Source organism: Moschus berezovskii, chromosome 14, assembly GCF_049115385.1.
Source record: "Moschus berezovskii isolate FMDL1 chromosome 14, NW_MosBer_1.0, whole genome shotgun sequence".
NCBI lineage: Eukaryota > Metazoa > Chordata > Mammalia > Artiodactyla > Moschidae > Moschus > Moschus berezovskii.
Genome location: NC_142473.1, coordinates 41,643,214 through 41,931,571, shown reverse-complemented (window position 1 = coordinate 41,931,571; position 288,358 = coordinate 41,643,214). Strand labels below are relative to the sequence as shown.

Sequence of the window (288,358 nt, the reverse complement as noted above, 5' to 3'; positions counted from 1 at the left end):
CTATTAGGTAGGATTATTTAAATATGGTCATATATCTTTACCTTTCTGGTCAATCACAATTTCTGTTATCTTTTTCAGATAATTTAGTTTACTTCTGAATATTTTAAATATAATGAAAACAAATATAACAGTTTTGTTTTCAAAACTCTCTTTGAGGTATCAACTATTAAAAGATGGGGGTTTTATATTAAAAAAATAACGAAGTGGTTTATTGAATATTTACAATATTTACACCTCCAATATTAAAATTCTACTTAGTTTTAGAGGATGGAAGTGCTTAAAGCAAGGAGCTGTTGGAAACATCTTCAAAGTGGGAACCACCACAGATGAAACCGTGGCACTAGACACTGACCCAGTGCCCATGGTGGTGGGGGGGTGATGGTGGTTTAGTTGCTCAGTTGTGTCCAACTCTTGCGACCCTATGGATTCACTGCCAGGCTCCTCTGTCCATGGGATTTCCCAGGCGAGAATATTGGTGTGGGTTACCATTTCCTTCTCCATCTGTTATTTTTTAAAAAATAAAGTTTATTTTTTATGTAACCCAAGTGTCTGAAAGTCCTCAGGCCTTTTGGGGTCATTCTTCTATTTAACATTAAAAAAAAAATTGCTTAAGCTCCCATTCTATGTAACAGCAAGTTCTAGTTTTAACATACCTTTATTTCTTTTTCTTTTGCTTCTTTCTTCTTTTTAGTCTGTGCTTCTGTTCCTTAAAAGGATTGGAAAAGGGAGGTTGGGGTGTTTGGATGTTTTTTAAAGGGGCTCTGAGCAACCGAGCCCATCATTACATTAAGCTTTAATTTTTATCTTCCCCAGAGGATACTGTCTTTGTAGGGCAGCTGGCTAGAATTCAGGATTGTCACTTAACTGAGAACAGGGTAAATCCAATACTGATGATCTGTTTTCCTGAAGCCTGGGTAGTTCTTTAAGATCCAGGCCTTTGTTGAAAGAGAAGACCCACCTGTAGCTTTTCTACACTAAACCAGTAATCCCCTGGATTTGAGGGGAGGAGGAGTAGATAAGATCATCCCCATGCATTGGAGAAGGGAATGGCAACCCACTCCAGTGTGCTTGCCTGGAGAATCCCATGGACGGGGGAGCCTGGTGGGCTGCCGTCTATGGGGTCACACAGAGTCGGACACGACTGAAGTTACTTAGCAGTAGCAGCATGCATTTTAGGAGTCAGCACCTGAGGCAGCTGACCTCTGCATTGTTTTCTTTAATTTTTATTTTTTTAGGTCATTCTTTTTTCTTTCTTAAATTGACATATATTTGATTTACAATGTTGTGTTAGTTTTCGGTGTACAGCCAAATGATTCATGAGTGTGTGTGTATATGTTCCTTTTCAGATTCTTTTCCGTTAAAGGCTTGAATATAGTTTCCTGTGCTATATAGTAGGTTCTTGTTTATTTTATATATAGTAGTTCAGTTCAGTTCAGTTGCTCAGTTGTGTCCGACTCTCCGCGACCCCATGAATCACAGCACGCCAGGCCTCCCTGTCCATCACCAACTCCCAGAGTTCACTCAAACTCATGTCCACAGAGTCGGTGATGCCATCCAGCCATCTCATTCTCTGTCGTCCGCTTCTCTTCCTGCCCCCAACCTTTCCTAGAATCAGAGTCTTTTCCAGTGAGTCAACTCTTTGCATGAGGTGGCCAAAGTATTGGAGTTTCAGCTTTAGCATCAGTCCTTCCAATGAACACCCAAGATTGATCTCCTTTAGAATGGACTGGTTGGATCTCCTTGCAGTACAAGGGACTCTCAAGAGTCTTCTCCAACACCTGTTAATCCCAAATTCCTAATTTATTCCTCCCCTCCACATCTCCCCTTTGGTAACCATAAATTTGTTTTCTATGTCTGTGAGCCTATTTCTGTTTCTGGAATAAGTGCTTTTATGTCATTTTTAAGATTCTACATATAAGTGATATGATATTTGTCTTTCTCTGCCTGACTTCACTTAGTATAATAATCTCTAGGTCCATCCATGTTCTTGCAGATGGCATTATTTCACTGTTTTTTATGGCTGAGTAATATTTCATTGTGTGTGTGTATGTTGTATATATATATGCCATATTTTCTTTTTCCCTTCATTTGCTGAATGAAGCTTAGGTTGCTTAGGAAGCCTAGGTTGCTTCCATGTCTTAGCTATTGTAAATAGAGCTGCTATGAACACTGACATGCATATATCTTTCAAAGTTGCAGTTTTTGTCTTTTTCAGATACATGCCCAGGTGTGGGATTGCTGGCTCATATGGTAACTCTATTTTTAATTTAAGGAACCTGCATAGTGTTCTCCATAGTGGCTCTGCCAATTTGCATTCCCAGCTGCATAGGAGGGTTCCCTTTTTGCCATACCCTCTTCATCATTTATTATTCATAGATTTTTTTTATGATGGTCATTCTGGCTGATGTGAGGTGATTCCTCATTGTGGTTTTGATTTGCATTTCTATAATAATTAGCCATGTTAAGTATCTTTTCATGTACCCATTGGCCATGTGTATGTCTTCCTTGGAGAAACGTCTATTTAGGTCTTCTGCCCACTCTTTCGGAGAAGGCAATGGCAAGCCACTCCAGTACTATTGTAGCAGCAGCAGCAGCCCACTCTTTCGGAGAAGGCAATGGCACCCCACTCCAGTACTCTTGCTGGAAAATCCCATGGACGGAGGAGCCTGGTGGGCTACAGTCCATGGGGTCGCTAAGAGTTGGATACGACTAATCGACTTCACTTTCACTTTTCACTGTCATGCATTGGAGAAGGAAATGACAACCCACTTTCTTGCTTGGAGAATCACAGGGACGGGGGAGCCTGGTGGGCTGCTATCTATGGGGTCACACAGAGTTGGACATGACCGAAGCGACTTAGCAGCAGCAACAGCAGCAGCAGCCCACTCTTTGATTTCTTTTTTTTTTTTTTTTGATGTTGAGCTGTATGAGCTGTTTGTATATTAAGAAAAAAGTGTAGGTAACATTGAGTACAAAGCAAGTAACAATTTACTGAAAATGGCCATTTGGTGAGAATAATTCCAAACACAGCTTTATACACATAATCAGACAAAACTATGGATATGTAGGTGGTAAACAAGTAGATACATAAAAACAGTTTTACAAAATAGACTGTACATATTTTTTAAATGTATTATATTTATCATTTGCTGTTCTGTACGTAGTCACTCAGTTGTGTCTGACTCTTTGTGATGCCATAGACTAGCCCACTAGGCTTCTCTGTCCATGGGGATTCTCCATCAAGAATAATGGAGTGGGTTGCCATGCCCTCCTCCACGGTGTCTTCCCAACTCAGGGACTGAAAAAAGGTCTCCCAATTGCAGGCAGATTCTTTACTGTTTGAGTCACCAGGGAAGCCCTGGAGTGAGTACTGGATACTGGGTCATGAATACTGGAGTGGGTAGCCTATCTCTTCTCCAGGGGATCTTCCAGACCCAGGAATCAAACTGGGGTCTCCTGCATTGCAGGCGGATTCTTTAGCAGCTGAGCTACCAAGGAATCCCTATATTTATCATATTTGAATTTAATAGAAAAGTAAGTTGAAGAAATTGCTGAACTGCAGATAAAGTTGAGAGGAAGGTACAAAGATTTCTCATATCCTTCTGCCCTCACAAATTCTACCTTTCCGTGTTATTAACATCATTCACCAGAAAGATACTATTTTTTATATCAAGAATGAACCTACATTGATATATCATAATTACCCAAAATTCATATTAATAGTTTCAGTTCAGTTCAGTTCAGTCGCTCAGTCGTGTCCGACTCTCCGCGACCCCATGAATCACAGCACGCCAGGCCTCCCTGTCCATCACCAACTCCTGGAGCTCACTCAAACTCATGTCCACAGAGTCGGTGATGCCATCCAGCCATCTCATTCTCGGTCATCCCCTTCTCCTCCCGCCCCCAACCTTTCCCAGCATCAGAGTCTTTTCCAGTGAGTCAACTCGTCGCATGAGGTGGCCAAAGTATTGCAGTTTCAGCTTCAGCATCAGTCCCTCCAATGAACACCCAGGATCGAGCTCCCTTAGAATGGACTGGTTGGATCTTGCGGTACAAGGGACTCTCAAGGGTCTTCTCCAACACTACAGTTCAAAAGCATCAATTCTTCAGCGATCAGATTTCTTCACAGTCCACTTTGGGGTTTACTCTTGGTGTTGTATATTCTATGGGTTTGGGTAAAAATACAATGACACATATCTGCCACTATATTATACAGGACATTTTCACCATCCTAAAAGTTTGAAACAAAACCTTTCCTTTTTTTTTTTTGGTGCATGTTCCTTTCTAGTAGGAAAGCAGGATTTAATTAACACAAAGTTTGAAATACATGTATTTAAAGCAAAGCCTTGGATAAAATGTGCCACATTATTTTAGGAGAAATTATATTGAGAATAAGATGTTATATATCCCTTTGCCATTTTCCCAGCAATTTTATTAAGGTCTAATTTGCATACAATTAAATGCACTCATTTAAAAAATAATTTGTAATTTGATGAGTTTGGACAAATGTATACACCCATGTCATCATCACCATGTGAAAGATATAAACCATTTCCATCACCCCCAAAGTCCTCTTTCTCTCCTTTCCCAGCCAATCCCTCTTTCCTACCCCCTAAACCAGTGATCTGCTACCTATCATAGACTGGGTTAGTTTTCTAGAGTCTCAAATAAATGTAACCATACAGTATATACTCTTTTATCTGGCTTCTTTTGGGTACTTATCCATGTTTCTCTGTATCAGTAGTTTATTTCTTTTTATTGCTGAGTGTAGTTCATTGTATAAATATACCACATCACCTTTATCCATTTCAGTTCAGTTCAGTTGCTCAGTCGTATCCGACTCTATGTTTCCCCATGGACTGCAGCACGCCAGGCCTCCCTGTCCATCACCAACTCCAAGAGTTTACACAAACACATGTCCACTGAGTCGGTGATGCCATCCAACCATCTCATCCTCTGTTGTCCCCTTCTCCTCCCACCTTCAATCTTTCCCAGCATCAGGGTCTTTTCAAATGAGTCAGCTCTTCACATCAGGTGGCCAGTATTGGAGTTCAGCTTTAACATCAGTCCTTCTAATGAATATTCAACACTAATCTCCTTTAGGATGGACTGGTTGGATCTCCTTGCAGTACAAGGGACCCTCAAGAGTCTTCTCCAACACCATAGTTCAAAAGCATCAATTCTTGGGCGCTCAGCTTTCTTTATAGTCCATCTCTCACATCCATACATGATTCCAAAAAAAAAAAATAGCCTTGACTAGAGGGCCTTTGTTGACAAAGTAATGTCTCTGCTTTTTAATATGCTGTCTAGGTTGGTCATAACTTTCCTTTCAAGGAGTAAGCGTCTTTTAATTTCATGACTACCGTCACCATCTGCAGTGATTTTGGAGCCCCCCAAAATAAAACTGTTTCCACTGTTTCCCATGAAGTGATGGGACCAGATGCTATGATCTTAGTTTTCTGAATGTTGAGCTTTAAGCCAACTTTTTCACTCTCCTCTTTCACTTTCATCAAGAGGCTCTTTAGTTCTTCTTAACTTTCTGCCATAAAAGTGGTATCATCTGCATATCTGAGGTTATTGATATTTCTCCCAGAAATCTTGATTCCAGCTTGTGCTTCTTCCAGCCCAGCATTTCTCATGATGTACCCTGCATATAAGTTAAATAAGCAGGGTGACAACATACAGCCTTAACATACCCTTTCCCTATTTGGAACCAGCCTATTGTTCCATGTCCAGTTTTATCTGTTGGCTCCTGATCTGCATACAGATTTCTCAAGAGGCAGGTTAGGTGGTCAGGTATTCCCATCCCTTTCAGAATGTTCCACAGTTTCTTGTGATCCACACAGTCAAAGGCTTTGGCATAGTCAATAAAGCAGAAATAGATGTTTTTCTGGAACTCTCTTGCTTTCTCCATGATCCAGCAGATGTTGGCAATTTGATCTCTGGTTCCTCTGCCTTTCCTAAAACCAGCTTGAACATCTGGAAGTTCACGGTTTATGTATTGTTGAAGCCTAACTTGGAGAATTTTGAGCATTACTTTACTAGCGTGTGAGATGAGTGCAATTGTGCGGTAGTTTGAGCATTCTTTGGCATTGCCTTTCTTTGGGATTGGAATGAAAACTGACCTTTTCCAGTCCTGTGGCCACTACTGAGTTTTCTAAATTTGCTGGCATATTGAATGCATAACTTTCACAGTATCGTCTTTGAGGATTTGAAAAAGCTCAACTGGAATTTACTTATTGATAACTAGCTGTTTGCATTTTATTCTATTATTAAAAAAGAGCTACTGTAAACATTCCTGTCTAGTCAAAGTTATGGTTTTTCCAGTAGTCATGTATGGATGTGAGAGTTGGACTATAAAGAAAGCTGAGCACCGAAGAATTGATGCTTTTGAACTGTGGTGTTGGAGAAGACTCTTGAGAGTTCCTTGGACAGAAAGGAGATCCAACCAGTCCATCCTAAAGGAGATCAGTCCTGTGTGTTCGTTGAAAGGACTGATGCTGAAGCTGAAACTCAAATACTTTGGCCACCTGATGTGAAGAGCTGACTCATTTGAAAAGACCTTGATGCTGGGAAAGATTGAGGGCAGGAGGAGAAGGGGACGACAGAGGATGAGATGGTTGGATGGTATCACCGACTCAATGGACATGAGTTTGTGTAAACTCCTGGAGATGGTGATGGACAGAGAGGCCTGGCCTGTTGTGTTTCATGGGTCTCAAAGAGTCGGACACCACTGAGTGACTAACTGAACTGATATGTTGGATACTAGTCCTGTGTTAAATATATGTATAAATATTTTCTTCCAGCCTAGGGCTTCCCTGGTGGCTCAGAGGTTAACGCGTCTGCCTCCGATGAGGGAGACCCGGGTTCGATCCCTGGGTCGGGAAGATCCCCTGGAGAAGGAAATGGTAATCCACTCCAGTATTCTTGCCTGGAGAATCCCATGGATGGAAAAGCCTGGTAGGCTACAGTCCACGGGGTCGCAAAGAGTCGGACACGACTGAACGGACAGAACGGATGGCTTTTTAAAAATGCTGCCTTTCAAGAAGCAGGACATTTTAGCTTTTATAAAGTCCAGTGTTTCTTGCTTTTTGTAACTTATGTAAATAAATTATCAACTATTCCAAGCTTGCAAGATTTTCTCCTATGTTTTCTTTAAACTTTATAAATTTTTATATCTAAGTCTATGATCCACTTCAAGTTAATATTTGGGTATCTATGAGATCAAGATTTCTTTTTTACCATATGGTTGGCCAATTGTTCCAGCACCATTTATTGAAAAGATTATCACTTTCCCATTGAATTGCCCAGAACTTGTCTTAAAAATAAGTTGACTACATATGTATATCTATTTCTGGGTTATCTATTTTATTGTTTTGTTCTACATGTTTATCTTCACTCAATTATCACACTGTTATGATTCCTATAGCTTCATATTAAATCTTGAAATTGGGTAATGTAAGTCTTCCCAACTGAGTCTTCTTCAAAATGGCTTTGGCTATTCTAGCTCCTTTACATTTAAATTGTCAATTTGAAAAAAAATTCTGTGTGTAGTTTGATTGGCATAGCATTGCATTTATAAGTCAACTTGGGGAGAATTGAATTTTAGCAATACTGACTATTCCAATCCATGAACTTGAATATATCTATTTATTTGGGATTTCTTTAGTCCTGTCAGGAGTGTTTTATAGTTTTCACTGTAAGCTTGTCTGGAAGTGTTTTACATTTGTTGATGTTATTCCCAGTTGTTAATTATTTGAATATGGAAACAAATTTTCTCTCTGAATGCTTTACATGAATCCTTTAACTTTTATGGGCTACATTTTAATTATGACTTAGTTCAGAATATTTTATTTTCCCTATGAATTTTTTTGAGCTATGAATTCATATGAATTATGAAATTTAATCTCCCAATATTTGAGTATTTTAAGATTTTTTTTTTAGTTAGTAATTTCTAATTTAATTCTGTTTTGATTTCAATCTTTTAACATATTGAGACTTAGTTAATGACCTAGCATCTGTTCTGTCTTGATGAATGGTCCATGTGTACTTGAAAGGATGTATCGTCTGTGGCTGAAGGGTAGTCTTCTAGAAATGTTCATTAATTCAAGTTCTTTGATAGTGTCATTCAGGTCTTCTATATTCCTACTTATTTCTGTACTTTTTATATTAAGTACTGAGAGAAGAGTTTTATACTTAATTTTTTTGTTTCAATATAATCAAGTTTTAGTTTTGTGTATGTAAACCTCTACTGTTATCCCTTTAAGAATTTTTTCTCTTCTTTTTTCCTCTCTTTCAGAGACCCAAACCACATTTATGCTAGGGTGCTTGATACTGCTTCACAGATTAGTTAGGCTCTCCTATTTATTTTTATTTTTTTCCCCTAAGTGCTTCATTTTGGATATTTTCTATTGCTTTGTCTCCTAGTTCACTAGCCTTTATCTTTTACATCTAATTTGTGGTTAATTTCATTCAGAATAATTTTTACTTCATATATTTTATTTTTCTTCCCTAGCAGTTCAATTTGGTTTTATTTTTTAATTCTTCTATTCCTACCTCATTATGTTCATGCTTTTAAGTTCTTAAGCATAGTGAATATATTTATAAAAGTTATTTTATCATTCATATTGCTAACTCCATCAGTTTTATAGTTTATGCATCTGCTTCTATAAAGTCTTTTTTTCTTTTGGTCACATTTTCCTCTATCTTTGCACATCTAGCCATTTTTAGTTAGATGCTTACATTATAAATACTTCATTGTTAAGTGCTGAATTTATTGCATTTCTTTAAAGGGTGTGGATTTGGTTCTGGTAAACAGTTAAATTACTCATGACTCATTTTGATATTTTCTAGACTTAATTTTAAAGCTTTCTAAGGATGTGACTAGATATTTTCCTATGACACCAGTTTAGCCTGAGATGTGACTCTTCTAGACTCACTAGTAAATGTCATGTATATTTAACAAAGTCTTTCTGCTCTGGTGGGAAGGAATTTGAATAGTCATGGCCCTGTATATATGGTGGATGTTGGTTTCCACTCTGTGGTAATTGTTTTTTTCTCCACCCGTTGTCCTTCATGCAGTCTTGTTGAATTTTATGTTGCGCATGGACAGATTAGTATTCAATCAAAGACTGACAGAGATCCACATTCAGGTATATTAGACTTCTTCTGTATAACCCCTTCTCTGTAATATTCTACTCTGCAAATTCTAATGGCCTGAGCTGCCCTAAATTCTTAATAACTGACTCCTCAACTTGAAGAAGACTATTAAGACTTTGGGATTTCCTACCTGCACGCCTGGGCCTGAAATTGTCTTCTTTCTGAAAGCTGGAGCTATTGTATGGTCTATATCATTTATTTCCTTTCTTTCAGGGATCATAACCCTTCAGTGGTTGTTGTGAAATGTCCAGAATCATTTTATATATATATATATATATGTATATGTATATTTGGTCAGTTTTCTAACTGTTTATAATTGAAGAGTGAGTCCCAACCCATTTACTCCCTCACAGTTATAAGCACAAACCATAGTATTTTTGTTGAAATATTTTTTTCCAAGTGGCTTGTTTCAGTTCTCTTTTCATATGGTGGCCATTACTTGTCATTTTACCTCTTTGGGTTCTTAACTTTGAATCAGCTTTTGCTTAGCTCATTTTATCAGTCTGGAGTGCTTTTTATTGAGAGGCTTATGGGTGTTATGTGTCTAGAGAGTTTCAGAAAACATCACTTAACATTTTTTACTTGAAAAACAACTTGTGTGGGTTTAATATTTGTGAGTTACACCCATTTTCCCTTATAATTTATAGACATTTTTCCAATGTCTTCTGCCTCTGAATGTTACTGTGAAAAGCCAGTATGATATCCAGCTCACTTTTAAATCATTGTAGTTTTATTTTTTGCTTATATGTCTGAAGACTTCTGTTTTCATCCTAGAGTTCAATAATCAAGACCTGTCATTAATGCCCTGTATAATTCTGGGTGGGGGAAGGCATGTGGTATATACCATTTTAATCCACAGACTTTGATTTGGAGATATATTTTTTAATTGCAGGTTTATTTTTAAATTTTTGTTGGGTTCACTATTTTAGAGACATTTAAATAACTTAATATTATAATATGAGATTGTCTTTCTCTAATTTCTGTCTCTATTTTTTTTACATCACTTGTTTTACTCTTTTTTTTTCTATTTATTCATCATCATTATATTTTTTGTTCTGCCTTCATTTGAGTTTTAGCTATATTTGTCCTATCCATGCAATTTCTAGTTTATAGATAATGTTGTTTGGATCTCATTTTATTTCCTTAACTTTAAAATTTCTGTTTTCTTTCCTTTCTGATACTTCGTCTTCCATTTAGTCTTTAAGCTCTCGTTTTACTGAATTCATGTTTACTAAGTAGTTCTATAAAGCTCAGCACTTGTAGGTAATTTGTTTCTGCATCTCATGCTATGTTATTTTTTCAGACTGCATTCTTTGACAGTTCTTGTTTGCTTTCTGGATTGTTTGTTTTTTTTTAGGAAATTCTCCTTGGTGTTTTTCTCACTTTATCTGGGAATTGTTTTTTTTTTCCCCCCTGCCACTGTTTGAGATTTAGATATTTCCTTCCATCACTTTTCTGACGCCTATTTATCCCTCTGTTCTTGACTTAGTGTTATTACTTGGGGAGGTCTTCTCTTATTCCCCAATCTGAACTAGGACTCCTAGTTATTTTAAAACTGTTATTTTTCTCCCAGAACTCTGGTCTTTCCCCTTATAGCATTTATTGCAATGTGTGATTTTGACCACAATTTGAAAAAAAAAAGCTTCCTACAGTTTTAAAGTAATTTCTCCCCTTCCCTATAAAGTCTATTAGCTTTTTTCCCCTATAAAGTCATCAAGTCTTTTTTTTAAAAAAGCATTAGGAGTTTCAACCTTGTAAATATTTTATTATCTGGGGAATAAAAAATAATTACAGTAAAACTTTCAAATAATCTTAAAGAAAAAATACCTGCTTTACAAACCACACAGATGAGATAGATTCTTAGGGCATCACTAACTGTCTTAAAGGTCATTAGAAAGATATTGATTTCATGAATACTTTGACCCTTTTTACTAAAGCTCCTATCAAGTGCTAAATGATCACCTCAATGCCACTTAAATAAAGAGTGTAAATGTAAACTCACAAAATTCTGCAAATTACTGTATTTGTCTTTTTCATGCACACACATACACACATACACACATAGACACAAACATCTATATGTGGCTATAGAACTACTTATTTTGTGCTTATTGTCATTCAGTTCAGTTCAGTCGCTCAGTCGTGTCTGACTCTTTGAGACCTTAGCACAACTTAAAAGTGTAGCCAGATAAAGAATGAGAGGAATTTACGTGCTTGAGGAAAAGACATTAAAATGTATTTAGAGATATATATGGAGTCAACTGAAAAGAATTTGAAAAATAAATGCAAGATTCAATCAGACAGAAAAGTGATTCAGTTCAGTTCAGTTCAGTCGCTAAGTCGTGTTGACTCCAAATCGGGATAAAGAGTTTCAAAATACCGTCTACCCAAATTGACTCATATAAAAGATCCCAGCATATCGGGGGAAAAATAGAATCATTTTGGAAATAAAGGATAACTTTTATTTGCTGTGGTTCATTTTTCTTAGAGTGTAAAAACTTCCAGTATGATAAAAACATTATCTGGAATTTTTGGTGCTGGGATTGAGAAAGTAAATCTCTGAAGATTAGATTAAAAATCTTTTGGAAGTCAAATGGTTTCCAATTATTTGTTTTCAACAAATCTAACAAAGGACCTCATCAAGATACTTGCTTACAGATTATTAAAAATTATTTTTGAAGCTTCGAGCACTAGGTGCTTTCTGGCTTTTAACTCAGAAGTAGTTCAATGAATTATGATATTGTTATGAAAAAGTTTCTTCCACTCCCATTCTCACTATTTGTGTGAATGAGGTATCATAGTTTTTACATCTATTAAATAGGAACTATAAAAATAGGAATAGAATTGTATCTGAGCATTTTTTTCAAATAAGTAGGATTGTCCATAGACACTGGGATTGATTTAAAAATGTCATATCCATCTTGTTAAGAGATGCATTTCCAGTAAAATTTTGCTTTATATATTTAATAATTATTTAACAAAATAGATAATTTATAATATATAATTGATTATATTATCAATAATATTTATAACCATAATTTTATACTTGGAGTATTATAGATAGCTAGAAATAAAAAATATATTCATCTCTTTTTTCAGTGCAGAATGCAATGGGACAAATAAAAGACTCTCAGACATAAAATGTAATGCATTATGACAAAATTCAAGGGAAGAAGAACAATGTAGAATTTCTGACAGTTAAAGAAGAGCCTGTTCTTTTATTTTTTGGATTGATGAGGTTGTTATACATTGCTATAGCATTTAGATTCCAATGAATATCTTTAAAAGAACAATATAATAGCTTAAAATGTCGATATTTGCAATGTCCTGGGAAGTACGTTATTTTACTACTCTTCAAACTTATGAGAAACATTTTAGATATCGTCTAAAAGAGGGTAGTGAGCAAATCATTTAAAATTACTGTACCAAGCTATGTGGACTGGTAATAATCTCACTTAGTTTAAATTTTCTAATCTGAAAAAGTAGGCATAATTATACCAAATTCACAGGGTACTTCTGTTAAATAAAAATAATAAATGTAAAGGTTTTAGCATGAAATAAGCTCTCAATGAATGTTAATTCTGGTCCTTCTCATTTTTCAAGTGAAGAAACGAAATTGAAGCTTGCCTAAGAAAAATGGTATGAAGCTAGCTCCAGTTGTAGTGAGAGGGATGTGGAGGCAGCACCTTGTATTGGCAACCCTGGGTAAGGGGCAGAGGGTCCAGGTAAAATCCCAGACAAAGGGACTTATTTAGGTGCCAAAGTTAGTGTCAGGAACAGACCAGGAGATCAAGCAACTTCCCCCTCTTCTGTGTATGGAGCACTTGCTACATGTCGGTACTGTGTGTTAAACTCATTTCAATCATTATTTAATTTAATCCTATGAAAAAGTCTATGTAGACTTTATTTTTAAAAATTTATCTCCATTTATCAGATAAGGAAACAAAGTCTATCTGATGTTAATTTGCCTGAGGTAAGGCAGCTAGTATATTTCTGAGGCAAGAATCAAATCCCACCTCAGATAAGTTTGTCCCCAAACATAATCTTGCTTGTACTGAAAAGAGTGTTCTTAGTTTGTATTCTACAAACTCCTTCCTCAGAAGGTCACACCCAGAGAAGACCATGAGATTGGTGTCTAGATTCTAGAAATGGTCCTTTTGGGACAGCCATAAAAGCCCTGTGTCAGGGCACAGCATGACTCACCCCAGGCTCAGAGAATGGCTACTGAGCCCCCACCTTTACTTCTTGTCATTTCCAGGCAGGAACGGCAGTCACTATCTTGGGTCAGGCTTACACAGATACTGGCCAGTTTCCATATTCCCTAGGAAATCCATCCTGGGCTCTGTGAGCAGCCTGCTGTGAGAGGGAACCTTTCCATTAAGTCAGGGTCTTTGATCCAAAGCGCCATTCTTATGGAAAGACTTGATGAACTAGGAAAGTCTCACAGTACACTGTAGTAGATTCTCTGATAAGGCTAGTTATAGGAGGAGTGAGATGATGGAAGAGAGAGCCTCTCAACACAGTCCAGCAATGCATACCCTTGAAGGACTGGAAGCACACTACAGACTAAGGTAGTAGTGAGAAGTGGGGAAGAAGGGGTGAGGGGCAGTGAAAAGGTCTTCCGGTGGAAGGAAACGGGGATTAGGTGTTTGAGAGCCTTAGTGCCATGTGAAGAGTTTGGACTTTATCCAGTGCAGTAGGGGAGCAATGGAGTATTTTAGGCTACACAGTGACCACCTCTGACTATGTGTGCTCAGGGCTTGGAAATAGAAAGGGGTGGCACATTTAATTTAGAGACTTGTATATAAGTCAGGCAAAAAATGATAAGGACTCCATTTAAAGTAGTGACAACGGGATTAGAAAGGAGAAAGCAATAGTTTTTCTAAGCATTGTCCTGCTTCAGAATAATCTGCAGGTGCATCTGAAAAACAGTTTAGATTTCTAGGCCAACCAAAGGGAGAATCTTTGATGGATAAGGTCCGGGAAACTACAAGTTCATCAAGTACTCTGGCACAGCACTTTACGATTGGGAAGGAACCAGCAAATAAATCACAGCTTCTCTCTAAGGAGTGAAGATTTTGGATCATATATCTACTGCCCTGATTTTTACATCTGATAGCCAGTGAGACTCAGCATTTGCCAGTCCATTGGGACCACATTCAACAAACAGGTGGTTTTTAACTGAGTGTGTGAGCACTTTCAAAGGCTTTCTCATGAGGTTCATCACAGAGGGAGCAGGCAAAAACTCAAGAACTCTCAGTTTCTCCCTGCAAGGGGTTAGACTGCATACTTTCCTACCTACTGCCTGAAAATTGGGCTTCTAATTAGCCTGCATGTGGGAGCTGACTGGGATCCTTGCTGAAGCCTGAAAGAGCTTGTGGGCACTTCCCCAGCCACACTGAGACACATTATATTCAAACTGTAAAATGTTGAAAGGGAGAATCTTGAAAGCGGCAAGCAGAGAGTGATATGTTACACATAAGGGAACACCCAAAAGACTATAGGTAGATTTTTCAGCTAAAACATTACAGACCAGAAAGGAGTGGAATGGTATTTAAAGTGCTGAGAGAAAAAAACTTGCCAATGAAGAATAGTTCTCCTGGCAAAGTTGTCCTTCAGAATTGAAGAAGAGATAAAGATATTCCCAGACAAACAAAGCTGAAGAAATTCCCCACCACTAGATTGGCTTTGTAAGAAATGCTAAAGGGAGTTCTTCCAGCTGAAATGAAAGGACACTCATTAGTAACATGAAGACATATGAAGTATAAAATTCATTGGTAAAGGTAAATATATGGTTACATCCAGAATACTTTCATACTGTAATGTTGGTGTATAAATTATTTATTAACTCTAGGATAAAGATTAAAAGACAAAATTATTAAAAATAAATATAGCTACAATAATTTGTTGGGCTTCCTTGGTGGCTCAAATGGTAAAGAATCCACCCGCAATGTGGGAGACTTGGGTTCAGTCCCTGGGTTGGGAAGATCCTCTGGACGAGGGCATGGCAACCCACTCCAGGAATTCTTGCTTGGAGAATCCCATGGACAGAGAAGCCTGGCGGGCTGTAGTCCACAGGGTCGCAAAGAGTCAGACACAACTGAGCAACTAAACACACAGTACACAATAATTTGTTAATTGATATACAATAGGAAAAGATGAACATTGTAACATCAAAAACATAAAATATGAAGAGAGATTAAAAGTGTATAGCTTTTATATGACATCAAATTAAGTTGTTATCAGCTCAAAATACATTATTGTAAGATGTTCTATGCAAGTGTCTTGGAACCTATAATTCAAAAACTTGTAGTAGGTACACAAAAGATAAAGAGAAAGGAATCAAAGCAGAAAATTATCATATCACAGAGGAAGACAGCAAGAGAGGAAAAAAAGAGCAAAGGGTTAATGAAACAGCCAGTACATTAAATATAAATCTACTAAATTCTTAAAGTTTCTAGGTAAAAAGCTAATGAGACTACACAGTACTCCTGTGAACAGTAATATGCCAGCAAATTGGATCACCTGGGAGAAGTGGGTAAATTCCTAGAAACATACAACTTACCAAGCTTAAATCATGAAGAAATTAAAAATCTGAGCAAACTGGATAATGAATAAAGAAAGTGAATCACTAATCAAAAACCTCCTAATAAAGAAAAGTCCAAGACCAGTTGGCTTCACTGATATTTCTACCAAACATTTAAAGAAGAATTAGAATCAACCTTTCTCAAATTCTTCCAAAAAACATTAAAGAGGGAACACTTTCACACTTATTTTATGAGGCTAGCATTACCCTAAAATCACAGCCAGATAAGTACACTTCAAGAAAAAAAAAATTGTAGGTCAGTATCCCTGATAAACATAGATGCAAAAATCCTCAATGCAAAATACTAACAAAACATCCTTAAGAGTGCATTTAAAGGATCATACACCACAATCAAGTAGGGTTTATCCCTGGATGCAAGGATGGTCAAAGATTTGTAAATCAATAAAAGTAATGCATGACATTAACAAAATGAAAGATAAAAATCATGTGATTGTATCAGTAGATACAGAAAAGACATTTGATAAAATGCAACATCCTTTAACATCCTTTCATGACTAGAATTCTCAACAAACTAAGAATAGAAAGAATGTGTCTCACCATAATAGGGGCCAACAGGACAAACCCACAGCTAACATCATATTCATTGGTGAAAGCTGAACACTTTAAAAATGCACTTTGGTCATTCCTATTCAATAAAGTACTAGAAGTCCTAGCCAGAGCAAACAGGAAAGAAAAAAAAAGGCATCAAAATTGCAAATATGGAAGTAAAATTGTCTCTGTTTTCAGATGACATGATGTTATATATACAAACCCTAAAGAATTTACAAAAAAACAACTGTTAGGACTTGTAACAAATTTGATAACATTGTGGACTACAAAATCAAAATACAAAAATCAACTGTGTTTCTATACACTATGAACAATTAGGAAAAAAAATTCCATTTGAAATAGCATCAAAAAGAATAAAATACTTAGGAATCCATTTAATGAAAGAGGTGACAGATCTATATATTGAAAACTATATAATACTGATGAAAGAATTTAAAGCAATCACAAATTAAATGAAAGATATCCTTTGTTCCTGGATCAGCAGACAATATTGCTAGAATGTCCATGTTGCTCCACAGATTCAATGCAATCTCTATCAAAGATTCTAATGGCATTTTTCACAGAAGTAGAAAAAAAAAATTAACATGGAACCAAAATAAGACTCTGAATAGCTAAAGCAATCTTGAGCAAGAGGAACAAATCTGGAATCGTTATGCTTCTTGGTTTCAAACTGTATTACAAAGCTATAATAATCAAAATAGCATGGTACTGGCATAAAAATAGACACATAAATCAATGAAACAGTAGAAATTCATAAATAACCCCAAACATATATTGCCAACTAATTTTTGACAAACGTGCCAAGAATACAGAATGGGAAAAAGATAGTCTTTTCAATGAATGATGCTGGAAAAACAGGATATCCACATGCAAAAAAAAAAAAAAAAAAAGAAACTGAGCCATTATCTTACACCATACACAAAAATTGACTCAAAATGGATTAAAGACTTAAATGTAAGGCCTGAAACCTTAAGACCCCTACAAGAAAACTCCATAACAACTTTTTGGCATTAACTTGGCAATAACTTTTTGGATTTGACATCGAAAGCTCACCCAATGAAAACAAAAATAAACAAGTGGAACTGCATCAAACCAAAAAGTTTCTATATAGCAAAGGAGATAATCAACAAAATGAAAAAGCCAATTATGACTAGAAGAAAATATTTTTTAAGCATACACTGAATAAGGGGTTAATATACAAGCTATATAAGGAATTCTTACAACTCAATAGCAAAAATCTCAAATATTCTGGTTTAAAATTGGGCAGAGAAACTGAACAGACATTTCCCCCCCAAAAAACATAAAAATAGTTAACAAGTATGTAAAAAAAATGCTCAATGTTACTAATCATCAAGGAAATGCAAATCAAAACCACAATGAGATATCAAGTCACATGTTTTAGGATGTCTATTATAAAAAAGATGAAATAAATGCTGGTGAGGATGTGGTGAAGGGAATGTAAATTTGTACAGCGATTATGGATAACAGTATGGAGGTTTCTAAAAAAGTTAAAAATGAAACTATCAAATGATCCAGAAATCCCACTCTGATATCCAAAGGAAGTGAAATCACTACCTTGAAGAGATATTTGCACTTCCATGTTCATTGCAACGTTATTCATATTAACCAAGACGTGGAAACCACCTAAGTATCCATCCATGGGTGAATGGATGAAGATGTGAATATATAGTGAGATATTAAGAAGGAAATCCTGTAATTTGGGACAATGTTAGCAAAACTAGAAGTCATTATGCTAAGTGAAATTATCCAGACAGTGAAAGACAATACTTATATGTAGAATCTTTTGAAAAAAAAAAAAAGCAACGCCAAATTCATGGAACATAGAATAGAATTATGGTTTCCAGGAGCTGGAGGGATGGGTGAAATGTGTTGATGCTGGTCAAATGGTACAAAATTTCAGTTTTAAGATTAATAAATTTGAAGGCTCTAATGTACATCGTGGTGACTCTAGTTAATAATACTGTATTGTACATCTGAAATTTGCTAAGAGTAGATCTTAACCATTCTCATAATGAAGTAACTATGTCGATTGATAAATGTGTTAATTAACTTGATTGTGACAATCAGTTTTACAATGTATATGTTTATCAAATCATCTTGTACACTCTAAATATATTGCAATTTTGTTTATCAATTATACTGTAATAAAGCTGGAAAAAAGTAAAATAATTGTCATTCACCTTAGTAGCACATGAAATCAGTCTGGAGAAAGAGTCATAAGTGAAGGGATACAGAATCTGGATGGTTGATTCAAATATCAATGTATAAAGAGGCTAAAACATCTCTAGATAATTGGAAATATGTATCTGTTCATTTTGTTTTCCTCTACCTGATGGAAAATGGTTAAATGTACATTGTTTCCATTTCTGCTGAAGTAGGTAGTGCCCTCTAGTGGAAATTTAAGCAAAACTACCCTCCTTGCTGGTGTCAACCAACTATAACTATCTTTTTCACTAGCCTCTTTTTCTTTTTAAATTTGAAAAATTGTAGGTCTCCACTTCACCAGCCCTCTTTGAAGTACTCATTAGCCACTTGTGGCTAATAGCTACTGTACAGAATAGCACAGGTATAGATCACTTTCATAGATGCTTCCCAGGTGGCTCAGTGGTAAAGAATCTGTCAACCAATGTAGGAGATGTGTGTTCAATCCCTGGGTCAGGAAGATCCTCTGGAGTAGTAATGGCCAACCCACTTCAGTGTTCTTGCCTGGAAAATTCTAGGGAAGAGGAGCCTGGTGGGCTATAGTCCATGGGGTAGCAAAGAGTCGGACATCACTGAGTGACTGACCACACACACACACACATAGATCACTTCCATTGTTGGGTATCATGTATTGTAGACTGTGTCACTATGAACCTAACAGCTGATGTGTCTTAAATCTGTTGCCACAGTCAATTAAAATTCCAAACCACTAAAATACATGGCATTGTGCTTTCTACCAGGTGTAAGTGATTTCTTTGTTTCAAATTATTTTGTCTTTCTAAAATACCTTGCAGGGAGTTGTCAGTTTAAGAAAATAAAAAACATTTAACTTTAAATAAGCAAAAATGCCATGTTAAATATAACGTTTAACATAAACAGATACGCTAAAAAATTCTACCCACAGCAAAACAATATTGAACAATTTTAAAAAGAATTAGAGCCTGAAGTAGTGTTATATTTATAGCTTCTGTGTCTTCTGCATTCTACCTTTTTCCAGTTAGACTGTATCTAACTCAATGACAGCAAGGAGTAGGATGAGTTAGTGATCCTTCAGGCTTTTATTATTTCTGAGAATCGAAGTTCTTCACTAAAGCTATTTGGAAAACATGTTTTGTCATATAAAATCCATGGCATTTCCCCTGCACAGAAGCTGAGTAGTGGCACAAGAAAACCAATGAGGACTCACAAATATTTGTCTTATTCATGCTGTTCATGACCATGTCAGTAGGAGAAACAACAGGTAGACCCCATGGCCCAGAAATTCTCATCAAATAAAATCCTCATTTATCTATTGTTTTGTTTAATTGGAATATAATTGCTTTACAATACTGTGTTAGTTTCTATGGTACAATACTATGAATCAGCTATGAGTATACCTATGTGTCACCCACCCCGAGCTCCCTCCCACCATCACATTCCACCCCTCTGGGTCATCACAGAGCACTGAGCTGAGCTCCCTGTGCTATATAGCAGCTTCCTACTAGCGAGCTGTTTCACACATGATAGTGTATATATATGTCAATGCTACTCTCAATGTGTCCCAGCCTCACTTTCCCCCTCCGTATCCACAAATCCATTCTCTACGTTTGCACCTCTATTCCTGCCCTGCAAATTAGGTTCATCAGTACCATTTTTCTAGATTCCATATATATGCTGCTGCTGCTGCTAAGTCACTTCAGTCGTGTCCGACTCTGTGTGACCCCATAGACAGAAGCCCACCAGGGTCCCCTGTCCCTGGGATTCTCCAGGCAAGAACACTGGAATGGGTTGCCATTTCCTTCTCCAATGTGAAAGTGAAAGTGAAGTCGCTCAGTCGTGTCCTGTTCTTTTAAAAATCCCTGTCACTTTCCTTTGCACATACTGTCTTTCAAAACTCACATCAAATCTGGCCGTCTCTTAGAATAGAAACATATTAAAAGTATGGTCTCTTTTTCTCATGCTTTGTTTTCAAGTGTCTTGCTGAGATATTTTTCATGCTTATTAAGTTAAATCATCTCTATCTACTGAGTCAATTAATTCTATTTCTACCATACAATGCAGCATGAAAAATACCCTATACTGTACAATCATGTAATTATGTATTTTACATACTGAATCTTTTGTAAAATGTCTTTCTCTGTATATTCATTAGTCTAACAGTTTCCTTCTATTTTAATGTGATATGTTTTCTTTCAACCAATGCTTGGAGAACTGGCATTTCTTGATCAGGCTAGAAAAAAGTGAATGTGAATAGAATCTCAAGAAACAAATTCTCTCTAGTAAATCAAACATAAAACAAGTAAATGTAACACTTTGCAATTTGGTCTCCAAAAGCTACCTGAGTATATGTAGAAAAGTTGAGAATGACATGGCTCCACAGATGCATTTGTGAAAAATGTTTAGTGGATGTTCATTGGAGGGACTGATGCTAAAGCTGAAACTCCAATACTTTGGCCACCTCATGAGACGAGTTGACTCACTGGAAAAGACTCTGATGCTGGGAAAGGTTGGGGGCGGGAGGAGAAGGGGACGACGGAGAATGAGATGGCTGGATGGCATCACCGACTCTGTGGACATGAGTTTGAGTGTACTCCGGGAGTTGGTGATGGACAGGGAGGCCTGGCGTGCTGTGATTCATGGGGTCGCGGAGAGTCGGACACGACTGAGCGACTGAACTGAACTGAACTGAACTGAGCTTTAGTCACTCTTGATTTTAAGATATGATGGTAATGTGACAGTGTAGTAGATATCAGCTAGGGTGATGGTCTGACTGTCCCCTCTACTTTCTGGGAGCAGAAATAATACATATAGTTAGACCTAGGTTGGTCATGTTGGAATGAATTACCCACAGCCAACTGGCCCTGATGGCGCTTGCCAAAGACTGGTCAGACAAAGTCTGTTCCCAGGATCTGCCACGGGGAACTATGAGGAGAGAGAGTGGTTTTTGTTATTGAGATATGAGTATAGTGCCTGATGGGGCTTCCCAGGTGGCTCAGTGGTAAAAAATCTGCCTGTCAAGGCAGGAGACGCATGTTGGATCCCTGGGTTGGAAGATCCTCTGGAGTAGGAAACGGCAACCCTTTCTAGTATTGTTGCCTGGAAAATTCTATGGACAGAGGAGCCTGGCAGGCTGCAGTCCATGGGGTCGCAAAGAGTCAGACAGCACTGAGTACACACACACAGATGCACTTATAGTACCTGACGAAGCCCGTGTTTCCTGTCACGAGAGCCCTGTAAGGAGCTAGTCTTTGTTTTAGTTATCTCTTGGGACTGTTTGGCTTTTCCCTGTGGTTAAATAAGATTTTTAATCCCAGTTATTGTCCTCTGTACAAAACCCCTTACCTTTGCAGTGAATTTCTTTTTGCTTGAGTTCACGTCACTTGACTTTCTACTACTTGCAACCAAAGTTGAGATTAAATGTTGTTTTCAAAGGAACAAGTGAAATCTTAGTTTACAGTACTTAAGACTGTGAGTATTTAGGATAAGAGAAATGATATACACATTTTATTATAAACTGTAGTGTTATGTTGATTCTGGATGATAAAGAGATTCAAGGTCACATCATATAAAAGAAGGTTGAAGGAACTGGAAATTTAATTTAGAGGAGACTCCACTGGGACAATGATCACCTGAAATATGGCCGTTAGGTTTGTTTTATACTGTATCAAAGGCCCTTAAAAATTACTCAAAGTCCAACATGCTTTCAATGCCTAAATCTCTCTAGGATTCTTGCCTCTAAGACATTGGTGTATTTTTGATACATCCAGGAATTCAACAATTATTTGACAAATAGTCATTGTATGCCTACTATGTGTGTCAGCCACTATACTGTAAACTTGTGTTTTAGCAATGAGAGTGATGTCTGTGCTCTCAGGGCAACTAGAGTCTCATTGAGAATTTAACTCCCACTTGAAATATTCTATCAGAAAATTCTTGCTGGGCCCAATGGAAAGAAATTGTGGAAACACATGATTTGAGTTGTTTGAAAATGGCCAGATCTGAGTGAGAGTAGATACTTAGATACATTTAGATAACTTACATGCAGAGTACATCATGAGGAACGATGGCCTGGAAGAAGCACCAGCTGGAATCAAGATTGCCGGGAGAAATATCAATAACCTCAGATATGCAGATGACACCACCCTTACGGCAGAAAGTGAAGAGGAACTAAAAAGCCTCTTGATGAAAGTGAAAGAGGAGAGTGAAAAGTTTGGCTTGAAGCTCAACATTCAGAAAACAAAGATCATGGCATCTGGTCCCATCACTTCATGGGAAATAGATGGGGAAACAGTGGAAGAAGTGTCAGACTTTATTTTTTGGGGCTCCAAAATCACTGCAGATGCTGATTGCAGCCATGAAATTAAAAGACGCTTACTCCTTGCAAGGAAAATTATGACCAACCTAGATAGCATATTAAAAAGCAGAAACATTACTTTGCCAACCAAGGTCCGTCTAGTCAAGGCTATGGTTTTTCCTGTGGTCATGTATGGATGTGAGAGTTGGACTGTGAAGAAAGCTGATTGCCGAAGAATTGATGCTTTTGAACTGTGGTGTTGGAGAAGACTCTTGAGAGTCCCTTGGACTGCAAGGAGATCCAACCAGTCCATTCTAAAGGAGATCAATCCTGGGTGTTCATTGAAAGGACTGATGCTAAAGCTGAAACTCCAATACTTTGGCCACCTCATGCGACGAGTTGACTCACTGGAAAAGAGTCTGATGCTGGGAGGAATTGGGGGTAGGAGGAGAAGGGGACAACAGAGAATGAGATGTCTGGATGGCATCACCGACTCAATGGACATGAGTTTGAGTGAACTCCGGGAGTTAGTGATGGACAGGGAGGCCTGGCGTGCTGTGATTCATGGGGTCGCAAAGAGTCGGACATGACTGAGCGACTGAACTGAACTGAACTGAGATAACTTTCCAGTCCTGAGATTATATGGGAATAGGGACACTGTTGATATCAGTAGTTTCCAGTCTTTGGACTGCAGACCATGAGGGTTTCAAGGAATTATTTCAGATAGTTTAGGAACCATATGTGCTTCATTAATTGTTTGAGATGAAGTCAGTGATGTTGCCGCTGCTGTCATGTAAGAATCCACTGAAATTGTCATTCATTTATGCGTTCATCCATTCAGTGTATATTGATGACCAGTCAGGTCCCGGGGACTGATTTAAAAGCTGGGGGAAAAACACACCCGACAGGAATCTGGGTTCACTGTGACGAGGGGCACAAAACGTGTGGCCTTGTGATGAACAGAAACCCAATGCGTGTCCCCCCTGACCTCCACGTGGCTGCTGGGCAGGGCCAGCACTGGAAGGAAAGCCGAAGCACGTGGTCGGGGAGCCTGCCACCTGGAGCCTGTCTGGTCCACGCCTGGGTGGGCCAGGGGTGGTTTCATAAAGGGTCTGAACCTCTCATTTCAAGGAGGAAGAAAAAGATTCCAACTGTACGCCATTCTGGGAAAGGCAAAACTGTGGAGACAATAAAAAGATAAGTGGTTGTCTGGAGTTTGCAGAGAGGAATATACGGAGTACAGAAGTTTTCATGAGTGACATTATAATGATGGATCTATGTGGTCATACTTTTGTCCAAACCCACAGAATATGCAACGCTGCTCTGCTCGTTAAAGTGAGTCCTAAGGTGAACTGGGGATGTTTTGATTATGTGGAAAAAAAAAAAGCTGGGGGAAAAACAGAACAAAAAATATTTAGAAAGATTGGGAATCACTGCTTTGAGGTATTTGTAATATTTAGTTTTATGTACTGTATGCTTTCATCAGAAGAACAGATGGCAAATCCATGATCCTGTTGGCTTTTTTTTGGCAAGTGGGGGTGCTTCACACACTCTATACTAGTTATTAGGATATAAATGATACTCTACAAGCTGTGTGATCCAGGACAATTTGATAATTTTGAGAATTTTATCATGGCCTTTGGCTGTGAATAAAATTTTATTTGACTGAAAGTCACGTTATTTTGCTATGTTCACAGAAAAAAGAATTTCTTCTCTTCTATGGCAGTTAAATTGAAGCTGACGTGTTAAAAAATAATGAGATGTCTGTTTCCATGGTAGTAGTACAAGAACAGCCCACAAAGAGGAAGATTTCAAAGCTCCTGTAACTGGAATCCTTGGAAATCTGTAATTGCTTAATAATCTCAGGAGACCCTGGAATCCTTGGACATCTAGAATCAGCAGAGGGAAAACAAAACATCAAGCATCATTCTTTGCCCCTTCCTTTACACAGTGCTAGCATGTGAGAGTAAGATTATAGAGACCCATTAGCCAGGTTATGTCCTAGAAAAAAGGTAATTAAAATTAGTGAATGGTGCTGGTTATCTTAGTGCTATGTAATGGTGAGAATATTATTGAGTAACACTGTTTTAAAACATTATATGTGTCATGTGAACAACATTAAATTTCTACTTCTGTATACCCTGTAGTGTGCTTACCACCAAAAATTTCATTTCCATCGGTCACCCTACCAACTGATCCCCTTTACTTACTTTGCCTACCCACCACTCCCTTTCCCATGCTAACCACTATTCTGTTCTCTGTATTTACATGTTTGTTTTGTCCATTTATTTTGGTTTTTTTGTTTTTTATATCCCACATATGAATTAAATCATGTGGTATTTGTTTTTCTCCATTTGACTTATTTCACTTAGCATAATACCCTCAAAATCTATCCACGTTGTCACAAATGTCAAGATTTCATCTTTTTTTTTTTTTTTTGGTTGGGTAGTATTCCATTGTATATACATACCACATCTTTATCCATTCATCTGTTGATGGGCACTTAGGTTTTTTCATACCTTGGTTGTTGTAAATGATGCTGTGATGAACATGGGGCACGTGTATCTTTTCAAATTAGTGTTTTTGATTCTTTGGATAAATATTCAAAAGTGGGATAGTGGAATCAAAGTGTAGTTATATTCTTAATCTTTTGAGGGCTATCCATACTGTTTTCTATAGTGGCTGCACTAATTTACATGCCCACCAACAGTGTATAAGGACTCCCTTTTCTCCACACTCTCACCAACACTTTATATTTCTTGCCTTTTTTATAATATCCATTTTAACAGGCAAGAGATGATATCTAATTGTGGTTTTGATTTACATTTCCTTAATAATTAAACATGTTTTCATGTTCCTGTTGATCCTCTGTATGTCTTCTTTGGAAAAATTTCTATTCAGATCCTCTGCCCATTTTTGAATCAGTTATTTGTTTTTATTGTTGTTGAGTTGTATTAATTCTTTATATAATTTGGATATAAACACTTTATCAAATTGTTTGCAGATTATCTTCTCCCATTTAGTAGGTTGTCTTTTGGGCTTCCTTTTTACTGTGCAAAAGCTTTTTAATTTGATGTAGTCCCATTTGTTTATTTTTACTTTTGTTTCCCTTGCCTGAAGAGACATATCTAGAAAGATATGGCTAAGACACATGCCAAAGAGGGTACTATGTGTATTTTTTTTTCTAGGAGTTTATAGCTTCAGGTCTTACATTCAAGTCTTTAATCCATTTTGAGTTAATTTTTGTTTCTGATGTGATAGTGGTCTAGCTTCATTTTTTAAATTAGGTTTTACCATGACTTGAATGAACTCTGTCTCTGATTTATATAGTTTCTGTGCTTGCCACATAATTTTTAGTTTCTAAATTTGCCTCTTGATTAACCAGCTGCCAAGAAGCATATGCAAGTATACTATTCATGGTGAAGGTATACACTCTATTGCAAATTAGTAGACTTTTATGAACTTAGAAGATCTTATTGTGTTTCATAGCCATGGTTTTCTACTATTATGTATCATTCTTTAAGAATTTGAGGTCCACCAGTTTGGATTCATAGATAAAATTAGACGAGGAAAGGAAACCAAAATCTTGAACAGTATTGTTACTTCATGAGATTCTGCATAAGCTTCTAGTTTTTAACCGCAGGTGCATTCTCTTACACCCCTTTCCAAAGTAGTCCTTTGAACTAGAGATAAATCAGATTCTTGGAAGAGGGAAGAGTAGTCTTTATTTTAGCTCCTTACTAAGAACAAAGCAAAAACTTGTAAAAGATCCTTCTGTTTGGATATATGGTTTTATTTCTACTCCATCTATGGAAATCTAATTCCTGAACTGACATCTATATATGTAGAGATGATTCAATATAGTATGGATTTCATTGAAGATAATTGCATTTCTGCTTTGTAAATGCCAATTTAAAAATTCTCATATTTTAAACATTAATCTTGAATGAACTTTAGAAACTTTATTGTTATTGTTAATATCCTATGTGGTTTGATTAGAGGAATTAGGATCAATGAATGCAAATGTTTTGAAGATTGTTCTCAGGCTTAATTCAGTTGCAAATATGGCTTCAACTGTGTTGATCACAACAGATTATCCATAAACTGAACTCTGGCTATGACAAACTGTGTTGGATCAAATGACACACCTACAAATAGCTTTAAATTTTAAACATTTAATAAACAGGGTAAGGAATCCATTACAGAGTGGGTTGCATCAACCAGGAAGCCTGGGGGTGCTCTTTTTATTGAATGCTTGGTATATGATATCAGCAAGATGCTTTGAGTATCTTATTGTATCTAAATGTGATAGAAATGATGATAGCCCATTAATCACACATTCAGAAGAAAACTATATTGTTCAGTGGAAAAACCCATTTCCTGGAATTGGAATTAACATTAGATATCTTTTTTAATGGATTTTGTTTTCAAAAATGAAAAAAGCTTTTTGTTTCTGATTATAAAAGTAATGGGATTAATGGGAAAGATGGTGGTCTAAGTGTTCATTTATTCATGCCTAATGTTTACTGAAAAGAAGCAGAAGAACGAACTAAGAAAAAGAAAACTTCATTAGTGCTGAAACTAGAGCAGGCTTCATCTTCATAATATAGTGTCTGGATAAAGGATGCCAAGAAAGGAACATGATTCTCCTGCTCACGAGTATCATGAGCTGGGCTGAGGAAGTGGGTGGAGATGATGCAGAACTCCTGTGGTACTTCTCACTAGAAGAGCAGACACCTGTGGTATGAGTGGGCTGCAGAAAGGACAGCAAACATCTTCTTTGGAGTGGAGCGGATGCTGGAAGAGAACCATATGACTAAATAGTATCATTCTGTTTTTCCGACCTAACTTCCTAAGCAGCGGAGATCTACAGATGAACCTTCATTGAAGCTGTGGACCAGAAAAACAGGCTTCCTTGATGGCTCAGATGGTAAAGAGTCTGCCTGCAACTCAGACTCTTTATGCTGGTTCGGGAAGATCCCCTGGAGAGGGAAATGGCAATCCACTCCAGTATGCTTGCCTGGGAAATCCCATGGACAGAAGAGCCTGGCGGGCTATAGTCCATGATGCCACAAAGAGTTAGACAGGACTGACAGACTAATACTTTCACTTTTTCACAAATTTGAATGTACACTAATCCTTTAAAGAGAAGTCTCAATGTTGAAAATAGATTCTATATCAGAAGCAATAAAATAAATATATGTTTTAGGAGTGCCCTCCATAGAATAGGTAATACTCTATGAAATGGATAATAATGAAAGATTTTTAATAAATTCAGAAAAAAAATACAATTTTCTTTCCCAGACTCTAAGTTTACATAACACAGACCCCTACCCACCCACACACCTATTTGCCATAGGTAGCTAAGTAATAGAAGAGGGAATATTTACTGTAAAATCCATGCATTTAGCTCAAGTGCTAATGGAAAGATTAGTATATTGATGAATAAATAGGAAGGAAAGTCAAGTAGATTCTATCCATATTAATCTGGAACAAATATTAGACTTATATTATGAGGTAAATGTGCAGGAAAATACCAGCATGTGAATAAACATTTTATAGCAAAAAAGATTAAAGGGACATTTATGCAAAAGGATGAAAATAGCATTTTGGTACATTTACTGTAGGGAACAGAGAAAATTTCAACTGTAACCATTTTGTGCTTGTGGTTTCAAGCAGGAGATTGTACTAAGAAAAGAAAAAAAGGAAGATAAAGATCACCTTCTAAACAAATATTATACCAATGTTAATTTCCTGTTTTTGATAATCGTACTGTTTATGTAAGTTGTTAACACATGTATTACTGACAAACAATGTGTCTAGAGTACTGGGAATTGTTGGTACTCAATAAATATTTGTTGAATGAATGATCAATTTCTTCCATAATGGGGTGCCACAGTAGTAAAGAGTGATCGTTGGAATTATACAGGAAGCTATTTAAAAGTACATAAATCTAGGTTCCACCTCATATCTATTTAATTAGAATCTCTGAGAAAGTGACAGAAGTTGATAACACAATAGTAATAAGAGACTTCTACATATCTTAGTTCTTGACAGATTTTGTAATTAAGAAAAATCCATAGAAGATCTTAATCATATATTTAACAAGCTTAATCTAACATTTTTAAAGCTGTGGAATTTTTCTTCAGAATATATCTTATATTAAAGACTCTCAAGGATTAAGAGATACAATTCGTTTTTTAAAAAATAATTAATTTTTATTGGAGTACAGCTGATTACAATGTTGTTTTAGTTTTGGGTGTATAGCACAGTGAGTTATACATATACCTATATCCACTCTTCTTTCCACTCTTTTAGATTCTTTACCCATATATGCCCTTACAGAGTACTGAGTAGAGCTCCCTGTGCTGTATAGTAGGTTATTAGTTATATACTTTATGTATAGTACTGTGCATATATCAATCCCAGTCTTTCAATTTATGCTTACCCTGTGGTGACCATACGTTTGTTTCCTACATCTGTAACTCTATTTCTGTTTTGTAGATAAGTTCATTTGTACCATTTTTTAAGATTCCACACGTAAGCAATATCATATGATATCTGTCTTTCTCTGACTTAATTCACTCAGTAGGACAATCTCTAGGTCCATCCACATTGCTGCAGATGGTATTATTTAGTTCCTTTTTATGGCTGAGTAATGTTGAATTGTGTATGTGTGCATATATGTATACCACATCTTCTTTATCCATTCCTCTATCAGTGGACACTTTGGTTGCTTCCATGTCTTGGCTATTGTAAATCATGCTGCAGTGAGCATTCGGGTGCATATATCTTTTAGAATTATGGTTTTCTCTCGATATATACCCAGGAGTGGAATCACTGGGTCCTATGGTAGTTCTGTTTTCAGTTTTTTAAGGAGCCTCCATACTGTTCTGCACAGTGGCTGTACCCATTTACATTCCCACCGACAGTGCTGGAGGGCTCCCTTTGCTCCACATCCTCTCCAGCATTTATAGTTTATACATTTTTGGATGAGCAGAGGAGCTCAACAGACATTTCTCCAAAGAAAACATACAGATGGCCAAAAAGCACATGAAAAGATGCTCAGCATCACTAATTATTAGAGAAATGCAAATCAAAACTATAAAGAGATACAGTTCTGATACTTGTTATATAGTTATTGATTTAACAAATGCAGTATTTTCAATGCCCTTAAGTAAGGAGTATCAGAAGGAGTTTTCATTCATTTGGGGTGAACAGTCAGTCCACATTTATGAATTTACTCTATGATCTGTAACTGCCCTCTGTCACAACATAGGAACCCAAAGAGATTGATCATCTGGGCATTGTAAAGAAGATCATGTTGGTTTGATATATAGATGACATCACATTATTTAGCCCCGATGAGCAGGAAATAGTAAATATTCTAAATGCCTATCACTGCAGATGGTGATTGTAGCCATGAAATTAGAAGACGCTTACTCCTTGGAAGGAAAGTTATGACCAACCTAGATAGTGTATTAAAAAGCAGAGACATTACTTTGCCAACAAAGATCCGTCTAGTCAAGGCTATGGTTTTTCCTGTGGTCATGTATGGATGTGAGAGTTGGACTGTGAAGAAAGCTGAGCGCCAAGGAATTGATGCTTTTGAATGTGGTATTGGAGAACGCTGGGCTGGAAGAAGCACAAGCTGGAATCAAGATTGCTGGGAGAAATATCAATAACCTCAGATGTGCAGATGACACTACCCTTATGGCAGAAAGTGAAGAGGAACTCAAAAGCCTCTTGATGAAAGTGAAAGAAGAGAGTGAAAAGGTTGGCTTGAAGCTCAACATTCAGAAAACAAAGATCATGGCATCTGGTCCCATCACTTCATGGGAAATAGATGGAAAAACAGTGGAAACAGTGTCAGACTTTATCTTTTTTGGCTCCAAAATCACTGCAGATGCTGATTGCAGCCATGAAATTAAAAGACGCTTGCTCCTTGGAAGGAAAGTTATGACCAACCTTGATAGTATATTAAAAAGCAGAGACATCACTTTGCCAACCAAGGTCCGTCTAGTCAAGGCAGTGGTTTTTCCCGTGGTCATGTATGGATGTGAGAGTTGGACTGTGAAGTAAGCTGATCGCCGAAGAATCGATGCTTTTGAACTGTGGTGTTGGAGAAGACTCTTGAGAGTCCCTTATACTGCAAGGAGATCCAACCAGTCCATTCTAGAGGAGATCAATCCTGGATGTTCATTGGACGGACTGATGCTAAAGCTGAAACTGCAATACTTTGGTCACCTCTTGCGGCGAGTTGACTCACTGGAAAAGACTCTGATGCTGGGAAAGGTTGGGGGCGGGAGGAGAAGGGGACGACGGAGAATGAGATGGCTGGATGGCATCACCGACTCTGTGGACTTGAGTTTGAGTGTACTCCAGGAGTTGGTGATGGACAGGGAGGCCTGGCGTGCTGTGATTCATGGTGTCGCGGAGAGTCGGACGCGACTGAGCGACTGAACTGAACTGAACTGAACTGATTGGAGAAGACTCTTGAGAGTCCCTTGGACTGCAAGGAGATCTAACCAGTCCATTCTAAAGGAGATCAGTCCTTGGGTGTTCACTGGAAGGACTGATGTTGAAACTGAAACTCCAATACTTTGGCCACCTGATGTGGAGAGCTGACTCACTGGAAAAGACCCTGATGCTGGGAGAGAGTGAGGGCAGGAGGAGAAGGGGATGACAGAGGATGAGATGGCTGGATGGCATCACCGACTCTGTGGACATGAGTTTGAGTGTACTCCAGGAGTTGGTGATGGACAGGGAGGCCTGGCATGCTGTGATTCATGGTGTCGCGGAGAGTCGGACGCGACTGAGCGACTGAACTGAACTGAACTGAACTGATTGGAGAAGACTCTTGAGAGTCCCTTGGACTGCAAGGAGATCTAACCAGTCCATTCTAAAGGAGATCAGTCCTTGGGTGTTCACTGGAAGGACTGATGTTGAAACTGAAACTCCAATACTTTGGCCACCTGATGTGGAGAGCTGACTCACTGGAAAAGACCCTGATGCTGGGAGAGAGTGAGGGCAGGAGGAGAAGGGGATGACAGAGGATGAGATGGCTGGATGGCATCACCGACTCAATGGACATGGGTTTTGGTGGACTCCTGAGAAAAAAATGAAGAAAGAAAAAAGTTAGGAAGTATCGTGAATGGGATGGAATTGAATTTGGATTGACTGGGCAGACACGATATCACTGAAATGTGAAGGACTAAAAGGAAAAGAAAGGGCAAGTCCTGAGGCTACCTGGGGGAGGGGTGCCAGGTGGAATGGCCACAATGTACACAGGGTGGAGATGGGAGTTTGTGGGGATAACCAGCGGGGCTGGTAAGAACTTTGACACGTTGAGGGCAAAGGACACCTATGGAGGGTTTTGAGCAGAGAAGTGACGTGAGTGCTCTATATTTTAACAGTGCACAGAACAGACAAATTTCCTGCTCTCCTGAAGCTTTTATACTAGTAGAGGAGGCAGACAGTAACAAAATATAATAAATAAAATCTGGAGAATGAAATGTGATACATACTACTTAGAGAGAATGAGGCAGAGCAAGAGGACTTTCTGGCTGCAGCATTGAAAACAAGTTGTTGAGGGGCCCTGGGAAGGGTGTGAGGGTGGGTGCAGGGAGAGAAGTTATGATAGTAGTCAAGGCAGGAAGTAGTGAGAGTGAGTGGGAGCAATGGAGAACAAGGGCCAAGGCAGATTCAGGGGGTATTTAGAAGGCAGAGTCAACTGGAACTTACTGCTGGATTGGATATATGGTGTGTGTGAGACAGAGAGTTTCAGGCTGACTCCAGGGATTTTGGGCTGAGCAACTGGAAGGATGGAGTTGTCATTAACTAGGATGGAAAGACCATGGGAGGAGCAGGTTTTGGGGAAACTGTGGGAGCTTGCTTGCTTTGAGCCAGTTTGCAAGGCCTACTAGACATCTATAGAGACGTTGAGAGGGAAGTAAAAGTTGGCATGGACTTTTCCTTTACAGCTCATGCTTTATCTTGAAAGATACTTTCTCACTGGGAGAAAGTTTGATTATATATAGTTTGATTCAGTTCAGTTCAGTTCAGTTCAGTCACTCAGTCGTGTCCGACTCTTTGCGACCCCATGAATCACAGCACACCAGGCCTCCCTGTCCATCACCAACTCCCGGAGTTCACCCAAACTCATGTCCACAGAGTCGGTGATGCCATCCAGCCATCTCATTCTCTGTCATCCCCTTCTCCTCCCGCCCCCAACCTTGCCCAGCATCAGAGACTTTTCCAGTGAGTCAACTCATCGCATGAGGTGGCCAAAGTATTGCAGTTTCAGCCTTAGCATCAGTCCTTCCAGTGAACACCCAGGATTGATCTCCTTTAGAATGGACTGGTTGGATCTCCTTGCAGTCCAAGGGACTCTCAAGAGTCTTCTCCAGCACCACACTTCAAAAGCATCAATTCTTCGGCGATCAGCTTTCTGTATAGTTTGATTTCTTTGGCTCAAATCTGACTCTAAGATTCACTATCCCTGTGCACCCTGTGCACCAGTTAACTGGTGGCAAAGTTAGGGTTCAATTCCAGGCAACTTGGCTCCAGAATCCAGGTGTTTTGGACTCTCAGAACTCTCAGAGCATGTTAAATATGGTTATTATTTCCCTGGGTTTTTTCTTCCTTGTATCAGGGCATCAATCCTTAATCCGCATCAATTCTTTTTTTTTTTTTTTAATTTTATTTATTTATTTATTTTTTTGCATTACAATAGTTTAATATGAACAATCAGAACTAATTAACAGTATAACAATATTTTACAACTGAAATAATTAAAATAAACTATAAAATTACTACATAAAACAGGTCTGATCTAGCTTATTTACTTTCTATAATTTCTTCAGTGCTGCAAAACCATTTATTTCTTTTTTTTTTTTCATGTTTTAATAAACACTTCGTCTTTTTGTATTGCTTTTTTTTTTCATCACAATAATAGAAATATAACATCATATATCACTGTAAAACACATTTCCACATAAATGCTGATAAGCACAAAATATTTTTCATCATTTACATTTTAACTGTAATAATATATGGCAGAATTAAAGCTGCATCCATCATGTGTCTAACTCACCTTGCTGTAATGAATTTTTAAATGTAATGGTTTCTGTCGCAAAGTAAAATCGTACATAATGTCTAGTGACACAGTACGCTGGTGGATGGGTGGATTTGGAAAATGGAAATGCAACTTCATTTTTAATTAGATTTATAAACTTCACCACCTCCACCTCCAGCCAGCTTCCCAACCCTCCCTCCCACCACCATTATTTATTTATTTATTTTAAATGAGGCTTTTAATTAATGTTTGACAGAGCTGATTCAGGTTGAATAGACTAAATTTCTTTAAACAAACTTACTTATACTCCAGAGTCCTTTAAAAACTTAATAGCATTTATACATTGAAGGTATTTGATTTTCTTGTAACTAGCACTTCAAATGCAACAAGCATTTGAAGCAACAAGCATTTGACCCAACAAGTAAAACTTTCTACAGTTCATAACTTTTATAAATAAAATAAATTAAATGTACAGTGAATAAGTTCTCTGAAATATTTCAATATTTCTGCAGGTTTAGTAACATCGTAAAATACATTTCAACTAAAATTCACAAATCTAAAAATCTGTTAGGCATTTTTAGGCGTTTTAAGTTGGAAATGAAGACCAATGTTACATCGTAATATGCCAATTACAAATAGTACTTCAAATAGCAAATACTACGGTTTGTCCCAAACTTTAAAAACTATTCATGAACTCAACACTGAACTATTGATGGCTATGAGAATTGTTTCCTAGCCTTTTTGAAAATTTCAACCCATTTATGTTTAAGGTAATTATTGATAAGTACGATCCCGTAGCCATTTTCTTTATTACTTTGGGTTCAAGTTTATACACTCTTTCTGTGTATCCTGTCTAGAGAAGATCCTTTAGCATTTGTTGGAGAGCTGGTTTGGTGATGCTGAATTCCCTCAGCTTTTGCTTGTCTGTAAAGCTTTTGATTTCTCCTTCATATTTGAATGAGATCCTTGCTGGGTATAGTAATCTGGGCTGTAGGGTATTTTCTTTCATCACTTTAAGTATGTCTTGCCACTCCCTTCTGGCCCGAAGAGTTTCTGTTGAAAGATCAGCTGTTATCCTTATGGGAATCCCCTTATGTGTTATTTGCTGCTTTTCCCTTGCTGCTTTTAATATTTGTTCTTTGTGTTTGATCTTTGTTAATTTGATTAATATGTGTCTTGGAGTATTTCGCCTTGGGTTTATCCTGTTGGGGACTCTCTGGGTTTCTTGGACTTGGGTGATTATTTCTTTCCCTATTTTAGGGAAGTTTTCAACTATTATCTCCTCAAGTATTCTCTCATGGTCTTTCTTTTTGTCTTCTTCTTCTGGGACTCCTATGATTCGAATGTTAGAGCGTTTAACATTGTCCCAGAGGTCTCTAATATTGTCCTCATTTCTTTTAATTCGTTTTTCTTTTTTCCTCTCTGTTTCATTTATTTCTACAATTTTATCTTCTAGTTCGCTAATCCTGTCTTCTGCCTCTGTTATTCTATTGTTTGTTCCCTCCAGAGTGTTTCTGATCTCATCTATTGCATTATTCATTGTATATTGACTCTTTTTTATTTCTACTAAGTCCTTATTAAATCTTTCTTCCATCTTCTCAATCCTTTTCTCCAGGTTATTTATCTGTAACTCCATTTTGCTTTCAAGATTTTGAATCATTTTCACCATCAAAATTTGAAATTCTTTATCAGGTAGAGTCCCTATATCTTCTTCTTTTGTTTGTGTTGGTGGGCAATTATCTTGTTCCTTTACTTGCTGGGTATTTCTCTGCCTCTTCATCTTGCTTATATTGCTTTGCTTGGGGTGGCCTTTCCCTCTTCTTGCAGTTTGTGGAGTTCTCTTTATTATGTAGTTTCTTCGCTGTGTGTGGGGTTGGACGGGTGACTTGTCTGGGTTCCCTAGTTAGGGAGGCATGTGTCAGTGTTCTGGTGGGTGGAGCTTGATTTCTTCTCTTTCCTTTAGAAGACAATGGCTGCTTTTCTGGGAGCCTGATGTCCTCTGCCAGTATTCAGAAGTTGTTTTGTGGACTTTACTCCGCATTCAAATGTTCTTTTGATGAATTTGTGGGGAAGAAAGTGGTCTCGCCGTCTTATCCCTCCGCCATCTTGTTCCTTCCTCCGCATCAATTCTTAATCACACTTAAAATTCATTTAGAGTCTGATACTTATCAATTGTACTTCTAAGGAGTATTGTTACTTTTAATATACTTTGTAAAGTATAATTTCTAATTGCACTAGGAATGACCTATCTTTGCACTGGCCAGGCCCTGTGGCTTCCTGCCCTTCTCTAATTTGAGCACTCTGTCTGTGTATCTAGGTGATCAGTATTCTGCCAGTTACAGTGACAACACGGTGACTCAGTTCTGCCTGCCTTAGTGGGAAGAGTTGATTCCTGGTTGAGATTCGATCTCCCATTACTGCTGCCATGTGGGGTCATTCTTGTTTTATCATTTCATGTTCATTCTTATGTGGACAATAGTTGAATAGTTGGGTTTACTTATGTTACATCACACACATCATTCATACATTGCAAATATTATTTGTAACAGTTGTTTATAAGCTCTCCACCCAGGACCTTGTTTGGTAAAATATGATATTTTAATCATTATGAAAATCTTTTTTGACAATCAAGTAACTTTTATTTTATCCTTACTTGTTCCTTCTTTGATGTTTTTTTCCTTTATGTAGATATGAGTTGCTTACCTGTATTATTTTCCTTCTCTCTGAAGAAACTTCTTTTAACATTTCTTGTAAGGCAGGTCTATTGGCAATAAGTTTCCTCAGTTTTGTTTATTTATTAAAAATATTTATATTTTTTATTTATTTGACTGCGATGGGTCTTAGTTGTGGCACATGGGATCTTCAATCCTCATTGTGGCGTGCGGGATCTTTAGTTACGGTATGTGAACTCTTAGTTGCAGCATGTGGGATCTAGTTCCCTGACCAGGAATTGAACCCAGGCCCCCTGCATTGGGAATATAGTATCTTAGCCACTGGATCACTAGGGAAGTCCCCTTCAATTTTAATTTGTCTGAGAAAGCCTTTATATTGCCTTCACTTTTGAAGAATAATTTCAAAGGGTACAGAATTCTAGGTTGATGAGATTTTTTTTCCCCCCTTAACACTAAATAGTTCATTCCTCTCTTCTTGCTTGCATGGGTTCTGAGGACAAGTCAGATGTAATTTTGATCTTTGTTCCTCTATAGCTAAGATGCTTTTGAAACTGTGGCTTCTTTCTTTATCTTTGATTTTCTGTAGTTGAAAATTATGTGTCTAATTATAGGGGTTTCTTTGTTGTTATTATTTGGTTGGTTGGTTTTTGTTTTTTGCATTTATTCTGCTTGATATTCTCTTAGCTTTGTGGATCTATGGTTTGGTGTCTGACATTAATTCGTAGTAATTCTCAGTCATTATTGTTTCAAATATATCTTCTTTCCCTTTCTCTTTCTCTTCTTCTAATATTTTTATTACACATGTGTTACACCTTTTGTAGCTGTCCCCTAGTCCTTGGATATTCACTTTGTTTTTTCGATTCTTTGTTTTTTCGCTTTTCTGTTTTGGAGGTTTCTGTTGACATAACCATGATTCTAAGATTCTTTCCTCAGCCATATCCAGTTTACTAAGTTCATTAAAGGCGTACTTCATTTTATTACAGTTTTTTTGATCTCCAACATTTCTTTTTGATTCTTTTCACCTCTCTACTTAAATGTCTCATCTATTCTTGCATGCTATCTACTTTATCCATTAGTTCAGTTCAGTCCAGTTGCTCAGTCATGTCTGACTCCTTGCAACCCCATGGACTATAGCACACCAGGCCTGCCTGTCCCTCATAACTCCCAGAGTTTACACAGTCTCATGTCCACCGAGTTGGTGATGCCATCCAACCATCTCATCCTCTGTCATCCCCTTCTCCCACCTTCAATATTTCCCAGCAACAGGGTCTTTTCAAATGAGTCAGTTCTTCACATCAGGTGGCCAGAGTATTGGAGTTTCAGCTTCAACATCAGTCCTTCCAATGAATATTTAGGACTGATTTCCTTTACATGGACTGGTTGGATCTCCTTGCAGTCCAAGGGACTCTCAAGAGTCTTCTCCAGCACCACAGTTCAAAAGTATCAATTCTTCTGTGCTCAGCTTTCTTTATAGTCCAACTCTCATATCCATACATGACTACTGGAAAAACCATAGCTTTGACTAGACAGACCTTTGCTGGCAAAGTAATGTTCTGCTTTTTAATATGCTGTCTAGGTTGGTTGTAACTTTTCTTCCGAGGAGTAAGCGTCTTTTAACTTCATGGTTGCAATCACCAGCTGCAGTGATTTTGGAGCCCCCCCAAAATAAAGTCTGTCACTGCTTCCCCATCTATTTGCCATAAAGTGATGGGACCAGATGCCATGGTCTTTGTTTTCTGAATGTTGAGTTTTAAGCCAGCTTTTTCACTCTCCTCTTGCATCAAGAGACTCTTTAGTTCTTCTTTGCTTTCTGCCATAATGGTGGTGTCATCTGCATATCTGAGTTATTGATATTTCTCCCGGCAATCTTGATTTCAGCTTGTGCTTCTTCCAGCCTGGTGTTTCTCATAATGTACTCTGCATATAAGTGAAATAAGCAGGGTGACAATTACAGCCTTGACATACTCCTTTCCCTATTTGGAACCAGTCTGTTGTTCAATGTCCAGTTCTAACTGTTGCTTCCTGATCTGTATACAGATTTCTCAAGAGGCAGGTCATTCCCATCTCTTTAAGAATTTTCTACAGTTTGTGGTGATCCACACAGTCAAAGGGTTTGGCATAGTCAATAAAGCAGAAATAGGTGTTTTTTTCTGGAACTCTCTTGCTTTTTCTATGATCCAACAGATGTTGGCAATTTGATCTCTGGTTCCTCTGCCTTTTCTAAAACCAGTTTGAACATCTGGAAGTTCACAGTTCATGTACTGTTGAAGCCTGGCTTGGAGAATTTTGAGCATTACTTTACTAGCCTGTGAGATGAGTGCAACTGTGCAGTAGTTTGAGCATTCTTTGGCATTGCCTTTCTTTGGGATTGGAATGAAAACTGATCTTTTCCAGTCCTGTGACCACTGCTGACTTTTCCAAATTTGCTAACATATTGAGTGCAGCACTTTCCCAGCATCATATTTTAGGATTTGAAATAGCTCAACTGGAATTCCATCACCTCCACTAGCTTTGTTCCTAGTGATGCTTCCTAAGGCCCACTTGACTTCACATTCCAAGATGTCTGGCTCTAGGTGAATGATCACACCATCATGATTATCTGGGTCATGAAGATATTTTTTGTATAGTCCTTCTGTGTATTCTTGCCACCTCTTCTTAATATCTTCTGCTTTTGCTACGTCCCTACTATTTCTGTCCTTTATTGAGCCCACCTTTGCATGAAATGTTCCCTTGGTATCTCTAATTTTCTTGAAGAGATCTCTAGTCTTTCCCATTCTATTGTGTTCCTCTATTTCTTTGCACTGATCACTGAGGAAGGCTTTCTTATCTCTCCTTGCTATTCTTTGGAACTCTGCTTTCAAATGGGTGTATCTTTCCTTTTTTCCTTTGCTTTTCACTTCTCTTCTTATCTCAGCTATTTGTAAGGCCTCCTCAGATAGCCATTTTGCTTTCTTGCATTTCTTTTTCTTGGGGATGGTCTTGATCCCTGTCTTCTGTATAATGTCATGAACCTCTGTCCATAGTACATCAGGCACTCTGTCTATCAGATCTAATCCCTTGAATCTATTTCTCACTTCCGCTGTATAATCAAGGGATTTGATTTAGGTCATACCTGAATGGTCTAGTGGTTTTCCCTGCTTTCTTCACTTTAAGTCTGAATTTGACAATGAGTTAATGATCTGAGCCAGAGTCAGCTCCCAATCTTATTTTTGCTGACTGTATAGAGCTTCTCCTCTTTGGCTGCAAAGAATATAATCAGTCTGATTTTGGTATTGACCATCTGGTGATGTCCATGTATAGAGTCTTCTCTTCTGTTGTTGGAAGAGGGTGTTTGCTATGACCAGTGCGTTCTCTTGGCAAAACTCTATGAGCCTTTGCCCTGCTTCATTTCATGCTCCAAGGCCAAATTTGCCTGTTACTCTAGTACTCTTGCCTAGAAAATCCCATGGATGGAGGAACCTGGTAGGCTGCAGTCCATGGGGTCGCTAAGGGTTGGACACGACTGAGCGACTTCACTTTCACTTTTCACTTTCACACATTGGAGAAGGAAATGGCAGCCCACTCCGGTGTTCTTGCCTGGAGAATCCCAGGGATGGGGGAGCCTGGTGGGCTTCCGTCTATGGGGTCACACAGAGTCGGACACGACTGAAGTGACTTAGCAGCAGCAGCAGCAGCAGCCAGGTGTTTCTTGACTTCCTTCTTTTGCATTCCAGTCCCCTATAATGAAAAGGACGTCTTTTTTTGGGTGTTAGTTCTAAAAGGTCTTGTCAGTCTTCACAGAACCATTCAACTTCAGCTTTTCAGCATTACTGGTCAGGGCGTAGAGTTGGATTACCGTGATATTGAATGGTTTGCCTTGGAAATGAACAGAGATCATTCTGTTGTTTTTGAGATTGCATCCAAGTTCTGCATGTCAGACTCTTTTGTAGACTATGATGGTACTCCATTTCTTCTAAGGGACTCTTGCCCACAGTAGTAGATATAATGGTCATCTGAGTTAAATTCACACATTCCCGTCCATTTTAGTTTGCTGATTCCTAAAGTGTTGATTTCACTCTTGCCATCTCCTGTTTGACCACTTCCAATTTGCCTTGATTCATAGACCTAACATTCCAGTTTCCTATGCAATATTGCTCTTTACAGCATTGGACTTTCCTTCTATCACCAGTCATATCCACAACTGGGTGTTTTTGCTTTGGCTCTGTCTCTTCATTGTTTCTGGAGTTATTTCTCCACTGATCTCCAGTAGCATATTGGGCACCTACTGACCTGGGGAGTTCATCTTTCAGTGTTATATCTTTTTGCCTTCTGATACTGTTCATGGGGTTCTCAGGCAAGAATACTGAAGTGGTTTGCCATTCCCTTCTCCAGTGGACCACATTTTGTCAGAACTCTGCTCTATGACCAGTCCGTCTTGGGTGGCCCTACACTGCATGGCTCATAGCAGCATGTAGGACCATACAGAGTGGTGGCTGTGCTTCGCTGGAGCGGCTGTGAGGAGATAACCCACGTACAAAGTCAGAGAAACCCCAGCAAGAGGGTAGGTGCTGGAGCAGCTGCGTGGCATTGGAACAGCTGTGAGGAGATACTCCACGCCCAAGGGCAAAGCTCTAACCATTAGAGCCCTTAGCATATTAACCACAGGTGTTTTAAATTTCAACATCCCTGCCATGTCTGCTTCTGATGCTTGCTCTGGATAGCCATATTGTGTGTTTTGACTTTTAGTATGCCTTGCAATTTTTTATTGCTGGTTAAACATGATGCTAGCTAAACAGGCTTCCCTGGTGGCTCAGTGGTAAAGAACCCACCTGCCAATGCCGGAGATACGTGTTTGATCCCTGAATCTGGAAGATCCCTGGAGAAGGAAGTGGCAATCCAACTAGTATTCTTGCTGAATGAGTTATTGTATTTAAAAATGATTCCTTTTCACTTTCCCCTGCTGAAAGCCCAGAGATTTTTTCTTCAGTATTTACTCTAAAAACCCAATCAAACTTCTGGAAGTAAAACTCACAAAATTGAGCTCCCTGCCCCCTCCCACATGCCTGAGACCCCCTGGATTTTTTGGAGTTGTCCACATGAATCCTCCAGCAACTGATCAATTACAGTTAGGTTTTCCCACCCTGGCCCTGATTCCTAAAGAGGTTATCCCTTCTTAGTCTCTGTTTCAGTAAGTCATGACTCCTTGCCTGCCTGTCTGTCTCTCCAGTTTTGGAGGCAGCAGTTAAGCCCTTGTCCTCAACTACCTTATGGATCCTAGAAAAGCTGTTGATTTTTCAGTCTGTTCAGATTTTTATTTGTTCGTTTGGAGTGACAACTTCCATGCTCATTTTACGCTGACCCAGAAACTGAAAGTGGCAATTAGTGACTTTAATGTAAAGATTTTCAATATTTAGGCATTATTGTAGATTATGTACAATAACAACCTAAAGCAGTGGCTTTAATGTGTATTTCTAAAAATAATACAGCTATATTTTTATAATGAAAACTCCATGTTATGTGGTTCATTGAGAATAAAAACCTACCCTTTGAACTCTATAAAATGACATAAACTAGAGATTGGAAAAAGATGAATGGTATTTTGTGAAACATGAAAATTATGTATAATACATACCATATGTAAAATAGATAACCAGTGGGAATTTGCAGTGTGATGCAGGGAGGTCAAAACTAGTGCTCTGTGATAATCTAGAGGTGTGGGATGGGGTGGGAAGTGGAAGGTAGGTTCAAGAGGGAGGGGACATCAGCTTATGGCTGATTCATGTTAATATATGACAGCAACCACCACAATATTGTAAAGCAATTATCCTCTGATTAAAAATAAAATTTTTAAAAAAGTTTGCTATATGTATAAATAAGTTTTATTAGAACACAGTCCCACTGTTACATCTTGTGGATGGCTACCTTCACACTATAGAGTTGAGTAGCTATGACAGAGATTGTATAGCCTGCAAAGTCTGAAATAATTTACTATTTGCCCTTTGCAGAAAAAGTCTGCTGACCCATTAAATAAACTAATACAAAGATAATGGTGCAGACATTCTTGGTAAGACCAGGGTCCTGTGTTGCTTGGTCAGGATCTGTTTGCCTATCTTTTCACAATGTGCAGAGCTGTCATGTGACAGTGGATGCTGACTGCAATCAGAGGAGACAGTCAGAGATAAACATTTAGCCTAATCCCATATAACATTTCATTCTTATCTTAATATGTATTTCCTTTGAAAATATGGTTCTTGTAAATTGTTGGTTTGTTTTCCAGAAATAAAGCCATCATTGAATGTAGAACTGTATTTTGAAAGCCTAAGTAAGAGAGGATTTTTTTTTCCAGAATGAAAATTGTTTTATTTTTCTCATTACAAAAATATGCATTTAGTGAAAAAATTATAAAAACAGAGAAGCATAATGTAAAAGTGAAAATCCCACCTCTCAGAGATAACCACCGTCTGACATCAGTTTATACTATGTCTTAAAAGAAAAAGGTGATATTTATTTTTCAACCTGCCAAAGACCACTTGATACTGGTCTGGATACAGTTAAAGAGCCCTTTCCAAGGTGAAGGGAGCAGGTGGCCCAATGTCCTGCCCCAGAGGAAGCCCATTGGCTCTTTGCAGTTGTCCAAAGGTCAGGCAGAAAGCCAACAGGTCAGTTTATATCAGCAATAGAAGCAGGAACATGCTGTATAGAAAGCATTGGATATGCATGCTTTCGTTTAGTCATTCAATCAACCAGTGAATAGTAGGCATACTGCTGCTACTGCTGCTAAGTCGCTTCAGTCGTGCCTGACTGTGTGTGACCCCATGGATGGCAGCCCACCAGGCTCCCCCGTCCCTGGGATTCTCCAGGCAAGAACACTGGAGTGGGTTGCCATTTCCTTCTCCAGTGCATGAAAGTGAAAAGTGAAAATGAAGTTGCTCAGTCCTATCCAACTCCTAGCGACCCCATGAACTGCAGCCCACCAGGCTTCTCTGTCCATGGGATTCTCCAGGCAAAAGTACTGGAGTGGGGTGCCATTGCCTTCTCCGAACAGTAGGCATACTAGTTCCCTATTGCTTTTGTAACAGATGACCACAAATGTAATGGCTTCAGTTCAGTTCAGCCGTTCAGTCATGTCCGACTCTGCAACCCCATGAATTGCAGCACGCCAGGCCTCCCTGTCCATCACCAACTCCTGGAGTTCACCCACACTCATGTGCATCAAGTCGGTGATGCCATCCAGCCATCTCATCCTCTGTCATCCCCTTCTCCTCCTGCCCCCAATCCCTCCCAGCATAAGGGTCTTTTCCAATGAGTTAACTCTTCACATGAGGTGGCCAAAGTATTGGAGTTTCAGCTTTAGCATCAGTCCTTCCAGTGAACACCCAGGACTGACCTCCTTTAGGATGGACTGGTTGGATCTTCTTGTAGCCCAAGGGACTCTCAAGAGTCTTCTCCAACACCACAGTTCAAAAGCATCAGTTCTTTGGCAATCAGCTTTCTTCACAGTCCAACTCTCACATCCATACATGACCACTGGAAAAACCGTAGCCTTGACTAGATGGACCTTTGTTGGCAAAGTAATATCTCTGCTTTTTAATATGCTATCTAGGTTGGTCATAACTTTCCTTCTAAGGAGTAAGCGTCTTTTAATTTCATGGCTGCAATCAGCATCTGCAGTGATTTTGGAGCCCAGAAAAATAAAGTCTGACACTGTTTCCACTGTTTCCCCATCTATTTCCCATGAAGTGATGGGACCAGATGCCATGATCTTAGTTTTCTGAATGTTGAGCTTTAAGCCAACTTTTTCACTCATCCATTTCACTTTCATCAAGAGGCTCTTTAGTTCCTCTTCACTTTCTGCCATAAGGGTGGTGTCATCTACATATCTGAGGTGATTGATATTTCTCCCGACAATCTTGATTCCAGCTTGTGCTTCTTCCAGCCCAGCGTTTCTCATGATGTACTCTGCATATAAGTTAAATAAGCAAGGTGACAATATACAACCTTGACGTACACCTTTTCCTATTTGGAACCAGTCTGTTGTTCCATGTCCAGTTCTAACTGTTGCTTCCTGACCTGCATATAGGTTTCTCAAGAGGCAGGTTGCTGCTGCTGCTGCTAAGTCACTTCAGTCGTGTCCGACTCTGTGTTACCCCATAGACGGAAGCCCACCAGGCAGGTTAGAACGACACAAATTTTTTCTTTTATAATTTTGGTGGTAACAAGTTTAAAATCAATGTTTTGGAGGGCTATGTTTCTTCTAGAGGCTTCAGGGAAGAATCTGTTTTCTTGCCATTTCTGACTTCTTTCTAGAGATGAGCTGCATTCCTTGACTTGTGCCTCTTCCTCTGTCTTCAGAACACATCACTCTACCATCTCTTTCTATAGTCACATCTCCTTTTCCCTCGGTATCTTGCCTCCCACTTATAAAGACCTCAGTGATTACACTGGACCCACCCAAATAACCCGGGATAATTGCCCCACCTCAAGATCCTTAATTTAATCCCATTTGTGAAGTCCCTTTTGCCATGTAAGGTAACATATTCACAGATTCTTGGGATGTTTTTGAGAGATTATTATTCTGTCTACCACAATATGTGGGTACCTGCTTTGTTTCTGACACTGCCCTGGGCGCTTGGAAATCAGAGTTGAATGAACACAGTTGAATGAACCTTGAAAAGCTGACTTCCAGGCCCAAAGAAAGAACTTGGGGAAAGATGTAGAAGAGTTAAGTGAATGGTATAGCTGAGAGATGGTGATTAATTCAACATTTGGGAAATCCTGTATATTAGTCAGTGCTCTTTGGCTGAAGCATTAGAAAGCAACTTGGTCAGGCTTAAACAAAGGTGATTTTCTTGAATAGATGTACAGTGACAAAAGGAACCCAGGGGCAAAAGTGCAGCTGGGCCCCAGGAAGGCCTGAACCAGAAACTGGAAAATGGATCGAAACCCAGGCAACTTCTCTCCATGTGCCTGTTCCTGATGTCCTGTCCATATAGCTAAAATGACTACACCATAGCTCCTAAGCTTTTCTTTTCTCATTTAAAAAAATGGTCACTTTTCTCACTATTCAGATCCTCGAAGAAAATCCAGTGTACTGTTGATTTCTGGTCTAATTCTTTCTGACCTTGACAATATCACATAATGATATCCACAGGGGAATCTCTGAAAAAGTCTTCACCTTGGGTGTTTGGATATCATAGTGCACTGCCATATAATGACATTCTTCTTTTCAAGGGGAGGTAGGTTGTTAATTTATTAACATTAGTCTTAGATTATTGAGGGCCTAGAAACATAGGACAGATGTCGAAATAACATATCTGTCTGACTGCTCTGAGAGAAAATGAATAACATATCCTAATTCCTTTCCTTTGTTTAGTAATTTTGCTAGCTTACTTTATTCAATGTGTATCCCTGGGTCGGGAAGATCCCCTGGAGAAGAAAATGGTAACCCACTCCAGTATTCTTGCCTGGAGAATCCCATGGATGGAGAAGCCTGGTAGGCTACAGTCCACGGGGTCGCAAAGAGTCGGACACGACTGAGCGACAGAACAGAACAGAACAGAACAGAATCTCTCTCTTATCCTGTGGTTCCCAACCCTGGCTGCAGAGTCACTTGGGAAATTTTTATAAAATATTCATGCCTCAGACCAGTTGAATCAGAATCTGGGGTGGTAGCAGACGTCTGTGTTTTTAGAAGATACACTGGGTGAAATGAGCGCATGTGACACCTGGTGAAAATTGAATAAGGCCTGTCGTTTAGTTAAGAGTATTGCACTGATATTAATGTCCTGGTTAGATCATGGGGGAAGCTACTGAAGAGTACAAGGGAATCCTCTGTACTGTTTTTGCAATTTCTGGTAAGTCTGAAATTATCAAAAGAAAAAGATAAAAAGAAAAAGTCCACAGAGGCTAACACAATATTGTGAAACAATTTTTCTTCAATTAAAAATAAATAAGTTTGAAAAAAAATCCAAATGAACAAAGAGCCAAAAGAATCCACCCTTTCCCCAAATAAAGAGTTGTCAATTTGACAAATTCATATTTGAAAGTATTAAAAACAACAACAACATGCCCTAGGTGATTCTGAGGAGGATTGGGGATGTTTGCCTTAATGTATTTAGTAGATGTGAGTCCCTTTGTGTAAGACCAAATTAGATTCCCCTAGTGGCTCAGAGGATAAAGTGTCTGTCTGTAATGCAAGAGACCTGGGTTTGATCCCTGGGTTGGGAAGATCCCCTGGAGAAGGAAATGGCAGCCCACTCCAGTATTCTTGCCTGGAGAATTCCATGGACAGAGGAGCCTGGCGAGCTACAGTCCACAGGGTCGCAAAGAGTCAGACATGACTGAGTGGCTTCACTTTCACTTTCAATGAGAATTTCAACCAAAGTTTTGATGGGATTAAATTTGGGAGAGTTTATGGGTAGAATTTATCTTCTGTTCTCAATCTCAGGGAATGTAGTAAAAGGTCAGAGCACCTCTTTTATAATGCTGTAGAATTGACTCAGAAATTTCCTGTAGAAGCTCAGCTGTAGACTTCTGATACTCCAACCAGTGTTTTTTGTCCCCAGCATAAATGAGCAACCAGGCTTGGGGTTTAGGCTTCCTGTATAATTGACATTTTCTGCCTCCAGGCAGTGTGCTGAATGCTAAGAAGGTGATGCAAAAGGATTATTGAATATTATGTTTAATATGGAGTAAAAGGAACATGTGAAACTCTCTGCCCTTTTGTTGTTGTTACAGTGTCCTGAGATTTTTATCTCAAAGAAATTTAGCAAGTCAGAGTGTAGTCAGGCCTGAAAGGAGGAATCATTTTTGATCTAGGGCAGATCTCAAATAGAGGGAGGTTTTGGGGGTGAGAGAGATATTTTAGGATGTCACTTTGATTTCAAGAAATAATAAATTTCATTTCTAATAGAGCTATCAGTATTAGGAAGGTTCATGTTTTGTATTATTAATAGATTTCAGACTTTATAAGCCACAAGTAGCACAACTATTTAAGTGCATTAGTGAGGAGTCTTTTTGTTTATAAGTGACAGTAGTTTAAAGGAAAAGATTTATTGACTCGCTAAGAAGTTGAAGGCATCCCTGCCTTCGGTTATGGCTGACATCCCTGCCTTCAGTATTGAAGCAATGTCATTGAATTGACTCATTTCTCTATTGTGTTTCTCTCTATGTTAGCTCATTTCTCAGGATATTTTTTCGCGATGTGTGGCAAAAAATGTATGCCAGCATTCTCAGGCATACGATTTCCTTTTAGCTAGCCTCTAAAGATAAAGAGCTCTGCTTTCCTGGTGGTGTGTGCTAAGTTGCTTCAGTCGTGTCCTACTCTTTGTGACCCTATGGATTGTAACCTGCCAGGCTCCTCTGTCCATGGGATTCTCCAGGCAAGAATATGGGGGAGTGGGTTGCCATGCCCTCCTCCAGGGGATCTTCCTGGCCTAAGGATCGAGCCTGCATCTCTTACATCTCCTGCATTGGCAGGCAGGTTCTTCCCAGTGGTGGTGGTGGTGGTGGTTTAGTCACTAAATCATGTCTGACTCTTGCGACTCTATGAACTGTAGCCTGCTAGGCTCCTCTGGCCATGGGATTTCCCAGGTGAGAATACTGGAGTGGGTTGCCATTTCCTTCTCCAGGGGATCTTCCTGGCCCAGAGATTGAATCTGTGTCTCCTGCATTGCCGGTGGATTCTCAGACAAATTCCTAGGTGGCACAGCTCTCATTGCACTGGCTTGAGTCACACGTCTATCTCTGAATCAATCACTGTTTTAATGGGGATCAGACTCCTGTTCATCAGGCCTGAGTTGTATGCCTCCTCCTCAACCGAGATGAGGTCAGTTCTCCAGATTACATGTGGAACGAAAATGGAGCAGAGATGGTTTCTCAAAGAGCTGCTAGTCAAATAGAAGGTGATGGTTCCCATTGAATGAGGTTCATCTGTGGGCATTGGCTATAGCAGTAGACATTACTAGGTGGGTGACATAGTGGAGTGGTGATGATGCCCTGTGGTGACTAATATGTCTTATTTGTGAGCATTCATGAGAAACTCAGATTCATGAAACTCACATGGAGAAATTCCACCCTAGAGTCCCAGCAGTACCATGCTCAGGGCAGACATTGTTGGAAGCGGAAGAGATTGTCCATTAACAGGTAAAGAGTCTGTGAAGCATGGATGAAACATGGGTGAAATCCTAATGAAAATCAAAGTGGGAATTCAAGGCCAGGCCTTGTGTAGTGTGGCTTACCAGAGAACTGATTTTTTATGAAAAGCCTTATTTTGAATATTTGTCTATCTTATGAAGTTTCTTTTATACTCTATACACTGCTGTTTGGGAAAGTGGAAACTAATTTTTTAGGATGCAGAAGCAAGTTTGGGGGAAGAGAAAGAAAGAGAGAGTATCGAAGGAGCTGAAGAGAAGAGGAACAGAGAAATGATGTGTATTTAGATCCAATTTAATGTCAGATTCATGAATATTTATGAATGAACATTACACAGCAATAAAAGCTTTTAAAATGTTAGTCTTTTTAAACTGACCTCACACCTCATTCTGGTGGAGGCATATAACTCAGGCCTGGCCAATAGGAGTCTCCAACCCTCTTAAAACAGTGGTTGATCCAAAGATGGACATGTGACTTAAGCCAGCACAATGAGAGCCATGCCTGGGAGCTTGCCTGGAACCACTGGGAAAGTAGTGCTGCTTTTCTTGGGGGATGATGGTTTCCCCATAAACTGTCCATAGGCTGAGAAATTTCCAGACATTTGAAAAAGCGCCCCCCCCACAAAGCATCATGTGTTACTGCTGTTAACATGAACATGAAATGAGCATGCAGAAAGCCAGCAGTCACAATCTGATCTCCAAAAAGAACTTTAACAGGATGTGCTATAGCAGATGCTAGTCCATGCTATAGGCTTGGAATATCTGAGAAAACATTGTTGTTGTTGTTCAGTCATGTCTGAATCTTTGTAACCCTACGGACTGCAGTACGTCAGGCTTCCCTGTCCTTCACCATCTCCCAGAATTTGCTCAAACTCATGTCCATTGAGTTGATAACTCAATGCAACCATCTCATCCTCTGTCACCTGCTTCTCCTCCTGCCCTCAGTTTTTCCCAGTATTAGGGTCTTTTCCAATGAGTTGGCTCTTTGCATCAGGTGGCCAAAGTATTGGAGCTTCAGCTTCGGCATCAGTCCTTCCAATTAGTATTCAGAGTTGATTTCCTTCAGGATTGACTGGTTTGAACTCCTAGCTGTCACAGGGACTCTCAAGAGTCTTCTCCACCACCACAATTTGGAAGCATCAGTTCTTCAGTGCTTAGCCTTTTTTATGGTTGCGCTACGGCTAAGTAACTTCAGTCGTGTCCGACTCTGTGCGACCCCATAGACAACAGCACACCAGGCTGCCCCATCCCTGGGATCCTCCAGGCAAGAACACTGGAGTGGGTTGCCATTTCCTTCTCCAATGCATGAAAGTGAAAAGTGAAAGAGAAGTCACTCAGTCATGTCCGACTCCTAGCGACCCCATGGACTGCAGCCCACCAGGCTCCTCCATCCATGGGATTGGTCAGGCAAGAGTACTGGAGGGGGTTGACATTGTCTTCTCCGTCTTTATGGTTCAGTTCAGTTCAGTTCAGTCACTCAGTCATGTCCGACTCTTTGTGACCCCATCAATCACAGCACGCCAGGCCTCCCTGTCCATCACTAACTCCCGGAGTTCACTCAAACTCATGTTCATTGAGTCGGTGATGCCATCCAGCCATCTCATTCTCTGTTGTCCCTGTCTCCTCCCACCCCCAATCCTTCCCAGCATCAGACTCTTTTCCAGTGAGTCAACTCATCTCATGAGGTGGCCAAAGTATTGGAGTTTCAGCTTTAGCATCAGTCCTTCCAATGAACACCCAGGATCGATCTCCTTTAGAATGGACTGGTTGGCTCTCCTCGCAGTCCAAGGAACTCTCGACAGTCTTCTCCAGCACCACAGTTCAAAAGCATCGATTCTTCGGCGATCAGCTTTCTTCACAGTCCAACTCTCACATCCATACATGACCACAGGAAAAACCATAGCCTGGACTAGACGGACCTTGGTTGGCAAAGTAATGTCTCTGCTTTTTAATATGCTATTTAGGTTGGTCATAACTTTCCTTCCAAGGAGTAAGCATCTTTTAATTTCATGGCTGCAATCAGCATCTGCAGTGATTTTGGAGCCAAAGAAAAAATAAAGTCTGACACTGTTTCCACTGTTTCCCCATCTATTTCCCATGAAGTGATGGGACCAGATGCCATGATCTTTGTTTTCTGAATGTTGAGCTTCAAGCCAAACTTTTCACTCACCTCTTTCACCCTCATCAAGAGGCCTTTGAGTTCCTCTTCACTTTCTGCCATAAGGGTGGTGTCAACTGCATATCTGAGATTATTGATATTTCTCCCTGCAATCTTGATTCCAGCTTGTGCTTCTTCCAGCCCAGCGTTCCTCATGATGTACTCTGCATATAAGTTAAATAAACAGGGTGACAATATACAACCTTGATGTACTCCTTTTCCTATTTGGAACCAGTCTGTTGTTCCGTGTCCAGTTCTAACTGTTGCTTCTGACCTGCATACAGGTTTCTCAAGAGGCAGGTCAGGTGGTCTGGTATTCCCATCTCTTTCAGAATGTTCCACAGTTTATTGTGATCCACACAGTCAAAGGCTTTGGCATAGTCAATGAAGCAGAAATAGATGTTTTTCTGGAACTCTCTTGCTTTCTCCATGATCCAGCGGATGTTGGCGATTTGATCTCTGGTTCCTCTGCCTTTTCTAAAACCTGCTTGAACATCTGGAAGTTCACGGTTCACATATTGCTGAAGCCTGGCTTGGAGGAACTTTTAAAAATGGAAAGAGCAGTCTTTTGAGAGAGATGTAGAGAGTTATTGCAATCCCTTTCTAGGATCAATTACATATTCAGGTTTTAGAAAAAGATCAAACAACTCTTTTGAGTACTGTATGTTGGGTTTTCTTCCCTGCCAAAATGTTCTACACCTTTTTTTATAGGGATCTTTGGAAATATGTCATTTATTTATTTATTTTTGACTTCACTGGGTCTTCATTGTTCCACGTAGGCTTTCTCTAGTTGCCGTGAGCAGAGGCTACTCTCTAGCTGCAATGTGCTGGCTTCTTTTGCTGCAGAGCATGGGCTTCAGTGGTTGTGGTGTATGGGCTCAGTTGCCCTGTGGCATGTGGGATCTTCCTAGACCAGGGATCAAATCTGTGTCCCCTGCATTGGCAGGCAGATTCTTAACCACTGGACCACCAGGAAAGTCCCTACAGGGGTCTTTCTAAGCAGATCCAGGTAAGTAGGTGAGGAGGAAGCTTCTTTTCTGGGAAGGTTTTCTGTTAATTAGTAGTGCTGGAGTAACTCTTAGATTTAATGGATACTTTTTTAGTACATAATCATTTGGCTACTTCTGTGTTTTAAACCTTTGGTTGATTTATGAAACAGCTGGAATTGGTGAAAAGAGAATGGAAATGGAATGCAAAGATTAAGAGTTCCTATCTTGGCTTTAGCTTGTACTAGATGTATATCTTTGGAAAGTTAATGTGTTTCAGCTTGGCTATTTCAACCTATAAAATAGATATAATGCTACATACTGCAAAGGCTTGCTTTAGACATTAAAGGAGGTGAATAATCCTTCAAGATGCCTGGCATGTTTTAGGAAGCAAACACCTGTCATGGGATCATAGGAAAACTATCTCACATATCAGCTATAACACAGGTCTGTCTGTGACCTGGTCTTTTTGATGAAATTTTGATGAAATTTCCATAGAGCCAATGATTTATCATGTAAAACCTCTAGTAGTGGTGATCTCAAAGAGGCTTTCAGGAAATATGTCCACCACAGGAATTTTAGTAGATTGTTCCAAACAATTTTAGTCCCAAACCTATTTAGTCAGGGTTAAAGATGCTAGACCATCAATCTGAATATAAATACATACTTCTTTTTAAAAACCCCAGAGACAAATTACAAATTATGACCTATAAATGAACCCAGGGCATTTATGCTTCTTCTTGGAAGATTTCCAAGATGCCATTAAAGAGATTTGCTGTTAGTTATTGGTGTATTTAAGCATTACCCTCCCCCAAGTCACCATGCCAAGGAATAGTGGTTAAGAATTGATCTGCTTGTTCTAGAGGGGCCAGCAAAAAATACTGCAAAAACTGCACAGGAAAGATGCATATAACAATGTGTGTGATATTATTGCAGATGGCATTTGACTTAGTCTTTTTTGGGCTGCCATAACAAAATAAAATAGACTGGGTAGCTTAAACAATAAAAATTTATTTCTCACGTACTCAGTGATTGGAAGTCCAAGGTCAAGTTGTTGGCAACAAAGATTTCATTCTGATGCCTTTCCTCTTGGCTTTTAGGCAGCAGCCATCTTGCTGTGTGCTCACATGACCTCTTAGTGTGTGGAGAGAGAAAGCACTAATCTCTTCTTATAAGGACACTAATCCTTTCATGGGGGCCCCATCCTCATGACCTCATCTAAACCTAATTCCCTTCCAAAGGCCCTATCTCCCATACCAACACACTGGGGGATTAGAGCTTCAGCATATGAATTTTGGGAGGATACAAACATTCAGTATTAACAGGATTTTTGAGTGTCAAAACGTGTGAGAAAATATGGCCACAAATCCAAAAGGCACATGATCTCTTGAACCTGACACTTCACCACAGAAGTAACTGACTATCTCATGAAGTTATCTTTACCTTCTCCTCACCTATTTAAGTAATTTAAAAACCTGTTCTACCTTGTACCTGGAGGGTTATTTTTATTTTATTTTTATTTTTGGTGGCAGTGAGTCTTTGTTGCTGTTCACGGGCTTTCTCTAGTTGCAGTGAGTGGGGTCTTCTTTTTGTTACAGTGCCCGGGCTTCTCATTGCAGTGGTGTCTGTTGTTTTGGAAGGCTGTAGGCTTGAGGACTCGGTAGTTGTAGCCCACGGACTCTAGAGTGTGGGCTCAGTGGTTGTGGTACATGGGCTTAGTTATCCAGGGCATGGACTCTTCCCTGACCCAGGATTGAACCCATGTCCACTACATTAGTAGGTGGATTCTTACCCACTTTATCACCAGGGAAGTCCTGGAGGATTATTTTAGAATTTACCCTATTACAGAACCATCACATATCACCAAGTATTGTGATTTTGACTAACAATACTACCCTGTTTTGGGGGGAAGCAAACGTGATATTTGCAATAAATAAATATTTGCATAAATAAACATAAACTTTGCAGTCTGTTTGAAGTTCTGTTTTATAGCCTTATTCCACATGAAGTCTTTAAAAAGGAGAACTGGAAGATCAGAATCAGTTCAGCATCTGATTCTGATCTGATGAGAATCAGTGTCAGCATCAGTTCAGCATTACCCAAGGAGCACCAGCTGTATCTGGCAGAGGATTCTGACCAATGGAGTATCCATTTTTGTAGAGCAGGATCTTACAGGGCTTTGCCAGTGATGAATTTAAATATCCCTGTTAGGCATCAGATTTCTCACACCTCAGTTTTTTCTGTGTTCTAAGAAAGATTCTGATAAATTATTTAGTTCCTCAGGTGTCTTAATGAGGAAGAGTGAGCTTCAGAGAGTGACAAAATTCTGGTCCTTGGAAAGAGGAAGTCATGTATTTCATTGTAAGTTACATGAATTAATTTGATGAATTAATTCATGAGGGTTCTGGGTTAGTTCCCCAAGCCTGGTCAATTCTGAGTATACTGAAAAAAAAATTGAGTTTCCACACTTTAAAGATTAGAATTAGAGTGTGTATATAAAGACTTCCAAGGTGACAGTCTTGAAAAACCTGTATGCAGGTCAGGAAGCAACAGTTAGAACTGGACATGGAACAACAGACTGCTTCCAAATAGGAAAAGGTGTACGTCAAGGTTGTATATTGTCACCTTGTTTATTTAACTTATATGCAGAGTACATCATGAGGAACGCTGGGCTGGAAGAAGCACAAGCTGGAATCAAGATTGCTGGGAGAATTATCAATAACCTCAGATATGCAGATGACACTACCCTTATGGCAGAAAGTGAAGAGGAACTCAAAAGCCTCTTGATGAAAGTGAAAGAGGAGAGTGAAAAGGTTGGCTTGAAGCTCAACATTCAGAAAACAAAGATCATGGCATCTGGTCCCATCACTTCATGGGAAATTGGTGGAAAAACAGTGGAAACAGTGTCAGACTTTATTTTTTTGGGCTCTAAAATCACTGCAGATGCTGATTGCAGCCATGAAATTAAAAGACGCTTGCTCCTTGAAAGGAAAGTTATGACCAACCTAGATAGTATATTAAAAAGCAGAGACATTACTTTGCCAACCAAGGTCCGTCTAGTCAAGGCAATGGTTTTTCCCGTGGTCATGTATGGATGTGAGAGTTGGACTGTGAAGAAGGCTGATCTCCGAAGAATCGATGCTTTTGAACTGTGGTGCTGGAGAAGACTCTTGAGAGTCCCTTATACTGCAAGGAGATCCAACCAGTCCATTCTAAAGGAGATCGATCCTGGGTGTTCATTGGAAGGACTGATGCTAAAGCTGAAACTGCAATACTTTGGCCACCTCATGCGACGAGTTGACTCACTGGAAAAGACTCTGATGCTGGGAAAGGTTGGGGGCGGGAGGAGAAGGGGACGACGGAGAATGAGATGGCTGGATGGCATCACCGACTCTGTGGACATGAGTTTGAGTGAACTCCGGGAGTTGGTGATGGACAGGGAGGCCTGGAGTGCTGTAATTCATGGGGTCGCGGAGAGTCGGAGACGACTGAGCAACTGAACTGAACTGAACTGAAGGTGACGGTAATAGTAAAGAACCTGCCTGCCAGTGCAGATGTAACAGACATGGGTTCAAGCCCTTGGTTGGGAAGATCCCCAGGAGAAGGGCATGGCAATCAACTCCAGTATTCTTGCCTGGAAAGTCCTGTGGACAGAGGAGCCTGGTGGGCTATGGTCCATAGGGTTGCAAAGGGTCGGTCATGACTGAAGCAACTTAGCACACACACACCTGTACATATATACACTATATAGTATATAGGTACACTGACCACAGTGAAACCTTGCTTGAATTTCTAGCCAGTGTCTCCATGTCTCCTATATCTTTTAACTTGACAAGTCTGAATGGGCATGTCATTTGCCACCTGCCAGCTGTTGTGTCATCTTCATAAACACAGAGATACCTCCCACTGCCAAGCCCACAGAACACCTCTGCTCCATGAATAGAATGTTTGGCAGAAGACACATGTAACTGTGCCAGAATTCTACAGGGCACAAAATAGAATTGTATTTTCAGGATCTGTAGTTAATTTCTTCATATGCTATATCTCACCTTTCCAAAGAGTCTGCACAACAGCCCAGTTTTAATGGGACACAGTTTATACCAAGAACCAGTGAAGGTTTTTAGAAGGTTTAGGAAACAAAAAAAAAACTTCTAAAAAGTTTGAAGAGTCATGTATTTCTCCTTTGAGTGGAAGTTTATACATACTACAGTTACACAGTGAGCCAAACAGGACCTGTCTCTCCAAGTATAATTAACACTTAAACTTATAAACTGTGTCCTGGGAGAAGATGCTGGCTGAAAACTTTGAGGCAAGTTAAGTAAAAGGTATTTGATTCATTCATACTGCAAATTAGACATCCTGGTAGCTTTTTGGCTACCAATCCATTTAATATAGACATTCTTGTTCAGTCTTTTTGCTGGCACTTTTAAAAATTTTCTTTTCTTTAACAGAATCTTATTGTTGGTTCATTTTTATAACTTTTCAGGGTACAAGTTCCATTGAATGGCATGCATTTATATAATCCTCTAACTTGAAACAGACCTTTGTCTTTTGAGCAGCTGTCTTTATGAATATTTTATTAGTGACTATATACTAGTAACACTTTTCAAACTTTCCTTTTATTTTTAAACAACTTCCCTGTTCTTTGTTGTTATTAGATTTATGTTCTTTTCCCTTATAACTCTTGCCAGAGATCATCTTTCAGATATCCTAGGAATTTATAGGTATAACATCCATAAATTTTCTCTAAGTAGAGATGTCATCTTGTATATGTTTATTGGCATAAAATAACTCTACAAAAAATAATTCCTCAAATAATGAAATAATGATGTGTTTAAAGTACAAAAAAGGCAGAATTTAAGAATACATTTTCCAGACAGAAGTTGGGGTTCCCAAAATATCTTTAAATTATAAGCATGGTGACTGAAGCACTGGTTCTCAGGTTGTTTACCATTCTCTCTTAAAAATGTCAAGCTAAAGTTCATTCTGGTTCCAACATCATCTATTAATCTGGTGATAAATGTTCACCCATTTGATAACTAGACTCTTCTGAATACATGAATATTTCTGTTGAATAAGTGGTTCAATAGATATACCAAAATCATAGATCGAAATGCTCATAACACCTTTATGGCAAAAACAGCTTTACCACAAATTTCTCTCCAGCTTGATGTCAACCATTCAGTACCCCTCAGATTTTGCTGTTTAACCAGTTGTCCTTCTGACAGTCCAACTATCTAGTTTTTATTCTTCAGGATTTTGTGAGATCTGATGCAGAGATAGGAAGCAAACTTTCTACGAGTTGGTTGCTGGGAGAAATGGCAGGCGGTGCCAGTCCTATTTCCACCTCTTCGCTGCATTTCCTCGCTAATGCGGATACAGCACAATGTTGGTTTAATACACGTGTTGCATCTGGAGGACAGCTCCCAACGTGGCAGAAGGCCCCTGTGACACTGCCTTAGTTCCTCAGATCATTCCACCATTGTGTGATACTTATGGGGATAGGGGATTGTCCCAGCCAATACTGTGTGGGACACAATATCAAATAGATGAGGCATTCTTAAGTCCTTGAGAAGTGGTGCTGAGCAGGGAAGGGAAACCCATATCCACAGTATGTATCAATTGTGATGAGGACAAATAACTACCCCTTGTAGGGTGTATGGAGTGTTCTCTAGACCCTAAAACAGGTTAATCCTGTAAGATTAAACCAATAAAGTGAAGCAGATACTTGATCATCTCAATATCCAATTTCCTGCTGTTCTGCATCTTAGTTAACTACAACTGGAAGGCAATCTCAGTAATTTTGATGACCTACATTGGAAGGATCATCACCACTCTGTTTACCACTACAATGGAGTTCCTGATGCCTTTGGATTAGTGAATAATCCAACTCCAAATCCCATTGTGAGGTTTGCTTGCCCAGGGCCACTGCTGGGTCTGTCTTAGCCTGGGTTTCCTAGAAAACAAGATCTGAGGCAAAAACTTACATTCCTAACATTTTAGAGAGGTGTTTAAAGTAGAAATGAAGGGAAACAATAAGTTAGACAAGGAGGGACGACAAACACTTAGGGATGTGCAACTGAGTTGGTCACTGCCTCATGGATAACAAACCCAGGGGATTGCCTGGCCCACATGATGTCTTCAGAGGAGCCAAGTAAGCCCATTCTGCACCTTTGAAACAGTCCATGGTGTGGGGACAAAGGAGGGTAGAGGAGAAAAGGCAGAGAAACTTGTTTGCTTTCTTCCATCTTCTCCCATGGGTTTAAGCCCATCCCAGGTGGCATTGTTCTTTACTGCTCCAGGTAGCTGCTATTCCCAGAGCTACCTGGAGAAGTGCTTCTGCAGGACCCTCCTTCTCTATCAGCCCTGTATTATCTGGGGGCTCTTGATCTGTGTGTGTTGTGGCAGCATGGAGGATCCTGAGCAGTGTCCTGCTCTGTGACCATGGGAATTGTGCTAAGGCTGCTTGGTTGGAGCACAAGTAATGAAAAGTGGGTGTGGCCATAAGAACGGGTTCTTGCATGAACTGGGTCTGTTCAGAAAACATGGGTGTGTTCAGAAAATAGATTTTCCCTAGACTCATACCCTACAGGATCCTTCTCTGCCTGGAAAATTCCACAGGCATAATCAAGAATACATTTCCAGCATGAATTCTTGTAAAACATTTATATTTCTTGCTTTCCTTAGGGGACCTAGCAAAGTGCCTGCCACAGAAAAGGCTCTGGACAATTTGGCTTTAGAAGACTTACAGTTCTTATAAAGCCATCTCCAGTGTCTGATGGACCCAGAAGACAAATTACCGCATTTGTCTCTGTAATTAGCTTCTCACAAAGTGTACATATTAGCAAAAAAATGAAAAAAAAAGCTCACTATTTCTGACATTTAATTTAATTACCTGGGTCATTTCTATAACTTAAATCTCAACCTACTGTAAATGATTTTTATCCTTTCTTGAACAAATTTACTGTTTTTTTTTGTTTGTTTGAACACACAGGTGTTAAACCATTTTTTTCAGTTAGGACAAGACATTTGAATTCTTATGTCTTTTTATAATTCAAAGCTGTTTAATTTTGAAATTAAAACAAGAAGGAATACCCATTAGCTTAGATTATATGTTTAGTAGGTGTATTTTATGTTTAGTTTCTGGGGAAGAGTGGGGATGGGAGGGTGGCAGAAGAGAACAGGAAATCCAAGGAAATCTAGAGATATATTGATTGGTATTTAGAAATGAGAGAAGACTTTTGATTGTTTATTTGTTTTTTACAACCAGGAAATCCTGCATTACAACCAGTTAAAATATTGAGATTTCTTATCAGCATTGGTAAATTAGTTTTCTCAATCAATATTTCAGGTGCTTGAACTATCATTTTATGAAATTTACCCCATGCCAGTAAGTTATATCCTTCAAGAATTCATATATTAATATGACAAAAACTATCAGTCATTGGGATCGTTTAGTTAAACAATGCCAATCATTTGCAAAAATTCATATTCAATAAAGATCTTCACTATTCTTTCAGAGGTGAGGAGATGTATGACTATGGAAGGGAATGTCTCTCTGGTCTCAGACCACTAGTGAGGGAACTAAGACCTTAGTCCTACTTCAGTAACTCTTTCATTGTAATTTGAAAGGTTTAAATTTTTTTTTCTTATTAAAGACACCAAGACAGGGATGGCAAGGATGAACCATATAAAAATGGAAGCTATTTGGAATTTGCTTCCATGTTTATTACATATATCCATATGTCCCATATGCATGCCTGCTTAGTCGTGTCTGACTCTGTGACCCCACGGAAGCCTTTAGGCACTATTGCCTAGTCTGTACAATAAGACAACATTGGAAATATACACAGTATATCTTATCTATAATATAAACTACATACAGAATATATTATAAACAAATATAAGTAATAAGGTTTCCCAGGTGGTACAGTGGTAAAAAATCTGCCTGCCAGTGCAGGAGACATGGGTTTGATCCCTGGATTGGGAGGGTCCCCTGGAATAGGAAATGGCAACCCACTCCAGTATTCTTGCCTGGACGATTCCATGGACAGAGGAATCTGATGGGCTTTAGTCCGTGGAGTTGCAAAGAGTTGGACGTGACTGAGCAACTGAGTATGCACACGCAGAGTGTATTGGGAGTGACCACTAATACCTTCCCATCAGGGAACTGAAGAAGCCTTTAACCGAAATTGTATGAATTTTAGATCCTTTCTAATCCTTCTTGTTTTTACCAGCTAAGTTAGGAATCTCCATCCCATGCTCTGTCACCCAGACTGATCTTCCTAAACTGTGTACTCCTTGGCACTACTGATAACCTGTTTACTACTGAGGACTTTCAGCCTTTCTGCCTGCAGTTGCCTCAGCTTCCATCCCTGAAGCAGAGAGTTTGTCAGAAACAAACTTATGCAATACAGGAGGTGGGGTTTGGGCTATACTTCCCTTCACATGTCTGAGAAATGCCCTTTGCTGTGTGCTGCCACTGAGGGACTTATTTCCACAGTTCATCTATTTAACACTTGTTCACTTATTTACATTTGTCAGTTTTATTGAGTTATAATTTTTCAGTTTTATTGAGTCTCAAATAAGATTGTGAGATACTTAAAGTATATATCATGATGACTTGATATGCATAACATTGTGAAAGAATTTCCTCCATATAGTTAATTTATATACCCATTACCTCACATATTTATGTATTTATTTATGTGTTGTGAGAATTCAACACGTATTCACTTCGTGCTTACTTTGTGCCAGCGGTTCATGACAGGTGCTAGGAATATAGATGTGAGTAAGATGTGTCTGGGCCCTGGCCTCCCAGACCCCATGCTTTAATAGACACTGCTACTGCTGCTGCTAAGTCGCTTCAGTCGTGTCCAACTCTGTGCGACCCCATAGACGGCAGCCCACCAGGCTCCGCCGTCCCTGGGATTCTCCAGGCAAGAACACTGGAGTGGGTTAATAGACACTGCTGCTGCTGCTGCTAAGTCACTTCAGTCGTGTCCGACTCTGTGTGACCCCACAGACGGAAGCCCACCAGGCTCCCCTGTCCCTGGGATTCTCCAGGCAAGAACACTGGAGTGGGTTGCCATTTCCTTCTCCAATGTGTGAAAGTGGAAAGTGAAAAGTGAAAGTGAAGTCGCTCAGTCATGTCCGACCCTTAGCAACCCCACGGACTGCAGCCTACCAGGCTCCTCCATCCATGGGATTTTCTAGGCAAGAGTACTGGAGTGGCTTGCCATTGCCTTCTCCGTGCCATTGCCTTAGGGACAATTTAATAAGCAGTTTCAGTAGTGAATGCTGGGCTAAGGGAACTATAGAGTGCCTTGGAGCTGAATAACAGGTGGGGGGTATCGTGGTAAGCTTCTGTGTAGGAGGATCAGTGTGTGACATGTGAGGGAAGAATGTGTAGCGTTAGCTATATGTGGAATGTTTTAGTGTTCTCAGAGACTTAAGTGATTATTCAAAGTTGGATTGTGTTGCCTGAAAGAACCCCCTTTATTTAAGATTGTCCCCATCTCCCCCAAACCCCAAGATAAGTGCTGGGCTCCAAGTCAGATGAGCTGGGGTTTGAATCCTAGCTCTCATGGTGAGTTTTCAGAGTTTTCGGTTGTAGACCACAAAATTCCCTCTAACTGTAGGCAGAAAAGTATTTGTTCTGGGAGAGTAGGTAGGTTGAAGACACCAGGGAGGCCAAGGAACCACACCTGGTTACTGCACAGCTAAGAACACAGTAGCTTAGGGAAACACTCAAGCATACCACAGGTCTGTTCTGGGGGATCCCCTGCCTCTAGTGCTTCTGCACCTATGATATTGGGGACCAGAAACTAAGTTCCCCCTCAGTTGCTCTGGAAGAAATACACGGAGAAATACCACGTACAGTCTCCACAGAGGGAAGCTTCTCCTTGTCACTTCTGCCTCCACGTGTTGCTCATGAGAATCTAGGCTGCACACAGAATCCAGTTTCAATGCCTGGGTAATGCCGTTTCTAATTTTCCAGCCTCTGTGATGGCATATTATACCCAAGATGAATTGTGTGTATTGAATGAGCCAGTTTTCTTTATATGTCACATCCAATTACTAACCATCTAACCTTAGAGAAATTGCTTAATCTTTCTGTCTCAGTTTTTTCGTTTATAAAATGGAACTGGTAAATGGACCATATCTCACAAGGTTGTTGTGAAGATTAATAAAATATATAACACATGCTGTAAAGATTACTACAATAGATGACAAATGATAGCACTTAGTTTAGATATATGATATTACAAAATAATGTTATCTTCTATTCCTACTATTATTATTATTATTAGAAGTAGCCCTACCTCAAAAGGAACTGAATGCCCAGGGAAATAGCTGAGTCCGACTGGCTTTACTTTGAATTACCTTTTCTGAACATACATATATTACGGTGCCAAGCCCAGGGACTAAGGTACATTATTGGTAGACAGGATGGATGAGATTGGGGATGAAACAGGAAAGGGTGGACAAGACTTAACAACACCTAACAAAAGACTCCTGACTCCCTGTTTAACTGTCTAAAATTCAACCATGAACTTTAGTCTTTTGGGTCTCTTGTGTTTCCTAGAGTTGTTTAAGTATTGCAACAAAACCATTGTCAGTCCCTGTCTTGTATTTGCCTGCTACTTATTTTCATTATGAACCCTCTACAGTAGGATAGTCTCACCATGGAAGAATTCATCTTAATAGTGACCATCCTACCGCCTTAGAGGGCCTGGAATTGTCATAATCCTCAAAGCACTTGACAGCTGCTTAGCTCCAATTAGGGTCCTTTTCAATCCTCTTGCTGGAGACCATCTTTTTCTTTTCTTTCTGCTAATAGCTATATCTAGAAATCTATGTTTCATCCAGTACCAATTAGTGCTCTCCCTACTTGTCTTATAACCTGACAGACATTTAGTCGTGAACTATGTTGGTGTCCACAAATCAGCTGCCTAGCTCTGTACTCCATTTCAGCAGCTTCAGAGTGGGAGCGGGAATTTTCATTTCCAATTCCTCCAATTTTCTGGTTGGATGTTGGGGTGAGATTCATATCCTATGATTGAAGAGTGACTCAGATTCTTAAGTGATCCTTCCCCTTGTAGAGTCCTGATTACTGTGTTTCACCAATGAGATCTGACACCCAGTGCTGATTGCTTTTGGAATTAAAATCTGTCTTCTCAGACGCTACCATGCTGGACAACCTAGCCATCTTCAGCTAGTCTCTGTATTTAGGTTGTATTTCTCCAATCTCTGTATAAAAGTCTTCTACTCCAAGGTCCCAGTCCAGGTCCACCAGAATTATGACTAAAGTGAGATCTTTATGAGCTTCCTCTGAAAAATCCTATGAGAATGAGATGGAAACAGGGTAGATACACTTGGAAGAAAGGCCAGCAAGCACTCTCTGATCTTTGTTTGTATCCTTTGTCTGCATGATCAGCCCTGGCGACAACCATTGTTCAGAATTTGATGTACAGAGCAATTTGTATACACAGCAGCCCTTCATTTTCAAAAAGGATTTATTTTTATCCCCCAAATATCCTTCAATTTATTTATCCTAAAGGAGCCCTGCTTCTTTGGCAGTTCTCCTATGGCTGCATTAGTTGGAAATCTCTGTGAGCACCTCTGCTTGGCTGCTGATCCCTGTCTGACTGACAGCATCTAGGAGATGACCTCTCTCCGGGAAAAAGCAGAGGGATTTCTCAGGAATAACTAAAAGTCTTTTTAGAAAACAAAGCCTTCTTCCAACCACTTATAATTTTCCTCTGAGTACTCAGCAAAGAGAAATATCTCATGGAAATCTCCCTTCTTGCATTTACCCTTTGAAGGACAGCAAACCACTTTCTGTCCATTATATAGGGCTCTTTGGCCAGAACAGTAACTTAGAGATGTCACCTTTTTGTGGAAGGGTCCTGTCTTTAATATGCAGAGTAGATGGAAGTCTTTATAAATGTGAGCATGATGTAAAAAGGATTTTGCATTGCAGTGTGAATGATGACAATATTTTTAATAGAGAAGAGCATTGCTGTGCATGAGCCAAGAGCCTCTTTCTCTGGCTGTTGGGAGCCATTTCCTCCAGGACTCATCCCACCAGTCCGTCATCAGGTGAGAGTGTTTCTTGGGCTGCACGCCAGTTCTTGGATGGCTGAAACACTTGCCTGGAGTTTGGCTACTCGCCCCATAGTGCTCTCTGAACACAGAGTCACCCCCAGTGACTCACATAGAAAACTGTTACCTCATTGTGTTGACTTCCATTGCGTGGGCTGAAGGTTGAGTTTAGCTGGAAGAAAGGATAATGAGAACTAGAGATGAGGTGGCTAATTGACAATCTCAATTACCAAATGACACATGAAACCGTAGAAGCTCTTAATAAGAAAGGGAAGGTGAGAGCTTTGCCCTCTACTGGATTTCTTTTGCAATCAGCTACTTGTGAGTCACTGCTGATCTGGGGAAAGGTACATGAGTTCAATGGGGTTTAGGCAATAGAATGAAGATTTTTCAGTGAACAACTCCCAGCAGGGCCTCACAAGGGAGAAGGGTAGAGGAGGACTCATATTTCTACTAAGTGGAAGGTAGTAAGTAATCTGGAGAAATCGTTCACTGAGTGGCTGTTCCATGCTCGTGTAACCCAGATCTGAGCTGAAGTCTACCAATCCCTTACAAGAGAGTCAGTTCAAACCCTTATTTCACGCTTTATCATCTCTTGGTTCCAGTTTTTACATGTGCTGTCTTTGGTTCTGTCTCATGTGGACTCTGAGATAAAAAACTCAATACCTTCCTTGATTTCCTCAAAAATAGTCCAACAAGACAGAAAAGATTATCATCGATTTTATTAAAGATATGGGGTAAAGGAGAGTCACAACACAGCTTGACAAGTTAATCAACTAAATTTTCATACTAGGCATTTTTGTTTTTTTCCATTTTATGTCCCTTACCTCATCCCCTAACTACCAAGAAGAGTTTCTCCCTTGCTGTTTACCCTTGTGAGTTCTGGGGCTTCTGTTGTTTCCTCTTTCTCCTTTCACTTCCAGACTTCTTTATGGGAAATTCAATTTTTCATCACTCTATTATGCAAAACAATGCAGTTTCCCCTAACTCCAGATCACAAACTTGGATGTCCAAATACATCAATGATCTAACAAGGTGCTGGTGATGATGAAAAAACAAAACAAGCAAAAAAGAAACAAAAAAGTTGTTATACCACTACTATTCATTTAACAAATACATGCTAAGTGGTTACTATATGCCAGGCATTGTTCTAAGCACTGTCCATCTCTCAATAGGATTTGCATAGCATCTTTGCATTGTCAGGATTGCTACCTGATTTCAGTTGGAATATCACATTTGTTGCCCTAGTTCAAAACTTTGGTTAACTCTGATTCATGGTTCATTCATTCCTTTAATTATGGAAGACAGACATCACCTCTGACCTATGCAGTCCATCCACTGTGGGAAAGTAGTCAACTAAGGAGAGACTAGGCTCTGGTCTTGGGACTGGAGGCTTCCTCTCTGAAAAGTTCTGGGGTGTTGCCATGGTCTTCAGATATATTGGAAGGATGTGTGATGATCGTAGGAATGTGATGGTCTATAAGGGAGCTAATTTGGTCCCCCAAGAGCCTTCTATAACAATTATGGCTGGGGATGTCTGGGAGATGACTGGGGCTGCCAACAGTTCACTCTGCTCTCGAGGCCTCTTCTATATAATTGAGCTCATGAGACCATTTATCAAGTGCTTCCTGTTGATTGTTGTTGGTTGGGTCAGTTGTGTCCGACTCTTCGTGACCCTATGGACTGTAGCCCACCAGGCTCCTCTGTCCATGGAATTTTCCAGGCAAGAATGCTAGAGTGGGTTGCCATTTCCTACTCCAGGGAATCTTCCTGACTCAGGGATCAAACCAGCGACTCCTGCATCTCCTGCATTGGCAGATGGATTCTTTACCACAGCGTCACCTGGGAAGCCAAGAGCTTCCTTCTTCTCCTTAAATATCTACAGTTGACATGAAAGAGACAAATAAACATGAATATTTAAATGTGGGCTCTGGAGTCAGACTGTCTATACATAAATTCTGCTCTTAAGACTGGATATGACATTGAGCTAGTACTTAACTTTTCCATCTTTTTTTTTTCCCCAGATGGATAGCAAGGATACAAATATCTGCTTCATAAGGTTGTTATTAGATGTGATAGTTAATTTTATGTATCAGCTTGACTGGGCTACAGGGTTTCCAGATATTTGTTAACACATTATTTCTGGGTGTGTCTGTGAAGGTGTTTTCTGGATGAGATCAACATTTGAACTCATAGACTGAGTAAAATATATTTCTTTCCCCAATGTGAGTGGGCTTCACCCATTCCATTGAAGCCTAGAAAGGATAAAAGGCTGAATAAGAAATAATTATTTCTTTTTTTCTGGCTATCTTTGAGCTGGGACATAAGTTTTCTGCCTTCAAAGTCAGACTGAAACTCTGTCATCTGTTCTCCTGGGTCTTGGCTTGCTGACTGTAGATCTTGGACTTCTCAGACTCCCTAATCATGTGAGCCAATTTCTTATAGTAAATATGTATGTAGTTTCCTATTGATTCTGTTTCTCTGGAGAAGCCAGATTAATACATAAGGATTATGTAAAATGATCTAAACAGAGCTCTCAGCATACTGCTAAATGTTGTAGAATAAGCATTCACATACTTAGCGATTCTTCAGATGTTTATCAAATCCAACTTTTGTGCTGGGTACTGTTCCAGGAACTGGAGATACAGTGGTGAACAAGGTATTCAAGGTGACTGCTCTCAAAGAGCCTACATGCTAGCGAAAGAAGACAAATAATACACAAATAAGTAGATTTCAGAGATAATTTCAGAGAGTGGTAAGTTCTGTAAAGGAAGTAAAACAGGTTGATGTCATAAAGAGACTGGAGGGATTCCTTTAGATAAGATGGCTGTGGAAGGTCGTTTTTAATAGGTGATTTTTAAGTTGTGAAATGAACAGTGATAAGGAGCCAGCCATCAAAAGTGGTGGTGATGGCGGTGATGGTGGTGGTGATGGTGTGTGTGTGTACATGTGTGTGTGTGTGTGTGTACGTGTGTGTGTATTGTGTGGTGTCATAGAAGGGGATGATTGACAGATAAGAAAGACATTTCTAGGCAGAGGAACCAGCAAGTACAAAGAGTCTGGAGTGGAAAAGGTTTTGGTGTGTTAGAGCTAAGATTTCCAAAAAGTCCAGTGTGGGTATCTGGATGAGGGGAGACTGTCATCAGAGAGTACTTCTGAGATGGATAGGAGCTAGACCATGTCTGTCTTAAAGCTATGGAAAAGCATTTAAATTTTTTATCCTAACTATACTGGAGCATTTTAAGAAGAGAAGTAACCCAATATGATCTATGCTTTTAAAAAATCACTCTGAGCATTATGTGGAAAAGGGATTACAGAGGTAACCATCAAATCCAGATTAGTTAGGAGGCTACTGAAATTGTTCAGGCAAGAAATGATGGTGACTTGGACTACAGTCCTAAGTTGTCATGGTCTCAATGTTTGTATCCCTGCCCCCACCCCAATTCATATGTTGAAATTCTAATGCTCAGTAAGATAGTATTAACAGTTGGAGTCTTGGGGAGGTGATTAGGTCATGAGGGCAGAGCCTTCATGAATGAGATCAATGCCCCCAGAGAGACCCCAGAGAGCTCCCTTGCCCCCTTCTGCCATGTGAGGATACTGTAAGAAGTCTGAAACCTGGAAGAGGGCCACCCCCTGACCATATTGCCATAATAATCTCGTATTTCCAGCCCCTAGAATTGTGGGAAATGCATTTCAGTTGTTTATAATCTACATCATCTGTGTTATTCTGTTACAGCTGTCTGAATGGACTAAGATATTGATGGAGACAGGGATAAATGGATGAATTTGGTATGTTTTGGGGGCAGGGAGAGTAAATAAGAGTGGAATAATAGTTAATATATCTAATCAATTCCAAAATTGAGGAAAATGTAACTTCCCTAGAGATGAGGGTTGAAAATTATTGTCTTTTGTCACAACCGAATTTGAACCTTAATGTCAGAAAGAAATCAGGTTAGCCATCAGGAAGAGCTTTGTAAGTTCAGATTTCTGCCGAGGTAAAGCATTCTCTGATTATTTCTAAGAGAACTAGATGCTCTTAGAGGTCAGTGCTGCAGTGCATGGGGTCGCAAAGAGTTGTACACAAATGAGCAACTGAACAATAACAAGAAGTCTGGACTGTGACCAAATAATGAAGAAAAGTAATAATTCTACATGAGCATAGTATACTATTTACATAATTATACAATCTGATAAAAAACTCAAATTTAGGCTCTCTACATTCCTGAAAGTCCGACACCCACGGCCTTTATCTGGGGCTAAGAGAGACTCAAAAAACTGTCAACATGCACATTTCCTTTACATCAAACACTGTCTAATCTGAGAAAACGGTGGGGTCCCAAAACACCAACTGCGTTTACCTCTGCATGGAGGGAAAAAAAAAAAAAATATCTAATCAATGGATTAGATGTAGATGAAGGAAAAAGAGGAGTTAAGAATGATACCTACATTTTGAGCTGAATCTACTGATTATTAGTGCTACCATTTACTATGATGGGTAAAAGTGAGGGAAGGACAGAAAAAAAAAATTCTTTTTTGACATGGTTAGATAGAGAGACTTATTAGACATCCAGGTGAAGGTGTATGTGAATTACTCAATCCTCATCCAAACCCCTTCTTGCAAGCCTCTCTATAAAGGTTAGAAAATTAAAGACATTTCTTCTCAGGTCCTTTTGGGGCTAGAATGCACACAAAGCTTGGGCTCTGGCTATCAGGGGCATTTCTAAAGACTGGGAGGGCAAACATGAACATTTTACAATAATGGCTGTATGACAGGAGACTGGATATTCTGAGGCAACCATGGAATTCCCTGGAGTCAAAACTGCTATAGGCGAGCAGCAATGGACTTCCTACTATGACATTTCCATGGTGTGATTAGTTTTTCTCTTGGGTGTGTGACATCCGCACCTGATTCTCTGGCTCTTTAAAAAAATTCTGTAAGCTACTCAATACCTCGTAACAAGTACTGTCCTGTTTAAATTAGCTTGGAGAATTCTGTTACATACAACTAAGCACCCTGATGAATACAGTATCCAATGTTAACAATTAGCATTATTGCTATGAGTCATTCTGCCACCTCCCATAATCCTCTGTCTTTTCACATATGTGTATGAAAAATTAATTTTAACCCATCAAGATGGAGAGCTGAAAACACCCATTCATGAAAAAAGCCTGATATGATTATCTTCCACAATAAACAGAAGACATGCCCCAGTAATTTCTTGGCCAAGGAAATTTCTAAGCTGCTAGGTTTGAGAAAATAGGGTCTGTTCAACAAGAAGTAACAAATCAAGTAATGAAAACTAATAAATCAGGATTGGAGTCTCCCCTCCTCCTACTGCCCCAAGCTCATCCAGCATTAATGAGTCTTTGGCAGCGTGTCCTTTATATTTTCCTTTGAGTGGAAGTTTCTCTGTGTGTGTTTGAGTTATTGCTGCAAGAGACCAGAGGGCACTGATTTTTCTGGTGTTTGCTTACTGATGAAATGGGCACTGAAGATAATGGACCCTAAGACCCAGGGACCACCAAAGGCTTTCTAAATACTCTGAACAAAGACCTTAAGAATTAAGTGAGTGGGAATAGTCAACAAAGTGACATCAGCATATGACAACCTGTTTACTAATCTTTCAGGACACAGTACGGACAAGAAACGTATTCGTGCCTATTTTTAGGGAGGGTCATTAAGCAGTGGAAGACTCTTTATAATAATAACATGGGCTGTAGCAGATTGTCGTAGAGCCTCATCAGTTTTTCCTATTCTTGTATTTAAATATCTCTTTCTACTGCAAGCACCTGTGACCTGGGAATTTTCTCTGGCCAAGGACCCTGGCCGTGCAGGACTGGCTAGATGTGCTGGGGAGCTGGCATCTGTGGGAGCAGTCCTAAACTGGTGATGGACTGGAGTTGGTGGATAAATAACTTAACCCATCTTTGAGTGGAATAATTCTGAGCCTTTCTCTTTAAGTTTTCCAGAGGATCTCCAAGAGGATCAAGTTGCTTACAGCTGCAGTCTACTTATTAGCATACTCTGTAATGGTTATCTTCCCTCCCCTGTCTCATTTCCCTGTTCCCTTACTGGTACAACTTCCAAATAAATGGTTTGCCTTGAGTTCTGCTTCTGGAGAAGCCCAACGTAAGACAATAGTTAACATGTGTATAGCACTTACTAGTTAACATACACGGTTCTAAGCACTTTAGGTTTATTACCTATTTAATCCTCATAGTAGCTGTATTAAACTGTATTAAATAAGTAACATTATCCTCATTTTACACAGGAGGATCCTGAAGTATAGAGTGTTTGAGTTATTTGTATATGATGAAACAGCTAAATAAGTGTGAGAGGCAGAATTTGAACAAAAAACAGTCTGGCTCCAGAATCTATGCATCTAACCACTACTCTACACAGTGGATTGTCATCTACAATATTCTAATCACTAGCTAAATGAGGCTATTTACCTTTAAATTAATTCAGATAAGTTAGAATTCAGCTCTTTGGTTGCACTAGTTATATTTCATGTGCACAAGAGCCACATGTGGCTTGTTGCAATTGCCCTGGACAGCACAAATTTGGAACATTCCCAGTTTTGCAGAAAGTTCTATTGGACAACACTGCTATGCAAGATCCATTTTTAAACCTGTGGTCTAACTCAAACTTAACATTAGAGAAACACTCACTTATCCAGAAACACCCTTCTATAGAAGACATGGGCTTCCCAGGTGGTGCTAGTGGTAAAGGACCCACCTGCCAGTGGAGGAGATGGTAAGAGACCCGGGTTTGATCCCTGGGTGGGGAAGATCACCTGGAGAAGGAAATGGCAACTCACTCCAGTATTCTTGCCTGGAGAATCTCATGAACGGAGGAGCCTGGTGAGCTACAGTCCATAGGGTCACAGAAAGTCAGACACACTGGAGTGACTTAGCACACACACTTAAAACATACAGTTGAGGGTCAGAAAATGCCTTAGATCTCTCTGCCATTTCTCACAAGAGAGACACTCAGATCTTTCTCTTAACCTTCCTTACTTATGATTTGCTCCAGTCAGTTCTATTAAGCATGCTTCGATTGTTTTCCTGATGATATTGAATTAGCAGGTGAAAATTCTGGTAAACTGGCCTGAGGCTTGAGACAGATATATTAATAGTGACCAGCAGAAACCATCAAAAACCAAAAATGTGATCCTGAGATACTGACTACGTGGGTCTCACAGTCAACAAAATATGAATAACTAACATGCTAACTGTATACAATGGACCAAGAGCTCAAAAACACAGAAGTTGGGGTCAAAAGGTGTGGAGGTAAACAGTCCAACCAAGTCCAGCCCCCACATAGGATGCAACACTGTGACTGATGTTCTCTTGATGATGGCTGTGAGCCATCCAGAGAAAGTTAAGAGGAGAATGCCATGCATTTTAAAAGGGTTTCCATCCAAAAGGACTTTTAAAAAGCTTGTTTCCCATTTAAAGTATATTTCTGTTACCTGGGAATTTACTTTAGCAAAAACTCTCATTTTTCTGAGAGTGTTGAATGCAGGAAATTTTTCTCTAATGAGCTTTACAAGAAAGCTTTACCTGTATTTCTACTTCCATTGCAGTATGGAATAATGCTCTCAGACAGGGAGTATATAGTCAGTTTGGGTTCAGTGAGTCTGAGCCAAGAAAGAAGTTTAATCATCTTTGAGGAACCCAACCTGAGCAATTCCTTGACGTCATTCACTGTCCATCTCTCAGAGTGACCAGCTTGGGTCTGGGCCACCATGCTTTGCTCATTCTCTGGCAGACACAGACAACTCTAAAAATAATCTCTAAGAAAGGACTTCTGCAGGTTAGATGTTGGCATCTCTATTTCTCTGGGATTTGGAGGAAGAAGCCTCCCAAGCAAGTTGCCTGTGATGGGGAGTGGGACTCCATTGAGGTCAAGAGCCCAGTGAATTGAATCTAATTTGAGGGCTCTGCAATTACTGTATCTCCTACCCCTCAACCAGACTTCTTAACTGGTTTAGTAGAAGAGAAAGCTGTGTAGTGACATACATTTCTAGTGCAAACTACTCTAGTAGGGCAGGGAAAGCCATCAAGAAGCAAGGACTCCAGACAAGCTCTGTGCTCTGAGGAACTGGTTGCCTCTGTTGGTGGTGTTTTAGACTGGGTTGAAAATTGGAGTAATTGCAAGCCTTTAAAAGGAGTAATTAGACCCAAAATTTTCTTCTGTCTCCTATGTAGTTAGATGACTGGGTCCCAGAAAAGACTGGAGGATTATTATAATGAATGATAAAACTCTCAGCCTCCTTCTTCATACTCTATCCCCCAACGCCCCCCCCCCCGCCCCCCCGTCCAGGTAGTCCTTGCAGGAATCCTCTTAGAGGATGAAGAGCCAAGAGGAAAGACTTACAAGTTATTCCTAGTTTAGCATCCCTCCCCCAATAGAAAGGTAAGGTTGCTTCTTGTCTAATTATTTAATTATAGTCTATCGATGGACAATTCTGCCATTCTCATCTTCTGAATAGCATATTATTACCTCCCTCTTAAATATAATTCAGCAGCTAGGGAGAACTAGAAATATGAGGGTAATCTCTAAAGTGAGAAAAACAAAACAAACAGCTGCGTAGAGCTAGAAGATGATGTTATACCCATTAAATAAAAACAGGAGGATGTAAAAAGTAACACAGGATTTTTAAAAAGTTATTGCAAGTTAAAACTATGATCAAAAGAATGTAGAAACAATGTAAATTTAAAAAAAAAGTCTCCCAGAAAGTTGAACAAAAACAACAAAAAGATAAAGTTATCAAAGAAATAAAGCAAGAAAATAACCCTAAATTGAAGAACATGAATTTTCTTATTGCAAGTGTTATTCCAGTACTTAGAACAATAAATAAAAGTAGCCCCCACCAAGACACACATCATGGTATTTTAGAAGACTGGAACAGAGGGAGGGAGTCGGGGGTGGGGGGCGGAGAGAGAGGTCCTATACAAAAAAAAGGCAATGGATTTCTCAACAGTCACACTGGAAATGGGAGACAAGTAGAGAATGCTTTCACACTTTCTGGAAAGTCTATCATCTAAAGGTGAGTTTGCTCCACCAAAGTGAGGTAGTAAACCAAGAATGAGGGACAAATGTGACACTGGAAAATGAATAAGCCGGTGATGGCAGAAAGAAAATTAGACAAATGAAAAGAGAGAGTTACTCACTAAAAGTAAAACATACAAGAAAATGTAATCAGAGTACACTATGTAGCTCAGCTAGCCTGTACATTGTCTTAATCATAAAAACCCTGAATATCTGTTTGACAGATAGATGATATTACTATATTGTGAGGATGTAAGTGGAATATGGGCTTCCCTCACAGCTCAGTTGGTAAAGAATCCACCTGCAATGCAGGAGACCCCAGTTTAATTCCTGGGTGGGGATGTGTATGTGTTTCATTTGGTTGGAAGGTGATATACAAGGACTCCTGTTAAATACATCACTATAATATAAGCATCAGGAGGGTAGGGGTTTTGTTTTGTTCACTGTGAATTGCTAGTGATTGTAACAATGCCTGGCACATAGTGGGTTCTCAGTATTTGTTGCATGAATAAAACTTTCCCTTAAGGGATATTTCTCCAAGGAAATTTGTAAAGAACACAGACAGTAAGTTAAAGCAAATAAAAATAAACTTCAAAGGCTATAGTACATGGAATCTGTTTCTCTCTAAAAATTAATGACTATCATTTTCAAAATGTAAAAAATAATTACATAAAATAGTTAAACCGAGCATGGAAACATTTGAGACAATTTAAGAGCAAAAGATTATTCCTGGGAAACCATTCGCTGTAAATCCTCATGCTGGTTGGTTTGATTGGGATGCCTTGAAGCTCAGAACAGTTCCAGGAAAATCAAAATGTAATTTTCTCGATTTAGAAAGCAAGGCATTTTATTGACTTTTTCTTCCATTCACTCACAAATATAATAAAGGATGGGTTGAGGGAAAATGCCTTATTTTGCTTTTCAAGTTGGAGTTCGGAAGAGAAGCCGTTCCTCTCACGTTATATTCCAGAAAGTTTCCACCAGGACATCAGGATTCCTTTCATTAAATAAAAAGAGGTACTTCTTTGGATCAACAATCTGCTTTTCCATCAAATGGATCTAAATTGGGTGCCATTCAACTTGGGTGCGAATTTCCTGCTCTTACTGTAATGAACCCTTGGAACTGTTCATTCATCCATCCCTTCACTCACTCCCCTATCACCGAACTTTTGCTGTGGACCTGCTGTGCTCCAAACACTGTGCAAAGACACTAGTGGAGGAAGATTAGGGCAAATAATTCTGGGTACCCAGCAAGATACTGAAAGCACGGAACCGGGACTACTTGTGACAAGACGGGCCTCCAGGTAGGGTGCGCACTCCCCTTTCTTGTCAGAGCACAGGGATTCGAGCCTCGGTGGCTTTTACAGAAGCTTTCACCGACTTCACCCAGGCAGGAGCTCTGCTCGGGTTCTGGGCCACCCACCGCAAGCGGAATGGAGGGCGCCCGAGGGATTGTATTGTGCTCAGGGCGGTCGCAAGGCTGTGGGTCCTAATACTTCGGGAAAGTCTAAGTGACATAGTCTCTGGAGAGGATGCCAACTTTTCAACCCTTAACCCTAAGAGTTCAAACTTTTCCTAAATTCATATTTTGGGGCTTCTAGGGAGGCAGAACCCCAAACCCGATTCCTCCTGCGCTCTCTGCGGGCTTGCCCGGCTCAGCTCGTCACAGGTAGCGAACTTGGTGGACGCTGGGGAGCCCGGGCTCCAAGGTCAGGGGCTTCGGGTCTTTTCTCGTCCCCTGCGATGGCCCTCTCTGGGGAGCAGGGCTGCCCGGGGCTGCTAGGCAGAGTACACTCTGCCAGACCTCAGTGGTCCGGGATGAAAGAAAGGGCAGATAAAGTCAGCTCCCAGAGACACCTGTCCACCTGGCAGCCCCTTTACCCGGCCAGAATCCCGGAAAGGGACGCAGAAGTGTCTCCTCACATTGGCAGGACTCGTGCAGAAGAGTCCCCAAGTAAAAGGCCGCTTCGGTGTCACCGGTTGCATCCGAAAGCGAGCCTAAGAACTGGGGCACTGAGAGACAGTCCCTCCAGATCAGCCCCCGCCACCATCTCGGCGCCGCGCAGGCTTCCCGGGAGCAGGGGAGACTCCGGGTCCCGCGCCCTGTGCCTTCTCCCGCCGGCATAGCAGGCCCGGCAAGAATCGCCCTGTTTGGCCGATCTGATTCTTTGGGAGTTTTGATTGCCAAGGTGTTGGAGGGCAACCGGTCTTGTGCCCGCAAGCAGCGTTCTGTCACAGAAAACCCGGAGGGTCTAGACAGACGTCCCCTGTGCTCCTTCCTGACCCGCAGAAGCGGTGGTCACCAGCTGCGGGCCTTCGGAGAGCCTCTGGCTGCGCTCCGGGTCCCGCACCTCTGGGCGAGGTTTCCTGAGAGGCGTCGCGAGCTCAGGAGGGCCCGGCGGGTGCGTCTGGTGTCGCCGCGACCACGTGGCGCGGGGCTAGCCTGAAGGTGGGTGCCGTCTTCACTCCTCCCACTGCCTCTCCCCACAGTCCCTAGGCGACCCTTCCAGAGCCGGGATCTTCTCGCTGCGCCCGCGTGTCTCGGGCGCCCGCCTCGCGGACTCCAGACCGGCTTTCCTTAAGGAAAAAGGAAAAGGCAGATATAGTCAGTTCCCAGCGGCACCTGTTCACCTGGCGCGTGTGTCTATATGCGTGCTGGGGGCGGGGGGCGCTGGGGACAACGCGTACTCCTGTGTGCTGTGTACTTAAAACGTGCCTGTTTCCGAAAGCAGAAACTGGAGGAGTTACTTTCAGATCAGGCCGAGTTAGGGTTGGGTGGATGCGCGCTCCCTCCTTAGGGAAACCGGGTGAGGGCGCGACTGTTGGAGTGAGTGCTGGCGGTCTGCGGAGTGTCCGTTTGTGAGTGCGAAAGGAGAGTGTGTGTCTGGGGTCCAGGTAGGTGAGTGCGGTGCGCACCTTGCGGGAGGCGTGAGTGCGCGCACCGCCAGCCTGGGGCTTCGAACCTATGTGTTCGAAGGTTGCCCTTTGGGCTTGCAGCACCCGTGGGTGGACGCTGACCCCCGCCAACTCAGCAATCGAGCGCTTCACGAAAGTGGCGGGGGGAGGGTGTGGGGCGAGACGGGTAGAAACCCCGACACAGGCGTCCGGGCCCAAGCAGCTTGGCAAACAGAAGGCAGAGGAGTGGGACAGCTGTGTAAACCAACTCCAGCGCCGCGGTGCAGATGTGCGGTTAGAGTGGGGGATGCTGAACTAGCAGTCGAGAATTCGAGAACTCAGGAGTACAAGAGGGGTGTCCAGCTCTCTGTGCAGGCAGTGCCAGCTTAGCCCCCTCCCCAGTCCTCTCTTCCACTCCCACCTCTGTCCCTGAGGAGTGAGGCAAAAGAGGCCACGTTACCAGACTGGAAGCAAAACTACTTCGAGGGGCGGTTGAAGGAGAGTAGGAAGAATATACCGGGTCACCCCATATGGTCCAAAGAGCTTAATGTTTCAAAGATCCTTTCCTCTCACCGTCCCCTTCCTCCAACGTGGTCTGTTACATCTGAGATCCCTTCAGAATCTGAGTGACCCGGCCGGGGTCCCTACTGGAGTGGGAGGAGAGGGTGCGAGGTCGGAGTTCAGACGCAGAGAAAGTGAGAGGCCCTCTGACCCCTCACGGTCAGTTACACCAGTCTCTCCCCCAGTTTGCTCCCACTTTCTGGACGTCGAACGCCCTCCACTCCCTCCCAGCCCTCCGGTTCCCCAAGCAATGACCTCATTGCGAATGACAGCCAGAGCGGACGGTTCCCCTCCCTAGTGGACCGGTGTGGGAGCGCGGGCAATGACGCAATCGGAGCTGGGTCGCTCCTGGCCACTTTGGATTGGCCGTGCGGACTCCTGGGGCCCTCCCCGCCCCCTATCACCCGCATAAGAGCCGAGAGCTCCGCAGAGAAGACGCCCACAGCAGGCGTTGTGTCTGTCCCCGGGACCCGCCGCTCGCCCTCTCCTGAAACTCGAGTTGCCAGGTGAGAACTTCCTATACTGCTCACTCTGATTACCGGCCTCTGGATAGTTCATCTAATTTGCTCCATCCGCTTGCCCGCTTGCCTCTCTGCTTCTGAAGGCCATCCTGGCCCACCTATAGCCAGGTGCTCCTAGCTGCCTGTCCCGCTGGGAAGAAGGCAGAAGGCTGTGGCTGGCAGCTCATTTTCTTCTAACTAGCGCCAGTGGAACCGCAAGGATCCCCAGGGCTTCGCCTGGACGCTGGAAGCTCCGTGCGCCCAGCCCTGGCTTCCTAGCCCACCCTGGTCCTCGGCCCCTGCCTTGGTGCCCATCCTTTGCATGCAGCATCCTGCTGGAGTTTGTTCTGGGAGTGCCCTGAGCAGTCTGGGTCCCGAGGAGAGATCGTGTTTGGTTCTCCGGCCGGTTAAGCCCTGAAGCTTCCTCTGAGGCGTCTGCAGTTCGCTTGCGTGCCTGGGGCATTGGCACGGACTTGGGGCAGTGCAGTCAGCCGGCCAGAACGTGGAGCTCATCTCCGGGAGCTGGCGCCCAGCACCTGCTGCTAAACCGCATTTCAGCAGAGACGGGATGCGCTGGCAGAGTCCAGGCACGATCCTGCACGTTAAATTACTCCCAAATCCAAGCCCAAACCCACAGACTGAGAGGTTAAGGCTCCTTTCCAGTTTCCCCCTCCTACCTTCCTCTCCCACCGGTTGGCAGCGAAGTCCAGCGGAGATGAAGTGGTCCTAGACTAAGTCTACAGCAAGGGTGGGTCCTCGCTTGGTTTCTGCACAGGGCGAAAGGTGTGGCTTTATGTGCACGTGTGCAGCTTCTTCCTGGCTTTTCACAGAACAAAACCAGAACCCTCCCCCGCCCCCCCAGCACACCTATTTCTACTTACCAAACTACTCATTGTAATGTATGTTTTGAGATTCAAAGCAGCCTATCTGGCAAATGAACTGAAAAGAGGCGTGGGGAGGTGAGTAACCGGCCTGAATTCTCATGGTAGCGGTGGCTGGACTGGAACCTGGGTCTGTGGGCTCCAGACGGTGCTTGGTCTTGGTGCAGTGGTAACGTCATTCTCCCTTTACAGAGAGGCATCATGGGCTTCGGGAAATCCTCTCCCTTCCTGGCTTTCAGCATCTTGGTCCTGTGCCAGGCAGGCAGTCTCCAGGCGACACCACTCAGGTGAGACAGCCTGAAGCCACGAACTTATTCCCCTTCCACTCACTGACCCTGGGATCAGGCAGTTTTTTTGCCTCTGAGGTCACAGCAGCGGGAGGCTCCCAGTGAATCAACACCCTTAAGGTGGACACTGGCCTTGAGCCCTGTGGGCTGGGAGTCATGAGAGCTCTGTCCTCTGGGAAAGCCACAGGGACTGGATAGCCTGGGTGCTTATCCTGGGAAGGAGGCAGGCAGGGGTTCAGAGTTACTTTGGGGGGTTGCTTCCTCTCTCCAGGTCAGCTTTGGAGACCCTCCCTGATCCTGGGGCACTCAGTGAGAAGGAAGGGCGACTCCTGCTGGCCGCACTGGTGAAGGCCTATGTCCAGAGGAAGACCAACGAGCTGGAGCAGGAGGCAGAGCAGGAGGAGACAGAGGACTCCAGGTAAGTCTCCCCTCCCAGCCCTGGCCTCTTCAGGAGGGTGTAGCCCAGAGAAGCAGGAAAAACAACGTCTGGCCAGAGTCCCGCAGGTTGTCCCTATTCACCAGGACCTGGCACCCAGTCATTCTCAGCCTCCATGGAAGACTGTAGTCCGTCCAGATGCAGCTGGAGGAACTGTGGTTAGTTAGACACATTGAAAAGATCAACTCCTGAAAGCTGTTAGGAAATGAGATGGGGAGATGTGGAAGCACTTATTCTGGGAGTTGGTCTTGCCCTACTGAGGAGAACGCTCAGCATTGGATGAGTTAGGACTGGTAAGTGTGGAACCAGGGGATGGGCCTGTTGCAGCTCAGGATGTCTAAGGAATTTAACCTATGTATGTTCTTTCACACCTGCAAGGCACCTTCTTTGCACAGTTACAAGATAAACCCAAAGGCCTTGCAGAGGGTGGGGTCAGGTAGTGCAGTGTCTGAGGTAGGTCCGGGGCTTTGAGATGTGGAGAATCTATGGACATGTGCATGTTCTCCCTGGACCAGACACCCTTCCCCATCCCCACCTCCCTGTGCACCCTGAGCTTTGAGTTCACACCAGCAGAACCATGTATTGCATTTGCATCCACCCTGAGAGCCTCTCTGCAGAGCAGGAAGGACTGAGCAGCATGTGGAATGGCAGAAAAGGTCACCCCTTCCCCACCACAGCCCTGCCCCACTCTGCCCTGGCTCAGCGAACCTCTGAGTTCTCCTAGTGGAGGGTGTGTGAGCTGTGCCTCCTGCCTGCCCCTTCCACCTCTATTCCAAGTGCCCCCTCCCTGGTCTAACCTTTGGCATGACTGCTCCCAGGAGCAGCCCTGGTGCATGGTATTGTCTGGCATGTCTTTTCCCTGCAGCCTGGACAACTCCAGAGCTAAGCGGTGCAGTAATCTGAGTACCTGTGTGCTGAGCGCGTACTGGAAGGACTTGAACAACTATCATAGATTCTCTGGCATGGGCTTCGGGCCTGAAACACCTGGCAAGAAAAGGGACGTAGCCAACAGCTTGGAGAGGGACCGCTCCTCCCATTTAGGGGTGCCCCAGGATGCCAACTGAGCTCCTTCCATTCCTTCCTGATTTCCTTTCTTGTTCCCATGGATGAAATTAATGCATGCAGATTTCACTCTGATTGCTCTTCAAGCTTGTATTGGTAGCTTTGTATGACAAAGTATGCCAGGAACCTCAGGATGGAAGGAAAGATAGCAGGACTCACAGATAAGGTTAGAGATGAGAGAGAGTGAGGGAAGTTTATGAGATCACAAGGGTGTCATGGCAGAGCCCTCCAATTCCTGCTTCATCCCTCACGCCTTGCCATTGATGAATAAATCTATTTTCTAAAAGGATTGACACTTTGGTGGTCGTTACTCTGGTCCCTGTCCAAGGCCTGAGAGTGCCCAGGGCCTATGCTTAAAAGTAGCCTTCACCTTAGGGTAAGTGGGATACAGGGTGTGCTGAGAGTCCTGTGAACCAGCTCCTGCAATGAGACAGGCGTGCTGAGGAGCAGGTAAGCACTGCTGGGGGAGGATGCTGCAAACCCGGTGCTCTGAGCCTCTTCCAGGTAAGACTTCAGAAAATTTTCATTTTCCATAGAAAGTGGTTTTGTTGGTGTTTTGGGCTGGGGTATGTCCTCATATGCTCCTTGTGTGTTGGGGTGGGGCGAATGTAAGGGATGGTAAGTGTAGGGTTTTAGCACTTGTCACATGGCCTTGAAATGCATTTTTTGTGAAAATTTTTAGGCAGGGCTTCTGGCAAAGGCTGCCAGGTCATTTCCCCTAACAGCCTTGATAATTGCATTTAGCAGAAATACTTATTTTTAAGTGATATGTCGAAGAGCTACAATTCTCTTTCTGAAGGCCCGATGGGGTAGGCTTCTGCCGCAGCCTCTCACTGGCAGGCCTTCTCTCGTTTCTCCATCGTACAAACCAGCATCACTGCCCAGAAGAGGTCTTGCAACACCGCCACCTGTGTGACCCATCGGCTGGCAGGCTTGCTCAGCAGATCTGGGGGTGTGGTGAAGAGCAACTTTGTGCCCACCAATGTGGGCTCCGAAGCCTTTGGCCGGCGCCGCAGGGACCTTCAGGACTGAGCAGAGAAATGACTCTGGGAAGAAGGTGATTGCCTTGTACTGTCAGATGGGAGGAGAAGGGATTTGGAGGTTAGGACTCACATTTTGAAACCCACTGGATGTGGGTTCAGATCTCTTCTCTCCAATTACATTTTACCTCTTGAGTTAGTGAGTTCTTACAAGTTAGCTTAAAATCCAAGCACTAGGACAGGCTGTGGGCTTCCCTGGTGGCTCAGATGGTAAGGAATTCTCCTGCAATGCAGGAGACCCAAGTTCAGTCCCTGGGTTGGGAAGATCCCCTGGAGAAGGAAATGGCTACCCACTCCAGTATTCTTGCCTGGAAAACTCCGTAGACAGAGGAGCCTAGTGGGTCCATGGAGTCGCAGAGAGTTGGACATAACTGAGGGACTAACACACTCTTTCACACACACAAGACAGGCTGTAGAGATGCAGTGTCATCTTTCTCAGAAGAGAAAGATAGCTTGCTGAATTCAGAAAGGGAGGGCCTTGCAAATCTTAGCCTAGGTCACACATCATTAATGAACCCAGTTTCGGAAAGCCCTTCAACACTGATCAATGTTCACAGATTCAGACAAGAGGACTATAACTGTAATACTACTGCTAATATTACTAGTGACTCCTGAATTGTTTTCTCATCATTTGCCATAAAGTTTTATCATATCTCATATCCATAATTTGTAAATAGAGTTCAGTTGAACTGAACTGAAAGAAACATTTCTATAAATTTGTGTTCTTTCAGTAGTAATTGTGATTATTTCCTTCTTATTCTCCTACTTCTCTTTCTTTTTCTTCTTTTCCTCTTCCTACCCCTCTTCTTCTTTTTAATTTTATTTATTTTTTTCATCTCAGGTTACCATGAAGCTGAACTCACCACTTCTATTAATTTCTGTTGACAACCACCTGGTGAGGAGGCACCATGGAAGATATACATGTTTGCATCCTAATAGATATTGAAAAAAAGCACTTTTATCACTTGAAAGGAATGAAACTGAATGCAAAAATAAGCTAATTCCATATTTGTTGTGCATCTTTTTTTAATATTTGATTCTATGTGCAGTAAATGTGATGGCATCTCTCAGCTTATCAGGTAGCAAATTGGGTCTTTGAAAGATGTTCTGTTGACCATGGCATCTCTGCCAATTCTTAGGGGGACATTCAGTCACTGCCTCTGTGGCCTGTGGGGACACATGGAAATGGTGATGCTATGCTTTATTGTCCAAGAACATGATTGTATAATTTGTTTAAGGAAATGTCAATATTATGCCATTTGTGAACTTCATTAAGATTAAAAACATATTTTGGATACAATTGTTTCAAGACTCTGTTGGTTCATTTTAACATGTCCTCCTATTTGATGATAATAGTAATAATGGTAATTATAATAGACATACTTTGGGTGCTTACTATGGGCCATATGATGTTCTGAGATAGTGCTTCATAGCTATTAACTCAGTTAATCTTCAGGGAGACTCCATGGGGCTAGGCCCCATTATCATTTCCACTCTGCATGTGGGAAACAGAGGCATGGAGACATGAAGTCCAAGGTCACACAGGTGACCACTCTCTCCTGGCATACACAGGTGTTGATTTCCAGAGCTTATGATTGAAACCACTGCTGTATATGCTTTTCAGCAATGGCTTCTGACATTTTCCAGAGGCCTGTGAGTCATTCTTTGTGTTAACTGCCTCACACCATAGATAGACCCTCAGATTTTTGAAGACGAACAGGAATTTTAAAACATATAAACAGTCTAGTCTTTATATAATAAAATGAATCCCTTCTAATACTTGGTGCTATAGGCTGCATGTTTGTGTCCTTCTCAAAATGTTTATGTTGAAACCTAACCCCCAAAGTGATGCTATTAGGAGGTGGGGCCTTGGGGAGATGATTAAGTCATAAGAATAGCCTTTCATGAATGGGATTAGTATCATTATAAATAAGGCCTGAGAGAACGCCCTTGCTCCTTCTACATGTGAGGTTGCAGCGGGAAATATGCTGTGAATGAGGAAATTCACAGATATTGAATTTGCAAGTGCCCTGGTCTTGGACTTCTCAGCTTCCAGAACTGTAAGAAATAAATATTTACTGTTTATAAGTCATCCAGTTTGTGGTATTTTGTTACACTAGCTTGAAACAATGAAGACATTTGGCTTCAACAGTGATCAATTTTTGGCCAATGTTATTACATCTATGAGCCATCTGCTTCCCTCAGACCTTCTCCCAGCACCCAATCCCAATATGTCCATAAATATCTCCAAGTGTTTGACTCTTAAACATAAAACCAAAATTCAATTTAACAAATAAATAGTTCAAATCTCTTAATTACCTTATAGATATATATGATGTCATATATATTAATCATATATGAAATTATATATATTATATGAACATATTGTGTGCATGTATGTGTGCTAAGTCTCTTCAGTCATGTCCAACTCTTTGCGACCCTATAGGCTGTAACCCACCAGGCTTCTCTGTCCATGGGGATTCTTCAGGTGAGAGGACTGGAGTGGGTTGCCATGCCCTCCTCCAGGGGATCTTCCCCACCCAGGGATTGAACCTGTGTCTCCTGTGGCTCCTACACTGCAGGCAAATTCTTTACCACTGAGTCACTGGGGAAGCCCCATATTGTATATATAAATATAAATTAAATTAGGTCTTCACTTTGCTGCTGGTTAATATGTTTTAAGACACTTCTCATCTAGAGGCTTCATCTCTATCATTTTTTTCCCTTCTTCAATTTATTTATTGGAGAGACTAAGTTATTTGTCCAATAGAGTTTCCCATATTCTGAATTTTGATAACACTACACCCCTGTGGTGAAGCTTAACATACTTCTTTATCAACTGTATTTCTTGTGAGTCAGTGTGAGGGGAAAGAAAAGTAAAAGATGAGGTCAGAGATGTAATGGGCAGGATGGATCATATAGGATTTTGTAGCGCATGGGACAGACCCGGGCTTTCTCTCAATTTCTAGTCCATAGAACAGAAATCACATCAGCAACTTTAACAGAAAGAATACTCCAAGACATTATTAAGCAGGCAATAGAGTACTGAAGAGGCAAAAGAGAACACAAAATAGTGCAGTGATTAAAAACCAAAGGAAGCAGTTACTATCCACAGGGCTGGAGGAATAGGTGAACTGACAGGGAATTAGAATCTAGAAACTTTAAGAAGAATTCTCAGACCATTGAGAAGGGAAGTCATCTGATGCTGGTATCGCTGTGGAAAAACAAAGTAAAACTGGAAACAGGAACAAACTTCCCTGGCAGAGTAAAGAAACTGTGGGTGATAATGACAGAGATCAAAATGAAATAGGAAGAAGCAAGTTTCTTCTTCAAGCTTTCTTGTCTCCTTTGAGGACCTCCAACTGGCAAAGCCTAATAGGGATCCATTTGACAAAGGAAAAAGCAGTTGGTAGAGAGTCCCAGCCCTAGTATCTCTTTTTAAGCGTATAATTTAAAATTTTTATAGAGAAAAGTCATTTTGGGGCATATAGTTCAATGGGTTTTGACAGTGCATTTAGGTCATGTAATCACCATCACAATAAAGGGGCAAAGGAATTTCATCACTGCTCAAGTCCCCCATTTCTCCTTTGCAGCCAATTGTCTCCTCAATCCTCAAACGCTAATAACTGCTATGTTCTTTATATATATATATATATATATATATTTAATTTATCTTTTAAAATTAAGATATAATTGACATATAACATTATATTAGTTTAGGTGTCCAACAAAACGATTTGATATATGTGTGTATTGTGAAATGACCACTACAGTAAATTCAGTTAACATCCAACAGTATACATTGTTAGAGGTTTTCACTTGTGATGAAAACTTTAAGATTTACTTGCTCAGCAACTTTACATAATAGATTATTGTTAACTATACTCATCATGTAGTACATTACACTCCCAGGGCTTATTTCTTTATACCTGGAAGTTTATACTTTTCAACTGTCCTCACCCATTTGCACCTCTGTACCCCCACAAGGGGGTTCTCTGTTTCACAAGTTCAGTTTTTTTTTTAAATTTCATATAAAAGTGATATCATACAGTATTTATCTTTCTTTGCCTGACTTATTTCACTTAGCATAAAGCCCTCAGGGTCTATCCATATTGTAAAACATGGCAGGATTTCCACTTTTTTTAAATGGTGAATTATAATGACTAAACAACCACCACAAATATTCCATTATATATAAAATACTCTACACACACCAGTATCTATATATCCATATCACTGCTGCTGCTGCTGCTAAGTCACTTCAGTCGTGTCCGACTCTGTGTGACCCCATAGACGGAAGCCCACCAGGCTCCCCCCATCCCTGGGATTCTCCAGGCAAGAACACTGGAGTGGGTTGCCATTTCCTTCTCCAATGTGTGAAAGTGAAAAGTGAAAGTGAAGTCGCTCAGTCTATCTACCTACATATCACATTTTCTTTATCTAGTCATCCATCAATGGACACTTAGGTTGTTTCCATGTCATGGCTATTGTAAATAGTTCTGGTATGAACATCAGGGTGAAGGTATCTTTCCAAGGTAGTAGTTTTACTTCTTTCAGATAAATATCCAGGAACTGAATTGCTAGATCATATATTAGTTTTATTTTAAATATTTTTGAGGAACCTCTACATTGTTTTCCATATTAGCTGCACTAATTTACATTCCCACCAACAATGTACAGGGTCCGCGTTTTTCTACATCTATGATGACATTTGTTATTTTCTTTTTGATAATACCATTCTGACAGATGTGAGGTGATGTGTGATTGACATTGTGGTTTTGATTTGCATTTCCCTGATAATTAGTGATGTTGAATACTTTTTCATGTGCTTGTTGGACATTTGTATGTCTTCTTTAGAAAACATCCAATCAAATTCTTCTGCCTTTTCCAGAATGTCATATAAATGAAATGAGTACATAACTTTGTCTGAATTTTCTTTTACTTAATGCTTTTGAGGTTTATTCATATTATTGTACGTATACAGTTTGTTTCTTTTCCTTGTTGGGCAGTATTATATTACATGTACTACAGTTGTTTAATCCAGTTATTCATTGAAGAACATCTGGATTGATTCCAGTTTGTGCCATTTATGGATATAAACTTTCGTGTATAGATTTTTGTGTGAAGATAAGTGTAGTGGGCCAAACAGGAGCCCCCAAGAAGACATGCAAATGTCTTGATCCCTGAAAACTGTGAATGCTATCTTATCTGAAAAAGGATCTTTGCCAGTGTGATTAAATTAGGATCTTAAAATGTGCTCATCCTGGATTATCCAGGTGGGTCCTAAATCCAAGGATGTTCTTATAAGAGATTCACAAAGAAGAAGAGAAAGTGAAATGAAGACATGGGTAGAGAGTCATAAGTCGAGGAAACCAAGTCAGCCAACAGCTCTTGGAGGCTAGAAGTGACATGGAGCAACTCTCCCCCAGGGTCTCTAGAGGGAGTGCAGCCTTCTGTCACCTAGATTTTGGAATGAAAGAATCAATTTCTGTCATTTGAAGCCATTGAGTTTGTGGTGATTTGTTATGGCATCTTTAGGAAACTAATACAATACATTCCATTTCTTTTGGGTAAATACCTTGGGGTAGGATTGCTGAGTCATTTGACAAGTGTCTGTATTTTTTCCCCTTAAAAGTATTTTATTTTTACAATTACATTCTAATCTTGGTCCATATGTATTTGCATTCTTGATAATTACTACCAAATAGTTTTCATATGGTGTTATACATTATGCTTGTTACTGCATTCCATGTAATAAACATAATTGTGTTGCTTAATTAAGTAAAGTAAGAAAAACTAATTATAGAAGCTTTGAAAAATCAATATGTGGAGAATTCCATTTACAGAGGAGCCTGGTGGGCTACAGTCCATGTGGTTGCAGAGAGTTGGACATACACACATACATGATTTGCTTTTATTGTCTTCCTTTTGTATGCATATTTCATGTATCTCTAAACTATATATATTTTTAAATAAAAACATTTTTAGAGCACTTCTAGGTTTGTAACAAAATTAAAAGGAAGGGACAGAGGTTTTCCTATACCCTCTGCCCCTACATAGGCATAGCTTTCTCCATTATCAACATCACTCACCAGAAAAATGTTTGTTTTCTTTTTTAACTGAGGATGAACCTACACTGACACATCATAATCACCCAAAGTCCATAGTATACCTTAGAGTATACATACAACAGTCTAAGTGTTATATGTATCAGTTCAGTTCAGTCATTCAGTCATGTCCAACTCTATGAAACCCCATGAAAAACAGCATGCCAGGCCTCCCTGTCCATCACCAACTCCCGGAGTTCACCCAAACTCATGTCCACTGAGTCGGTGATGCCATCCAACCACTTCATCCTCTGTCGTCCCCTTCTCCTCCTGCCCTCAATCTTTCCCAACATCATGGTCTTTTCAAATGTGTCAGCTCTTCGCATCAGATAGGCAAGTATTGGAGTTTCAGCTTCAACATCAGTCCTTCCAATGAACACCCAGGACTGATCTCCTTGCAGTCCAAGGGACTCTCAAGAGTCTTCTCCAACACCATAGTTCAAAGGCGTCAATTCTTCAGCGCTCAGCTTTCTTTATAGTCCTACTCTCGCATCCATACACTGGAAAAACCATAGCCTTTTCTAGATGGAACTTTGTTGGCAAAGTAATGTCTGTGCTTTTTAATATGTTGTCTAGTTTGGTCATAACTTTCCTTCTAAGGAGTAAGCATCTTTTAATTTCATGGCTGCAATCACCATCTGCAGTGATTTTGGAACCCAGAAAAATAAAGTCAGCCACTGTTTCCCCATCTATTTGCCATGAAGTGATGGGACCAGATGCCATGATCTTTGTTTTCTGAATGTTGAGTTTTAAGCCAACTTTTTCACTCTCCTCTTTCACTTTCATCAAGACACTTTTTAGTTCCTCTTCACTTTCTGCCATAAGGGTGGTGTCATCTGCATATCTGAGGTTATTGATAATTTTTTTCCCGGCATCTTGAATGCAGCTTGGGCTTCTTCCAGCCCAGCATTTCTCATGATGTACTCTGCATATAAGTTAAATAAGCGGGGTGACAATATACAGCCTTGATGTACTCCTTTTCCTATTTGAAACCAGTCTGTTGTTCCATGTCCAGTTCTAACCGTTGCTTCCTGACCTACCTACAGGTTTCTCAAGAGGCAGGTCATGTGGTCTGGTATTCTCATCTCTTTCAGAATGTTCCACAGTTTATTGTGATCCACACAGTCAAAGGCTTTGGTATAGTCAATAAAGGAGAAATATATGTTTTTCTGGAACTCTCTTGCTTTTTTGATGATCCAGCAGATGTTGGCAATCTGATCTTTGGTTCCTCTGCCTTTTCATCATAAGTGACCAGTCCAGGTTCGACGCATAAATTTTCCTCTGTTCATTTCTTTGCATTTGTGCTTTTTTAATAAAAATACTTTTAACTGTAAAAAAAAAAATAAAAATAAAAATAAATAAATAAATAAAACCAGTTTGAACATCTGGAAGTTCACAGTTCACGTACTGTGGAAGCCTGGCTTGGAGAATTTTGAACATGACTTTACTAGCGTGTGAGATGAGTACAATTGTGCTGTAGTTTGAGCATTCTTTGGCATTGCCCTTCTTTGGGATTAGAATGAAAACTGACATTTTCCAGTCCTGTGGCCACTGCTGAGTTTTCCAAATTTTCTGACATATTGAGTACAGCACTTTCACAGCATCATCTTTTAGGATATGAAATAGCTCAACTGGAATTCCATCACCTCCACTACCTTTGTTCGTAGTGATGCTTCCTAAGGCCCACTTGACTTCACATTCCAATATGTCTGGCTCTAGGTGAGTGATCACACCGTCATGATTATCTGGGTATTGAAGATCTTTTCTGTGTAGTTCTTCTGTGTATTCTTGCCACCTCTTCTTAATATCTTCTGCTTCTGTTAGGTCCATGCCATTTTGTCCTTTATTGAGCCCATCTTTGCATGAAATGTTCCCTTGTTATCTCTAATTTTCTTGAAGAGATCTCTAGTCTTTTCCATTCTATTGTTTTCCTCCATTTCTTTGCACTGATCACTGAAGCAGGCTTTCTTATCTCTCCTTGCTATTTTTGGAACTGTGCATTCAAATGGGTATATCTTTCCTTTTCTCCTTTGCTTTTCACTTCTCTTCTTTTCACAGCAATTTGACCTTTTAGAACTAACACCCAAAAAGATATCCTTTTCATTATAGGGGACTGGAATGCAAAGATAGAAAGTCAAGAAACACCTGGAGTAACAGGTAAATATGACCTTGGAGTACAGAATGAAGCAGGCAAAGGCTAATAGAGTTGTATGTATATCCATCATTATAATAGCATATAGAATATTTCACTGCTCTAAAAATTCTTTTGTGCTTTGCTTGTGCATTCCTCCCCACCATTCACCTGGAAAATACTGGTTTTGCCTTTTCCAGAGTGTCACATAGTTAGAATCGTGCAATATGTAGCCTTTTCAGCTTGGCTTATTTCCCTTCAGTTCAGTTCAGTTCAGTCGCTCAGTCATGTCTGACTCTTTGCGACCCCATCAATCACAGCACGCCAGGCCTCCCTGTCCATCACCAACTCCCGGAGTTCACTCAAACTCATGTCCATCGAGTCGGTGATGCCATCCAGCCATCTCATTCTCTGTCGTCCCCGTCTCCTCCCACCCCCAATCCCTCCCAGCATCAGAGTCTTTTCCAGTGAGTCAACTCATCGCATGAGGTGGCCAAAGTTTTGCAGTTTCAGCTTCAGCATCAGTCCTTCCAATGAACACTCAGGATTGATCTCCTTTAGAATGGACTGGTTGGATCTCCCTTGCAGTCCAAGGGACTCTCAAGAGTCTTCTCCAGCACCACAGTTCAAAAGCATCAATTCTTCGGCGATCAGCTTTCTTCACAGTCCAACTCTCACATCCATACATGACCACGGGAAAAACCATAGCCTTGACTAGACGGACCTTTGTTGGCAAAGTAATGTCTCTGCTTTTTATATGCTATCTAGGTTAGTCAAAACTTTCCTTCCAAGGAGTGACCGTCTTTTAATTTCATGGCTGCAATCAATATCTGCAGTGATTTTGGAGCCAAAAAAAATAAAGTCTGACACTGTTTCCACTGTTTCCCCATCTATTTCCCATGAAGTGATGGGACCAGATGCCATGATCTTCGTTTTCTGAATGTTGAGCTTCAAGCCAAACTTTTCACTCTCCTCTTTCACTTTCATCAAGAGGCCTTTGAGTTCCTCTTCACTTTCTGCCATAAGGGTGGTGTCATCTGCATATCTGAGGTTATTGATATTTCTCCCAGCAATCTTGATTCCAGCATGTGCTTCGTCCAGCCCAGCATTCCTCATGATGTACTCTGCATATAAGTTAATAAGCAGGGTGACAATATACAGCCTTGACATAATCCTTTTCCTATTTGGAACCAGTCTGTTGTTCCATGTACAGTTCTAACTGTTGCTTCCTGACCTGCATACAGGTTTCTCAAGAGGCAGGTCAGGTGGTCTGGTATTCCCATCTCTTTCAGAATGTTCCACAGTTTATTGTGATCCACACAGTCAAAGGCTTTGGCATAGTCAATGAAGCAGAAATAGATGTTTTTCTGGAACTCTCTTGCTTTTTCCATGATCCAGCGGATGTTGGCGATTTGATCTCTGGTTCCTCTGCCTTTTCTAAAACCTGCTTGAACATCTGAAAGTTCATGGTTCACATATTGCTGAAGCCTGGCTTGGAGAATTTTGAGCATGACTTTACTAGGGTGTGAGATGAGTACAATTGTGCGGTAGTTTGAGCATTCTTTGGCATTCCCTTTCTTTGGGACTGGAATGAAGACTGACCTTTTCCAGTCCTGTGGCCACTGCTGAGTTTTCCAAATTTGCTGGCATAATGAGTGCAGCACTTTCACAGCATCATCTTTCAGGATTTGAAATAGCTCAATTGGAATTCTATCACTTCCACTAGCTTTGTTCGTAGTGATGCTCTCCAAGACCCACTTGACTTCACATTCCAAGATGTCTGGTTCCAGGTGAGTGATCATGCCATAGTGATTATCTTCGTCGTGAAGATCTTTTTTGTATAGTTCTTCTGTGTATTCTTGCCACCTCTTCTTAATATCTTCTGCTTCTGTGAGGTCCATACCACTTCTGTCCTTTATTGAGCCCACCTTTGCATGAAATGTTCCCTTGATATCTCTAATTTTCTTGAAAAGATCTCTTGTTTTTCCTATTCTGTTGTTTTCCTCTATTTCTTTGCATTGATCGCTGAGGAAGGCTTTCTTATCTCTTCTTGCTATTCTTTGGAACTCTGCATTCCGATGCTTATATCTTTCCTTTTCTCCTTTGCTTTTCGCTTCTCTTCTTTTCACAGCTATTTGTAAGGCCTCTTCAGACAGCCATTTTGCTTGTTTGTATTTCTTTTCCATGGGGATGGTCTTGGTCCCTGTCTCCTGTACAATGTCACGAACCTCCATCCAGAGTTCATCAGGCACTCTATCTATCAGATCTAGACCCTTAAATCTATTTCTTACTTCCACTGTATAATCATAAGCGATTTGATTTAGGTCATATCTGAATGGTCTAGTGGTTTGCCTTACTTTCTTCAATTTAAGTCTGAATTTGGCAATAAGTAGTTCATGATCTTAGCCACAGTCAGCTCCTGGTCTTGTTTTTGCTGACTGTATAGAGCTTCTTCAGCTTTGGCTGCAAAGAATGTAATCAATCTGATTTCGGTGTTTACCATCTGGTGATGTCCATGTGTAGAGTCTTCTCTTGTATTGTTGGAAGAGGCTGTTTGCTATGACCAGTGCCTTCTCTTGGCAAAACTCTATTAGCCTTTGCCCTGCTTCATTCCGTGCTCCAAGGCCAAATTTGCCTGTTACTCCAGGTGTTTCTTGACTTCCTACTTTTGCATTCCAGTCCCCTATAATGAAAAGGACATCTTTTTTGGGTATTAGTTCTGAAAGGTCTTGTAGGTCTTCATAGAACTGTTCAACTTCAGCTTCTTAGGTGTTACTGGCTGAGGCATAGGCTTGGATTACCGTAATATTGAATGATTTGCCTTGGAAAAGAACAGAGATATTCTGTTTTTTGAGATTGCATCCAAGTACTGCATTTTGAACTCTTGTTGACCATGATGGCTACTCCATTTCTTCTAAGGGATTCCTGCCCACAGTAGTAGATACAAGGGTCATCTGAGTTAAATTCACCCATTCCAGTCCATTTTAATTCACTGATTCCTAGAATGTTGACGTTCACTCTTGTCATCTCCTGTTTGACCACTTCCAATTTGCCTTGATTCATGGACCTAACATTCCAGGTTCCTGTGCAATATTGCTCTTTACAGCATCGGACTTTGCTTCTATCACCAGTCACATCCACAACTGGGTATTTGTTTTACTTTGGCTCCATCCCTTCATTCTTTCTGAAGTTATTCCTCCACTGATCTCCAGTAGCATACTGGGCACCTACCGACCTGGGGAATTCCTCATTCAGTATCCTATCATTTTGCCTTTTGATTCTGTTCATGGGGTTCTCAAGGCAAGTATACTGAAGTGGTTTGCCATTCCCTTCTCCAGTGGACCACATGCTGTCAGACCTCTCCACCATGACCTGTCCGTCTTGGGTGGCCCCACAAGGCATGGCTTAGTTTCATTGAGTTAGACAGGGCGTGGTCCATATGATCAGATCAACTAGTTTTTGTGATTATGATTTCAGTGTGTCTGCCCTCTAATACCCCCTCCCAATACCTACCATCTTATTTGCGTTTCTCTTACCTTCGTCGTGGAATTATTTCCCTTAGTAATATGCATTTACAATTCCTCCAAGTCTTTTCACAGCTTGATAGCTCATCTCTTTTTAGCGCTGAATAATATTCCATTGTCTTGGTGTACTGCAGTTTATCAATTCATCTTCTGAAGGACATCTGATTTGCTTCCAATTTCTGGTAATTATAAATAAAGCTGCTACAAATATCTGTGTGTAGGTTTTTGTGTGGACATATGTTTTCAACTTGTTTGGGTAAATGTCAAGAAGTGTGACTGCTGGATCATATGGTAAGGGTATGTTTAGTTTTGTAAGAAACTACTAGACAGTTAAGTGATTGGTAGCATTTGCAGTGCCATCAGCAGTGATGAGAGTTCCTGTTACTTCCCAGTCTCACCAATATTTGGTATTGTCAGTGTTCTGGATTTTGTTCATTCTCATATGTATGTAGTGGCGTCTGGTTTTTATTTGCATTTCCCTAATGACATATGACTTGGATCGCCTTTTCATTTGCTTATTTGTCATCTATATATCTTCTTTGGTGGGGTTTATGTTAAGGCCTTTGGCCCCTTTTTAAAATTTTAAGAGTTCTTTGTATATTTTGTAGAATAGGCCTTAACCAGTTGTACATTTTCCAAATGTCATCTTCTATTCTGTGGCTTGTCTTCTCATTTTCTTGATACCATCTTTTGCAAACCTTTCAATTTGATAAAGACCAATCTATCAATTACTTCTTTCATGGATCATATCTTTTGTGTTGTACCTAAAACAACATCACCATACCCAAGGTCATCTAGGTTTTCTCCTATGTAATTTCTAGGAGTTTTATAGTTTTGCATTTTACATTTTGGCCTATGATCTATTCTGAGCTTATTGTTGTGAAAGGTCTCTGCCTAGAATACTTTTATAGCATGTGGATGTCCTCATCCTCTGTCGTCCCCTTCTCCTCCTGCCTTCAATCTTTCCCAGCATCAGGGTCTTTTCAAATGAGTCAGTTCTTCGCATCAGGTGGCCAAAGTATTGGAGTTTCAGCATCAACATCAGTCCTTCCAATGAATATTCAGGACTGATGTCCTTTAGGATTGACTAGTTTGACCTCCTTGCAGTCCAAGGGACTCTCAAAAGTCTTCTCCAACACCACAATTTAAAAGTATTAATTCTTCGGCCCTCAGCTTTCTTTATAGTCCAACTCTCACATCCATACATGACTACTGGAAAAGCCATAGCTTTGACTAGATGGATCTTTGTTGGCAAAGTATTTTTAATTTCAAATTCCACTTTCTTATTGTTGATATATAGGAAAACAACTGACAGTATATAAACCTTGTATTCTGTAACCTTGCTATAATTGCTTATTAGTTCCAGTTTTTTCTAATCAATTCTTTTAGATTTTCTACAGAGACATTCATGTTATCTGCAAAAAAAAAAAAAAGAGTTTTGTGTCTTCCTCCCCAATATGTATACCTTTTATTTACTTTTCTTATTGCATTAACAAGTACTGAATGTTGGAAAAGGATGGTGAGAGAGAACATTCTTCACTTGTGCCTGATCTTAGTGGGACAGTTTTGAGTTCCTTTGCGGGATAGTTTCAAGAATGCTGTTAGCTACAGGATTTTGTAGATAGTTTGTCAAATTGAGAAAGTTCCCTTCTATTTTACTGAGAATTTTCCCTTCTATTCCCTTCTAGTTTACTGGAAGTTTTTTTTTTAAATCATAAATGGATGTTGGATTTTGTCAAATGCTTTTTCTGTGTTTGTTGGAATAATCATGTGATTTTTCTTTTTATTCTGTTGATGTGATGCATTATAATAATTGATTTTCTAATACTGAGCCCACCTTGCATGGCTAGAATAAATCCTACTTAGTCATGTTGTATAATCCTTTTCATACTTTTTGATCCTACTTACTATTAACTTACTGAAGATTTTTGCATCTATATTCATGTGAGATATGGTCTGTAGTTTTCTTTTCTTGCAGTGTGTTTGTCTGGTTTTGGCATTAGGGTAATACTGGTCTCAGAATGAGTTAGGAATTTAATCTTCTATTTCCTGAAAGAGATTCCAGAGAATTGGTATAATTCCTTCCTTAAGTGTTGGGTAGAATTCACCAGTGAACTCATCTAGGCAGGTGCTTTCTATTTTGAAATGTTAGTAGTTATTTACTCAATGTCTTTCATAGAAATAGGTCTATTCAGATTTGTTGTGTGCATTTTGGCATTTCAAGAAATGGGTGCATTTCATTTAGGTTATCAAATTTGTGAAAATAGAATTGCTCTTAGTATTTCATTATTATCCTTTTAATGTCCATAGGATCTGTAGTGATGTACTTCTTTCACTTCTGATATTAGCAATTTTATTCTTTTATTCTTTTTAGCTGGCCTGGATAGAGGCTTATTGACTTTGTTGATCTTTTTGAAAAACTGGCTTTTGATTTTACTGATTTTCTCTGTTGATTTCCTATTTTCAATTTATTGATTGATAGTCCAGTTGTTATTATTCCTTTTCTTCTCTTTATTTTGGATTTAATTTTTCTTTTTATAGTTTCCTAAGAAAAATTTAGATGATTGATTTCAGATGTTTCTTCTTAACTAATATTTGCATTTATTGCTATAAATTTCCCTGTAAGCACTGCTTTCACTGCACTCCATGAATCCTGATAAATTTTCATTTTCCTTTAGTTCACAATATTTTTAAAATTTCTATTGCAATTTATTTTTGATTACTGAATTATTTAGAAATGTGCTGTTTAATCTCCATATAGTTTGAGATTTTCCAATAACCTTTCTGTTATTTGATTCCTAGTTTAATGGTGTGACAGCAGACACTGCAGGATTTTATTCTTTTAAATTTATTAAGGTGTGCTGTGTGGCCCAGAATATGGTCTCTCTTGGTGAATGTTCCTTGTGAGTTTGAAAAGAATGTGATTCTTCTCTTGCTAGATGAAGCAGTAGTATATCAATGTTCATTATATCCAGTTGATTGATGGTACTGTTGAATTCAACTATATCCTTATTGATTTTCTGCCTGCTGGATCTGTCCATCTCTGATAGGGGGTGTTGAAGTCCCCAGTTTTAATAGCAGATTAGTCTATTTCTCCTTGCAGTGCTATTAATCTTTGCCTCATGTATTTTGATGCTCTACTGTTAGGCATATAAGTGAAGTGAAGTCGCTCAGTCGTGTCCGACTCTTTGCGACCCTGTGGACTGTAGCCCACCAGGCTCCTCCGTCCATGGGATTCTCCAGGCAAGAATACTGGAGTGGGGTGCCATTTCCTTCTCCAGGGGATCTTCCCGACCCAGAGATCGAATCCAGGTCTCCTGCGTTGCAGGCAGACGCTTTAACCTCTGAGCCACCAGGGAAGCCCATTATGTGTTCTTGGAGAAGGAACACTTTTATCATTATGTAATACCCTGCTTTATCTTTGATAATTTTCCAAGCTTTGAAGTCTTCTCTGTCTGAAATTAATATATCTAGCCCCGCTTTTCTTTTGATTAGGGGTAGCATTTCCTTTTTTATTGTGGTATGATTGGCATACAAAGTTATTAGTTTCTGGTATACAACATAATGATTTGATATTTATATATATTAGGAAATGATTATTTCTAGATAACATCTGTCACCATTGTTACAGAATTTTTTTCTTGTAATGAGAAATTTTAAGATCTATTCTCTTAACTTTTAATACATACTATTAGTTATATTTGCCATGCTACACATACATTTATTTGTTTACTTTTAATTTTTATGCAACTTTATATTTAAAGTGGGCTGCTTATCAACAACATACAGTTGGCTTTTGTTCTTGATCCATCCTGACCAATCAGTTTTTTTTAGCTGGTGTTTTCAGACTTGACATCAAAGTTATTATAAATATAGTTGGATTCATATCTACTATATTCATTGTGGCTAGTATATGTTTAACTTTATAAGAAAATTCCAAACCATTTTCTAAAGTGGCTATACCAGTTTGAATTTCCACCAGGCTTATGAGTGTCCTAGTAACTCCACTAATGTGTATATAGTAGCATATCATTGTGGTTTTAGTTTAAGTTTCCCTAATGACTAGTGACACTGAGCATATTTTCCTGTGCTTATTTTCCATATGTTTATGCCTTTTGCTGAAATGTCTCTTCAAATGTTTTGCTTGTTTCATAATGGATCGCTTGCTTTATTACTGCTAAATTTTGAGAGTTCTTTACATACTGTGGATGTAAGATTATTACCAGATATGTAATATCGAAAGTTTTTCCAGTCTGTGGATTGCATTTTCATTTTCTTAGCAAAAGTGTTTAATTTTGCTGAAGTCTAATTTATCATTTTTTAAATGTATTGTGCCTTGGTGTCATGTCTAAGAACTCTTTGTCCAACCTCAGATCCAAGGTAGCAGTGGCTTTATTACATATGTTTTCCTAAAAGATTTTTGGTTTTATGTTTTACATTTAGGCCTAGGATCCATTTTGAGTTAATTTTTGTATAAAGTGAGAGGTGTAGATTGAGACTAATTTATTTGCATGTAGATGCCCAATTGTTCCAGTTGTTGAAGAGACTGTTAATTTAATTGCCTTTACATCTTAGTAAAAAATCAATTGATCACATTTGTGCAGATATATTTCTGGACTCCCAATTCTGTCTCATCTATCAATGTAGTTATTCTTCTGCCAATACCACACTGTCTTTTTAAAAAAATTAATCTTTATTGGAGAATAATTGATGTACAATGTTGTGCTGGTTTATGCTGTATAGCAAAGTGAATCAGTTTTACATATACATATATCACTCTTTCTTAGATTCTGTTCCCATATAGGCCACTTCAGAGTATTGCGTAGAGTTCACTGTGCTATACGGTAGGTATAGTAGGTCCTTGTTAGTTATTTATCTTACGTATAGTATTACGTATATAAACATCAGTCTCACAGTTTATTCCTCCCTCTTTTCCCCCTTGAATACCACACTGTCTTGATATACTTAGACACACTGTGGTGTTAAAGTAAGCATGGAAATCAGGTAGCATGGGGCTTACAAAATTGCCTATTTGTATTATTACTTAAATATCTACAAGTCTATGGGTCCACTCCAACTCAACTCTTCCACAGTTATATACAAATAATGTTTAATATGAGATGCAGGTGCTTTTAACTTAATGGGGGTGAAGATGTCAAAAATAAAAGTGAAGGGGCTGGCAGCATCTTAAAATATCCAGTCTCTGCCCCAGTCACTCCCTGGGAGCGAAGCAGCCCCTTCTCCACCAGAGGGTGCACCAAGCAGGCACTTAAGCTAGCTTTGCCTCTTCCCAATTGGGTCCCGAGCTGGTCTCTCAGATTTACCTCTCCCTGCTCTCTGAGCCTTGGTTTTACATGGCTCACGTATTTGGAATAATGACACCTCCCTCAGAGGGGTGAGGCAGTGTCCTACCAATGGCACTCAGGATTCTAGGGGCAGATGGTAGTGCTTAGGGAGGAGGGAGGCTGGATGTTTCCTCTTGGCTGAGGGACCTGAGAAAAGAGCAGCCACAGTAAGACCCATTTTGTTGCCTTCTTGATTCCCCTCAAAGGAAAAGGGCTGGGGCAGAGATGGAGGAGTGGCAGGAGTGGGGGAATTCAGGACATGAAGAGGGGGTCTCCACATTTTGACACACCTCCTGTCGGGAGGTGAAGGTGAAAGTGTTAGTCGCTCAATCACGACCTGCTCTTTGCGACCACATGAACTCTAGCCCACCAGGCTCCTTTGTCCATGGAATTCTCTAGGCAAGAATACTGGAGTGTGTAGCCATTCCCTTCTCCAGGGGATCGTCCCAACCCAGGAATTGAACCCATGGTCTCTGGCACTGCAGGCAAATTCTCTACCATCTGAGCCATCAGGGAAGTGTGCAGACAAAATAAGCGAGGTTTTTATGGAGGGGTTATTCTTGAACTCAATGTTGAAGGCCGATAGGGTTTGTTTTTTCATTGAAAAATAACTTATTTTTCCTAATTATAGAATTAAAATACTCAATACGGAAGATTTAGAAACTACAGAAAAGACAAAAAATAACATGTGTGTGTGGGGGGAGGGGTGAGAATAGTAAATAGTATGTTTCTTAAGTATCTCATCATCCAGAAAAGTCCACCGTTAGTGGTTTGGTGTGTTCTTATGTATCTTATGTGCATATTTAAAAAACTGCATCACACCAAACTTACTTTGAAACTTGCCTTTTTCAGTGCTTTCCATGACACTCTATGTCCTTCTACTATAAAATTTTTCATGTCCATTTCACAGTCTGTTGAATAAATGCGCCTGCCAGAGTTTATTTAATCAGTCCCTATATACATGTAAATTATTTCCAGGTTGTTATTCTCGCAAAAATGCTATAGTAATCATCTTTGGAGCTAAGTTTTGTAAAATATTCTTATTTATTTCCTTAGGGGAACTGTGCATGGGCACAATCTAGGATCACATTAATTTAATTTTAATCTAATGTGATACCATTTTTTATTCTTTCTTGCACTGGGATTGTAGAGTCAGAGTAAGTGCATAATTTTGCTAAGTATAGGCAATCTACCATTTTGCATTCCCACCAGCCATTTGTAAGATTCTTGTTTCTCTCAGCCTCACCAACTGGATATGTCATCAGATTTCTAGATGACCAGTCACAGGGAGACATACACCAACATAAACAACAGAAAACAGAAACAGACCCAGAGGATCAAACATCGGGGGAACAAATGGGAAGAGAAATGCCAACTCAACATGGGGAGATACTTTTTGATGTGGAAGCTGCCTAATGATAGTAGGGGCTTCTTGAGAAGTGACAGGCTCCCTGTCATTGGAAGTGTTCAAGGACAGTCGAGATGGGCATTCAGTAGAATGTGGTATAGATGTGTGTGCATTTGTGTGCATGCTCAGTCACGTTCACCTCTTTGCTACCCCATGGACTATAGTCCTCCAGGCTCCTCTTTCCATGGAATTTTTTAGGCAAGAATACTGGAGTGGGTTGCCATTTCCTACTCCAGGAGATCTTCCTCACCCAGGGGTTGAATTCACTACCCCCTGGGTCTCCTCTACCGGCAGGCAGATTCTTTACCACTATACCACCTGGGGATCCATGTAGTATAGGAGACTTCAGCAACTTGGCTTCTGTGTCAAGGATTTTTGACGCCTGAGAAAATTCACACAACCATATTGATTGAGTGCCTCATTTTATTTTATTTTATTGGTTGATTGCCTCATTTTAAATCCATAAACATTAATTAAGCCTTTGTTGCTGACAAGAAATTGTATGTCCTTAGTCCATTCAGTCTTCCATTTACTTCTAGATCTTTATTCAAACCTTCTCCTCAAAACCCCAACACATCCTCCACCATCCTTATTCCCTGACTCTGCTTTTGTGCATGCATGCTCAGTCACTTATCATGTCTGACTCTTTGCGACCCCATGAACTGTAGCCTGCAGGCTCCTCTGTCCATGGGATTTTCCCAGCAAGAATACTGGGGTGAGTTGCCAAGCCCTCCTCTAAGGTATCTTCCCGACCCAGGGATTGAACACACATCTCCTGCATTGGAGGCGAATTCTTTACCACTGAGCCACTGGAGAAGCCCAGACCCTGCTTCCTACTTACCGGTAAAATGACATCAATCAGAAGAGAGCCTCCACAGACTCCACCAGAACACCTGTACACTCCTGCTGTCTGTTCCCAGGTACTTGTCTTCCACTGGTATTCACAGATGAACTTCCCATGCTCCGAGGCAGAGCCATTTCTTCCATTTGTATGCCAGGTCCATCTGCTTTCCAGTGCTCAGGGCTCCAGTCCTCTCTATTTATCCCCTCCTTCATCTTCTCCTGTTCCCCCACTCCCTTGTTCAAACCGCTCCACTTCCCTCATCTCCTTCCTCTTGTTCTAAGACACCAGGCACTCTTGCCTTAGTCTTTGCTTTGACTGTTTCCTTTCCTTGGAAAGCTCTTTTCACAGAAAACTATTTGCATAACACATAACTCCTTTACCTCTAATTACATGGACTGTATTAAGTAACCAGGTGGCGCTAGTGGTAAAGAACCCACCTGCCAGTGCAAGAGACAGGAGAGGTGTGGGTTCAATCCCTGGGTCAGAAAGATCCCCTGGGGAAGGAAATGGCAACTCACTTCAGTGTCCTTGCCTGGAGAATCCCATGGACAGAGGAGACTGGTGGGTTACAGTTTGTAGGGTCATCAAGAGTCGGACAACTGAAGCGAAGCATTCTTCTTCTTACTACAGGTATCTAAAACATACAGAGGTATCTAAAACATAAGAATACAAAAAGGGCAAAAGCAAAAGAATGAACAATTTCCACTGCAAACAGTAGCCAAAATAATGGTCGTATAACGATATTGATTTTGAATAAAGCTGACTTTAAGGCACAAAGCATCACAGAGATAATGAAGGCCATCCTGTAATAGCAAAATTAAAAAATCTAACCAGATATAATAATTCTAAGTGTATATGCACCTCATAATAACTTCAAAGTATATAAAGCTGAAATGCACAATTATGGTGGGACATTTTTCACCTCTCTGATAATTATCTCCTAATATGAGATGGTGTGTCTATATCTCTTTGTGCATCATTAGACTGTGAGCCTCCCAAGGTCAGAGATTGACTTGACCACTTGTATTCTGAGTGATGTGCATAAGACTGGCCTTTATTCTTTTTTTTGCTGAACTAAACTTCCTTCCACAGTGATGAATAGCACATTCTTTCTTTTGGAATGCTCTCACTCTTAGAAGGGTCTTAGTTTTCTGGATTAAAACCTGTCCTTCCCACTCTCCCCAGGCTTTCTAGTGTGGCCTAGGCATGGATGGATTTTGGAAAATTTCCCTCCAGGAATGTGTATGTCTGAGGTCAGATCTTTTAAACCATAGGTGGGTGTTAATTGCAAGGAATTTAAAATAGATCAATTTTTTCTTTGCTACAAACTCCTGATTGGGCATTGTTTCTATTAGAAGAATCCTTTCTGGGCGGTTACCTATCAATCCTCAATAATGTACGTGGGGGTTAGTATTAAGCCTCCTCAGTTATTCAGATTGTCAGAATCTTTATTTCCTGGTGAAACTTTTCTGGAAGCTCTCTTGGCAGCAAATTCATGTGCTCTGTGGCAAAGCTTTAGCTTTTGCCTTTGTCTCTGGCAGGCCCTTAGCCAAGGGCTATAAATCTAGGTTTGGATTTATTTGTAATGGTCTATCAAGACCATTATAACAATTCAGCGATTTTCTGGAGAGTTTAGCACTCTTATGGAGATTTAAATGAAAGGGAGGCTGTGAGGATTTAAAGAGATTGTAGGTCTTGGTTTTTCTCTGGTTCCAGTTATTATCCATTTGAACAGTATGCCCTCCCCCATAGCTCCTCCATCCTTCTCTGCTCTGTGTCGGGAGGAGCTGGTCCTCAAATCACATCACCTGGGCTGTCTGGTTGGGCTTTGCCCATGGAGGCACTGGCTGGAGGTCAGAGGGAGGAGCGGAGAGAGATTAGGGGACTTCTTTTAGGGTGCCATGGTTCTGAGATGACCTCTTCCATGGTTCCACCGGAGCACCGGTAAACCGTTTCCCCCCTCACCCCTAGACTTGGCGGTGGCAGCATCTTCCCGCAGTCATCAGCATCTCAGTGCCTCAGAGTAAGCTGCTTCAGTTGCGTCCAACTCTTTGCGATTCTATGGACTGTAGCCCGCCAGGCTCCTCTGTCCATGGAATTCTACAGGCAAGAATACTGGAGTGGATTGCCATCTTCTTCTCCAGGGGATCTTCCCGATTGAGGGATCAAACCCAGGTCTTTCACACTGCAGGCAGATTCTTTACCATCTGAGCCACCAGGGAAGCCACCTCGGTGCCTCAAACCAGTTGTTATTATCTTAACCCTGACCATAGATAAACTTTCCAGTCTCTAAGTCCTACCTAAGTGAACTTTTTCCTGCTGGGGCCTGACTAGGATATAAAAATATACAGAATATGCTTTCTGCCTGGAAGATGGCTCCTTCCTTTACTTTATGAGCTTAGAGTCCTTGTCAGATTCACCTGAAAGGACCCTTGGACTAGATCTCAGATGAGTGTCTGTGACTCAGAAAAGGAAAGACACTTACTTAGGGTCACAGAGGTAAGAGCCTCTGATCCCCACCCGCTGTGCTGTGCTTCCCGCTCACTGCTGGGCTTCCTTTTGGTGCTGTGTTCACCAAGGAGACACGGGCATGGGGAGCTACATAAGGACCTTTAACATGGTAAGCAAAAGAAAAAAAAAATTCAAGCCAGTTTGATAGAAATAAGAAAAGCATTGTTAGAGTGTAGGGGTGTCTTTGAAGCAAGAAGGGAAGGGGGCAGGGCACAACTTTTAAAAGAATGACATGGCCATAGGACATGGCAAAGACTGGTTAGAACCAACTGGGGTCCAAGATTTGACTTCCAGTGGGTTTTGAGCCTCATTATGTGCTCATTGTAATATATTAGCATCCTAAATGATATACCCAGCAGCATCATGACAGTTCTGAGGCCAACCATGAAAGACCAAGAAGTGGGTGACGGCCCGATTCCTGGAAATCTCAATCCCTTCCCCTAAATAATTGGAACAATCCTTGCAATTATTATCTGATGAAATGACCCAGCCCATAAAAACTAATCATGCCATATTTCAAGGACACGCTCGCCTTCTAAGATGGCCTACACTCTGTTTGTGGAGTGTGTTTCTCTCTAAATAAATCCATTTTTTACCTGTCACTTCAGCTCTGAATTCTTTTGTGACGAAGCAGGAATGTAAATTCAATGGCAACATCTTAAGGAATCTCAGGACAGGGAAGCTATTGGGTCTCAGGAACCAGGGGTGCTAATACCCTTCTTACGGAAAATTCTTGGAAACTCAAGTCCTCTTCCTTTCAGGTGCCAGATTTTCTGTTTGGCTTCCTTTGTCTTCTTAGCCTCTGGATGCTCTTGGCCACTTCTGTGCTCTGCCACGTGGGGCAGCTACTTCTGCCACCACCACAGTGCTTGAATCATCCCACAGAAGTTTGCTGAATAACTATGTGCTGGGTGTTGCACCAGAAGATGCGGCCTCTGTTCTTATGGAGTGGGGCACTGGGGAGACAGATAATAATCAAGCAAATAAACAAGGATATTTGTGAGAGTGAAAAGTGATATTAACAGGGGAGTGACAGTGGAGGGCTCTTTTAATTTGGGTGGTCAGGGAAGATCTCTCTTAGAAAGATGATGTGACCTGAGATCCTGGTGGAGAGAAGAATCATGTAGAGTTTTGTGAGCCAGAGTAAAGTCTAGAACTTCTAAGTGCAATAATGAGAAGGTGTTGAAGAGTTTTAGGTTGGAAGAGGATGGGGTCTCTTTTACATTTTTAAAGCATGACTCTGGTGAATTTGTGGTTAAGGGGGTTTAGGTGGTCAGGGATTCAATATGGAGGTAGAGCAGAGAGGTCAGAAGGACCAGTTGGCTATTGCAGGAGGGGGATGGTGAGGTAAGAGGAAGAAAAAATGACTCAGGTCTTTGTTTTGATTAGCTGAGAAGAGGTGGTGCCAGTTAATGACTTGTCTTGATTTCAACCCAGAGCCAGCTCCAGAGCCTCCCACTCTCCAGTTGAGGAAAGTTCTTTCTTTACCAGGCTTGCAGGTTCTGCCATGAATCCCAGTGCCCATCCTGACCGCCTCTGTCCACTGGCCCTGTTGTGTTCGGGAATCTGGGCCATGTTCTACCAGAGCTGAGAAGGAAGTCCTTCAGGGCAGCACCAGGCAGTGTGAGGAGGGGTCCTAGCTGTTTCTCCCCTCACGATAGAGGGTAAGCTCCCTGCATTCCCTTCCTGTAACACCTCTTAGACGTGCTTGTCCCCAGACTCAGATCTGAGTCACTAAGTCTGGCTTGTGCGACTGCTGTCATGGGCTCCATATCTGATGAATGTTTTCAACTCTGGTCATCATTCCTAATCTGCTCCTTCCCCTACTTCCCAGGGGATCTGGGCAGGTCCTTCCTTGGCTCCTCAATACCCTACCCCCATTTCTGCCCTTCTATTTGCTTCAAGTTACCTGGTCTCCCACTGATGAAATGACCCCTGCCCCACCCTCCCCCCTAGCCGATCTGAGCTAGCTCCTGCCCTTCGCCAGCCTGTCTCAGCACCTGGGCGCCCTCTCGGCAGCAGGTGCACCCCCGCATCTGTGTTCTTGCACTCCCCCCTGGGGAACTGGGGACCTACAGTCTACAGACCTACCGTCTCCGGGACCTATAGGTCTACCAGATAGACCTGGGTTTGAATTTTCGATCTTCCACTCACTGGCTGTGTGGTCTTGGGAGAGCTACTTAATCTCTCTTGCCCTTGGCTCCTCACCTCTAGAGAAGGGGTAGTAATAACTGCATCATTACATCGTGGTGTGACACAAGCAAGGTAAATACACGGGAAGTGCTTAGTACCTACAGCAGGGCTGTATACAGGAAGAAGTCAGTGCCTAGTAATGTAATAGTAATATTATTATTTTGCTCCTCTTCTCAAGACCTCACTTCTTCCACTACTCTTGAAGCTTATTTTTCTTCCTGAACCTAGGGAACACAAGAAGAGGAAACAGTAGATTCACGCTGGAGAGGCCAAAGTGGCTTCCAGAGCCAGGCCCTTGGCAGGGCTCCTTCCATAAGGACACCTGAAGCTGTCTATCCCCAGGATCCCCTGAGAATCCAAAGGGCCAGGAATTTCCACTGTCATCCCCTTAATTAGACGTGAGGACAGTGACAGAAGTAGCATTTCTCTGCCATGTTTCTGGTGAGGTTGTCCAGATGTTTTTGGAAAGGGGTCGCCCCTTAGACTTTGGAAAGAGGGTGTTAATGTTAATTCAGGATGCAAGGCCATACCCCGGACACCTGAGGTTACTCAGGAGCATGGGGTCAAGGATGCTAGCCAGGAAGAAATGTGATTGGCTACACAACCGGCACCCTGACAGCTGATAGCTGTTCCTCCCTGGGCTTTGAGTCATTGTTAGGGAGGCAGAAGCTGCAGCCCCTCTTGCTAGGATGGTGGTGTTTAGTGTGTAACAAGTCAGAATCATCTAGAAGGCTTGTTAAAACACAGCAGGCTGGGCCCTAGCCCCAGAGCTTCTGATTCAGTAGTTGTGTGAGGAGGCCCGAGAATTTGCACTTCCTATACTATGCCAGGATATGCTGATGCTGCTGGTCTAGGACCACTCTTGGAGAACACTGCCCTGGAGAATTGTGAATTTGCATAGTCTCCTTTTGCATCCTGTTTAAGGGTGGGAAATAGAAAGACCAAGGGGCAGGAATCTCGGGTTCTCACTTCACCAACTTGCTCTGTGACTATGTTTCTCAAGGTGGGTTTGGTTGTAAGCAACAGGAAATACCTTGTTACTTTAAGTAACAGGGAACTTTTTAGGACGATACTCAGGAATCTTTCTGAATTTAATGAAGAGTTGAACAATTAAAGCTTGGGTAAGGCATGGTAGTCCTAAAGCCCTCAACAGCTGGAGTTCACATGCCTGCTGTTCCAGGTGATCTGGCCACTAGTAAGTTCTAGTCCAACCTATTCAAATTGCTGATAAAAGGTAATCTGATTGGCTCACAAGGGGCAGGACCTCCCTGCCATTCTTCTCTTAGCCAATGAGCTTCAGCCACTGTGTAGTGGAGAGGATGCAGGAAAGGGTCAAGAAAAAGGTAGGGCTGCTTGCCAACCCCCACTGTCCTGAACTGAGCAGCCATGATCCCACAAGAGGCCTACTATGGTGATCTCAGCCAAGATTCCTTCCCTCATTGGGCCTTAGTTTCCCTATCTGTCAAATGAGGGGTTTGAGTTAGAACCTAATTACTGGATCAGTGTTTCTTCTCAAAAAGCCCTGCATTGTAATTGCTTAGGATGCTTGAAAATAGAGACCCACATGGCCCGTGGTGGGAAGTCGTCCACAAGAGACTTTCCAAAGCAAAATAAAACAAAACATAATGCCCTGATTTGTAGTATTTGCTCAGTGTCTGTGGTGTAAAAAATACTCTCATCATGGTCAATTTCAAGCTACCAGCATGAAGTCACTGAACACAGAACTGGGAAGGGAGGGGCACCCAGGCTCTGGCTCACCACCTACCCACTGAATCAGAACCTCTGAGGGAGCCTGATAACCTGTATTTCAACCCCCGCCCTCCTGAAGTGATTCTGGTGGGTAACATTTCAGAACCCTGCTCCCAGAGATCTCTGAGGGCTTTCTGGTTCTTACATCCTTCATTCTAGTTACATTATAGGTTCCACACTGGTTCTGGAAGTTGGGGGGAATTTTCCCTTTTGAGAGCATTGCAGAGGGAGATCTGGAGAGATCCATGGCCCAGGTGAGCCCATGGTGTGTCCTCACCAACCCGTGGCCAGACTCCCCTCTCCCTGTCCTCCTTGAGTGGCCTGTCCCACCATCACTCCTGGAGGCAGGACAGCACCCCCATGGGCATGCCTTCAGGCTGCAGGAGGGGACTATGGGACGCGAGGTCATGGCTGTGGGTACTGGGATCCTTGCCCATTGCTCATATCTCTGGGTGGGCTGGCATTTCAGCTGCGATCATCATGACCTTCTGATCTGATATCTCTGTCCCCAGAAATGAGAGCCTGTCTGGTCATCAGCTATTTTTGTGCAGGTCCCTCATCTTGATAACCTTCTCTGAGAGGGTAGAGGGCATTGGGGAGGATGCCATGTCTTACTTGAATTGGACTGAGGCAGACAGAACCATCTCAGAGCCTAAAAGAGACCAACCAACAGACAGCAGGGCCAGCACAGAAGCTGGGAAGATGGAGGCGGGTAAAGGGAAGTATAAACTACTGACAGGAAGGGGAAGTCTTTCTTTAGGGGCCTTTCAGAAATCAGTTGCACTCTGAAGTTAGGCTGCACCTTTAGCTTTGAGCTGGAACAACATCTGACTTTCTCTTGTTCTGTAAAGCAGTGGTTCTCAGAGTGTGACCCCCTCACCCAGACCAGCACCATTCACATCCCCTGGGAACCTTTTAGAAATGCCAATGCTTGGGCTCCAAATGTGTCCCCCTCTTAGAACCATTGCCTGGCTACATGATTCCAGGTTCAATTGTGCACTACTCTCTGGAAAAACCCCTTCCCAATATAGATGCCCCACAGGGCTGCCATGCTGAGCTATCGTCAGACCACAGAGTGGACAGACTCTTGGCATCAGGAAGCAAAAGGAATTGTGGGGTGGGGATGAGATGGGAAACGAAGAGAGATGATAGAGATGGCCCTGGCTACTGCAGGCCTTCCAGAGCACTCTGCTGGGGAGGAGGCCCAGGCCCACGCAGCCCTGCTTGGAAACGTCTAACTTAGTGTGGAAAATTCCAGCAGTGGACAAGTCCCTGGATTGCTAGCTTCTTTAGTTCTCTTCTTTTGCTGTCCTGTTCTCCCATCTCCCAGGTCTGTGGACGTCATTGCTTGTCCTATATGTAGCCCTGCCCTTCCTGTGCCCACCCCCTCCCTCCAACGCCTTGCCATCTCTCTGTAGTATGGCATCAGTTCCCTTGGGCAGCCCGTTCTCTGCTCTGCCCGAGGCTAGGCTCCAGTGCCCTGCCTTGTCCTGTGAGTCCTGTGCAGCCTCACCTGGGCCTTGGAACTGGAACCCTCCTTGGCCAGCCCCTGACAGGGCCCAGAGTCTCTGAGGAGCTCCCTGCATGAACTTTGTTCATGATCCCTTCAGAAGAGAGCACCCGAGACTTCTTCCAGTGACCACGGAGGTGTGCTGGGCAAACTGGGTTTGGAGCTGAGGCTGGGGGTTGACGGCAGTTCAGGCTTGCTGCCTGAATTGTAAACCTGAAATCTGCTCTCCGTTTAGGTCTAACTTGGCCTTGCTGAAGTGACTTGTGAAGTTGATGGGATGGACCATTTGGGCGGGAAGAAGAACATGGTGTCAGGCTAGAGGGGATCTTTGCCTGATGCAGCTGTGGACCATTTCTGTGGCTTCTCTATTGGTAGAAAATTCTATCTGTGGTTGTGCCCCCCGAGAGTGTTCATGCATTTGTTTATTTGTGTTTACCTTTGTTCACCCATGAGTGCTCCCACACATATTTGTATGGAATCTCCCTTCATCTTACAAACTGTGAGGCCAAAGACAGGTGATTTAAACCATCTGACCTCCATTTCCCCTGTCTGTATAATGGGAATAACAATAACTTCCACTAAAAAGTTACTATGGTGGCAAAATAAAACCACACATATAAGCCCCTGATCATGGTTCCTGGTGCTAATGTGTTAGGCTATTATTCAGTTCAGTTCAATCACTCAATTGTGTCTGACTCTTTGTGACCCCATGGACTGCAACACGCCAGGCTTCCCTGTCCATCACCAAATTTTGAAATTTGCTTAAACTCATGTCCATTGAATTGGTGATACCATCCAGCCATCTCATCTCTTATCGTCCCCTTTTCCTCCTGCCTTCAATCTTTCCCAGCATCAGGGTCTTTTCCAAGGAGTCAGTTCTTCACATCAGGTGACCAAAGTATTGGAGCTTCAGCTTCAGCATCAGTCCTTCCAATTAATATTCAGGACTAGTTTCCTTTAGGTTTGCCTGGTTTGATCTCCTTGCTGTCCAAGGGACTCTTAAGAGTCTTTTCCAATACCACAGCTCAAAGGCATCAATTCTTCAGTGCTCAGCTCTCTTTATGGTCCAACTCTCACATCCATACATGACCACTGGAAAAACCATAGCTTTGACAGGACGGACTGTTGTTGGCAAAGTAATATCTACGCTTTTTAAAATGCTGTCTAGGTTGGTTATAGCTTTTCTTCTGAGAAGCAAGTGTCTTTTAATTTCATGGTTGCAGTCACCATCTGAAGTGATTTTGGAGCCCAAGAAAATAAAGCCTGTCTCTGTTTCCATTGTTTCTGCATCTATTTGCCATGAAGTGATGAAACTGGATGCCATGATCTTCATTTTCTCAATGTTGAGTTTTAAACCAGCTTTTTCACTCTCCTCTTTCATCAAGAGGTTCTTTAGTTCCTCTTCACTTTCTGCCATAAAAGTGGTGTCATCTGCATATATGAAGTTATTGATATTTCTCCCGGAATCTTGATTCCAGCTTGTGCTTCGTCCACTCTGGCATTTTTCATGATGTACTCTGAATATAAGTTAAATAAGTAGGGTGGCAATATACAGCCTTGACGTACTCCTTTCCCAATTTGGAACCAGTCTGTTGTTCCATGTCCAGTTCTAACTGTTGCTTCTTGACCTGCATACAAGTATCGAGGGGACAGGTAAGGTGGTCCCGTATTCCCATCTTTTTAAGAATTCTAAACAGTTTGTTGTGATCCACACAGTCACAGGTTTTGGCGTAATCAATAAAGCAGAAGTTGATGTTTTTCTGGAACTCTCGCTTTTTCTATGATCCAATGGATGTTGGCAATTTGATCTCTGGTTTCTCTGCCCTTTCTAAATCCAGTTTGAACATCTGGAAGTTCTCCGTTTATGTACTGTTGAAGCCTTGGAGATCAATCCTGGGTGTTCATTGGAAGGACTGATGCTAAAGCTGAAACTCCAATACTGTGGCCACCTCATGTGACGAGTTGACTCACTGGAAAAGACTCTGATGCTGGGAGGGATTGGGGGTGGGAAGAGAAGGGGATGACAGAGAATGAGATGGCTGGATGGCATCACCGACTCAATGGACATGAGTTTGAGTGAACTCCGGGAGTTGGTGATGGACAGGGAGGCCTGGTGTTCTGTGATTCATGGGGTCACAAGGAGTCGGAAATGACTGAGTGACTGAACTGAACACTGAACTGAAGCCTTGCTTGGAGAATTTTGAGCATTGCTTTGCTAGCGTGTGAGATGAGTGCAATTGTGTGATAGTTTGAACATTCTTAGGCATTGCCTTTCTTCGGGATTGGAATGAAAACTGACTTTTTGTAGTCCTATGGCCACTGCTGAGTTTTCCAAATTTGCTGGCATATTGAGTACAGCACTTTCACAGCATCATCTTTCAGAATTTGAAATAGCTCAGCTGGAATTCTATCACCTCCACTAGCTTTGTTTGTAGTGATGCTTCCTAAGGCCCTTATTACTTCCTAGGCTATTATCACTAGATGCCTAATGTGCATTGTTGCTCTACGTGCCTCAGTTTCCCCATGTGTAAATTAGGGATAATAGCTAAATTGCCCACAAACCCAGTGTCATTGTGAGGATTAGGGAAGTTTATACCTATAACAACTTACCACCATGCAGTAAATGCTAGTGATTATAAGGCTTATTATCCTTTTGACTATGTGTTTGGGTGAGACTCTCTGAGTTTGTGAATGATTCCGGGCATGTCTGTCTGCTGAGACTGTGAGCATGTATGTGAATATGTGTGGATCTGTTTTCATATGGCCAGGGAGGCCTCCTGTCTCTGGGTGGAGTTTGCTGTTGGCCTAAGCCTGGACTCCCTGAGCCAGCCAGGGCCGGCGCCGGGGATGGAATTTCCATTAAGAATTAAGCAGGACAGCACTGGGAAGCCAGGCAGGCGGAGGGGAGGGGGCCAAGGGGGATGATGCTCCAATTCTGAGCTCCCCCCATGGCCTCAGTTCTGAGCTGCCTTGGAGAAGGCCTCTGCCAACTTTGCCTGGATTTGTAGGCCTTGGAGGGGCCATGGCCCAGAAGGATGTGCAAGGAGAGAGGAGTTGCCTGCTGGAGACTCTGTAAGGAGACTTGGAGCTGTTGCCAAGACTGGAACCATGAGGAGACCCCCTGGGAATGGAGAGACAGTCAGCGAGGGTCCAGGCAGCTGGAGCCTATGGGGCCGACACGAGCCCAGGAGGCTGTGCTGTGCTGTATGTATCTGGGAACATGGATGTGTGTGTGTGTATGAATGCAGGGTGGGGGACATACATACCAAGGGAACATAGAGAACATCTAGCAAACCAAATCTGTCCCTCTCTTGTCCTGAAACTCAGACCCAAAGTTTGGACCTGGGAATAAAAGATTTCTGAGGCTTTTTGCTAATATTTATCCTGTTCATGGTCTAAGCTTCATTCTGCTTCTAGCTTACTAAAAAATATCTTAGCTTTCCCGGTATTTTTACATAAATTCCTGATCTCATCTTGTACTTTGAATAACGTATGAACTAGGCAGAGATTATTACAATCCCCATTGTAAATATGGGAAAACTGAGCCTCAGAGAGATTAAGTTACTTGTCCAAGGACACACAGTTAGGAAGTAGTCAAGGCAGGATGTGAAGTCAGGTTTCTTTGAGGATAAAGTCCAGGCTATTGTATTATTTTTTAATACCACCTGATCTACCAAAGGGGGCTTCCCAGATGGCGCTAGTGGTAAAGAACATAAGAGAAATAAGTGATGCGGGGTTTGATCGTTGGGTCGGGAAGATCCTCTGGAGGAAGGCATGACAACCCACTCCAATATTCTTGCCTGGAGAATCCCATGGACAGAGGAGCCTGGTGGGCTACAGTCCATAGGGGCTACAGCCCACAGGGTCGTACAGAGTTGGGCACAACTGAAGCGACTCAGCACGCATGCATGCGCGATCTACCAGAAATGGACTCAATGGTTCAGGAAACTGCCCATTTGAGGAAGTCTGTGGCTCCAGTGCTAATGCATAGCCAGGTGAATGGCTAGGGCGCCAAGCCCTGTCCCCAGGCCCTGAGACAGCCTTTGCTGAGATAGGAATCGAAACCCCTTTCAAGAGTCTAGGGAGTAGAATCAGGCTGTCTCCAATGGATGGAAGCTGTGGTCAAGGCTGGCTTTTCTGAGGAGGATGACTGTGCACCTGCAGAGCCTGAGGTCCCCAGAGAGCTGACGTGGTGGAGCTAATGTCAGGAGCTGCAATGTGTCCATGGCCAGGGAGCAATTGTCATTTTTAGCCAGGGCCTGAAAAAGGGAACAGGGATATTAACATCAAGGAAGAGAGACTGAGATGGGACCTTGGTGTGGTCATTGTGTCACGGAGGCAGAACTGGTTTTCCTGTCCTTGAACACAAAGGTGTGAGCATATTGACACAGTTGCACATGAGGGATTTATGTTAGACGCCAAGGAGAACTTCCTGCCAATAAGTGGGTTCAAAATAGTGCCCTGGGGAGGCTAGGGTCTGCTGTTCCTTGGTGACCCCCACTCTCCTCCAGAGTGGGTAGAGTTGGCCTGTCCCACCTCCCAGCCCCTGGGGGGTTCATGACAGGATGGAGAGAGTTGGATGGAATGACTTTGCAGTTTCCTTTCAGTTCAAGAATGTGACATTCCTGAGCTTTTGGGTAGGAATCAGACTTCTTTCTAGACTTTAGCCATCTGACACTAGGTCTGGAGGGGAAGTCTGACGTGTCCCCAAGTTAAAAGGAGCCTGTGCAACCATCTTCTTTCCTTTTGGCAGGTCGGCAAACTTAGGGGAGTGACTTAGGTTCCAAAGGGAAGCACCTGCAGTAAATAAACCAACTGGCCTTCCAGGCATCCGGGGGGCTGCTCAAAGTTCAGAGCTCCCTCCACAGACCGTGTGAACCGCACCCAAACCCCTCCTCGTCTTGTTTCAGCTCCAATGCATTCCTTTTCCTCTCCAGATGTTGGCATGTGGGGCACATGTGGGCACCCGCGCCTGGACGGCACCGAGGCTCCCGGGTGCTTACCCTCTCTGACTCGGCCCCGGCCCCGGGTGAGCCAGGTCTCTAATTAGACCTGACCGCGTCCCCATTCCAGCGCGCCCCACAGCCCAGAGCGCGAGGTCTGCGCTGCCAGGGGCCCAAAATAGCCTCGGGCCGGCCGAGACCACGCGGGACGGGGGCTTGGCAGCGAGCGCGCCATAGCCGGAGGTCCTGCGGCGGCGGCCCGGGGCGCGGGCGGGGGCAGGGCGGGGCGGCGGCGCGGGGCGGCGGGCGGCCCTCGGGCTGGGCCACCGGGCGGGTCGCTCGCTCGCAGCCTCCGGAGCCCCAGCTGCGCCTCCGCCGCCGGCCTGGCCGCCGCTCGCAGGCGCTCTCCCTCGCTCGAGTCAGTAAGTAGACGGCGCTCCCCGGGCTGGAGTCTGTGCCCAGCCTGGTCGGGGCAGAGCCTTCTTGCGATTGTTTGGATAGTGTGTGTCCGTGTGTCAGTGTGAGTGCTCGTGAGTGCGAGCGAGCGCCAGAGGGAGGGAGTGTGTCTGGGCCGGCATGTGAGCATGTGGAAGTTTCTAGCATGCGTCCTAGGGTGTGAACGTGGGTGACAGGGTGTGCCTGTCTCTGCTTGGTGGCCTTATGTGTGCATGGACCTGGAGTGTGTCCGCAGGTGGCACACGCTGTCCTGTGTGGACGGGGTCAACTCTTGCAAGTGCAGGCTCAAGTGTGTGTGGCAGGCAGGCTCCACCGGGCTGGGCGGATGTGTGGATGGCTGGATGCCTGTGAGTGAGCAGATGAAGGCAGGGGCGGAGGACGAGGAGTGTCATCTGAACTCAGACTTTCTAGGGTGACCCGACTTGTCCCCAGCTGGGGTGTCTTCTCTGTGGGTCACGCGGCTTCGGTTTCTTAGGACTCCGAGCAGGGTAGGAGCTCAGCACCAACACCGGAATGAGGTTCCAGGCCAGCTGTGGAGACAGCCCCACGGTCCGGCGGGAAGGAGGCGGGAGACCAGGGCATGAGCAGACCGCTCACCTACAAGCGCTCGCAGGGCAGCCGCACGCTCACAGCCGCTCACGTGCGCGTCTTCCTGCCACTCACGCCACTCTCACAGGCGCTGCATTTCAGGACAGCCTGCGAACACGCGTGTGCTTTCACATGTACACCTAGCGATAGTGACACTATCCAGCAGGTACCTCCATGTGTAAAACTCCCGTGTGCAAACTGGGTCACCCCAGTCTCAGCCTCTAAGGCCCCTTTAGCCTTCATGTGGCAACTTGGACAAGTCTAAGAAACTGGGTAGGAAATACCTTAAGTCAGGGGCTTTGGCCGGGGGATGAGGGCAGATGATACTGACTTTCTCTTCCTTAGTGTTTATGGTTTGGTCTAAGGAGTGCCTGAGTTCTCATCCCACCAGCTTCTCTCTTATGCAGGGGAGCAGATGGGCTTTAGACATTTCCTGAGGATGTGCTGGAACCTAGCTTTCCCTGGACTGGTTCTCCACCTGCCCCTTGGGGATGGTTTAATATGGGCAGGCTGTGGTCAGTTGGGCAGCCTTTTGCAGAGTAAAGCTGGTGGGGAAGGAGGTCTGTGTGCCTTCCCTAGCCTTCTTGTTTTTTGGGGTCCCCAGCCACCTTAAAACTCAGGAAAAGACTCTGGAAAACTGAGGTACCCACCATGAGTCCTAGGCTGGTTCCCCAGTTTTTAATTCATCGGATACATACACCTAACAATCAGAATTTTAGACCAACAATTAGGACTCACAGGGCATCAAGGCAGCCCTATTAAGTTAACATAGTTCCAGCTTAAAGAAGAGAACTCAGACAACTGCAAAAATGATAATAGTAACAACCGCTCTTTGTTAAATCTATAATACATGCTTCATTTCATTTACTTTTCACAACAACCTGATTAGGTTAATAGTCCCCTCCCCCCTTGTTTTCTCTAACAATGAAATTGAGGCTTAGAGTGCTCAAGAGATTTCTACAGGTCTATGTGACTCCTGAGCTCATGACATAACCTGTATGTTTCCCTTCTTACATTGGCTGCCAGGAAGCTCTTAGTTCATCATATTTGCTTCATCCTAGTAAATGTATTCATTGGAACCCTGGCTTTGACTTTTAATTTCTGCTTTAATAACTTTATAGTACACCCATCTTTAACTGTAAACTTCTACATCCTTTGTAGAGAGAGATCAGAATAAATAAATGAACAGTCAACAATTAAACATTTTATTGGTCTCTGAGGATGAGAACCATGCTGCATCGAGTTTTGGGGGACATCTCCAATTTCAAATATTTCATCTGGCTTTCAAACCATATGTTTCAATTTTGGCTTCTATATTTTTGGCCTCTGATTTGTGACCATGTCTTGGGGCTTTTCTTCTTAGTGGCTCTGGGAGAAAATGCCCATCTCTGTGCTGGCTCAGACAATGGGGATTGTTGCAAATGAATTGGGCCATTGATAAAGTTCCCCTCCTTTGACTGCTTCAGCTGCCAGCTTCTCCCTGTCTCAAAAGCAGGAGTGTTTGGGTGCCCAAAGGAGTTTGACCTCTGCCCTCTGCCCGGCCCTGGCCCCATAGCCACCCCTTTCCTTATGTGATCCCGCCTAAGCCCCGGGCCCTGCTGGGAGGTCTGTGTCTCTTGGACCTGAGCACTGCCTCCCTCGGTGTGGATCACATGGTCTCTGATCAGGGATGGCGTTTCTGGAGCCAGAGCTCAGTATGAGGAATGTGGGCTTTGGAGTGTGGAACACACAAAGAGCCCCTCTGCCCCCTTCCCTAGATCTGGGAGACCATCGGCTAGTGCTCATTTATTTTTCTTTTTCCCCATGAGGGGCTCTCATGTCTGCCACGTGGTCAGAAAGTCATTTGTCACCTCTTATCTGCGCGAGAAGTGTGTCACCAGAGTCATCTGAAAGCAAGGCAAAACTCCTAGCTAATTTACTGTAAGACTAATTCTTTTAGCCTACCTGAGACTATCGGTATTTGGAAAGGGGAGGAGTGGGAGTCAAGGCTTAGCACTAGAGATTACAGAGAAGGGTGTGACAGAAGATGAGATGGTCGGATGGCATCACTGACTCCATGGACACGAGTTTGAGCAAACTCAGGGAGATAGTGATGGACAGAGAAGCCGGTCGTGTGCTGCAGTTCATGGGGTCGCAAAGGGTCAGAAAACAACAACAGCAATAGAGACTACTCGATAGGACTCCCGTGGTGGGCTTTGAGGCTGTGTGTTGAGCTCTCACTTCTCAATATGCATTAAATCACCTGGCACTGGTGTCTGTTTCCCACATTCAAGCTGAAGTCTCCCAGAGCACTCCCCTTTATGGGGGAGGAATAGTTGCTGGCCTGAGGCTCTAGGAAGTCTTGGTGCTGGGTGGTGTGCTGGTGGGTTGAGTTGGGTGAGGGGTTTGTTCCTCCCTGGGTAAATGCCACCTCAAAAAGGTAAGACCTGATTATATCTCTCCTGGGAATTTAAGCTAAAACAGGTTTGAAATCCAATAAGAGAGCCTCAGGTGAGGCAGACAGGACTTCTGTGGGAGAAGATTTGCTCACTTTCTTTAGTTTATCTACTAAAGGTCAACTCCCTTGTTAGGTTCTTTGCATCTTTTGTTTCAGGAAACCGCCACAGGCAAACTGAAGCACAGCAAGGTTAAATGATTAGCACGAAGGTAGAACCAGCAAAAGTTCCATCCCAGGTCTGTCTGATGCCAGAGCCTGTGGTGAAGACTGTGGTCTGTGGTCCTTTGACCATTCCCCAGCTCAAAGACCCTGGAAGCCAGCAAGTCCCAGCCTTTGGGCCTACTGGGGGAGAGCTGAAGGCTTGCCTTCTCTGGCTCTAGGACCTGGATATCATTGGTGTCATTAACCTTCTTGGCCTCAGATGGGGACTGCTGCTCTGTGGGAAGCAGGGGTGGGGTGGGGAAGGCCTCCCAGGAGGGTGGGGAACCCCCTGCCAACCCCAGCACCTCCCTGCCAACCACTCCCTCGGGGTGGGCTCCAGAGGCTTCACTTCTTCCCTGGAGCAATTTCTGTCCTGGGAACCGAGCCTCCACCCAGATACTGTGATCCAGCCAGCCGAGTCTCCCCTCTTCCAGCTGCATGGTGCCCTCAGTGCCAAGCTCTGGGGGAGTCCTGAATCCTCGGGGGACGTCCATGGGCATACCAGGCCTCGTTCGGCGTGAGGCAGCGTCTGTGGGCGTCAGCAGTTTGGCTGGGTGATTGTGTACAGTGTTCACTTTCTGCTGGAGAAGTGGAGGTTTTGTCTTACAAACCAAATATCCTGGGTTTGGAAACCATGTGAAATGCATGTTGTCTGGAGGTGTGGGCTGCATTGTGGGTCTGTGTGTGGTGCTGGTTCAAAAGACAGGATCAAGGGGCAGAACATTTGACTTGGTGCTGCTTGTTGCCTCTGATGGAGGGTCAGAGGTGGGCTGCGTATGCCAGCAATGTGCAGAGAAAAAGAGCATGGGCTTTGCTGTCAGGTCTGACTTGGATCCTGCTTTTGAGTCTGTAAGAAGGGGTTCCTTATAACGCAATGGTGATGATAGAACTGGAAAGTTTATTAAAGTGTCCGGCATAGAACAGGTGAACTATAAATGGCATATTCTTCCTTCTTGTCCCAATTTCCTTTTGGAAAAGGACACTAGGCTGATGGCAAGAGGTCCAGATTCCAGCTCTAGCTCAGCATCTGGGTACACTGTCTTATCTTACCCTCTCCGGGCCTCACTTTCCTCATGTGTAAAAAACTAAAAAGAACTAATTTCCCCTATTCTTCTGTATTTTTTTGAGGACTGTGAAAGAGACTGAAGTCAGGGGCTGTCTTGGAAGAGGCAGAAAAATTTGTCACTATTGTTCTTGTATCCATGCTGCAGTATTAACTGAGATCCTGTGATGTGCTTGGACCCATGCAGAGCACCGAGCATGCAGGTGTCAGGAGTTTCCTGGTCCTCAAGTGGCAAGACAGGCTTGTGAACAAACAGTGACAGGCTTCTCTGTGGGGCAGCATCGTGGCAGGTACTGTTGCAGGAAAGGGAACCCCTTCCAGGGCCCGAAACTGGGCTCTTGTCTAACACTCGGGAAAGAATTGTCCGAGGAGACACGTGCTGACAAAGCAAGAGACTTTATTGGGAAGGGCACCAGGGTGGAGAGCAGTAGGGTAAGGAAACCCAGGAGAACAGCTCTGCCACGTGGCTCGCAGTCTCGGGTTTTATGGTGATGGGATTAGTTTCTGAGTGGTCTTTGGCCAATCATTTTAATTCAGAATCTTTCTTGGAGGTGTACGCATCGCTCAGCCAAGATGGATGCCAGAGAGGATTCTGGGAAGTGGATGGACACCCAGTGTTTCCTTTCCACATTTCCCGAACTCTTCTGGTTGGTGGTGGCTTATTAGTTCTGTATTCCTTATCAGGATCTCCTGTCATAAAACAGCTCATGCAAATAGTTACTATGGTGCCTGGCCAGAGTGGGGGTTTCAATCAGTGTGCTTCCCCTAACAGTACTGGTGTATCAGAAGAGGAAATGTCTGTCACTCCCAACTGGGGCAATCAGGGAGGCCTTCCATGAGGTGAGAATTCCTGGTCTGGATCTGGAAGATTCCAGGAGGCTAAGAGGAGGGCCAAGAGACCAGCATCGGCTGAGGCACAGAAGCCTTGTCTTGTGTGGTAAAGCTCGGGGGATTTTAGGCAGTGAGGGTACTGGCTAGTAGTGACTAGAGAGAAAAAGAGAGAGAGGGTGTGTGTGTCAGGGCTGGCTGACTGTACTGAAGTGTTCAGATTCTTATCATGACAGTTATGAGGTACTTTAAGCATGGGGAGGGTCATGGTTGGACATGGGCTCACTCATTCATTCAGCAAACATAAAAACAATTTTATATCACCTTTAATTTTGATATATCAAAGTAGTGAACATTTGCAAGACTGGTAAAAAAAGATCCTTTATCTGCATCCTTTAATCAATTACAAGACACTGCATTTACTTCATTTTTTTTTCCTTCCTTCTCTCTCTAATAATATAAAATATGTTATTTTACTATTTATGTCTATTTCAATTGGGAATTTCCCAGGTGGCTCAGTGGTAAAGAAAATGTCTGCCAATGCAGGAAATATAGGAGACAAAAGTTCCATTCCTGAGTAGGGAAGATGAGTAGGGAAGATCCCCTGGAGGAGGAAATGGCAACTTGCTTCAGTATTCTTGCCTAAGAAATCCTGTGGACAGAGGAGCCTAGCGGGCTACAGTCCATGGAGTCACAAAGGAGTCAGACGTGACTGAGAAACTGAGCATACATATTTAAATTATCTGTATAATTTATACTTTATTGTTTATTTATTATAATGATGTATATTTATGGTTTTATCATGTATATATGAATACATGTAACATATTCATAATTCTGATCAATTTGAGTAAATTAAAGACATGGTGCCTCTTTGCCTGTTCATTTAAGAAAGGATATTCTCTGACCACAATACAATTATATCCTAATAATGTCTCTATAGCTCTCCTGTTTTCCTTGCCCTGTTCAGGGTCCAGTCTGTCGGCTGCATTTAGTGGTCATGTTTCCTTAGTCTCCTTTAATTTGGAGCAATTCCTCTGCTTTATCTTTTGATATTTGGGTCTTTGAATGGCACAGGCCAGTCATTGTGTTGAGTATCCCTCCGTTTGGACTTATCTAATGGTTTTGCTTGACTGGATTCAAGCTATGCATGCTGAGCAGGAGTACCCCTAAAGTAAGGTTAGCATACCAGCAAGCACAGGCTGTGGGGACTGTCCCAGTACTGATGATGGGAGCTTGCATCACTTGCTTGAGGTGATGTTCACCAGTTTCTTCACTGTGCAATTACTGCTTTTCCCTTTGTAATTAATAAGTAACTTATGGAGAGATACTTTGAGGTTATGTAACTATCCTGTTCCACAACAAATGTTTAGTCACTAGTTTCATCATCTTTGATACTTTTGAATCCGTCATTTCTTCTATGCTAGTTGGCATTTTACTGTAGGAAAAATCTTTCCCTTCTCCCTTTCTTTCTCTCTTTGTCTCCCCTTCCTTCCTTCCTTCTTTCTTTCATTACTATGAACTCATAGACTCTTAATTTATTCAGTGGGTGAATAAATTTGTATATTTTATTTTGATGTTCAAATTGTCCCAGATTTGATCAGTGTGAGGCTCTGCAAACTGGCTCCTGTTTCTTTCAAATTTCCCCCATCATTCTCTGAGCACTTGCTTACTGTTGCTCTGGCAGGATGTTCCAGGCTCATCTTATTCTTTCCTTGCTCCAGCCCTGAAATTAGTCATTTCTCCAGGGAGTCCCAGATCCTTTTAGTGGAGAATGGTATTTAGAAACCAAAACCTGGGACTGCATATGCTCCCTGTTCCTCGTGTGTCATTGCTTTTATGCCCTCTTAGCAGACAGAGCTAGGGTGTACAGATATAATAAAAAATAAAACAAATTATTATGTATTTTTAGAAAGAAAAAACCCAAGTGACTGAGAGAGCATGAGTGAGAAGGTAGGGGTGCTTTTAGATGACTTTCCCAACCCAGGGGATTGAACGCGCATCTCCTGTGTCTCCTGAATTGTAGGCGGACTCCCTATCCACTGAGCCATTGGAGAAACCCTAATAAAAAATAAAACATTATTATTATATATTTTTAGAAAGAAAAAAATGTGAGTGACTGAGATAGAGAATGAGAGGGTAGTATTGCTTTAGAAGGGTAGTCAGGAAGGGACTCTTTGAGGAAGAGGGCAGTGTTTCGGAAAACCTACAGTGTGGAACGGATGGATTGGAAGGAGAGAGAGCTTGGGGATTGTTTTATTTATCCAGGCAGTAATTATGAGGACCTGAAATAAGTCAGCGTTGAGGGAAGGGAGAATCAGGTAACTGGTTGAATGTAGAAGGTGAGGGAGGTGAAAGAGGGAGGTTGATGTTTCCAAGACCTCTCAAATTGAGCATGTGCAAAATGGAATTTGTGCATTCTTGCTCGACACTGTCCTATTCATATGTGGTCCTCTTCAGGACTCAGCAACTTCACTTCGGGTATTTCAGATCTTACTGAATTGCTCCTTCATCTATATATCTACGCATGTGAGAGAGCTGGCAATCATCTTCAATACTTCTCTCTTTTAAAGCTCATATCCAATCCACCACCAAGTCTGTTGGTGTTCTCTTGAAAATCTCTCTCCAATCTATCACTTCTGTCTCCATCCCCACCAATACCACCTAGTTCATGGAACTACTTTCATCTTTCCAGACTACTGTGAGAGCTTCCTAACTGGTCTACCAATACCCATGCTGGCTTCCTCCAATTTGTTCTCAGACAGCAGCCAAGTGCACTTCACAACACAGCTCATGTCATTTCCCTTCTTAAAAATACTTCAGTTGTTTCCTATTGATCTTAAGCTAAAGACCATGCTTTTTAGCAACCCACTACAGTATTCTTGCCTGGAGAATCCCATGGACAGAGGGTCCATGGGGTCGCAAAGAGTCGGACATGACTGAGCGACTTCACTTTCTTTCACTTCACTTTCACAAAGTCTTGTGTGTCTAGCTCCTGCCTCCACTCCTGTGTCCTCCTACCCAGTTCTGTTTTTCCTTTCTCTTGGCCTTGTCTCAGACCCTTGGGCTCATCAAGCCTCCTGCCACAGGCCTTTAGATTGGCTGTTCTTCTGCTTAGAACACTCTTCTTTCATGTCTTCACCTCCTGAATTCCTTTTATGTCTCAGCTTTCAGTTTAGCTGTCACTTTAATCATGGCCTCCATGATTAGGTCAAATCCCATTCTACAAAGCTTCACAGAACATGTACTTCCTTCAAATGTATCATTGTTGTGATTTTACATTTATTTACAATTATTTCATGATAATTAATGCTTACTTTTCTTATTTGATGATGAGTTTTGCTCACTGTTTTATTCTGGCAGTTAGCATGTTACTGAAGCCTGCCACAAATTTATGGGATAAATGAATGAATAAAATTTTATCAGCCAAGCAATCAGATAGATGGTGGTGCCATTCAGTAGAATAAAAATTCTAAAGAAGTAGATTTGGGGAGGAAGATTATAATTCATTTTAGGACATGTTACATTTGAGGTACCTGTCAACCACATGGCTGCCTCCCGAACATCTTACTGTCTTTGGGCAAGCAAACTAGACTGCCATTCAGGAGCTTTGAGAGGACTTGTGATAGATGGCGTCTAATTCCTGGATGATTTTAAGAAGTTCCTGGATAAAATACCTAAGTCACATGGCCTCCCTGAGCTGTAACTTACTTTCTGGGTTTGTAGAGGATACAGGAGGTCTGAGAGGCCTTCATGTGGTTTTATCTGCCTCCTTGCCTGCTACAAAGGATTTAACAAACATTTATGAAGGCCTCTTGGAGACTGATAATCAATTGCCTGATTCACATCAGTCAGGAGTTGCCAACCTCCTTGCCATCCCTGAGACTTTACTAGAGACAGGCTGAAAAGAGAATTCAGAAATAGGGGCTTGCCAAGCCCAGTGAGGTGTCCTTGCAGAGATGCCAATGGCACTGGGAAGGAGAACGCATTCAGTCACTCCGGCCCACCCATTCCTGCATTCTTCACTCACTCATGCTATATATATTTCGCCTTCACAATCACTTGCTCACCCACCCACCTATCCATCTGCAAACGAGAGTTTATGTTGGGTCTGTAGCAAGGCTCAGGGCTGGTGAGTTACCCTCACCTGCCTTTCCTTCCTCCCTCTTCCACATGGCCCTTGAAGTCCAGGAGCCCAGGTGAGGCGACTTCAGGGTGGGGAGGCATCACTGTGCTGGTGGAGAGCCCTGTGTGCTTGCAGGGTGTTAACAGGAAGAGAGGGAGAAACTTATTTCACTTCTTGCTTTTCTAGTGTCCCATTCCCTCTATCGATGGTGATGAGAGCTTAGGAATTAAGCTCCTTAATCAGATAGATAGATGGTGGTAGCTGGTTTCCGCAGAAGTACTCAGGGCTGAGGCTTAAAAGGGAAAGAGAGACACAGCCCACCATGAGCCCCATCATGGAAAAGAGGACGCTTTTGTTTTCTTCCTCATTTCCATCAGGATTGCCCTTTTAACCCTATGGAATTTGGAAAGAGGCTGGGGGTGGGGAGGATGGGACAGCAGGGTTTAAAATGTGGCATTTAGAAACCAGGCAGTGGACTGATCCTGACCCTACCCCTTTAGAAGCTGCTCTTTCAGTTCTCTGGGGTTTGTCATTTACAAAGAGACCCCCAGAATGTGCGCTGTCCATCTGCTGCAACATCAGACAGGGCTGGGTCTGAGCAGACATAGGACAATGGCAGCCACATCAGATAAGAGCATCTTGGAAACGTGCCTGAAGGTGTCCAGGATCTAAGCTACAGACTCCTTCACTCATTCCCTCCCTCCCTCATTCATTCAATGATGATCTATAATACTTAGCACCTACTCTGCGCCATGCATTGTTCTAGGCACTGGAAATATAACAGCAAGCAAAACACCTGCTCACAGAGAATTTGCTTTCTGTTGTGGAGAGACAGACAGTAAACTGGTTGATCTATGCAAAATGATGCTGAGTGCTGTGAGAAATATAAAAGATACAAAGGGAGTTCCAAGGGTTGGAGGGGACCTACACATTTATGCTAGGTCAAGAGGTTCTCTCTGATATGTGGCTATTTAAACAGAGGCCAGAAGGCAGTGAAAGGGCTAGCGATGTGAATATTGAGGGGGAGGAGCAGTCAGCACTTCAGTGTTCTGGGTACCCTGTGGTCTGGGTTGGGGTGGGGGGCTCTGAGTAAGCTTCTAGGAGGAGACCACATTTAGGCTGCATCTTGATGTGTAAGGACAGCAAGTCAGTCCTGAAGAATAGCAGGAAACTTGCCTTGAAGCATGAGCATAAGGGGAGGGTTTGGTAAGGCCCAAAGAGGTGGGTGGGGTAGAAACAGGACCTGCAGAATGATGAGCACCAGGCTCAGGAGCTCAGATCTGAGATGAGAGACACTGGGGAGCCACTGCAGATTTTCAAGGAGATGTTACGATGAGAGCAGTGTTTTAAGAGGCTGCAACTAACAGAATAGCCTGGGGGCTGTGCAACCAGCAAGAAGACAATTGCCTTGTGTGAGCCTACATGGTCTTATTGCCCACCAGGACCCTGAGATTGGGAGGAATATTGGGGTGGCCCCCAGATGCACAGCAGGTAGGGATGCAGTGATGTGAGGCTATAATGGCCAACAGAAGAAGCAGGTGATGAAGTAGGTTTCACTGGGACAAACCCCAGATGTGTCCTGGAACTTGAAGTTATCTCTGAGCAAAGACCACAGAGAAGCCAGGGTTCTGGGCAGAGCAAGTTGCAGAAAAGACTTTGGGTCTGATCTCTGGCTATGAAGCTTCTAGGGAGGGGGTCCTTGGATTGTAGGGACATTATGTTCAGAGCAGAGCTTTGGAGATAGGAAATTGGAAGTCCAGAAAAGGAGCATAAATTATCCAAGGCCATACAGGAGCATGTGTGGCAGAGAAAGGTCAAGCATCTTATTTGAACTCATCTTGGAGGAATTACTATGCCTTATTTAATTTTACATTTATATATGTATCTTTTAATGGAAGAGGAGATTCTAAGTAAAAGGAAATTGTTTTATGCATCTACTTCTCCATCATCTAGCTGCAGCTTGATACAGAGCAGATGCTCTTTTGACATGGACCAAGGCTGATGTGAGACTGGTCTCAAGGTGTGGGAGCAGAAAGAGCCGCCTGTGAGTCAGGGGAGAGCTTGGCTCTGGATCCCTCATGCACTTCATGGCCTGGCCATTTCTACCTCGGTTAGACTCACAGCTCTTGGTCAAGGGGCCATGAATGTGAGGGAGTAGGGGGCTGCTCTCACAAGGGTGTTTGCTGAGAGGGAGAGGTGACAGGTGTGCGGGGCTGGGTGTCTTTGGTCTGAAGCCATTGCAAGAGAGAGAGAGGTCCTGCCCAGCTTGAGAGAACAGCCTTCAGGGGATTTCACAGCCTCTAGGTGGGCACCTGGGATGCATGTTTATATGTAAGTGCTGTGCTTGATCTGGCCTGAGGCTGGGCTCCCAAAAGTTCACCAAACACACTTATCTGTTCCCCTGCAGTCCCAAGGAGCTGAAGGCCACATTCAAGAAGAGGTACTGTTCTTCGCCCACAGCATGCAGAAGTCTGAAATCCCAGGATTTCAGATGGAACTGTCCTCTTGATATGCCTCCATCCTCCCACTCAGGATCTTAGTGGGAAGGGATGAGCTGGGGACAGTTTCCTGAAAAGTCAGAGGGATTCGTGCTGTAGCTCCTGCCAGTCAGACCCTGGGGTCTATGTCAGCCCTGGACGAGTCATTGCTTCTTAAGCTCTTGGTCAACACAACCTGTTTGTCTTGTACTACGGTGTTGACAGAGGGATTTCCATACAGAGATGAGTGAGTGATACGCATCAGCAAACTGAACCTGTAGACAAAGGAGAATAAGTGTCCTGAGTTTGGCATCCCTCAGTGAATGTCCTGGGAGAAGCAGTGGGGTTTTCTTCAGGTGTGGGGTCGTCACACTCTTGAAGGTAGTAGCATCATGAACTAAGGCCAGGTTTTGGACAGAACCTGGGAGGAAGGGAAGAAGGAACTTGAATTCTAATCTGGGTTCAGCCACAAATTTCCCCTGTGACTTGGGCAAATCTTTTGCCCTCTCTCAACCTCAGTTTCCTTTGTCATGAACCACAGGGTTGGAAGAGAGGATTCCTGAGGACCTGTTCTATAACCTTCCCGGTTTATTGCTTACATAATGCTAAGGAATTTTGGTTGACACCTTAACTTTGAGATTTCTATCCTGGTCCAGTCTCTTACTTTGCCTGAAATTCTACCTTTATAAATTCATGCCTTTGGTTCTTTTAAGAGCCTCATATCCATATTGACTAATGAAATCCTTATTATTTTTATGACCTCGTATAAGGATATGAAGCAGTGTAAACTCCTTGTATTTCAGCCTTTACAGCAACTGTGCTGGGTAATCAAAGATACATTATTATTTCCAGTCTGCACATGAAGAAAGAGGCCCAGAGAAGTTAAGTAGTTGGATGAAGTTCATGAAGTTAGCTTAGTTGAAGCTGCAGGTTTCTTGGCTGTTGGCTTATGTTCTTTGGTTCTACCATTTGGGTTTGGAAAGGGAGGTCTAAGGACTGCATGGGATGTGGGTTGTGTTTATCAGATGGCACAAGTTATCAAGATGACAGCATCCACCCCCACATACCTGGACCATGTAAGCTGAAGTGTGTTCTCAGCCTGGGGCAGCCCCAACCCAGGCACAGTAGTGCGGGGCTGTGCTGGCCTCTGTACCTGGTTATGCCAAGGCAGGTCAGGGCGAGAAGCAGCTCCTCTGCAGCGGGTTTTGCACTGATGACCCTGCGCTCTTGTCTGCCAGACTATTTTACCAGGGTGATGGGTAACTGGCCAAGCCCAGGTCTTTCTTTCTATCCACCCCCCTGCCCCCCCCCAGGTTTATTGAGCTATAATTGACATATAGCATTGTATAAGTTTAAGGTGTATAATGTGATGAGTTGATAGACATATTTATTGTGAAATGGTTACCACAGTAGGGTTAGTGACACATTTGTCTCCACACATGGTTACCTTTTCATTTATGTGGTGAAAATTTTGAAGATCTGCTTTCTTAGCAGCTTTCAAATATACAATACGGTATTATAAACTATAGTCACCTTGCATACATTAAATCTCCAGGACTTATTCCTCTTATAACTGAAAATTTGTACCCTTTGGTCAATATCTACCCATTTCTCCCAACCCCCAGCCCCTGGCAACCAACAATCTACTCTCTGTTTGTATAGTTCAGCTCTTCTAGGTTCTGCAGATAAATGAGGTCATTTGTCTTTCTCTGAATGACTTATTTCACTTTGTTTTTTTTAAATTTATTTTATTGGAGGCAAATTACCTTTCATTAATATATTGGTTGGTTTTGCCATACATTGACACGAATCTGCCCCGGGTGTACATGTGTTCCCTTTCTTGAACCCCCCTCCCACCTCCCTCTTCCCCATATCCTCCCTCCAGGTCATCCCTGTGCACCAGCCCCAAGCATCCTGTATCATGTGTCGAACCTGGACTGGTCACATATGATAATATACATGCTACAATGCCGTGACTTATTTCACTTTGCATAGTGCTCTCGGGCTCCATCTATATTGTCACAAATGTCAGGATTTCCTTCTTTCTACAGCTAAATAATATTCCATTGTAATATACACACACACATATGTGTATATGTGTATATATTATTTTTCTTCATTCATTCACTGAAGGACCCTTAGGTTGTTTCCATGTCTTAGCTATGGTGAATAATGCTGTAAAGAATACAGGGGTGTAGGTATCTCTTAGAGACAGTGATTTCATTTCCTTCAGACACAAACCTAGAAGTAGAATTGCTGGATCACATGGTAGTTCTCTTCTGAATTCTTTTGAGAAAACTCCTTACTGTTTTCCGCAGTGGCTGCACCAATTCACATTTCCACCAGTAGTTCACACTATTTCTCTTTTCTTCACATCCTCACTAGTGCTTCCGTCTTGTCTTTTTGATTATAACCATTCTAACAGGTGTGAGGTGATATCCAATGGTGGTTCGGATTTGCATTTTCTGATGATTGGTGTTAAACGTGTTTTATTTCTGGGCTCATGATTCTTTTCCATTGGTCTTTGTATCTATTTTTATACTAGTCCCGTATGGTTTGGTTACTGTTTGTCATTGTTTAGTTGCTAGTTGTGTCTGATTCTTTTTGTGACCCTGTGGTCTGTAGCCTGCCAGGCTTCTCTGTCCATGGGATTTCCCAGGCAAGAATATTGGAGTGGGTTGCCATTTCCTTCTCCAGATGATCTTTCTGACCTAGAGATTAAACCTGAATCTCCTGCATTGGCAGGAGGATTAATTACCACTGAGCCACCAAGGAAGCCCTTGGATACTATAGTTTTGTAATATAGCTAGAAATCAGAAAGTGTGATGCTTCTAGCCTTGTTCTTTCTCAAGATTACTTTAGCTATTTGGGGTCTTTTGTGGGGAGGATTGGGGGCAGGAGGAGAAGGGGACGACAGAGAATGAGATGGCTGGATGACATCACCGACTCGATGGAAGTGAGTTTGAGTGAACTCCGGGAGTCAGTGATGGACAGGGAGGCCTGGCGTGCTGTGATTCATGGGGTCGCAAGGAGTTGAACACGACTGAGTGACTGAACTGAACTGAACTGAACTGTAGTGTTATATGAGTATTCGGATTTTTTAAAAAAATCTCTTAAAATTCTTCTAGGCTTTTAGTAGAGATTACATTGTCTGTAGACAGCTTTGTGTAGTATGAACATATTAACAATGTTAATTCTTTTCATCCATCAACATGGACCATCCATTTCTTTGTGTCTTCTTCAGTTTCTTTCACCCATGTCTTATATTTGTCAGCGTACAGATCTTTCACCTCCTTGGTTAAATTTATGCCTAACTATTTTATTCTTTTTGATGCTATTGTAAATGGGATAATTTTCTTTATTTTTCAAATGGTTTGTAGTTAGTGTATAAAAATGCAGCTGATTTTTTGCAAGTTGATTTTGTATCTCCTGAAAAAAAATTTACCGAACTCATTTATTACTGTAGTTCCAACAGTTTTTCGGTGGGGTTTTTAGGGTTTTCTATATGTAAGATTATATCATCTTGCAAACAGACATTTTCACTTCTGCTTTCTGATTTGAATGACTTTGTTGTTGTTGTTGCTTAATTGTTCTGATTAGGACTTTTAGTATCATGTTGAATAGGAGTGGTGACAGTGAGTATCCTTGTCTTGTTCTTGACCTTAGAAGAAAAGTTTTTAATCTTTCACTATTGAATATGACGTTAACTGTGAATTTGTCATATCTGACCTATTATGTTGAGGTATACACCTTCTATATTCCATTTATTGAGAGCTTTTCTCATGAGAGGGCAACATATTTTGTTAAATGCTTTTTCTGCATCTATTGAGAGGATCATATGGTTTTTATCCTTCATTCTATTAATACGTATATTATATTTATTGATTTGTGTATGTTGAACCCTCCTTGCATCTCAGGATAAATCCCACTTGATCATTCAGACTGAATTTAGCAGCATATTAAAAGGATCATATACCAGGTCTTCTTAATTAACCTTCCATTTCTCATTTTCAGAAGCTTTCTTATATGCTTGTCCTGGAGATGGGCTAGCCTTTTCTGTCTGCAGAAGGGCTCTCTGAGAGCAACCATCTTAGCTGTTTCTCTCTAGCAAAAACCAGTTCAGTCTTTGCTCTGGGGCAATAAGTGTGGGCAAGAAGGAGGTCTTCCCTAACATACCAGGCAGGAGAAATGGTGGGAATCACCCCCCAACCCTTCCCAGCTCACTTTCTGCTTATGCTTTGGGATGGTCATGAGTGCTCTCTGTCTCTCCTGTTTTCCCCTCCTCTGTCATTAATCAAGTTTCTATACTTGCTTTAGTCTATTTTTGGGCTCTCTATTCAATTCTCAAAGTTTATTCTAGGGTCAGTATCACATTGTATTTATTCTTTGAAAATAAGTCTTTATTCTCTGGCAAGAAAAGTGCCCAGATTTCTTTTACTTCAGGAATAATCTTGGGTTAACTCATCAAGTTGGAGAAGGAAATGGCAACCCACTCCAGTGTTCTTGCCTGGAGAATCCTGGGGACGGGGAAGCCTGGTGGGCTGCCGTCTATGGGGTCGCACAGAGTCGGTCACGACTGAAGCGACAGCCACAGCAGCAGCAGAAACTCATCAAGTCCTAGGACAAAATCCTGTGGGGATTTGATTGGGACTGCATGGGACCTCTAGGTCATTTTATGGTGAATTGACATTTACCTGTCTCTGTACATGAAAAACTTCTTCATTTATTTTGGTTTTCTTTAGTATATTTTAATAATATTTTATAATTTTCACAATAAAGAACTTACACATTTTTTCATTTTTGTATACTTTATATATTTTTGTCGCTCTTGTAAATACCCTCTCTTCTAAATTTCACTTTATTTTTGTGCTGGTGTCTAGGAATATGCTATTGTTTAGTCGTTAAGTCATGTCTGACTCTTTTTGCAACCCCATGGGCTGTAGTCCACCAGGCTCCTCTGTCCATGGGATTTCCCAGGCAAGAATACTAGTGTGAGTTGCCATTTCCTTTTCAAGGGGATCTTCCTGACCCAGGGATAAGCCTGTGTCTCCTGAATTGGCAGGTGGATTCTTTACCACTTAGCCACCAGGGAAGCCCATCTGAGACTCTACTTGGCTTTCTTATATCTATTTTTAGCCACCTTTCTAAGCCCTTTCATGAATTAAAATAATCTCTTTGTACATACTTTGGGTCTTTCTACATTGACAAGGAGAGTAACTTGCTAGTTCGTGGCACATTTCAATAGAAATTAGGGAAAGATACCTTTTCTGGGAAGACACAGACCCATGGAGGTTTGGTTTGTCAAGGGGACTTCAGGTTTGTGTGTGGTGGACTCAGCCCCGTGTAGGGTATACTGCTGGGTAGACACAGCAGAGACCAGCTGTAGCCTCCACTCACCCCATTGTCTGTGTGCTCTTGGGGAAGCCCTATGGAAAATCATACCAACTGTGAATAATGACAGTTTTGTTTCTGTTCTTATATGTTTTCTTTCTTTCTACGCGAGCTAAGATTTGTAACACAATAATGAATAGAAGTTGATGGGAGCTGGCATTTTAATTCTGCTTCTGATCTCGCAGGAAATGCTTTCAACATGTCTTCATTACATATGTTGTTCGTGTATATTTTTTCTTGATAGATGCCCTTTAATCAGTTTAAGGAAGGTCTCTGTTTTCCTAGTTTTCTAAAAAGTTTTGTTATGAATGGTTGTTGAATTTTATGAAATTATTTTTGTTTATCTATTGAGGCGATTATAAGATTTTTCTTCTTTAACCTATTAATGTAGCGAATTTCATTAATTTATTTTCTAATGTTTAGGCAGCCATGTATTTTTAAGCTAAACACAACTTGGCCATTATTTATTATTCTTTATATATATCTGTATCTATCTGTATATATTTCTATTTTTAATATTTTATTATATTTTTGTCTATTGTCTATACATGAGGTTGTCCTATATATTTCCTTTCTTGTGTATTTTAGTTTCAGTATCAAAATTATGTCAATCTTACAAAATAAATTGAGTATATTTTCTTTTAATTTTTCATAGTCTATTTTTTAATTGAAGTTATATTTGATTTACAGTGTTGTGCCTATCTCCTGTTTTCTGTTATTCTTATTCTCTGGAAAAGTTTGACAGAGGAAGAGTTATCTTTCCTTTGAATGATAGAAACTGCTCTGTGAACTTCTCTGTGCCTGGTGGTTTTCTTAAGGGAAGAGTTTAAACTATTGGTTAATTTATTCAGTAGTTATAGATCTATTTCTTTCTCAATCAACTTTGGTAAATTGTATTTTCCTAGGAATTTGTCTAGTTTATGATTTTAGTAATATTGCAGAATACTTGTCCATATAATATTTTCCATCATATTCTCTTATTTCTGCTGCATTTGTAGTAATAAGCTTGCTTTCATTGTGAATATTGATTATTTGTATCTCCTTTCTTTTTTCATTTTTCATTGGAGGATAATTTCTTTACAATGGTGTGTTGATTTCTGCCATACATATTGTTTCCTCTTTTCTGATCTTACCAGTAGCTCATCTATTTAATTTGTTTTCAAAAACTAATTTTAACTCTGTTGATCATTTCATTTATGCTTATGCTTTGTTTTGTGTTTTTGTTGTGTTTTGCGTAATGTTTGCTTCTACCTTAACTATTTTTCTTTTTTTTAACTTAAACGTTTTTCTTCCATTTATTTTTGGTCATGCGGGTCATGGTTGCTGTGCGTGGGCTTTCTCTAGCTGCAGTGACTGGAGACTGCTCTAGTTGCAGCGCACAGGCTTCTCATTTCAGTGACTTTTCTTGTGGAGCATGGGGTTTAGGGCATACAGGCTTCAATAGTTGCCATGCTTGGAGTAAGTAGTTATGGCTTGTGGGCTTACTATTTGTGGCCCCCACAGCCTGTGAGATCTTCCCAGTATAGGGATTGAACCCATGTTCCCTGCATTGGCAGATGGATTCTTAACCAGTGGGCCACCAAGGAATTCCTTAACTATTTTTCTTTTGCTACTTTCTTTGAAATTATTATTTTCTTTTTTAAAATTTCTTATATTGTTAGAAGTTAGAATTATTATAATTTTCATATTTTCTAATTTAAGACTGCAACCTTTGCTCTTAATTCTGCTTATCAGCATACCATATGATTTTTATATACATGTTTTCATAATCATTCATGTTTATTTTCTAATTTCTGTTTTAATTTCTTCTTTGAACTATGATTTGTGTGTTTAAATAATTGGGGATCTTTATATTGGGATACAGATTATAGTCTATAGGATATCTGTCATTGGAAATTTGCTGAGACTTGCTTTAAGATCCAGTCACTACTCATTAGAAAAAAAATAGTGAACCACAAATCCTCAAAAAGAATGTGTATTCCTGATAAATTGAATGCAGTGTTCTATTCATAAACATTAACTCTAACTTTTAATTATGCGATTCATATCTTCTTTATCTTTATTATTTTTTTGATTGATTGAGCTGTCAATCAGTGACAGAATTTCATTGAAATCTCCATCTGTGATTCTGGATTTGCTCATTTCTCCTTCAAATTTTATGAGCTTTTACTTTGTATATCTGTATTATTGTTTTTCAGTTCAGTTCAGTTCAGTTCAGTCGCTCAGTCGTGTCCGACTCTCCGCGACCCCATGAATCACAGCACGCCAGGCCTCCCTGTCCATCACCAACTCCCGGAGTACACTCAAACTCATGTCCACAGAGTCGGTGATGCCATCCAGCCATCTCATTCTCCGTCGTCCCCTTCTCCTCCCGCCCCCAACCTTTCCCAGCATCAGAGTCTTTTCCAGTGAGTCAGCTCGTCTCATGAGGTGGCCAAAGTATTGGAGTTTCAGCTTTAGCATCAGTCCCTCAACAGTTAGAACCAGTCATGGAACTACAGACTGGTTCCAAATAGGAAAAGGTGTACGTCAAGGTTGTATATTGTCACCTTGCTTATTTAACTTATATGCAGAGTACATCATGAGGAACGCTGGGCTGGAAGAAGCACAAGCTGGAATCAAGATTGCTGGGAGAAATATCAATAACCTCAGATATGCAGATGACACTACCCTTATGGCAGAAAGTGAAGAGGAACTCAAAAGCCTCTTGATGAAAGTGAAAGAGGAGAGTGAAAAGGTTGGCTTGAAGCTCAACATTCAGAAAACAAAGATCATGGCATCTGGTCCCATCACTTCATGGGAAATAGATGGAAAAACAGTGGAAACAGTGTCAGACTTTGTTTTTTTGGGCTCCAAAATCACTGCAGATGCTGATTGCAGCCATGAAATTAAAAGACGCTTGCTCCTTGGAAGGAAAGTTATGACCAACCTTGATAGTATATTAAAAAGCAGAGACATTACCTTGCCAACCAAGGTCCGTCTAGTCAAGGCAATGGTTTTTCCCGTGGTCATGTATGGATGTGAGAGTTGGACTGTGAAGAAAGCTGATCGCCGAAGAATCGATGCTTTTGAACTGTGGTGTTGGAGAAGACTCTTGAGAGTCCCTTATACTGCAAGGAGATCCAACCAGTCCATTCTAAAGGAGATCAATCCTGGATGTTTTTCAGTACCTCCTCATTATTATATTTTCTTCTTGTTTGTTGTTTCTCCAAAATATATTTAGGTGCTAATCTGACATTTCCCCACAAGTCCCCTTTTTATATTCTTTATCAAAGTGTAACATACACTTCTTAAGTAGTGATTTCAATCGTCTTGATGGGCTAAACTGTTTATTTTTATGCAGTGAAACTCTTCTTCTCTGTAATGCATATTGTCTTAAAGTTTGTTTTGTATCATATGAATATATTAACACCAGAATTCTTCAGTAAATATTTCTATGTCCTATCATTTGTAGCCTTTAACTTCATGCTGTTTGGGTGTTTTTGTTTTAGAGATATTTCTTATAGCCAGCACATAGCACACTTTCTTTTCTTTTCTATCCCCCTCTCTCCTCCTCTTCTGCTTTCTCTTTCTTTTTCTCTTTCTCTCTGTCTCTGCCTATAATGCATTCTTTATAATATTTGCCTTCAAGTGTCTAGTTTAGTTTATCTCTCCTTGCTGCTGCTGCTGCTAAGTCACTTCAGTCTTGTCTGACTCTTCGCGTCCCCATGGACTGTAGCCTACCAGGCTCCTCCGTTCATGGGATTTTCCAGGCAAGAGTACTGGAGTGGGTTGCCATTTCCTGCCCCATATCTCTCCTTACTCTGATGGCTATTATTCATTGATACCCCCTCCACACTTTTGTCCTCTTTTGAATTTTTTCCTATCTACATATTTGAATTAGAGATACCAAGGGAACATTTCATGCAAAGGTGGGTACAATAAAGGACAGAAATGGTATGGACCTAAAAGCAGCAGAAGATATTAAGAAGGGGTGGCAAGAATACACAGAACTATACAAAAGAGATCTTTATGACCCAGATAACCATGATGGTGTGATCACCCACCAAGAGCCAGACATCCTGGAATGTGAAGTCAAGTGGGCCTTAGGAAGCATCACTATGAACAAAGCTAGATGAGGTGATGGAATTCCAGCTGAGCTATTTCAAATCTTAAAAGATGATGCTGTGAAAGCACTGTACTCAATATGCCAGCAAATTTGGAAAACTCAGCAGTGGCCACAGGACTGGGAAAGGTCAGTTTTCATTCCAATCCCAAAGAAAGGCAATGCCAAAGAATGCTCAAAATACCTCTCAATTGTACTCATCTCACAGCTAGCAAAGTAATGCTCAAAATTCTCCAAGCCAGGCTTCAGCAATATGTGCACCATGAACTTCCAGATGTTCAAGCAGGTTTTAGAAAAGGCAGAGGAACCAGAGATCAAATTGCCAATATCTATTGGATCATTGAAAAAGCAAGAGAGTTCCAGAAAAACATTTACTTCTGCTTTATTGATTACGTCAAAGCCTTTGACTGTAGATCACAACAAACTGAAAAATTCTTCAAGAGATGGGTATACCAGATGACCTTACCTGCCTCCTGAGAAATCTGTATGCAGGTCAAGAAGGAACAGTTAGAATTGGACATGGAACGACAGACTGGTTCCAAATCGGGAAATGTGTATATCAAGGCTGTATATCATCACCCTGCTTATTTAACTTATATGCAGAGCACATCATGTGAAATGCCAGGCTGTATGAAGCACAAGCTGGAATTAAGATTGCCAGAAGAAATATCGATAACCTCAGATATGCAGATGACACCACCCTTATGGCAGACAGTGAAGAGGAACTAAAAAGCCTCTTGATGAAAGTGAAAGAGGAGAGTGAAAAATCTGGCTTAAAACTCAACATTCAGAAAACTAAGATGATGGCATCGGGTCCCATCACTTCATGCCAAATAGATGGGAAACAGTGGAAATAGTGACAGACTTTATTTTTGGGGGCTCCAAAATTACTGAAGATGGTGACTGCAGCCATGAAATTAAGACACTTACTTCTTGGAAGAAAAGCTATGACCAACCTAGCCAGCATATTAAAAAGCAGAGCCATGACTTTGCCAACAAAAGTCCATCTAGTCAAGGCTATGGTTTTTCCAGTGGTCATGTATGGATGTGAGAGCTGGACTATAAAGAAAGCTGAGTGCTGAAGAATTGATGCTTTTGAACTGTAGTGTGGAGAAGACTCTTGAGAGTCCCTTGGACTGCAAGGAGATCCAACCAGTCCATCCTAAAGGAAATCAGTTTTGAATATTCATTGGAAGGATGGATGCTGAAGCTGAAGCTGCAATACTTTGGCCACCTGATGTGAAGAACTGACTCCTTGGAAAAGACCCTAGTGCTAGGAAAGATTGAAGGCAGGAGGTGAAGGGGATGACAGAAGATGAGATGGTTGGATGTCATCACCGACTCAATAGACATAAGTTTGAGCAAGCTTCGGGAGTTGGTGAAGGACAGGGAAGACTGGCGTGCTGAAGTCCATGGGGTCACAAAGGGCTGGACATGACTGAGTGACTGAACTGAACTGAACGTATTTGAATGGTAATGTCTGTTTCTACCTATGTGTATATTCTTTAGGTTGGTTACGCTAAATATTACAGCATTAATAATAACCTACTAATGCTAAAGTTAATTTACCTTTCTATTTTCCTCCTTCCAAATAAAAGATTATTAGAATGCTTTAACTTACTTTAGTCATCCCCTTCTGAATTTACATATAAAGTTGAGATTTATCTTTCTTTCCTTATCCCACAAATGAAGTATTATGATTGTTTCTTACCGTCAGCGTTTGGATTTACTCACATAGTGAAAGTAACTTTGCTCATCATCCTTTCTTCTATTTCAAACCCTCCTTCTGGCATTACATTCTTTCTGCCTGAAATCAATCTTTTAGAATTTCATTTGGTGTGAGATTCTTACTGGTTTGAAAATGTATCTATTTCCTTCTTATTCTTGAAAGAATTTTCCTGAGGATAGAGTTTTAGGATAATTATTTTCAGTAATCAGAAATTTTTTCACTCTCTGCTGACTTTTATCATTGTTATCAAGTGGTCACCTGTAAGTCTAATTTCTCTTTCTCTGTCTCTTTTTTTGACCTTTGGATGCTTTCAAAGCTTCTCTATCTTTGTGTTCTTTAGTCTTATGAATTATCTAGGGTGTGTAGATCTTTTGCATTCTTCCTGCTTGGGATTCATTGGGATTCCTGGATTTGAAAGTTGTTTTGTCTTTCAAAAATTCCGAGAAATTTTTCAGCCACTATTTTTTTGGATATCACTTTTCCCCTCCTATTTTCTCTATCTCCTTTTAGAAACCTGATTAAATACTTGTGAGTCTATTTTACTTTCTATTCCTTAGCTCTAATTCTCTTGTATTTTGTCTCTTTCTCTCTCTGGGCTACATTTTAGATTATTTCGTTTGTCCTACATTTTAATACACCAGTCCAATCTTAAACTGTGATTAATCTGTCCAGTGAGTTTTTCATTTTAATTATTGTATTTTTAATTTATATCAGTTCTATCTGGTTCTTTCCAAAATCTGCTCGGTCATATTTTATAGCCTCTGTTCCTTGAAAACGTTTCCAAGACTCTATTTTATTTCTTGAAGCTAAATTCTCTAATTGAGTTTTTTCTCCTCATAGATAATGTGAATTCAGGCTGCAAACCCTTTTCATGTTGTGGTCATTAATTCTCAGAAAAGATTTTACTTCCCTTTACCCCAGCACCAAAGTTGGGACAGATAACTTTTCTTACATCGTCTGTATAGGAGTTTTATTTCTCACTTACCCTTGCACTGGGTTTTTGGCCTTCTGGACCACTACTTTATTGTTTCGAGAACTTCCTAGGCTTTGTCCCTTGTCTGCTCTTCCCCATACATGCATGGAACAGAAGCTTGGGGAATATAGCATTCAGTTGATGTTCTCAGGGCAAAAACTCCCTTCAACCCTTGCTTGTTATTCCTGTTTCCAGCTTTTGCTTTCCTTTTAGTTTCTCTAGATTTCCAACATTTTTGCCAGTTAAGTGATATAGTTTAAAAAACATGAAAACATCTTTATCCATCCTTTAAAATTCTTCTTATGAAGAGGTATTTCAGAATATATGTTGTACCATATTGCTGTATATAGAATTCTTATGTGAACTTTCTCTATAAGAAGTGTAATGAGTTATCAAATAATAATCATGTGCTAAAAGATAATGGCATAGTATAGATTTTCTTAGAGAGGATACAATCATTACCCTAACTCAACTTACTAGATATGTACCATAGCAAGTTATTGGATCTCTGGATCTTCATCTCCATGTCTTCAAAATGAGGATAATAGTAGTACTAATTATTCTGATGCTTTTTTATGAAGTAAATTTAACTTTAAAAAGAACCCAGAAGTGTACTTGACATACAGTTAAATGCTCAATACCATTTCATTAAATTTAAGATGCCACAGGTTGTATGATGCCCTGTGATTTTGTAGAAAAGCAAACATTTTCTTTTAAAGTAATTACTTAATTAATTAATTTTTGGCTGTTCTGGGTCTTTATTGCTGCTTGCAGTCTTTCTCTAATTGTAGCAAGCAGGAGACAGGCGTAGTGGCAGTGGACAGGCTTCTGTTGTTGTGAGCAGGGACTCTAGGCACATGGTTTTAAGGAATTGCAGAGTTCAGGCTCAGTAGTTGCAGCTTGCAGGCCCTAAAGCTTGTGGGATCTGTAGATGTAGAGCACAGGCTGAGTTGACCTGTGGCATGTGTGATCCTCCCAGACCAGGGATTGAACCTGTGTCCCCTGCATTGCCAGGTGGATTCCCAACCACTGGACCACCAGGGAAATCTAGGAAAACATGTTTTCAATTAAACTGTGACACAATACAAAGATGGCATTGACTGAAATTGCATCCCAGTTTCATATATTAAAATACAAAATAATACATCTTAGAACCATCTGACAATACTAAATTTTGGCTATTATGAATGGATACATATGAGCAAAGACAACAGTGAGTGAGAAATGGAACTTCAGTCTCAGAATTGGTAGGACCCAGGTATTTATATATTTGTAGGTATTTATTTCATTCTACCATTACCTCATCTACTTCTAGACTCTGGCTGTTCTGTGCATGAATTAGAGTCAGTATCCAGAAGGCTAATTGTCAGTAGACAAATGCAATATTCCACCATCTTCTCCAAGACTGAGGAGGAAGGGGGAAGAAACATATTTATTGAGAGACCTCTGTGCCTGGCACACTTATGAGTACCTTAAATATCACATTTGCTTTCATTTTCACAATTAGGTTAAGATTAATTGGCATAACAAACATCCCCCCAAATATTAGTGGCTTAGCACATTTTGTTTAATTCTTGCTTGTACACAGACTGATGTGAGTGGGGTGGTTCTACTTCAGACTGTGATCCACAACTCACCTTATTCCATCTTTCGGCTTTGCCATACTGTGGCTTTCTAGTTGCTCTGTTATCACTGAGGAGGCAGAAATGGGAAGAGAGAGGGACCATGAAGAAAGCGTATATTTTATTATAATATAATTTTAAAAATTTCAGGATGTCAGAGTTTGATTTATTCCTAGGAAACCTGTTGGAGGGAGAATTTGCTGTAGGTTAGGGTGGTTGGATGGAAAAGGCAATGGCAAGCCACTCCAGTATTCTTGCCTAGAAAATCCCATGGATGGAGGAACCTGGTAGGCTGCAGTCTGTGGGGTCGCTAAGGGTCAGACACGACTGAGCGACTTTACTTTCACTTTTCACTTTCACACATTGGAGAAGGAAATGGCAACCCACTCCAGTGTTCTTGCCTGGAGAATCCCAGGGACGGGGGAGCCTGGTGAGCTTCCATCTATGGGGTCACACAGAGTCGGACATGACTGAAGTGACTTAGCAGCAGCAGCAGCAAGCATGAGATGTGCTTTAATCAATTGTTGAGGCTCTTTAGTTAAGGGCACAAAACTGATTCTTCAGTTCAGTTCAGTTCAGTTCAGTTGCTAAGTCGTGTCCGACTCTCCGCAACCCCATGAATCACAGCACGCCAGGCCTCCCTGTCCATCACCAACTCCCGGAGTACACTCAAACTCATGTCCACAGAGTCAGTGATGCCATCCAGCCATCTCATTCTCTGTCGTCCCCTTCTCCTCCCGCCCCCAACCTTTCCCAGCATCAGAGTCTTTTCCAGTGAGTCAACTCGTCGCATGAGGTGGCCAAAGTATTGCAGTTTCAGCTTTAGCATCAGTCCTTCCAATGAACACCCAGGATTGATCTCCTTTAGAATGGACTGGTTGGATCTCCTTGCAGTATAAGGGACTCTCAAGAGTCTTCTCCAGCACCACAGTTCAAAAGCATCAATTCTTTGGCGATCAGCTTTCTTCACAGTCCAACTCTCACATCCATACATGACCACGGGAAAAACCATAGCCTTGACTAGATGGACCTTTGTTGGCAAAGTAATGTCTCTGCTTTTTAATATCCTATCAAGGTTGGTCATAACTTTCCTTCCAAGGAGTAAGCGTCTTTTAATTTCATGGCTGCAATCAGCATCTGCAGTGATTTTGGAGCCAAAAAAAATAAAGTCTGACACTGTTTCCATTGTTTTTCCATCTATTTCCCATGAAGTGATGGGACCAGATGCCATGATCTTTGTTTTCTGAATGTTGAGCTTCAAGCCAACCTTTTCACTCTCCTCTTTCACTTTCATCGAGAGGCTTTTGAGTTCCTCTTCACTTTCTGCCATAAGGGTAGTGTCATCTGCATATCTGAGGTTCAGACACAACTGAAGTGACTTAGTAGCAGCAGCAGCAGCAGCAGGGTGGTTGGAAAAGGCCTCCCAAATGAAATAGGATTAAAGCTACGTCCTGAAATATCGATATTACCTGGAGATAGATAAAGAGTGTTGAGATTTCCATCTGGATGTGCTGGAGTGGCATGACCAATGCACAGAATCATGGAAGAGCAAGGTGTTTTTGGAGAACCATGCAACCCTTTCTTGGAAAATAATCAACATTTTTTTGAGCTCCTATGTTGTGCTAGACACTGTTCAGATGCTACTGTGATACATGGCTTCCTAAACATCACTGAGCCTCCATAAGACAACATTCTGGGAACGGGCTCTTTTTCATATTTGATCCATTCTGTGACTGGATTAATTCAAATAATCATATTTGGAACATGTGGTCCAAGTCCTTGACACTGTACTCCTACATGAAGGATCTTTATCTGAGGATGTTATGATAATGACAGTAGGATTTGTTGAGAATCGTGTGTTGAACTCTCACTCTGGGTTATTCTGTTTACATTCCGTGGCCCTGTAAAGGGTTCTTGTCCTGTGTGTTTGGTTCCTTTTTGTTAGTGAGCTGCTGAGAATCCTTTGCAATTGTTGCTGAGTCAAGGTTCTGGTTCAGTCTGGACTCTCTTTTGAATGCCCCACACTATTTAAGTCACACAGGGTGTGAGCTGGGATGTTAATTGTTTCTTCATGGTCAATGTTACTGATTATGGAAAATGTCTTAATGTTGTTATTTGGACTTACTCAAAGCATGATCTTTGTATATGAGATCTTTGTCAAATCTCCAGGGAAGGCTTTTCTTCTTCCCAATATATACAGTATATTCTGCTTTTTAATCCCTTTCAGTTTGAAGCAGCTCTTTGGGCCTGAGTTCTGGGTGGGAAATGGGTACATTTCATTGGGTACAATGATAGATATTATGATACTTCCTGTGTGACACTGTTAACTTAGCTCCCTCGGTCAAAGTATCTTCAATTCAGTTCAGTTCAGTTGCTCAGTCATGTCCGACTCTTTGCGACCCCATGAATCACAGCACACCAGGCCTCCCTGTCCATCACCAACTCCCGGAGTTCACTCAAACTCATGTCTATCGAGTTGGTGATGCCATCCAGCCATCTCATTCTCTGTTGTCTCCTTCTCCTCCTACCCCCAATCCCTCCCTGCCCCCAATCCCTCCCAGCATCAGAGCTTATGGTATTGTTATTTCACTTGCTCTTATAAGTATCATGCAGGATACATGATCTTATGTGATTCTTATAATAATCCTGAGAATAGATTAAATTCCCATTTTACAGATGAAGAGGCGAAAGGTCAGAGAGGCCTAGTAAGAGACAAAATTGTGGTTAGAATCCCGAACTTTTGGATTTCCATAACCTCATCATGCTACTTTCCAGATATTATTGCACATCCTCCAGCTTGGAGGATTTAAGAAGGAAATAAAATATGGGGAGGCTGGATTAGTATGGTTGTTGATGTAGTACTATTGTCTACTCATGGCTTTAGAAGTAAGGAAAATGGTATTTGTGAAACTACAAAAGATTGTAGTCTTTCTTCTGTCCTCTTTCCCAAGGGTATATAGACCCCCCTCAATGTGGGCCCTCATCATGACTCAGAGAGGGAAATAGCTTGCCCAGTGTGACCTCCGAGAGTGATTTATGAAACAGGATATATCCAAATTTTCACCACATTGGAGCTATTCAATTTTCTCTAATGGCCTTTATCTGAGAGTTATGTCTATTCGTGGCAGCCACGACCAGTAAGTCATTAGCTTAAAGTATACTGATTGTTAATTTTAGCATCCTGGGACCTGGGCCCAGTGAGAGAGGACTCTTGCTTTTGCGAATCAAAGCTGAAGAACGTTCGAGCAGTTGGCTAACATTTATATCAGCAGAAGTTAGAAAGTAAGAAGAGATAATTAAGAAGTTAAGAGTAAGAATCAGTTGACTAGCTTGACGTAGTTCAGGAGGTGGCAGAATGGCTTCCATTTGTTGGCCTTCCTATTGCTGGGTACTGTCCTCATCAGAAGAGAAAAATGGAACCAATCTTTATATCAAGCATCCTTGGGTGCCAGGTACTTCACATATGTGATCTCATTGATCTGAACAGCAGTGTTATGAGGAAGGGACCACCCCTTGCATTTTATCTTTACAATATACAAACCTCGATTTATAGACAAGGGCACATAGTACCCGAGGTTACACAGCTAATAACTGATGGAACTGGGATTTGAACCCAGACAGTCTGCATTCTTAACCAACAGAATTCTGCATGGTGGTGGCCCAAACGCCCAGTCAAGCCTCCCTTGAGGACTGCATGCCACTTAAGGTCTTGGAGGTCTGGTGCACCATTTTCTTACTTATGACCCTTAGAAAATCACCAGCTCAGGGACAGCTCCCAGATGCCAATAACTGCAGTTTCCTTGTGTGGTTCAGAGCTTGGGGCTCCTCTCATAGACAGCTGGGGTTTGGGGCCCCAGAGCTGGAAGGAACCTACCCTGAGTCACAGGATGGGACGCCGTGGCTTTCCTGGCTCCAGGAGCCTGTGTCCCCCTGCAGGATTGCTTCACATGCTCCTTCAGGGGAGGCTGCTAGGGTTTGGCTCTGACAGGTTGAGCCATTTGGGGGATGGGTGGTCATGTTAATTAGGAATTGGGGCACATGACCTCAGCCAGGAAAGTTTGACTCTGGGCTTGTTTTCCTTAAACTTTGGGGGACTCATGGGCACTTCTGAGTCAACCTGCCTGTCCCATTCCGAGGCTGAGCCAAATTAGACCAGGAATCCCTGGGACCTCCCTGTCCACTGTCCATTCCTCTGTGCTTTGTAATCATATCTAAGGAGAGAAGCAGCTGTAACTATCCCTGTTTGACAGATGGGGAACTGTGCTGCCATCAGTTTCCTAGGGTGAATTACTGTGGCCTGGATGGGGCTCTCTGAGCTCTCACTAGGAAAAGCCGTCTTTGGATTTCCCAGGGGAGTTTATGGGAGTGCAAAGACCTGGGTGCCAGCCCCAGGAATAGCTCAGCTTACTGTGTGACATCAGGCAGATTTCTTTCCCTCTCTGGGTCTCTCCATCTGTTCACACCGACCTCTTTGTGCTTCAGTTTCCTCATCTGAAAACGGGCGGCAGTAATAGTAACTTACTTCATGGAGTTATTTTGAGGATTAACTGTAAAGCGTTTAGAAGAGTGCCTGATACAAAGCACCTAATAAGTGTTTCTCCCTCCACTCCTCATTTTCTTATCATCATTATTATAAGGGGGTCTTCTCTTATGCTTTCCATTGGTTCTTATACTCTATGAAGTAAACTCCTCCAAGAAGCCTGCCTAGATTTTGACTGACCCTGGGGTTTATGGGGTCCCCCTGGGAGCTTGTAAGTGTCTCTTAAATGAACTCCTGTTGCTAGTCTTACTCCTGTAAAGTTCACAGACATATTTGTGCATAAGTTCGTCCATGAATTTCGATGTCCTATTACTTTCCAGGATTATGGGATTCCTGTTACTTTCCAGGTTAGGGCTAGAAAGTGTCAATAGACATATCCAGTTAATCAGGTGGAGGCTTGGGAGCTCGTCTGCGTCTTGCTGAAACTGTTCTGGCCCGAGAATTGAAAAGCAGGGCTGAAGTCTGGGTGGACCCCCTCTCCGTGATGCACAGGCCACCTGGGTTGTCCAGCCAGGCTTTCCAGGGCCTGAGGGGACAAGGCCAGCAATGTGAGCCCTGAGGTTTGTTCTGCCTACTTGCTGGGCTCTGTCGCCTGACAGCTGTGAGGGGCCCTCAGAGCCTCCTCCAGGGAGCCAGTACTCTCTATATTTCATGAGACTTGGTCCATTCAGCAGGGCTGGTGGCAGCTTGCTTGAGTTCTTGCATCTCCCCTGGGAATAAGGGTTTTTACAGTATCTGATTGCTGCAGAAGACTGGCCACTGCAGCTAGCAATGCACAAGGATCTCTGATACGACTACCACCTGTGGGAGACAAGTCACATAGCGGCCGGAGTGAGGAGGGGGACCCATTATCGTTACTTCACAAAGCTCACTGAATCCCTCCTTTCCACTGCGGGTCTCTGCTTCTCCAGCCCTGGGGCTTTCGGGGTTCTGCTAGGAGCTTGTGTTTGTCTCTGAAATGAGCTCCTGCTGCTGGTCTCACTCTCTGAGGCCCATCCACTCCATTGGTCACGATGGGAGTGGAAATTCCACTCTGATTATTTTACTCTCCTGCTCATACGCCTTCAGTGGCGCCCACCATCTACAGGATAGAATCTAAAGAATCAGCTCCTTTTGCATGCAGGACTATAGAAGCACCTTCCCTCCCCGACCCCTCTGCCCACTGCCTCCCCTCCCCACAACAGGAGAGACCTGGGTCTCTAATACCTGCTCCCTTTTCTGGTCTCCTTGCCATGGCTCTCCTGGCACTGAATGTCCTGTCCCATCTTCACCTGGCAAGATCCCACTCTGCATTTAAGACTCAGGTCAGATGTCTCCTCCTCTAAGAAGTCTGGCCTGTTCTCCAGCTGAACGTGACCACTCCTTTTTCTGTATTTCCTTGCCACTGGGATACCTTACTCTGGACTCCACTATCAGCCCAGAGGTCCCCAGCCTTTCTAGAAACCCTTGTAGTTTCCTAACCTTATCATGCTCAGGATTCTGTGCCTTTCACATGCCCTTCCCTCTGCCTGCACACTCTTCCTTTCTGCCCCTTCTCCTTCCCTTATTCCCACATTCTTCTCTCAGCTTTGGGTTCATGTCCTGAGAAACTTCCCATGACCCCCTCCCCCCACCTTCCATTCTCACCTACTACTGCTTTGAGGTCCTCTGGACTTCCTTTAGCATCCCCTTGTGTGTGTGTTTAGTTGCTCAGTCATGTCTGACTCTTTGCAACCCTTGGGACTGTAGCCTGCCAGGCTCCTCTGTCCATGGGATTTCTCAGGCAAGAATACTGGAGTGGGTTATTTCCTCCTCCAGGGGATCTTCCCAACCCAGGTATTGAACCTGAGTCTCCTGTGTCTCCTGCATTGCAGGTGGATTCTTTACCCACTGAGCCATCAGGGAAGCTCTTGTTATTGTAGTTTTTGTGCAGTTTTGGGATTGTCTATTCATTCATCTGTCTGTCTCTCAGGAGAACCTGATGAGCATAGAGCTGGTGGGAGGGAGGGAAGGTGCCACCAGGCAGTGAGGACTGCAAGAACTAGAAAGGGGCAGGTGGCTCTTTCTTATGGATTTAGGAGGCGGAGCCCTTTCCATGCAGCATGCATGGTTGCAAAAGGCCCTCCTAACTGTCTCACTGAATTCTGATAACCACGTAGTGAAAATAGGTACCTTCATCTCTGGTTTCCCAGTGAGGAAGCTGAAGTTCCTTCAATAAGAACTCACCTAGTCAATCAGCAAGTGTTAACTTATCTATGTACCAGGCACTGTGTCAGGAGGGAGATGGTGTGGTGAGGACTGGTGAGGAGATAGAGCAGTCAGCGGGGCAGACCTAGTCCCCACCCCTGGTAGGATCCTCAAGGGAGAAAGACGTCAAGTGTTAATTTCACAGTTAATTGTTTAATTACAATTGTGATAAATTCCTTGGAGGAGAAATAATGAGGGAATAGGGGATGGTATAAGGAGGGACTTGACTGAACTCCTGGGTCAGTGCCTCTCCCACCGCCATGCCCAGCTCCTCTTCCTCTCTCTGTTGGTCCTGCTGCTGGAGCTTAACTGCTTCCCACAGTATTTACTGTCCTGCTCCTGTTGACAGCCCTAATGGAGTCTTCAGATTAAACAGTCCCAGCCCAGGCTTGAGCTGAACTTGGATTGGCCCATTTAACAACAGCAGAAGCACCCCCACCCCCACAACCCCCGCCTTGCTCCTGGTTCTAATTGAATAATTTACTGTAAATAGCTTCCATTTCCTCTAGAGCCTAAGCTGGCTCCTTAGCCAAATGGAGGTATCAAGGGCTGCCTCTAATGGGATGAAGGAGCAGAAATGAGCTGTCCAAATGAGAAGTCTTTGCAGCAGGCATTGAATTAAATCAGAGACACTTAAGGCTTCAAGTCCTTCTTGTAAACGAACGACTCTGGTGGGGAGACACCACCAATAGCCCTGCAGAACCCAGGCTGCAAGCTCCAGGGTAGGATTTCCCATGAATTAGGAAGGCCCTTGGGCAGAGAGTGGAGGTAGTGGAGTTTGCTGTTTCCTGCTCACCCCTATGTGTGTCCATTTCCCGTCTCTCATGAGCAAGATAGCATCTCTCCCTGAGATATATTGGGTTGGCCAAAAAGTGCGTTCAGGTTTTTCCATTACACCTTATGGAAAAACCCAAATGAACTTATTGGCCATCCCGGTATTTCTCAGCTCTTTCTTCTGTGAGGAAGAGTGATCCTACTCTGAGGCTAGCATGTGCCAAGCACAAGATATATTATTTTGAATTATATTACCAGAGAATTTTATGAGTGATCCCATTTAACCCTCATGAGGCTTCTGGGAGGCAGGTATGATTGAGGAAATCGCATTCATGCAGACTGATGTTTTTCCAAAGGTCACATATTTATCAGACACAGAATCAGGATTTGAATCCAAATCTATTAGACTCCAAATTTTAAATTCGGTCTGCAATACCAGTGAAGACAGATGGCGTACGGCCAAGGGGTTACTTTGAATCCATTCTTGGTTTCCTGACATGCTCAGCAGCTTCGGAGGGGTTCTATTCTAACTCTCTGCTCAATAGGATGAGTCCAGCTTAGGTCAGTGGGTGAGGGAAACCACCCAGCAGTCTGTGGAGACCTCCCCGAGGGCTGTGTGATTGAAACAGGTCTCTTTACAAATCTGGTGACACTTTAGACTTTAGCTGGGAATGAAATTTCCCATCCCCTGACCCCTTTGGGACCCGTGTGCATGTGCTAAGTCACTTCAGTTGTCTGACTCTTTGTGACCCTATGGACTGTAGCCTGCAGGCCCCTTTGTCCATGGGATTCTCCAGGCAAGAATAGTGCAGTGGGTCGCCATGCCTTGTCCAGGGGATCTTCCTGACCCAGGGATTGAAGTCGCATCTCTTACATCGCCTGCATCGGCAGGCAGGTTCTCTACCTCTAGTGCCACCTGGGAAGCCCTTTAGATCCACAGCTTTGTCCTAATGACTCACTAAAGGAACCAACCAATGACGAACAGGAGATATGTTCCCCCTACTCCCATTGGTATTCCACTTCCTTCTACCGTTTGGTGCAGTGTTTGGGAGCTTCCTTCTAGCCAAGGACTCTTCTGTCCTCTGACTGTGTCACTGAGGTCCGATACTTGGTGAAGCTGCTGATCTCATGGATTGGGGGGTAGGAGCAGTGGGCGGCGCTGGTGAGAGGAGGCGGGCTCTGCTGTGTGTGAAGGGTGAGGGCTGAGTGTGGCCCCCGCGAATGGAGTCAGACTTCCTGTTAGCAAACGCTGGACTCGTGTCACCTTTGTTGCTCTCATCATCTTCACCGGCTGCAGCACCGCACCTCCTGTCTGGTGATAAAACCCAGAGACCAGTCCTCTGTCACCTACTAGCTGTGTGATCTGGGGCAGTGCACGTGGTTCCACTGAATTTCAAAGGTCTTATCATCACAGAGGCATGCTGATAGTATTAAAGGTGCTAATACGATATGAAGCATTTAGGTGCCTGGCACATAGTACACACTCAGAAGGATACAAACAATTATTATTTGCACTTTATAAACATCAACTAGGTTTATTCTTGATAGTCCCCATTTCATCTTCCAGATCTTCCCAGGTGGCTCTAGTGGTAAAGAGCCTGCCTGCCAGTGCAGGAGATGTCAGAGATGTGGGTTCGATCCCTGGGTCGGGAAGCTCTCCTGGAGAAGAGCAGGGCAACCCACTCCGATATTCTTGCCTGGAGATTCCCATGGACAGAGGAGCCTGGTCTTCTACAGTCCTTAGGGTCACAAAGAGTCTGATACAACTGAAACGACTTAGCACACATGCATCTTCTAGATATGCCCTTACCTGTTCCCCATCCCCAGTGATTATGAGCTGTGGCTCCTCTGAGAACTTATCTGACTCACCATCTCAGCTTCACCATGTAGGTGCCCAGCTTCTCACTGAGCAAGATGGGGCTTCAGACATCCAGGAGTTTGTCCCACTGAGGAAAAGAGGCATGAATAAAATAAAATAGTCTATGCAGAGGGCAGTGATACATGTCCTGCCTAGATGTCCCTAAGCGGGCTTTCCAGCCTCTGGGAACATGCATAGTCGTGTGAACCAAGGTTTCGTTAGCAGGCAGCCTCCACTGGCCTAACTCCTGAAAGACTGTGGATGAAATGGGGCAATGAAGATATCTCAACTAGGCCTTTCAACAAAATCAAGATACATTAGGTTTATTGCATCCCCTTCAGTTGAGAGCCCAGTGGTTCCTAATGAAAAGGAAGAAATTGAGCATGATTTGTTCCATCTGGGCTATAGCTGGCTTCTGCCTAAAGGATTCACAGATCAGTGATTAGGAATCTGTTCTAGAATTTCATGGTCATCAGGTGTTTCTGGAATCTCTTGGAAAGTCAGATCATTCTCCTGCCTTCAGGGACCCTTTCTCAGGGTCCCTCAGAAACAACTTGATCAGATCTAGAAGGGTTCTCTAATGTTCACAGGTGTGTTCACAGAATCCTAACTCGTTCACACTTTCAAGGGTCTTGGAACTTCGTGTGACCTTACGTTTCCCTTACTGTCACCTGCCTTAAGCGGATTTCCTCTTTAACTTTTACTCTGCCCCTTTCTTCTCCCTGATGAGGATGGAGCTGAAATAAGATCTGCTTGCTCACTGTGCTCTGATCACATCAGAGTATTCACTCTGAGATGCTGGTATTTTCCTTTTTGCTTCTTTCATCAGAGATTATCGAAAAGGGAACAAATACCTCACTTTGTTGTTTCTAGCTTTTTTTCTTTTGTGCCTTTCTTTTCAGGTTGCTGACTCACTGGGTTTCAAAAATATACCTTCTCAATAATGAAAATAATGAAAGTAATAAAAATCGTGATGCTCCTGCTGATAAAGAGCCCTTGTGGAGCACTGGTATTGTGCTGGGTGCTTTAGATGCTGTGTTTAATAGCATCTCCCCTGGCAAAGTTGACCACGGGGCTGAACACACCACAGACTCTCAGGACATAATAATAACTATTTATTAGCTCTCAACCTGGCCTGACACTTCTGCATTCCTTACCTTATGTCGTTGTTACAATAGCCCTGTAGAACAGATACTATTATCCTCTGTTGCAGATGTAGAATTAGGGAACATAAATACATTAAAAATTCATTCCACTCATTATTTCTATAGACAAATCGAGTGTTTGCTAAGTGCCCAGCCCTTAGAACAAAGTAGTTCCTGCCCTCCACGGTCTCATAGTCTAGTGGGGCCCACAGGGCAGGGAGTAGGCAGTGGCAGTGAATCTCTGGAATTATCTAAAGCCCTCATTTGTTCTGGGCTCCTGCCTCCCTATATTTTCAGATTCACTCTTTGTCTTTTGTTCCAAGCATCACAAGGGGGCTTCCCAGGTGGCACAGTGGTAAAAAATCTGCCTGCCAATCCAGGATGCTGGAGATATGGGTTTGATCCCTGGGTTGGGAAGATCCCCTGGAGTAGGAAGTGGCAACCCACTCCAGTTTTCTTGCCTGGAAAATTCCATGGATAGAGGAACCTGGAGGGCTATAGTCCATAGGGTTGCAAAGAGTTGGACATGACTGAGCACGCATCACAAGGGGTACTTTATGTCCAGCCACATCACTATTAATTAAAGTCCTCCTCCATTCTTCTCTCATAAGGGTCACTTGTAACCATAAGAGTTCATTTCTGGACCTGAGTTGGTGCCCTCCTCAGCTGTATCCTCACACAGGTTCACGCCTGTGTTTTCTCTGAGGGTCTTGATTTGTTGTCCTCAAGCTCAGAACATGATAGGTGACAGTCAACCCTCTCTTGACTATTGCTTTGCTCAGATGAAGGGGACAGAATCTTTATTTTCACCAAGGAAGGCTTCGTCATTGGCTTGGAGAAGGACATGACAGAGAGAGGAATGGGAAGGGACTGGCAAGGCAGGAGACAAACAGGTGGGCAGCTGATTATATGGAGGAAGAAGGACACTATTTGACTTGGTCTAACCTGTGAGGCACAGGCAAACGAAGTGGGTGCTCAGTGCTGGGACTGGAGGCCCCGGAACCTGGATCAATTTTCTTTGTTAGACTATTTATCAAACCAAAACCCTCACTGAGACCAGAACTTTACTATCTTATGTACTGGGAAGCCCAGAGGTGGGCCAGACCCAGCACAGGTTGATTCAGTGGCTCAGTGATCAAGGATGCAGGTTTTTTCCCTGTGTGTGTCCACTGTCTTCTCTCGCTGGGTCCCTTTGTGATGGCCAGGTGGTCTCTGGCAGCTGTGGAGGGATCTTTCTTGTTCAGGTTCAGTGGGAAAGATACTGTCTCACCTTATGACTGGCTTGCAGTTAAAAAGAAAGTAAATTTTTCCTAGAAACAGTTCGTTCATGGCTCATTGGCTTGAATTGGGTCATATGCCTATCACTGAACCAATTCCTGGCTGTTTGGGTGAAATGACATCATCTAAAGTGGAACAGATTTGGGGAAGCAACCACTGTGCCATTACAGGGTCACATTTCCCAGATATAAGCAAAGTGAAGAACCCAGTACTGTGACAGTATATGGCTAGTGAATTAGTATGCAGAGTTGCCAGATTTAACTAAGAATACAAGGTGCCTGGTAAAATGTGAATTTCAGGTAAACTACACACTTGTATAAATATTTCCTGTGCAATATTTGCTGGTCTGTGTGTCCCAATATTTGGTACAAAGCAAAATGGGTTAAGTTTGTGTTTGGCAATGAAACCTAAGAAAAATTCTAGGGGTTCATGGTGCGTCAGGGACTTAGAATCAAGATCAGATCTGAATCTTGCATTGAGTGTGAGGTCAGTGTAATATAAACTGATTCAAACAGCAAAGGAGGGCCAGGGGGGGCCTTCTCTCCACACATGAGATGACCCCCTGTGGCCTGGATTTGGGAGAGAAAATGACTGGGACTCCTCACTTGGGGGCCCTGGTTGACCCCATCCTGCCTTCTCTTTCTAGGGCCCCGATCGCTGTGGGCAGGCTTTGCTGCGGATTGGCATCAACATGATGGCGCTGCCTGGAGGCCGCCACCTGGACTCCATCCCTCTGCCGGGTCAGCGGTAAGTCCCACCACTGTGTCTTAGGGCCTGGCCTGCCCCATCTGGACTCTGGCAGAGGCCCAGCCCCAGCATCCCAGTGTTTGCAGGTGGCCCCATCTCTCAGTGCAGTGTGCTAGGGCAAAGTATCCGGGATACTGCAGTCACTCAGCGAATACAAATGGAACTGCGCTCTGAGACACAGAGGGGTCAGCCACATCCTGCCCCAAGGGGCTACTTTAGGATCCAAGCAGACAATGAAGCAAAGGATCAAGTCGGGTGTGCTGCTCACAGAAGGGACCCCAGAGGCGGCTCTGGATTCTGATAGCACCAGGAGGTTGGAGCCACTGAGGGGTCTTGGCCTCTCTGAGCCTCTTGGAAGACATCAGACTACCATTAGGTGTCTTTCTCTCAAAGCACCAGTGGGAGGAGTGGGCACAGAGCTGATCCTTGGGAAATGCTTGTTGCCCTGAGTTGGGCAGTGCGGTGAGGGGGAGGAAAGAATACACCAAGCAGAGGGTGAGGCCTGGATGATGGGTGAAGGAAGACCTGGGGTTCACACAGGTGAAGTGGACAGGGAGGCAGGTGGAGATCTGACTGGTTGGTCCTGGTGGCCCTAGACAGAAGCAGAGGTAGAGGCACCAGGGCAGCGAATCTCTGATGACAACTATCGCAGTTTGCCTGGGACCGTGCTGATTTTGGCACTGACAATCCCATCTCCCTGGAAACTCCTCAGTCCTGGGCAAACTGGGATGGTGGGTCACTCTAAGTTAAGTTTGGTCTGTGGAGGAACTTTGCAGTTTGACACTCAGAGCTACCTCTTATTCTTTCACTTCTTGCTTAGACATTTTGATGGGACTGTTTTGAGGCAGCAGAATCCCAAGTAGCCCTTCCAAGGTTGTTAAATCATTGTTTTTTATTGCTTTATATATTGGGTTGGCCAAAAAGTTCATTCAGATTGTTCCATCCGATGTTACGGAAAGACCCAGACACACATTTTGGCCTACACAATAATTCTGATACGACTGCAATCTAATCTCTCTTTTTAGCCCCCGCCTGAGTTATAGGGGCTTCAACCATGCATTGCTACATTGTTTGTCCTGTTTTTGGGTATTTTGGGTGTGCGTGTGTTGCTTTTAAAATCAGAAGGATTTATTACATACTTGCTAAGAGTCTACTGGAGTTGGGTTAATCTCTATGCCAATATCGGTCTGCTCCCCCAAAGCCATTATCATAAAGAGATTTAAGAAGATGAATGTTCCTGAGGGCTGAGAACACTGTTAGAAATGTAGTTAAGAATTTCCTATGTGGCCTGACACTGGGAGTAAGGTATAATCTGGAGATCCAAATATTTTTCCAGGTGGACTCTAAGGTAGAGCTCAGAGATGGTGTGATGCAAACCTGTAAGGATACGTGCATAGTCTCAGAGATGGGATTTCATGATTTGAGCAGATGTTATCAGCTCTGAACGCATGACTGACTGGCTTCAACTAATTGTGTGGTTTTATGTGAACTCCTCAACCCCATGGCTTCTTGGCTCCCTCATGTATAAAACAGGGGTAATAATAGTATCTAGACATAAGGTTGATGTGTGGATTAAACGAGCTAATAATACATGCAAAATGTCTGCCATCCAGTGAGAGCTATATAAGAAGGGCCCTTGTTTATTGGATTCCTGCTACATGTTGGAGGCCCTCTGTGGCTCTTCATGTAGGTGATCTTAGGGGGTTCTTTTAGAAATACTTCGCTTGACCCCTTACTATTGGCAAGTCACTTCTTTGAGAAATCATGGGCCGACATCCCAGCAGCCTAATATTTTATAATCAGAAAAGAGTAGAAGTGTTCTAGATTCAGAGGAATCTCAGTCTTTCCATCACCTGTCCTGCCCAGGTTGAAAACCTTATACTCAGATGAGTAGCAACATCTCTGCAACAGGGCTTTGGGACCCCTCTCCAGATCTCACAGGGGTTGGAATTGTCAGACCAGAGCCTGTGCTGAGGTTCGGGAAACTGACATCACAGGGCAGTTTAGGACAGTGGTTAGGAATCTTGGACACCCCCACCCACAAAAATTGATTCTTTGTTCTACTGCTTATTAGCTATAACCTTGGACTTCAGTTTATTGATCAATGAAACAGAGATATTTATGCTTACATCATCAGGTTGTGATGAGCCTTTAATATGTATATGTTGTTACTATTCACATATAAACTGAACAACAAATTGTTGCTGTATGCAAATAGCTTTTATGCTTTATTTTTGTGTAGAAGAAAATGCTTGAAAATAAATCCAAAGATTAAAAAAAGAGATAGTATATACAAAGTGCCTGTCTGAAACATAGGAACTGCTCAATCAATGTTACCATCTCCTTTAGATAAAGAATAAGACCCTGGAGTAGAGAATATGAGCCAAGGTAGATCACATTCTGGAATTCTGTCAGCCCCTGGGAACCACTGATCTCTCTCTTCCAAGCTCCTCAGAATTTTTAAAAATAAAATTAAATTACATAAAAATGATTTAGGAATCAGATCATTATGCTTTTGGAGTCAGGACAGGCTTTCTAACTGACATTGTACAGCAAATATTGATACCTTGGGAGGAAAATACCAGACTAACATGATTCCACAAATGCTGCAACCTGCCAAAATGTTTGTTTAGAATGTCTTCAATCATATTACTCTGATAGGGGAGGCAGGCTGCAGAGAGAAGTTGGCACCTCCTTTACTATCATCACAATCTCATATTGCCAGGCCAGGCCTACCCAGAACAGTGGGGGAATATAATCCTATTAATCGTCTACCATCCTGTTAATTGTCTATGTTCTGGAGGTGTGTGCCTGGGCCACGTTCACAGCGGGGGCTCATGTGTATTTACAGGATGTCAGAGGGGTTCACTTGTCCAATCTGATGCTTCATTGTGAACAGACAATAGCAGCCGCCTCTTCTTTCCTCTTGTTCCAAGCTTCAGAGGCCTCTTTTGTGGGGAATAACACCGTGGTTATTGTCCCCAGATAAATAATTAATGCTGGATAATTGACTTCTTTCTGTTGTGTTCCACTGAGACTGAATTTCACTCTGGAGTGCCATTGTTCACATCGGTGTACAAAGCAAATAAATATTGTCAAGTTGCATGGGATCATCCCACAGCCCGTATGAGCTGTCTAGGTTAGACCTTTGGTGTTTGAGACCCTTTTGAGTAAATAGCATCAGAAGAGCTTTTCTAGGTATTGGCTCCTGGAAGGGAACAGAAGGTGGAGAGCAGAGGTGTCTGAGGCCAGGGGTTGGGATTGTGAACTGAATTGGGTGATAGGAGGGGGTGTGATAGCTGTCAACTCTGACCACGTCTGAATCTCCTGGGAGGTTTTCATATTTTGAAAAATAATAATAATAATAAAAAAACTCCTACTGCTGATTCATGTTGCTATATGGCAGAAACCAACACTGTATTGTAAAGCAATTATCCTCCAATTAAAAGTAAATTTTAGAAAGCAATAAAATAAAATAAACAAGCCAAAGAACAGAACCCTATTCTTGGAAACTTTAATGTAGGAACCTGAAGAGGTTGAAAGCATATAAGCCTTGGGATCAGACTTGGGCTCAAAGCCCAGCTCCACTTCCTACCAGCTCTGTGACTTTGGCTGCTGCCTAACCTGTCTGAGTACCAGTTTTATCTTCTATAACAAGGTGACCATGGTCATTGCTTTAAAAGGTCATCTGGGTGCTGGGGTCTAAGAAGGAAGGTCTCTCTAGGCCTCTGGGTGCCAACCTACATTTTACAAGGCCATCCTGGTAACAGTAAGGCACCCCTCACCCCTAATCTCCCTCCTTCAGCAGTGAAAACCCTTGCAAGCTCAGGTTCATATACTTCCCCAGAAGTTCATGAATTTATTGGTGGGAGTGAAGGGCACAGGGGATCAGCTCTCTGAGTAGCAAGAGACTGTGGCTGCTGTGTCTCTAGCTGATTTTTGCTTTCTTCTCGGGTCTCTGGGCTCCCATCTCTGCGATTGCTACATCAATTCTTGCTGTTGGCTCTGGGCTGGGTAGTAGTGGTTCGGGGATCCAGACATGGTGGTCTGCCTGTCTGCCTGCTCCCAGGGTTGTGCCCGCCATCATCGTGCCTCCTCTTCTGCAGGAGGCCCAGGCCTTTGATTTAACAGTCTCTATGGAGAGGTTCCTGCAGGGTGGACTGGAGGCCGGTCTGAGGGATGCACACAGGGCCACATCCAGACATGTCCCCCACTCCCCCTCCCTCTTTCCTCCCTCCCTCCCTCCGTCCCTTCTCTCCTTCCTTTCATTGCTTCTCTTACCCGCAGATCAAGCTGAAACACTAACATTTTCTCTCTAGTTTCCTGCTCGTGAGGGTGGGAATGCTGATGAAAGGACTTCACTAACCCCCGTAACAAAATTGGCTCACTCTCGTTCAGTAGTTGCTATGAGCTGGTCGCTTTTACACATAGCAATTCACTCAGTCCTCATCACAGCCCTTGTGTATACTTACTATTATCTCTATTTTGCTAATGAGGGGGCCATAGGTTGGGTTCCCTGGGAAGAGAGAGTCATTGAGATGGGGTTGAGAGTTCAGGATGGTCATTAGGGAGTGCCTTTGGGATTGACACTTGTGGCAGGAGAGGAAGGAAGCAGGCCTGGCCTGGGGTGGGAGTGGGGCGGGGGCAGAGTGCAGATGGTGAGCTGTGATGCCGGCTTGATGACAACTCAGCTGACCTCACAGGGACCTTTGGGATCAGAGTTGTTCATTGGCCACACAGGCCAGGACCTTCATATCCCACCTTGATTCTGTTGGAGTGGGCAACTTTGGGCAGAGCACGACCTCAGGTAAGGTTGCTCTGGAAGTCCTGCCAGCTGGGGACAGCAAGTCTTTCCTTTGAGTAGGAACCCAAATGCCACATACAGCATCCATCCCATGAGAAAACTGAGGCCTGAGGAGCTGAAGTTGCTTACTTGTCCAGGACAGGCTGACAAAGAACAGAGCCAGGATACATATCCTCAGATGGTGCTTGAACCTGAGTGCCGGCCAGTCCTCTATCCCGCTGTCTTCTCCATGATGTTCTTGATGTTCCATGATGAAGAAGTCATTCATTCATTCAGGTGGTCATTTATTCATTGTTGTTATTGTTTAGTTGCTAAGTTGTGTCTGACTCTTTGAGACCCCATGGACTGTAGCCCACCAGGCTCCTCTGTCCATGTGATTTTCCAGGCAAGAATACTGGAGTAGGTCACCATTTTCTTCTCCCGGGGATCTTCCAACCTAGAGATTGAACCTGTGTCTCCCATGTCTCCTGCATTGGCAAGCGGATTCTTTGCTGCCAAGTCACCAGTGAAGCCCCGTTTATTCATTAGTATTCATTAAGTCTTACACAAAATTTCTCTACGAGTATGTGTTAAGTGCAGATCATGTCTCTGTATGGGGTTGTGTGCTAAAGGACATGATGGTGACTGAATCGGGTGATGTGCCTTCCCTTGTGGAACCCATTAATTTATCTCAAGTGATCAGGCTTGGATTGGTAGCAAGAATACAACCTGGGGTTTTTATTTGGGATGTCTCACTGGGAGGGAGAGATGTCTCACTAGGTTTCTGTTCAGCTTGGAGTCTGAGATGAGTCAGCTGAAGCTTGTGGCAGGCCGGCGGCCTCCTGGGTCACCCCTGGGCTGCTGGTGAGGACCCGCCCAGCTTCCCTGAGCCAGTGAGGCCGTCTCAGGCCAGCCTGTCTCCAAGTAGATAATGGCTTGCATGTGTATGCCCTTGGTCTGTGGCTGGTTTTCTGCTGCCGGTTGCTTTCTGTGCCCGCAGTGAAATGTGCAGACTGTAATCGTCAATGGGATAATTGGATATTTTCCTGTTGTTTAAACCTAAGGGAAGGCTAGAATCAAATTCTCTTCTTTCTCCCATCTCCCAAGAGAAATCCACAGAAACATAGGGCGTGACCTTGTAAAGACATAGGAATAATGATTCCATTTTTAAGAGGGATGGTTGAATTTTAAATTCCCTTATAGTGCCGGGAACTGGGATCATAGAGGCATCGAATGTTGTTGCTGGAAGTTTCCTTAGAGCACCCTGTATTATGAGATGGGGAAATTGAGACCCAGAGAGGGGAGTGGAGCTGCTATAATACTCTCAGGCCCCCTTCCACTCTCTGAGGAGTCCTGCCTTCCCTGAACTGTGTTTCCTAAGTTTATTATCCCAGCTAGCCTCCAGTGATTTCTAGTAGCTCTGTATCCTAGCTCCAGTGGAATCTTCTTCTTACAGTGATCTGTAATAGATTTCAATTTCATTCGTTCACTCATTCATTTGAATGAAATTTACTTTAGGCTAAGAACTTACTTTGGGCCAGGCCATGAGTAGAACTATAATGAATTATGTAAATATCATCCTTCTGACTCAATAAATATCCTGAGGGTCAGTCATTTCTGATTCATATTTGTGCTCCTGTGGTTAAAATGCACGCGAAAGAAGCTCAAAAACTGGTTGTTGAATGAATAAATGTTTAATAAATGACGAGTGACTAACCACTTAGGCGTCTCAGATGACTGTGAGAAATTTAATTCCTTACTTTGAAGTTTGTTCCTTTCTCCAAGCAAGCTGTTTTCATTCTTTATGGTAGAAAACTGCCTCATGGAGGAAAAGGATAAGCTAGAGTTTTACCTTGATTAATGTAAATACTGAGTGGCAGCCAAAGATTTAATTGGTTGAAGGAGTCAGACAGTTGGAGAGACTTTTTTTTCTCCTAAAGGATAGAAATTAAAAAATATTTTTAATCTTTTGGTTTTATGTTCATTGGAAAAAATGTCTCTGAAATTTCATCATTTAATGTCTTGCAGGAGAGCATAGTGCAGTGGGGAGCAGTGACCAGGAGCCAGAGGCTGGCCTTCCTCCCGTCCTGTCTTTCTTCCTCCCTTCCTTCCCAGCCCTGGTTCTTCACTAACCTGCTCTGTGTCCGCAGACAATGATTTCCCTCTCTGAGCTTCGTTTTCTTCATCTGAGGATGAGGAGGTAGGCAAAAGTTTCCCAGGGACTCTTTCAGTGCTAATGTTCTAGGAGTTTGTGAGTGAGTTTTGGATAGTCTTTTCCCTTTTCTGGACAAAAAGGATCCCACTTTAGTGGGATCAGGGCTGTGAAAGAATCTCATTGACCAAAACAAACAAGGTCTTATTCCTTTCAGTGAAAAGCATGAAAAGGTTTTGTGTTGGCCTTGTAGCTGGGAAGGAAATTGTAAGACATTTTAGTTTGGGAGCCCCTTCCAGCATCTGAGGGTGTGCCTTGTCCAGCTTTTATGGAAGCCCCGTGGTATAGCCTGGAGAAGTACTTTATGAGGGGGTGGGGATAGAGCACCCAGCTTTGCTGGAAAAAAATACAGATAAATCCATGAATCCCAGCATTCCAACACGCTTCTTGATTTGAAGTTCTTATTTTTGACTGAGTTCATTCCACCCCTCTGACTGCTCTTAGCAACTTGTCATCTTTCCAATATGCGGCTCCATGTCTCCACTGCTTTGCACATGCTGTTTCCTCTGTTTGAAATCCTGTCACCTTCCAACTCTGCTGCTTCTAGTAAACTTGAAGGCATCCTTCTAGCATTGGCCTGGGACACTTTCTCAGATCCCCTAACTCAAGCTGAACTTCTCTCTGTGCTCTCCAAATTCCTTCTGGTTACTTCGAAATGCCACATGGAACATACTGAACCATAATTGCTTGGTTAAAATGATTCATTTATTCATTCAGCAAATGTTTGTTGAGTGCTTATGATACGCCAGGTGCTGTGCTAGGTCCAAGGATCATGTCACAGTGTAATGGAAGGTCCTGCCCTTTTGGAGATCACATTCTCACTATCTCTCCTGTATAATCCCAACACCTAGCTTGGCCCACTGGAATGTTCAGTAAAACTTGGAGGTCATTACCAAGTGTTCTTGGCATAGAAAAGTATTCCTTTACAGAAAACTCTCTGCTTCACATTAGCAGGTGGAATAGAATAAGGCAGAGAGATTGAAATTCCAGACTTAGAAGGAATAATTGAAGTTTCATTCTGAGTGAAAAGAATTTAAAATGAGCCAACAAGAATGTAGACAGAGATTTCCATAAACTATTGACCCCCAGTGTTTTAGGGGAACCCTGGATGCCAGACCTACAGGATTATCTGGCAATGAGACATTGATATCAGAAGCTAGGGGCCAGGGCATGGGTCTGCTGGACTGCGGAAGGTTCTTCCCTTTGGTATCTGAATGGTCTGGCACAGTTACCTTCCCCCAGTGATGGGCTTTGAAGAATGAGGCAGGATGTCTGAGGCGCAGGAGCAGAGGCAGAGCAAGGATGGCGAAGAGTCCTCAGAAGGGCATTCCTCACTTTGCTCCTTCTCCCTGGCTTCCCACTCTGGCAGTTCTTCTGGTGCAAACTTGCCGGAGATCTGTGATGATGGGGCCAGTGGGCCAGTAGTTCTGTCCTGAATTTAAATAACACACACCCCATTCTCTCTCAGAAGGAAATAAGGCAGGAGTTTGAGAAATGACGAGGCATACTGTAGTCTTTAAATGATCACAAGCTTTAGAAAGACTTATATAAGGTACCGATGGACCTCTTTGCAGGGCAGGAAGAGAGGCACAGATTTGGAGAATGGACTTTTGGACACAGAGAGGAAAGGGAGGAGGGGACGAATTGAGAGAATACAGTTTACGTGTATATAGTACCGTGTGTAAAATAGTTAGTGGGAAGCTTCTGTATAACACGTGGAGCTCAGCTCAGTGATGATCTAGAAGGATGGAGTAGGGGTTGGGGTTGGTGGGAGACTCAAGAGGGAGAGGATATATGTATACATGCAAGAAAGTGGAAGTGTTAGTTTCTCAGTTATGTCCAACTCTTTGCCACCACACGGACTATAGTCTGCCAGGCTACTCTGTCCATGGGATTCTCCAGGCAAGAATACTGAAATATGTTGCTGTTCCCTTTTCCAGGGGATCTTCCCAATCCAGGGATCAAACCCACACTATCGCCAGATTCTTAAACACTATCGCCACCTGGGAAGCCCACACATATATTTATGAAAAAAAGGCATTGATAGTCATATAAGAACAGTTTAACATGGGAGAAAGAGCCCCAGCTATGGATTTGAGGGTGTGAATATCAGTTAAATTGCTGAAGACTGTTAAAAAAACATACTATTTAGGTAAGAGCAAAGCCCTGGTCTCAGACTGCATAAATCCTTGTTTCCACTTATCCACCTTGAGATCTTGGCTAAGTTACTTCACCTCCCAAATCTCAGTTATGTGACCTTCACGGGGTTGTGTTAGTTTGTTTAATTTTTACCAAAGTGTAGATGCTTTATAATGTTGTGTCAGTTTCTGCTGTACAGCAAATTAAATCAGCTCTCTATGTAGATGTAGCCCCTCTTTTTTTTGTGATATCCTTCCCATTTAGGTCACCACAGAACATTGAATAGAATTCCCTTTGCTCTATAGGTTCTCATTATCTATTTTATATACAATAGTCTGTGTATGTCTATTTTGAGGGTAAAGTAAATAATTAAGATTGGACCAGGCATTTAGCACAGTGTCCAGAATATAATAAGCACTCAATTCTAACTTCATTATGATTATTAACAGTGAAGTCTTAGGCAAGTTAAGTAATGCTTCTAAGCCTCAGTTTTTACCTCTGTATAATGGGTGAGTAATCACCAACCATCAAACCACTGTGTGGGCTGAAGGAGAGAGTCCTTGGTTCCCAGAAGGTGTCCTATTGTTGGTAATTCTTCCTGCTTACTGTGTGGGTAGTTAATTCCTTCTGATTTTAGACACATCTCAGGGAGTCCCTTGTTTCATTCTGTAATTCTTTGGTATATGACTATGCTACTCCCTTCCCCTACTCCAACTCCACCCTGGATAAATTCCAGCTTTAAAAAATCTATCCAACCAGTAGCCTGGTATGTGGAGATAACTGTGGTTACATCTGGCTTTGGGTTTTGGAATCTGCCAGACTCCAGAAAACCCAGCTTTGGGGGCTCAGTCACCTCCTTCCAGATGTCCAGGAAGGCCACCATCCAGGAGCAAGGAGCAGGGAGGGAGTAGGCAGCTCTTGGGGGCTCTGCTGGGAACTGCACAGGGCTCCTGTGAGCCTGGTTCACTGTTGGGATGCCTGCCTGCTCCCCGGGCACAGGGGCATCTTCCTAGCATCAGATTCCAGCTCACCACGGAGACAGAGGAAATCCAACCTTGGTCTTGGCCCCTGTCCCCTCCAGCTCCTGACTGTGGCGGTTTCCACCATGAAGGGTATGTGACTCATTGCCAGTCCATCTGCTTTGCCCTTGGTTTTCATTTCCTCCCTTTGTATGAGAAGTCAGATCATCTGTACTTGGAACGGGAAAATTTCATGTCTAGTGTGATGGCAGCTCCAGGCTCACAGCTGAGGATGGTTCAACCACTGGGAATTGCCAGGTGTAGGGACAGCAGACAGTCTCTGCTACACAGCAAGAGCTGCCCTGTTCAACCAGACTTTTTATCTTGGGGGTCAATCAGCAAATACAGTAGGAAAGGTGGCGCCCTGGGAACTGGAGAGCTAATGACACAGAATCTGACGAGCTCTGCAATTATGGGATTCTCAGCCCAAACCCTAAGGAGCCACAGTCCCCGGACTCCAAAATTGAGAAGAACATCTCATTATGTGGCGGCACAGTGCCTGCAGCTGGGAGTGGACCGGCTTGTGGCGGGGCCGTTCCGGGTTCGCCAGGCCTGCTCTCCTCCCTGGGAAGGCGTGGGGCCGCTTCGATAGACCCCTCTGGAAGGCCTCGCACCCACTTCTGCTGTGACCTTGTATATCCTGCTTGTCATCATGTCTCACCCTGAAACCAAGCAAGATGAAAACTGACTCCTCCCTGGATGGGTTTCCCATCTCAGCCAGGGCAGCATGGGGCACCCAGACCAGGACCCAGGAGCCAGCCTTGTTCCTCCAGCTCCTTCACCCTCGCATCCTCTCGCCTCCCCCTGACCATCCACTCCTTCCTGTCCCATGTCAGTCTTTGTTCAGCCTGCTGTCCTCTCTCTGCTGTACAGCCTTCATCGACAGGTCACCTCCTGCATAGTCTTTAATCCACTCCGGTCCCTTTTCTACTGAGTCTCTGCACAGTTATGTCACTGCCCTGCTCTGATATGTTTTGAGTGGCTCCAAATTGCCCTCAGGATTAAATCCAAATCCAAATCCCTAATCATGCTATTCAAGGTCTTTAATCAACTGGCCCTCCTCTCTCTCCTTAGGCCCCTGACTTGAGTCTAGTGAAACTTCTAGTTGTATTACTATTTCCGTGTCCCCAGGCGGTTTTGCATTTATGTGGAAGCCCTTTGGCCCTTGTCATCCTGGCCAACTCCTCTCCTCTAAGAACCAGGGCAAATGTCATTTCCTTTGTGTACATATTCCCAGGCGAAGTCAGGCCCTCTGTCTCCTGTGATCCCAGACTCTCCTGCTCACAGCTTCTTCCTCTCAGTGTGGTGTTTAGTTGATTGAGGAGAAGGCCTGTGCTCTAGAGCGTGGGTCTGAGTCTTGGCTTCACCGCTTACTGACATGTGACCTCTCCCAGCAGAAGTCTCTTTGTCTGTAAATGAGATTAATAACAGTCTTCTCTCCCAGGGCTGTGGGGAGGATTAAGGAGATAATGTATTGAGAGAGCTTAGAACACTGCCTGGCTCATTGCTGGAGCTCAATACATGAGCTATTGTTATAATTAAGACCAGATTGTTCTTAGTGCTTTCTTCCCTGTTCGGGGTCTTGCCTGAGTTGTGTGAGCACTGGGATTTTCTTCTGTTCAGCTGTGTCCTCAGCTTCTAGAACAGGCTGGTGATGAGAATGCACATAGAAGGCACCAGGGCACTAGGGCTCCCAGCCTGGCCCCAGCACGTACTGCAGGACCTGGTGGGACAGGCAGCCTCTCCTGACCTCTGCATCTGGGGTCTTTTGAAGCCAAAGCCCAAGGATGCCTGGAGTCTGCCCAGAACCAGGGACAGAGGACTCTTGGTCACAGCCTAAAGCTGGAGCTGGTGTGAGAGTGTGGTGGAAAAGGGGGTCCAGGTGCTGGGGGCTGGAGTCCACCGTGATGGTATAGATCTGCTCTTGGAAGCCCTCTAGTGGTGACTTCTGGACTCTCCCCTCCCTTTCCCAGAACCCCATTGAAGTACCAGGATGGCAGCTGTCATATAGGATCTGTGAATTCTCCTAAATGTTCCACTTTGGCAAATGAAATTACTCTCCTTAAAGTGAAGAGGAGAATGCAGTGGGAAAGATAAATCTAAAACCCTCTTTAGTTTACACTTCAGGTCCTGTGTTACAGCCATGAAACGTGAGGGCAAGCAAGGACTCAGCTTGGGGATGTGAAAAGGCATTTATATCTTTGCCTGACAGCCCTGAACATGCCACCTGCACACAGCACGGCCCTTCATAGTGAGGTTAGAGAGGCATTTAAGAACATACAGGGTCTAGAGTCTGATGGGCTGGTTCTGAGCCAAACCTAGTTACTTACAATCTGAGTGATATGAGATAGTTCATGTAACCTCTCCAAGCTTCAGTTTCCTCATTTGTAAAAATAAGATAATTATGGTGCCCTGCCCTCAGGGTCACAGTGAGATCTGCACAAAGGCATCCCCATGGTAGTTGGCCCAGGGCCCAATCTCAGTAAATGTGAGCAGTAATGGTTATGGAGCTTATCACAATAACCCCATGAGACGGTACAGCAGTGCGGGTCATTGTTATTCCCATTTGATAGATTTTTAAACTTAGTTCCATAAATATATACACTGAGCATTTTCACTATATCAGGTCCAGTGTGAGGGGCAGGGTGAAGGGCAGGCATGACAAACAGAAGCCCTGCCCTGCTATGGACTAGTGCAGGGGTCTCCTACCCCTGGGCAATAGACAAATACCAGTCAAAGGCCTGTTACATGGCTTTCACAGCAGGATATGAAGAACAGGTGAGCAAGTGAAGCTTCATCTCTATTTACAATTTCTCCCTATCATTTGCTTTACCACCTGAGCTCCATCTCCTGTCAGAGCAGTGGAAGCATCAGATTCTCATTGGAGCCGGAACCCTACTGCGCTTGAGTCATCCTGAAACCATCCACCCCTCACCCCCAGTCCATGGAAAAATTATCTTCCATGAAACTGGTCCCTGGTACCAGAAAGATTAGAGACCTCTGGGCTAGTGGATAAATAGATAGTTGAATAATTGAGACCTGTGTCAGGATGGGGGAAAGACAGGTTGCTCCAGACACACAGGACCCATGGGAGGTAAGCTCCTCTAGGAGTCAGAGGCACCTGCCTCAGGAGAAACACTTAGAACAAGGTTGCAAGGATGTGTGGGCACCAGCAAGGTTCAGAGGAGATAGGGAGAGAGGGATCAACACCTGCAAAGGCTGGGGGCTGGAAGTCTCAGGAGAGGCACTGAAAGAACTTGCTGAGGCTGAGACAACGGTTGGGGAATGAGGGGGAGAGCAGGTCAGGAAACAGGCTCAGAGAGGGCAGGTGCCACATGCAAGGCCACACAGCTGCCAAGAGGTGAAAGTGGGATGAGGACACAGCGGTGGAGCCTCATCACGTCTTCTTGCTGTGAGTAGCACCATGCCAGTTCTTTCATGTGTACTGACAATGTGCACACATACATGTATCCTTTTTAGAGGCTCAGAAAGAAGTTGTTCCTGAGTTAATGAAAGGCCAGGGATTATTAGTAGCATCTTTCTCTGGGGGCGTCCCTGGTGGCTCGGATAGTCAAGAATCTGCATGCAGCCCAGGAGACCCCGGGTTCGATCCCTGGGTTGGGAAGATCCCCTGGAGTAGGAAATGGCAACCCACTCCAGTATTCTTGCCTGGAGAATGCTATGGACAGAGGAGCCTGGCAGGCTACAGTCCATGGGGTCACAAAGAGTCAGACATGACTGCAGGACTAACAGCACTTTCATTCTCTGAGGGCATCTAAAATGCCAGGGTTTCATAAAGTTAACAAGATGGGCTTGCTATCATCAGAGAGGAGGCAGCTGTGAAATGTACACATGAGATTGGCTCCCTGGACTGGAAATAATCACCTGGAGCCAAATTCCTGCTCTTTGGCTTTCTGAAAGAGAAAACAGCAGTGTACTCCATAGGTGATCGACAGACTAGGGGGGTGAGTCTCAGTTTTCCTCCTCTGTAAAATTGGGGATGATAAAATAGCATCCTAAAACTGCAAGACTGGCTTCCCTAATGGCTCAGCAGTAAAGAATCTGCCTGCTAATGCAGGAGACATGGGTTTGATCCCTGGGGCAGGAAGACCCCACCTGGAGAAAGAAATGGCAACTCACTGCAGTGTTCTTGCCTGGGAAATCCCATGGACAGAGGAACCGGCAGGCTATAGTCCATGGGTTTGCAAAAGAATCGGACACTACTGAGAGACTAAACAACGACAACAACTGCAAGACAGATACTGTACGTGAGAGCACTTGATATGTACCTGGCGTGCAGAGGTACTCAAAAAATATTTCCTTTATAACATGCTTGGAATGAGGCCAAATTTTTTAAAAATTGACTTAATGTATCCAAATCTCTTTCCTACCTTCCAGTCCTTCTATAGATCAATGGAAGCCACAACCTGGAAAAGCAGATGGGACAAAGTGACTGTAACGCCATTATCCATGTCCCCTTCACAAATTACTCCCTGGTATTAGTTTCAAGGTATATTGGTGGGCCATTACTCCTGTGAATATCTGAAAAGTAGGATCAGCTCTCTAACCCTGTTATACTGGACAGTTCAATTAACACAAAGAATTATGGAATACATATGTCAAAATGGGTAGGATGAATAATGAAAATGAGGACATCTCTACACTTAAAATGTGAACTAGGAGTAGTTAGGGATGGAGAGGTAGAGAATTGTCTGCCCCTTTCACAAAAGCCTGAATGCACAGAAAGGCCTGTGCTGCTGCAGCTCAGCGTGGGTCAGAAGCAGGGCAGTGAAGATGCTGGAAGACTTGAACATGATCAGGGAACAGCATTTCCTTGGTCTCAGCTGGCTGGGCTTCACTGGTTCACCAGTGCCTTAGTAAAGAGGAACTGGAAGTTATCTCCTAACCATACTGTAAATTATTTGTAGTTTGTTGCATAAATAATTATGCTTAAACTAACTGTTTAGTAAACAATTTATAGTTTGCTGCATAGCAGAGGTTGTCATTCTAAATTAATCTATGTGTTGTTTTTATAAAATCCTTAGTGAGAGAGTCTTATGGGTTATAGAATGGTGTAGGGGCCGAGTAGAAACAGCTGATACCTGATAATAAGATTCCTCGGTTGTCTCAGGAGGAATTCTCATGTTTCAGTTCAGTTCAGTTCAGTCGCTCAGTTGTGTCTGACTCTTTGCGACCCCATGAATCACAGCACGCCAGGCCTCCCTGTCCATCACCAACTCCCGGAGTTCACTCAAACTCACCTCCATCGAGTCGGTGATGCCATCCAGCCATCTCATTCTCTGTTGTCCCCTTCTCCTCTTGCCCCCAATCCCTCCCAGCATCAGAGTCTTTTCCAGTGAGTCAACTCTTTGCATGAGGTGGCCAAAATATTGGAGTTTCAGCTTCAACATTAGTCCTTCCAATGAACACCCAGGACTGATCTCCTTTAGAATGGACTGGTTGGATTTCCTTGCAGTCCGAGAGTCTTCTCCAACACCACAGTTCAAAAGCATCAATTCTTCGGTGATCATCTTTCTTCACAGTCCAACTCTCACATCCATACATGACCACTGGAAAAACCATAGCCTTGACTAGACGGACCTTTGTTGGCAAAGTAATGTCTCTGCTTTTTAATATGCTGTCTAGGTTGGTCATGACTTTCCTTCCAAGGAGTAAGCATCTTTTAATTTCATGGCTGCAGTCAGCATCCACAGTGATTTTGGAGCCAAAAAAAAAAAAATAAAGTCTGACACTGCTTCCACTGTTTCCCCATCTATTTCCCATTAAGTGATGGGACCAGATGCCGTGATCTTACTTAGAGTGAAATCCCAGAGTGCCTGCAGTGGCTTCCAGGGGCCTCCAGGATCTAGCCTGAGTCCCTTCTCACCTCTTACTGATCTTTCCTTTGTTCACTCCATTCTAGCCATATTTATTTCGATACTGTTTCTCAAGCACCCAGGCCTACACCAGTGGAGCGTCTTTGTACCATCTGTTCCCTCTGCCTGGAATGCCCAAAACCTGCATTTAACCATGGTTGGTTTTCTCTGAAGCATTTACTCAAATCCTACCTTCTCAATGAGTCCTACCCTGATCCTTTATTTTAAATGGCAGTTACCGTTCTGCTTGCCACATGAACAATCTCATCCCCACTTATTCTTACATCTTTTTAAAAGAAATTATCTGCTTTTAATGTACTGCTGCTGCTGCTGATGCTAAGTCACTTCAGTCGTGTCTGACTCTGTGCGACCCCATAGACAGAAGCCCACCAGGGTCCCCCGTCCCTGGGATTCTCCAGGCAAGAACACTGGAGTGGGTTGCCATTTCCTTCTCCAATGTGTGAAAGTGAAAAGTGAAAGTGAAGTCGCTCAGTCTTGTCCGACCCTTAGCGACCCCACGGACGGCAGCCTACCAGGCTCCTCCATCCATGGGATTTTCTAGGCAAGAGTACTGGAGTGGCTTGCCATTGCCTTCTCCGTTAATGTACTACATGTGTCCTCAATTGTGTTTGACCCTTTGTGACCCCATGGACTGTAGCCTGCCAGGTTCCTCTGTCCATGGGATTTTCCAGGCAAGACTACTGGAGTGGGTTGCTGTTTCCTCCTCCAGGGGATCTGCCAGACCTAGGAATCGGAGCTGCATCTCCTGCAATGGCTCTGCACTTTTAAATTTATTACAGTTTATTGCTATTGTCTGTTTTCCCTGCTATAAAGTACTTTCCATGGGACAGGGATGTTTTTTGGCTTTTTCACCCTGTGTCCCAAGTGGCTAGAAGAATTCCCAACACACTGTAGGCACTAAGGAAATATTTACTGAATAAATATTCAGAGTTGAACGTGTGAGGGTATGGAGGCCACACACTCTGCATGGAGGCTGACAGCGGCCAGAATTTTGGGAATGAAGTTCGATGTGAGGAAGTCCAGTGAGAAGGATGGGCCTTCTTCAGAAGAAGAGGCAGCAGGTCCATTGGATTCACCTGGTCTCAAACTGAACCCACCTTCCTGTCTTCTGACCTTGTTTTGCCTGTCTATTCATGTGCTCAAGTCAAAAATCTGGGTCACCTCTTTGACTAGTTCCTGTCATTCATCATCTGTATGAATTGGTATCGAAGTCCTATTGATTTTATCTTAATTGTTCTTGAGTGATTGTCTTCCAGTACCACTGCTGCCACAGGAATCAGGGCTCTCCTTATACTTGAACGTCCTTTTGGCTAAAAATAAAATCCTTGGTTTCCCTTAGTATTTCGTATATGTTACTTTATTTTTTTTTCCTAGTAAAAAGGATTGCTCTAAAAATATTATTATAGCCTAATTTTGGTCCTTTATAAGTAACATGGGCTTCCCCAGTGGCTCAGCAGTAAAGAATCTACCTACAATGCAGGAGTCACAGGAGACACAGGTTCGATCCCTGGGGTGGGAAGATCCCCTGGAGGAGGGCATGACAACCCACTCCAGTATTCTGGCCTGGAGAATCCGCATGGACAGAGGGTCCTGGTGGGCTACAGTCCATAGGGTAGCAAAGAGTTGGACATGATTGAAGCAATTTAGCATGCACACAAGCATAAGTTAACATGCACTTATTTCTAGATGCACAAAAGATTTTCTTTCTTTTTAAATAAAAGTCCAATCTTACTAGAATATGCTTTATATGCTTGTTTTCATTTATGTATGTAGTATACTCTGTATCTATAATTTTCTTAAAAATTTAAACTCATTTTTGTAATGGTTATTGAAATAGTAAGTTATAATTTCCTTCTGTTTTGTGAGTACATTCTACTGGCATTTTCTCATTGTTATTATTCTGCTCTTTATTCTCTTTCTAAAATAAGTTCATTGGAAGGACCGATGCTAAAGCTGAAACTTCAGTACTTTGGCCACCTCATGCAAAGAGTTGACTCATTGGAAAAGACCCTGATGCTGGGAGGGATTGGGGGCAGGAGGAGACGGGGATGACAGAGGATGAGATGGCTGGATGGCATCACCGACTCAATGGACATGAGTTTGAGTAAACTCCGGGAGTTGGTGATGGACAGGGAGGCCTGGCGTGCTGCGATTAAAGAGTCAGACACGACTGAGAGACTGAACTGAACTGAAAATAATTATGCATGGGATGATACTTCAATAAATTTTTGTTTCTATGTGAAATTAGTTTTTATGAACTTTTTTTGGGGTGGGGTTTAGGAAAGCTGTTCTAACTTCACAGAGCCCCATCTTCTTTTGTTTTTGTGTAGGGTTCAAAAACATAGTGATCTGCCGTCTCAGGTTCCTAGCTCTGCTCTGCCCTTCGCGTTGGACTGAACATCTCCTCCTCTGTCTCTGTTGTCTCTGTCTTGCTCAATTTTGATCTTACTCCCAAAAGTTTCTTCTTAAGGTGGCTCTTTGTTGTAAAAGAGATTCCTGTTGGTTCTGTTCTAAGAGTCTAGAGTAGTTGCCTTGCACTCCCCTCTGAGAGGCAAACCCCTCCTGATTTCAGTTGCTATTCCTGAATTGTCACACTGTCCTTTCTAGTAAATCCGCAGTGGCTCATCCAAGTTCTTCTTTCTTATCCTCTCCAGATGCCTCCTTATTCCTGCTTCTCATACAGTCTTGTAACTGCAGGTGGTTTGTCCCCACCTGCTTGCAGTTTGAGTTTTGGACGAATACTTTATCATCTAGTTTTGTTGTAAATAGTATCCATGGAGTTTTGGCTCTGTTATCTAGTTATTCTGCCAGTTTTTATATGGGAAACTGGAGTGATTGAAAAACTACACTGCCATGACTGTCATCTTTTCAGAATTCTTCCTTATTTCTCTTACTTTTAAGCAACTAAGTTCTGATGATACAGTTGCTTTAATTCAAATCACTCCAGAAATAATGAACACACACAGTATTGCCTATCAGCAACTATTCTAAGCAAATATTTACATGTAGTTGTGTACATATGTATGTGGGTGAATATACATATTCATACTTTTTTTTCACTTATTAATCAAAAAATGCCTAGGAGTTAGGTACTATCATCACTCCATCTTGCCAGTGAGGAAGAGGAAACTCTAACATAAAGAGGCTTTCCCAAAGTTGTAGTTAGCAAGTGGCCGACTAGTATTTAATCCAGGCAATCTAGCTCCAGGGTTCATACTCTGAGGGGAGTAGTGGTACCCAACAGAAGCCACCTGATGCCTGGAAGACCCAGTGTCATGCCAGGCTCTGATGCTGGCACAGTGGTACCTAGAAGATGCAGCAGTAAGAGAAGAAGGAGTGACTGTGATAGTCCGAGGTGCCTAATAGAGATCAGAGAGCATGACATTGCCCAGAAGGAAAGGCAGCCATGCTGGATGGACCTGGCAGGGCCTGGCAGTTGGAATAACACCCAGTGGAAGTCTGCTAAAGGAAGAAAAGATGACAGCATGATCCAATGCTGCCATGTGGTTGACTGAACCTGTCTTTTTTTAGGGTTTAGGGAGTAAATATATAAGATTTGAACTCTGGGGATGCCTGGAAATAGTTGACACTATTGTTGACATCATGGTGGAATGAGAATGAGCTTGGGCTGTATTTGTTTATGTCTGTTTTTCTCTTGGGCAGTGTAAGGGTAAGGGTTGCCAGCACAAAGCCTGGTATATGATCAACATCTGTAGCATTTCATTGAATTGACCAGGGATTGTTTTAAATCTTATGAAACCGGTTGAGACTATTTTATGTTTGTTACAGGTATCATGTGGGGACAGGCACTTCCTATGGGAGCTCAGACCTCCCTTCAGCCACTTCACCAAGGCTTAGATATATATCCCCATTCCTCACTGGAAAGCCATTTGCCTATAAGTTCTGAGAATCTGGACAATGGTTGGTAAGGGTTCAAGCTCCACCCAGTCAAAGCATTGCTTCGTGGAATATAGGAATGTTTGCACAATGCCTTTCACAAAGGTCTCTCTGATTCTCCTGACATCTGCTCTAAGTATTTCTATTGAAAACACAAAACTTTATTATCATGTGTTTTGTAGTACCCAGTTGCTTGGACACGACTGAGCAACTTCACTTTCACTTTCATGCATTGGAGAAGGAAATGGCAACCCACTCCAGTGTTCTTGCCTGGAAAATCCCAGGAACGGGGGAGCCTGGTGGGCTTCCGTCTATGGGGTCGCACAGAGTCGGACACGACTGAAGTGACTTAGCAGCAGCAGTAGTTACTTGGTCAAACTCAAATTTTAGCCATAGGTAAAAAAGGTATAGCAAAGGTTGATCTACACTTTTTCTGACATCTAAGCCAAAGACAGAGTACACATTGTCTGAAATATGGCTCCAGAAGATGCAGTGATGTCATGGATTCCAGTCTATGTTCCCAGTCAGGGCACTCATGCTTATCTTGCAATACACTCTGCAATTTCTGGAAATATTTGTGGCTGGCATAGCAAGGCTCCTGATCTGTTTTCCAGGGACTCTATGGTTTACTTGATTCAAATAAGTATTTATTAATACCTGCTGTGTGCTGGGTACTGGTGATGCTGAGATAAATCAGAAAGTGCCTGCTCTTGCGGGGAATCTCAAAGTCTAGTGAACAAGACAGGTGGAGAAACTCTTTAGGATGGCCAGTGTGCACACAGACTGTGAAATCAGGCTGCCCACATGGAGTTCTGGCTCTCTTAGGTCTTGTAAGTGTTGTGCACCTCTGTAAAGTACTTTGCTCTGTAAAGTCAATAAGAACATTCACTTAACCAGGTTACTGTCAAAGTAAAATATTACATGATAATTGTTCAGCTATGGGGCACAGTAAGGGTCCAATAAATATTAGTTATAACTGGTGGATTTTGTCTGCTTTCTCTTTCCCCGTGACTTCAGAACTGCTTTCCACCCAATTATCTATTTCATTTGTTTAATGCGATATATTATTATCCTAATGGCTTAGTTGTAACTTGAGTAACTTGGGGGCAAAGCAAGCTGAGCAAAGTCAGGCTTTGTAGGTATACACATGTCTTTATCATCAACCTGTTTTGACCTCTACCTGCTGGGGGGCCAGAGCCTCCAATGTCCTCCCTTCCCTGGTCAGAGTTGGTCTTGGACCTGAGTGGGATGTGGCTGCTTGTTGGGGCCTGGGGATGAGCCTCTGAGTGTGGTTAGGAGGAGGCAGCAGGCAAGGATCCATGGGCTTACTAATCTGCTTGTTTATTCCTCTCTGTATGTTTGGTTGCTGCTGGGAGAGAAAGAGGAGGTATCTGTTTAAACAGTCTCTAGAAACGTAAGTTATTTTAAGCTCATTCTTAAAGAAAACCAGATTCTTCTTTCCCCACAGGCACCCCTTGTCTGTCCTTATCTCTGAGGCTGTCACCCGGAAAGGCAGCTCCTGGAACTGCGCGGCCAGGAGTGGGTTTGGCCTGAAAGCAGCAATTCCCTCTCTGGGGCCCGTCTTCCCGCTACCCAGAGCTTCAGGCAGAGTCAGTGGCTCACAGTTTCCCTTCATCTTCCTGTTGCCAATAAGCAGTCCCTGAAGTTCTTCCTTGAGAAAATAGCCCCCCTTGTCTCCTGGTTTGAGCATCTCATCCTGCTCTCTGCTCTTCTTCACGTTTTTTGAAGGGGTGGGCAGAGTGTGAAGCAGTAAAGCATAGCAGTGAAGAGTAGACTCTGGAACCAGAGAGACTAGGGTTTACGGCTTTTGACCTGGGTGACTTGACTTCTCTCCATCTCAGTTTCCTCATCTGTAAAATGGGGATGATGATAAGACCCAACTCAGACAGTTGTCCTGAGGAGTAAGCCAAATAATTCATGTAAAATACTCAGCACAGCTCTCAACGCATGAAATGTGCTCACTAAATTCTTGCCATTGTTATAGTTATTAGAGGTGCTAAAGTGTTGCATGTGGGGAAGGGCAGCCAAGAGAATGAACATTTTTGAGCATCTCCTTTGTATTATGCATTGTCCTAGGCCTTTTGTGTTCACCATTTAATCCGTCCATCAACTCAGTGTGGCAGGTTCTATTATTACCTTAGTTTTACAGATGAAGAAATAGAAGCTCAGAGAGGTTAAGAAACTGACTAAGAAGGCTAATGTATGTTGTGAGGGTCATGACACTCGTTATTGTAGTTGAGAAGTGACCAGAAAGGGGTGCAAGGGTGACTTCTGGAATGCTGCTAATGTTCTATTTCTTTGTCTGTTTTCTGGATACCAGGGTACATTGATTTTATGAAAAGTCACCAAACTGCAGCTTGATATTATTTGTTTACTTCTAAGTATATATGCTGGGAAAGACTGAGGAAGGGAGGAGAAGGAGGCAACAGAGGATGAGATGATTGGATGCCATCACCAACAGAATGGACATAAGTTTGAGCAAACTCCGGGAGACAGCGAGGAACAGGGAGGCCTGGTGTGCTGTAGTCCATAGGGTGGCAGAGTTGGACATGACTGAGCGACTGAACGACAACAACAAATATGCATCTTACTTCAATACAAATATCAGAAAAGGGGGAAGAAAGCAGCAGCAGCACCAACCTGGCTTCAATCCCTCCCACAGATTATGAGCAGCAGGGCCAGCTCTTTCTACCTGCCTGTGCAGACGCGCAAGCCTTGTTGGCCTGGGCCTGCAGAAGCTCCTCTTATGCTCAAGGCCTTAACACAATAGGCTGTTCTGTCTGAGGAAGCTCTGCTTCAGGGTCTGTTCAGGCGATTAAGGAGCGGGCAGGATCTTCCTGAGTCAGTCTGAGGGCCTGGCTGCCAGAGCGAGGCCTCCCTGGGATCGCTAAGTGCAGAAGGCTCAGGTGTAAGAGTCTGGCCTGGGATCCAGCCATTGCCGGGCTCCAGGGTGGGTGATGGGTCGACTGAAGACAGAGCCAACTAGGCTCGCCCTGTTTCTCCCCACCGAGAGGGCAACTTCTGTCTCCTCGCTGAGCCATCAACCCTCTCTCCATCGGCTTCAGCTTCGTAGCCAGGTTCCGTCTTCTGGTCCTCTGGAGCTTGGATGCACTAAGGCTTCCTGCTGTGAGGCTCGGGACACAAAGTCAGAGAGACGCTGTCTCTGCCTGTATTTCTGGTTGGGGAAGAAGCACGGGAAGTGAAATTCTTTCTAGAGGGATGGGGTGGAAAATCCTTTGGCTTGTCATCTGAATTCCACCTCCCTGCCAAACCTCACCTTTTAGAAAGAAACGTAAAACATTTTTTGTTTAATAGTTTTGGATTTGCAGAAAATTGCAAAGATAGCACACAGTTTTTCTATATCCCATATACCTAGTTCCTCTGATTACTGTCTAATACCCACTCGGTCCATTTGTCATGACTAAGGAAGCAGCATTGGTCCTTTACCATTAACTAAATTCCAGACTTTATTTGGATTTCACTAGTTTTTCCATGAATGTATTATTTTTTGGTTTCAGGATTCTGCCCAGGATATCCTGTTCCATTTAGTCATCACCGCATCTCCTTAGTCTCCTCTGGTCTATGACAGTTTCTTGGTCTCCCCTTGTTTTTGGTGACCCTGACAGTTTTGAGGAGTGTTGGTCAGTTCTTTTGTACATGTGTGCTGTGTGCTTACTTTGTGTGCAAACCCTTAGTTTGGTTCCCTGTTGTTTTTCCCATGATGAGACTGAGTTATGGGTTTCAGGGAAAAATTCACAGTTTGAAGAGTCTTTAAGCTCAGGGATGGGGTAGCCTGGTGGGCTGCCGTCTATGGGGTCGCACAGAGTCAGACACGACTGAAGTGACTTAGCAGTAGCAGCAGTAGTATCACATCCTATCAGGACTGTGCTGTGCTGTGTTTAGTCACTCAGTGGTGTCCAACTCTTTGCCATCTCATAAGCTGTAGCCCGCCAGCCTCCTCTGTCCATGGAGATTCTCTAGGCAAGAATACTGGAGTGGGTTGCCATCCCCTCCTCCAGGACATGTCAAGACTACCTGCTATCAGTGTGGCTTATCAGCAGTGAGGTTGATCTCTTGGTTAAGGTGGTGTTTGCCAGGTTTCTCCATTGCAAAGTTACTTTTTTTCTCCACTGTGTGTTCTCTTTTCTTTGGAACTGAGTCATCAGTTGCAGCCCACACTCAAGTCCAACACCACCCCCATCCGTTTTTAATCTTCAAGTTTCTCTGACACAAGACCAGTAAACACACAAATTCATCTGAGTATTGACTCAGGTAGGGATACACAGACTCTCACCCAGACACCAGGACTCAGATAATACAGACGGACACCCAGACGAGTTCATATCTGCCAGCACGGACACACACAGACACAAATACACGAACACTGGGGAAATCAACAGTTTTGTCATTCCATTTCTCTTACCAGCAGAGTGATAAATCAACTAGGATTTTAATCAGTACAGCATCTGAAATCCCACTTTCCTCCTAATTTTTAAAGACCTTAAAGAGCGAGAACGGAGTAATAACCTCCATGCAAGTTGGGAGGAAGGGGGTGGTGATGAAACTCTTGGTTTGGGGATCTCATCAGACTGAGATGGGTTTCAGGGAAAAAGTGACAGAGGTGCAGTGTCTTCATCGTATGAGGAGTACATGCTATCAACACGGCTCATCGGAAAGGAGGTTCCCTTGTGGAATGGGCCCAAGTCATTGGCAAGTGGTGGCTTTGTCTTTTTCTCTCTACCTGGTTCTTCCACGGCCCTTTCCCACCCAGACCAGAAGTGAGGGGTGTGAGTATCTCCCCCTGAGGACCCCAGAGCTCTTCCATGGGGAGATGAGCCAAGAGCCCACCTTAGCACCGTGGGTTTCCTTTGTGCCGGGTGCTGGTCCCAGCTGCTGTGATTTAGGTAGGAATCTTTCAACTCCACTGGTCTCTGCCCATCGCCTGGCCTGCTGCCCTTGAATAGCTTTTCAGGGCTTTCAGCATAAATGCCCAACCCCTACTCTGGCTTCAAAGCTTCTCAAGCTCAGGGCTTTCCGCCTTCTCCAAGCTTTCCCTTCTCTTTGCTCCCTCTCTTCCAGAATGTTTAACTCTAGCCCCACTGACCTACTCATTGTCCTGTTGTCTGCCATGCCCTGGAAGATACTCCCACTGTCTCTAGGCATTCCAAGTCTATTGCTAAGTTGTATCCAGCCCTACCCAGCTCTAAAGCCACCTTCTACATGAACCAACCCCTGATCTCCAACTGGAACGAACCATTCCCAGAAAACCGTTTTTCTAAGGGATGGCACTGACTGAACTCTGCTTAGTAATCTGTGAACTTGTGCTTTGGAAAAGATTCTTTTGGTTGCAAGTAATGAAGATTAACTCTGGGCCTTGTTCCTTTGTCTCCACTTGATGCTGGAGTTCGTCATGGAACAGCTGAAGTTGCCATCATGAAAGTGACTCACGTCCGGCACCTCCAGTCTGCTGTTAACTCTTGGTTCTAAGTCTCACAGTTTAGGGAGAGGGAATTGGATTAGTGCAGCTTGGTTCAGGGGCCCACCCATGGATTAACCACTAGCTGTGATGAAGAGCATCTTCACACAGTGCAGACAGGGCTCCTGGGGGACCACCTTATGTTTGGGAGCAGGGGCCAACCCAAAGAGGAGGGAAATGCTGAAGCCTACATTACCACACCAAGAGGCCAGGCAGCTAATGTAGCTTGCCTTTGCTGTTGATGGAAGGAGGGAGGGTGCTGGGAAGACAAAAACAACAGATGTCCCCTCCTAAGCATTTATGGAGAGAATGACTCAGTGAGCGAGTGACTGGTTTATTTGTTGCCCCTTAAAAGCCCCTAGATCAGTTTGCCTCCCAGTTCTCTATCTCTAGAACATGATGGGCATATATTTTTCCATCTCCTGTATCCCCTTTCCTATCATGTTTCATGAATGAGAAATATTGCCAGTATATCGATAAACAAAGGATGCTGTAGCCATCAAGCCACTATAGCTGCCCCTGAAGGTGAGCCCCGAGGGAACTCAGAATGGAGACAAATGGGCCGCCTGCTGCCAAGCCCTCAGCCTTTGCAGTCTCACTCTGCAGCCAGAGGGGTGCCCTGTGCCTCGGGGGAACTCAGGATGGAAAAGAACAAGGTACCAGCCCTAGATAGCTAGATAGCTGAGCTGCATATCAAAAGAACAATTTTGGGGAGTCCTGACTCTTGCATCTTCCTATACAAAAAAAGTGCTGTATTCATGAACTTGAGATGTCCGATTTTCTTTATTTAACAGTAATGTTTTGATGTTCTGACTACTTGGCCTTTGTTGCAAAACCCCCTATATATCCTGGCTCCTTCCTTACCTCTTCGGAGCAGTCCCTTGGAGCTATTCTGAAAGGCTGCCTCCCGGACTTGAAGTGCTCAGTTTTGTCTGTCAAATAAGACATAATTCTCAATTTTTAGGTTGTGCATTTTTTTTGTCAGTTGACCTTGTTCTTGGTGCCCTTCCCTGGGAGGTGGAATGGTGGAGGCGTGTAGAGTCCCCCTCCAGAGGTAGAGCAGTAGATGCCTGCCACTCATTCCAGGTGGAGCTGGGATTTGTCAGGCATTGGTGACAAACCAGATATGAGGGACTGTCCCTCAGAGGATGTGCAGAGTGCAGACAGATACACAAATTGCAATAGAATGTTATTAGGCTCCAATGGAGGAAGCATGGAGAGGTGGGAGCTGCTGGCGGGCAGCTGATGAACTCTGACTGAGGCTTTTCAGAGAAAGTAACATTAGAATCTGGTATCACAGGATGTATAGGAGTTTGCCAGGTCGAGGAGAAATAAAAAAGATTCCAGTCTAAGGAACTATCTGTGCAAGGCAGGGGGTTGGATTGTAAAAGACTGCTGTGTTTGGTAAACAGGGAGGTTGAGTGTGCCCTGAGTGTAGTGTGTTTATGGTGATGGTGCTAAGATTAGAGGGAAGATGGAAAAGGGAGGTGTGTAGAAAGGAGGCTGGGGCCAGATCTAGGAAGCTCCCCATCTGAGCCTCGGGAGTTTTAACTTATGGAAGGAGGTGGTTGGTAGGGGGGACTCATGTAGGGGAATAACAGCATATATGTATAGGAAGTCCTCCTGCGTTGTTGGGGAATGCATTGCTGCTTTGGGGAGCTAAAGTGGCAACTTACTGAACTTCGCTCCTACTCCTGGGGTCTGTGGCATAGAATGATACTGATGTGTAACGGCACATGTATAATGGTGTCTGTAGTGGTCAAGAACTGGAAACCAATGAGTGCCAAACAATAGGAAAATGTTTAATAAATTGTGGTATATCCATAAAGTGATTTTTCATCCATCTTCTATTCAAATTCTTTACAAAATATAATAGCTATTTTTCATGAAGGGAGAGGGAGAAAAAAAGGTCATTGGTAAGCCCTTATTTTTAACAGTTTAAAAAGCTGTAAGGAACCACATGTATAATTTGCATAAACAGTATAAGTCTTGTAGTTAAAAATTACATTTAAAAGCCTTATAGACAGCTGCATCATTGAGAAAGTCCTACTCCTTCTCATTAAAAATGAAGGTGTGATTTTAGCCATGACAATTGGAGCGTGCCTTTATCATTCAGTCCTCCGTGGTACCTTGGGCCACCTATCCACTCTCCTCAATGCCTTCCGTGTGCTCTGATGAGTCAGCAGAAAAGCCAAGTCCTCATCTTGCCCTACACAACTCCTTAGGGTCTGCCCACCTCCACCTCCACTGCTGTCACCTCAAGGCCTCCATTTCTCTCCCTGTCAGTCTAACTCTGGCCTCCTTGCTATTTCTCACACATCTCAAAGACATTGTGTGCCCCAGGGCCTTTGCTCTTGCTGTTTTCTCTCCCTGAAACAATTTGCCCCCAGATATCCACACAGCTCACTCCCTCATGTCCTTCAAATCTTGGCTCATGTGTCCCTTTCTCAGTGAGCCTTCTCTGATCCACTTATTTTTCCAATGCAATAACTACTCCCCTTCCACCTCCACAACTCTCCAGTCTTTTTTCCTGTTCTTTTCCTTCATGGCGCTTACTACCTCTAGTATACCTTGCTTATTTACTTTGGAAATTGCTTTGAAAGTTGACTGCCCTCTCACTTGAATGTAACTTTCACAAAGGAAATGGCTTTTTTCTACCTGTTGTTATAGCCCAGGGCGTGGAACAGTACTTGGCGTGTAGTAGACTCTGAGTACTTATTTGTGGGATGAATGAATGACTCCTGGTGGATGGAGAATGGCTGGAGGCAGGTAAGATGCATGACAGAAGACTAGTTAGAAGCCTGTTACAAGCCAATGGCTGAGGGACTCAAACCCAGCCTTACAGTTTAGTTGTGCATATCTTTTTCTGTCATAACTTTCAAATGATGTTGAAGTCTATTATTTTTTAATTTCTCATTAGTGTGTCTTGTTTCTTTAGGCAGATCAGAAACTCCATGAGAGAGGAGGCTTGGCATGTTGATCTCTATTTTTCCCACAGTGCCTGGCAGTTACATGCTGCTAAATATAAATCACTCAACCAATGCTCAAAGCTTCATTAATGATCTGATGTTACTTACTATTATTTGACTAAGTGATTTTACAGTGAACTTTATTTGACAAAGATCTTGGATCTAACTGATATTCTTATGCTGTTGTATTAAATAGAGTTAATTTTGTTCCATTAAAAATGTAGTATGGGACTTCCTGGCAACCGGGTGGTTAAGACTCCATGCTTTCAAAGTAAAGGGAGTGGATTTGATCCCTGGTTGGGAAACTAAGATCCCACATGCTGCATGGTGAAGCCATAAAGTAAGAAAAAAGAAAAAGAAAAATATCTAGCTTAAAAAAAAAAGTCATATACATGCTTAAGATAGAAAATTTAGAAGTTAGTGAAAAGTTGAAAACAAATGAAAAAATTTTTTCATTTCACCACCCACAAAGAACCACTAGCATTTTAATATTCTTTTAAAATATTTTTTTAGACATAGCTTTTTAACATAGTTATAATAGTTGTGTTTACATTTCTGCATGCTGATTGCATACTTTGTGTTTATTAATTCTATAAACTTTTGGAAAGCATTATTTTAAATAGGTTCACATTATATAACTATGTCGCTGTACTATAGCTTATTTGACATAACCAGTATTTGATACTTAGGGTTTTTCTGTTTTCTTCTTGTAAAAATTATTTGTTACTCTGTCAGACTTCATGACCTGGTTTGTCTGGTCATCTGCCCTCAAAACATCTTATTATCTATAAGATGGGCATAAAGGAACAAGACGTTTAAGGTAAGTGAAGGCAAGAAACAGTGATAAGCATAGAGTAGGTGTTTAGGAAACATCAGATGGCTTGGGATTGAAACTGTTGGAACTTGAGGAGTGCTAATAGGCTTCATGATGCTGTTCCCTGGCTGCAGGCTGCACCTAATGCAAGTGGACTCAGTCCAGCGCTGGATGGAGGACCTGAAGCTCATGACGGAGTGTGAGTGCATGTGTGTCCTGCAGGCAAAGCCCATCAGCCTGGAAGAGGATGCACAGGGTGACCTCATCCTGGCAGGTGGCCCTGGCCCTGGAGATCCCCTGCAGCTGCTGCTCAAGCGGGGCTGGGTCATCAGCACTGAGCTGCGCAAGATCGGGCAGAAGCTGGCCCAGGACCGCTGGGCGCGTGTCCACAGCATGAGTGTGCGTCTGACCTGCCATGCCCGCTCCATGGTCAGCGAGTACAGCGCTGTCAGCAGGAACTCCTCGCAGGAGATGGGCCAGGTCGGTTCCCTGGCCTGGGCATGGGTGGGCACTCAGAACTGGGAGTGTCTTTTACAAGAGTGGGTCTGAATTGCTTAGAGTCTGAAGCCTTCCTGCCTCAGGGACCTTCCTTCCCTTCCAATGAAGCAGGGAAGACAGTGAGGACCTTTAATGAGTATCTGCTTTGTGCTAGGAATTGTGCTAGATGTTTTTATACACATCTCATTTAACTTATACAACCTGTGAGGCCAACATAACTTGTGAGGCCACAGTGCAAGACACTGAAATGATTAAATACACCCACTTTAATTTGAATCTCTGGGTTCAGATTTCAGCTCTGTCTGCTGTGTGACCTCAGCAAGTTACTTAACTTCTCTGTGCCCCAGTTCCATCATCCTAATGAGTATAATAATAGAATTTATTTCATGGCTCTGTTGTGATGACTGAGTTCTAATTAAATTAATCAAAAATATTAGCTAGTATTATTGTCCTCATTTTATAGATGTGGAAATAGAAACTCAGAGAGTCTAAGAAACTTGCCCAAAGTTACGCAGTGAATGGTATAAATGGGATTCAACCTACAGCTTTCTAATTTCAAAGCCCATGAGTCTGAATCTTCTTCAGGTCCAAAGTGAACCACTGAAAATCCCCCTTTATTTCTCTTTCCTCTGGCATCACTTTGCACCTTAGTTCTCTACCCTTTTCCTTGCTCCCTTTTGCACAGTAAACTTCTCTTCACTCTTTGAAACCCTGCTCAAATGCCCCTTCCTCTCTGACACTTCCCAGATCCCCCAGCATAGTTAATTGCTCAGTTTCTTTCCCTGAGCTCCCGGAGCAGCTGATGATGAACTCTGTTGCCATCCATTTTGCACGGTTGTAGTTTATGTGCCTGTTTTCCAAATCGGATGATTTGATTCTTCATCTTTATGCCCCAGAGCGCCCAGCTCAGCAGTTGGTCTTTGACCAATGCTTATTGAATAAAATTGATCTATTTTTCTGCAGATTGAGAAGCTGCTAATGGAGAAGTGTTCAGAGCTGTCAGCGGTCACAGAGAGGTAAATCTGGCCCCTGGGTGAATTTGGACTGCGTCTGCTGTCCTTAGGCAGAGGAAGGCACTGGTGTCTGTCTCCTTCCATGGGAACAGTGGGGCTGGGGAGGGCTGGTGGTGGCCTGGGAGCTTCCTTTTGCTGACTTTTGTCAGCAACCTTAGAGACTCCCTGGGGATTTTCTGCTCCGTTTTCAGGCATGGGACAATGTAGAAGGCAGAGGAGAGGCCCGGCCATAGGAAGAAAGAGGATTCATGAGGGTTGGTAGTAAGGAAAGGTTTCTCACAGCTTTGAGAAGCCCCCTGACCTCCCTGGTCAAAGCAAAGTGAAAGCAGACACACACACCTTATCCTCACATTCGCACTGACTACTCACACAATCACAGGAGTACCCTCACACCTTCTCCACATCTCACATACATAAACACACGACACTCAGACACATACACACACTCAACCTGGTCTGTTTGCACACCCAAGAGTGTGTTGACACTCTCCCTCATGCTTTATAGCCCCCAGGCCCTGGAAGAAAAACCTTGAACTTGACATTCCTAGGGCTGTGTGGGCTCTTCGGACTTCCTGCGTGAAACATTCTCAGGCCTTAAGGGTGGATTTAATCTTGATCTTCCTGGGTGAGAAGAAAATCCTCAAGGCTCCTGTCTGCACTGCTGCAGGCAGCTATTTCTTAAAGGGGCACAGGCAGCGCAATACACCTTCAGAGTGAGCACGGCACACCAGCATCCCTTCTCTGAAGCTCTCATCCCCCATCCCTAGACATTGATGGTTGATTCTCCCAGGGAGAAGCCCAGAGGTATGGATTTAGCCACTTTTGGGTGGCCTTTCTTCCTGGTGACTTGCACTGTTAGCTCCCATTTTAGGTCAGCTCTTCTCGGAACGCTAGGAAGACAGAGAATGAGCCCGTCTTGGAATATTTCCATTTCTGACTCCCCTGGAGTTGATATCCTCTTCCCAGGCCACTTGCACCACCACCAGGCCTGCTGCAGGCCCAGATTTGGCCCTGGAAATGGCTCTGGGCTGACTGCCTGCTCCTTCCAGTGGCCCATTGAGGGTTTCTTTCCCTAGGTGCCTCCAGGTGGAGAATGAGCACGTCCTGAAGTCGATGAAGGCGTGTGTGAGCGAGACCCTGAGCACTCTGGGCGAGCACTTTGGCCAGCTGCTGGAGCTGGCCCTGACCCGGGAGGTGCAGGTAAGTGCTGGCTGGGCAGCGAAGGAGGGCTGAGTGGTTCGGCTAGGTTTGGGGAAGTTCCGGAGTGGCCTCTCTTGGGGGCCATCCTTCTCAGACTGCCAAAGTGAACTCCAACACCTTAGAGACAGGATTGTCAGAGCTGAGCAGAGGCTTGCTGAGCATCTAGCCCAGCTCTGCATTTTCCAGATGTGAAAACTGGAGCCCAGAGAGGGCAGAAACTGACCTAAGGTCACACAGCAAGGCAGTGGCAGAGTCCACCATATCCTAATTGTACATTCAGTATTGCTCCCACCACCTTAAATCTTCTCTGTTGAGCTATTGTTCACAGCGCACACAACGAATCTTTATTGTCCCCAAAGACTTAAGGCACCTGCAGGGAACAAGTCAATTCTGGATATCCTGGCAATAGAGAAGAATCTAGAAAGGTCAGATAGTCTACCTCCTGCCTTCAGGCAGTCTGGTGCTTGATTCCAGAAAGAACATAGGCTTTGGAACCTGACAGATCTACTTTCACATTGTGGTTCATCGTGAGACCTTGGTCAAGTTCCTTAATCTGATAGCCTCACTTTCCTCATCTATAAAGTGAAAATCTTCCCCAGAAGAAAAGTGAGAGGGCTAAGTAAACAACATTCGAAAAGCACTTAGCGCACAGTATAGGTTAAATATGTGTTATTTCCTTCTCTTGCCTTTTCCTATTTTAAAAGCCTCCCAGAAAAGCTGATTCCATACGGTTTTCATTAGGAAAGGTATTTACATGTTATTTATAGTTACAGAAATATTGTGTTACATATTTGCCATTCTTTTCCCACCATCAAGTAAAAGCTTTCCACAAATAACAAACCCCTTCCCGTATCGGCTTCTCTCCAAACTCAGCCTTTTTACCTAACCCAGCATTTCCTTTCTCTTTTTCTTATGTGTCTGGCTCGTTTTGCGCACAGCACAGGCCCTTCTGATCTGGCTCACTTGCTGGTCAGGGTAGCTGGCCCTGTGCAACCTCACCCTCCCAACCCAGAAGGGTCTGTGAAGTTCACTCTCCCTGTCCCCAGAGCCTGGGACAAGGGGAAGGAAGGACCAGGGCTCTGGTGCCTAAAACTGAGGAGCAAATGCTGACAGTCACATATACGGTCAGGTAGTAGTTCAAGCTGGAGCCAGTGTCCCAGATGGAACCATCAAGAACTATCAAGTCTGGAGGGACCCACTGGAACATGAGAGCTAAAGTGGGTGAAGAAGTTGGAGAAGTGATGAGCGGGGGTATTGAAGTCAGTGGTAGGGACGAGGGGAGCCTGGAGGAACGTCTGAGCTGGAGCACAGGTGCCTGTTGATGCTTTTTATGTCATTTTGAAGCTCTTTTGCTTGGCAGTACCAGGTTCACTTAAAAGGGCTGAAGTGGAATGGTTCTGTTGGATTGTGAACAGAAGCCAGCAGGGTTTGCAAGCAGTCAGTCCTTAGCTCTTTATACTAGCAGGCAAAGGGTAGGGTGTCTTTTTGATGCTCTAGATCATAGAATCCTGTGGAAAAGCTCCTTAGGCTGTCAGGAACCTACTTGGGCATTGTGGACTATGTATCTGATTTCCCAGGCACCTGGATCCATTCTGTTTTTCCTCAACCTGACCTTGTTCAGGGTGGAATTCCAGATCTGGTGCTTCGGTAACAAGGAAGGCTTAATTTTGAATTTATGTTGGATCTGCTTCTGTGACTTGAACCCTCATCCTGCCCCTCTTGTTATAGTAAGCAACATAATGACCTGCCTCAGGGAGATAACCTGAGCTGCCTGACTGTAAGGAATTGAAACTAATACTTTCCCCTGCCCATTCTAGGGAACGTTTGCTAGGATTGAATAGTCTTTCTACTTTGTTTCCTCAGCCCCTTTCCATCTCTGGTTCATAAAAGCACCTGACAACCAGGCCCCTTTTCAGTGCTACCCTACCATCTTCTCAGTCAGCCGGCTCTGGAATAAAGTCCCTTCCTGATTCCAACACCTTGTCTCAGATTCATAGACTGATTGTGCTGCTAGTTTGGACTTGATAACCCTTCTGCTTCCCTGCCTAAATCCTGCCCCATCCTCAGATCTGCCCACCTGTATCACTGATGCTCAGTCTGAGAGCTGTTGGATCAACTGCTCCTGTCTTAGAACTGAGTCCCTCATTGATCCCCCTCCCTTGGTGGAGGGGGCAGTGTCTGTCCTCCATCCCTCTGTGTATTTGTTAGTTTTCTGACAACTCCTCCCTTCCTTCCCTCATGTCCCATGGTGTCCTCTAATCCCTCCTATGGGCTGAGCTTTCTTGGCTGATATTTAGCTTCTTTTTACATTAGAAAGTTTCCGTACAGGACAGTGGTGACATAAAAAGATACACCACCTGAAGGCAGGGTAATCTGTGTTCAGTGCTGTGAGCATGTGTTTCCTAAACAGGTGACTGAAATACTGTTCTCTAGCAGTTAGTAATGGCAAGCCACTCCAGTACTCTTGCCTAGAAAATCCCATGGATGGAGAAGCCTGGTAGGCTGCAGTCCGGGGGGTCGCTGAGGGTCGGACACGACTGAGCGACTTCATTTTCACTTTTCACTTTCACACATTGGAGAAGGAGATGGCAACCCACTCCAGTGTTCTTGCCTGGAGAATCCCAGGGACGGGGGAGCCTGGTGGGCTTCCGTCTATGGGGTCACACAGAGTCGGACACGACTGAAGTGACGCAGCAGCAGCAGCAGCAGCAGTTAGTAATTATACCAGGATCCTATGTTTGCGGTTGTTGTTATTAGTTGCTAAGTTGTTTCTGACTCTTGCAACCTCGTGGGCCACCAGAGGGCCCCTGCCAGGCTCCTCCGTCCATGGGATTTCCCAGGAAAGAATACTGGAATGGATTTCCATTTTCTCTTTCAAGGGATCTTCCCAATTAGGGATCACACCCATGTCTCAGGCATTGCAGGCAGATTCTTTATTCTTTATCATCTTGACATAATTAAAATTATTTCTTTGTATTAGGATTTCTCTTATGACATGCTATTGTGAGTCTTCTTAAAGGTCCTCATGTATTCATAGTATTTCTTGTCTGACCTGTAGTTTCCATAAACAGGGATTTTGGTTTGTTTTGTTCACTAATATATATCTGCTCACAGTAGGCATCCAATAAAGATTTATTAATGCATGAATGTTAAGCAGTGTGTTCAAAATTTACATAGTTACAGATCTTTTTTTATTCTTAAAGCACCAATTCACTTCTTCTGGGATACTGGTGTTTTAGGAAATGCATTGGGAAAATTCCTTTTGTGCACAAGGGAGCCACGTGGCTCTTAAGTAGAGAAACAGTGCTCTTTCCACCACAAATCACAATACATGGTAGAACGGTGCTTGTAAAGAGGGCATTGATAACCCAGCACTACTTTGCATTGGTCTGCTCCATCCTGGAATGTTATGTCAAGCTCCAGGTCCTAGATGTGTTATTGCCAATGATTGTGCTCAGGGAGGTCCTTAGAAGGATGAGGATGGGCCAAAGATTAAGATATGTGGGGACTAGGTAGAAGAGCTGGGATGCTTAATCTAAGAATGGACACTCTGTTACCTTCAAAGAGAAGAAGCGAATTTATAGGACATTCCATGAAAAAAAGGAGTTGGCAAAGCAATAGGGCTGCCCCATAGTAAAAGTTCTGCCTTTAGGAACTTCCCATCACTGAGTCATGCCAGGAAGGACATTGGCAGTAGATGGAGGTTGGATTTAGTGACTTGCAAGGTTTCTTCTGATCTTGATAACGTATACATCTATGAATGTGAGCCTTGCGGAGTGGTGAATTGAGCATGGCATTTGGAGGCATCAGGGTTCAAATCCTGACTGCTGCTGACTGGATCTGCAAACTTTGAGCCAGTTACTTACTTGCTCAGTTTCCTCATCTCGACAGTGGGTTGTTGTCGGCATTAAATAAGACAACACAGAACTAATTGGTGGCACTCTTCTGATTGTGTCAGTAGCTTTACTCACTAGAGACCTAGCTACCTTAGGAGAAGCTAACAGCAGGCTTTGCTAAAAAGAGCCTCCTAATCACCTAATTACTAATTATTTATTGAGATAATTTAACTACTTGGTGGGCATAGAAATTTAAGGCTTACCTGTTAGGAGTCACCAATGGAAAATTAATGAGTATTAAGGATTAGACTTTCTTGGCTTAAAGGATTAGTTGTGTGGGAGGTAAGAGGAAGAGACTTAACAGAAGTTGATTTACTTGAAGACGACTTCTAGGGGACTCTATTGAATAAATCACCTCTCACCTGTACCTTTAAATTTCTTGACTCAGCTTCATGTGGATAGATGTTTTATATTCATCCCATCAATCAGTATTTATTTTAGTTTAAATTATCACCTTTATTCTAATAGAACTCGTTCGTGAGTTTATCTCTGACTCTGTGGCTGCGTAAACTTAAAACTTCATCTCATCCCTAAGTTTCCTCTCCCAGTGCCAGGCAGACCTGGGCAACCTCAGACCTCACCTGAGGCACAGTACCTATCTTGTGGCAAAGGTCAGGTCAGAGGGACGCTTCCTAAGAGAAGAGAGGCAGGCGCTAAGCTGAGTATACCCGGTTCCTTCTTCCAAACTCACTAATGCATCCCTACCCTCTTGGCAAGTGACATGGGGGTGTGGGGAGTGATGCCAGCAGAGGTGGTGTTGCTGAAATCCCTCCCTAGCAGAGCAGGAGGACTGGTGACCAAACATCACTCCTGAGTGTTCACTGTTCTTGTCCTGTAACCTTACTGACTTCATCCATCCACCTGTGGTCAGGCAAGGGTATATGGGCCCTTTGGAAGAGGAGGTCAGCTCCCTATGAAGCCATCTTTTCCCACCTTCAGGAAGCTATTCCCCCCCCCACCACCACCACCAGATAACAAACTCTACTCCTTTGTAGATCCTTCTGGAATGCCAGTGGGCAATTTAAACTTGGAAATGACTCAAAATACTACATTCCTTAAATTGACTCTAAGGAGATTTTGTAACTAAAGGTCATAATTTGCTTTCCTGTTCTTTTTCCCACTGTCAGATTTGGCTCAGCTATGATACCTAATACAGGTACTCAGAGGCTGCAGTGCAAGGTAAAGGTAATCCAAACATAATTGCTAGGAGAACTATCAGGATGTCAAAATTTTTAAATGGCCTTCTATCTCATTTTAAAGTTCCCTGGGAAATAATAAAGTGAAAGAAAAAAATAAACAAACCTGAAAACTGAATCCTTTTACTCTTAGGAATAATTCAAAGCCCCCCATTCTTAGATTAATAGGATTCTCCTTAATTTTCTTATTCAGCTCATCCTAGTCAGGAGGGTCTCATCCCAGTGTGTGTGTGTGAAATTATGTTTCCCTGGGTAACTACAGCCCAGGCTGTTTCCCCAGAAATAGGAAGGATTTCTGTAGGACTTTTTGATTTGTACTGGTCTTTCCCCACGATACTTAAAAGGACCCAAAGAGTTGGTACCTTGCCTACACTGTATTATCATAACATTGCTGCTGTACTCACAGAAAGTTAACACAGGCCAATCCTCGGCCCTTAGGGCGGGAATTCCAGTCAACATGTAGTCCCAAGACTGTCTTTAGGGTTGCCGGAGACCTTAATAGGCACTCATCTGTGGTTGAGAGAAAGAGGGTAGATGACAGGTACCGTCTTGGTTGCATATGCAACAGGGTGACTATTTCAGTAGTCCATAGTCCACAAGGATTCCTGAACATACATTCACTGGAGGAAAAGATTAACCACAGGTTAATCATGATATGATGGTTACCATATTTGGGAGAAAAATGTCTCCTTTTTCATGGAAGGGTATGTGATATATTTCTTCTTCATGCAAAGCCAGGTATTTGTAATTCCTCCTCAAGGACTTGTTTGATTTGTATTCTTCCCCATCCAGTGTTTTCAACATTTGTTAATTTCAGGCTCCCCTGTAAGCATTCTGCTTCTGCCACTCCAGGCTGCATTGATTTGGGCTGCTTGAAGTGATTGAGCCTGGGATCTACCACTTCGGATGCATTGCAGCCTCTGTGTTCCCAAAGATTTCCTAGGAGAAGTGCAAGCATACATATTTTTAAGGACATCAATTTCTAGATCTTCAATTTTCATTTGTTTTCTTTCTTAGAAAACAACCCAATAACACGTAGTTTTTAGTAGCCCTTCTGTTATTTTCTGAAAGAAAGGCATACTCCTCACTAATCCCAAAACTTATAGTGCATTGCCCCCACGCCACCCCCTACCCTACCCCCACTTTTTAGCAAAAACCTTGGAGTTGGAGTGAGGAGAACAAACAAACAGGAAACCTATATTCATGACCCACAGATCTTTAGGCTTCCATGCATTTCCATGTTTTAAATATTTCTGTTGAGAAAAGCATTATAAATTGTGTATTTTTCCCAGTGTGGGAATTTTCTGAATCTAGAAATGTGGTAGAATGGTAGAGTGTGTGTGTGTGTGTGTATGTGTGTGTGTGTGTGTGTGTGTGTGAGTTGCTGAGTCATGTCCGACCCGTTGCATCTTTACGAACTGTAGCCCACTAGGCTCCTCTTTCCATAGAGTTCTCCAGGCATGAACACTGGAGTTGGTTGCTATTTCCTTCTCCAGGGGATCTTCCTGATCCAGGGATCAAACTCTGGTCCCCTGTATTGCATGCAGGCAGATTCTTTACAGTCTGAGCCACCAGGGAAGCCAATCTTATCCTGCTTCCATTTATTCTCAAATTGTGCAGAGCTCTTGAGGGATATTCTCCTTAGACAAAGCAAAGACAGCACAGGTAGGGCAAATCAAACACTAAAAATGGCTTTAGGGGTACTTTTTAAATGCAAGTAATTCTTTTCTGCTCTATCTTATGCTCAGTTCTAAGAGATGTCATTAGCTGGAAAGAAAAGAATCTTTAAAGAACCAAAGACTTTAAAGGTTAATGATAATGATTCTTTTAAATGTAATTGAAATATTTTTGAGAAAGACAACATTTTTCGAGACATACTGGATAAAATTCACAGATACAAGTTTTGCATGATTTTTCTTTTCAGATTTGATGCATATTATTTAAAGCAGCAGTTAGACTATTTTGTCTAAACACTTTGTGAAATATTTACACTAATTTCTACTTCCTGTTAGCAAGAGATATAATCAATTTCTGGCAGTTGGACTATTAGATTTAAGTATAAATGCTTTTCTTCTTCTTTAAACACAGGGAAAATTGATCATAAGAGCTACTAAAAACAGTCAAATGATTTCAGATATTTTTATTCTCAGATCTTATTTAATTATTCCTTGAAATAAACACAAAAAGTTCAATATATAAACACATGTATTTACTGAAGGAATACAGTGCCTTTTGTATTTCCAGATTTATAATTAATTTACAGTGTAAGCTATATATTACTTTGCATTTTGAAAAGTTTAATAGATTGTTTCATCTTGGCTTTAGAACATATACAACTAAATCAAATTTTATTTTAAATCTATTATTTTAATATTGACAGTTTTTAGCATTTTCCCTTATAAAATGATTTCCATAATTATTTGTCAGCATTTTTAGCATTTCTTGGAACACATATTAAAATTTTTTAATTAAAAATGAAGTCAGGTCTATATTGAGAAAAAGCTAAGTTGACTTGGCTGATTGGGTTGGCTTAAGAACAGTCTTTGCCAATTTGGTCATAGGGTGGGTATTTTCTGTAAATTAAAAAAACAAAAGCTGCAGATTCAAGCTTTTTATAAAACATATTTGAAACACACAAAAATATTTGATTAAAATTATATTGATGATGAAATTAATAATATTTTGATTTTCTTAATCCTCTCTGAATAATTTGGATAATCCAGGGTGCTCTAAGTGAAGGAGTAGTGGGTATAATTAAGAGTTATTTGATATATGTTGGTAAAGTACTTCTGGATTTCTTCCCAGAAATTGAGATAAGTGAATGAATGAATCTAATGATTGGGTAAGAAATACTTTTGCAAATCAAATGGTTTCCAATTTTTGCTTCTATAAATTTATAGGCATTATCAGCTAGCAGATCATTAAAAATAGTGTTTGATGATAGATCACTGTGTGATTACATAGCTCAGAATGTGCTCAAAGGTGAACAACTTGTCTATATAAACTCCTCCCATTCTTCTTTTCATTTGATTTATAGAAACAAGATTTTTCAGGATTTATGTCATTAAGTCAATATTTAGTCATGGATGAATAAGTCAGAAAGCCTAAAAAGTTTGCAAAGCCTTATTTATCTCATTAGGAGATATAGTTATGGTAAAATTTTAATTTTTATGATTTATAATTATTTTTCAAAATTTATCATCTATGTTGTATTGACCAATTATACTGATGATAACTATAACATTAATTCAACTAAGAGATTATTTTTAAACACTTAGAGCCTTATAGTCAACGAAATAAAAGAAGATTTCAAATTTCATTGATAAGCCTGATAAGGGTGATTAGTAAAATTCTTTGAAACTTAAATGTATTACATTAAGATAAAATTATGAGGGAGAAATGGAATGGGAATGTAAATTTTAAAATGAAAAGATGCAAAATGGTCACATGTTAAAGAGATTACTCATGTATTTTTAAACATGATGATGGTACCAAGTTTTGGTATGTAGATTTCATGGAATTCACCTAAAAAAGTAATGCAGTCATTTTATTTTATGTCACTATTTATAGTCTGCTAGAAATCACATCATTTCAAAATTTGTTCTTTAAAGTTATGATGAAAAACTTACCTGTCAGATTAAAAATTTACAGGGGGACATATATTTTAAACAATTCTTTTAGGGCTAAATGAGAAAAAAAAAATTGACATAGGATATACAGACACCCTAGTCCTATAATATAATGGGCATTGTTTCTGCCTCTTGCTAAGAATTGCTTCGGCCTTAAGACCCTGTCGTCTTGGAAGGGTTTTCTTGTGATGCTCTTGAAGTCTGGTGCTTATGGGCCTAGTGAGAACCTTCCTTTTGCCATGTGATTCTCAGAACATTGTCTTCCCAAAGCTTTTGAATATTTTAGTCTTAAATAACGTTTTTCTGCTACATCTCTCCCCGCCCCACCCCCCAGCCCCATAATGAATTATGTCTGCAGTTTTCTCTCTCCTCTGTTAATCCCCCACTCATTTCAGGAAGACTCAGTGATTTTCTTACCATTTGCCCTGCTTCTCATGTGGGTCTCTTTCCTTACTTAATTCATAGAATGAACACTATTTGTTGGATCTGAGCAGCGTTTCCACTTTCACTTCTCTTTCCTTTCTGGCATATTCTTTTGTTTCTAAAAGTATTCTTTTAGATTTTAGGATTTCCCTTATTGTGAAAAATAAAATCAGTTAAGGTCTGGATCTGTCCCAGACCTCTGGTTCTAAGTGATCTTATCCATTTTTGTCTCTCTAAGCTGGATATTTATACCCAGGAGATATTTTCCCAATAGACCACTAGCTAATCCAAGCCTGAATTCAGTTATTATTTCGCCTGTCTCCTGTTTAACATGTCCAGTCTTTCTGTGCCTTTCTTCAAGCCCTAATTCATGCATTTCTCCAAAATGTTCTCTTGGGCACAGGCATTAGTACTATTTATTTATTTTAAAATGTTTTGCCTTGTAATTTATCTCATGATCCTTAGACTATTTTGTGCTGATGTCTGTACTTTTCTCCTGTGTTCCAGAACTCTTTTAACACATAACAAACAACCCCAACAACAATTTTCTTTACATCTCACAATTTTAAGGGTCAAGAATTTTGAGCTTGGTTAAGTAATTTTTCTGCTCCTTGTGCCATACATAGAGGTCACTTGGTGATATTCAGCTGGCTAATAGTTTAGAGAATCTTAGAAAGGTTCCTCATGCATATGGTGCTTTGGGGGAGATGGTTGAAAAGCTGGTCTCAGTTGAAAGTATTGATCAGGGATCCAACACATGGCACACAGCATCTCTAGCATGACAGTCTCAGACTTTTCAAACTTCTTGTGTGCTCAGTTACCCCGTCGAGTCTGACTCTTTGCAACTCCATGGGCTGTAGCCAGGGATCAGAACCATGTCTCCTGCATTGGCAGGCAGATTCTTTACCACTGTGCCACCTGGGAAGCCCCGTTAAACTTCTTACCTGGTAGCTTAGGACTCTGAAAACAATGTTCCAAGAATCCTGAGTGGCAGCATCAGAGTTTCTAATGACCTAGCATTGGAAATCCTGAAATGTTACTTCTACCAAGTTCTGCCTTCTGTTGGTCAAGCAAGTTACCAAGACCAGCCCAGATTCGAAAGGCAGGGACATTAGAACCCACCTCTTTATAGGAGGAGTAGAAAAGAATTTGTGGCCATCTTTAATCTACTTGTGTTTATGTCATCCATCCCTTTGCATGGCTTGGCTGCCCTAACTGTATCTGTGGAGTCTATCTCTGAACCTTTGAAAAAGGCTTCATGATATTTCCTTCCTCCACCTGAGAAACTTATTACAGGCTGATTTTTGAGAGTTTACTCCTCCTAATAAATTTCACTGGACTGCAGTCACTCTTTCTGATGGACAAACAATTAAAAATATATCCCCCTTTTTACATTTTTTATTTAGGGTAGTTATATTGTATGCATCTCCTAAATCCTTTTTAAAAAATCTCTCTCCTGTTCTTCAAGATCTTCCTTTTTGTTTCATATCTGCCTAATCTGTCTTAAAAAATTGTCATTCAGTTTAATTGGTCTGTCTTTCTTTATCTTGTTTTCATTGTTTCACCACTCTTCTCATGATAGAGGGTGAAGCGTATTTTTGAAACTTCTCTTTCCTCCTCGATTACTTGAAAGAACTTGATTTTATAGACTGTGTTGGTTTGAAACTGACACCAAGATAGGATTTGATAAGAAACGTCTATGAAAGATAAAGGGAAGGAAGCAGGAGGAGGCAGTGGAAAAACTGCAAGTCTGACAGCTGAGAAAGAAAATGGAGATGGACGAATTGAGTAGGAAGAGCTGGAATTTTCAAGCTAAAGTCACCTGTTAGTGAAGTTCCCTGCTGGCAGTCTTGGGTTCGCAGTGGAGCCCCTGCTGTGCTGAGTCACAGCTGGAAGTAGCTCATGGGGCTGTGTGCCCCCTGCAGGAACACAGTGGTGGGTCTAACAGGGCAGCTGGTGGGGCTTTCAGTCAGCTCTGCCCACTGCACAGAGAAGCTCTGGCTGTCACAGGGTAGAGCATTGTAGGTGCTAATGGAAGCCAGGGTGGAGAATCGTGCTGCAGTTTGGTGAGAAGCTGCTCATGAGGCTGGATTTTCTCCATATCTTGAGACTTCCATCTCCTCTAGTCCCCCGGAGATCCTGCTGGCATTGGGGGACATGGATTCACTGACTTTGGCAAGTAGGAAGTCACATTCACAGGGGGTAAGGTCTAACTCTATCATGTTAATGTGTAATTAACCTTGGTCAGATTTCTGTGTCTCAGTTTTTCTCAGCTCAGAAGGAAATCTTGCACAAAACTTTCAAGAGCCCTTCTGGCTCTGACGCCTTCCAGCTCTGACACATTCGATACTCAGAGCCTTGATGATTCAGTGGAGCCTTTGATCTCTTATCTTTCCAAATTTATCCTTGTGAAAAGGATGCTTGCAACTTTTCATTGTCAGAGAGCTGACTCACAGACAGAGCTGAGGTGTAATTATGGTATATGTGACTATAGACGTTGATAAGAAATTATCCTCAGACACAAATGGTCTAATAGTAGCAGATGATTGCAAAAGACAGTGGTTTTGAATAATTTAACATAATGCTATCTTCTTAGAGTACAAACACTAATCAGGAACATTAGGTAATTCTGATTTAAGTACAGGACCCCAATATATGAAATCTGCATTTTCATGTTAGCACTGATAGCAGTTACATAACTGTTTTTGTTAACGATGGGGAATGAATCTAAGAAGTACATTTGCTACAGAGATTTGCAGTGCAAATCCTGGTTATTAATTTTACCTTTTGTTATTTATCTTACAAGAGGCATCTACCCAATCTTAGGAAATAATTTTTAAGTTTAATGTGTTGATAGATTAATTACACAGTTAATCTTAGACTGGTGTATGGAGAAGATTAGCATATTGCTATGTGTGAAGAATTCTGAGTTTGAATAAATAAGAAAACGGGAAGAGCTATTTACCTTGAGCTTCAAACCCCTTTGATTTAAATGATTTTACAAATAGGGAAATTGAGGCCTAGGTAGTTTATCTGAACTGCCCAACATCACAAGATAATAACTGCTAAGAATTTTATTTTGCTTCTGTATGCCAGATACCTTTATAAGTTCTTTATATATATGAGCAACTTTAAGAGATGGGTAGAACCACCAGAAGAGATAGACAGTGTTATTTCTACCGTCTTACACATAAGGAAGCCGAGGTATGAAAGGGATGAATTATCTCTAGGGCACTTAGAAGTGGCAAAGCCAGGATTTGAACCCAGGCAGTTTGGCTCCAGAGTCCATGCTTTTAACCCTATACATACTTCCTCATCAGTATAGTGTGTTAAAAAAGGCAAGCTGGCACTGGAAATTGGATCTCCTGATTTCCTATGTGTCTTTTCCGTAACACCAGGGTTAATTAGAAACAAGTCTATTTTAATATTTTAAAATTAACACAGCAACTGAAGCTGTACAAGTGGTTTCCCAGAAGTCCTACTTTCTCGCTTAAGGACCCCAAAGGCAAGTCTCCCCATTCTCTGCCTCCACACCTCCCAGGAGAAACTCGAGCAATGAACGTTAATTAGCAGGTAGGAGTCATTTATAATTGATGAACCACATGCTTCAAAACAAACGCCTGATTATGAAGTGGTTTCAGATTACATGAAAAGCTTTTTCCCAGAAATAAGCTAAACTCTGCTAGGAATACTCTCCATGTCTCATCTGTTGATGAATTTTCCAATTGCCTCTCTTCCTGAGTCTCCCGGGGTCTGTGCTTGGTCACTCCCAGCCCTCTCACCACCAGCCCTAGACCCTTCTGCCTTCATCTGTGGCGTTTCTCTCTGAGTGGCCCACTCTTTGACAGGACCCCAGGTTGCTGTGCTGGCCTGGCTGTCCACCTAAGGCAAGTGTCCCCTTGTAGCAGGAAGCTACCACAGAGAAGGACGCTTCTTTTGACTCATCTCCTGAACCCGTTATCCAGCTGGACTTTGCATGAGCTTACAGACATCCGAACTGAGCAGCTTCTTTGGTCATCTGTGTAGCAACCCATTGGTTTGCAACTTGATGGTCTGCTTATTTTGTCAATGGTTTCTGTTCTCATTAGGAGCCAGGAGAATAGCAGAAAGGTACTTGCTCAGACACTCAGTGATGAAAGCTGATTTTCTGATCGACTGAAGCAGGGTGCATTGGTTTTCTCTGCCCCAGTGGGGCTGTTTCTCAAACATAGCTCAGACCTCATCTTGATTCATGTCTTTTCAAAAGTTAGAACCTTATCACCCCTGTCGTGGGGTAGTAGAGATGGGGCAGGATTACAAATTTCAGGGGGCTCTTCGGAGTGTGGACCTACTGGTATCCCCCTAAGGAGGATGCGCAGAGGTTAGCTGAGGGAGTAACCATCAGCCTTTGCTCTCTTTTCTCAGGCACTGGTGAGAAAAATCGATGCCTCGGACAATATTTACACCACAGAGTCCACCACGGGGAACCTGTTCAGCCTGACCCAGGAGGGGGCTCCCTTGTGCCGCATCATAGCTAAGGTGAGCTTCATGGTTGGGGGCCAAGGTGACAGGCCTCAGGAGAGTGTGAGGAAGCTAGTTTGGTGGGGACAGCTTTTTTCCGCTCTAAGTATCAACTCTCCTCCCCCATCTTCACATGTCTTAACAAACCCAAAGCAATCATATCTTCCAACTTAGGTTCTTGGCTGGATCTTAAAAATGCCTGCTGTCACTGAAATACTGCATGAGGGAAAGACAAAACTGAGAAAGACTGTGTTTTATTTTCAGTTACCATGGGCACTGTAATTCATTAGACTCATGGTCAATTTGCGCCTGAACTTGAGATCCAAATGCTTAGAGCAAAGGTAGGCAATTGAGCCCTCGGATCTCACTAAGGTCTTTGTTTTATGTTTGCCTTTTCTTTCTTCCTTTCCTCCTTCCTTCTTTCCTTCCTTCTCCACCTCCTTGTTCCCTCCCTCTTCCTTCTTTCCCTTGAGAAATGGCATCGCCCTTGGGGATAAAATGATGCTTCGACTGGAAGCAGAGTTATGTCCTCTAATAAACTTCCGATGCCAGTCACTAGAAGATGCTTGAGCTTGGTGGTTCTCAGTCCTCACTGGGTGTCACAACCCCTCAGGGAGTTTTTGGAAAACAGCCGGTTTGCCCCACGCAAGGTTTATCAAGGTCCTGGGGTAAGACCTGGGAATCCACATTTTAAAAAATGTTACAATTCTATTCCCAGTTTTTAAGGAATCTCTCTAGGACAACCCAGAGGGCTAGGGTGGGGAGACAGGTGGGAGGCAGGTTAGGATGGGCGGGACACATGTATACCTGTGGCTGATTCATGTTGATACATGGCAAAAACCATCACAATGTTGTAAAGTAATTATCCTCCAATTAATTAATAAAAAATTTAAAAGCTTTTCAGGTGTTTCTGAGGCATGGCTACTGTCAGAAATCATTGCTCTAAGCCTTTATAGAAATCTGGAAGAACAGGGTAAATGTTTGTCAGCTTTGCTCAGGGGAGAAGCGGATTGCATGGTACCGCAATAGCAAATGTTTGAGTGTGTTCTCCACTGAGCTTAGTGCCTTGCAAACATTATTTCTTTTAAATCATAAGACCATCCTAATAAGTAGTTACCTTGTTTTCCCTCATCTGTGGTTGAGGAAATGACTTGAGAGGCTTACTCAAGGTCACACAGCTGATAAAGAGTGGAGTCAGAATTAGAAGCCAAGTCTCTCTAACTTGGGATTCATGATCCTAAAGCCCTCAGTGGTGACTTCCGGTTCAGTCTTTGGCCCTTCAGCTTCTTGGGCCAAAGTGTGACTCAAATTCTCAACCCTGTATGCATATTAGCATCACTAGGGAGATTTAAAAATTTCCACTAGTAAGTGACCAAGCTGAATTTGAACCTGGCTGTTTGGCAGTGAAGCTATGCTCTTGTTTGCTGTTCTGAACTTGCTCTCAGTAGCCAGGCTCTCTCTTTTTCCCCCAGCCTGCCTGCTCCTTCTCAACCCGTCCTCCCATGCCCTCCTCCCCTCTCTGCAACCTTCATTATCTCCTGCATCCTTACCATATGTCAAACACTGTGCTAGCTTTCCCTTCATCATCTCATCTGATCCTCCTGATAATCTAATGATGTGTTATAATCATAACTCCCATTTTTAAGATAAGGGGACAGAGACTCAGAGAGAGGTTACGTGCCCTGAATGCAGATGAGATTTTAACTAGATCTGCTGACTCCAGAGACTTAATCTCAGCTTTCCTCTGTCTCCAGTCCTTGGTTGGAGGGGTTGGGGGTGGGGAGCTGGGGGGTGAGTAGACAGAGGTTTGAAGCAGAGAGAAGATTCAGTGGTGAGCCTCATCTTCCGCCTCCAGCAGAATCACCTTTAGGTTTTCAGTCCTGACAGTGGCATCGGGGCTGGGAGTCCCTGGTATGCCCGGCAGAGCATCCTCACCTTCGATGCTCAGGAAATGTGCCCAGTCTGGTGACAGACGTGGGGCAGCTCCTCCCAGTGGCCTTCCTCACACACCTCCTTGCGGGACCAGGGTGTCTGTCTTCAGGTCCTTCATCCCTCTGAGCTGCGCCCATGAGATGGTTTGGGTAACCTCTTTGAGGTCTATCCTCTCATCCCTTAGGGTTCCTCTGACAACCAGGAAATAAACCAAGTCCTCCTTTTGAAGCTGGTGGCAAGTCCTATCCCTTCCTGAATGCAGAGCCCAGAAGACTCCCCTGTGTGTTGTCAAATTACTGCCCCCGCCCCAGCTCAACTCCTCTATTATTCCCCCTGCACTAGTCTACACACCCTACAAGTGGCCTCCTCCAGCTTTATGACAGCTTATCCTGAGCCTGTCTGAATAATGCATGCCATTATACAGCTGGGCTCTGAGCCCAGAGCTTTCTATAAAATTAAACAAGCTCCAGCCAACAGTGCAATTCTGCAAGCTCAGGCGACTTCCAGTCCCACTCGAAGCCGAATGCTGCTTTTCAGTCCTTGGTGGGTGGGGGCTCCAGAGTGGTCCCCGCAACGACTCCGTCTCACTTCCTACCTCTTCTCCCTGCCACACAGGTGCCTTTGGGACACCTTTCCTGAGGATGTCGGTCACGCTTCTAACCAGGGTGCCTCCTGCGGCCCGACCCCCATGTGGCGGTCCAGGCTCCCCCTCACCGTGTGCTCAGCCCTTTCGCGACTTCATGTTGCTTCACTTCTGACAGCTGAGTCATGTGGTTGTCTCCACCCCATTTTAAACCAAAGATACCTGGCAGCAGAAGTAGGATTTGAACCAGAATCCCCTCAGTCTGGGTTTGGGATTTCCCTCTTCCTCTCCTAGTAGCGAAAAATGCTAAGCAGACCATTTTCACAGCCTTACGAAAGGATGTAACGAGAATCCAATGCAAATGGGTGCAGAGGCTTAAATATAGTTATGCTGGAGCTGGCATCTCCCAAGCCAAAGGAAGGCTGCCACGTTGATCCTGGCTCTCAGCCTCTCATGCTTTGGCATCATTTCTTCATGGTCTGCTCCAGAAGTAAATATCTATCACTTTATCTTTTACATATATAAATAATATTCATACTACCTATGATTAAATATAAATGTATACATATATAAATATGCATACACATGTAAACATATATGTATACAGATATTTACATCTGGTGGAAGGTCATTAATAGCTAGCAGGCTGGGGAGACTTTAGGATTTTGCTTTTTCTTTTCACTTTAAAGAGTAATTTGATTTTATGTCAGTGACTCTCTGAATAAGGTCTTTGTGTGAAACCCTTATCAGATGTCCCAGGAGCTGTGGGGAGGTAGGCAGGCTGGGATAAAGGATTGTGGAGCAAGAAATCAGAGGGGTGAGTGTCTTGTCCCATACTAGAGCACACATTTAGTGAAATGATGATGTGGCTTTAAAATCAGAGTGCTTTCCTTTGACCCTTCTACAGCCATCCCCCCAGATGGTGTCAGGAGTTCCTGCTCTGTGCTCTTTTAACCCTGTACCCCATCCCCATTTCAGTGCATCCCTACCCAGATTTCTTCCTGCTTTTAACATGGTCTGCCCGACCATGAGCGCGTTATGGATGGAGACCGAGGCAGTGCCCAGCAAGGGTCTGGCATATAATAAACCATTAATGTTTTGGGGGCTGCATGAACAAAGTTGCCCGTCCTAAGATATGACCTTTCCCCACCAAATAAACTAAAAGGAAGTAGGAATATAGAAGCTGAAGATCACTCTCAGCTAATTATAAAATGTCAGGAATCCTGAACTCCTGCAGGACCTTGCCTGGGTCCTTTCGTCTTGGTCCCTGCTGTGTTAAGCTGCCAAACTCTGAGACTGCAAAGGGCTCGGAGCTTATCTTTGTGGGGTACCGGGAAGGGGAGGTCTGGGGCGGCTGATTTCAACGAGGCTGTGCTGGGCTGCCGTGCTCATTGCTGCTTCTTCCGGTTGCTCGTACACTATGCTTTCAGTTTCTCCCTCTGCGTCCCCAGGACCCTCGACAGTGCTTGGTGCATAGTGTAGTTTTTGTTGAGAGAGTTCTCAAAAATCTGATGGGATGGCAGTTTTGCCTAACCCACCTCCTTCTTCCTGTAACGTCTTTCTCAGTTTAGGAAACAGGGTGATGGGCTCAGTTAGAGCCAGGAGTGGCGTGGTTAAAGGCAAGTGACCCTCCGGATCGGGTGCAGACCACTTGTTCACACATTCTTTCCTGCTCCTGGCATCCCTGCAGCCCTCAGGGAAGGGAAGAGGGGGAAGCAGGGTAATGGCAGATGTGGGGCGGCCAGCTTCCTCTGCTCTGGGCGTGGACGTCCAGAGTGGGGTTGCCACCAGTTTGCTGGGCACATGGTGAGTCACCGTTGTGATCTGTTGGCTCTTTCACTTTGCTCTGGGAGCCAAGGTGGCTTCAGTGATTTCTGTAGAATTAATCTGTCCAGTTAAGATGAGCGCCTCCCTCCCTGCCTCTTCTCAGAAATCCTCCCAGACTCCTGGGAAGTTGTCACAAGGTGAAGGAGTTTCCATGAACTGCTCTCACAAAGAGAAAAATACACCTTCACACTCAAGAGCTGGGCTGATCAGTTCTAAAGGGTTTTATTTTTTTTTTTCCTTTTACAAACTGGAACGAAGGAGTGAAAACAAGACCAATGTGGATTGGGGGGGAGGTGTGATTATTTCACCCATCTGGACTTCCATTTTTCCCATCCCCAAATGGAAAGAAATTATAGTATTGATGTAAATAAAGCCCCTTTTTGTGTTCCTACCATGGTGGCTGGGAGTATCTGAGAAGTAACAGGTGGTTGCTGGCATAGTGAGAACCAGCATGAGGCATCTCGGTTTCAGCTCCCTCCATCTGCCTCAGGCTTGTTTCTAGAACTTATTTCTGACAGCTCCCGGCTTGCTCCCAGGCGGCTGCTGGGAGGGGGTTGCCAGGCATCTGGAGCAGTGTTAACTGGGCTGAGCCTGGTCCCAGCACAGGTGCCTCCCCTGGCCCCTTACCTCCAGTTTACATTACCAAGGATGACATTATTTCTGGAGCTGGCATTTCATGGCAGCATGTGTGGGAGCTTGGGAACATGTGCGAGTATGTGTGTGTGTGTGCATGCGAGTGTGAGTGTGTGCAAGTGTGTGTGAGTGTGAGTGTGTGTTTGTGAGTGAGTGTGTGCACAAGTGTGTGTGTGTGTGTGAGTATGTGTGTGTGTAGGAACTGGGCAGGGGAGGGGGCGGGGGACTCTTTGCTCCTACTACCTTCCTAGATTCTCTGGCTGGGGCCCTGCAAATTAGGCTGATGAAAGATTAACAAAAGAAAGAAAGTTTATTAGCACGTGCATTGTACTTACCCATGGGAACTGTCAGAGATGAGTAACTCAAAGCGTTGGTTACAACTTGAGCTTCTGTAGCATCTTAGCAAAGGAACAGTACATTTTTAGAGATGTAATAAGACAAAGGAAGAGAACCTTAGTCTCTGAAAGTGAAAGTGTTAGTTGATCAGTCATGTCCGACTCTTTGAGACCCTAAGGACTGTAGCCCACCAGGCTCCTCTGTCCATGGAATTCTCTAGGCAAGAATACTGGAGTGGGATGCCATTTCCTTCTCCAGGGGATCTTCCTTACCCAGGTATCAAACCCAGGTCTCTGGTATTACAGGCAGATTCTTTACCATCTGAGCCACAAAGGAGGCCCTCTTGAGTCTTTCAGGGTGGCAAACTGTGGTAAGACACGTATATGGCAAACTAATAGTGGCTAAAGACTGAAGTTTGCTGTATGAGTTTCTTCTGGTGCTGAATCCAGGCAGATAAGGGTCTAAAGTTGTCTCCAGTGATTAACTCTTGTCCTTCTTAGTAGAGAGGAAAGGGAGAATGATCTTTTTAAATTTATGTCCTGCTTTTAGTCAAATGGGGGAGGATGGATATCTTTTTTGTTTTTTTGTATCTGCTGCTGCTTCTTAATTGCCTTCATTTCAAGACAATCCTTAGGCTAAAGTGGCATCTTTGAGGGTGGCTATTCTGCCGCCCTACAGACCCCAGAGTGCGCCAACTGAGTGAGGGGTGTCAGTTATCCTAGAGTCAGCCCCAGGAGAGGTGACACGGTGAGGCCATGTGACGTTTTCTTTTCCTTGCCAGGAGGGTGGGGTCGTGGCGCTCTTCAAGGTCTGCCGGCAGGACACTTTCCGGTGCCTCTACCCCCAGGCACTCCGCACGCTGGCCTCCATCTGCTGCGTGGAGGAGGGGGTCCACCAGCTGGAGAAGGTAGGAGTGCAGCTGGCTGGCTGCATGGGGCCCGAGGTCCCCGAGGGGGTGGGTGGCTGGGGAAAGTGACCTCTTGGTGGACATCTGGACCTCTTTGTGGAGCAAGTCCTCCGAGTCCCTCCTTTCCCCAGCATCATTCAGGTGGGGCTGCTGTGACCTTGACTGTGGCTGATGAAGACGTGAAGGGGGCAGAGACTGAGGAGCTCGGCTGGAGAAGGCAGGGCCCAGAGGGACACTCAGCACTTCCTAGGTGGAGCGCCCAGGGGTGGAACACTGCAGGAGGCAGACAAGTCAGATGGGGCGGGGGTGTCGAGGTTGAGGGCGGTTGGTCCTTCTCTCGTGGCAGGTCCCTGGCATGAAGAGAAGAGGATCCAGTGTCTCGGGGGACAGGATAGTCAGAAGCAGGGTGTGCCTGGATGCCTGGGTAGGCAGGTGGGTTTCCCTCCAAGAGGGCTTGGGGTAAGGGAAAGGGACGCTTGAGTCCAAGGGCATGGTGGGTCACCACCGCTGGGGTGTCTGGGGTTGGAGGGGTGGGGAGACCTGGCAGTCCCAGCTACCTGGCTCCAGGCCAACCTAGGGTGACATGACGGGTTCCAGCCACCCCCTCCCCACCCCCACACCCCCCAGGTGGTAGGGCTGAGTCTGCTTCTCCCACTTGCTCTGAGTGGGCCCAAACCTGCAGATGGCTCCTCAGGGATTTTAGCAGGAGGGTTGGGAGGCTACGGCTGACACTTGGGGATTTTTCAATCATGTTTCAAGGAAAGATGCTGAACTTATTTTTATGGAAGAGAGGTAGGAAGTCATGGTATGTCCTGGTGACAGTTGCCATGTCTGCAGGATTGGGGGTAGGTGCCTTGAGTCTGTTCTCATAGCTTGGTCTAAATGGGGATGGGGCAAGCAAACTGCTTCCTTTCCACTGTGTCCCTGCCCCACCGTCTGGTCCTGGCTGCCCAGGAAACCTCCACCCTCCCCTCAGCTTTTTCACTGGTGTGGACTCCTAGATAGATGATTGTTTTACATTCTACCCTGCTTCTTTCCAAATCTGCTCAGGTTATGGGACAGAGTCACAGGGTCATGGGCTCTGAGGTACTTTTACCTGAAGATGGAGTGTTCATGGGCAATCTACTCATTTTACAGATGAGAAGGCTGTGACTCAGAATGGGCAAGTCATTTGTCTGGGGTCACACAGCAAAGTGGTGAAGGAGCGAAGGCCAGCCCTCTGGATGCAGTGTTTCCTTCGCATTGGTTCAGAAGCCTTTGTATGTGTGTGCTTGCTTAGGTGCAAAAAGGAGAAGAGGCAGTGGCTAGACAGACAGACTCCATGAAGTAAATGCATTGAGCATGTCCAGCTTCATGTGCTGAATAATCCCTTCTTCTCCCATAAAATCTTCCTCCTTAGAGAGTGGAAAATGGCCAAATGGGTTTGTTTCTTGTCTTCTTTCATGCTGGTTGGCAGAAAGAAGAAGGGAAGAAAGCAGAAGGGACTGGACTCACCAGTCCTCCAAAGCTGTGGATTTCTTGGCTTATGAGTCTGCAGAGCAGCGGGAAAACTTCAATCCAGGAAAGAAAAACAGCAGAACTTTTTTTGTTTAGAGTGAAAACGTGTGCAGCTAGGAAGGCTGGGGGCGGTTTTTCCTTCTACCTTCCAAGCCAGAAGGCAAAAATGTGTCTTTCCCAGGCCAGATGGGCCGCTGCCCTGGAGTCAGACCCCAACCCACCTTGCAAAAGGATGAGGGGGTGCTCAGTGCCTGAGGGATTACTAAGCAGCCAGTGCTGAGCGAGCCCCTTACATGCAGCCCTTCATTAAGGCTCCAGGACCTCCCGAGATGAGCGCTCTTCTTATCCTCATCTTCAAGACAAGGAACTGTGACTCAGCCAGTGTAAGTGACTCACCTAAAGTCATGTAGTAAGTTTTGAAGCTAGACTTTGGATCCTGTCTGCTTGCCTAATGCTCAGTCAATATCATTGACTCACTGGTTTAATAGATACTCTCAGAACACCCAAAAAAACATTCCTTTAGCTAAACCCAGACTGCCTTGCTGTTTCTGGCCAGTGTCCTAATCTTCCCCCTCCTCTAACTTGCACAGGAGAAAGTCACCCTCTCTGGGCTTTCTCCTCCTCTAGGTCAGATTCCTTTCCATACACAGATACTTGTGAAACAATGCTGTGCCAGGCAGTGGGCAGGATTTAGACTTGTCAGAAAGGAGCCCCCTTGTGGTCAGAAACAGCAACTGCAGCTCTGCAGTCACAGAGCTTGCCAAGTGTCTCCATGGACAGCTTGATTTCATTTGATGCTTACCTTGAACGTGCAAGCATACCCATTACACAGATAAAGAAACCGAGGTCCAGAGATATTAAGTGACATCTGCACAGAATCACACAGCTCATAATTCATTCATTCAGCAAACATTTATCAACTGTCTGCTGTTTGCCAGGCACTGTTTTATGTGTTGGGAGTATAGCAGTGAACAAAACCGGCAACCACCCTGGTCCTCTTAGAGCTTACATTCTAGTTCGTGGGGTGGCAAGTTACAACCTGTGGGCCGAAGTCAGCCTGTTGTTTTTGGCATGTACAGTCCATGAGTTAAGTCATTTTTAAATGATTATAAAAATATGAGAGGAATAACATTTTATGTCACGTGAAAATTATGTGAAGTTCAAATTTTTGATCCATAAAGTTTTAATGGAACACTGCCAGGATCCTTCATTTAGGTGTTGTAAATGTCTGGTTTCTCTACAACAGCATAATTGGATAATTGCAAGAAAACATGCAGTCAAAAATATTTACCACCTGGCCCTCTACAGATAATGTTTATCCACCCTTACTCTATCAGGTAATAAGGACATCATGGCCATGGCTAAAAAGACAATGAAAGTGAAAATGAAGTTGCTCAGTCATGTCCAACTCTTTGTGACTCCAGGGACTGTAGCATACCAGGCTCTTTTGTCCATGGGATTTTCCAGGCAAGGGTACTGGAGTGGGTTGCCATTTCCTTCTCCAGAGAAAGACAATAATTACCATTTATTGAGTACTTGCTTTGAGCAAGCACTTGGCTAGACCACCCCTTTCATGGTGTCACTTAATCATTAACCCATCAGTGCTGTTATCATCCTTGTCATCTATAGAAGGAAGGAAGACTCACAGAAGTGAAGCAACTTCCAACCAATGTAATATTGTAAAATAAAAAAAATAAATTAAAAAAAAAAAAAAGAAGTGAAGCAACTTGCTCAAGGGCACACAGCTAATAGATGGTCTGGTGGTCATTTGATCCAGGATCACAAAGAGTTGGACACGACTAAGTGACTGAACACTCACTGATGAGCTGGAGCCAGACTGGGTCGCGAACCGTCACCCAGGATTCAGCTCCAGTGTGTGATGTCAAAGTCCATGCTCTCTTCCTCCACATCACGCTGTGTCCAAAGTTGTGAGAAGTTCTAGAGACGCCCAGGGGGTCCTGGGTCACCTGCCCCTCCCCCAGGTCCTGCTCACACTCTGTGATCTGGGTGCTGAGTTCTGGCCTCAGACGCTCTGGTGAGGTCGCCACTGTCTGTGTTTAGGGTGGAAGGTGAGGAAGTCTGGGGATGGGCCGGATCGCAGAAGCCACAGCATGACAGGCTGGGTGGAGCCATAAGTGGAGGGCAGGTGCCCAGGAGCTCTTGCCCACTGCCCACTCACCAGGCACAGCTCATGCCTTCCTTAGATAGTGTCACAGCCTCAGCCTCCCCTGATTTACTGGCCTCGCCTCCTCCTTGAGTCTCCTGTAATTAATTGCCACGAGAAGCGCGCTAAATTTGGTGAAATCCGTCTTTGTCTGCAGCTACCCAGCCCCTCCCCTTCCCGCCAACCTTGGAGCGGTTCATGAAGTCATGCACAGACCCCAGCGGAGTGTGAGTCTATCAGGTCACTAGACGCCCCATCCATCCTCAGCCCTGCTGTGTGATGCTCGAGCTCTGTCAGGCTTGAGGCATTCACATGGCCATAGATTCACTTAGTCCCCTGCTTCTTTCTCTGTCACCCAGCCGTTCAGTTGCTTTCAAGTTGCTTGCTTCCTTGCTCGCCCACTCAGCCCATCACCATCTCATCCTGCTACTAACCCATTCTGTCATCACGCGTTTGTTGTGAACTGTCCAATGTGCTGGGGAAACTGGCCTCTGAGAGTCAAGCTCTTCTGGATGTGAATCCAGGCTTGTCCACCTATGAACTTGGACACATTTCCCTGGGCAAGTTACTTAATTTCTCAGAGGTGCAGTTTCTTCATCCATCAAATGTGTATGATGAAATCTACCTCCCGGGGCTGTCAGAGATGAATAGATGCATAGCAGTGTGGTTCCTGGCTCCCACTAGGCACTGAATAAATGGTAGCTGTTATGATTATGGTGCAGGTAATTCCAGTTGCTGGGGTTTTGGACATCAGTGGCTTCAGGAAAATGATGGTCTGGTGGAGAAGGGAAGGCTGACCTGTCAGCAGGAAGGGCTAGCATGGCCAAAGATGCTGCCCCGTGCACAGTGAGCAGAAGTGTGGAACATGAGTCCCCACAACCTTTCCACTGTACAGGGGAGGAAACTGAGACTCAGCTCGTGAATGTGGAGTTTGGATTAAAAGCCTGGCTGGTTTCCAAAGCCCAGTTCTTTATACCCTGTGACCCCAGGAAGAGCTGGCCCTTTTGAGGTTGGCACCTCGGGGCAACGGCTTCCAGGGAAGCAGGCTCTGGGCATTGGTCTGGGAAAGGGGGCAGGCATGGAAATTCCTGAGCAGGTGTGGAGCTGCAAGATGTTAAGACAGAGCAGAGTCCTCTCCACAGGTGTCTGAAGGGTCTTCCAAGCCTCCGTTCTTTCTCCAGAGGTCCGGTTCCTCCTGTTCCCCCTGGGGCAGCGGGTTTCAGGAAGTCTGCCCTCACTCCCCTGTGCCCTCAGCAGACAGTTACCCCTCACTCCTCAGTCCCTGTGCTGGGCTCTGGGAGGGAGAGACATGTAACTGTGTTCCCTGCCTCCCACCTGAGATGGCCACGGGGTGGCCCCATGGCCGTCAGAAGTCACAGGCCACTGGCCTCACCTGTGCCCGGGGAGCTGGTGACGGCAGCGGCAGGAGGCAGCAGAGCTGGCCAGGGGACCGAGGCAGAGCCTCCAGGCAGGCCAGGGGAAAGTGGCCTACTCAGAGGGCCTCCGCAGCTAGGCCAGTGGGGCTCTGAGTCTTTTAGGAGCTCAGTGAATTGGGGGAGCCCAGAAGAGAAGGCAGCGTTCTCTGGGACTCACTCTGGAGAAGATGGGATGGAGAAAATGAGGGCCACGGAGAGAGTGAGGGCCCCAGAGCCACACAGTCCGGTGGGAAAAGATGGCCCCAACTCCGTCTGGCCATCAGGTGACCCAACCTGCCTGGACTGGTCAGGGCAGCCTTGGGGAGGACTAGAGCTGGGACGGTGGACTGGCATCACCAAGGGGAGGACCGCCAGTCTGTGGGGAGGCTGCAAGGGGGCTAGAGAGCAAGTGATTCCTCTCTGAACCTCCGTTTCCTCCTGATGGGGTTGCCATGGTGAAGCAATGCAGCAGTATGGGCGGGGCCTGCGTGGAGGCAGAACTCGCCTTTGTCTGTGTGCCTTCCTTCTTTTCTGGCCTGTTTGTTTTCACCGTTGGGGGTTAGTCTGGGGAAACCCTGCAACACCCCCAGAAATCCTGAGTCCTGGGGTTTTACAGTGACCCTGGCAGACTTCCAGTGTTCTGATTGGCTAATGAGATGGTCAGGGCACTGCTGGTGCAGAGGCTGGGGCTGGACAGGGCTAGGGGCCAGGATGGGGCTGGAGGTGGGTGGGGACTAGAGCCAGACTGGGGCCTGGGGTCCAGGTGAGGGGCTGGGGCTGTGGGGCAGGAACCTAGAGTCCAGGGTCACAGGGGTCTCTCCAAGCCCAGTGCTCAAATGGCCTGAGACAACCTCCAAGAGAGTTCTGGTAATTGCCTCTTCCAGCCGTGATACCAGAGACAATCTTACTTTCTAAAGAGATTTCTTTTATTCCCCCCTCCCTCTTATTTCATTTTTTCAAATAAGGAGTTCATCCTGTGTTGGAGCCAAGAAGAGAGTTTAATGAAAATCGATGGAGAAATTAAAGATGAACAGCGGGGAGGGAAGGAGGGCTCGACTTCAAGTCTGAGAAGAGAACCATCAGTGATGAGGGATGGGGACACTGCTGCCTGTGTCCATGCCGCTCCCTCTCCCCGTTTCCTGGGGCAGCTTCTTGGGATTGAGATGCCCTGGCATCTGAAGGGCCAGGCTGGAGACAGGGAGGCCTGGACCCAGAAACCCTGGGCAGGAGGAAGCTGGGGGCTGGGGGATGGTAGGGAGGCTCAGTCTCTCCAGCTGCTGTCTTACAGAAGTTTCCATTGCCTGCTTCTTGTAGGGCTGCAGATGGTCAGAAATAAGTCACATCTGCAAAAAAAATTAACCAGTTTTTCTCATCCTTTTGCTCATTTGAACCACACAGTCATTTTGCAGGGAAGGCCCACAGAGATGGTTATGCCCATTTTACAGAAGGGAAAGTTGAGGCTGCAAGGCATAAAGACACTGGCAGAGGCAGTCTGACCCTTTGCGACCCCATGGACTGTAGCCTGCCAGGTTCCTCCGTCCATGGAATTTTCCAGGCAAGAATACTGGAGTGGGTTGCTATTTCCTTCTCCAGGGAATTTTCCCAACCCAGGGATTGAACCCCAGTCTCCCTCACTGCAGGCAGACTCTACCATCTGAGCCACCAGGGAAGCCCCAGGATGTGGAGAGGGGATAGAATTAGGGACTCTGCCCTACTCCCCCTGCCTCTCCCTGTCAGATTCACTCAGAGATTAGGTAGGGGCCAGTATTGTCCAGACAGAAGAAGGCCCTGTTGGCCCCGGGTTTGCGCCGCACTCCAAACCTGAATTTGAAGAGGGCAGCCTCAGTCCTGCATGGGGCAGCGGGGAAAGGCTCAGCTCAGCGCAGCCGGTCCTCAGCTGGTCCCCATGAGTTGTGCAACAGCGCCACCTGGTGGACGAGAGCAGCAGCTGCCTCTGACACCCGGCCTTGTGCTGTCTTCTCTACTTGGCAAAACTGGTCTGGATCAGTGGTCAGGGCCACGTGTGTCCTGAATGTGGCCTGATTTGCAAATTCAAGTCAACAGAGTCTTCTTTCTACTAAAGCAGTTTCCTCCAGGGGGAGTTTGGAGATACATTGTGTAATCTAGTGTTAGTCGCTCAGTTGTATCTGGACCCTTTGCAACGCTGTGGACTGCTAGGGTCCTCTGTCCATGGTATTCTCCAGGCAACAATACTAGAGTGGGTAGCCATTCCCTTCTCCAGGAGATCTTCCTGGCCCAGGGATCAAGCCCAGGTCTTCTGAATTGCAAGCAGATTCTTCACAGTCTGAACCACCAGGGATGCCCTCTTGTGATCTAACATGTCTCCAACTTGCGGTCTTCCACAGTGCTTGTCTTATGCCTTCCTGAAGCAGAATCCTTCCTAAATCCCCTAGTTCTCACTGCACAAAATCCACCCCTGCCCCCCACCCACCCCACACCAAGCCCAGCACTAAAGGTGCCCTCTGAGCAAGCCACGTTCAGCACACTGCCCCTCCGACACACAGACCCGGTTCGATATCTGGCTTTCCACCTATTCACTATGAGTTGACTTTGCCCTGCTCCAGCCCTGTGCCGTCATACGTAAAGTGCAGTGATAATCCCTGCCTTGCAGACAATGAGAACGAAATGAGTCAACACACCATAAATGCAAGCTGTTTTCCCCTTCTTATCAAATTCTTCCACTAACCATTCTCAGGGCTTCCTTGCCTGGAGCACCTGCCTAGGTGAGGCTGTCCCAGTCGAGTGGTTCATCGCTACTTGCTAATGTTGGTCAGTGCGCATCTCTGAACGGCTTTCCTGGCAGCTGTCTCCCTCCTGGAGCTCACATTGTACTTGGTGTGTCCCTGAGAGCATGACCTATACCCCTGACCTCAGAGCACTGTCTAAGCTTCCCCACCAGCAGACACTGTCTCACCCACTCCTTGGCCCATCAGGGAAGTGGCTTGCACAGATAGATGAATAATTTTTGCTGCATTGATGAATAAATACATTTGGAAGAGTTCTGGTGCATCCTGCCATTGCTAATGGCAGGATAGAGACTCAGAGAGGCAAAGTTCCTGCATCCCAGGCTCCCTCTGTTAGCAGCAGGGCTGTGCCCAGAAGGCTAGCTTCTTGACTTCTTGCGGATACAGCCTGTGAGCAGCTCCGGGCCCCTGTGTGGGGTGGAGTGGGGGATTGAAGACGCTGTAGATCCCTCGGCGAGGATGGACTGGCTGAAAATCTTTCTATGGGATTTGCCCTGAGCCCCTTTTTGTACCATCGGGCCCAAGTAGTTGGTTCCAGCTTCCTCTCCCCTCCCTGTCTCTCCCTCCTGTCACTCTGAGCCCAAGCTCTGAAGTCCGCAAACAGACCTTGTCCCCGGACGGGCTGTAGTGCAGAGAGCCTGGGGCCAGCTCCTCTTTGCTACTGGTTTGCTGGGAGACCACAGGGAACTTTCCTAATCCCCATAAACCTTGGTGTTCTCATTCGTTGAGTGGAGTATCTGTTCTGCTGGTATCGTGTGCCCGATGAAGTGATCTTGGAAGATGAACGTGTGAATACAACCTAGAAGCTGGCTGGACTGGGGCTTCTGGTGCCTCTTCTCTGCGGTCAGTGTGTGTCGTCACAAGAGAACTGGGCACCTCTCCCTCTGAGTTCACAGATGGAGGCCTGTGCTTGAGAACTGTGAGTGTGTGTGTGTGGTGGGTGAGGGGCAGTAAGCTCGGCAGGGTAAAACATCAGTAAAGTGCATTTCCTGGCTGTACCCCCAAGTAATCTAGTGTGAGCAGGGAATCTGCCCATAAGAAGTCAGATGTAAACGTGATGCTTGTGTTGGGGAGAAGGGAAACTGTGCCACAGGGAAGCGAGGGCTGCTCGGGGCCCTGGACGGGGTGCAGAGGCGGGGCCTGTGCCATCACGGCTTCCCCTGGGCTTCTGGAGTGGGGCCAGTGCCAGCTCAGAGGCCAGCAGGGGAAGGAAGCTGCTGCAGCAGAGACAGTGAGGAGACAGGGAAGACAGAGCGTGGAGGTTTGGGGGCAGAATCTGACATGGGAGGACCCATTTCCGGGGAACAGCCTGGCACCAACAGCACAGAGGCGGAGGGGAACCAGGATCCCCCTGGTAGCAGGTGGCGGGGGCTCTGGTCACACACAGAGACAGAGATGAGGAGAGGGAGGAGGAATGAGAAAGAGAGACATAGGATAAGAGAGGAAGACCCACACAGATAATGACACACAGTTTCCAAAGGAGCGTTTCATTCTCCCTTGGGCTACTTTCAAAGTACGAATAATTAGTTTGGGAATTCCAGTGGTTAAGATTCTGAACTTCCACTGCAGGGGGTGTGGGTTTGATCCTGGCTGGGGAACTAAGATCCCATGTACTGCATGGTGCAGCCAAAAAAAAAAAAGATAATACAAATAATTAATCTGAAGCCTTGTGGTAACTGGGCATGCAGTGCCCTGCTCCTGGCTTGCTTGGGCGTATAGTGATCTCTCATGGTGGTTTTAATTTTCATCTCACTGACAACTAATACTTTTGAGCTATTTTTCCGTATCATTTCAAGCATTTAATGTAGCTTTTCAACCCAAAAAGGGTAGTGTCTTCAGATGGCAGCTCATAAAAGGCCCACCGATTCTATGTTTCACCTTACCTGCTCATAAAATTCATTGACAATGGCTTCTGTCCATTGTCAATGCAAGCTTCGAACTTTTGTTGCGCCAATTTTATCTGCCAGTTTGCATATCCAGGATACTAAGAGGAGATCATTTTCATTACTCCATTCTATACCATTATTATTTTGGTCATTGACCTATCATTGGAAAGACAGAATTATTTTAGGTGCTGAGGGAGCAGGAGTTTTTTGCTGTTGTTTCTTTGGCTGCATCGTGCGGCTTGTGATTTTGTGGCATCTTAGTTCCCCAACAAGGGTTTGAACCCTCGCTCCAGGCAGTAAAAGCCTGGAGTCCTAACCACCGTGCCAGGGAATTCCCCAACTTTCAGTTTTTACTAAATTATCTTAAACTCTTTCCTGTCCTTTGGACAGGGAGGAGTTTGAATAAATGCTTCATTTCATTGGTTTGTGCCATGACATGTACCTCTATGGGTTAAATTTTCCTTTGAAGTGTGATTAACAATTTTGTTTCAGTGGAAGTAGAGCACTATATAAGCAGAACAAACCATGGGTTTCAGTATTTGTGATTACTGCAAAAAATGGTAACTTGTGTATATTATATGTTATAGCACATTAATATGTGTAATAATATATATATATATATGTACATGCAAAGCCAAGGGCTTCCATGGTGGCTTAATGGTAAAGAATCCACCTGCAGTGCAGGAGCTGCAAGAGACTCAGGTTCAATCCCTGGGTCGGGAAGATCCCCTGGAGAAGGAAATGGCAACCCATTCCAGTATTCTTGCCTGGAGAATTCCATGGACAGAGGAGCCTGGCAGGCTACAGTTCATGGGGTGGGTTGTAGATTGTTGGACATGACTGAAGCGACTGAGCAGTCACTGACCATTTGGTTATCTTCTGTGAAATGTCTATTTGAGACTTTTGCCCATTAAAAAAGAAATGAATTGCTTTTTTCTTGTTGATTTATAAGCTTAAAAATATGTATTCTACATAAAACCCTTTGTCAGATATGTGTATTAAGAATACATATTCTCAGTCCATGGTTTGCTTTTTCATTTTCTTAATGGTGTCTTCAGATGGATAGAAATTAACTTTGATAAAGTCCAATTTATTGATCTTTTCTTTTATAGTTAGTGTTTCTTGTCTCCATTTAAAAAAGGTTTATGTTCCCCCGAATCATGAAAAGAGTCTCCTATATTTTCTTCTAGGAGCTCTATTATCTTACCTTTCACATTTAGTTCAATGGTCTATTTTAAATTAAATTTTTTTGATGTTCAAGATTCAGTGTTTTTCCATATGATATCCAATGGAGCCAGCACCATTTATCAAAAAGATAATGTGTTCCACCGCTGAATTAAAACGGTACCTTTGTTGTAGGTAAAGTAATGACACAGGCATGTCTGTTTTTGGACTATTTTTCTGTTCAGTTAGTCTTTTGTCCATCCTTGTACCAATATGACCTTGGCTGAGTACCTATAATCTAAATAACTTTTCATACTTGGTGGTATAGATCCTCTAATATTGTTATTTAAGATTTTCTTGGTAATTCTAAGTTTTTTGCTTTTCTATATATAATTTAGAATCAGCTTGTTACTTTCTCCAAAGATACCTGCAGAGATTTTGATTGAAATTTCTTTAAATTTGTAAATAAATTCAGGAAAAGTTGACATCTTAGACAGTATAGGGTATTCCAGTCAATAAATGTAGTATACGTCCCTACTCTCTCTCTCAGCAATGTTTTTTTAGTGTTGATATCTTCCACATTTTTTAGATTTATTTCTAGATATGTTTTTATGCTAATGTGTGTTATTTGAATTTTTATTTTCTAGAGGAGCCTGGTAGGCTGCAGTCAGTGGGGTTGCTAAGGGTCGGACACGACTGAGCGACTTCACTTTCACTTTTCATTTTCACACATTGGAGAAGGAAATGGCAACCCACTCCAGTATTCTTGCCTGGAGAATCCCAGGGACGGAGGAGCCTGGTGGGCTTCCGTCTATGGGGTCACACAGAGTCGGACACGACTGAAGTGACTTAGCAGCAGCAGCAGCAGCAGCAGCAATTATTGGTAATATATAGAAAATACAATTTTGAATATTGTATCCAATGACCTTGTTGAATTCACTTATTAATTTTAGTGGTGTGTAGACTCTTTGGGATTTATACAGATTTGGATTATGTACATTGAAGAAGAAGTGAGTGCTCAGTCGTGTCTGACTCTTTTGTGACCCCATGGACTGTAGCCCGCCAGGCTCCTCTGTCCATGGAATTTCCCTGGCAAGAATATTGGAGTGGGTTGCCATTCCCTTCTCCAGGGGATCTTCCCAATCTAGGGATTGAACCCACGTCTCTTGTATCTCTTGCATTGGCAGGCAGAGTCTTTACCAACTGCGCTACAAGGGTATAATCGTGTCATCTGTAAATTATGACACTTTCCCTTCCTCTTTTGGAGTCATTATACCTTTTTATTTCTTTCTCTTGTATTACCTGGGGCCACTGTAAAGTATTAAGTAGCAGTGGTGATATTAGCTGTCTCTGTCTTGATACAGATTTCAGGGGGAATGTTTTTGATATTCATTCACTTTTTCCTTAAGTGTGGCACCATCATTTTAAGGACTAGAATACTGAGGCTTTCAGAAGATGAATAACTTGCTCATTTCACCAAGTCAGCAGTTAACACAGTTGTGAACCCAGGCTTTTCTTACTCCTAGGTTTGTGCAGCTCCCACTGTACCACTGCTACCTCTAGAAGAGTGGGCTGATCCCAGGATCTCTGCTAGAGTCACTTGAGGAAGCTTAAAAATATTGATGACAAGACTCCACCCCAGGCCAGCTAAATCAGAATTTCTGGTGGTGAAATGCAGGCATTAGTGTTATAACAATTCCACATATGATTCTAATCATCTGAGAACCAGGCAGGTAACCACTAATCTAGAAGTACTTTGGAGAAGTTCAGATTCCAGCTGTGCCAGGAGCGCTTTGTGGAAAACTTGGTGTTTTCAGATCAGCACATGCCTAGCAACCTTCACCCAAAGGGAAATGAACTTTTTCTTAGTGACCTTTGAAACCTTCTCACAAACTCCACTTCTCCACCACCAAATGCCTCCAGAGCATCTTTTCAACAATCTGCTTTAAGGAAAATCACTTGCTTGATGGGGAAATTATTTTCTATTTATATTCTTAAGTGATTTAATTCTTGATTTCTTTCCACCTCACTAACTCACCTCTTTCTTCATTACTGACTTGGCTGCCAAACTGGTTATATAATCCCTTTCATCCACTGTTCCATTCCCTATTTCATACTCATATTTGTTTTTGTCTGATTTGGCACTTGACTTTTAATTGAAGATTCTTGTTTGAAAGAGTAAAAGAGGTTGAGTGGGGTCTGGGTATGTTCATTTGGGAGGAAGATTATATTATTCTCCTGAAGGTGTGTTTTACTTTCTGTAAGTTTCTATTGGGCTCCCCGCTCTCCCACCACTGCTTAAAACAAACATGTTATTTTTTAAAGTAAGCCTTTAACCCCTTACTTTGTTCATAGACTTTGTCCTGAACTTTGCCCTCATCTGGTTTGTATCCCACATTCAGATCCTGCTTCTGGCCTGTGGGCTCAATTATTCCACCAAATACTTTGCCCTGTCCCTTGGCCCGCACTTGACCTTGCTTCCATGGATGTGACCCTGCTTCCCTCTCTGACTGTGATTGGATTTTCCCTTTGGCTGTACCTTGGATATGCAGATCCATCAAAGAGTAGGATTCCAAGTTCTCTGTGGTTCCCACTTGTCTTTTGTTTTGTCTGCAGGCTTCTTGTGTCCAAGTGGACCGAAAGGTGAAGGAGGAAATTCAGGGGGTCTTTAGGTCATGCTCCCTTTCTACCCCACGGCTGTTATAGCTGCTTTCACATGATTCTGTTGATCTGTTACAACAGGCAACTCCTGACTTCCCCTAAAAATGAAATAGGCAAGAAGGAATTAGAAAGTAGCAGTCAAGCACCAGTGATACATGATAGGCCTTTGTGTACTGGCCTGTGTCCCTTAGATATTCACCAAAAGGCCTCTGCTGCTACTTTGCCGAAGGTCAGTAGGAGGACGTTGCTCACGAATTGGATGCGATGTTTACAGTACACTTGGATTCCTCAAGGGCATGGTTTCCATACTCCATCTCCCACCTCCCAGGGACACTTTCACAGTCTCCCTGTCCCCACTTCATCCGGATTCGGGGTGCATCAGTCCTACAACCCAAGAAGTGACCAGGCCAGACCATCCTCAGCATCACTTGAATGCCCTCCCATGAGGAAAGCTTGTCACCAGGCCCAGCCCATCCCACACTACGTAAAAGCTAGTTACCTCTAAGTGCTTCCAGCAGCAATCTCTTTAGGGATGCCAAAGTGCTTTGATTAGATTGTTCTCTTGGCATCATTAAATTCATGACTAAGGATGAGGAGTGAGTGTTTGGGGATGGAGGCTCTCCAGAAATGGGACCAGTGTTGGAGGGAGCTGGTCTCATGCTGGGCTACTCCTGGGCCCACCATAGGAGCTGAGTTGAGCAGCCCCTGCTGACCTGGCCCTCTCGCCAGCCTCTTCCTTTGCTGCACATGTCAAAAGCCCCACAGATGGGCCACAGGGCCAGGAGATGGGGAACCAGGATGGGAGTCTCAGCCGTGGCATCACCTTGCTTCGTGGTCTGAGCAGTCTCTTCCCCTCCGTGGGCCTCTGTTTCCTGATCATTCAGCCCACACTTCACACAGCTGAGGTTGTCTGTCAGGCCTCAGCTGCCTACTAGACACCAGAGAGGATTCAGTGCAGGAGCTGCTCCGAGCTGCTCAGATCTAGTGCAGGGATGGACATGTAGGCTAGGCATTACCAACACGGTGGGACTTCCCAGGTGGCTCAGTGGTAAAGAATCTGCCTGCCAGTGCAGGAGGCACAGGAGATGTGGGTTTGATCTCTGGGTCAAAAAGATCCCCTGGGGAAGGAAATGGAAACCCACTCCAGTATTCTTGCTTGGAGCATCCCATGGACAGAGGAGCTTGGCGGGCTATAGTCCATAGGGTCGCAAAGAGTTAGACATGACTGAAGCAACTTAGCACACACGAGCCAACATGGTAAGTGCTCTAGTTGTGGGCAGGCCAGAGTGTGTGGAGGACAGAGATCTTCTGCATGTTCACAGAGGAGGTGACTTCTTACCTGGGTCTGAGAGGGAGTGAGAAGGGAAGGCAGGGAAGATGAACACTTCAGTTGGAAGTGAACTGGGTTTGAATTGTCTGTGAAATGTCTGGGAGAATTAGTTTTGGAACTGAACATAAAGAGGCCCAGTGGCAGGTTGGAAATGTGTATGTGGATCTTGGGAAAGGAGGTCAGAGCTGTTTGACGGTCCCTATTAAGGTAACTTGGGTATGAGAGGTGTTGCTGACGTGGTCCAGAGTGAGCTGACGGCAAAATCTGGGGTTAAGAAGCAGTTAGCTAGGAGGAGATGGGCCCCAAAGTGGGTATGGTGGAGGCCCAGGAAGAGGAGAGGCCCAGATGGAGAGAGTTCTCAGCAGGGGGAGGTAATTAAAAAGGCCAAAAAAGAGAGGAGTGGAGAGGCTGGGCTTTGCACTAGTCAGGTTCCCAGATCCTTTTAAGTGTATGACCTCTCTCCTTCCGCTTCTCCCTCTCCCACCCCTGTTTCTCTTTGGTTTCTGTATCTCTTTGGTTTTCCATCTCTTTATTTTTCCGATTCATCTCTGTATCAGTCTGCCTAGTTCAGCATCGGTCACAATGCAGATGCTCAGTTCCTGTTTGTTGAACATTAGAGATGCATGGGTGGTACTTTTTCTCTCAGTTCCCTTCTGAGGAATGTAATTGTTCATTTTCTTGTTCCTGATTGGGCATTAATACAGGAGTCACTGACCTTCGCAGAATTCTAGTTCTGGCCTGCATGATCCAAGGTTGTCAAGCAAATGAGAAAACTTGTAGGCCCCAATCCACAGAGCTGAGGTTCCCCACGGGGTCACAACCTCAGAGGAGCCTTCAGAAAGGAGCCCTGGAGAGAAGTCCAGGTGGGAGACCTAAGCCAGGGTCGGGAAACTGAAAGGACTCTGGGCCCCAAGTCTAGGAGAGATGACTGTACCCACTAGATGGGGATAAGGTGGAATGATGGCGCCACCGTGTGGCAGGCACTGCATATGCAGTCTATTGGTTAATCCCAGATTTCAGCACCCTTTGGGGTTCATCCATTTTATACATATAAGAGAGAGAGCGCGCACTTCCCTGGTGGCTCAGATGTTAAAGAATCTGCCTGCAATGCAGGAGGCCTGGGTTTGATCCCCTTGGAGAAGGAAATGGCTACCCACTCCAGTATTCTCGCCTGGAGAATTCCATACACAGAGGAGCCTAGTGGGGTGCAGTCCATGGAGTCTCAAAGAGTCGGACATGACTGAGCAACTTTCATTTTCAATTTCATTTCACAAATCAACAGTTCAAAGTAGGTACCAAAATCGTCCAGCTAGTAAATATGGTGGGTTTCCGTCTGTGGGATCACACAGAGTCGGACACGACTGAAGTGACTTAGCAGCAGCAGCAGCAATAAATATGGAGGCAGGATTCAGAACAGCTAGGCATGACTCCAGAGGCCGTGCATTTTCTGAGATTATAGGAATTGGTTCAGACACTGGGAAGCCCACAGTCCAGTGGTGGGGGCCCTTCAGGGCCTCCTGATGATGAGCTGGGCTGGACTGAAGTTGCTGAGATGGTGATGGATATGGAGATCAATTTCGGTTGGTGGCCGCTTGCTAGCAGGAGGCCACGTGGTCAGTCACTGGCATCAGAGCCGGAAGCCTGGGAAATTGACATACTCAACAATTCAGGGTCACTTTCCAAGGGTCAGGAATCTGTGGGATCCAGTTACACATGCTGTCATGACAGTAGATGTGCCTATATGTGAGCTCTGAAGAAGGTCTTCCTCCCCGATCTGGGGTGCGGGCCTTAAGTCAGAGCGGCTTCCGGGATGTCTTCCCGGAAATCAGGTTGTACAATGGTCATTTGTGGATCAGTCACTTGCCTCTGCCCCTCTGCTCCAGTACACAGCCTAGCACTCGGCATGCACTCAGAGAGGCTGTGCTCAGTGGGTTTGCCAAGCGGGAGTCTGGGCTGGTGAGCGGGCCCTTGGGAACCGTCCATTCCCTGACCTCTCTAGTGTGTTCAGATTGGCCCATCTCCCTGATTGTGCAGGGGATTAGGTCTGAATCTAGTTTGGGCCTGACCAGCATTCCCAGCTGGGGGTGGGATGCAACTCCATGTGCATCCAAGATGAGATTAGGGAGTTGGACTGGCTGAGAGAGTCCCCCACTAGAGACCCTGTTGCTCTCTAGCCTTGGATGGTGCTGGAATCGGGGAGGCGATGAACCAGGTAAGCTTAAGAGGTGTCTTAGGTTGCAGTAAGAGGGCGGCTTCCTGTTTCTAGGCCCAGATCAGCCCCCGTTTCTTCCCTGGACCCAGGTGAGGTCCCTCCCAGAGGGCCTGTTAGCCAAACACCTGGCAGGAGCCCAGTCCTGCGGGGAGTGCTGGCTGCTGTTTGCTCTCTTTTATTGAGCACATCCAGGTGAGTTTTATTGCGGACAGTTCCCCAGGCTCCTGTTTCCACATTTGTCTCTTTTGAGTCTGAGATTGCCAAAGGCTTTCACTGCTAATGGCCCTTAGGGCTCCTAAGAGCATTTAAGGGAGGCCTAGAACATGACTGGGTAATTAGTCAGACTAAATGCAGCCCCTGGAGTGTGGCTGAAGCTGAGTGGCAGGAAGTAATGGTGTGGGGACAGGAGCCCAGGCCTGGGGCAGCTGCACAGGCTTCTCCTCACCTCACCCTGCCTCTGTCCCTGCCTTGCCCTTCCCCACCCTGACCCCGAACAAGGGAAGGTCTCCCTGGCTCTTGACGGCAGGGTCCCTAGGCAGGTGGGTGTCCTGGGTCATCTGAGGAGTACTGCTGAGCTGACCTTGGCAAGTTACTGCCTCTTTTTCTCTGAACAAGTCTCACCTGCTCACCCTTGCTGGAGGCTGAGCTCAGGTGTCACTTCTCAGAAGGCAGCACAGCATGACGCCTCTTCAAAACCGTGGGCTTTGAGACCAAGCCGTTTTGGTTCAAATCCCAAAGCAGCTGGTTTTAAAGTCTGTAATCTGGGCTAAGTCAGTGAACCTTTATGTGTCTAATTTCTTCATCTTTAAATCAAAGATAATGATAACACTGACCTCAGAAGGTTATTAAAAGGATGAATGATATAATAACACACACACTGTCTATCATAGCACTGACCTCGGAGGGCGGTTATGAGGATTAATGGTGTAATAACACTTGCACAGTGGTAGCGGGCATATATTAAGCTCTCAAGAAGTTACAGTGCCAAGAGCAGGTCCAGCTGGAGCAAAACTCAGGGGGTTGGCGTCTTTCTCTGGCATTCAGGTCCACTGTGCCCTGGTCTGCTTCTCTCTGGTGGGCAGAGAGAGCACGGCCTCTGTGGGGGAAGGTGGTGGAGGACAAGATAGGGAAAAGGATGCTGAGCTCAGCCTGCTGCTGACCTAAGGAGGGGAGGAGGGAGCCAGTATTTGTCAAGCGTCTTTTCTGGCTCCAGCATCTCCTGCTTCATCTCTTTAACTCCTCACACCTTGTTGGTGGATGAGGAAACAGAGTCTCAGAGAGGCTGAGTGACCGAGCAGGAGGGAGCGAGGAGGGGCGCTCAGGGGTGTGAGATTCCTAAGGGACTGTTCTTTCTACTAGAGTTCGCTGTGCTGGATGCCCTGGCCTAGCCCCTGGGCATCTGCTGATCCCTGCTGTCTAAGAAGTCCACGGGAAGTCATTGATCTCTCTGGAGCCAAAGGATAAGCCCCCAGAGTCCCTGGGGATCCAGTCTGGGATGTGAGTCTGTTTCATTATTGTCATGAGCATGTGCTGTCTCTCTACTTGCAGGTGGATGGCGTTCTGTGCTTGGCTGACATTCTGACTGACGACAGCCACTCAGAAGCCACGCGGGCCGAGGCTGCGGCCGTGGTGGCCCAGGTCACCTCCCCGCACCTGCCCTTCACCCAGCACCTCAGCAGCTTTCTGGAGAGCATGGAGGAGATCGTGACAGCTCTCCTTAGTGAGTCATCTGGGGTGAGGGGGGCCTTGTCACAGATGTCTTCAGAAAAGGCTCCCTGGGCCCCCTCACTGCATCCCACACAACTCCTCCACAGAGATCACATGTGCCAAAATCCCAGCGGTTAAGGATCAGAGTCAGACTTGAAAGAGCTTTGTTGTCAGGTCTTCTATTACAATGCTTGCAGCCCTCTGAGAAACTCCAAGCATTGACTTGAGTTCAGGCTAGGATTAATTGGCTTTTCTGAGTGGAGACCAGGACACACCCCAGGGAAGCATGGGGACTCCAATGTTGAGGTTCAGATCCTTGGCCAGAGAGACTTTGATGGGCTTTGTTCCTGAAATCTCCCATCTGTGGTACCCGGGGAATGTGGCAGCAATGCCTGGGGACAAGTGCCTTCTCAGAGAGCAGCCATTCCCCCCACCTGCTGCCTGCAACCCCGGCCTGGCCTCACTCCCTGGGGCCCTGAGAGTTTGACTCTTCTAGGGTCCCCTATTCAGATGTGTGTGTTCCTGGCAGGAGAATCAGAGCCTGATATCCAGAATATGCTCTTTCTGCAAACCTGCAGGAACTAGAAGAACTCACCTGGAGAGCAGTCCTCAGGAAATTTGTTTTGCAAACCACGCCCTTTAAGTGCGGGTGCCATTCTGTATTTCTATTTCAGTCCCTCTCTCTGCCACTGTCTCTGTATCTGTATCTTATTGAAACGATGAAAATTGATTTCATCAGATAATGTAGGGTTGGTGTCAGAGCACTTGGGCTTGGATTTTTGTCTTGATTCATCCACCGGACAAAGAGCTTTTGATCGGTAGCACTGGGCAGGCTGTGTGGGATTCTGCCCCTCACTTGCCGTATTGCATTGCAAAGCTCACTTTACGATGTTCCTAGTCTAGGAAACAAGGGGTAAGGACCCATTTCTCCCAAGTGTTCTCCTAGCTTTTCAGATCTGTAGGTACTTTGCACTCAGGAGGCCTTAGTTAGAGTTGACTTAATGGCTGATTCTAGTTACTCTGGTCATGGCACCTCCAGGCCAGGGTGGGAGAAATCAACTTGTTAAATATCCACATTGATTCAAGGTTGAGAAAATACAGAAGCCAACTGCTGAAAAGCCTTGGCTGGAGGGAACTCAAGAGATCATACCCACCCTATAAGAGAAGAAACCTAGGCCCAAAGTGGGTGAGAAATTTTCCCAAGGCCACATAACAGTGTTAGATTCCCTTCTGTCAAGGGTGTTATGCTCAGTCATGCACCAGAGCCTGGCAGGAAACATAAATGAGGTGAAGAGGCCAGGTGGAAGAAGAAAATAAGGAGATTTTGAGTCCTGTATTGAATTTAAAAGCATGTGCAGTGGATGTTGTTCATTCGCTTAGTTGTATCCGACTCTTTTCGACCCCATGGACTTCAGCACACCAGGCTTCCCTGTCCTTCACTATCTCCTGGAGTTTGCTCAAATTAATGTCCACTGAATCAACGATGTCATTCAACCATCTTATCCTCTGTCATGCCCTTCTTCTCCTGCCCTCAATCTTTCCCAGCATCAGGGTCTTTTCCAAGGAATTGGCTGCTCGCATCAGGTAGTCAAATTATTAGAGCTTCAGCTTCAACATCAGTCCTTCCTTCCAATGAATATTCAGGGTTGATTTCCTTTAGGATTGACTGGATTGGTCTCCAGATTCACTTCTGCCAGGGGTATCATGCTCAGTCATGCACCAGAGCTTGGCAGGAAACATAAATGAGGTGAAGAGGCCAGATGGAAGAAGAAAATAAGGAAATGTGAGTCCTGTACTGAATTTAAAAGCATGTGCAGTGAATAAAAAGAGGCAATCACTGATTAAACTCCAGTTGATTGTTGCCATATAGGAAAGAGCAATTTAAAAAAAAGACAAAAATTCGAAGTTTTATAGAAAATCTCCCAGTCTATAAATGATAGCAAATAATAAATCAAAACATATATATTCCAAGTGACCTTTCACTACTGCCATATGTCTATGTCAGCTTCTTTGCCTGGTCTTGATTTCTCCCCAGAGAAGAGTTTCCTTATTTGTTTTACCCTGATGAAGATACATTGTGGAGTCGGCTCTGAGAGTCAGCAGATGGGATGTATCTTCTGGGCAGGTAGCCAGGGCTCTGTTCTTTGGTGGGAAATCGTCCTCCAATTTCTTGCCATTCCCTGGAAACATTTATAAATGAGTCACTGGGATCCTCAATTTAATCTTTCTAACACATCCCAGGTGACTCAGCCTGTAGCTCAAATAAATGTGCATCAAAATTAAAAGGCACTTAGATGGTTGTGTTAAAAATTGCTATGTCTGCAGCAATGGTGATGTTGTAAGAATGAGGGTGGGTATTTGGACTAGAAGAAATTGTAGCAAAGTGGGCTATGGGTTGTATAATTGCACCCCAAACCCTGGACATAGGCAGGTGGCCTGGAAGGGCTGACCCTAGTAGTTCCCCCCAAATCAGAAGATAAAGCCATTGTTGTAAAGGGTGATCATAGAGTTCTTATTTGTTGCCATTGTTTAGTCGCTTAGTCCTGTCTGACTCTTTGCGACCCCATGGACTGCAGTTCACCAGGCTTCTGTGTCCTTCACCATCTGCTGGAGCTTGCTCAAACTCATGTCCATTGAGTCGGTGATGCCATCCGACCATCTCATCCTCTGTCATCCCCTTCTCCTCCTGTCCTCAATCTTTCTCAGCATCAGAGTCTTTTCCATCGAGTTAGCTCTTCGCATCAGGTGGCCCAAGTATGGGAGCTTCAGCTTCAGCATCAGTCCCTCCAAAGATAGAGTTCTTAATTCCTTGGCTAATGTGCAGCCCAGGGAGGTTAGATCAAGATGCTAGGTCTTGTAGTGGTCACACCTGGGCTGCGGGGAGCAGTGCTGCCCAGAGGATAGGCATTGCCCTTTCGATAAAAATGAAACAAGATCTGCAGGAGCATCACTGGAAATGAAGCAGAGAAGCCTGAAGACAGGAGGCAGCCTGGAACATAGAAAGAGTAGGGAATTTGGGGCCAGGCAGACTTGGATTTGATTCTCGAACCCCCAAATTACCATCAACCCTCAATTCCCCAGTTTTGGGAAAATCATTGAACATTTGAATCCACTGTTCCTTCATCTATAAAATTGTCACAAAAAGTTGGGTTGTTGTGAGGATGGAATGAATTAGTGAGATAAAGAGTGCACAGCAGGGCCTGGCACAGAATAAACACTTGATCAGAGGTGGCTACTGCTGCTAGCTTCTCTGAGTCTTAGCTTCTACATTGTAAATGGAGGCAACTACTTTCTGCCCTAAAGGTGCTCAGAAATTAATGGCATTGCATAAAGCACACTGCAGGGGTTTCAACTAATGCTATTTTCTGTCCCTTGATAGGCAGGGCCCCGAAACTGCTTTTACGAGAAGGTGCCAAGAGGTGCCAGTTCTAATATCAGAATCTAAAAGTATATTCTTTTGGAAGCAAGAACTAGAGAGCAGGCTAGAACACAGCTCAGCTCTTCCCAGTATGGCTTCTTTTCCTGTACTTTCATAGAGGTACTATCAGTAGGAGGGGATGTGGACCCAGGAGGCCCCTTGGTTAGTCGTCATATTGTAACTGAGCGTCAGAAGTCAGGTCCACTCGGATGGGTGGACAGCACCATGGACCTCTTTATGCCTTCTCCAAGGCAGGAGGCCATGGGGGACTGTGTTAAGTGGTGGAGGGGTGCAGGTTGGGGTGGCCCTCTCTTCCTCAAAGAACCTGCCAGAATACTGGAGTGGGTAGCTTTTCCCTTCTCCACGGGATCTTCCCAACCCAGGGATTGAACCCAGGTCTCCCACAGTGCAGGTGGATTCTTTACCAGCTGAGCCACAAGGGAAACCCAAGAATACCGGAGTGGTAGCCTGTCCCTTCTCCAGCGGATCCTCCTGACACATGAATCGAACTGGGGTCTCCTGAATTGCAGGCGGGTTCTTTACCAACTGAGCTCTCAGGGAAGCCCCAAAGAACCCTTAGTACAATTACAGATGGTAGGTAGGGGGATATGATTAGGATTGGGTTATGGCTCCGAGAATCAGTGAGAAAGAGCCTGATATTCAGGGTCGTGGTGTAGGACTTTTATGCAGCCAGGTGATCCTTATCCTGGGACCCAGAGGAAATCCTGAAACTGTGCTGTTGACAGCTAGAAAAAGTGTCTTTATATTTTAACTTCAGTTTCTCCCTCAAGGCTAATTTAGCAGCAGTCTAGCGTACGTTACTAGAGACACATATGGACTAGGAGCTCTTTCCTGCCCCGGGACCTTTGCACATGCTGTTCCTTTGGCTTGGAACATGCTCTTTCCCTCTACATATTCTCATGACTCATTCATTTTCCCCCAAGGTCTCAGCAGGAAAGTCACTTTCTTAGGGAGACCTTTCTTACTCACCCAATGGGCCTCTAAGACGAGTGCTAATTCTCGTCTTAGCACTTGTTTATTTCCTCCCTCGTATTTATTAGACTTTGAAGTTATATATATCAACTTTTTAAAAGTTTGTTTTCTCTTGCCCAGTTGTTGTTTAGTCACTAAGTCGTATCCAACTCTTTGTGACCCCATGAACTGCAGCATACCAGGCTCCCCTGTCCTTCACTATCTCCTGGAGTTTGCTCAAACTCATGTCCACTGAGTCAGTGATGCCAGCCAACCATCTTATTCTCTGCCACCCACTTCTCCTCCTGCCCTCAGTCTTTCCCAGTATCAGGCTCTTTTCCAGTGAGTCAGCTTTTTGCACCAGGTGGCCAAAGTATTGGAGCTTTAGCATCAGTCCTTCCAATGAATATTCAAGGTTGATTTCCTTTAGGATTGACTGGTCTGATCTCTTTGCTGTCCAAGGGACTCTTAAGTCTTCTCCAGCACCACAGTTTGAAAGCATCAATTCTTTTAGGAGGTAAACTTAACAAGGGCGAATATCTGATCTGCTGTGTTCACAGTTCATCTGAAGACACTAGAGTGCCCAGTGCACGGTGTTTGCTCAGTAAATACTCGCTGGATGAAGGAGTAAGTAGAATGCACACAGTTCAGTTCAGTTCAGTCGCTCAGTCGCGTCCGACTCTCCGCGACCCCATGAATCACAGCACGCCAGGCCTCCCTGTCCATCACCAACTCCCACAGTTCACTCAAACTCATGTCCACAGAGTCGGTGATGCCATCCAGCCATCTCATCCTCGGTCATCCCCTTCTCCTCCCGCCCCCAACCTTTCCCAGCATCAGAGTCTTTTCCAGTGAGTCAACTCATCGCATGAGGTGGCCAAAGTTTTGCAGTTTCAGCCTCAGCATCAGTCCTTCCAATGAACACCCAGGAACGATCTCCCTTAGAATGGACTGGTTGGATCTCCTTGCGGTACAACACATCAGGTTGCAAATGCCAGCTCTGCAACTAATATAGAAAGATACATTTCCCTCTCCAGTAACTACTTTTTTTTTTTCATCTGTAAAATGGAAATTATAACAGTTTTCCAAAACTTCTCCCAGAGCTATTGTGGGAACCAGATGAGGTAACTGATATGACAGCGCTTGGCAGTGAAGCTGTTTTCTTCCTCTCCACCATCTAGAACTGTGCCAAGAGGCCTCCTCTGGGGAAGTCTTCCTGCTGGCCTCGGCGGCCCTTGCCAACATCACCTTCTTTGACACAATGGCCTGTGAGATGCTCCTGCAGCTGAATGCCATCCGCGTGCTGCTGGAGGCCTGCAGCGACAAGCAGAGAGTAGACACGCCTTACACCCGGGACCAGGTGAGCCGCTCAGGGGGAGCCATGCCCGGAGCCTGTAAGTGTGAAGGCAGAGGGCAGGGGGCCAGGGCTTAGGTTCTGCAGTCAGCATGGCCTGCAGCACACAGTCAGTGCTGTTAGTCGTGTTCTCGGGGAAGGTGAAGGAATGTGTTCTCCACATGCCTCATGCCCTTGGAGCGTCTCCACAAGTCCACTGCTCACCCCCTTTCCCATCCCAGCCTCTAGAGGGCCTTCCTCCATCTCCATCTGTCCGTCCTAGGAGGCAGAGAGGCACCATGGGAAGGTCCGTGGACCTCCTACAAAGGTCTGGGTCCAGCTTTGTGGGCTCCTGCCTGTCTGGTCTTGTACCTGCTGTGAGTTTCTTCCTTTCTTGGCCTCCATGAAACAGGGTCTTGGAGCAGACCCTTGATTCTGGACCTCAGCCCCTGTATCAGTTTCTCTCTCTCTCTTTTTTTTTGTATATTTGAGTTCCATGAAAAGTTTTGTTTGGGGAAAAATGATTTTACTACTATATATGTTTGAAAATATTGAGTAAGGGGGTTTTCAAGGGCCTTTGTGCTCTGAGGTTATGGGAGTCTGTCTTGTCCTACCTCTGCTGAATTCAGCCTCCCATTTCCCTATCAGGGATGGGGGTGGTGGATCTGGTGTGTTTTTGTTCTCTGTAAATCTCAGGTGACTGCGCTCTGTGTCAGATGATCCTCTAACCTCATCCTGTCTGTGTCCCAGCTCCCCAGTCCTACCTGTTTCTTCCAGCCTTGTCGCCTGGTCAAAGCTGCCACAACTTCACGTGCCAGCTCCCACCCCAGCAACTCTGGGAAAGCCTTCCCAGACAGCCCTGGCTCTCTGGGATCTTCCTTTCCTTGAAGGCCACAACTCACAGTGCAGTGTTGACTGTTCCAGTGGTATTTATTCTTTTCCAGTTATTTCAAGTCAGTTTATCCCCGCTGAGGGCCTGGCCCATGTTCTGTACTTCCCCAGGATTTCTCAGGCCCTTAGCCCAGAGTGGGCACCCTTGATGCGTTCTGTAGGACATGAAAGGGAAGAAGCAGGATGGTACTTCCTCAATTCCTTCTTGTCTTGAGAATCCCCTGTGGAAGGGCAGCCTCAGAAATTCCCATTCAGAGAGAACTCTGGTATATAAGCATTTGCATATGAGGCTTCTACTAATGCCGTGAGGCTGGCAGTATCTGCCCCATTTTACAGATAAGAGTATTGAGGCTTAAGAGAGTATCTCCCACATCACAGGGCTGACAGTAGCGAGCACTAAATCCTGGCCTGACATAGACCTTGGACTTTGATTCTTGTCTGCTGCCGTCTCTGAAAATGAAGAGGAAATAGTGGGACTATGGGGTCAGACTGAATGCTGATCTTGTCTGGGACCATTTATTAACTGGTGACTTTGGGCAAGTCACAGCCTCTTGGGTGTTGATCTACCTTGCACAATCATTGTGAGGTAAAATACATATAAAGGACCCGATATGATGCTTTGTCCTTACTAAGTCCTGAACAAATGATGAGTGTCATAATTTTTCAAACCTGATGTTATAAGGAAGAGCATGCTGCTGCTGCTAAGTTGCTTCAGTCGTGTCCGACTCTGTGCGACCCCATAGGCGGCAGCCCACCAGGCTCCCCCATCCCTGGGATTCTCCAGGCAAGAACACTGAAGTGGGTTGCCATTTCCTTCTCCAATGCAGGAAAGTGAAAAGCGAAAGTGAAGGCGCTCAGTCGTGTCCGACTCTTAGCAACCCCATGGACTGCAGCCCACCAGGCTCCTCCGTCCATGGGATTTTCCAGGCAAGAGTACTTAGACAGCGAGTTATCCAAAATCCTCACTTTGTCCTTCCAAGCCTTGCATGATGTAGTTCTAGACTTCCTTTCCAGTTTAATCTCTCACTTCTTAGTTGGACAAGCCCCTTAGAGACCAGGTAAGACAGGGCAAATAGATCGAGTGGTGGCTCATTGGGCCGGCTTTTGGCTGTTTGGCTGATGAGGCAGGGCCAGCCATGTGCAGTCGCTGTGCTTGGCTATGTGGGGGGGCGGAGGCGACTGGAGGCGACTGCACTGTGTGTCATCTGCCTTGTTCCCCCTTTTCTCTTCTTTAGCTGGATGCCTCCAGTTGCTGGGTCTCTCACCTACCTGACACGATTTTAGGCCCCTTTCCTTTCAAGTGCCTCTTCTATAACCAACTCTAACCATCTCGTACAAGATCCAATAGTAAGGCAGAAAGAACAGGGGTGAGGGGTTCAGATGACATGGCTTCCAAGTTTCTCTGCTGTGTAATCATGTAACTGGGCAGTTCACTCGGAGCCTAATTTTTCTCGTCTGTGAATGGGGTTGAATAATACATATTTCCTAGAGATAAAATAAGAATTGAATAAACTAATACAAACTTTTAGTACCATTCCTGGCACATAGGAAGTATTACATAAATGAAAGCCTCTGCCCATGTGATGGTTATGATTGGCCTTTGAGTGTGTGGTACTCAGAGGCGAGCATCCTTATCTGTGAAGGGGGATGGTCTCTTCCAGCATAGACATCCTGTGGCTCTATGTGCACAGACCCTTTTTCATCATGAGGAGTGAGAGTCTCTCTCTTGGAACCTCACTGATTCCCAGGAAGGAGGTGCTCCAGGTGGGGTGAGAATGGAGAATGTGGTCAGATTCTATGATGATGACATTTCTCTCTGAATCTGGACTCTGACATTTTCTGTCTGTGTTTCCCCATCCCCTGTCTCCCCCATCCCCTACCCCCAACCCCTTCTAAACTCCCCACAGCTGAGCCAGGCTCTTCTCTGTTGTCCTCAGGATGGCCTCACCTTCCGCCCTGACTCAGAGCAACCACTTAGCCAGTGAGAGTGGACCCATTAAAGAAACAAATGGCTCTTTCCTGTGGCAGAGGGAGGATTAAGGTGATCTGAGGGCTCACAGTAATGAAGACAGAGAAGATGAATTAGACTCTGAAGTGCTCACCGCCTCCTGAAACACTTAGGAGATTAAATGCCCATGAGGCTTCCGGTAACGCATCTGCCAATGACGCCAGTGCCGTGCAGAGCCTCTGGGTCTTGCACCTGTATTTGTCCATCTTCCTTTGAACACCTCAGCAAGAACCCCTCCATCACCCCAGCAAACTGAGTCTACTAACATTGTCCCACAGAAGCCGCGATTGCCTGTCCTCTACCCACTCTTGGAGTGTGGATGGGGCTGAGGGCTGCCTGGGACCTGGGCTCTTCCACTACCACCATCCGCCCTCCTCCAACCCCTGCTAACGGAGGGGGGTTGGATGCAGTTAACATTCAGAAGCACTCCCTGTCTAACAAGCCATCTGTGTGGACTGTGTTTTCATCCCTGGAAGTATTTTCTAGGGGTCACACTGCCCAGGGCATCCAGCTACAGGCATGACAATAGGGTGGGTACAGGACTGGCTCACCTCTGCCTGCCTGTCAAGATGTGACAATCTAGGGTGAAAGGGATGTGGTTATCTTGTCTAACTCACAGCACAGATTTTCACTGAACATGACTTTGCAACCTGTGAGTTGCTTTCACAGAGGTAAAGGGTGCTGGGATATTTACTTTCCGTGGAGACACACTGTCTGTTTGGCGTTTTGGAGTGTCCGGGTTTTGTAGCGTTTCTGAGCCCTTCTGTGAGTATCATTGTCACGCCTGCATGCTCACTTGCTCAGTCATGTCTGACGCTCTCAGCTGCGTCATGACCCGGTGGACTGTAGCCCACCAGGCTCCTCCATGGGATTTTCCAGGCAAGAATACTGGAGTGCGCTGCTGCTTCTTCCTTCAATGTCATTATCAGGAGTCCATTTATCAGAAATGCCAGTTACTGAGGATTACAATTTTGACTTACATTGCAGAAGCTCTCTGTAGTTTATACAGCCCTATCACATGCATATATGACATGGTAGGAACAGTAACAGGCTTTGGGTTCAGGCAGACCTAAATTCAAATCCTGATCCCATTTCCCAGCTGCATGACCTCAGACAAATTGCTTAACTTCTCTGAGCCACAATTCCCACTGTGAAATAGGGATACTAATATTTCCTCCCTCCCTGTGCCATTATGATGATTAGGTGGCATAATGCTTGTAAAGTAGGTTGAAACAAAGTGATCCTCAGTAGCGAGTGGGCCAGGGCTCTCTGATAGAACCAGTAATCGGGATGGGTCCACGGAAGTGGAGTCAGGAAATGTGGTTAATGTGGTGGTCGGTGTAATGTGGTGTGAGTCAATGTGTGGTGTGTTATTTTTTCAGTCCGTGTGTGAGTTTTTGTGGGTTGTACTGGATGTGTGTGTCTGTGTGTGTATGAGAGAAGAGAGAGAGTGGTTTAGGGGACTGTAAAGCAGTTTGTTTGTATTTGAATATATGTGCGTATCTACTGGTGGGCTGCCGTCTATGGGGTCGCAGAGTCAGAGTGGAGATACACTAAAGCGACTTAGCAGCAGTAGCAGCAGTGTATCTACTATCCAGAGAGGCTTAGATTAAGCCAGGATCACAACACCCAGGCCTGATCGGCTCCAGAAACCCTTCCCTATAAAGTCAAGGGAAAACTGAACCCAGAGAACATGGTCTGGTGTTTACATGCTTCTAATACTGTGAGACTGACAGCCCAGCCTTGATGCAATCCCTAGGCAGAGTGTTTTGATTCAGTTCACCATCAACTTGGGACCTACATCTAAGGCATTTCTATGGCCTTTGTGACTCTCCCTGCTGAGCCCAGAACTCAGCCCTCCAGTCTCACCTCTTTGATCGTGAAAGGCCCAGGGACCAGAGGGTGGGAGCAGTGCCTGTCTTGGGAATCAGGCAGGTGCCCTGCTGGTCTCCATGCCTATCAGAGGGAGCAAGAGGAGTGGGGAAAGGGCTGGGTCTTCTCCTGAACCCCTTGCCTTGCTGGTCTTAAAGGAGAAAGTGTGTTTCAAGAGCCCACTCTCCCTCTATCAGACCCCTTCATCCTTCAAACCACTGTTCTTGTCTTGATTCTTTCTGTTCTTTGATGGAGGGAAGTGGTGTGGAGGGAAGAGGGCAGGGCAGAGAAGCACTGGGGCTTCCTTAGAGGCCATGAAGGGCTTCTGCTGGCTGGTCTCAAGGCCGCAGCTGACATAGTTGTCAAAGCTTTAGAGAGTTATCTCAGTGACCTGGGCTTCCCAGGGGGTGCTAGTGGTAAAGAACCCGCCTGCCAATGGGTAGAACTTGCATCTCCTGCATTGGCAGGCAGATTCTTTACCTGCTGAGCCATTGGGAAGCCCCAACAGCTGCTCTGAGTGCTTGACAAAACATTAATTCACTTAATACTCATCACAGCCTTATGAGTTCTCTTGTTTTTCTCTTCTGCAGTAGGCCAAAAAAGGCCCCCTCCAAGAATGTCTACATCCTAATCCCCAAAACCTGGGTAGGCTCCCTTACATGGCAAAAGGGATATTTTCAGATGTGAGTAAGTTAAGGATCTTGGTATAGGAATAATATCCTGGACTATCTATATGGGCCCAATACCACAGAGATTCTTGTAAGAAGGAGGCAGGAGGGTCAGAGTCAGAGGGTGAGATGTGGCTAAGGAAGCAGAGGTCAGAGTGATGGGCCAGCAGGGGCCAAGGAGTCTGAGCAGCATTTAGAAACTGGAAAAGAAGAGGACACGGATTTTCTCCGAGAGCCTCCATGCAGAAGGAATGAAGCTCTGTCAACACCTTGACTTTAGCTCCATCAGACCCACTAAAGGCTTCTGACCCCCAGAATTGCAAGATAAAATTATGTTGGGTTAGTTCACTAAGTCTGTGGTCACTTGTTTTAGCAGCAATAGAAAACGAATACACCTTACTCACCAAGGCAGAGAAAAGTTAAGTAACATGGTCAAGATCAGATGGAAAATGATGATAGAACCAAGATTTGGAATAGGTTGGTCCATGCATTTAGCCACTATGCTATACTGTCTCTTACCTAGGGCCTCTCTAGAGGGTGATACCCTCTGTATTCACAAATAATTATGGAGGATCAGTACCCGCTCACTTAGGAGGAAAAAGACTTAATTAAAATATCATCAGACAGGAATGAATTGGCTTGGGACAGGGGGAAGACTGTCATCTGGCTCCTGTATTCTGTCCCCTGACAGCATTGCTACCATATAGCTAACAAGGTAAACCAGTTGTCCCTAAAATCCCAACTCTGGACTTGAGTATAAGGAGGGATATTGTTGATCTGCCTTCTCCTCTCTATTAGAGTACATACAGACAAGGATGTTTCAAAGGTGGGGGCTCAAGGCAGGGCCTAATTGGCATTTATTCAAATTGTGCTTAATTGAATACTTCATCTGCACCTCAGAAAACCACATGGGGTACAGGTTCTGTAAAGAGGAAGTAATTTTCATTAACAGGATCTAAATTAGTCTGACACAAAGACCTACCTGTGCTGTGACACAGCTAATAATTGCTGTGTAATGATCTTGATGCTGCAGACAAAGGTTTCCTTTTTTATTTTGCCTTTCTTTCCCTTCCTTCCTGGCTTCCTCTCTCCCTCCCTCCCTTCCTTCCTCTCTTCTCTTTTGGTTCTGTATGTCAAGCAGCCACCTTTATTCAGCAGCCAGGCTGGTCATGGTTGGAGGATAGCTGTCCCCGTGTGGCAGGAACCGAGGCCGTGAACCATGCTCCTACTTACATCCCAGAGAAGGCCAGGTGAACTGAGTCTAGCGCAGGCTTGGCCTTGTGTCTTCTTCCTCAAAAGACTGTGTGCTTTAGGCCTCTTGGGAGCCTTCTGCTTTTGGCTGTGTCTTCTACCTGTATTTTTCTTCTACCTCTTTCACTTAGCCCACAAACACTCATAATCCTGAAAGGGTGGGAAAAAAGTGCTTCCAAAGACAAACACTTCTTTAGTCCTATTATCTTTCGAAAATGCAAATAGGAGTTTGTCACTCCGCTCATGAAATACCTTGTGGTGCAGAGTGACCTTCAGGATGAAGGTTATGGTGTCTGTCCTGTCCCTCGCCTGACTACCCTCCCCATCATGTTTACCCACCCAGGCCCCTGGCCGGGTGCAAGCTGGGATGGCTGGTATGACAGCCTAAGAAGACATGTCCCTTTCTAAAATGTGTTTAGTGGGGAATGGAGAAGATAGATACTCTATCAATGTGGCATGGTCAAGCCTATTCCAAATCTTGGTTCTATCATCATTTTCCATCTGATCTTTACCATGTTACTTTTCCCTTCCTGTTTAAGAGATTTGTTATCTGAATTTATTATTCAGAGTAATATGCCAATATTGATAATCTAGATAATACTCTAATCTCTGAGGCAGCAGCTGACAGTCTCCTGACATAGTTCAGGCAGCTTAAATTCTGAAACAGGATAATGCATAGTAACGTGGTGTTGACTAACAAAGAGTATTATCTAGATTATCAATTATTAGTATAATACTCTTTGTTAGTCAACACCACGTTACTATGCATTATCCTGTTTCAGAATTTAAGCTGCCTGAACTATGTCAGGAGACTGTCAGCTGCTGCCTCAGAGATAGGGCACGGCCTCTAGTTATACTGTGTGACAGGCTTTGCAGAGAAATAGGCTTCCACCAAGGAAAAGTGTTATTTTATGATATATTTTAATTACTACTTGAGAGTGTTGTCCACATCCATGGAAGTGGGTGGATTTTCATTTTGCTAAATTTAATGTTAGGCTCAGTGTCATGAGTTGCATCTGGATTAACAGGTGCCCCATTTCCAACATATTCCGGTGGTGTTTGGCACCCTCTACAGTTTGGGCTCTGCAGGAAGTCCCTTAATGGCCCATCCCTTAATTCAGTTTTGTGTCGTGAGTTCTCTGTGCAACCTTAACTATGCCAGGGGGTAGGGTTGGGGTGGGCTGTTGGCTGCTCAGCCCAGTTGTAACCAAGGCTCAGTGTTTACCTGGCGTCAGCATTCCTTTCCTACAGGCAGAGTCCTTCAGCCATGACTGACAAGCAAGGCTTTGTAGTCTGCAGGCTTGTAAAGTGTAGCAGAGCATGAATCCTCATCAGATTCCATACAATACCTGCAGTTTATGGTGCAATGCTGCCTTTAGTTTCCTTGTCATGATCTCTATCTTAACCTTAATCTCCATTCATTTCAGGTTGAAAATAGGTGGGGCTTAGACTGGAGCGATTTAGCAGCAGCAGCAGCAGTATCAGGGCAAGAATCTGGGGTGGAGAGAACACAATCCAAGACAGGGGCTAGCCAGGAACCTGCCAATTCTGTCTGCATTCCAGGGGCTGGGTTCAAAGGGACCCTGCTGAAAGGTGAGGCTCCATCTTCATTCAGGTGATTCTGTTCTCTCCAGTGGTGTCCTGGAGCCCCTGAGGGCCGTCCCAGGGCCAGATGCTGATGAATGGGCATCAGTCACTAGGGAAATACATCTAAGTGCCAGAAGCCTGTGAAGATGGAAGAAAATACCATGAAAGGATGGGCCAGGTAGACTGTAAGGAGTCATGGGCTAAAGGAAAGCTTTGTAGCCCCTGACACACCTACCTGTACAGAGTACCTTTTGGCTCAGGTGTTCCCATTTTCTTAGCTTCTCAATTCTCTTTTCCAGATTGTGACCATCTTGGCAAACATGTCTGTCCTAGAGCAGTGTGCCTCTGACATTATTCAGGAGAACGGTATGTCTTTTCAGTGGCGTGCATGTTATATGGGTTATGTGGCTCTGTGGGACCCTGTGCCTTTGTGTTTGTGTGGAGGCCTCTGTGTGGGTATGTAAACTTGTCCACATGGGTCTCCACATTTGCAAGGGCACGTGAATATGTGCTTATGTGGGCAATGGGCCAATAGGTAAATGTTTGCTTGCTTCCATAGCACTTTGATCTAGTGGGAGGCAGACATGGAACAAAAGATAGGGAATGTCAGGTGCAGGAAACAAAGCAGGGAAGAAGATAAGGTAAAGCCAAGGTAGAGGCATGGCAGCTGCTATTTTAATTAGGGTGGTGAGGAGAAGAGAGAGACTTCATTAGGATCCAAAAGTAAAAACCTATGCCCATAAAGGATGCATTCCAACTTTAAATTATTCTCAGCATACTGGGTTTGGCCACAGGAGAAAGCTGACAGGTGGGGGGTGGGGTCAGGGCAGATGGATCCCTGGATGCCCCACCTGAGAGCATCCGTTTCCTCTTGTTCCTTTGCTCCCACCTCGCGCTGAGAGTGTCACCATGTCCAGGTGAGGTGCCCAGGAGCTGATCTAAGTGGTCTCTACTGGAAAGCAGGTCAGCTGGCTGCCTTGCAGCTGGGAAAGGAGTGGAGAGGGCTTCCTGTGACTGAGAAATAAGGGAGCAATTAGCAACCGGTTGGAAACCAAGAGATGCTAATGAGGAGGAGTGAGCTGGGAGCCTGGACAGCTGCCTCTGCTCCTATTAAGCCCCCTTCTCCCAGGTTGCCTTGCTGTTTTAATACATGTATACATTCCCCATCTCCCTTACTCTATTGAAAAAATATCTTTTTGTGTTAATTTTATGTGATTGGGCTAATAATGAGAAACATTTTTTTGGCCACATTGCATGGCTCTGTTACTAGTTTTGTGACCTCCATTCTTCCATCTGCAAAATGAAACAATAGTAATATCCACCTCACGGGGATGATGTGAGGATTAATATAAAGCTTGTTAGAAGAGTGTCAGGCACAGAATGAGCTCTGCGCTACGTGTATCTGCTCTTTGAGGAAACAGTGGTCGTCTCATAAGGTTTAAGTGAAGAGAGTTTGATGAAGGAACAATTTACAAAAGTGGGGCAGAGTTTGAGGGTTCAGCAGTGGTGGTAATTCAGCCAGGGACCCCTGGAAGACTGTAGAACTCCTTGGTCTGGAGAGAGCAAGCCTTGTGCTGTGAAAGGCAATCCTCCAGTCAAGATACTTGAGACTCTGGCATGCCTTGTCCTGAAGCCTGGTGATTTTGTCTCTCCTGCCCTGACTTGTGTGTGAATGTTGGTGGATTAATGGGCCTTGCTGGAAGGTCAGAAACTGTGACCACCGGTCACCCTTACACTGGGAGGCGGGCCAGGGCAGTCCAAGCTCATTTTTATCAGTCCAGTGATATCAGTGGTGTCCTTCCAGCTAATTTTGCTTCTCCCTCAGGGGCTGAGGCTGAACTGGAGAGAATGTTGGGGAGGCAACATGGCTTTGGGACCTGCTCTCTAAGCTGTAACACCCCTCAACTCTTGGGCGACTCTGTGGCACTGAGCCTGGCTAGAACTTAGAAAATACATTCTGGATTTTTGTTGGCAGCCCCAATTTCATTGCATTTTATCTTTCTCTAGATAAGATTTATATATATTTAAAGGAAACTTTGTGTTTTGTACAATTGTAAGACTTCTCACATGAATACATCCACATTCATTCATTTGATATTCATTCACAAACCTTTGAGCTGAGCCCTTTTCTGACACTTAGGAGAACACCCATTCAGGAAATGGACAAACATCCTTGTCCCCACAGTGCTCACCCGCTAGTATAAGAGAAACTGTTTTTTTTGTCAGGTTCCAGGTACAAAGCTGGGTTAGGGTTAGGGTTTGGAAAATGGCTTCTTAATGGGAACCCTGACCATGAGGTGTCTGTAAAATTTCTTAATTGTGTGGCCCTTCCTGAAGTTGTCATCTTAGTGCCCCCGTTTATGTCACCACAGGTCACAGTATATGCCCAGGACAATCAGACCACAGCTCTGGTTTCAGGGGAAGGTGGAGAAGTTCTCAGCTGACCAAACTGAAGCCTAAACATCTCAGTCCAATTACTCCACCCTCTTCTAGTCATGAAACCCCTCTAAGACATTTGATCTAGTGATTTTCCAGCCTAGGGGTAGGTCATCTCCCACCAGGGAGACCCATTACCCCTGGACCTGTCTCAGATGCAACCAGCATCAGAAGTGAAGCAGTGATGGAAGGTAACCAGTTATCTGAGTTCTCATCCCTAGCTACTTACTGAGTGACCCTGGGCAACATACTTTGCCTTTCTTTGGGCCTCAAAGGGAATTATAATAAATAGTACTTAGTCTCTGAGGCTGTTAGGAGGTTTTAGGGATCATGCATTTACTGTGTATTTAGCACAGCATCAGGGATGTAGTAAAAGCTCAGTGATAGCATTCAGTTCAGTTCAGTTCAGTCGTTGCTCAGTTGTGCCCGACTCTTTGTGACCCCATGAATCACAGCATGTCAGGCCTCCCTGTCCATCACCAACTCCCGGAGCTCACTCAAATAGCATTAAAAAAAATTTCAAAGGATGTCCTCCAAAGGTCCCTCCCAGGTATAGTGCCTTGGTATGTGGAAGCAGAGACACCCCTAGGACAGATGGAGCAGGAGTGGCCTTCTGCAGGTTCCTTCTGTGGTTGAGACCCATGAGTCACCCCAACAGCCTTGGCTTGAGCCTGCAACTCCATCCAGCTGGCCCTGCTCAGGTAGCTACCAACTGTTCCTCGCTTTCCACTCAGGGGTCCAACTTATCATGGGCATGCTGTCTGAGAAGCCAAGATCTGGGACCCCTGCCGAGGTGGCGGCCTGCGAGAGAGTCCAGCAGAAGGCTGCAGTGACCCTGGCCCGTCTCAGCCGAGACCCGGATGTGGCACGGGAGGCCGTGCGGCTGAGCTGTGAGTGGTGCTGGCCGGGGCAGGGGTGGTGGAGGGGTGGTCCGGGCTGGGAGCAGTCCTGCTTTCACATTGGTGGTGGCGATGGATGACTCAGAGCAGGGCTGGCTGTGCTGGGAAATGCTGGTGTGGGGCCCCAGGGTGTACCAAGTGACCTTCCTTTCCCCTGGGGCGGAAGCTGGAGAGAGGAGGAGTCTAGAGAGGTTTAAGTTGGCCGGAGGGTGACTGACTTATGGGCTTCCTGTTAATGAGGACCTCATTCTTCATTCTCCCACTCATTTCATTCATTCAGTATTCACCTACTCTTATTTACTGAGCCGCCCATTCATTTACTCATAAATTCATCCTTTTGGTCATTCATTTATTACTTCATTTATCCACCATTATCTCATTCATAACTCACTCATTAAATCCCTCATTCATTCCTTCATTCGGTTAGTCCATCATTTATTTACCCAACAAGTGTTTCCAGAGCACCCACTCTATGCTGGGCTCTGTTCTGAGTGCTGGGCATAAAACACTGCTTATAACTGCAACCTGATGACAGTGGCTGACAGTCTAATGCAGGTAACAGATATGGAAAGAAAAGTTTGCCCTTGAATAGCATCAAGTAATGCTCAAAGGATGTCGATGGCATGATTGGCACACAGAGGAAGTAGTCTACATTTACCTGGATGGGGCAAATAATATTTTAACACGGAAATGAATCCTTAGCTGTAGTTTGAGGAGTTATTCTGGTGTGAAGGCTAAGAAGGAGTGCCCCAGGTAGAGGCAGGAGATGGCAGTGTTCCTGACCATCCAGGCACTGGAGGACAGCAAGAGGTGGTCCTGGGGCAGCATAGAGTCCTGGCTCCATAATGACTTTATGGAGAACAAACATCAAGAATCTGTCTGCACACTTTTTATTACTATGTTATGAATTTTTCCCTGTTGTTTTTAGAGTTTGAGAGAAGTCATTTTGTATTGAAAAACAAGGTCATTTATTTTACTTTCCTCTGTAAAGGCTTAGGAAATATTGGCCTACTCAATCTGCAGTCTTCTTTAATTTTAGCCACAATATATTTTCTGACTCAAATGGGCAATTGGGGAAGAAAAAGTTACTAAGATGTAAACATTGAGTTTAGCTCTGATAAAGTACGTGCGTGGGAAATTCTTTCTTAGAAGGACCTGTAGTATCTCCTGTGGCTTGTCCCTCTGCACTGTGGATGAGCTCCATCCTGGTCAGTGTTCTGATGCTCAGGGAAAAGGTTTTGATGCTGCAGCTAACTCTGTGCCTGACCAAGGTTCATTTACACCCGAGGGAGCAGAAAGCTCCCCCACAGACTCCTCAGAGGGGTTTATCCCCCTTCCCTATTGATTGGCGGCCATCTGCCTCTACGCGGCTCCATGCAGAGGGCTGTGGTAAGAGACTGGAACACCTTTGGGTCAGGCCTGGCCACACCCATCCTGACCCAGGTGTGAGGGTCTCCCCATGTCTCTTGCAGGTATGTCTCGCCTCATTGAACTCTGCCGCTCGCCCTCGGAGAGGAACAGCAGTGACGCCGTGCTTGTGGCCTGCCTGGTGAGATCCCAGTTTCCCCGCCTCTTCCTTCCTGGGCTTTGGGGTTGCAGACCAGGGACCAGGGGATCAGGCTATGTCATGGTTGACTTGGGTACAGGCAACTTATTTTGGGTTTCCACTTTCCTCTTTAAAATGGTAGCAAGAATAATACTTGTTTCACTAAGTTCGTAAGATTGTGAGGAAAATTATGCAAGGCCATATAGGTAAAAGGCAGAGGCCTGGAGAACCTCCATTATACATGTTTAGTAGCTATGAACCTTTGAGGTTCTGGGGGATCTAATAGCAGGTCATGACCAGAGCGGGGGCTGGCAGGATGCTGGGTGGTGCTGATGATGCTTGCAGCATATGGTTGCTAGGGTCTGATGTCTTCTGCCTGTTCCAAAGAGGACACTGTAAGAAAGCCTCCTTTTCTCCTCAGGTAGAGCCCCTCGACTGGTGCTCTTCCAGCTTTGTAGCTCCCTTCTTCTTTGTGGAGCAGGACAGGGCAGGACAAAGTATTATTTGGCTTGTCCCCAGGATCTTCACCCAACCAAGCTAGCACATCCTGAGAAGTCCCTACCCAACTTCTTGATGCTTGGGTCCACCATGAAAGCACCAACAGCACCAGATGGGGAACAGATGCCTTGTCTCTGTACTCCTCCCTGCTAGGCTGCATCGAATCCTAAAGCAGAGCAGCTGGAAACATCCAGGAGCAGGGAAGCCCATTGTAAAACCCCTTTAACTTCTAGAAGGGGGTGCAAGATCTTTCATTGGCCCTCAAAGACTGTGTAGGAGAAGGGACAGACCTAGAGGTTCTTCAAGCTGTTTCACAATAAAGCCCCTCCTCACCCCATCCTTTTTTTTTTCAAACTGATCCCATCCCATTTCTGGGAGCTCCTATTAGGCAGCGTGTGGTGGTAGGAATAGCAGGCATTTTAGTCAGACACACCTGTCTTGATTTTGCCATTAATGAGCTGTATAACATTGGGTAGGCCACTAAGTGCTGTAAATTTTATTCAATAAGTATTTGCTGAGTGATTATATGGGCCATGTATTCTCCTAGGCATCTTGGGGATGACAGATGTGGGGGAAAAAAGAGAAAAATCTCAGCTCTGATGGGGCTTTTATTTTGGTATATATAGAACAACCTTCATCTCTTCTGTGCTGTGAGGAAGCTGGTGAAGCGTATGGACCCCTTCTCAGTATTAGTTTTTATAATGCATAAAGTAAAATATATAGAATTAAAAAGGAAAGCAATCATATTAAAATAATTATTAGACTATTTAAACAGGTGACATAGTAATAGCAGTTCTATTCAGTCACTCAGTTGTGTACAACTCTTTGCGACCCCATAGACTGCAGCACACCAGACTTCCTTGTTCATCACCAACTCCCGGAACTTGCTCAGACTCATGTCCATCGAGTTGGTGATGCCATCCAACCAACTCATGGATGTTGGAGTTGGACGCATGGAGTCTTGACTAGCAATGAGCATAAATAATTTTGAAAGCACCTCCAAAAACTGTAATGGGATGTGAAATTGTTACTGAACCAAACTTGGGTCCATATGCCCATGGGCAGTAAAGCCATTCCACTGACACTGGGTTGTGGAGAAAGAAAGTGCAGTGTTTTTGCAGGTGCCAAGTAAGGAGGTCAGGTAACCAGTGCTTAAAAGGCTCAAACTCCCCAAAGGCTTTCAGGGGAAGTTTTTTCAAGACAGGATAAGGGAGGAGGTTTGTGGGGTGTGTGTGATCAACTCATGGACATTCTCCTGATTGGTTGGTGGTTAGGTGATCTGGAGTTAGCAGCATCATCCTTCTTATTTCAACTGGTTGAGAGTCTACGTGGGCAGCATAGAGTTAACTTCTTCCACCTGGTGGGGGTTTCAGTATCTGTAAAACAGATCAAAGGACATGGCTCAGAATATTATACACATCCGCTGAGGAGAAACTAAAGGCTTTTGACTTTGTTTAATGGCTTAACTATCATTATTTTGTCTTGCTCGACTATTTGCCTTTTCTTTCTGCATTTCTCTCTTCTCTGATTAAATGTACTCTTTGGAACTCGGGGAAGCCTGGGAGACTAAAGTCTTCCTACGGACAAGAGGCAGGTAGAAGATATGGTGGGAGAGGTGTGCTGTTCCACAAAGGCTCCACAGGGCCCTGAAATGAGAGTGTTAGTTGCTCAGTCATGCCCGACTCTTTGTGATTTCATGGACTCTAGCCCACCAGGGTCTTCTGTCCATGGAATTCTTCAGGCAGGAATACTGGACTGGGTTCATTCCTTCTGCTTCTGGATCTTCCTGACCCAGGGTCCTGCTCAGTTACGAAAGCCCTGTGATTCCTGTTGGTGAACAAGTGACAGTTACTGCTGAGACTTCTCGATTTGTCACTGCAGTCACAGCTTGACAAAGTTTTTTTGTCCTTTTAAAGGCTATTTCATTCAATTGGAGGGCAGTGAATGTAAAGATATAGTATTTTTCACAGGCATTTTTCCCCCACAGACCGTAATTCTGTCTGGTCTGCTGAATACATGGAGAGAGTTAATACCTGCAAATACATAGTCAACTACTGCATCTTCACAACTTGGGCGGCCAGCAACTGCCTGACACTGAATAGGCCCTAAAGAAACGTCGAGCGGTTATAAAGCTTCATTCAGACATGGGGGCTTATTATGACTCATTTTCCATCTTTATCATTAGGTTGAAAAAGAGCGCACAGACGGGCTTGGCCTCTTATTTTCCATCACTTGAAGGACTTTCCGGTGGAAAAGGGATTAAATTTCTCCCTTGTGGACAGGTTTTTGGATGCTGAATAGAGGCCCTTCCTCCTGAATCCATCCTTAATGTGGCTGCTGGCCTGATTTTCCTCATGACCGTTTACAATCATGACCTTTCCACGAGCAGCCCTTCCCTGGGGCCCCCTTCCTTATGGCTTACTGTCTATGTGCTCAGCCCTTTGTAGCCGGGCTCTGACCTCTGAAGACCTCCCACTGCCTCCAGGCCCTTTCCAGCTCAGGTCTGAGTGCCCTGAACCACCCTGACACTGAGCTTTGTCCCTTGTCCCAGGCAGATGCCCTCTCTACAGCTCTGCCTACACTTCCTTCAAGGCTCGGATCAAAATCCTCCAAAAATGAGGCTGAAATACAGGGAGTACACAGTGTGTACCTGGACCTGCCTGCTTGGATTTTGTTTTCCCCAGTAGAAGGCAGGCTGTGTTATCCTGTGTTCTACATGCTATGAGGGGAGGCCCTTGGAATTCCAACAGAGGCCTGCCTGATGCTGAAGGTCTTGACTTTTTGCCCAGACCTTCTTGTTTCCAGCCATGCTTTCTCCCCTTATGCCTAATGGCCCAGTCACGCTACCTTGGCTCATGGGAGGGGGTCTGTACTTCTCACCCTCTACCCTAGAAGCTTCTCAGGGCTGGGGTTCTTTCCCAGCTCTTGTGTTTCCATAGAACCTTAGGTTTGGTGACTGTTTCTTGACCGGCTGAGGAAGCAATGGACTTGTCTGCCCACCCCCAGTCCCCAGTGCTGGAGGGTGTTCACGATTTGACCCCCAGATGGGGCTCTATGACGCCTGGCTGGTGAGCTGGGGGCCACTTGGAGCCTGGCCTGATGGATGGAGTTGGGGGTACCTCTCTTGGCCCTCCCTAAGCCTTCTTCCCAGTTTCAGAGGTGCTCTTCAGGTGAAGGGAGGACACCTCACTTATCATCTCCCACGTCTGGAAAAGCAGCCGCACAGACTGCCTCTTGCAAACAGAATTGATTTTTCCTTAATGAAGCGGCTGTCAGAGGGCTGTAGGGCTTGTTTAAGACTTGGCTGTTTTCAGACTGTCTGGGAATGAGGTCCTGGGAATATTGGCTATTAACAACCCTCTGAGGAAAGGAGAGGCCAAGGAAAGGCTTCAGAGGGGGAGGAGTCCTTTGAGCTCCTGGACCCTGAGGAGGGGGTGCTCTGGGGTCATTGGGGTTCATGTCCTGCACACTTTCTGAGGACCCTGGGGAGTGGAGGATGTCTGTTTGCCTTTGTGGTTTTTTGGGTCTGTTTCTAATTCTCTCTTGTGTTTTGCTGTTCTCTCCCTCTAAAGGTTGCCTCCTGCCTTAGGGAAGTTTCTCTCTCCTCCGCTGCCTCCATTCTTTTTACCCCCCAGTCCTCTCCCCTGTCTCGATCCCTCCTCACCTCCTCCCACCTATTATCCTCTTGTTCCCAGGGGGTGCTCTTTTTTTCTCTGACTCCATCTCTTTCTCTCTCCGTCCCCTTTTCATGTTTACTCTCTTTTCTTTTCCAAGTTCATCTATGTCTCTCTTTTTACAGTTCCTTCTTGTTCTGTTTTCCTGATGCCCTTTTTCTCTGTGCGTAATTTCCTCCTTCTACCTCAATTTTTCTTTTCATGGGTCTATTTTCTATTTCTTTGTCTTCCTTTTGCTTTATTTTTACCCTTGATAATGTAAAATACATTGATGGCCTCATATTCTTGGATCTGTGGAAGATCCTTGATTCCATTTTTTACAGTGACACCTTGAAGGCAGTGGGGTTATTTCTCCCAGTTGCAGCCAAGAGGAATCAGAAAGGGTAGAGTTCAGCCTTTATCCCTTGGGGACGTCATACCCAGGAGAGGCAGGACACACTAGTTAGAGACAGTCTCCTGGGATCTCCCTCCTGCCACCAGTGGCTAAGACTCTGCTCGTGATCAGAGATGCATGGCCCTTATCCTTGATCCAGCTGGGATATGGCAATGCCTGTTAGTCCAATAGACAAGCCATCCTCTCTTTACAGCAACTTGGAGATTTCTCAGCACTAGGTTACCTCTCATGTCTAGGTAATGAGCTACATATTTGCTCTGTACTCAGTATAAGCTAGTGTTTGGGGCTTGCAGCATCCTGCCTGTGTTTAGGTCTGACGGCCCTGGAGTTGGACTGCTGTGTGGTCTTGGGAAGGCCAGTTTCCCTCTCTTAGTCTCATTTCTAAATTGGAGATCATGATACTTACCTTGCTGTATCCTATGGGGATTAAATGCAATACCATGTAGATACTCAGTAAGAGTTTGCATTCCTCCTCCTTTGCTTCTCTGCCATTCCAAATAGTCTCCTCTCTGTTTTCCAAGGGAAGGGCATCCTTAAACTCCCATCTTGATCCCTGCTGTATTTAGGTTTGAGAAGAGGGAAAGAATTAATATTCATTGAACATTTAGTGTGCATGGCTTCAGCTAACCAGCAAAGAGGTCTGGGTAGGTACACAGCATACATTTATAGTTTAAAGGTTGCTCTAGCAGTAAAACTCAGTTTAATATTTGTTCATTTTTTCCCCAGAAAACATTTATTGAGTCCTGTGGCAAGCCTTGTTCTACCTGCTGTAGGTAGAGCAAAAAATACAACAGTCTCTGTTTTTGAGGAGCTAAGAGTCTGGTGTGGGAGATAAATACCTAAATAATAATTGCAGTTGAGTGTGAGAAGGTCAAAGTAGACAGAGGAGGGAGGGATTTTCTCTGCTTCAAGGAATCAGGGAAGGCTTCACAGAGAAGGTGACAGTGGGCCAGGCCTTGCAGGATGAATACACCTGCTGGCTAGAAAAGAGTGGAAAGGGGCTTCATGTCAAGAGGAAAATCTGAGTAAGGGCACATGGATATAAAATAGGATGGCATACTCAGGGAAGAGCGCAACACTCAGTATATGGGGACCTGGTTTCACTCTGCTTGCACCTCTTTTTCCTGTTCATCCCCATCTTGGTGGCAGAATTTCCATCTCCTTCAACTTTATGACATTGTTTCTTTTCTCTCTTCCCTCCTCTCCATTCCAAATACTTTAGAACCTTGCTGAATTCATGGATGAATGAATAGTCCTTGTTGTTCTAATGTCCCTCTAGGGACCTGGAAGTGAGAATATATTCCACTAATGCTTCTGGCAGTTCTAGTCTCTATGATAAACAAATCTTGAGCTTAAATATGTCGCTAAATTGACCAAACCCTTAAAATGACAAATCTTTAAAACAATCAGTTTCCTAAGATCAGCGAAAAACCAAGGTGGCAAGATCATCAAGACCATGAAAACTTTCAAAAGACATCCACCCTCTTGATCAAGGTACCAATGAAGCAAGGTGACTGTGTCATAAGGTTGCTATGGTGACTAGGTGACCAAAAGGACCAGCCCACTAAGGTGTCAAGGTGATGATGAGCTCAAATTGGCTGATAAATGAGCCACATACTGAAATGCATCTCTCAGGGAAGGCGCAGGCCTACATGAACCTGAGCAGACCCAGTGTGACCTCTTCTGTTTTCTCATTAGGCTGCTCTGCGTAGACTGGCCAGTGTCTGTCCTGAAGGCCTCCAGGACTCAGACTTCCAGCAGCTGGTACAGCCCCGGCTTGTGGACTCTTTCTTACTCTGCAGCAACATGGAGGAGAGTTTTGTGTAGCAAGTGTGGGAGACAAAAGACATTCAGCATCATTCTCAAGACCCTATCTGAGTACATTTTTGTGAACGTACCTGATTATACACCAGCCCTTCACCTCCTTATTTATACTTAATTTATTTTTTATGTGAAATGAACAGAGGGCTAAATGTTCTGGCAACATCATCAGGCAGTCTGTGGTCTTTGGGAGTCTTTTTAAAAATTTTTTTGACTTCTGTGACCTTTTAGTTGCAGATGTTGAAATGCATAATGGCTAATATGACAGATTGTCATGGGTGATTTCACTTCCTCTTGCTTTCTCTACTCTCAATATGTAATCTTGCATCCTTTTTTAAGAAATTTGAGAACCAGAGTATTTTGGCTGTCCAGCAGTTTTTTTTTTTTAAGTTAGATTTGTTCTTTCTAAAATATTGTAAATGAATTTCATAGTTGGACAGACTATACTGGAAGGAAATTCTAGTTTTATTCTTAATAAATATAATCATGTAAAATGTTTCTTGAATTTTCTGATTGTATTATGTCTCAGACTAAATTCTTGCTCCCCAAAGTTTCATGCCACAAAAACTTTCTCAACTATTAAAACTGCATAGAAGCTTATATTGTCTTCATAGTTGTGTAAATGGGTCAAGTTCTGAGTGATTTAGTGAGAAAGCAGAAGATTTCCAAAGCCCCAGGAACTCAGTTTCCTTTGGCTTGCTTTTTTTAACCTCATGGTAAATAGTATCCTCAGATGAGGTATTAAGTAATCAAAACTTAATGCATTGACACCAAAAGATATATGGGCAGATCAGTGGAACAGAAGAGGGAGCCCAGAAATAAACTCACGTACCTACAGTCAATCTTTGACAAAGGAGGCAAAAATATACAGTGGAACAAAGATAGTTTATTTAATAAGTGGTGCTGGGAAAAACTGGATAACCACATGTAAAAGAATAAAATTAGAACATTCCCTAATACCATATAAACAACACAAAAATAAAATAAAACACAAAAATAAACCCAAAATGGATTAAAGACCTAAATATAAGACCGGATACTATAAAACTCCTAGAGGAAAATACAGGCAGAAAACTCTTTGACATAAATTGAAGCGATACTCTTTTGGATCTGTCTCCTAGAGTAATGGAAATTAAAACAAAACTAAACAAATGAGACCTAATTAAATTTAAAAGTGTTTGTAAAGCTACAGAAACCATAAGCAAGATAAAAAGACAATCTACAGAGTGGGAGAAAATATTTGCAAACAATATGATCAACAAGAGATTAATTTCCAAAATACACAAACAACTCATAAAGCTCAATATCAAAAAATACAAACAACCCAATCAAAAAATAGGCAGAAGATCTAAATAGATATTTCTTCAAAGAAGACATATAGACGGTCAACTGGCACATGAAAAGGTGCTCAACATTGCTAATTATTAGAGAAATGCAAATCAAAACTCCAAGGAAGTATCATCTCCCACTGGTTAAAATGGCCATCATCAAAAAGTCTACAGATATATAAATGCTGGAGAGGGTGTGGAGAAAAGGGAACCCTCTTACATCATTGGCAGGAGTGTAAACTGGTGCAGTCACTGTGGATAGCAGTATGGACAGTCCTTAAAAAACTAAAGTTAGAGTTACTAAATGATCCAGCAATCCCACTCCTGGGCATATCCAGATAAAACTCTAATTTGAAAAGATACGTGCACCCCAATGTACATCTCAACACTATTCACAATAGCCAAGACATGGAAGCAACCTAAATATCTATTGGCAGATGAACCGATAAAGAAGATGTGGTATATATGTACAATGGAATGTTACTTCTCCATAAAAGTAATGAGCTAATGCCATTTTCAGTACTATGTCAAAAGAGCAAGACAAATACCATATGGAACTGTTTATATGTGGCATCTAAAAAAATTATACAAATGAACTAATTTATAAAACAGAGAGTCATAGACTTCAGAAACAAACTTACGGTTACCAAAGAGGAAAGGGAGGAAGAGGGATAAGCTAGGATTTGGGGTTTAACTAAATTTGGGATATATTAATTATATACATATACACTTTGCTGCTGTTTAGTCGCTAAGTTGTGTCTGACTCTGCAACCTCATGGACTATAGCCTGCCAGGCTCCTCTGTCCATGGGGTTTCCTAGGAATAATACTGGAGTGGGTTGCCATTTCCTTCTCCAGGGGATCTTACCACTACTATATATAAAACAGATAACCAACAAGGACCTATTACTGTATAGCACAGAGAATTAAACTCAGTATTTTGTAATAATCTATAAAGGAAAAGAATCTGGAAAAGAATGTATATGTGTATTACTGAATCACTTTGATGTATAGCTGAAGCTGACATAACATTGTAAATCAACCCTATTTTAATAAAATAAATTAATAAAAAATAAAAACGAATAAAAATTTTAAAAAATGACTCCATTTATATCCTCCATTATAGATGGGGAAACTGAGGCTTGAAGAGGTTAAATATATTGCCAAAATTAAATAGTTATTACTAATGTGGGGACTGAAATCACATTTCTCTGATTTCAGAGGCTAACTGGAAAGAAACCAGGAACTTAGCACCAGTTCCTTACTATAAGGTAAATATGGATCTGGACCCATGCTGAACCATGATCCTCTAGCAAACATACTATGAGGGTCTGTTCTGGGCCCAGGGAAGGAAAGTAGAAATGAATAAATGTTGGTGTCATCTGTGAATTTGGACTGGAGGTGGTTGGTTAGTTGTCAGTAAACCAAGCACTTGAAAACCTGTAAAGTATGCTGGTTAAAAAAAGTATGGGCTCAGCAGCCCACCTCGCTTTGAATCCTGGCTCTGCCACTTGCTGTTCGGTAGGGCTCGTACCCTCTCTGTGCCTCTGGTTTCTCACCTGTAAGATGAGGTAATGATGGTGCCTTAATCCGAGAGCTGCTGTGAGAATTAAATGTGTTCATATGTGGAAAAGGCTTAGACAGTGCCTAATGACAAGTGCCCAGTAAATGTGGCTACAGTTAAAGTCACCCAATCCCATGTTTGCATTTATGCCAGTTCTCTGAGCCGTCTAACAGTGTCTCAGATATGGGACTTACCGCTTGTTAGAAACAGAGACTTTATCCTGTTATAGATGTAGAGACCATCTAGTCCCATCTCTACATCCCTCACTTAGGAGTAAAGACACTTGCCTAAAACAACACAGCAAATTAATAGAAGAGCTGGGACTTGGGTCCCAGCAAATTATAACAGCTATCACCACAGCTGCCTGTTTTGAGCACTGCTCTGTGCTAGTCACTGTAACATTCACAACTTCACTACATTTCTAAAATGACTCTAAGTCGTTATTATTAACCTCTTCTCACAAATAAGTAACCAGATACAGAGAGACTCTGTGTCCTGACCAATATCACACAACTGGTAATGGGAGACAGGATTGAACAAAGACTGTCTGACACTAAACCCATGATCATTCCTCTTTAGCGCACAGATGTTTCATGCATAAACCCAAACATCATGCTCTATCTTAAAAACAGAAGTATGACACTCTGGCAAATTCTGAACTTTCCTTTTATTTGAAAAATATATATTAATATTTTGCATTTTAAAAATTTAATTGAAGCATGGTTGATTTACAATGTGTTTAATTTCTGCTGTACAGCAAAGTGACTCAGTTATACATATATATATATATTCTTTTTCATGATATTGAATATATCAATAGTTCTCTGTGCTATATAGTAAGACCTTGTTAGTTTGCATTTTTAATGAAATAATTTTAATCTCTGATAAACTTTAATTATTCATTTGTTAAAATTATAATAATAGATGTGAGGATTATTTCAGAGAGCAAGTGAATAGGAATGAGACAATGAAATATAACTTAATCAAAGCAGAAATTCTGTGCAATTTCTGATCAATACTAGGAAAATCTCTAAAATAGCTTCTCCTTAGCCTAGTTTCAGAGTAAAGCATCAAAGACAAATCAAAACAGATGCTGTTTGTTTTCATTTTCATTTCCAATTTTAAAGCAGTGACAGCTTTTGGGAACAATTGTTTTAAAATTCCTTTTTGTTAAAACAATTGTTTTAAAATTCTCTAACAAAAGGAATGGTCCCTTTGTAGAGATTCTGTTTATGTTCACATTCTCTGTCTCCTTCACTGTGATTTTTATCTGTGATTCTTTATACTGTTTGGGGCTACCCATGACTGATAAAAGCAGAAATTAGAGGATATTTACATGTGTGTATTCATGAGTCTCATACCTGAGACCTTGAAGAAAGCCAAGGAGTCCAAATAGAAATCCATAAAGGGCTATTTGCATATTTTCACTTTCAACAACACATAAAAATGAGATTGTCAATTTACTCACATCATTTACATGGTATTTTCTTTAAAGTCCATGGTCTCTCTCCATCCTGGGACTAAACTGGTTGCACTGCAGGCATATAAACCTCTGAAACGGAGTCATTTCTCACTTTGGTGGGGGCCATGATGACCTTGAATAACATTCAGGATATGGGGGTAACACTCAGAGTGAGGCTCCCTGGGTTTCTGCCCTCAGGGAAGGTCAGGAAAGAGAGAAAGAGAAGCTTTTAGGGTATTTCTCAGCTCCATTTTTCAGGTTAGGTTTCTGCCACTGCTCCAGCCATGCAGTGCAGTCCCCTGGACCCACAGGAGCCTTGAAGTACGAGGTGGGGGAGGGAAATGCCAAGTTTTGAGATCTTTGAAAAAGTTATTCTTTACATTTCAAACATATTAAAATTTAATAATTTTACCTATACTTACCTATACTTCTACAGTGCTTACTTATACTTCTGCAGTGCTTCTCAAGTTAAAAGTTCATTTGGGAAGTTCCATTTCAATGGTTCGTCTTGAGAAAAGCACCATGTGACCCATCTGAGGAAATTCACTGTCTCATACCAGGTTGACACTTTCCTTATGGATGTCCTTGCAGAACAGTTTCCAAATTTTGAATAAGACATTTCAAAGGCCCACATAGCAGACAAGGAATGTAGAAGTCTTTCTTTCTTTAAACTTCACTTTCTACCTCCAGAAAGCAAAGTCTGATTTTCCAGCATTTTTCTCAAGAGCCTAGCATTTGGATCTCTCCCACAGCTGTTCTTCAGAGAGTAATAAACACAGAGGACTGCAAAAGCAGAAGGCACCTTTGTATACCAGATATCACACCACCAAAAAGGAAAAAAGTGACCCTTGGTAAAGGCAGTCGATCTCTCTGCCATTCCTCCGCAGGAAGGCTCCCATCACTCCATCTACGCTGGCAGCTCTGAGTCAAATGACCAGTGGACATTTTCAGTTTCTCTAAGAACTTGCCCATGCTAGCCATCTGTTTTATCTCTTGGCATCCGAGTTTGATGGCCTTGTGGAGTACTTGCATGTACTGGTGGGCTTTCTTCTCCTCCCTGCAGCTGACCACATGAGCCGGCTGCAGCTGCACTGTATCTTTTGCCTTTAAGATGAAGACTTCCTTCACTTTGCTGAATCTCATGTCAGCCATGGCACAAACCATGGGCAAAGGAGACCACAGAGCTGACGATGTTCTAGGCTGTTCACTTGCAAGAATATCTGGAAGCCTTTCTGTAGTTTACAAGTTACTATTTAACTCCCTTTTGTAGGACTGGCTACTTACTCACTGTGACTTCTGACCAAAGGACAGTGGTGTCAATTCCTGTCCCAGAGACCTGTTCAGGAGAGTCAGGGAGTGGGGCACATACCTCATCTCCAGTCTCTGCCTTCCTCCTACAGGCACATCCCATGTGCTGTCATTCTAGGGCTCTCTCAGACCAACCTGAATTTTTAATACTTATTCATCAATTAAAATATCTTCCCTCTCGTCTTTGTTGTTTAGTGATATTCCTTAATAGTTGAAATGGCTCTCCTTCTACTGCCTGAAACTTCCTTAGCAGTGGAACCTGCTAAACCCTGAAATCATAAAATTGCAGAATCACAAAATACAATTAAAGATCTACATAATCTTTGCAAAGATGGGAACCAGAGAGCTCATGTAGTGCAAGGCCAGTACTCACATACGTGTGTGCTAAGTTGCTTCAGTCATGCCTGACCCTATGAGACCCTACGGACTCTAGCCTGCCAGGTTCCTTTGTCCATGGGGCTCTCCAGGCGAGAACATTAGAGTGGGTTGCATTTCCTCCTCCAGGGGATCCTCCCGACCCAGGGATCGAACCCACCTCTCTGATGTCTCCTGCATTCACAGGCAGGTTCTTTACCACTAGTGCCACCTCTGGGAAGCCCCAAGACTCATGTACCTATTGTTATTTACTGTTCAGATGACATTTTGAATATATTTTAAATTTTGTATAGAGAGAATAGAGGTACATTCTTACAGTGAAGTACCTTATTTTTCATTTTAAAAATATTTATTTATTTTAGCTGCATCAGGTCTTGGTTGCAGCATGTGGGATCTTTTGCTGTGGCATGTGAGCACTCTAGTTGTGGTGTGCCAGCTCCAGAGCACACAGGTTCAGTAGTTGCAGTGCATGGGCTTAGTTGCCTCACAACATGGGGGATCTTAGCTCCCCGATTAGGGACTGAACCTGTGTCATCTGCATTGTAATGCAGATTCTTAACCACTGGACCGCCAGGGAAGTCCTGAAGTACTTTAAATGAAGTGGTCGAAATTTGTCATACTGATACATCTCAAAAGAACAATCCATATTGTTGGACTAAAAAAGGAGTTACAAAGATACGTACAGTTCGATAATGTTTATATAAAAGTTTATACAGATTGAGGGGCAAGAGGGCAGAGTACAAGGACTTGAGATCAACTCCTCTCATGAAAACACCGAAATCACACCTAACTGCTGACCAACCAACAACAAAAGAGACTGGAGTCTACCAGAAAAGATATTCTATGTCCAAAGACAAAGAAGAAGCCACAGTGAGATGGTCGGAGGGGCATGTTTGTGATAAAATCAAATCCCATACCTGCTAGGTAGCTGACCCACGAGCCGGTGAAAATAATTATATCACAGAGATTCTCTCACAGGAGTGAGAATTCTGAGCCCCACATCAGGCTCCCCAGCCTGGGGGGCCTGGCATCTGGAGGAGGAGCCCTCCGAGCATTTGACTTTGAAGGTCAGTTTGCTCAAAGGAACGCCACAGGACAGGAGCAAACAGAAACACCACTGTTGGAGGGCACATGGAGGTCTCACTCATTGACATGAGCTCTCCTAGAGATTGCCATTTTGTCACCAAGACCTGGCCACTCCCAACTGGCTTGTGTCCTGCCTCCAAGGCTGGGACACCTCAGGCCAAACAACTGACAGGGCAGGAACACAGCCCCACCCATCAGTAGACAGGCTTTCTAAAATCTGCCCACAGCCACTTCTAAACCCACCTCTTGACATGGTCCTCCCCACCAGAGGGACAAGACACAGCCCTTCACACCGGTGGGCAGGCACCAGTCCCTCCCACCAGGAGGCCTGCCAAAACCTCTTATACCAGCCTTACCTACTAGGGAGTAGAAGTAAGAAAAAGTATAACTCTGCAGCCCGTGGAACAGAAACCACGACAGAAAGTTAGACAAAATGAGACAGCAAAGGAATATGTTCCAGATGAGGGAACAAGATAATACCCCAGGAAAACAACAAAGTGAAGTGAAGACAGGCAATCTACCCAAAAAAGAATTTAGAGTAATAATAAGATATTTATGTTATTATTAAAATAATATTATTCAGAGTAATAACATTAATAAGATGACCTTTAGATCTTGGGTGGATCTAAAGATTATCGTTCTAAATGAAGTTAAGTTAGACAGAGAAAGAGAAAATATCAGACGATATCACTTACATGTGGAATTTTAAAAAATGATACAAATGAAGTTATTCACAAAACAGAAAGAGACTGATAGACTCAGAAAACAAATGTATGTACCAAAGGGGAAAGGATGTAGGGAAGGGATAAATTGGGAGTTTGGGATTAACATATACATATTACTACACATAACATAGATAATCAAAAGGGACCTACTGTATAACCCAGGGAAATCTACTCAATATTCTTTAATAACCTAAATGGGAAAAGAATCTGAAAGAGAATAGGTATATGTGTGTATACCTGATCACTTTGCTGTACATCTGAAACTAACACAGCATTGTTAATCAGCTATACACCAATATGCGGTTTCCCTGGACGCTTAACGGTAAAGAAGCTGCCTGCCCATGCAGGAGACACAGGTTTGATTCCTGGTTTGGGAGATCCTCTGGAGAAGGAAATGGCAGCCACTCCAGTATTCTTGGCCGGGAAATCCCATGGACAGAGGAGCCTGATGGGCTATAGTCCATGGGGTTGCAAAGAGTCGGACACAACTAAACAACAACACTCTCCAATATAAAATAAAATTTTTTTAAAAGCTTATACACACAAAATACTATATATGTGTGTGTGGAAAAATCATATGGAGTTAAAGCATTAATCATGGTTGGTGGTACAGGCTGAATTTGTCCTCCCTAAATTCATATGTTGACATCCTAGCCACCCCTCTACCCCTTGCTCCAGGTCCTCAGACTGACGTTTGGAAATAGAGTCACTGCAGATGTAATTAACTAAGGTGAGTTCACACTGGAGTCATGTAGGCCCATAATCCAATACGACTGGTGTCCTTATCAAAGAGGGAGAAACAGAGAGACGTGCACATAGGGAAAACACCACACGAGGATGCAGTTATGCAGCCACAAGCCAAGGACCCATCCAAAGCTAGGAGAGAGTCCTGGAACAGACCCGTCCCTAGTGCCCTCAGAGGGAGAATGGCCCTGTGGACACCTTGCTTTCTAACGTCTGGCTCCTAGCACCATCAGGCAGTAAAAGTCTATTGTATAAGTTAATCAATTTGTGGTGCTTTATTATGGCAACCCTGGAAAACTAAACAGGTGGGAAGGATACACACAAACGTCAAGATAATGCTTTTCCGTGGGGAGGAAGGAAATGAGATTGAAGAGGGAGTTTGTGAGATCTTTATTTCAATAATAATAAACTATCTGTAGAATATATGGTAAAAGGTTAGTAGCTGTTAAATCTGGGTAATGAAAATATGGGTGCTTGTATATTATTCTCTGTGTGTCCATGATAAGTCACTTCGGTCTTTGAGACCCCATGAACTGTAGCCCACTAGGCTCCTCTGTCCATGGGATTCTCTAGGCAAGAATACTATAGTGAGTTGCCATGCCCTCCTCCAGGGGATGTTCCCAACCCAGGGATCAAACTCGCGTCTCCTGTATGAGAGGCAGGCTCTTTACTGCTAGAGCCAACTGGGAAGCCCATTATTCTCTGTACTTTCCTTAATGTGTAGAACAGTCCAACATGAATCAATACGATATTAAGAGGAGACTATCAACACACCTTGGACAAGCATGGCCTGTTGTCTGTTGCTGATTTTAAAGCTGTGATAAACCCAAAGCCCTGCCCCATCTTGGGTGATAAAGGGAGAGGTTGCTGGTGACTAAAGAGGCTGAGGATCCATCCAGATCGGCTTCCATCCAGAAGAAAGCCGATAGTTGGCTCAGACTATTATTTATTTTTAGAAACAGCCACCTTATTCACTGGTTTACCTTTTGAAGTTTTTTTGCAATTGAAAATGCATCATTTGTCCTGCTCTGGAGTCAGGATATAAGATCAGAATGTCACCAATTAGAGGAGGAGGTCCTTCTGGAAAACTTCATTGCTGATGCTAACAGTCGTACAATACCCATCCTCGAGACAGCTCTCCAGGGCAGTGGTTGATGTAATTTGATGTGTTAATACTCGACCTGGACAGACTCAAGAATTCATATTGACATCTGCTGAACCCTTTGAATACTTCCCAGACTAAGTGAGAACTAGAATTCTGGAGTAGAACTCCCAACAGTCTGCTTCAGGTGCTCTCTGCCCTGGGGCGGCTCTGGCAGCAGGCTGAGATATGCAACTTGAAATCAAATTTAAGATCTTTTGCTCACTGCCCACATTTAACATAACACATCCATGGCAGAATGAGGCAGGGCATTTAGGGTATAATTAACAATCACTATTCCGTGACAGTCTCAGCAACACAAATGCCAATTTGCTTGTCAAATTCCAAAGAGAGAGGAAGGGGCCATGTGGGAAGCATACAATACAGAGTCCTTGTTGTCTGGGCCCAACTCAGCAATTGCTTTGTCCTTGTGTAGCAGGAAAGGAAATCGTGTCAGATACTGGTCCACTGGGCTCTAGATCACTTTCTGAACAGTTCTCCAGCATCAGATTCTAATTCAGTCGGGTTCTATGGGTCCGATGGTGAATCAGTAAAGATGTAAATGGAGATCACGAACCCTAGGAGAGGCAGTTCATAGAACTGACCCAAAGTTCCTTTATTTGGGGCTTGTTGGATACAGATTGAAAGCACTAATAGTCATTAGACTTTGTTGTTGCTTAATAAAGACAAGAAAATGAATTATTACTTAATAATTGCACTTTGATAGGATAATTTTATCTAAAAGTGAGGTTATTTTTACAAATGAATGAGAAGAATTCTACTGTGGTATAAATATTGAAAGCTACTTCTGTAGCTAATCAGGAAATTATTTCTTTTTTCTCTGAAAATGATTTGATCATGCCAGAAATAACTAAAATTTTACCTCTTTTACCTCATATTCTCTCAATATAAAGAAAGAGTTGTATTATTTGAGTTGAAATGAGATTTCTAAGCAGATTTCACTCATATTTTTCCTATTGTTGGATAAAAGTCAGTTCTCAGATCTTTTCTGTTTAGGAGACAGCTCAGATAATTGATCGTAGCTTCCTGCATGGCTATATTGGTGGGAATTCTGAGAAGGGCAGGATGGTATACTCTTCTTGTAGAGGCAACATCTCAGAGTAGTTGAAGTCTTGCTTCTGGAGCCAGGCTGTTCTGTTGCTTGATTAATCTTGGACAAGTTTTCTCTTCATGTTTTAGTGTCGTTAGCTGTAAAATGCTAAACAACACCTTTATCATGGGATTATTGTTAGGAATAAATAAATGAATTTGGTAGAGAGCTTTAGAAAAGTAACATATTTGGTTATTATTACTATTTTCATCATCATTAATTAGTAATGCCTGCCAGTGATGAGGGCGGGAGAGTAGTTTAAGAATCGACAAGGATTTTACCATTTGATCCTAAAGGGCAACATTTGCTCCTCCTGCTGATCTGAGTTTTCATTCTGCCACATTCTCAGTTTTGGTTTCCGTTTTATCATTCTGTCTTTCTACACCCCCACACTAGGCCAACTTCTAGTTTGCCTCAGATAGTTGATTCTACTTTCCTATACCAGAACTGAAGCCTAACAGCAGACTTCTTGTTCTTTCTGTAATTATTCAAAGTCCAGTCTTCACAGTACAGAGCAACACAGACTTAAGCAGGAAACCCCATCAACTTTGTATCTTTTGTAGTCGCCTGCCATTTGGTACCTAATTAAATACCTGTTTTACATTAGATACTGTATATATTCGCAGTGATCTGACGAAGATTATTTACAAGTGAGGAAACCGAAGTTTAGAGGGTTTAAGTGGTAATTCACCTACAAGAGAAAGATCTGGGTTGTAAATGCTGGTATTTTTGATTCATGAAGTTTGTGCTTCTTTCTTTCTTATAGCATGCTGCATTCTGAAACCTCCAGTTGTCAGCACTTGGTTTAGTACAGGTTAGGATATACAGGGTTCTGCAGTGTTTGTTCCAGTGAATATTGGGAGAGATGGGAAGCAGGGTAGACCTCCCAGAAAAGAAACAACCAACTAAAGATGAAGTGCACTCAGGTGTAATCAACTTCTGTGCCTGCTATGGGAATCAGGCTGGACTGATTTGGGTCAGCAGAAAGGGGAAGGTAAGGAAGATCCAGAACTCCAGATTAGGCATGGCAAAAACATCAGATACAATAGGAACAGTGGGACTGGACTTCAGTGCAGGGGACAATAGCATGAATTGGACAAACCTATTCTGATAACTGGAGTGTAGGAAGGGGTTCCTATCTTACTGGGTCCTAGGGCCTCAGAAGGTACAGAAGAGAGGAAAGAGACAGGTGGTGGTTTGCCCTCTCCTTAGAAAATTCATCTTGCAGAAGAGTAAGAGCACCCGAGCATCCATTTCTATTCCAATAGCAATGTGCCAGATATAGGGTACTCACTGAAAACAGTAAATACACTATAGACAACACCTTATTAAAGGCTCTAATGAGCTGGCGAGGGAATAAGAAGCTATGAACTAAGTGAAATTAGAAACCCAACTGACAGGCTTTTACCAGGAGGGTATTTGCCAAACCAGATGAAAATGAACTATGGTTTTCAGAGCCTTGCCTGGTACTGCTGAATTAAAACCATGTCTGGAGCCTGCCTCAAGTACAGAGACTAGAGAGAAGCTGCCAGTGAAAAGTTGGGGCTCTCAAGTATTGCATCTTCAGTATAAGTGTGAGTTAGAAATAAGCCTAAACTTCTGACCCATGAGACTGAAATGAAATTGCCTGTCTTGATTCTTGGCACCAATAAATGTGAAAGTTTATGCCACAGGTGGTTCTCACATGAATTTGCCGCCTGAGATATTATTTGGATGAGTCAAAAAGAAAAAAAATCCAGTCCAAGGATTTAAAGTGCTCCTTTAATGAGATGAAAATACAGTTTCTCTGAATGAAACAATTTCAAAGGCTTCTCAAAGCCTCTCCATAGACAAGGTTTCAAGATATGTAAACATAGTTTAAAAAAAAAACCCATAAGCCCAACAAAACAAAAGGAAATTAAGCACTCTAAAAGGGCCAGAAGAAAACAATAGAAGAAACAGACCTACCTTGAATGTAGATATTTGAATCATCAAATACAGAATATAAATAAGAATATTTAATTTTTAGAGAAATAAAGAGGGTTCACAATTTTTGAAAAGAGACAAATGATGAAATGGGTTTAAAACAGATACAATAAAGCTTCTAAAAATAAAAAATGAAATTGAAATAAGACTTCAATAGGTGGTTTTTAAAAAGTGATCATTTTGAAATGTGTGATGTGTTGTTGTTATTGTTTAGTTGCTAAATTGTGTCCAATTCTTTGCAACCTCAAGGACTGAAGCACTCCTGGCTTCCCTGAGTTTGCTCTTGGAGTTTGCTCAAACTCATGTCCATTGAATTGATGATGCCATCAAACCATCTAATCCTTTATCATCCCTTTCTCCTCCAAACCTCAGTCTTTCCCAGCATCAGGGTCTTTTCCAGTGAGTCAGTTCTTCACATCAGGTGGCCAAAGTATTAGAGCTTCAGTTTTAGCATCATTCTTTCCAATGAATATTTAGGGTTGATTTCCTTTAGTATTGACTGGTTTGATCTTGTAGTTCAAGGGACTTTCAAGAGTCTTTCCTGCTGGCTTAGGTGGTAAAGAATCAGCCTGCAATGCAGGAGACCTGGGTCCAATCCCTGGGTCAAGAAGATCCCCTGGAGAAGGGAATGGTTACCCACTCCAGTATTCTTGCCTGGAGAATTCCATGGACAGAGGCTGATGGGCTACAGTCAATGGAGTCACAAAGAGTCAGACATGACTGAGCGACTAACACTTTGAAATGTATAGAAATCCCAAATCAATATGTTGTGTAACAGAAACAGTGTTATAAGGCAATTATGTGTCAACAAACAAACAAATTCATAGTGATAGCTTACAGTGAACAGTGTCGGATTCTTGACCTCCAAAGAAGATTTAGCTTCGGAACCAGGGACCAGATTTGATCACTCAAAAGCTTTTGTGTAGCAGAGTTTTATTAAAGTGAAAAAAGGGACAGAGAAAGCTTCTGACATAGACATCAGAAGGGGGACAGAGAGTGCCCCAATCCCTAGTCTTAGCAAGGGAATTATACACTTTTTAATTGGTTATTATGATAAATCAAAAGAATGTCTCAAGGTTGTAAAGACCTTACAAGACCCACTCCCATAATATACATTTTAAGGTTAACAGGATTAGTCAGAAGGTTTTCAGGAAGGAGAAACCTATCCTCGAGCAGGATACATTATTGTTATATAATCCTTACTAAGGAATGTAGGAAAAAACGTTTTTCCTTTCCTCCTCCTTGAGAATTCCAGACCCCTATCTCCTCCTTGAGAACCCCAAACCCCTTTCTCCTCCTCGGGGACCCCGGACTTATCAACCTGCCTAAGAATTGACTTTCTCAATAGAAAAAGATCAGATTTGTTCCCATGGTGGTGGTGGGGAGGGGTTATTGGGTGAAGGCAGGCAAAAGATACAAAATTCTAGTTATAAGATAAATAAGTACTAGGATGTAATGTATAACGTGATAGATAAAATTAACACTGCTGTGTGTTGTAAAAGTTGGTAAGTGAGTAAATCCTAAGAGTTCTCATCATAAGAAAATTTTTTTCTCTTTAATTTTTGATCTATATGAGATGATGGATGTTCACTGATAGCTTCATAAAATATGTAAATCCAATCTTTGTGCCGTACACCTTAAACTTATACAGTGTTTTAAATCCATTGTATCTCGAGAAAACTGAAAGAAAAAAAAGCAGAGTAGAAGCCACTAAAGAGTGAACTGGTAAACTGAAAGATATATGTTAAAAAGTGTACTTTGGAGTGTCTTTGATGGACAATATGGAAGTGAAGTTAAGAAAAACTAAATACCGAGTCAACTGGTTCAATATATACCAGACTGGAATTCCAGAAGAGGAGAAGAGTAAATATTTGAAGATGTCACGGTGCAACATTTTCCAACACTGATAAGAGATTTCATCATGACTTCCTGGCAGGAAAAATAAAGTCCACATGCAGATATATAAAAATGAAATCAAAGACAAAGATCTTACAAGTAGGCAGAGAAAAAAATACTTTAAAAATAATGGTAATTAGAACAACAGATGGTCAGCAAAAGTGAAAGTCCTATGTGAAATGCTATTGTCAGTGTCCTGAGTATTAGTTTCTTACTGCTGTCGTAACAAACGACCACAAATTTAACAGCTTAAGAAAACACAAATGTATCATCTCACGGTTCTGTGGTACATAGTTCAAGTTGACTGTGCCAGTTTCTCTGCTCTGAGTTCTATAAGGCTGAAATCATCCTGTCAGCAAGCTGGCTTCTTACTGGGAGGTCGAGGTTGTTGATTATATAAGCTAGTTTCTGGCACCTGTAAACAAAGTTCCTGTTTTCCCTGCTGGCTGTTAGCTGGGGGATGCTCTCAGACCCTAGAGGCTCTCTCTGGCCCTTGTGGATGCCTCCCTCTATCTCAGAGCCAGCAACAGTTTCAAATCCTTCTAATGCTAGTATCTCTGTCTTTGCCACATCTCTTTTTCCTCTTCTCTTGCATATCTCTCATTTCTAGCCAGTAAGTTTTCTGCTTTTAAAGGCTCATGTGATTAGACTGACCTCACCTGGATACCACTGGATCCTCCTCCCCATCCCCCCCCACACACTTCTCCCCATTTTTAGGATCAATAACCTTAATTGAATCTTCAGATTCCCTTTTGCCATGTGTTGTAAACTAGTCACAGGTTCTAGGCATTAGGATGTGAGCCTCTTTGGAGAAGAGGCATTATTCTGCCTTCTATGCACTGCAAGAAAATAGCTACCTGAAAATATTTTTCAAGAATAAAAGGAGAGCTAGGAGAATAAAAGAATAAAGGCAGAATAACACTTTTAGATAAACAATATCTATGAGAATTTGTCATCAAACAGCTGTCACTAAAGGAAATTCTAAAGAATGTGTTTTAAGCAGAAGAAATGTGATCCTAGAAGGAAGGTCTGAGGGATGAAGGATAAAAGGCAAAGAAACTGGCAAGTATGTGGGTACATCTTACTGAACATTGTGTAAAATGATAGTAAGAAACTTTTGTGGATTATAAACACTAAAGTTAAATATCTGTCAACAATAATGAATAAGTTGGGTGGAATGAGTGTATTATCATTCTTTGAATGCAAATAGACTTTGTGTAGTCTCTTTCCCACCAAATGTCTTTCTTGTTTTATCCATATAAAGTTTTTTTTTCTTAGATTTTTTTTTTGACGTGGACTATTTAAAAAGTCTTTATTGAATTGGTTACAATATTGCTTTTGTTTTATGTTTCAGTTTTTTGGCCATGAGGCATATGGGATTTTAGCTCCCTGACAAGGGATTGAACCCATACCCCTGCACTGGAAGGCAAAGTCTTAACAACTGGACTGCCAGGGAGGTCCCTTCATGTAACATTTTGAAATCGAGGTCATGTTATATCAATGAAAGTTATATAAATTTCTTTCTGACATAATTTTTAAAAATATTTTGACTAGTCGGTAAAACTAATCAATAAGACATTTGTGAGATTGTTGTTTTTGAATCACCATTCACTTTGTTTAAAAATTATTGGATTATTCATCTTTAAAAAATTTTTTTCTAGAGTCAAGTTTGGTAAACTGTGTTTTTTGAGTTTTATAATTCATATTTCAATTATTTATTGGCATAAACATTTCAGAGAATCTAATTATCTTTTAAATTTTACCAAATTCAAATTATGTCCTGTTCTTCGCTTCTAGTATATCTGAGCTTTTATTTTTTATATCAATCAAGTTTACAGAAGTTTATAAACTTTATTAGCATGTTCAAAGAACTAATTATGTATTCCCTTAATTTCATGTTTATTTTGTATTTCACTGAAAAAAATCTTATTATTCCTTTAGTATGGTATTTGTAAGATACATTTTTTCTTCTTTCTTTTTTCCCTTAAACTTTAATCTATTTGTATTCTTATAACAATTAGCTTTTTTCTTTCAGTCACTATAGTAAAATTGATCTGAAATTTAGAAGTAGATGATATCCTTTGCTAAATGAAATTTTCCAAGAGATTCATGATTTCCTCAGTCTAGAAGTATCTGCAGGGACTCAGGAACAAAGTCCATCAGGTCTGAACACATACTTGTTCAAGTTCTAACATGATTTCCAGGAAACGGGAGGTGTTCACCAGAATATGAGGATAAGGTCTTAAAATGCTTCTTAGATGTGGAGAAAAAGTGAGAATCCACCCAAGAGTTGATTTTATCCTCAGAGGTAGATTTTTTTTATTTTTGGAGAAGGGAATAAAATAGGTTAAAATAAAGATCTTTCTAGAATGGCACCAAGAGCAGAGAAATTTGTTGTGTATGTTCTAAAGTTATCAGTCTATAGAAAGGTGGAGTCTAACCAACCTATATTCTCATGGTGAATATAAGATATGCTCTTTTGAGTCACATGTCTGTACATCATCTGTGAAGAGATGAGATACTCTAATACCAGCAAAAGAAGAGATAAAAGAGATATCGGGACCTCTGTTCTTTGATGAAACATCATCTGATGTTCTTCAAGGCCCACTCTGATATTTTCAAGGCTATATACAAGCATTTCCAGGAATATTTATACTATTAAGATTAGAAGAGAGGAACATCACAGTTTTATCATATATCACACTGAGCCAAATGCTAAAGCAGCATCTTATCAACTGTTCATCAGAGAAGTATTATCAGGGCTCACATGAAAGTAAGATGTTTTATGAGGTAGTTTGGATATCTCAGCACCAGGAGAAGATCCACATAATGAACCTAGATCATCTCTTGGGAATGTTTTTTCCAATTCAGAGTAGAAGAGTGAGACATTGCTTTTCTTTTTTTTAAATCAGTGATAGGGGATTTTGGAATATACTATGGGCTTCTTAGCTGGCACTAGTGGAAAAGAACCTGCCTACCAGTGCAGGAGTTTGATCCCTGGATCAGGAAGATTCCCCTGGAGAACCCACTCCAGTATTCTTGCTTGGAGAATTCCATGGACAGAGAAGCCTGGTGGGACAGTCTTTAGGGTAGCAAAGAGTTAGACACGACTGAAGCAGCTTAGCATGCAGTGTAAGTGGCATAGAAAGGAATATTGACCATTCCTAGTTAATGAGACTACACCCAGGTTAGATAAGACATAGATAAGAGGCATTTTTTTCTTTTCCTAAGGCCCCATTGGAATAAAGGGAAGCTCTTGTTCAACTTTTAACCTTGGACACATTTATTTTAGAGAGAATGTTCAGAGTTGGATCCACCGTCAGTGACAGATACTACAGTTATTCACAGGGAGCATACTAAAGAAGGAAGGTGGATAACAGTTATCCAGGAAGCCCTGAAATAGACAAAGGCAGCTGTGGATTCCAGAGAAGGCAATGGCAAGCCACTCCAGTACTCTTGCCTGGAAAATCCCATGGATGGAGGAGCCTGGTGGGCTGCAGTCCGTGGGGTCGCTAAGGGTCGGACACGACTGAGCGACTTCAATTTCACTTTTCACTTTCCACTTTCACACATTGGAGAAGGAAATGGCAACCCACTCCAGTGTTCTTGCCTGGAGAATCCCAGGGATGGGGGAGCCTGGTGGGCTTCCGTCTATGGGGTCACACAGAGTCGGATACGACTGAAGTGACTTAGCAGCAGCAGCAGCTGTGGATTCATAAACTCCAAATGTTCCTTGGGAAGTAGTAGAGGCCTTCCACATTCTTTAGGTAATTTCTTGAGCTGTATTCTAAGTTATAAGTTGAAGAAACATGTCACCCTTGTGTTCATATTTGGTCAGAGATGGAATTCAGTGGATGGATGACATGGTGTGATCTCAAAGAGCCACTTTGCACATTAACCAAGATGGGAATGTCAGGGACACATCAGAACAGAAACTTTTCCAGATGCCTTGGAATTGCACTGGACTTCACAGGAGTCCATTAGAAATTTACAGGTCAACTATTGTGACATCAGTCTGTTCAGTAAGTTCAGTTGCTCAGTCGTGTCCAACTCTTTGTGACCCCATGAACTTCAACACACCAGGCCTCCCTGTCCATCACTAACTCCCAGAGTTTACTCAAACTCATGCTCATTGAGTCGGTGATGCCATCCAACCATCTCATCCTCTGTCGTCCCCTTCTCCTCCTACCTTCAATCTTTCCCAGCATCATGGTCTTTTCAAATGAGTCAGCTCTTCGCATCAGGTGGCTAAAGTATTGGAGTTTCAGCTTCAGCATCAGTCCTTCCAATGAACACACAGGACTGATCTCCTTTAGGATGGACTGGTTGGGTCTCCTTGCCATCCAAGGGATTCTCAAGAGTGTTCTCCAGCATCACAGTTCAAAAGTATCAATTCTTCGGCACTCAGCTTTCTTTATAGTCCAACTCTCACATCCATACATGACTACTGGAAAAACCATAGCCTTGACTAGACGGACCTTTGTTGTCGAAGTAATGTCTCTGCTTTTTAATATGCTGTCTAGGGGTCATAACTTTTCTTCCAAGGAGCAAGCGTCTTTTAATTTCATGTCTGCAGTCACCATCTGCAGTGATTTTGGAGCCCCCCCAAAATAAAATCTGTCACTGTTTCCACTGTTTCCCCATCTATTTGCCATGAAGTGATGGTAACAGATGCCATGATCATAGTTTTCTGAATGTTGTATTTTAAGCCAGATTTTTCACTCTCCTCTTTCACTTTCATCAAGAGGCTCTTTAGTTCTTCTTCACTTTCTGCCATAGGGTGGTGTCATCTGAGGTTATTGATGTGTCTCCCAGCAATCTTGATTCCATCTTGTGCTTCATCTAGCCCAGTATTTCTCATGATATACTCTGCATATAAGTTAAATAAGCAGGGTGACAATGTATTTAATTAATTTAATTAAACAGAGACATCTTGATGATGTCCCTCATCTATGAAAAATGAACACTAAGTTTAACAGGGAGTGAATTAAAGAAGGACAATTAAGAAGAGCTTCTGTTAAATGAGTGGAAGCAGGGACCAGAAAAAGGCCAGTATTTCCCCCATATACCTTGGTTGTGATTTTAGACCCTATAAAATTCCACATTCGATTCCAAGTTATCTCAATATGCATATCCTATTGTCACGAGTACACTTTCACAGTTTTATCTAAGATTACTGAGCAGTGGGATACCCCAGCTCACACAGCAAATGGTCAGTTTGAATACTGTTCAACATGGAGTGGAAAAGTCTCAGAAAAAAAGGTATGTTTTTCTCCATATATTCCATAGGTCCCACTTGTAACATCCAACCTACTTTCCCAACTACCTCATATAATTTTTCAAGTAAGGTTAGCAAAGTAAAGTTTCATGATTGACTAGTTACCTGATTGTTCAGGCTCCATCTATGTCATACGTCAGTCACTCTGTCACAGCATTTTTGAAAATTAAAATAAAAATTAATTGGAGTATAATTGCTTTACAATGTTGTGTTAGTTTCTGCTGTACAAAAATGTAAACTAGCTATAAGTGTACATGTAGCCCCTCCCTGTTAAACTTCCCTCCCACCTCCCCATCCCACCTATCTAGGTCATCATGGAGCCCCAGGCTGAACTCCCTGCATTAGACAGCAGCTCCCCGCTGGCTATCTGTTTTATACATGGTAATGTACATATATCAATGCTACTTTCTCAATTTGTCCCAGCCTCCCCTTCCCCTGCTGTTACAGCATTTTAAAAACAGTTCTACAACCTCAGTCTAACCCTCTGAACAGCTGTCATGGAAGCCAAAATGTATATGGTTATATGAACAGCATATATACTCTAGCTATATACTATACTATACTATATACTATCTTTTCTTATAGTTTTCATTTTCTGGAGAAAAATGATGTTTGAAAGTAAGAATTACTTTAAATATCTGCATTACTAAATTCAAATTGATACAGAAAATGTAACATCTGTTATTCATTGAGAAATACAGGGTAATCTGCAATTTTTACATTTTTGCATTCATTTGAATTTCTTATGATAAAATATCCTAATTAACTAGTAGTCACTGCTTGTGAAACAATGATACTCTACTCGGTATGTCAACAATTTTGTCTTTAAAGGTATAGATATTTCATTAGCAGTTATTCTATCAATAGTGTCATACTTTTCCCCTTCCAGGTGCCCATTCAGAATACTCAGTTATCCTTCTGGAACGGGTACTTTGATTAAATCTTTGCCTATTACATATTACAGTAACCTATTAAATATTCAATAAGCCACAATTATAAGACTTCACCGCTTTTTCTACATGTTCTGAGCCTTCATTTGAGGCACTGATGCCTATTTTTTAAATCTGTAATCAAATGGCCAAGGTCTCTCAACTATCTTTAAAGCACTTACAGTGTAATGTTTCCAGCATCTCCACACTCTGAAGGCCTGTATTTCTTCCTCAGCTGTGATAAAGTCCTTTTCTCTACCCATAGCCAATTGGAATTCTTGGTGTTTTAGATTTTGTTTCTTTTTTTCCTCAAAGACTCTCATGGAAATTTCTTTAATAGCAGTTGGTGAAGAAGAACTTACTGTGAAAATAAGATGGTTTGCCATGGTTTAAAATAGGTCATCTTTTGAACAGCAACTCACATGACATCTTGTTTCTTTTGTTTAAGTCTTCATTGTTCAGACATGTCATTATAATCAGCTTTATCACAATACTAAAACGAGGAGACGGTAACAAATGAGATAAAGAATATACAAACCCAAATTGCACATACAAAACCCAAATTCCTTTTGTTCTAAACCACATCATTTTAATATGTCTTTCCCCCCCTCTTATTTGGTCGCAAGCATTGTTACTAATAAAATGCTTTTGTTTTAAAAATAAAAATGGACACAGTCATCAATTTGAGGGCTTATCAGTACTCTGCTCCTTTAAAAATTCCAAGCAGATTCAGAGATCAACAAGGAGAATGCATGCATGTTAATAACACTAATGACAATAATTCCCTCAGTGTGGATATGGCACAAGCCCAGGCACATTATGCCGCTGTGCACAGAATGGTGAACAAAGCCTCAGGATCATACAGGACCCATCAATCTGAGAACTGAGCTTTGCAGAATCTGCAAAGCATAGCCACAGTTCTCTCCTGCACTCAGAGTCCTCCAAAATGATCGCCCCCCACAACAGTTTTCACTCTTTAGCTCCACGGGAATCAAAGTTTTGCCCATGTAGCTGAGATTGGCAGTTTTTCAGGAAATAGAAAGCAATTTGTCTACATTGTTGATTGATTAGATTGGCTTTGAAGCTGACCCCAGACTTCATTCCATGGCAAGTTTCAGTCCATGACAGTTCACGTTTGACAAAAGTTCAGGGAAGCCATAAAGTTCAAGGAAGCTTCTCATTATAGGAACCTCTTGCAGGGGTTCCCTCTCCTTTCTCTCCACAACTCTTCCCTGTAGAATCAAGCCAGGGCCACTGGATTGCACACTTCCCAGGGGTATACTGTAGCAGAGTTAAATGGTGCCCCTGGGGTGTTATCCAACACTGTATCCTTGGACCATTTTCTTCTCAAATTCCCTAGGGCCAAATTGTTGACTATCTGTATGCATGATCTGTACGCAAATCACCATGGGTTTTTGGTATAATTAACCACATTGAATCTTCTTAAAGAGGGATAATCTTTCGGATCTTCACAATGTTTTTACAGTATTCTGAAATTATCCACTAAATATTTTTATGTAAATGCACTTCAAGAGACAGAAATCTCTGTATCAGGTGGCCTGGATGCTTTACTGTATCCACGGGGGTATTTTCCTATGCTCCTGTTGCCACCTTCAGATGGTGACAGGTCATCCTTTCAGGTGCTCATGCTACAAGGCTTTGATGGGTACCTGATCCTGCATTTCTCTTACAACCGATACTGAGTTCAACACCATATCAGCTTATTTCCAACTTTCACATAAATATCTGTATTAGTTCTTTTGGGCATGTTTTTTCTTTACTATAACCATGAGAAAACTTTAAAAATTTCATCTAAATTAGATGGTTTGAGAGCTGAATTAGAGCTAACATTTAAAGAAAAAGACAGGACAGTAGTGCTAAAGCTATTCCTGTGCACGGACAAACATGGAAGTCTTTCCATTTATTTGAAGAAATTAGTGTAGCTTGAGTACAAATTTTGTCCTGGAAGCCTTGAACCCACAGCCTGAGGGTAAATGTCCCATGTGGGGTCACACCTCAGATCTGGAAAGCCCTGTGTGTGGATCCGTTCTACTGTTGGACATACCTCCTGGTCAGAGATTGCTGTTTAATTTTTAAAAATCAGTCTGACAATGTTTGTCTTTAAACAGTTCATCAAAGTTATATTTATTGTAATTATTTGTTTCTATCACCTTATTTTGTGTTTTCTATGTGTCAAAAATGACAGAGTGATCCCTGTTTGTTTCCAAGGGAAACCATTCAATATTACAGCAATACAAGTCTGTGCCCCGACCACTAATGCTGAAGAAGTTGAAGCTGAATGGTTCTATGAAGACCTATAAGACCTTCTAGAACTAACACCAAAAATAGATGCCCTTTTCATCATAGGGAACTGGAATGCAAAAGTAGGAAGTCAAGAGATACCTGGAGTAACAGGCAAGTTTGACCTTGGAATACAAAATGAAGCAGGGCAATGGCTAACAGAGTTTTACCAAGAGAACACACTTGGCATAGCAAACACCCTTTTCCAACAATACAAGAGATGACTCTACACATGTACATTACCAGGTGGTCAACACCGAAATCAGATTGATTATATTCTTTGCTGCTGAAGATGGAGAAGCTCTATACAGTCAGCAGAAACAAGACCAAGAGCTGACTGTGGCTCGGATCGTGGACTCCTTATTGCCAAATTCAGACTTAAATTTTCAGGTATGACCTAAATCAAATCCCTTATGATTATATAGTGGAAGTGACAAATAGATTCAAGGGATTAGATCTGGTAGATAGAGTTCCTGAAGGACTATGGATGGAGGCGGTGATCAAAACCATTCCCAAGAAGAAGAAATTCAAAAAGGCAAAAAGGTTTTCTGAGAAGGCCTTACAAATAGCTGAAAAAAGAAGAGATGCAAAAGGCAAAGGAGAAAAGGAAAGATGTACCCATCTGAATGCAGAGTCCAAAGAACAGCTTGGAGAGATAAGAAAGCCTCCCTAAGTGATCAGTACAAAAACAAACTGAAAAAAAAAAAAAAGAGGAAAACAATAGAATGGGAAAGACTAGAGATCTCTTCAAGAAAATTAGAGATGCCAAGGGAAAATTTAATGCAAAGATAGGCACAATAAAGAACAGAAACGGTGTGGACCTAACAGAAGCAGAAGATATTAAGAAGAGGTGGCAAGAATACATGGAAGAACTATACAGAAAAAGATGTTAATGACCTCGGTAACCACAATGGTATGATCATTCACTTAGAGTCAGACATCCTGGAGTTTGAAGTCAAGTAGGCCTTAGGAAGCGTTACTATAAACAAAGCTAGTGCAGGTGATGGAATTCCAGCTGAGCTATTTCAATTCCTAAAAGATGATGCTATTAAAGTGCTACAGTCAATAGGCCAGCAAATTTGGAAAACTCAGCAGTGGCCACAGGACTGAAAAAGGTCGGTTTTCATTTCAATCCCAAAGAAGGGCAATGCCAAAGAATGTTCAAACTACTGCACAATTGCACTCATCTCACACGCTAGCAAAGTAATGCTCAAAATTTGCCAAGCTAGGCTTCAAAAGTACATAAACGGAGAACTTCCAGATGTTCAAGTTGGATTTAGAAAAGGCAGAGGAACCAGAGATCAAATTGCCAACATCCATTGGAACATAGAAAAAACAAGAGAATTCCAGAAAAAACATCTGCTTCATTAACTGTGTAGATCGCAACAAACTGTGGAAAATTCTGAAAGAGACGGGAATACCAGACCACCTTACTGTTTCCTGAGAAACCTGTATGGAGGTCAAGAAGCAATAGTTAGAACAGGACATGGAACAACAGACTGGTTCCAAACTGGGAAAGAAGTATGTCAAGGTTGTATATTGTCACCCTGCTTATTTAACTTATATGCAGAGTACATTATGTGAAATGCTGGGCTGGATGAAGCACAAACTGGAATCAAGATTGCTGGGAGAATTGTCAGTAACCTCAGATGTGCAGATGACACCACCATTATGGCAGAAAGTGAAAAGGAACTAAACAGCCTCTTGATGACAGTGAAAGAGGAGAGTGAAAAAGCTGGCTTAAAATACAACATTCAGAAAACTAAGATCATGGTATCTGGTTCTATCACTTCATTGCAAATAGATGGGGAAACAATGGAAACAATGAAAGAGTTTATTTTCTTGGGCTCCAAAATCACTGCAGGTGGTGACTGCAGCCATGAAATTAAAAGACACTTGCTCCTTGGAAGAAAAGTTAGGACCAGCCTAGACAGCATATTGAAAAGCAGAGACATTACTTTGCCAACAAAGGCCTGTGTAGTTAAATCTATGGTTTTTCCAGAAGTCATGTATGGATGTGAGAGTTGGACCATAAAGAAGACTGAGCACTGAAGAATTGATGGTTTTGAACTGTGGTGTTGGAGAAGACTCTTGAGAGTCCCTTGGACTGCAAGGAGATCAAATCAGTCAATCCTAAAAGAATTCAATCCTGAGTATTCATGGGAAGGACTGATGCTGAAGCTGAACCTCCAACACTTTGGCCACTTGGTGTGAAGAGCTGATGCGTTGGAAAAGACCAGATGCTGGGAAAGATTGAAGGCAGGAGGAGAAGGGGACGGCAGAGGACAAGATGTTTGGTTGGCATCACTGACTCAGTGGACTTGAGTTTGCGCAAACTCCAGGAGACGGTGAAAGACAGAGAAGCCTGGCGTGCTGCGGTTCATGCGGTTGCAAAGAGTTGGACATGACTGAGCAAATGAATGAAAACAAATATGTCTTCCCTTTTCTTTCTTTTCGTTTTCTTCTTGCTGTTTTTGAACTGGAATATTTTTTCCCTCATATATTTCACCTTCACTTAATTTCTCTTCTTTTAATAGTTATCCTGGAAATGTATCATGCATGTTTAACTTGTCAAAACAACAGAAAATTAAACAATATTATACTACCCTCCCAAGGGCTTCCCCGCTGGCTCAGTGGTAAAGAATCTTCCCGCAATGCAGGAGCCACAGGACATGTGGGTTCGACCCCTGGGTCGGGAAGATCCTCTGGAATTGGAAGTGGCCACCCACTCCAGTATTTCCGTGGGTCAGGAAGATCCCCTGGAGTTGGAAATGGCCACCCACTCCAGTATTCTTGCTTGGAAACTCCCATGGGCAGAGAAGCCTGGTGGGCTACAGTCCACGGGGCTGTGAAGTGCTGACACAACTGAGCGGCTGAGCAACCAACCTTCACAAGGACATCAGAATATTTTGCCTTCAATCAATCCTTGCCAGACAAATTTTATGATTTTGGCATATTTATCATTTTTTTATAACCAATAAGACACAATTATATTGTTTTATACTTGATCTAAAGGCCGAGAAGTGATGTATATTGTTTTATGTAGTTAAAATTTTTTAGTTATATAATTATCAACTTCTATGCTCGTGCAGTCACAAAGATTTGGACATGACTGAGCACACACATACACATGCTCATTATTCCTACTTGCATCTCAGACATTCAATCTTAGATAACTTTCTGTAAAAACATTTTTGCTCAACTCTACCCAGAGACATGTACAAGGACGTATGTAGCAGCATCCTATATGATATCACAACCTGGAGAAAACACTGTCAACTAAAAATATAGTCACAACTTATAAGTAAAGAATGATTTTATTTGGTGGGAATGTTTAGGACTCGGAGCCTGGGAGACAGCATCTCAGTAGCTCTGAGAAAACCGCTCCAAGGAGACAGGAGGGGAAGTCAGGCTATATGTAAGTTTGCAACGAAGGGAGCAGGCAGTCTGAACATCAAAAATCAGGTATCAAGGAATTTAGCATTCTATGTATGGGAAGATGCAAGCCTCTGGTCTCACTGAATTCATTCCTTTCATATGCACCTCAGCTATCTGGGACCAATCCTGTTTTCTTGTTCACTTTGCTTCTTGCATTCTTGCAGCTCCTCAGCAATCACCGTTGGAGGTGGCAGCATCCGCTGGATTGCAGTTTTGGGAGCCATCATTCACATTTGGAGGCCAGAAATTGCTGATGGCTGTGACATTTCTTGTTTATTAATATGACAGGCGATATTTTCATTTCACAACCCAAATGTCCATTTAACAGTAAAATGGATAATTTGTTAATATTCCTTCCATGGAAATCTATAAAACAGTGAAAAATGATTGAATTCTAGCTGTGCAGGAAAATGAGTAAATCTTGTTGAGCAAAAAAAGAAAAACCACAAAGTTCATGCATCCATTTATATGAAATTCAAAAAATGGGTAGCAGATACTGTGTTGTTTAAAGGCACAATAATATGCAATAAAATATAAAGAAAAGCAAGGAAATAAGAAATATACAATTCAAGATTACAGTTACTTCTGAGGGGAACAAAAATGGGCTGGCATCAGAGATGGGGATTCAGGGCACATATATTAATAGTTTTCTTTTTCTTAAATTTGTTGATGAGTACAGAAGTGTGTGCTTTATGCTTACAAGTCATAGCAGAAACATTTCATTTGATTCTTCCCAGTCTCTTCCCACTTAAAGTTAGCCAAGGCCATGTGACTGGTTCAAGCCAATAAGCTGTAGACAGAACTGGGGTGTGTGTGTGTGTGTGTGTGTGTGTGTGAAAGAGAAAGAGATTTCTGGGTCAAAGAATGAAAAAGTTACTGCGTCATTTCCAGCTGATTCTTTCTCTTCTGTGGCTTCATGGTGAGATGAAGGGGCCACAGAGATCAAAGCAGCCTGAATCACTGAAGTTCATTATTTTCCAGAGTTATCATGAGGAGGTATCTAGATCAGCAGTGGATTTTGCAGAGTAAGAAATCTGTTACGTTAAGCCACTGGTATTTCAGTCTTGTTTCTCACTGTGGTATAACCTGGCCTATATAGACTAATACAGATGCTTTTACAAGTGCTGTTTTGTGTTTACTCAATATTGAATAAAGTCAGTTTAGAAGGCCCACATTCAGTGTTTCAAACAATGAAAATAAGTAAAGAAAAAGTGCCACCCAGGACTTGGGTATAAATCATTCCTAACTACTTACAAGTTCTTCAGGTTTGAATGATAATGAAAACTGATGGGCTGAACTGCTCACCTATTAGTCTAGACATGAGTGAGGAGGCAGAGATAAGTGGGCATTCAGTAGAATCAGCTTGATGGGGGTTGGCCTGGGACGGCCTTTGCTGCCTCTGGCCTGCTTTGCATCCTTATTGAACTTGGTCACGTGTGTACATCTGGGCTCCCCAGTGAAATTGAACATTCTTTAAGGCAAAGATCAGAGTGTCTCTTATTGGCCTGATGGTTTCCCCATCTGGTTTGGAGCCTGTTAGTGACCCGGAAGTACTTGTTGCATTGAGCTCAGGAAGTCTATCTGCCCACTTCAGTTGAAATTCTTGACAGCCGCCACATCCTCCCTGCCTTCTCCTTGCCTTGCACCTTTGGCCCAGGAGGCCTGCCCAAAGAGACTCAGGGGACACAGTTTTCTAAGAAAAGCTGACTTCTCCAGCAGGGGGGATTTGCCAGCCGGCGGATGTCATGCGAGACAGATTGCAGACGCCTCGCCTCTGTGGCCATCAGAATCAGAAATGCTTGCCTGCCAATCAGCATTACGGTGAGGAGCTGTGACATGACAGTTGTCTGACTTGTGTTAATACGTTCTAATCTTGCAAACTAATTTTTCTCCCCCACTTGTCTATCCCTGCATTGTATTTGGCCCGCCAGGGCTTGCACCATCCATCAATCTTAGTTAGTAGGACCGCTCCTTCCACCCTACAGCTAAAAGCGTACCCGGTCCCACTGAGACACTCGTAACCCCGTTGACAAAGCTTCCTTTGCCATCAGTCCTGTAAGAATGTGATCATCTGGTTCAGAACTAAGATGCATGTCCTTGTCTAGGGGGGCCGACAAATGGCCATTGTCTGCTCATGTTTTTCAAGATGGCTTTTCTGGGGGGATATATTCCCTCTGGCATACAGAGACCATTGTGGGCCTGGTTGTCATTTATGAACCAGTGAAACATGTTAAATTTGTTGAAGTCAAACTCACTGACCTTTCCTTGGACTTAGTTTCCCCATCTGGATGCAGAGTTCTGTGCTTCAAGATCTCTGAGGTATTTCTTGTCTCTGAAAGTTGATGACTTTAGTCTGTCATTTTACGGCTACTGATTCTCCTGTGTCTGCTAACAGTCATTTTCTTAGTTCCCTTTAGGTTTCTGTTTTAATATTTTTGAGGTGCATAGGATATTACAAACTCCTTGAGAATCTGATGAAAAATAATAACATCCTCAATAGAAAAATGCACTAGCAGAGCATTTGTACTTAAACTTTCTGAGGTTTATAACCCTTAAAGCCCACGCATAGTCTCTAGGTTGAGGGATGGTAATTTTTATTGTGTCCTGATTTTATTTTTTGCTCTTCCATTTACATTATTTTTAAACTTGCAAATCACATTTTTTTTCCCAACTTTTTGTTTTGAAAAATTTCAAAACTACAGAAAAATGGAAAGAAAAGCACAATGGCTGTCCATATAGCCTGTAGCTGGATTTGTCAGCCATGACATTTGTCATCTTCTCTTTCTTTTTTTTTTTTTAAATATTTATTTATTGTTTTATTTATTTGGCTATGCTGAGTCTTAGTTGTAGCACACGGGCTCTTCGATCTTTGTTGAGGTGTGCAGAGTCTTTAGTTGTGGCATGTAGTCTCAATTGTGGCATGTGGAATCTGTTTCACTGACCAGGGATAGAACCAGGGCCCCCTGCATTGAGAGCACAGAGTCTTAGCCACTGGACCACCAGGGAAGTACCTCATCTTCTCTTTCTTTTCCCTCTCTTCCTTCTTCCCCAACTCCTTCATCATTTTATTCATCTCCTCCTTTTCCTCTTCTCCTCTCCTCCCTCCTTCCCGACCTTCCTTTTCTTCTGAATCACTTGAAAATAAGTTGCAGAGATCATTTAAATATTTTTCAAATTCAGGTAGGTGATACATTTGGAACGGAGACAGAGATAACCGTAATTGCCTTTGTCTAGGAAGTCCTCATGGAAAGGAATGGATGTACTTGGGGACTCCTGGACTCTCAGATTCAGGCTGACCTGGTCCCTCTACCATGGAATGGAGACATTCATTGAATGAAGTCACATGTCCCAGCACACAACCAAAGAGCATTTAAAGAGTGTAGTCTAAACACTTCTTATATAGCCAGCCTTATGCTCGAGGCTGAGTCTTCAGAGATTAATGAAACCCAGTCCCTTCCCTTTCCTCTTCCATGTCTCATGGGTATGGTAAGACGAAGGCACATAAAATGGCACCAGAAAGCAGACCTGACCAGTACCACATTAGTGCCATAGTAGTGTCCTAGATAAGGTGCTGTGGGGAGAGACAAGACATTTCCACTGAGAATAACGGTCTGGGGAGGGAATAATAAAGATCATGAAAAGGGTAAAGACATTTACCCTGGTTCTTGAAGGATGGGCACTTGGTGTAGGTTACAGTGTGAGCAGACACAAAGATGGCTTGAAAGAGGACTTGGATCATTTTCCCTCCTACTGTCCTGTCCCCAAATGAGTCCACACCCTTCCCCAACCCACTTTGCCCCCATCAAAACCCCTCTGGGGGCATCCCCATGAGGAACTGACACTCATTTCTAGAGCTCTTCTTTCTTTTACCATGAGAGAGAGAAGCAGACTCATTCTGCTTGCAGGACACTTGGAGAAGGAGCAGGTAGTGTGTGAGGCCCAGCCTGCCTGCCCTGGGCTTGACCCAGGTGCCTCTACCAGGACTGCCAGCCTTGGGGGTTCACCAGTTTTGAAATCCACTGAACAGCAAGGAGCACCTGTGATTTTCTGATGAGCCACAAGAGGGAGAAGTGTGAACACAAATGAAAAAAGGAAAGCCCCAGGAAAAGAAAAAAAGAAAAACCACCGCAGCTGGGAAATGAGCAGCTTTTCTGAGGCCCTCGCTCCTGCTGCCAGGCTAGCAGCTTCAATCTGTGCTGTTTCTCTGTCTGTCTCTGTCACTGCTCTTTCTCTGCCCCTCCCTCACTTGGCCTCTCACTTTCTCTCTGGAATTTCTTTGGAAAATATGCAAATTCATTTTGCTGCCTCTAGGTTCAAAAATCAATTGCACAATTCCGACACAGGGAAAGTCTAAGATTCGAGGGGGTTTGACTTTAATCTTCATATCAGTCGATGGAGAGTTTTAGCAGCTCACGAAAACCAAACAGAAAAACCTAAATGAGAACCAGTACAGATTTTGTCACAATAATAATAATAACAGCTAGTACTTGCCTCGACTTCTTTGTGCCAGAAAGTGCAATAAAAGCTTTACATGGATGAACCCCATTAATCCTTTTAGCTATTCCCTGAAGTGGGTACTATCATTATCACCATTTTTTTATCTGAGGCCCAGAGATGTCAAAGAGTTTGGGCAATGTTACCCAGCTTTAGTGTCAGAGCTGTGATTTTAACTGGGCAGTGTGGTTCAAGGATCTCTGCTCTCTTAACCTCTCCATTGTAGCTGGATCTTAAGATTAATGAGTGTATGATGTTCCCAACAAGGGAGGTGGTGGCCCTATAACAGCCTGCCATAGTCATAACAGATCCAGAAGCGTATTTTAAAAGAAGTCCTTATATTGGGAACTGCTTCAGACGAAGGTAACCAGTGTGATGGAAATAAAGTCATATGGGACTAGCTGAATCAAGTGTGTGGGAATGGTGTTATTCTGGCAAAAATGAAAGAAAACAAAACAAATTGAGAGTGAGACCAGGAAAATTGTTATAGTTTATTTGCAGAGACTCTGAGATCTTCTTTCCCAGAGACTCAGGGGCTTCCATTCTGAGGCTCTGGAACTTTGCTGGGCGGGGGATCTACCTCTTGCTTATTTGGTCCAGGCTTTCTCATTCTGATCTGTCAGTGGCTCAGACAGTAAAGAATCTGCCTGCAATGCAGGAGACTTGGGCTCAATCCCTGGGTCAGGAAAATACCCTGGAGAAGGAAATGGCAACCCACTTCTGTTTTCTTGCCTGGGAAATCCCATGGACAGAGGAGCCTGGCAAGCTGCAGTTCATGGGGTCACAAAGAGTTGGACACAACTGAGCAACTAACACATTTTGATTCTGGTCTGCCCCAGACAGGCAGGTATTTCGTGCATGATTTGGGAGGGAGATTGACCAGAGGTCATTTTATGTCTGATGAGAGTGTGTAACTGTCCTGTCCTGTGCGTGTGCACTCAGTCGTGTCCGACTCTGTGACCCCGTGGACTGTAGCCCACCAGGCTCCTCTGTCCATGGGATTTCCCAGGCAAGAATACTGGAGTGGGTTGCCTTTCCTTCTCCAGTGGATCTTCCCAACCTAGGAATCTGTGTCTCCTACATTGACTGCTGCTGCTGCTGCTAAGTCGCTTCAGTCGTGTCCGACTCTGTGTGACCCCAATGACGGCAGCCCACCAGACTCCCCCATCCCTAGGATTCTCCAGGCAAGAACACTGGAGTGGGTTGCCTTGGCAGGTGGGTTCTTTACAAGCTGAGCCTTTGGGGAAGCTGATAAAGGAGTGTATACCAATGATGAAATGCAGTCTGAGACTTACTCATGTGTCATTGCAGATGGACCAGGACAGCCTTTCTCTTTTAAAGAGTGCTGTTTTATTATTATAAATACAATACATGTTAAATAGAGGAAATTTGAGAATTATAGAAACGTATGGAGAAGGATCTCTCACATTGGCCCACCACCCTGAGAAAACCAGGATTAACACTTTATTATATTCCATTCTGTTCTTTTTTCTTCGATGTGTATATCTTTGTCCACACTCTTCCTAATGGTCCTGAAAGGGAACCTTCCTGGAAGAGTCATAAAGAAAGCTGAGAGAAATGTCACAGTTCATTATGGAGCAGGAGGCAGAGCTTCCTCTGGCCTCAGAAGAACGTCTCTGGTGGAAATATTTCAAAATCACTCTGAAAGAAAGCAGTGATGTGATTTCTTGTAGGAGCTCCTGTAGAGAATGGGGATTTCTTGGGCACAGAACAGAGTGTGGAATATTCAAACATCATTGGACAAGAGGAAGTCAGGGGTAAGAGGACACATTGCCCTGAGGCTGTTGTGGGCCAGGCACAGGGCTGACACTGTACTCGTCTATTTATTCAAGCAAGATCTGAGTACCTGTAGTGATGAGCACCTCTAGAGATGCACAGGCAGCCTGCATGGACCATGCCCCAAGGAGCAAACAGTCTCCAGAGGAAGGCTGGCAAAATCAGTGGAGGAAACAGCCAAGAAGATAAGAGAAAGAGATCTGGTCTCACCTGAGGCAAGGGTGAAGGTGGTCAGGAAAAGCTTGCCCAAAGGAAGGGAGACTGGATCCAGATTCTAAAGAAGTCCTTTAATCCTTCCACTTTGCTCTACAACAGAGTATCCCATCTGAAGTGGGGGCCAACTTCTCACGGGCTCTGTAATGCCCAAGATTCTGATTTAGTCTTTGAAATTCCCACAGAGTCATGAAAGGAACATAAAAATGATCAAGATGGAAGAAGCTACATGCTTAGCTTGAAGCATAAACAAAACAAACACACAAACAAAATATTAGTATCCAAAAGAGGGAGCAACTATATCTTGGGGGGTAGGGAAAACGTCACAAAGGAGGTGATGTTTGATGTGGGTTTTAAAGGATGAATAGGAGTTTGTCAATCAAAAGTTGTGGAAAAACGTAATTCAGTAGTAGAAAAAAAACATATGGAAAGGACACAGACATAGGAGATAGCAGGACATGCCAGGGGAATAGGGAGTGGTGGAGGGTAGGGGTAGAGGTAGCAAGGAGAGGTAATAGGACGTGATCCTGGAAAGGTAGTCCAGCTCCAGGATGAAGATCTCTGGATGTCACTCTAAGAAGCATGAACTCACATCTGTTGGGAAAGAAGGATTAACAGTTTTCCTTTTTAACCTTTAAGTTCTCTATTATAAGAACAATATACATATTTGTTTTTGAAGGATTAGATAATACAGATAAATAAACAAAAAAGTCACTTGTAATTCTACCAAAGATTGTTGTTATTCAGTTGCTCAGTTGTATCCAACTCTTTGTGACCCCATGGACTGCAGCACACCAGGCTTCCCTGTCCTTCACCAACTCCTGGGGTCTACTCAAATTCATGTCCATTGAGTCGGTGATACCATCCAGCCATCTCATCCTCTGTTGCCCCCTTCGCCTCCTGCCCTCACTCTTTCCCAGCATCAAGGTCTTTTCCAATGAGTTGGCTCTTCGCATCAGGTGGCCAAAGTATTGCAGTTTTAGCTTCAGTATCAGTCCTTCCAATGACTATTCAGAGTTGATTTCCATTAGGATTGACTGGTTTGATCTCCTGGCTGTCTAAGGGACTCTTAAGAGTCTTCTCTAGTACCACAGTTCAACAGCATCAATTCTTCAATGCTCATCCTTCTTTATGGTACAACTCTCACATCTATAGGTGACTACTGGAAAAACCATAGCTTTGATTATCCAGATCTTTGTAGGCAAAGTGATGTCTCTGCTTTTTAATACACCATCTAGCTTTGTCATAGCTTTTCTTCCAAAGAACAAGCGTCTTTTAACTTCATGGCTGCAGTCGCCATACACAGTGATTTTGAAGTCAAAGATAAACACCACAAAAATTTAAGTTTCCTTTCTCCAGAATTCTATCTCTCAATCCATTTTTATCTATCTATATTTTAAATAAGAACATATATACCATTCAGCTTTAAAAAAATTAATAGAAGACATGTTTTATTTCTTTTGGCTCTACCATGTGGTTTGTGGGATCCTATTTTCTCAATCAGGGATTGAAGCTGGGCCCTTGGCAGTGAAAGCACAGTACCCTAATCACTGGACCCCCAGGGAATTCCTGAGGACAAACGTTTTTTAATTGTCTACAAATATATCCCCTGGTCTCATCCCTTTCATAACTGCATGGTATTTTATTTTAGTGCATGGGTATATGTCTAGGTTGTATTTGACCAGTCTTCTATTAATAGGGATTTGGGTGATTTTCAATTTTCTCTATTGTAAACAATTCTGTAACCAAAATCTTTGCAAGTACATACTTTGTGTAATTTTCTGATTCTTTCCTTTGGATGAATCTACAAGAGTGTAATTTATAGCTTCTTAGAACTTTGGATGTTTAAATATTCAACAAAGGTTTTAAACAGAGAAGCAGCTATAAGACTTTTTATGTAGAGAGATCACTCTGACTCCTGGATGGTGGTAGAAGTCAGGGAAAAAACTGCTCAGGAATCTAAACTTGGGATGATGAAGACTCAAGGAAGAGAAATGAGAGCAATTTATGAGACAAAAATCAATAGAAATAATTGTAATGAATGATAACGAAGGCATAATGTAAATACCTAAGTGGAAAAAATTTTAAGGCAATGATATTCCCTCCATTAAAAAATGGAGGAAGAGGGCTCTCCTAGTGGCTTAGTGGTAAACAATCTGCTTGCCAGTGTAGGAGACACTGGTTTGATCCCTGGTCTGCGAAGATCCCACATGCCATGGAGCAACTAAACCCATGTGCCACAACTATTGAGCCTGTGATCTAGAGCCCAGGAGCCACAGCTACGAAAGCCAAACACCCCAGAGCCCATGATCTGCAACAAGAGATGCCACCACAATGAGAAGCTTGTGCACCACAGCTAGAGTGGCCCCCACTCTCTGCAACTGGAGAAAGCCTGTGCGGCAAAGAAAAATCAGCACAGCCAAAAATAATAAATAAATAAAAATTAAAAAGAAATAGAGGAAGAGAAGTTATGGGCTTAATTGTATTCTCCCCACCCTCACCGCCCAAATCCATATATTGAAATCCTAACCCCTAGAACTTTAGAATGTGACTGCATTTGGAATGGGGTCTTTAAAGAAGTAATGAAGTTAAAATGAGGTGGCTAGGATGGATCCTAACCCCATATAACCGATGTCCTTATAAGAAGAGGAAGCTTGGACAAGGATAGATAGAGGGATGACCACGTGAAGGCGTGGGGAAAAGACAATCATCTGCAAGCCAAGGAGAGAGTTCTCAGAAGGAACCCACCCTGTCAACACTTTGATTTCTGATTTCTGGCCTCCAAAATTGTGAGAAAATAAATTTCTGTTGTTTAAGTCACTCAGTCTGTGGTATAGTAGTCTCCCTCCGCTCTATCTATGGTTTCACTTGCTGGTTTCAGTTACCCATGGTCAACTGTGGTTGGAAAACATGAAATAAAAATTCCAGAAATCAACAATGCGTAAGTTTTAAATTGCTCGCTACTATTCTGAGTAGCATGGTGAAATCTCACACCATCCCACACTGTCCTGCTTCATGCCTTTCAGACATGAACTGTCCCTTGTCCACCATGTCCTCACTATTGGTCACTTAGTAGCCTTCTAGGTTATCAGATTGACTGTGAAAGTCATCATTAGTTTACTTAATAATGGCCCTAAAGTGAAAGAAGAATGATGCTGGCAATTCAGGTCTGCCAGAGAGAAGTCATACAGTGCTTCCTGTAAGTAAAAAGGTGAAAGTTCTTAATATGGAAAGAAAAAAAATTCATATGCTGAAGTTGCTAAGATCTATGGTAAGAATGAATCACCTATCCATGAAATTGTGAAGAAAGAAAAACAAATTTGTTCTGGTTTTACTGTCATGCCTCAACCATGCAAACAGCACATTGCGTGTTAGGTGCGTAAATTAAGATGGAAAAGGCGTTGATTTTGTACAATAAGATGTTGAGACAGTGAGAGAAAGACCACATTCACTTAACTTTTATTTCAGTATATTTTTATAATTTTTCTATTTCTTATTAGCTATTGTTATTAGTCTCTTACTGTGCCTAATTTATAAACTAACCTTTATCATATGTATGTTGGTATAGGAAAAAACATAGTACAACTGTCCCTCAGTATGCACGGGGGGTTGGCCCCCAGTAGACCCCAAAATCCACAGGTACTCAAGTCCCTTATATGAAATGTCATAGTATTTGCGTATAACCTATGTGCATCCTCCCTTATACTTTAAATCATCTCTAGATTACTTACAATACCTAGTATAATGTCAAAGCTATGTAGACAGTTGCTGCTGCTGCTAAGTCACTTCAGTTGTGTCTGACTCTGTGTGACCCCATAGACGGAAGCCCACCAGGCTCCCCCGTCCCTAGGATTCTCCAGGCAAGAACACTGGAGTGGGTTGCCATTTCCTTCTCCAATGTGTGCAAGTGAAAGTGAAGTCGCCTAGTCGTGTCCGACCCCTAGCGACTCCACGGACTGCAGCCTACCAGGCTCCTCCATCCATGGGATTTTCTAGGCAAGAGTATTAGAGTGGTTGCTAGCCCATGGAAAATTCAAATTTTGCTTTTTGCAGTTTTCTGAAACTTTTTCTTTAACATTTTCCATCCATCATAAATTAGATCAATGGATCTAATTTGGTACTGTCTATTGTTTTAGGCCTCCACAAAAGGTCTTGGATTGAGTCCCCTGTGGATAAGGGGGGGCCACTTTACTGTGTTACAGTGGCCCTCATAAACTAATATCACTAGAAAACAAGGAGAAGGAGAGAGAAAGGTGGATTGTAATTTAAAAATGTATTTTGATCTCCCTCCTACATTTTCTTCTTAGTCACTGATAGGTTTGTAGTATTTCTGCAGAAAAGAAGCTCAGCAGTATAATCAAACTGTGTTTACTAGAGATACAAAAATAGTACAACTAATCAAATCAAAATGGTATTATCAAAGGAATTCCCATCAAGTTTTCTAGCCATTTACTAGATAACTCTCATTTGATTAAATTTTTTTTCTTTTTTTATGAGCAATTGATCTTTGTGAATTTTCTGTGTGTTCTCAAGGTTAAGTGTTTTAGCATATTATTATTCTACATTGTGTTTGTGAACCTCCAACAAGCAGCCTTCCATTCTTTGTAGACAATTTCAGCCTTCAGTTTGTTTACCTAAGATTATTAACATATTTAAATAGAACTGCAGAATTCTGATGCTTAATTTCAAGTTGATATGTTGAGATGTTTCAAGAGGAAATTAATGTAGCCGATAAAATAATTTCTATAATTTTCAGGCACTTTGATAGTGTATACAAGGGTACAGCAAGAGTGTTATAGAATGCAATTTTGCTCATGAGATTATTAGAAACTCATTTCTATCTAGCCTAAGGATTTCTGCTAAACATTCTGTAAAATGTTAGTATACAGGAAGTCCTGGTGATTTCAGATGAAAGTGACAGATGATACTTTTATTGTGTGATGGTGACTTTGGGTGGGGGGAGTGTTACAAAGTGGTTTGTTATTTCAGATTCTGAAAGAGGGTTCATAGGCTCTCACCGTTTCAGAAGACACTAACTCAATCGTCTTCCAAGGAGGAGTAGCTTTTATCCAAAGCTGATGAACTTGAAGCTATTCAAGTTTCTTCTGGCAAAATCTGTGTTCTAAACTGAGCTCAGTTGGACTCTAAAGAAATACCCTTATGGAAATTCCCTCTACCTTCTCTGTGCTGTGGAAAGTCCATGAGGCCTGGGGCTATGATTTATCTGTGACTTAAACTCAGGACATTAGCTTCACACTTCAGGTGGTTCCACTTCACTAACATTTTCTGAGCACTTTGTGCCAGGTGTGGTCCTGGGCACTGGCAAGACCAAAAGAAATCACTCTGCAAAGAACTTACAATTTTACCAACACTTTTTATCATTTTCCTTATGTTCTCTGCAGAACATGAGAACTGGGTGATACTCTATTAAAAAAGATGTTTCCTGTCAGAAACATTAAGAAATGTCAGAAATTTAAGAAATGCCATATATTTTATCTGCCTTCTAGGAGTCATACTACATAGAACATGCTGAAGTTTCTGCAAAGATGCTTACTTCACAATTTCTAGGTAAAACATCTAGAAAGATCCCAAGGACTACACTTTAGAAAATGCTAACCTTGTGGTGCCTTCCCACTCCGGAATTTCTGCTGCCCTTGGTCCTATCGGTAACTCTGTTGAAGTTACATCTCACCTAGGCTTTGCCCAGCATTCTTGGGTTCTCCATTACGCAGCAAGTGTTTATGTAAGCCAAACCTTTTTATAGAGACCCCAAGGGCTTCTTTGAATTCTTTTCTTGTTACGAGGTAGTTTTATTGTTTTAAATATTGCTTATAGTCGGTGCGTCACTGGCTGGGAATCTTTAGTTAAACTGAGATTTCACAGTAATAGGAACTGATTTAGTCTCTGGAGTTCATTGTGCACATTGTCGGTTGGGTTTTCACTCAGGTTTACAAGGACAGTTACAGTCCTACTGGTTTTTAACCTCTCATTAGATGATGAACTCTCTGAAGGCAGGGACTAAGGTTCCTTTTCTGTCTGTGTATTGTTTACCTGCCCATCACTAAACCCCCTCCCTTCCCTCTGTGATTCATAGAGAACTTTCCCTCTCTGATGTCAAGACAATCGTTTCTCTCAAGGCTGTGAGTGAGTAGCTCCTGCTTGTATGATTGTGACAATAAGGTAGTCATCAAAGTCATAGCATCCTTTCTCCTACCATTTTTATTTTCTAGCTTAGATGTCCTTTTTTCTTAACTGAAGGCTAGATGGAAGAACGCTCTAGAAAACCTCAAACTTAGCCATCTTTCCATTTTCTCAGCCTCCTTATGATTTGGGGATGTTATTTCCTGTTGTGTTTCTAGGCTCCTGAGCCCTGTTCCTGCCTGATCACCACCTATTCCTTCAAACTTCATGTGTATAACTTGGTGAGCCACCTCTGAGCCCTAGGTTGGTGAAAGATGGAGAAGAAGGAGAAATGAGACTTTGAAACGCTGGGAACTAATAATAAAAACTCAAGTGTGGATATGAAAGTTGTTCTTCATTCTGCCTCATCAGTTCACGTTTTTGAATCTCTATAAATCTGAAATGACTCTGTCTTGGGAAGCACAGACAGGAAGCAGACAAGCCTGAGGTGACTCCTTCGAAGGTCAAAGGTGACACCACTCGGTGACTAGGTGCCCCTATCACAAACTGAGCAGCAGTGTTCGGCCTCCAAAGTTTGTGCTTGCATATCTTTGTGGCTCAAGCTATGGGATCTATTAGTCAGAACTTATTTGCTGTGGCCTATGGGAGAAAAGCAAAAGAAGAAAATAGGTTTCTTTCCCTTGAAGGGCTCACAGTCCAATGGTGGAAGCAGATCCTTAGCAGGTCACTGCAGTGTGTGACAAGCGTGCAGAAGGGCAAGGACGGGGGTTGGGCTGGGGACAGAAAAGATTGTGCCAGATGCAGCCTGGGCTCGGGGTGTTAGCATCAGCATCTCCTTTAACTGGATCATAAAGTAAGGGCCAGTACAATTGGCAGATAGCAAATAGTTTAGGATTTGGGGCCACAGTGTGTGTCACAATTGCATAACTCTGCCAATTGTGGCAGGAAAACAGCCATAAACAATGTCAGCAAATGGATGTGTCTGTGGCTGTGCTCCAGCAGAACTTCATTTATGAATACAGGTAGGTAGATTTGGTCTGAAGGCTGTGGTTAGCTGACATTCACCTTAAAGGATAATAATAATGACAACAACGAGCTATATAAAACTTCCGACGAGCCAAACACAAACAGGTGCTCATTTAATCCTCACACTAACCCTAGGATGGAGGTACAAGTTTTATTTTATATTGAGGAGTCTGAGGTATTAGGGGCTTCCACAGTGGCTCAGTGGCAGAAGAATTGCCTGCAGTGCAGGAGACGTGGGTTCGATCCTTGGATCGGGAAGATCCCTGGAGAAGGAAATGGCAACCCACTGCAGTATTCTTGCCTAGGAAATCCCATGGACAGAGGAGTCTGGCAGGCTACAGTCCAAAGGGCTGGAAAGAGTCGCGTACTACTGAGCGACTGAGCAGCAGCAGCTGAGGTATTAACAGGTTAAATTTGCAAAACTGAAACAGTTGGTGAGCGGGGATTCAAACTCTAGGCTGGCCCTGGGGTCTATGCACATGACAATGCGACTACTCCTCTCAAGAATATAAGGGTGTGGACATCTAGGCAGAGGCAACGGCAACAGCAGAGACCCATAGTCAGGAGGCTAGATGCAGAGTGCATGGAGTAAACGGGAGGCAGAGAGTGGTGAGAAGTGAGGTAAAAGGGGCCAGATTTCAGGGGGCTTTGTGTGCCATGCTAAGAAGTCTAA

The 288,358-nt window shown here is 43.1% G+C and overlaps 2 protein-coding genes and 1 pseudogene across 2 annotated transcripts; all 3 read left to right on the top strand.

The window, feature by feature from the left end:
• Window positions 1-23,678: 23,678 nt before the first annotated feature.
• LOC129554936 (small nucleolar RNA SNORA11) lies at window positions 23,679-23,787 on the top strand (annotated as a pseudogene).
• Window positions 23,788-78,042: 54,255 nt separating this feature from the next.
• On the top strand, window positions 78,043-79,769 carry LOC129553798 (calcitonin). The gene is made up of 3 exons (XM_055422513.2): window positions 78,043-78,128; window positions 78,400-78,546; window positions 79,430-79,769. The coding sequence occupies exons 1-3, from the start codon at window positions 78,043-78,045 to the stop codon at window positions 79,626-79,628; spliced, it is 432 nt and encodes a 143-aa protein (XP_055278488.2). The 3' UTR covers window positions 79,629-79,769.
• Window positions 79,770-113,227: 33,458 nt separating this feature from the next.
• On the top strand, window positions 113,228-247,815 carry INSC (INSC spindle orientation adaptor protein). The gene is made up of 13 exons (XM_055422509.2): window positions 113,228-113,353; window positions 151,395-151,495; window positions 180,857-181,202; window positions 182,184-182,236; window positions 183,310-183,433; window positions 196,982-197,095; window positions 203,170-203,295; window positions 221,938-222,109; window positions 227,668-227,846; window positions 236,396-236,462; window positions 239,267-239,422; window positions 240,904-240,980; window positions 247,242-247,815. The coding sequence occupies exons 2-13, from the start codon at window positions 151,440-151,442 to the stop codon at window positions 247,368-247,370; spliced, it is 1,599 nt and encodes a 532-aa protein (XP_055278484.2). The 5' UTR covers window positions 113,228-113,353; window positions 151,395-151,439; the 3' UTR covers window positions 247,371-247,815.
• Window positions 247,816-288,358: the final 40,543 nt, after the last annotated feature.

Bases quoted from the DNA above. Each gene is read 5' to 3' on its own strand.
- LOC129553798 (XM_055422513.2), top strand. From the start codon at position 78,043: ATGGGCTTCGGGAAATCCTCTCCCTTCCTGGCTTTCAGCATCTTGGTC. The intron at 78,129-78,399 runs GTGAGACAGCCT...TCCTCTCTCCAG, and splicing joins CTCCAGGCGACACCACTCAG to GTCAGCTTTGGAGACCCTCC. The intron at 78,547-79,429 runs GTAAGTCTCCCC...TTTTCCCTGCAG, and splicing joins GAGGAGACAGAGGACTCCAG to CCTGGACAACTCCAGAGCTA.
- INSC (XM_055422509.2), top strand. From the start codon at position 151,440: ATGATGGCGCTGCCTGGAGGCCGCCACCTGGACTCCATCCCTCTGCCG. The intron at 227,847-236,395 runs GTGAGCCGCTCA...TCTCTTTTCCAG, and splicing joins CGCCTTACACCCGGGACCAG to ATTGTGACCATCTTGGCAAA. The intron at 239,423-240,903 runs GTGAGTGGTGCT...TGTCTCTTGCAG, and splicing joins GGAGGCCGTGCGGCTGAGCT to GTATGTCTCGCCTCATTGAA.